The 273,851-nt window shown below is 51.1% G+C and overlaps 15 protein-coding genes and 3 long non-coding RNA genes across 45 annotated transcripts in view; 12 read left to right on the top strand and 6 right to left on the bottom strand.

The window, feature by feature from the left end:
* Positions 1-11,636, top strand: part of Kcnn4 (potassium calcium-activated channel subfamily N member 4) — an 11,921-nt gene extending 285 nt beyond the window's left edge. Inside the window, exons 1-10 of one of the 6 annotated variants that reach the window (XM_063252063.1) lie at positions 1,115-1,137; positions 2,652-2,667; positions 2,933-3,028; positions 4,462-4,889; positions 6,561-6,696; positions 8,774-8,884; positions 8,991-9,109; positions 9,355-9,424; positions 10,582-10,748; positions 11,117-11,636. In XM_063252063.1, the coding sequence (XP_063108133.1) occupies positions 1,130-1,137; positions 2,652-2,667; positions 2,933-3,028; positions 4,462-4,889; positions 6,561-6,696; positions 8,774-8,884; positions 8,991-9,109; positions 9,355-9,424; positions 10,582-10,746 (1,149 nt within the window). In that variant the 5' untranslated portion in view covers positions 1,115-1,129 and the 3' untranslated portion in view covers positions 10,747-10,748; positions 11,117-11,636. Of the gene's footprint in view, positions 52-720; positions 1,138-1,388; positions 1,733-2,648; positions 2,668-2,932; positions 3,029-4,368; positions 4,890-6,560; positions 6,697-8,773; positions 8,885-8,990; positions 9,110-9,354; positions 9,425-10,581; positions 10,749-11,116 lie in introns of those variants that run through there. The other 5 variants (XM_063252065.1, NM_001173122.1, XM_013146782.2 and 2 more) reach the window with 5 other exon arrangements.
* Positions 11,637-20,729: 9,093 nt separating this feature from the next.
* LOC134476674 (uncharacterized) lies at positions 20,730-21,667 on the bottom strand. Its single transcript, XR_010048480.1, has 2 exons — positions 21,543-21,667; positions 20,730-21,020 (listed from the first exon to the last, which is right to left on the bottom strand). It is a non-coding gene; the product is annotated as an uncharacterized LOC134476674 (long non-coding RNA).
* A 105-nt stretch (positions 21,668-21,772) lies between these two features.
* Smg9 (SMG9 nonsense mediated mRNA decay factor) lies at positions 21,773-39,626 on the top strand. 2 transcript variants are annotated; one of them, XM_003464564.5, is made up of 14 exons: positions 21,773-21,953; positions 24,476-24,631; positions 26,606-26,680; positions 26,760-27,024; positions 27,117-27,214; positions 28,547-28,659; positions 32,078-32,189; positions 34,006-34,101; positions 34,450-34,535; positions 36,825-36,931; positions 37,584-37,691; positions 37,840-37,968; positions 38,166-38,310; positions 39,101-39,626. In XM_003464564.5, exons 2-14 carry the CDS (start codon positions 24,482-24,484, stop codon positions 39,177-39,179), a joined length of 1,563 nt encoding a protein of 520 aa, XP_003464612.2. In that variant the 5' UTR covers positions 21,773-21,953; positions 24,476-24,481; the 3' UTR covers positions 39,180-39,626. The 2 variants fall into 2 exon arrangements, with proteins under 2 accessions (XP_003464612.2, XP_005001367.2); XM_005001310.4 differs by having other exon boundaries at positions 21,850-22,106.
* Positions 39,627-46,906: 7,280 nt separating this feature from the next.
* On the bottom strand, positions 46,907-49,776 carry Irgc (immunity related GTPase cinema). Of its 2 annotated transcripts, none has more exons than XM_063252241.1 (2): positions 49,665-49,776; positions 46,907-48,437 (listed from the first exon to the last, which is right to left on the bottom strand). In XM_063252241.1, exon 2 carries the CDS (start codon positions 48,369-48,371, stop codon positions 46,983-46,985), a length of 1,389 nt encoding a protein of 462 aa, XP_063108311.1. In that variant the 5' UTR covers positions 48,372-48,437; positions 49,665-49,776; the 3' UTR covers positions 46,907-46,982. The 2 variants fall into 2 exon arrangements, with proteins under 2 accessions (XP_063108311.1, XP_003464611.1); XM_003464563.2 differs by having other exon boundaries at positions 46,907-48,377; positions 49,665-49,736.
* A 2,668-nt stretch (positions 49,777-52,444) lies between these two features.
* Positions 52,445-58,171, top strand: LOC134476673 (uncharacterized). The gene is made up of 3 exons (XR_010048479.1): positions 52,445-52,555; positions 53,577-53,683; positions 57,340-58,171. It is a non-coding gene; the product is annotated as an uncharacterized LOC134476673 (long non-coding RNA).
* Positions 58,172-67,201: 9,030 nt separating this feature from the next.
* On the bottom strand, positions 67,202-89,634 carry LOC106026442 (uncharacterized). 9 transcript variants are annotated; one of them, XM_063252234.1, is made up of 13 exons: positions 89,395-89,631; positions 83,770-83,839; positions 83,310-83,466; positions 82,883-82,946; positions 80,426-80,488; positions 79,296-79,397; positions 78,911-79,060; positions 76,284-76,421; positions 74,361-74,501; positions 72,554-72,673; positions 70,691-70,855; positions 70,302-70,439; positions 67,202-68,109 (listed from the first exon to the last, which is right to left on the bottom strand). In XM_063252234.1, the coding sequence occupies exons 3-13, from the start codon at positions 83,382-83,384 to the stop codon at positions 67,853-67,855; spliced, it is 1,413 nt and encodes a 470-aa protein (XP_063108304.1). In that variant the 5' UTR covers positions 83,385-83,466; positions 83,770-83,839; positions 89,395-89,631; the 3' UTR covers positions 67,202-67,852. The 9 variants fall into 9 exon arrangements, with proteins under 9 accessions (XP_063108304.1, XP_063108303.1, XP_063108301.1 ...); XM_063252233.1 differs by lacking the exon at positions 82,883-82,946 and having other exon boundaries at positions 70,302-70,436; positions 80,426-80,607; positions 89,395-89,634; XM_063252231.1 differs by lacking the exon at positions 82,883-82,946 and having other exon boundaries at positions 80,426-80,607.
* On the top strand, positions 88,530-102,486 carry Plaur (plasminogen activator, urokinase receptor). 4 transcript variants are annotated; one of them, XM_063252251.1, is made up of 7 exons: positions 88,530-88,899; positions 90,448-90,558; positions 92,033-92,176; positions 98,256-98,408; positions 99,073-99,207; positions 100,478-100,624; positions 101,437-101,867. In XM_063252251.1, the coding sequence occupies exons 1-7, from the start codon at positions 88,839-88,841 to the stop codon at positions 101,541-101,543; spliced, it is 858 nt and encodes a 285-aa protein (XP_063108321.1). In that variant the 5' UTR covers positions 88,530-88,838; the 3' UTR covers positions 101,544-101,867. The 4 variants fall into 4 exon arrangements, with proteins under 4 accessions (XP_063108321.1, XP_063108322.1, XP_063108319.1 ...); XM_063252249.1 differs by lacking the exon at positions 101,437-101,867 and adding an exon at positions 101,975-102,486 and having other exon boundaries at positions 88,534-88,899; positions 92,036-92,176; XM_013146861.2 differs by lacking the exon at positions 101,437-101,867 and adding an exon at positions 101,975-102,486 and having other exon boundaries at positions 88,535-88,899.
* Positions 102,487-108,373: 5,887 nt separating this feature from the next.
* On the top strand, positions 108,374-123,372 carry Cadm4 (cell adhesion molecule 4). Its single transcript, XM_063252242.1, has 9 exons — positions 108,374-108,497; positions 118,472-118,618; positions 118,890-119,042; positions 119,290-119,424; positions 119,789-119,953; positions 120,047-120,137; positions 120,443-120,615; positions 121,543-121,671; positions 122,296-123,372. The coding sequence occupies exons 1-9, from the start codon at positions 108,434-108,436 to the stop codon at positions 122,403-122,405; spliced, it is 1,167 nt and encodes a 388-aa protein (XP_063108312.1). The 5' UTR covers positions 108,374-108,433; the 3' UTR covers positions 122,406-123,372.
* A 3,135-nt stretch (positions 123,373-126,507) lies between these two features.
* Znf428 (zinc finger protein 428) lies at positions 126,508-135,578 on the top strand. Of its 2 annotated transcripts, none has more exons than XM_063252261.1 (3): positions 126,508-126,963; positions 130,088-130,292; positions 134,952-135,578. In XM_063252261.1, the coding sequence occupies exons 2-3, from the start codon at positions 130,217-130,219 to the stop codon at positions 135,413-135,415; spliced, it is 540 nt and encodes a 179-aa protein (XP_063108331.1). In that variant the 5' UTR covers positions 126,508-126,963; positions 130,088-130,216; the 3' UTR covers positions 135,416-135,578. The 2 variants fall into 2 exon arrangements, with proteins under 2 accessions (XP_063108331.1, XP_003464607.1); XM_003464559.5 differs by having other exon boundaries at positions 126,522-126,963; positions 134,913-135,578.
* Positions 135,579-140,207: 4,629 nt separating this feature from the next.
* Znf576 (zinc finger protein 576) lies at positions 140,208-143,832 on the bottom strand. 3 transcript variants are annotated; one of them, XM_063252263.1, is made up of 3 exons: positions 143,696-143,832; positions 143,013-143,113; positions 140,208-141,980 (listed from the first exon to the last, which is right to left on the bottom strand). In XM_063252263.1, the coding sequence occupies exons 2-3, from the start codon at positions 143,095-143,097 to the stop codon at positions 141,553-141,555; spliced, it is 513 nt and encodes a 170-aa protein (XP_063108333.1). In that variant the 5' UTR covers positions 143,098-143,113; positions 143,696-143,832; the 3' UTR covers positions 140,208-141,552. The 3 variants fall into 3 exon arrangements, with proteins under 3 accessions (XP_063108333.1, XP_013002307.1, XP_003464606.1); XM_013146853.3 differs by lacking the exon at positions 143,696-143,832 and adding an exon at positions 143,228-143,626; XM_003464558.5 differs by lacking the exon at positions 143,696-143,832 and adding an exon at positions 143,295-143,624.
* On the top strand, positions 143,828-152,473 carry Irgq (immunity related GTPase Q). 2 transcript variants are annotated; one of them, XM_003464557.5, is made up of 3 exons: positions 143,828-143,977; positions 144,451-144,982; positions 146,401-152,473. In XM_003464557.5, exons 2-3 carry the CDS (start codon positions 144,453-144,455, stop codon positions 147,734-147,736), a joined length of 1,866 nt encoding a protein of 621 aa, XP_003464605.1. In that variant the 5' UTR covers positions 143,828-143,977; positions 144,451-144,452; the 3' UTR covers positions 147,737-152,473. The 2 variants fall into 2 exon arrangements, with proteins under 2 accessions (XP_003464605.1, XP_005001366.1); XM_005001309.4 differs by having other exon boundaries at positions 143,847-144,122.
* Positions 152,474-154,228: 1,755 nt separating this feature from the next.
* On the bottom strand, positions 154,229-158,534 carry Pinlyp (phospholipase A2 inhibitor and LY6/PLAUR domain containing). The gene is made up of 5 exons (XM_013146852.3): positions 158,313-158,534; positions 156,920-157,036; positions 154,971-155,120; positions 154,629-154,772; positions 154,229-154,461 (listed from the first exon to the last, which is right to left on the bottom strand). Exons 1-5 carry the CDS (start codon positions 158,380-158,382, stop codon positions 154,322-154,324), a joined length of 621 nt encoding a protein of 206 aa, XP_013002306.1. The 5' UTR covers positions 158,383-158,534; the 3' UTR covers positions 154,229-154,321.
* Positions 158,535-159,448: 914 nt separating this feature from the next.
* On the top strand, positions 159,449-179,206 carry Xrcc1 (X-ray repair cross complementing 1). 2 transcript variants are annotated; one of them, XM_005001307.3, is made up of 17 exons: positions 159,449-159,679; positions 160,067-160,159; positions 166,494-166,604; positions 173,568-173,726; positions 174,590-174,664; positions 174,749-174,860; positions 175,085-175,194; positions 175,270-175,381; positions 175,509-175,767; positions 176,055-176,171; positions 176,663-176,756; positions 176,872-176,995; positions 177,248-177,299; positions 177,386-177,522; positions 178,392-178,482; positions 178,843-178,918; positions 179,020-179,206. In XM_005001307.3, exons 1-17 carry the CDS (start codon positions 159,629-159,631, stop codon positions 179,131-179,133), a joined length of 1,887 nt encoding a protein of 628 aa, XP_005001364.2. In that variant the 5' UTR covers positions 159,449-159,628; the 3' UTR covers positions 179,134-179,206. The 2 variants fall into 2 exon arrangements, with proteins under 2 accessions (XP_005001364.2, XP_005001363.2); XM_005001306.3 differs by having other exon boundaries at positions 177,245-177,299.
* Positions 166,614-170,709, top strand: LOC134476675 (uncharacterized). The gene is made up of 2 exons (XR_010048481.1): positions 166,614-169,165; positions 169,358-170,709. It is a non-coding gene; the product is annotated as an uncharacterized LOC134476675 (long non-coding RNA).
* Positions 179,207-181,162: 1,956 nt separating the features above from the next.
* Znf575 (zinc finger protein 575) lies at positions 181,163-186,206 on the bottom strand. Of its 3 annotated transcripts, none has more exons than XM_003464555.5 (4): positions 186,078-186,206; positions 185,062-185,165; positions 184,438-184,533; positions 181,163-183,968 (listed from the first exon to the last, which is right to left on the bottom strand). In XM_003464555.5, the coding sequence occupies exons 3-4, from the start codon at positions 184,514-184,516 to the stop codon at positions 183,310-183,312; spliced, it is 738 nt and encodes a 245-aa protein (XP_003464603.1). In that variant the 5' UTR covers positions 184,517-184,533; positions 185,062-185,165; positions 186,078-186,206; the 3' UTR covers positions 181,163-183,309. The 3 variants fall into 3 exon arrangements, with proteins under 3 accessions (XP_003464603.1, XP_013002304.1, XP_005001362.1); XM_013146850.3 differs by lacking the exon at positions 186,078-186,206 and adding an exon at positions 185,401-185,755 and having other exon boundaries at positions 185,043-185,165; XM_005001305.4 differs by lacking the exon at positions 186,078-186,206 and adding an exon at positions 185,401-185,754.
* A 9,188-nt stretch (positions 186,207-195,394) lies between these two features.
* Positions 195,395-210,523, top strand: Ethe1 (ETHE1 persulfide dioxygenase). Its single transcript, XM_063252254.1, has 7 exons — positions 195,395-195,555; positions 196,251-196,395; positions 196,558-196,706; positions 208,775-208,904; positions 209,496-209,585; positions 209,953-210,069; positions 210,324-210,523. The coding sequence occupies exons 1-7, from the start codon at positions 195,475-195,477 to the stop codon at positions 210,374-210,376; spliced, it is 765 nt and encodes a 254-aa protein (XP_063108324.1). The 5' UTR covers positions 195,395-195,474; the 3' UTR covers positions 210,377-210,523.
* Positions 210,524-212,155: 1,632 nt separating this feature from the next.
* Positions 212,156-231,795, top strand: Phldb3 (pleckstrin homology like domain family B member 3). 3 transcript variants are annotated; one of them, XM_063252228.1, is made up of 16 exons: positions 212,156-212,476; positions 212,988-213,227; positions 214,265-214,423; positions 214,608-214,742; positions 216,538-216,666; positions 216,845-217,006; positions 218,520-218,630; positions 218,770-218,853; positions 219,324-219,437; positions 224,519-224,618; positions 224,802-224,892; positions 225,005-225,092; positions 225,299-225,355; positions 228,996-229,230; positions 229,886-229,971; positions 231,363-231,795. In XM_063252228.1, the coding sequence occupies exons 2-16, from the start codon at positions 213,000-213,002 to the stop codon at positions 231,495-231,497; spliced, it is 1,914 nt and encodes a 637-aa protein (XP_063108298.1). In that variant the 5' UTR covers positions 212,156-212,476; positions 212,988-212,999; the 3' UTR covers positions 231,498-231,795. The 3 variants fall into 3 exon arrangements, with proteins under 3 accessions (XP_063108298.1, XP_063108297.1, XP_013002302.2); XM_063252227.1 differs by having other exon boundaries at positions 212,985-213,227; XM_013146848.3 differs by having other exon boundaries at positions 212,160-212,476; positions 212,985-213,227; positions 228,999-229,230.
* A 6,359-nt stretch (positions 231,796-238,154) lies between these two features.
* On the top strand, positions 238,155-242,111 carry Lypd3 (LY6/PLAUR domain containing 3). The gene is made up of 5 exons (XM_003464551.4): positions 238,155-238,376; positions 238,876-239,007; positions 239,768-239,938; positions 240,126-240,287; positions 241,110-242,111. Exons 1-5 carry the CDS (start codon positions 238,292-238,294, stop codon positions 241,607-241,609), a joined length of 1,050 nt encoding a protein of 349 aa, XP_003464599.1. The 5' UTR covers positions 238,155-238,291; the 3' UTR covers positions 241,610-242,111.
* The last annotated feature ends 31,740 nt before the right edge of the window (positions 242,112-273,851 follow it).

The raw sequence follows: 273,851 nt of genomic DNA, 5'->3' as shown, positions 1-273,851 counted from the left end.
ATTGGACTCATGGTGCTGCATGCGGAGATGCTGTGGTTCGGGGGGTGTCCGGTAAGTGGGACCCTAACGCTGGGGCACAAGAGACTGGGGGCCTGGACCCCTGGGGCTGAGAGAGAAGGGGCTAGGGGCTTGGATTCCTGCTCTAAGGGAGAACGAACTGGGGATCGAGGCTCCTAAGACCTGAAGGAGTTAGATTCTGGGGACCCTCGCTGCAAAGGGAAGGGAGGAGGGGTCCTAAGAAGTTGAGATCAGACCGTGGGGGCCTGAGCCCCGGAAGTCAGAAGGAGGCTGGACTGACTGATAGCCCAGGGTTGGAGAGTGCAGGCTGAGAGGGACTGGCTTCTCTCCGAGGGAGGGAGAGGCTCCCTGCTCCTTATCTGACCTCCACCACCATTTCCCTGGCGCCTGGACAGCAGTGGCCAGAGCCCAGAAGAAACTGGCTGGGGGCGGGGCTGGGAAGTTGGTCCCCATCTGGATACCCCCTATCTCCATCCTTTAGCTCCATGTCCCCCCCAATCAACCTGCCATTCATTCAGTCCAGGAGGGAAGAGAATGTGGGGGCGAGTTTACAGTAGCAGGGGACTCCTGGGCCCCAGGGGAGAAGGGGTGGGGATCTGAAGGAGGGGTCGGAGGAGGTCTAGGGGGAGAGGTGCTGACTTTGAGGCAGGTGGGGAGTCAAGGGGGCAGAACAAGTCTCAGCAGGCTCCCAGAACATTGCAGCTCCAGGGCTAGGCAATGAGAGGGGCAGGCAGAGCACAAGGATCAAACCCCGGTTTTCGGGGACAGAGTTGCTCAACAGGAAAGGAGAGGCCGCAGACCTGTCTGGGGCAGAGGCAGTGGGACTGGGCTGCGGGGTGGGGAGGGGGCTGGCTTGAGGGTCTGGTTGGGAGGATTCTGGGGGCCTGGAAGCTTGACCTCGGCCAGGGATCGGGAAGTGGACAGCTCTGCGGTGACCAGCAGGAGGGTCAAGGCAGGCCAGCTTCCTCTGTCCAGGCGGGAGAGGAGAAGGCAGCGGCACAGAGGGGGTGGGACGCCCAGGCTCATGCCAACAGGAAGCGAGGCCTGGGGCCTGCCCTCCGCTCCCACGCTGTACCACCGCACCCAGCGGGGAGCCGGGGAGCAGTAGCAGATGAAGAGGTACAAGGGTCCCCTCCTTCCCAGCCCTCTTCTTCACCTTTTCCAACCCGAAAGCCTTCCTCCCCTCTACCACCTGCCACGGGGGCTGCCGTCCCAGCAGTGGGAAGGGGAGGGGTGCAGCTGCTTAGCGCCTTGAGCTTCAGGTCTGCAAAAGGAGGGTGAGAGTTCAAGCCCAGGGCCACAGGGTCCTGCCCAGCCCCCTTCCATCCCCGCCTTGTGACTCCCCTCTCCTCCCCCGCATTGCAGTCTGATTGAACTCTTGTGTGAGGCCCCCACACCTGCTCCCCAGTGCAGGTGCAGAAGGCTGGGGAGGAAAGGCAGCCACGGGCAAGGAAGGGAGAGAGGTCCGGAGAGAGACAGGGCCACGGAGAGGAAAGGTGGACAGTGACAGTGACACAGAGGCAAGGAAGGCCAGGGACAGTCACAGGCCAAACAGAAAGGGCTGGAGAGCGCCAAGAAAGGCACCACCGAGGCCACAGACAGAGGGGCCGACGAACACAGACCCTCAAACCACAGGGCCAGAATCAACCTCCCAGGAGAAGCGGAATTCGGAAACCAGAGCCAGGGTCCAAGCGGGGCCACTTTGGTGGTGGGGGTGAGGATGGGATGGGAAGCATGGGTATCAGAGAAGAATGGGGAGGGGGCTGCATCCCGATGGAGAGAGAAGGGGACTAGGGAGCACAGAAGGATGAAGGGGGTGGGGAGGGCTGGGGACAACAGCACCATTGTTCAGGCAGGGGAGGGGAGGGGAGCCCTCCCCTGCACCCCCCCCCCCCCGCCCCGGCAGGAAACTGGCCCTCTTCCCCTGCTCAGAGGCGGCACCCTGGCCCAGGCCCAGCCAGGGGAGCTGGCAGCCACTTAAGAGAGACAGGTGCAGGGCTCAGAGTAGGAAGCCCAGGTGTCCCCTTCCCCTGACAAGGTCCCCCAAGCAGGTGTCTTAGGGAGCCCAGCAGTTGCAGTTTCCTCTAAATTCTTCCCTCCACAATCTAGATTCCTCCAAGGTATCGCCATACAAAGAGAGGAAAAACAGTCCTTGTGGTTTCTGGAGGCCCTGTGCTTCCGGCCAGATCTGCTCAGGGCTTGGAGCCAGGAGAATGGGGGGCAGGGGCAGGGAGGAGAAAACGCAGGGGCAGGGTTGGGGGCTTTTAGATCTGAGACTGGGGTCTCAGGCATTCAGTGCCCCGGAGGAGAGTAGCCCAGGGTGTCATTTAGTTCTCTGAGATACTTTCTAGACCTTTTTTTTTTTTTGGTCTTTTTCGTTTTTTATTGGGACCAGGGATCGAACTCATGACTGCATGCTTGCAAGGCAGGCGCTTATGCCGCTGAGCTAAATCCCCAGCCCCTTTTTCTAGACTCTTCTGGAACTAGGAGGGAGTTGAAGTTGGTTTCTAGGGCAGGAGCAGCCGGGTGGGAAGGGAAGAGGCAGGGGTGGAGGCAGGGGCTTTCTCTAGGGACCAGATGTCTTTCTCTAGACACTCTAGACTCCTAACTGAGTGACTCTTCTTCCTGAACAGACAGAACACAAAGAATGTGAGTTTCAAGGTCTCCCTTTTGGGGTGTGGGTCATAAGAAGGACCCAGGGGAAGGTAGAGAGGGACAGGTTTGCCAGTGGGAAAGGATGAGACCCCTTCCTCTGGGGACCCGATGATGGTTTTGGATTCCTCCACACGCAGATCCCAGGTGGAACGGGTTTGGGGCTCGGAAACCGGAAAGGGGGAACGAAGGGGGTTTCTAGGGAAAGCAGTGAGGTTGGTTGGCCAGGCCTGCGCCTCACTGGCTTCCTGTCCTCCCGCAGTGGGCACTTTACCTGTTCCTGGTTAAGTGCATGATCAGCCTTTCCACTGTCTTGCTGCTTTGCTTCATCATGGCCTTCCACGCCAAAGAGGTCCAGGTAGGACCCCCAAATCCTATGTACCCCATTAGCTTCCCAATCTGAGTGATGAGGCTCTTCCACACCCATGCCCACTGGGACGAGAGGAGCCAGAGATGGATAGTGGTGCCCAGGCAGCCCCAGCCGCTCCCCAACCCGCGGCACAGCCCCGCTCCTGCACACCCAGGATGCTGAGGTCCTGTCTCTCCAGCCCCCAGTCTCCCTGCTTCTGTCCACTGGCCTCCGTCTGTCCACTCTGCCCTCCACAGGGTCTTCACCAGTCCAGTCCCAGGCCACCTGAGGTGCCGCTGAGTGCCTGCCCCCACCCTGTGCCAGTATCACCCAGACCTAGGAATTCTTCACATGCATGGCCCGCCTGTGGGCTCACCCAGATGCAGCCACCGCCCACCCCCCCAGGTTCCACTGCCCCTACATCGGCATTCAACATGGAGATTACTGGCTGTGCATGGTAACCCTGGTACATAACAGGCCTGGCACGTGAGAGGCGCTCAGTGAAAAGCACACATTAACCCCTTTGCTAGTAACAGTCCTGAACTGGGCATGGTAGTGCCTGCCGGTAATCTCTGCACTCTAGAAGCCGAAGCAGGAAGATGGCAAGTTCAGGCCTAGTCGGGGCAACTTAGGGAGTTAGCAGGACCTAGTTTCAAAGTCAAAACTAAAGTAAAGAGCTGGGGATAGAGCTAGTACAGAGGTCATGAGTTCAATCCCTAGTACAAATGTGTGTGATGTATGTGTAAGAAAGAGCAGTTAATTTGTCTGGGCCACTGGTCTTGTTGCCTGTGTATCATTCCGTATCTGACAGACCTGGACCTCTGTTTCCAAATCTACAAAATGGTGGTAGTAATATCAGTCTCACTATGTTGTGAGCATTCACCCAGTCAGGGCATGCAAATGTCATGGATCAGTGCCCAGCGAGGCCAAAGCACTCTGTCAACGTTTGCTATTGTTATTACTATGCCAATTACAACTGGAGTCTCCCGCAGTGAGGGCAGGAGAGGCCTCTAGAATGTGAATGCAGGCCCCAGAGAGTGCTTTGTTCCCTATGAGCCTCATCATATAGATCATGACCCGGTGGGCTGGGCGCAGAGCAGGTGCTCAATTAGTGTTCAGGGAATGCAAGTTCTGCCCCCGCCCCGGCCCATGGTACTGGGGATGGAGCTCAGGGCCTTGCGCTGGGGAGCGCTCTATCACTGAGCTGCACCCCAACTCGGAACTGCAAGTTCTGGACTTGGGCAGAAACTGGGGGAAGAGACCTTGGAGAGCCAAGTCCTCCTGAGCACCTGTCCCGCTCCTTCCTGAGTCCTCCCCAGCCCCACGCCCTGCTCTCTCTCCCCCTCCAGGGCCAGCGACGCCCCACCTTATCTCGGGGCACAGACTGGCGGGCCGCCGCCTGACCTGCACCTGACCCCTCCCCTGTCCGCCCTTCCCGGCAGCTGTTCATGACCGACAACGGGCTCCGAGACTGGCGCGTGGCGCTGACCCGGCGGCAGGTGGCGCAGATCTTGCTGGAGCTGACGGTGTGCGGGCTGCACCCGGCACCCGTGCGGGGCCCGCCTTGCGCGCTGGGCTCCGAGATGCAGCGGGCCACCACGCAGGCCTGGCCAAGCTTCCTGGACGAAGGGGAGGCGCTGCTGTCGCTGGCCATGCTGCTGCGCCTCTACCTGGTGCCCCGTGCGGTGCTGCTGCGCAGCGGCGTCCTGCTCAACGCGTCCTACCGCAGCATCGGCGCCCTCAACCAGGTCCGCTTCCGCCACTGGTTCGTGGCCAAGCTGTACATGAACACACACCCTGGCCGCCTGCTGCTCTGCCTCACGCTTGGCCTGTGGCTCACCACAGCCTGGGTGCTGTCGGTGGCCGAGAGGTGAGAGCGCCCCGGGGAGGGGGGGGGACCCTGAAGCGCCTGAGGCTGCGGATAGGAGGCTGCCCTGTGCGGTGGTGCAGGCTGAGGCCAACCTGAGCCAGGCTCGCACCTGCACCCTGTGTTCAAGACCGGATTGGCTCATACCCTCCATGCCAACCCGCCTGGCTCCCGGGCCTCTCCCGCCTCAGCTTTCCAGGCATCTGCTCCTCCTCCGAAACCAGGCTCTGGGACCTGGCTAGCAGTTGCATCTGCCTTGGAGGAAGGGGACATCTTTTCCAAATTAGCACAGCGCAGGAGATTTGGATCTGCTCTAGAGAACTGCCTGCAGGGAACTGGGATGGCTTCCTGGCTGCCCCCCAAACTATAAACGATGCAGCGCGAGCTCATACCTTCTCAGAGGCTCTGACAGAGTCTCATACAGAGAAAGGAATGCAGAGCAGGCCTAGGCAGTGTGGTTCGGAAACGTGATTCCAGGGCCAGCAGCAGCAGCTTTCTGCAAATGCAGATTCTCAGGTCCTGCACAGAACTGTGGAATCCACAGCTCTGGGAAGTGGGGCCCAGCAATGTGTTAAGAAGCCCTCTGGGTGAAGCCCACCCAAGTTAGAAAACCTCTGCTTTAGGGCACCTAGCAAAGGACTCTGAAGGCAAGTTGGAGAATGAAAAAGTCTGGCTTTCCATGTCTCCTCTCTGAGGCTCAGTTTTCTCATCTGTAAAATGGGTGTCAAATTCCATCATCTTTAAGGTCTCCTGGCAACTCAGTCCTTTTGTAATTTCAAACTCCTCCACTTCTCAGTATCTTCATTTTCCCAGCTGAGCATCAGACATCAGGGTGAACGAATGATCCCTCCCCACCCCAAACATGTTTCTCCTCTGGAAAATGGAAGGATGGGGAAGGAGTCAAAGTCCAAAATCCCCAGACCCTCAGACTTGAATCTACTCAGAAATGAGGGGTGTGGGACTGGTTAGCAGTGTAGATTCACTAATTTAATGGGCCCACAACACCTGGGACTCTTGTGAATGAAGCGTCCTTTGCTGATCTGGACTCAGTGAGACAAATCTCGACTTTGCCATCAGGATGCACCTAAACATCCCCTTCCAGCTCGCATAGTGGTGGATACCTGTAGTTTCAGGACTGGTTAGACTGAGGCAGGAAGTCTGCTGTAAGTTCAAGGCCAGCCTGAACTGCATAGTGAAACCTTGTCTCAAAAAAAAAAAAAAAAAAATGATAAAAGAAAAAAATCCTCTAAGCAGAAAGGACAGAATCCTGACAGACCTTTTTAGAGTCCCACTTTGGGATCCTGCTAGGCCACTTGTAGGCTGTATAGCATCTCTGTAGGAGTTAGACAAATGGCCCTCCCTTTGGTAGGATCTAGAGGTAAACCTCTGGTTGGCTTTGACGCCCTCTCCACCATCATCCACACAGTCTGTAGGCTGCAGCCCAGCTGCAACCATACGTGCTTTGGGACTGGCTGGACTCAGGCTTGAATCCCATCACCCAGAGAGCCTGAGCATCTTGGCAGGTCGCACACAGGGAAAGAGGTCAGGGAGGCTCTCCAAAGCCCAGGACTTACCGGCTTTCTGTGCGGGTACTTTTGGGGATGGAGGATATATACGGGCAGGGAAGAGACGCCAGCAGGGTAGGGTTCAGAACTAACCTGCCTTTGCCTGCAGGCAGGAAGTCAATGCCACCGGGCACCTTTCGGACACGCTGTGGCTGATCCCCATCACCTTCCTGACCATCGGCTACGGGGATGTGGTACCGGGTACCATGTGGGGCAAGATCGTCTGCCTCTGCACGGGAGTCATGGTGAGCGATCCCCCGGGGACCGAGCCGCGCCAGCTGCTCAGCCTCAAGGCCCAGGAGCCACAGAGCCGGGCCCACCTGAGAAACTCAGGGTCTGCGCCTCCCTAGGCCTTGTTTTCTCTTCAGGACCCGGACACCAAAGTCCCCGTCTCCACATCTTTATTTGTTTATGTTCACACTGAGGATTGAACCCAGGGCCTTCAGACTGAGTTAAAGCTCTAGGCCTCATTTTTATTTTGAGGTAGAGTCTTCCTTGGTAAATTGCTCGGGCTGGGCTCAAACATTTTACCCTCCTGCCTCAGCTTCCCAGAGTGCTAGGATGGGAGGTGTATTGCACACCATCATAGCTGGCTCTCATTTCTTCTTAAGATCAATGAAAAGAAAATCAATGACTCCTCCCCCTAAATCCTTTCTCTTCAAAACCTAACCCTTCATCCTCCTCAGGGATGCAAGCCCTCAACTTCCCAGCCCCATATTCCTCCAGGAGCTGGGCTTCCAGTCTTCTAGCCCCCATCAGGAGCCCTGGGTCATCATCAAGAGCGTGCCTTCAGGGCCAGGCTCTGTGGGTTCAAATCACACTTCTGCCACTTTCTAGCTAGGGAGCTCAGGCAAGCCATATCATCTCCCTGGGCCTCAATTTCCTCATCTATAAAATGGGGATGCCAAAACCTCATGGGGTTCTGAGTTAAGCCATGCACAGCACAGGCTTTCTGAAGGGGCCTAATGCCTACACAGACAGTGCTCAGTAAGTGCAGCTGGGGACCTTGCTCTTGTAAAATCCCACATCCAGCTTCTGTGCTCTCAAGGATGAGGCAGAGGCTTCCAAGCCGCAGAATCAAGCTTCTCCCCCAGGGTCAGCCTCTTCCTGAATCCCAACAGCCACCTCCTTCCTGCCAGGTCCTTCCCCTCCCAGCACCTGGGTGTCTAGGCCCCAGCTCCTTCCCAGAAACTGACATTGTGCTGCTCACTGCCAGATGAAGGGGTCAGCCACATGCCTGCTACAGGAGGCCTCTGTAGCGCGGACCCAGCATCCTGCTCCCCCACCCAGCTCATCCCCTCAGGGCCCAGCACCCAGTGTCCTGGCCTTTGCCTTCCCACATGACCTGTGTCCCTGGGCCCTCAGGTACCCAAGCCACCAGTCCCTCATGTTGCCGACAGGAAGGACAGGTTGAATCTCTAAGCCCCAGGTCCTCAGGTGATGAATGGTTGGCAGAGCAGTCCTTGGGACAAGGGAAGAGGAAAATACTCCCAAAGGCTGGGGACCTTCTGCCTTGGGGATCCCTGGGGTCCCTCATTTAATAGAAGAAACTGAGACTTAGAAAGATAAGGCAGTGTGCACCAGAGCTCACAACCTCTTCTGGCCTGTAGGTTCCAGGGTGCAATGGAAGTAGCCCTCACTTACTCCGATTGGGCATGCACTGGTGGCCAATCTCTATCCCAAATGCTCTCCAGGTGTCGGCTCAGAGCCGGTGATGCTAGGAGAGTGTGCCCATTTTACAGATGGAAAAACAACCCCCAGAGGTTGAATGGCTTGGTCAGAGCTGGACTGGGAACCAGAGACTCCATGGAGCCCATGTTTATAATTAGGGAGAGCCGAGCCACGCAGGGTGGGGAGCTGCAGAGAAGGGCACATCATACCTCCAAGTACAAGAGGGCTGTGTCCCAGAGCTACTGGGATGCGACAGTGCCTGAAGATCAGGAGGCTTGGGAGAAGGAAAGGAGGAGAAGCTGATGCAGGAAGGCTGGGAAGAGTGAGAGAGCCAGGCTAAGAAGCTCAGGGAAGCAGGAGCCCAACAGACATTAGCAAGAGGGGGACAGGGACAGATTAGAGTCAGAGTGGCAGGTCTCCCTGAGGAAAGGCTAGAGGCACCCTGGGCAGGGGGAGGGACTCACCCCATGATTGACAGCCAGCTAGATGTGAACAGCAAGGAAGGAGGGGACCAGAGCCAGTCCCCCCCACCCCCATCATGCCTAGCAAGAGAGGCCGATTGGCCCATGGTGTCCATCGGGAGAAGGTGGTGGCACAAGGCTAGGCCCAGTGTCCCACAGGCCCAGACCACTCTTGGCGCCTTCCCTGCAGGGGGTGTGCTGCACGGCCCTGCTGGTGGCAGTGGTAGCTCGGAAGCTGGAGTTCAACAAGGCGGAGAAACACGTGCATAACTTCATGATGGACATCCACTATGCCAAGGAGGTGAGGCTGTGTCTGGGGCACACAGGGTTCACCCCGACTCCAGGCATCCCCAGGAGTCAGGCTCCCTCTTCCGGGGCACTGACCCCTGCCGCCCCCCCCCCCCCAGATGAAGGAGTCGGCAGCGCGCCTGCTGCAGGAGGCCTGGATGTACTACAAGCACACGCGCAGGAAGGAGCCGGGCGCCGCCCGCCGGCACCAGCGCAAGCTGCTGGCCGCCATCCACACGTGAGGACCCTCCGTGGTGTGCCGCCGCTCTCTGCACGGCTGTGTCAGGACCCGCCTCCATGTGTCGGGGGCGGTAACTTCTCCCCTGGGGGCGGAGCCCATCCTCACGCCCCACCCCCGCCCCCCAGCACTTTCTGTTGCAGTGGGGTCCCTGTGGGTCTCGCGTGCCCTCAGCCCATCCCTGAGACAGGGTGAGATTAGGAGCCAGGGGTGTAGGAGAATTGACTCCCAGCTTACCCCCACAGCTTCCGCCAGGTGCGGCTCAAACACCGCAAGCTCCGGGAGCAAGTGAACTCCATGGTGGACATCTCTAAGGTACCAGGGACCTGGGAGAGGAGGAGGTCAGGCCTGCCTGTAGGGAAAGCACGGGAGAGGCCTGGCCACACGGGGGCAAGGCAGAAGTTTATGACCGACTGAAGGGCGGGGGAGCGATAAAGAGCTGCTTATATACACATAAGGTGCAAAGCCCTTTCAAGCTTAAAAAGAAATGATAAAGAGCTCCAGCGTTTGATTCTGAATTATCTTTATTATCACCTTACTCACTTGTGGACGGATATAAAATTCCTTCCCACTATGACTGTTATACAATAAAACCTAAGCAAATTTACAAACCAAGCCCAAACACACACGGGGAAACCAATAAAATTCTACTTAACGATGCCGGCAGGAAGACAAATGACATTGTTTCAGGACAGCTCAATCTCTGCTCTGGGTGAGGGGCGCCCAGGGCTGGTGCCAAGCAGGGCCCTGTGGCCCCCAGTGACTGGCCCGCTCTCCCCTCCCACCAAGACCTTTGATCCCAGCTGTGCAGGGATCAGTGGCACCACCGCTCCCTTGGCCTGGCTCCTGGCACCTTTTCTTTGTTTGGCTGTCTTTGCTTCTTCTCATTGGTCCACAGCAAGTCAAACAGTGGCCCCAGGCACCAGTGCCATGGTAAACACAGGCACAGATACAGTCCCCGAAATGCGTGGCAGATTGAGAGGAGCTGGCGGCCCAGGTCTGCCAGAAGCAGCAGGTGGCAATTTCTGAAGCTGGGAAGCCTGAAACACAGAATTGAAGAGCTCCTGTAGGAAGCTTCCGATCCAAGATCTCGCTGAATCCTGGGCAATGGCGTGGGGAAACAGCCAGCTGGGTTTTAAAGCTGGCGTTCCCAACTCCACACACTTTTAAGGGACACCAGTTCCATTCCCCGCCCGATGCTAGCAGTATGCCCTGTGATAGCTCAGGCCTCAGTTTCTCTGGCAGTGAGATGGAATGGGATTCTGCTCCCCGCAGCTTTTAAGAGGATCTGAAACTCTCCAGCAGAAGCACCTGGGCGCATGGCTGGGACTTGGGTGGTGGAAAAGGCAACAGTCATCGAGTGGCCCTCTACGGGCCAGGAAGGACTTGTCCTTGCTGACTCTCCTGCTTAGTCTGGAGCAGAGAGGGTCCCCACGAGCCCTGGCACCTCGGCCCTCTCCCCCCCCCCCCAGATGCACATGACCCTGAGTGACCTGCAGCAGCATCTGAGTGATTCCCATGAGGCCCTAGAGAAGCGGATGGATGCCCTGGGGAAGAAGCTGGACACCCTAAGTGAGCTGCTCAGCGCCGCCCTGGGCCCTCAGCAGCTTCCAGCACCCAGTCAGGAGGCCACGTAGTGGTGAGGGGGCTGGGATGGGGCGGGAAGGGAAGTGTCCGGTGTTCTCCGGTCTGGAGACGAGGCCACCCTTTCTCCTGGGCTCTGGCTCTGCCAGGAGGAAAGGACTCTGCATTCAGGCTTGGCTGGCAGTAAATCGAGGGAGCTTCTCTCCTCTCCCCTGGGTCTCCCAGGGCCTCCCTCTCCGTGTACGGCTCCTCCCTCTGCCCATGCCCCAGCCCTCCTGAGCTCTGCTCATCCTGTGCCCCTGCCTCATGTGCTCACCCCGCCTTGTACTAGCTCCCGGCAGCCTTCACCCCCTTGAGTCCTGCTCCCCATCGCCCTCTCCCTCTGCTCTGGCCTCCCGTCCACCCATCTCTCTATCTCCCCAGGGCCACACAGGAAGAATCAGACTACTTTCCCCAGGATGGAGGCCGAGGGCTCCTCATCCAGCCCCATGACTAGAGCACCTCATGGCGTGAGGACCCTGGGCTGGGCCGACTCATGGCAGCAGCCTCAAGGGAAACTGGCTCAGGGGAGAGCCTTGGACCTCCAGAGGCCCTGAATGAGAACATGGTCACTACAACCCCAAACGCCCTCATCACAACCCTCCCACCGTGCTGCTGTAGAAGACCTCTGGCTTTCACTAACAAGTGGTGTCTAGGGCGGGACTCCTGGGTCCAGGTGGAAGAGAGGACCAGGGGCCCAGAGTTCAGGATCCTGGAAAGCTTCAGTTCCCGCTGGACGGCCCAGCTGAAGGAACCAGGTCTGAGAAGTGGGAGGCGGCGCCCCCTAGTGGACAGCAAAGAGACACCGTTTTCCCAAAGCTGCAGAAACAAAGCTGGGAAGCGGGAGGGGGCAAGACTCGCCAGTCTCTGCTCCTGTACTTTGCAATAAAAGGAAACAAACCTGTTACTGTTTCTTTCTAAATACTCCAAGAGGCAGATCCTTCTGTGGAAAGCATTTTGACAGTCTGCACCTCGCGTTTGCCGCGAGGATAAAGGAGGCCTCCATTTTGTGCCCCCCCGCGCCCGTATGGGTGGGTGGTCCTCAGGCTGCCTCCCCAAGGAACCGCTGTGAAGATTAAAACTGGCACGGAGGGCTGAGTACTTAATAAGAACCAAATATACGTGCAATAGTCATTTTTAGAATGGCTACTGATGTCCACACTCTGCATGGCCGCCCTTCTTCCTTTTTTTTGGCTGATTTCTCCCTTTTTTCATGCCTCACCAGGCCTGGACCACAGCTCCCACCTGGCAGGTTCCCTCCCACCCTGCACACCAGTGTCATCTCTGCTCAGGAGGGGTCTGCTGCATCCCAGAGCAGAGAAGGAAGGGGATGGCATGGAGCTACCACATTCCCAGCTCTGTGGTCCCTGTTTGGTCTTTTTCCCCCCGTGGTACTAAGGATTGAACCTAGGGCTTCTCTACCACCTGGCTCTTTTTAATTATTTTAAATTTTGAGACAAGCTTTTGCTAAGTAGCTAAATTGCCCGCCCAGACTGGCTCCGGGGAATTGTTATCCTCCTGCCTCAGCTTCCCAGAGTGCTGGATTATAGGTGTGGGCTACCATGCCATGCTCACACCATTTCTGTAAACCACCAGAACCACCCCTTGCCCTGTCCCTGCCACTGTACAGGTGTGGAAACTGAGGTCCTGAGAGCAGTGGTTCTGCTCCAAGGACCCCAGCCATGAAGGTCAGCGTCTGGCTGCAAAGCCCAGATTCACACCGGCCTGTCCTGGCCCAGTCCTTGGTGAGTCAGAAGCCAGGCCTGGGCGTTGAATGGGTCTCCCTTCCACAGCAGGTTCATCCTGGTTGCAGGGCTGATTCATCTACTTCCTCACTTGGGGAAGCCCAGGCTGAGTCAACCGCCTCTCAAGAGCTATCTTTGGATTTCCCACAGTCCCCCAGCCCTCAGGACCGAATCCGGGCCTCGATCACCCACTACCACTTGCTGCCCTCCCTTGGATGCCAGCCACTTTGGGAGCAAAGGCGAGGAGGCCCAAGGAGGGGACAGATGAACTTCCAAAACCATCAGGACACCTCACCCTTGCTGGAAGCCCCGCGGAGCCAAGTGCATTCTCTGAGACCATTCTCTCTGTGCTCCATTTGCCTTCCTGCTGTTCGGTGGCTGTGGCTCAGCTGTCCCCAACCTCCTGGAACCCCTCTCTAGAAACCTGTCCCGTCTCCATATTCACTGGGTCAAGAAGCACCACGCTACCCTCTATGTAAACGATCTCACAGAAGAGGACACCATAGGGGTCATTTTAAACACGAGGAAACAGAGTCACAGAGAGACCAAGAACCTTGCCTGGAACCACGGCAGAGAGCTGGGGAGCTGGAATACGGTCCGGGGAGCCTGGCTCTGGAGCCCGGCCGCCTGGCTCACTGGCTCCTTCACATACTTGGGCAGCAACTCACTGTGTTTTATTATCATTATGTTTCTTACTGTCATGCCTTCAGCACCCAGGACCTGATGAAAAGCCAGGCTGCAGCCTGAGCCAGGGCCCTGTCCTCTAGGGCTGTCTCTGGGGGTTCTGGCCACTTCCCTCTCCTCTTTCTGCTCTGGCTGCACGCCCACCAACAGGACTGCATGGGCCAAAGAAGTGGGCGCTCGCCCACAGTTACACAGCGGCCAGGGCCCCTGAGGATGCTCTGAGTACCTGCGCAGGCCCCTTTGTGGCTACCACAGCACTCCTGTCCACGTCTAGTTCCAAGGCCTAGCTCTTTTTCCCTGTAACTGAGGTATCTTTTACATAAATACACATTTAAAATACGATCTCGATGAATCTTTACAAATGCCTACAGGTGGGCTGTCACTACTCCAATCAAGCTAGAAGTTTCCTGTCCTCAAAGCTCTCCTGTCACTCCCAGCCTATGTCCTCCTCTGCTCCGAGCGTCCACCACCCTGACCTTCCTGGCTCTGAGGCCTGAAAGGAACTCTGAGGTCCTGCACAGCTACCCCTGCAGCTCAGCTTCCGATGGCACAGCAGAGCTCCAGGGTCAGGGTCCTGTGAGTCCCTTGGGGACTCTATAGGGTCTGGCCTGGTGCCCCTCCCCTGGCTCCTCTCTCTTTTTGTCCTGGCTGCTGCCAAGCCTGGGCTTCTCTTCCTTCCCCAACATCCTTTGTCTAACTGCGCACTGCACTCCCCTCTCATCGGCCCTGACTGCTCAGAACAAACATCTCCAGGCTTCGTCCAGTTCTTTATTGCAGCTCATAAAGGAAGCCTTTCAACATCAACCCCAGACCGGCAGTGCAAAGACCTGCTTGGAGCTTTTATGCTAAGGGGACAGCTGCCAGCACATAAAAGCCAGGAGAGTGTTTTTTGAAATTTGGAGAAGGTGTCAAATGGAAGGATTTTCTTTCCTTTTACCAGAATGAGCTGGCCTTTCAGTTCAAGGGCAACCCCCCTGTGCCCTGTCTACAGCCTCTCTCACTGCCTCCAGAGCCTGCTCCCACCCAGGCACAATGGCTGCACTCCCAGCTACATAGGAGGCTGAGGCAGGAGAACAGCAAATCAGAGAGCAGCCTGGGCAACTCGGTGAGACCTTGTCACAGAATTTTTAAAAGTAATAAAATAAAAGGGGCTGGAGATGAAGTTCCATGATAAGCACTTGGATAAGGCAGGCCCTCGATTCAGTCCCTCATACTGAAAAACAACACCTAACCAAAAACCAGAGCAAAATCCTGCCGCATACAGCATGAGCTTTTATAAACAGAGCCAAGAAAGAGACAGAACATGGGCTGTCTGTGAAGAGAATCCAGAAGTGATACGTGCGTGTACCAGTCTCTCACAATGAGTATATTTATTTTGCATCACAGGCACGTATTAACTTAAAAGGAGAGGGGAGAAAACATGAAGCTCAACACAGGCGCAGTAACTGCATAGCGATGGGTGTCAGATCAGGGCCTGCTTCTGCAGAGGGAACTGGCAGGGAAAGGGCACAGGGGAAAAAAATCTCAAAGACGTTGGAAATATTTTCTGGTTATCTACATGAACCTAGCTATTTGCAAAAATTTATTGACCTTATCTCTAGGGTAATTTAACATCTCACTCCCCCAAAGATAAAGGTAAAAAAGTACAAGCTTTTCCTTCCAGAAGCAGCATTAGGATGTGAGAGTTTCTGTAACGTGGTTGACTGGACGATTAAAACCTCATCTTTCTCATGGTGGCCGCCACAGCCACCTCCAGTCCTTCAGCCAACCTCCCTGTCTTTGGAGACCTTTGTCCCCTGGGCTCCAGTCATGGCCCTTCTGATGTCCCCGCCCTCAGCCTATCTCTGGGTGCTGCTTATCCCCGGACCTCTCCTGTGTTCTCCAGCTCCTCAGCCCAAATGATCCCAGAGAATCCTGGGCTTTATATATTATCTACGGGCCAGGGATATAGCTCAGCTGATTATCACCCTTGCACTTGGCAAGTGCAAGGGCCTGAGTTTGATGCCTGATACCAAAAATAAAACCTATCATCTACATGAGAAGCTCTAACATTGAGCGTGTTCAGATAGTTACTGAAAAGAGGACAGGGCAGCTTGCTTAAAACAAATAAAACTCTGTGTAGGGGGATAAAAGTGTAGATGACTGTCAATATGGGGCAGCAGGTATGTGGGAGTTCTCTATACTGAAATACTTTTATGAATGCTTTAAAAATCTGTAGCGACCCCAGTGGTGATGCATACCTATAATCCCTGCACTCAAGAGGCTGAGGCAGGAGGATCACCACGTGTTTGAGGCCAGCCTGGGCTACACAGTGAGTTGAAGGCAGCCTGAACTACATTATGACATCCTGTCTCAAAAAATAAAAATGGTTAAGAAATTCAAACCAAGTGTGGTGGTACACATCTGTACTACCAGGAGGCAAGATAAAAGGATTGCTGCAAACTGAAGGCCAGCCTGGACTACACAGCGAGATTATCTCAAAAAACAAAAAAGATCCCAGTAAAAAGTATCACTCTTCACTAGCTGGTCACGCCCAGCCTTGAGGACTGTTTAATGCTGCACCCCTGAGTTTCAATATATGTATACTTTATGAAATGGCTCCATCAAGCTAATTGCCAGGTGCCTGCCACCGCAAAGGTATTTTTTGGTGGTGAGAACACTTAAAACCTGCTCTCTGAGCGATCTTCCAGTCCACCGTGTTATTAACTCCAGTCATCGAGAGGACAGTAGATCTCGAGGGCACCTCTGGAGTCGGCCCTGCCTTATGCTTCCTGCCATGCTGTTTAGCCCCGGCTCTGCCTGCCACACCGATTCCAGCCATGGACTTTCCTGGACCGTCCAGGCGGGCAGAGCGCCTGCATCATCTCCTCCTTCCACTCTTGCCAGGCAGCGGACTGTTCTCTCAGCTGCCAGCACTGTTCCCATTTCACCTTTCTGGGGGGCACGGATTAGATACAAGGTGCGTGGCTCAAACCTTCACACATTTCTATGGTCTTCCTCGGAGCTCTGACCACAGCGACCACTGTCAGTCTCTGTTGTTTACCATGGAGATATCTCTGAAAACATACAACAGAACGTGTGGCCCTTGTGTACAGCGCTGTATTACACTGCAAGGTCCAAATCCTGGCACTGGCTACAAGGCCCTGTGGAACCCAAGTCTGTCCACGTCTCTGTCCCTACATGATCCTGTCCCTCTGCCCTTTCCACTGCTCTGCTCCAGTCACGCTGGCTACCTTGAAGAACCAGCCTGGGCTCTTTTGAAATATATATTTGGGGGGCTGGGGATTTAGCTCAGCGGCATAAGCACCTGCCTTGCAAGCAGGCGGTCGTGAGTTCGATCCCCGGTACCGATAAAAATGAAAAAGACAAAAAAAAAAACCACAAAAACATATTTGGTCCTTGAGCACAGGAGTGCTGCTCTGGAGGCTGAGGCAGGAGGATCACCTGGGCCCAGGCGTATAAGACTAGTCCAGCAACACAGTGAGAACCTATATCCAAAACTCTCTCTGTCTGTCTGTCTGTCTCTCTGTCTCTCTCTCAGGCATGCTCACACATTCATCTTTCTCCCTGCTTCCTGGCATACCACCCAACTCCTACAACCTTGGCCTCTCCTAAGTGACAGTGTCTTTTGCGGTGCTAATGAGCTGATGACAGTGGTCAGCAGCCCCTTAGGTAGCCTCAGGGTGGGACAGCACTAGAAAAACCACAGGATTAGAGCATTGGGATTTTCAGCCCCACCCTCAACCTCCGGGGAAGGGAGAGGGGCTGAAGGTTGAATGAACAGACAACAGCCAATGATGGAACCAATTGTGTCCTGCAACGAAGTCCCCACAAACCTACAAAGTCAGGATCTGGAGTTTCTGGACAACTGAACATGTTCATGGAGGTGGCACGTCCAGAAAGGACATGGAAGCTCCACACGCTGGCCTACAAGTATTTTCAGCTGTGTACTTTAGTAAAAACAAAACAAAACAATGTTTCCCTGAGTTCTGCAATCACACAAGCAAATTAGCCGAACCCCTAGAAGATGTTTCGAGAACCCCAATTTATAGCCTATTAGTCAACACAGAGAAAACCACCTGCAGCTTGTGACTGGCACAGGAAGGGGGAGGGGTTGGCCTTGGGACTGCAGTCTCACAGCTGAGCTGAACTCCAGGACACCTGGCCCGTGTCTGCTGCAGATCTGACTGCTGCCTGGTGCGTGGGGAATCCCCGAAGCCCACATCTGTCAGAAGCTGTTACGAGAGAACCTGAAACTGAGTTTGTTTCCTCCCCTCGCAAATCTATTCCTACCTCTAGGGCTTTCGGTTACCGGTCTTCAGCATCTCCTGGGGTTTTTTTGGTTTTTGTTTTGTCTTGTCTTTTTGAGATAGAGTCTCACTATGCAGTTCAGACTGGATTTGAGCTCACTTTGTAGCCCAGGCTGGTCTTGAACTCACAATCATCCTCCTGCTCAGCTTCCCAAAAGTTGGGATTACAGGTATGTGTCACCACACCCAGATTTCTGCTATGATTTTTGCTTGTTTGTTTGTTTGTTTGAGACAGGGTCTCACTACAGTTCAGACTGGATTTGAGCTCACTTTGTAGCCCAGGCTGGTCTTGAATTCACAATGATCCTCCTGCCTCAGCCTCCCAAGTGATAAGATTACAGGTGTGTGCCACCACATCCAGCTTTAGTCTTTTAATGTATGATTAGTATTTTGTAGCCTAGGCTGGCCTCCAATTTCGAAGGATCCTCCTGCTTCAGCTTCCCAATGCTGGGATTATACACGTGTACCACCATATTTGGTGTTAGTATCTTCTTGAAGTTTCATTTCCTTATCTTCTTTCAGGCTTCTGCTTAAATGTAACTGTTGTTACTAGTTGTCACTGTGACCTGTTATTCCTCATTCCCTTCTATTGATTTGGGGTAAACTAGTAAACATGTATAACATGATGTTTTGATTTATGTATGTGTTGTCAAATGGCTACATCAAACTAATTAACATCTGTCTTATCTCATATACTTATTTTTAAATGTTTTTTGAGTGTGGTGAGAATACTTAAAATCTGCTCTCAGCAAAATTCAAATATATGGCATACTGTTACTAACAGTAGTTACCATGTGGTACGTTGGATACCTTAAACTTGTCTTTGTATCTGTAGCCCACATCTCCCTTTTCCCCTGCCACTGGTGTTCTGTTCTTTACCTGATGTCATCTGTACCACTAAGATACAGGCGGGGCAGACGGAGGGCAGATGCTGCCTCTGATCACTACAGGACTCCAGCCACGACTTTGCTGGCAGATGACCAGAGCTCCACAACTCATCCACTACATGAATGCACACAATGAAGAGAGAATTAATAAAGAGATGAATGGACTGCTTGGCAGGGCTCTCCACATTCCCAGGGCACATAGCTTTTGACTCACACCCTCTAGTTCAAACAAGAAATTTCATTGAAAATACAGGCATATGCACACAATCAGATATACGAGGGTATTTTTAATGACAACAAATGTTGATAACAATAGAAGTTCAGAAACAATCTGAATGTCCATCAGTAGGAAACTGCTCATAGGGGACAGGGTAGCCACCCAACAGCATTCCATGCTGCTAACATGGTGTCTGACTACCCTGATGATTCATCAACAGGGCCCGATGCCTGGTACGGGGAAATGTGGACTCGCCCTGGAGTGAGGCAGGCTTGGGGCGGAATCCAGGGCCTTCAGTAAGGTCCTTCTCTGCTTTCAGACTCATTTAAAAAAAAAAAAAATCTGATAAACAGAAAAGGGGGAAGGTTGCAGTGACCTGCATAAAGCAGGAAAACAGAGCCTGGTACGCAGTGCACACAGCATCAGTGCCTTTTCTTTTCCCTTTTCAAATCACTGCCACCACTGAGGGTTGCCCAATGTAAAACCGGAAATGAAAGGTAATAAGGGGTTGAGGAATTCAGGTTAGCAAAACAGATAGTGGCTGGAAGGGGAGATGTTGAAAGGGACACTGAAAGACATAATCCAGAGATGGTCTGTCATGTGTCTCTTCATTAAACATTCAAAAGCAAAATTCTCCGATGTTCTAAATTTAATGACCAGCAGATAGAAGAGCGATGGGGAGGTGGATCAGTTAAGAGTTAAGGGCCCAAACCAATGAGACTATTATGCAGTCTTGAATACATGTTGCAACTGTAACTCAAATCCCATCTTGACCTTATCTGGGTTATAAAACTAGCAAACCCAAAAGCAACAAGAATTTCTCCAAATTTCCCTCCTTTACATTACCTTATTCATCTATAACCAACATAAATTCCATATAAACAATTTATGCTGCCTTCAAATTTTCTTTATAAAAATACTCTTAGCTGTGGTCCAGCAGGCATTTTTCTAATAATTATCTAGCATAATTGCTAGATAATTATTAGAATTATAACTCAGCCCAGAATCTGATCCTTTTTCTGTCTAGCATCTGTAATGGCTCAATACATACTTGCATTTGAGAGTTCTGGTTTAACACCACAGTCTCTCAGAAGAAGCCATAAGTGACAGAACTCAAATTAGTCTATGTGACTGTGTTGCTGGTTAGCTTGGGTTTTTGCTTTAGTAGAAATGGAAATTAAAACCAAAGCACCAATTTACAGGAAAAAGGCTGTAATTGGACCTGGAGAGGAAAGACAGGGAAGGAGGGACACCCACAGTCTGATACAGGGGTTCAGCCTGGCACACCTCACAGGCTGCTTTTAAGGTTTGAATGGAGACCAGTTTATCATCATCTCATCCTGGTGTCACTGTTCTGGAATCTTTATGGCTGAGGGATGGTTTTGTTCCCAGGAAATGATGGTTTCTGCCTGTGGCGGTCTTGGTCATGTAGGGCTCCACCTTTCTTAGAATCTAAGAGGTCTAAGGTTTAGGATGATGGCTGGAGGCCCTCAGATATAGCTGACTCCTTTGGTAAACCTCTTATCTTGGAATCCTCAATTTTGAAGGTGGGGGGGGGGTGAAGTCCGGTAAATTCAGGGCTAATCAACCAGCTAATCAACCGTGTCAGGCCAGTTCCTGGACAGGCACTCCCTAAATGATCAGCATACCTCTATGCAGAGCTGAGAAGAGATTACACCCACAGGTACAGTATCAAAGGATACGAAATGAAATCAAACTTCATTTTGCTTTTAGGTACTTAATGGGGATGTGTATACCCAAGTAAGAGGCATGGTTCATAGCAAAATTGGCCTTTAAGTCCCTGACTGTGCCAGGAAAAAATAAAACCATGTTGCTAAAGAACAGCAACTAAGGCCCCAGGATTCTGCCTGTCCCCTATCTACCCTATCTACGCTGTTTTCACCTAGCATGTGGCAGTCTGAAGAAACAGTAGTCTGGCATGTTGGGGGGGGAGGAGGTAGCACCAGGATGAGGCCAGGGAGAAAGCAGCTCACAATCAACCACATCATCACTGCAGACCACAACAAAATAACACTATGCTACTATGCACCAGGCACTTCCACCATTTAACCCTGTCAGCAACGCTGTACGGTGTCACTATCCCCATTTCACCAAGGTGGACACAGAGATGAAACGGAGACCAGAAGGGGAGGCTTATGTTTATTCTCTTATTGTCTTTTTGTTTGCTAAAATTAAGTCAGTAGGTACACAAAGTACCTGTTCAAATAACATTCGCTTATTTATTTATAGTTCTGGAGTTTGAACCCAAGGCCTTCTTCTGGACTGCATCTACAGGCCCCTCTGCCCTTTTAAAACTTTTTTTGTGTATGTGCTGGCAGAGCGAGCACTTTAACTTTTTGAAACTGAGTCTCCTTAAATGACTAAATTGCCCAGGCTGGACTCCACAGGGCGATCCTCTGACCTCGGTCTCCTACAGTGTTGAACCTACAAACATTTAATACAATTGAAGAAAACACTTTAGGATTTCAAATGAAAAGCGAGAAACCTCCCACTAACGACTCTGCTCTAGCAAGAAACAGCCTGTTGCCGCAGTACGGGACTGCGCATGCGCCCCTGCAGGCCGCGCCCCATACCCGGGAGTCCTTAGAGGCCAGAGCAGGGCTCTGCCCGCGTGTTTTTGAATTTTCGGACCTGGAGTGGACGCCTCTCACCGTAGCGGCGGAGGGATTTATAGCGTAGTCCTAGCCCCAAGTAGGCCTTGAATCCCCGAGCCTTCAGGATCTGACCTGCCCACCTCAGGCGTCCCATCCTGCACCCCTGGGTCTGGGGGAACCCTCAGTCCAAGCTGAACCTTGCTCCAATATACCTCGCTGCCTTTGCTTAGTTGTTCCTGCCGCTTGCCCGACCTCGCGTTCTTTCCCAAGTGATTTGAGCCCCTCGCCTTTTCCCTCAACAGACCGGTATCCCTTCCAGGGAATAGTAGGTCTAAATAATTCCTGAACCAACCCTCAGCGTAGGACACTGGAACACCCTGCCGCACCAGCCCGCCGCACCCTGCCAACATCAGTGGAGAGATGGGTCTCGAACTCGAAATCTCTGAAGCTGCTGCCATTCCCCACTCCACTTGCCCCTACTTCTCCGCCCCCTCGCCGAAGAGACGCGCACGCTCAGAGCCATCTGCGGCGCGCTCCCGTCGCCGCTCCGTAATCCGCATGCGTGGTAAAGTAGAACACGTCCATCAGAGCATGCTCAGCCTGACGGATTTGCAAGGCTTGACCGTGACGCATGCGCAAAGCCAGCAGCCGGCGGGACCTGAGTTCGGCTTGGCATCGCGATACCTCCTCCTTCTCCTCTTCCTGTTTGAGGCAGGGCTTCTTTTAGGTCGCTCTTCCAGGACGCCAGGCCAGTTGTGGAGTGGTCAGTGTCCATTTTCTCTGTCTCTTTTTCACAACCTTGATCCCCAAATACCATTTACTGGCTGGTGGCCTGTGGAATTTCCCTGCCCCCACCTCACCGCGTCACAGGCGAGCGCGCGCCCCGGCCCCAGGAACCAATCAGCAGTCGCCTTAGGTAAGGCGCGAGCTCGCGCGAAGGGCGCGCGCTGACGGGGCGGGGCTTGAGGAGGTGGGGCGCGCCACAAGTCCTGCCCCTTCGACGACAGTCCTCTACCGGTTAAAGGGCCGGTTGTGCAGCTGGCTAGGAAGCCGGGGCTGTAGGTTAAACGACAGATTGGCCAGTCAGGGTAGGGATGACAAATAATGGATAAGTAGAAATGAGCCCCGGGAGTTCTAATAGGTAGAACCTATAATTTGTCTTAAAAGGACTGGGAACATCACTCTCATAGCATGTCAAGGAGAAGCTTAACGTCCAAGCAGATTCTGGGTAGCAGACCGCTGAGGGAGGAAACTTGAGTTGTGGAGCGCCCCGCGGGAAACTTCGTAAACTGAACCTGCAAATAAACATGAAGTACCAGGGAGCTCTTAGAAAGAGGCGTGAATAGATTATTATGAATTTTGGGGGTGCCAGGTGCCCCAAGAGAATAGATGGAAACACAGCTGGAAATTGGAGGCCCCCCAAAGAACTTGAAAATAGATGCTTTGATTCCCAGAAGGCCCCCTAATGGGAATGTGTGAAGTAATGTTTTAGATATTGAGAAAGCCCCCCAAAGAATGGGTGAATCAGACTCTTCCTGGGAAGTCACCATAAGAGTCCTGTGAATAGACACTAGACAGGCTGGCTGAGTTTGGGAGATCCCCAAAGGAGCCTGGAAACAGCATTGGGGTACCCAGATTGTATATAGACGAGTGCTCCCCCAGGGCTGTTAAATAGACTCAAAGTACTGTGGTTAGTTTCAGAATAATTGCAAATGGACACTTATTTGCCAGGAAAGAGATCATCTTAGGTACCTGAACAGACATTAGTGCTGGGGCAGAGTCCCCAGTGGGGATGAAGACAGACACTTAAGCACTGGGGAGGTTTCCAGAATAACGTGGAAACAGACACTTAATTGCAGGGGAGGAAAGAGTCCCAAGTTCTGGAGAGATGTCCTTGGGAGACTGTAAACAGTCATTTAAGTGCTGACTGAATCATTTTCCATAAACAGGCCCTGGTCCTTCTCTGTTTAGGAAGGCCATCTTCATCCTGGTTTGTGGCTAGGGAGAGGTCACTTAGAGCAGCGAGGGTGGCTAGCCAAGCCCCTGCCCAGCAAGCAGAGTTTTTCCTGCATCCTGTAAGCAGATGTGTTCGTTCTAGGGTATCTACCACAGGGACCTATTGATGTCATTACCGAGGTGGCGCAGGGAAGGATTCCTAGTGATTTAACAGGCTCCTTAAAACTAAGTGGGGATGAGCACCAGAGCGCAGTCGTTCTAGGCTCTGCAGAATACATTGTCCCTGTCTTAACTGCTCACCTTTGCCATAGCATGGAGGAGGAGGCCAAAGACATTTTGTAAACTGATGGCTATGGCTGTGTTCCGGCAAAACCTTGTGTTTAGAAAACCAGACACAGACCGAATTTGGCCACAGTTTGCCAGCCTGACCTCTGAGCTGGAGCAGATAGCCCTAAGTGGTCCTCCAAACAGTTAAGTGCTCTGAAGCCCTCTTTAGCATGATCCCCCTTGAAACACTCCTGAGGGACCTGTCAGCCAGTGCTTAAATGGTAGAGTGGGTTCTGTATCTTACAGGACATCTTATGAGTCCTGTGAGAGCCCTAAATGAAGCGAAATTTGGAATGAGGGATGGCAGACCTTCAGGGTGGAAGGTAAACGGGCCAAAATGTTAGGATATCAGGTTAAATGAGACCCGAGGATGCGGGCTCCCCAGCACCGTGTATGCCAGTATTGAGTGACCAGAAGGTTGAGGAGCTCGGTGGTGGTTTGTGCCATATTTGGGGAGGGAGAATAGCCCACTTTTATGGGAAATGCCTTATGAGTTGTGTTGTTCTGGGAGCATTTCAGATAGTTTTGGTGACAAGAGAAATACATCTGTTTGTCACTGCCTCCACAGGTTAATGAGGGGCTGCTGAGCCTTCTGTCTTGTTATAGCATGCTGGCCATTAAGTTGCCTCATAGCCCAAAATGGCTACCTGCACTTCACCCTCCACACACACATTCCTTCCAGTCAGGAGAGGAAGAGGCAAAAGACACATGCCAGCTTCTGTGAAGAAAGTTTCTGGAAGTTGCCAAATCACACTTGGGCTGTATCATTGGCCAGAAAGTACTCGTAGTCATGCAGCCCTGCTTAACTGCAAACAGAACAGAGAAGTGTGCTTGGACAGCTATGGAGCACAGAACTAGGGTTTACCCTGTTGAAAGGAGCAAACAGTGCCCAGCTGCTGCCCAGCGTGGAGCTCTTTTGGAGGGCAGCGCCTCCATACCGCCCAGGGGGAGCAGGTGGAGTAGGAAGAGACTCTACCTGAAACCCTCTCGTCCCTCCTGCAGGCCATCATGTCTGAGTCGGGGCACAGCCAGCCCGGGCTCTACGGGATAGAACGGCGCCGGCGGTGGAAAGACCCCAGCTCTGGTGGCCCGCAGAATCTCTCCGGGCCTGGCGGTCGGGAAAGGGACTACATCGCACCGTGGGAAAGAGAAAGGCGGGTGAGTGGACCCAAGAGCAGCACCTCTGTTTCTCTTTGTCCCGTGAATGCAGCTTGCACATCTGCCACCTGCTAAGCTTCAGTCTAGATCCCAAGGATTGGTCTCTAAACAGAGCTTCCCTGGGGGAGTGAGAAGGTGGAGAAAGAGAAAGGGGTTGTTTTAGACAGCACAGGGAGAAGGTCTCTGAAAAGAGAGTGACTTTTGAACAGAGACCAAAGGAGACAAGGGGAGAAACCATGTTAGAGTCTGAGTTGATGAGCATTCCATGTGGTAAGAACGGCACTCACAAAGGCCCTGGGGTAGCCCGTGACTGGTGTGTTCTTGGCCAGTGTGCTCAGTGGGTGAGAGAGGAGGGAGACTCAAAGGGTTGAGGTCACAGTGGTAACTGGGTCAGGTCCTGTAGGGCCTGGTGGGCCTTAGAAAGAACTCTGGCTTTCACCCTGAGTGCAGTTGGCATTGCAAGGTGTGTGCTGAGAGGTGCTGCTGTCCTAAGAGTGAGGCCCCAGGTGGGGGGGCTAAGCTGAGGTCAGTAAGCTTTGGATCATGCTCAGGTCCAGGTCCAGGTTCATGTCCAGGTCCAGGTCCAGGTCTAGGTCCAGGTCCAGTGCTAGTGCTGTCTCAAGCCCGCCTCATTCTGCCTGCTCCAGTGCCCGGACCTGAGCTTCTGGAGGCCTTGGTTTGTGCCTTGGCCCAGCCTCGCTCCTGCCCTCTCTCTAGGCTCTGTGTAGGCTCACTCCTGGCCCTCTCTGTAGGCCCCACCTCAGACACCTGGCGGGATAGAAAGAGAGGACACTGGGACCAGTTTCTGAGCTGTAAAACTACAAGCTCAAGACGGATGTAGTCACTGTGAGCTGGGCTCCTGCCTCTTCCTTCTCAGAGGGACAACACGGGGGCTCTGCCACACGCACCTGGGCATGTTCCCATCATCCTGCCCCAGCAGCTCTGCTCCCCGCACACGCAGCTCCCACATCCCCGCCTGATCTTTGGTGTGGCTGCCGATCGGCAGCTGCCTCCTGCTGACTCTAGGCCGGGCATACTACAGTCCTCCAACTGGGCCTCATCCTGGACACTTCTCTCCCCGCCTGATCCCCCCGCTAGGAACGTGAGGGCTGGGCGTCAGCCTTCAGAGTGCATCTGTCTGTCACCTCCACCCTCACGGGTCACCGCACCTCCCACCTCCCGCAGACCGAAGCCCCTGTCCTGTAGCCCTTCCCTCTCCAGAGCCCTTGGTGCTGCCCTTGGTGCTGTTCACCATGAGCTGGTGACGTGGGCAGGCACAAGGGGGGACCTTCCCTGTGTGGGGGAAGAGGCGGACCCGGAAGAGGAACGGGGCTCGAACCAAGGTCCGTCTGTTTGCGTAAGATGAGGGTGAGCCAAGGGGGCTGGAAGAAGGCAGCGTGTGGGACTCCAGCCACCAGCCTGCTGGCCAGGGACAGGGTGCAGGGGAGAAGGGGAACAGGATGGCAGGTGCTGCAGCAGCATCACAGCACTTCCGTGTGTCAGGTGCCACTCGAAAGTCACTAGTCCTGGTCCCGTCATCCTTGTACCCATCTGAGAGGAAGGAGCCCCTGTCCCTGCACAGCAGAGGAGAAACCAGGCCATCAGAGAGGGCTCCTCATGCAAGTCCACCCAGTGGGCAAGAGGCAGGGCTGGCCTTGAACCTAGCTCTCCCAGCTCCAGTGCCCCAGCTCCTTCCTACCTGGAGCAGCTGGTCAGGATGGGGGGACGATTCTGGAGGCAGACTGCCTGGGCTCAGACCTGGCCCTGTTGCTTATTAACTGTGACTCTGAGGAAGCCACCTCACCTCTCTGTGCCTGTTTTTCCCTTTGGTAAGATGGGAGTAAGTGGGAGTCTCATAGGGTAGTCAGAGGGTTGAGGGAGTAACATGGAGGCTTTTAATGTAGTGTCTGCCACATAGAGGCCTTCCACAGTGTCAGGGAGAGCCAGGGTTGGTAACCGTGTCCCTCCCCACAGGATGGCAGTGAAGAGGCCAGCACAGCCGTCATGCAGAAGACTCCCATCATCCTCTCGAAACCTCCGGCAGAGCGGGTGAGTGGGAGGAGGAGGAGGAAGGCAGCAGGCAGGGAAGGGGTCTCCCCCACTGGCTGAAACCCTTTCATCCCTGTAGTCTAAGCAGCCGCCAGCGCCAGCTGCACCTGCCGCACCACCAGCTCCAGCCCCTCTGGAGAAGCCCATCGTCCTCATGAAGCCGAGGGAGGAGGGGAAGGGCCCAGTGGCCGGGACAGGTGCTTCTACCCCTGAGGGCACTGCCCCACCACCCCCTGCAGCCCCCGCACCACCCAAGGGCGAGAAGGAAGGGCAGAGACCCACACAGCCTGTGTACCAGATCCAGAACCGGGGCATGGGCACTGCCGCGCCCACAGCCATGGACCGTGAGTGGGGGCCGGGCAGGATGGACTTGGGAGGGGCACCCCTGTGCCCAGACCCTCACCCCATCCTCTGTCTCCTCCTCCCGCCCATCCAGCCGTGGTGGGCCAGGCCAAACTGCTGCCCCCAGAGCGCATGAAGCACAGCATCAAGTTGGTGGATGACCAGATGAACTGGTGTGACAGTGCCATTGAGGTACCAGGGCCCCTTCCTGAGCTGCGCTAGCTATCCTCCTCTGTCTCCTCCCGGCCTCCAGCTCTTAGCAGCCTTTCCACACTGACCCGCCTCCGGGCAGCTGCAGCAGTGAGGGCTGGAGTGGGAAAGCTCTCGCCTCACCAGGCTGAATTTCATCTGTTCAGCTCAGCTGTGTGTGACAGCCTGAAATACGCACATGTGGCTCTGAAGAAGGAACCTCACTGCTGCCCCAGGTGCCCTGGGCACTGCCAACTGGGTCGGACCCGTGGTGCCTCAGTGTAAACTGCTGTCATTGGCACTCCCCGGGGGAACAGGTCCTTGAGCCCCTGCTCTAGTTCAGACCTCATTTGTGCCTGCCCGGGGTGCCTACCTCCCCTGCTTCCCTCACACCCGTCATATCACAGTCCTGTCCCTGTCTTCCCAGAGTGCCCCTCTGCTTCCCCAACAGCCTGACCTTAGGACAACGGCTGGGCCCGTGTGCCACCTGGCCCCCACCACCTCTGTGCTCACTCTGTCAAGCAGATCTTCCCGCTGCAATGACAGTGTTCTGTGCCTGCTGTCCTGGACAGTAGTCACTGCCCCATATCGGGCTTGCAACCAAAGAAGAAAACTCTAAAATTTTAAAATTGTACTTTTAGTTAAGTTAAATGGCCACATGAGATCTGTGCCTACCATTTGAACAGGGACTGCTCTTCTGTTTCAAGGTTTTAAACCTCATGAAGGCTTTTTTTATTTTGTTTTGTTTTTTAAAAAAGCTTTTCTGCCAGTTCTGAGCACGGCAGTTTAGGGCAGAGCTGTTTGCCATTAGGAGTGTCTCTTTTGCCCCCTGGTGGTAAGAGTCAGCAATGCTGGTAGCCCTGAGGCAGAGGTCTCCGGACTGTTGCTAAAGGCCCAGACGTTCTGATCACCCTTGTGCATGCGGCTTCCTGTGTTGTCTGTTCCCTCGCTTTCCCATCCTGCCAGAAGTGGGAGTCTGCTCCAGGAGCCCTGAGATGCTGCATCTTTTCTGTGTTCCTGGGTTGCACACTCCCTTCTTCAAGAGCAGCCTCCTCTTGCCGGCTGTGTTCCACCCACTCTGACTTCCCTTTAGTTTCAGTGTCTTGACCATGCCAGGCTCTTTTCTACCTCAGGGCTCTTACAAATGCCGATCCTGGCACTCAGAACGTTCCACATAACCTTACTATGACATGGGAAAGAGGCCCTTTGCCCACATGAGAAGTTTTTCTCCGTATCTGATAGCGCAGGATACCAGGCACAGAGATCTCTGGGGTCTCCCTCTCACTGTGACCCCTGACGGATTCTTCATGCTCATATTTCTGCATCTTCCCACAGTATCTGTTGGACCAGACTGATGTGTTGGTGGTGGGTGTCCTGGGCCTCCAGGGGACAGGAAAGTCCATGGTGATGTCATTGTTATCAGCCAACACTCCTGAGGAAGACCAGAGGTGAGGGAGCATCAGATACGGATATAGGAGGCCAGAAGGGAGGTGGGCACCCTGCTGGGGCAGCAGCGGGGCAGGGCAGGGCAGGCAGGAGACTGGGTGTTGTGAGTGGTGTTACCAGAGGACGTGGAGAAGCTGTGTCCCCCCAGGGCTGTATCCGTGTCTTTAGTGTCTTTGTCCGCTGAGGAGGATAATAGGTTGGATGGGTCTGTTTGGCTGCGAGGCAGCCGGCCCTGTTCTTCATTCCTGCTTGCCTTGCCCCAGGACATGGTTCCCAGTGATACAGTCATTAAGGCTTTGGGTGCAGGCCCCCTCAGGCTCCGTCCTGCTGTTACCAGCTGCTGGCTCTGGGCCTGGACCTTTCACCTCCCAGTATCACATGTTTAGGTAGATGTTTAGAGGATAAAGCAAGGTGAGGAAGGTGAAGCTTACAGGCACTTGGCATAGAGCCTTGGTGCTTATGGGGTGAAGGCCGATAGGATCTGGGGAATCGAGTGGAAAAGAGAACCAGATGCAAGGGGCGGGTCCCATACAACTTCAGTCCTCCTGTGGCCTGGAGAGGATGGGCCATAAGGGTTCCCTTGCCTAAACAATATTCTTCAGTAAGGATGCAGTTAATTATAAAATCAGAAGGGAATTTGGGGAAGAGAGGAACTTAAGTAGAACCTGTAGCCTGGCGTGGTGGCGCACACCTGTGATCCCACCACTGGGGAGGCCGAGGCAGGAGGATATGAGTTCGAGGCCAGCCTGGATGGTGTAGTGAGTTCAAGGTCACCCAGAATTGCTTAGCAAGACCCCTTCTCAAAAAAAAAAAACAAAAAACAAAGCAAAACAAGCAAACAAAAGAAATGGGACCTGAAACTAGGAGCAGTACAGGGAAGGGAGAAAGGCGAGGATTAGGGAGTGGGGGAGATGTGCGCCTCAATGAGGACTCAAACTCGGGGACAACCAGGGAAAGCAGCCACTTGGGGTAGTAAGGAGCAGAGACATAGTCAGGACTCGCACTAACAGCATGTGCAGAATTTTGTGCATATCTGCATTTGGCTTTCGTCTAGGGACCGGGTCCAGTTTTCAGCAGCTGGGCTGGAGGTGCTAATGGAGACCCGGCAATGGGTAGAACCCCTGCTGTGGGACTCCTTGGAATCCTCCAGAATTGGGCTGTGAGGCTCCTGTGCCCCCTCCAGGTCGGCCCCCTGCCACCTCCTCTGTGCTGGCTGCCCTCAGCCTCACGCCCTTTGGAACTGTCCTGGCTCTCAGTTTCCTTTCCATGTCAGCTCTCAGCCGCAGTGGCACAATTTCCTCCAGGCTCTCAGTTCAGATTCCCAAGCCAGAGAATGCCTCTGGCTCAGTTTATGTTGTTAATTAGTATTATTTTGCTTGTTTTTTTTTATTTCATTGCATTTCATTTTGAGACAAGCTCTCAATATGTAGTCCAGACTGGCCTCGAACTCACTATGTAGCCCATGCTCGAAACTCAGCTTGTTGAGAGCTGAGACTACAAGTGTGCGCCACTGTACCTGGCTCACCAGCTTGTGGTTTTGACCCATGAGCCTGCGGTATGGTGGACTTGGGGATTGACTCTTTCTATCAGTCTCATTGGCCGAACCTCTCTTCATAATTCATCTGTTTCTCCCTTCCTTCGTTCCCTCCTCCTTGCTGAATGCCAGGAGCCTCTTATGTGGCCTTTCTGTCTTAGTTTAGTCCAGTTAGACTCTGTTGAATGCTAACTATGTGTCAGGCACTGTTCTTGGTGCTAGGCACAGTAGTAGACAAAATTAACCAAAACATGTCTTCCCAGAGCTCATGTTTTAATGGGGAGATATAAACAAAACAGCCTTTTACTTTGCACATTAGAAGATGAAAACAGAAGGGAGTGAGTTGGAGGGAGGTGGCCTAAGTTACAGTTTTATACAGGGCGGTCAAGGAGGGCTGGGACAAGGAGACAGTGGACTGAAACAGGCTGGGAGGACATGGACCATGTCAGGGCAAGGGCGGGCACAGATGAAGCCTCTGGGCTGGGGCTCAGCTGGGTGACGGGAGTGCAGCCTGAGAGGAGGGGAAAGGGGGGAAATAGCTCAGGAGCAAAATGGCTCCGTGGTAGCATGTTTGCCTCCTGTGCAAAGCCTGGGTTATGACCCCTAGCTGCCTGCACCCCCACCCCCACGAAACAGACTGGCGTCACAGGAGGGGATGAGGTAGGGAGCTGGAGGGAGGCCACGCAGTGCGGGGCCTGTCAGCCCTTCTCTCTTCTCTCCACTCTGTTCTCCTTGTCACACAGCAGCAAGAAGGGCTTTTCAAACCAAAACTTGTTCTGCCAGCCCTTGCGCATTACCAGGGCCTTTGCCAGGCTTGTAGGCCAAGGCCCCAGTTCCTGACCATGCCCTAAGATGGCCTGCATGGGCTCCACTTGCTGCCCCCCTGGTCCCCAGCCCACCCGGGCTTGTTCTTGTTGTTCTTGCCCGGACTGGTCCTTGTGCAGACCACCTGTCTTTTGCTTAGAATAGTCCTCTCCTCTGTCCCCCTCACATTCACCTCCTACTGACCCTCTGCTTTCTCTCCTGCCCTCAGCCATGGGTCTGCTCCTTCACGGCAGCCCTTCTCAGCTCCTCCAACTGCCTTATCTCTACTCAAATGCCACACGCCTCTTCTTTATAACCCCTGGTCACTGAGTCCTGTTGATTTGTAAGCCAGGCCAGAAGGCCCACAGAGGCAGTCTTTGTTCACTGATCTGTCCTGGTCACTGGCAGAGGGGGCAGTGTTTGCTAGAAATTACCCTTTGGCAGGCAGGTACTGTTCTCCTGATTTTCCAGAGATAAGTTCACTGTCTGAGTCACAGAATTGAACTCTGCTTTAGGGGAGGGCCTGGCTCTGCCTACTTTGCATTCCTGTCCCCAGCAGCCAGCACAGGTGGGGATGAGGAGAGCTGGTTTCTCAAGAACTGGAGAACAAGACTCCAGACTTCCACTGTGGGGATGGAGGGTGTTGAAGTGGTATCCCCTTGCCTGCCTAGGAGCAGCCAAGGATCCTGCATCACGGCCCATGCGGTATCCTTCTCAGGGCTTTGCCTAGATGAGCCTCATGGGAGTTGGGAGGTCTGGGTGCTGTGATTATCCCCATGTTATAGTTGAGGAAATTGCAGAGAACAGGGATAAGAGATCAAAATTGCCCACAGCCACAAAGTCCAGAGGATGCAGAGCCAAGGTTGGAGCCCTGGCAGTCGGCAGAGCCTCTGCTCTTGAGGACCTCTGCTCCTGGCTTTGGTGACTGAGTGAAGCCCGAGAGACGAAACATGGCTGCCAGACGTGGGCTGCAGATGGAAGCCAAGTGGGCAGGCAGGGCCATGGCTCCTGTGCATGCACTCTGGAGACGTCAAAGGCTAGGAGCCAGAGCTCCCCTGTACCCAGCCTGCTCCTCTCCACAGGGCGTATGTTTTCCGGGCCCAGAGCGCTGAAATGAAGGAGCGGGGCGGCAACCAGACCAGCGGCATTGACTTCTTTATTACGCAAGAGCGGATTGTTTTCCTGGACACCCAGGTGCCTGCCCCCAACTCACCTCTCCTACCAGCCAGCAGGGAGGGTTTGTAAACCAGACCTGAGGGACCCCAGGCTGCTGGCGGCCTCAGCCAGTTGTGTCATTCTTGGTCCTTGTGCTCTGCCCGGCAGATTTTGCGTGTCTCCCATTCACCCTGCACGCAGACTAAAGGGTCTATAGGTGGAGTCCTTTGAAGTGTGGACGTGGGGTTGGTCTGTCCACAGCCTGCCCTTCAATACGTAGCAGCTGAGCAGGGTCAGCTTTCGCTGCCTTCAGTGCCGGTCTTCTTGTGTGGGGATGAGGGTGGTACTCAGCCTCCTAGGGGTTTGCAGGATGCAGTAGAAAGCCCAGGGTAAGTGCGCGCTGGGACCTGGCTGGGCCCTCATCGGCTTCTCGCTGCTGTTGCGGCTCACCTGCCCGCGTTTCCTCCCAGCTCTTCTCAGGCAGTGGCCAGGTGCTCAGCCCGCCACTGACTTGACTCTCTTGGGGTGCCTGTGCCCCAGGCCCTGTGCCCCTCTGCCTCCTTTGGACTGGGAACATCCTCTTCTGTCTCCCGAAAACCACTGATGAGTTGTGGGACCTTGGGCAGCTTGTTTGATGTTTCCATTCCTCAGTTCTCTTACACAGGGAGAATAAAGTTGCCGGCCTGTCTCCTGGGGGTTTTGTGAAGTGTGGTCCAAGGGATGCCCTGGCCACAGTGCCCAGCACAGTTAGGTGCTGAGCACTCTTAGCAGGGAGCACTGTTACAGGGACAGCTTGCCTCCGCTGCGGCCTCCTGGGCAGCCTCCCTTCTCTACACCCCTTGCCCCCTGCACCTCCCATCGTAGTAGTGACCCTCCACGTGCGCCTCAGTTTTCCACCCGGCAGGTCCTTCTGGGCACAGCTCCTCTGGGTTCGGGGCCTGGCCCGTAATGGGCAGTACATTTGGAGGACTAGGTTTCTGGTCACTTCTCATTGATGACACAAGAGTGTGGGAAACGTAGACTGCAAGGTGAGCCCTGTGCTAGCCCAGCACAGGGATGTGGCTGAGGGCAGGGTCAGATGCCCACAAGGAGAAAGGAAGTTAGTAAGACAGAAGAGCCGAGCTCACCATGTCCAGTTCTCCAAAGCAAGCGGTCGGGAAAGCCCTGACCAGCAGAATTCCACTCTGCAGTGGGAATCCAGGAGGCTGTTGGCTCAGTCGGCCCTGCTGCTTTTCAGAGTGCTCCTTTAAGAAAAGTTGGGTGCCAGGCGTGGTGGCTCATGCCTGGGGATTCCAGCACTCGGGAGACTGAGGCAGGAGGATCGTTGCGAGTTCGAGACCAGCCTGGGCTACAAAGTGAGCTCAAGGCCTGCCTGATCTGCATAGAGAGACCCTGTCTCAAAAAGAAAAAGAAAAGAAAAGTTGGGTGAGCACGAACAGACTCTACGCACTGATAGGATTTTAGGATTTTTAAATCCTCACTGAGTTTCACACTTATCACTGTTTTTTGACCTGAATAATTAGCACAGTTCTGAAAGCATATGAAACAACAAATGACCAAAAGAGTCTTTAAGGGATGTGACTCATTCAAGTACATGGTGAACCTATTAGCAGTAGGAGATTTCTTCCGTTAGGGCCTGAGGTGCTGGAGAGCGTAATGATTTGTAGAAGAGCTGGGGAAAGCGTGTTGCTTTGAAATTTTTTCCTTCAGCCTCCTCTTGCACTAATTAGAAGTCACCTGCTTGTGCCTGACCTTGTTTCGTCCTGAAAGAGGCACTGTGTTTGCCTTCAGCGTGTGGCACTTCGGCTGCCACCACGGCCCCTTCCCTCATGCTGCTTTTTCTCTCTGGCCACAGCCCATCCTGAGCCCCTCCATCTTGGACCATCTCATCAACAATGACCGGAAGCTGCCTCCTGAGTATAACCTTCCCCACACCTACGTGGAGATGCAGGTGAGCAAGCTGGGCCAGGCCGGGGGGAGGGTTTTGCCTCCTGAGGTCTGTGATGGGGAGCTGGACTCGGTCATTGGCTGCACTTCCACTTAGAGAGAGCCCTGGGAACCCTAAGAGCTGTGGGAAGAGGGTGGCACCGAGTAACCCCAAGCCCTGTGTAAGAGGGCAGTGATGCTCCTGCCTCGCCTCACCAGGGCCGGCTTGTGCTGGCAGGGCTGGCACAGCTCTCGCACAGATGCTGCTTGGAGGCTCCCTGCCTTTGCCCCAGGGTCACAGCTAGGTCCTGGAATCCAGCACCCCGGTCTGGCCGGGGAGTCCCTCAACTCTGCATCCCTTCCTGTCCCTCAGTCACTGCAGATCGCTGCCTTCCTCTTCACGGTCTGTCACGTGGTGATTGTGGTCCAGGACTGGTTCACAGACCTCAGTCTGTACAGGTGAGGAGTGCTGGGGAGATGGGACAGGCCCAGGGCCCGCGACTCTGGTTTCACACAGCGTCAGAGGGACCCTATAAGGTGTGAGGAGGAGGCTGGGCCAGCCCCACTGCCCTCCAAACGCAGGCCTGGGAGCCTCCACTGACTGTTGCTTCTCCTCTTTCTCGTGCTTACCTCACCGCAGCCCTCTGGCCCTGGCTTTCCCTGACTCCACTGAAGGTGGAGTGGGCCTCAGGACTGAACTCAGCCCGCTGCACTCCTCACCCTGAGGTTGGGAGCACTTTCTCTGCAGACCTGCTGCTGCTCCCTCCCTCCCTTGTGCCGCTCCCTAGACCTCAGGCTTCCCCCGACCTTGCTGGCATCCTGTTACTGCCCTCTGCTGTTTCCTTTACCGCCTTTATCTCTGTGCTGGGAAGTGATGTAAGCCACTGCAGGGAGAGAGGTCCCCAAAGGTGCCTGCACAGTGACTGCTGGATATTTAGTACGAATTTGTAAGTGCATAGCACAGGGGCCTGGCTGCCCTGGTTCTTGGGAGTTTTGTGGCGCATCCTCTCCCTGACATGAGTGCCAGCCCATGACAGCAGAAAAAAAGATATATTTTGGGTCTGGAGGAGCCCTGCCTGAAGCAGCTATGCGGTCCAGAAGTGCCCTTGACAAGACTGGCTCAGCACCCCTGGCCCCAAGGATCTCTTTCAGCCTCAGTCTGTAGAAGACAGTGGTGGGGGCCGCTTTGGGCCTGGGCCCTGGGCACAAGGAAGAGGCAGGAGGACTCAGGGGGACTGGAAAACTGAGTCAGAGAGCAGATGTGCCCGAAGCCAGCAGCCCTGGCTTGGACTCCCAGCTCCTGCTGGGGTCTTTCCTGAGTTCCTCAGTGGCAGACTGTTCTGTGTAAGCAGTCAGCAGAGTGCCCTGTACCAAGAAAGCAGTTTATGGTTGGAAGCTTCCTTCCTGTTTGCATTAGTAATGCTGGAGGTGGGGGTGAGTTGTGGTGTGGCCAATTGAAAAAAAAATTTAAAAAGACTTGCTAGGGTCGTTGTGACCAGATCTAGGTGGTTTAATGCTGACACAGTCCCCTTCACTGTCTGCTGAGATTCATTTCACTTCACAAACATGCTGAACGTCTGTGCATACCTGGCACTGGGCACACGGGTGAGCAGCACAGGTGAAGCTCTGCTCTCATGGGCTTCAGGTTCGGGAGGGACAGGGTGTTGGCCTGGTGCACCTGCCAGAGCCTCGAATGGAAGCCGTTGTCACTGGTGGACTTCTGAGTAATAGGCCATGAAATTGCAGGTAATCTGTGTGAATGAGGAGAAAGTCCACACGTTTTATCAGACCCGTTAACCCTACCAGATTTATTCTATTTACTTTTTACTTACTTGGAAAGGTTATTTTTAGACAGCACCAACTGAAAGCATGTGTGCATAAAACCTGCAAACAGCAGATATTTATAGCAGCTTTATTCATAATTGCCAAAACTTGGAAGCGAGCAACACGTCTTTCAGTTGGTGAGTGGGTAAAGAAATGGGCACATGCCCGCGATGGGATGTTATGCAGTGCGAAGAAGAAATGAGCTGTCAAACCACAATCCCTAAATGCAGATTATTAAATGAAAGAAGCCAGTGTGAAAAGCCCAACCGTCTGACATCCTAGAAGAAGCTGAACGCGGCGAGGGTGCACGGAGTGTGCCAGGACTGGTGGGTGGGGAGCGGTGAGTCAGGAGTGCAGGGACGGTGGGGCAGGGAGACGCCCAGCCCCGGAACGGACACCTCCAGGAGCGCTGCCCACGCTGAGTGCGGACGCGGGTGACGGCCGTGGGTCACGCAGACTCACCGCTCTGGTGGGGTGTTGAGAGAGGGAAGCCGTGTGTGCAGGGCAGCAGGTGTGTGGGGATTCCGTGCGTTCTGCTGTTTTGCTGCCCACCTAAAAGTGTTCTGAAAAATAGTTTTGTTTTGCCTTCTTTTGTTTTTTGAGGTGAGGTCTGTGTTGTCCAGGCCGAGCTCAAGTGATGCTCTCGTCACAGTCCTAGAGAACTGGACTGTGGGTATGCGCCATCCTGACTGGCTGTTTGGTTTTGTAAGTGGGGCAAGCTCAAAAACAGTGTGTAGAGTTCACAGAAGGCCGTGGATCTGAGAGGTTTATCTTTGAACTCCTGAAACTGTGTGTGAAGCATGGTGGAGAGCTGACTTTCTAAGTGTGGCTGGGGCTTTCGTGAGAGTGTCGAGGGGACCCACCCCCCTGCCATGGGCTAGAAGGTGCCAGGGCAAGAGCAGCAGCCTCTCCATCCCACCCCAGGTTCCTGCAGACAGCAGAGATGGTGAAGCCCTCCACCCCGTCCCCCAGCCACGAGTCCAGCAGCTCAGCGGGCTCTGATGAAGGCACCGAGTACTACCCCCACCTGGGTGAGAGGCTTTCGGGCACTGAGGGAGAATGAAGGGGTGTGGGACAGGAGCCCTCTAAGGTGGTGGGGAGAGAGGGAAGAAGCAGGGATCTGGGAGGAGCACTTTCTGAGAATTATGAGGCAGGTCCGGGCTTCGCTCCGTGATTGAAATGGGACAGGACCAGGTGTGCCTGTTTCTGGGCCCTCCGCATCTCCAGTCCTGGGCTCAGAAGTGAGTGCTGAGGTCATCCAAGTGGCCCCCTGCACCTGCTCTCCAGCCTTTGCACCCGTCATGCCTGTGCCTGTGATATCCTTCTCACTGTTGCTTTTCTGCAGAGATCTAGTCCTGATTTTATGACCTGCACCCCAGGCAGGGTCTCCTCTGCCTCCTCCACCCTCACCCAGCCCCTATGCTCCCTGTCAGCTTCTGACTGTGTGTCTGTCTTTCTCAGCTATCATTTCTATCAGACTGGTGGCTCCTCGAGGGCAGAAACCAGATCTGACTTGGCACTGGGTCCCAGCCTTGCTGTGCGCACAGCCCGCTGCTGTGCCACGGTACACAAGACCTGCCACGGTGATCTGAACGCAGGAGTGAGGGCAGATATTCGGGGTGAGAAAGGGGAGTCCCTGAGACCGAGCACTGCCTGCCTCACAGGGCCTGTCCCCCCACCCAGTCTTCTTGCAGAACAAAGCTCGCCGGGAGGACTTCTGTCCTCGGAAGCTGAGGCAGATGCACCTGATGATTGACCAGCTCATGGCGCACTCCCACCTGCGCTACAAGGGTGAGGATCCAGGACCTCCCCAGCCTCCCATGCAGTCCCGCAGCAGAACCCTGCCCCTGTCCAGTCTGCTGTCCGGCTCTGCTGTCATGCCTCCCCACCCCCAGACCCACAGCACAGTACCTGCAGGCTGAAGCCTTTTCTCCTCCAGGTACTCTGTCCATGTTGCAGTGCAACATCTTCCCGGGACTCCCGCCAGACTTCCTGGACTCGGAGGTCAACTTGTTCCTGGTGCCCTTCATGGACAGCGAGGCGGAGAGTGAAAACCCCCCACGAGCAGGTGCACTTGCCTGTCCAGGGCACCTGGCCAGGGGAGGCAGCCTGCCCTGGCGGGGAGTGACAGGAACTCCCCGGAGCTGTGCGGGTGCTGGGATGCTATTTCAGGCGTCTGTTTTGGAGTGGGGAAGGTGCAGGGCTGACAGGGCAGGAGACCCTCTCCCGGCACTCTGCCCTTAGCTTCCCCACTCCACCCTCCAGGGCCGGGTTCTAGCCCACTCTTCTCCCTGCTGCCGGGGTACCGTGGCCACCCCAGTTTCCAGTCCTTGGTGAGCAAGCTCCGGAGCCAGGTGATGTCCATGGCTCGGCCGCAGCTGTCACACACCATCCTCACTGAGAAGAACTGGTGAGAGCTGTGCGGCGGGTGGGATGAAGGGTCCTAATTAGCTAGGGGGGTGTAGGTCATGCCCAGTTTACCAGTGTGAAAACTTAGACGCAGAGAAAAGTGCCGCATCGCAGGACCACGCACCTGTAGGCAGGCACTGCTGGATGGCCAGAGGGAACAGTGGGCCTACTTAGGCAGAAGCTCCACTCTGATGACTGGTGATGTAGCCAAACAGGGGCAGGGACGGGAGCCAACCGGAGCCAGGCGTCTGCTGGCCACAGCATCTCCCTGTCTCAGTCTCCCGCACTGTCCTCCTCCACTGCCCATTGGCTCTGCCCCTTGCTTCCACATGGGCTGTACCGCTGCCCTGGCCCCTGGGTCACCTGACCTCTGTGCCCAGGGCCCTCAGCAAATGGGTCCTGGCCTCATCTTATTTTGAAGACAGATTCGGAAGAGAAATAGCCTGGCTCCGTGCAGCTTCTCTGATGTAGTCCCCAGGGTCTCTGCGTGGGCTGCAGCCAGAGGGGTTGGGGGTGTGGACACAGCAGCCAGCAGCTGCTCAGGGCTGCAGAGTGGAGCTGGAGCCAGGCTGCACCACTGGCTCAGGGCTTGGTGGAGAGGGAGGATCAGACTTTCAAGCAGGGCTGGGAAGTCTTCGTCCAAGCCCAGCACCTGGAGCTTGGCTGCCCAAGTGACGTGAGAGCGGAGAGGACTCGATTTCAAAGAGGCTCCAGGTTGCATGCCTGGTCCTGCTAGGCCCTGGCTTCCTGCCTGTTGGCCACCCTCCCTGACTGTTGGCCTCCTCTCACAGGTTCCACTATGCTGCCCGGATCTGGGATGGGGTGAAAAAGTCCTCTGCCCTGGCAGAGTACAGCCGCCTGCTAGCCTGAGGTCACAGAGAGGGGTGCTGTGTTGAGAGCCTCTCGGTCCCCAGTGGACAGTGAGGGAGCGCACTGTGCTTGCCTCAATGGGCCAGAGAGTGGAGCAGGCCCCGAGGATGAGGGACCATGACTTCCTCATCCAGAGACAAAGTGTTCAAGGCCAGCAACGTCCCCAACCCCAACCTTAACTGGGGGCTTATTCAGGGGTGACTGTAGGAGACCCCACCTCCACCCTGGCCTGAGCTGCCCATCCTAAGTCCCCTCAAGGACAGGTAGTGGGAGCAGTGTGAGTGGTCGCCATGGAGCCCGGCCCCGCCCCGCCCCGCCCTCCCTCGCCAGGGCTGGGAGCACCAGGCCACTCTCCCTGACCCCAAGGCCTGTTGGGTCAGGTGAGGTAGGGCTGCAGAGCTCTGTATTGGGGTGCATCTGGTGGCTCAAATAAACACCATTGCGCAACCTGCTCTTCGCTCCTCCTCATTCCCTTCCTCTTGATGTGTTGCCCCATCTGCTGGAGCCCACGGCCTCCCCTCGGGGACGCATCCAGTGCGGGGCACAGATGCAGACCGGTGTCTGGTGGGGAAGAAGCTGCTGGAAAGGTTGTTCTGCTGCCCTCATGGTCTGAGGCCTCCCTGCTGTGCGTGCTGGGCCATGCTCAGTCTCCTCTGCAGTGCCCGCCTTTGAGTTAAATGCTTACTTTTCTTTAAAAAATCCAGCTTGTCCTTGGTTAAAGGTGTGCAGTACTTAGCCTCAGTCCAAATGCCTTCCCGTGCCCTTGCAGACGGCCCCTGCTGTCAGCTCCGTGTGGTGGCTCCCTTCCCATGCAAGCCTCGTTGACGCTTGCTTAAAAACAGCAATTTCTGCCTTTAATTTACCCCCAGAGCCTATCAGCTTAGTGCGCTGCACAGTTCAACACAGAACCAGTCCTGTTTACCCATGTTAACCATGGTGTGTCATCAGCACTGTTCCCCAAAGCATGTCCCCATATTGGTCTGGCCACCCCAAATGAGTCCTTACCCGAAGTGCATGCCAGTCTCCTGTGTGTAAGGCATTGTTCACTGCAGACAGTTGAGCCCGCTTGGTCCCCCAGTCCCTTTTGGACATGCCCATCCAGTCCTGGCGTTTTCACAGGTCTGGTGGGACCTCTAGAGAAGCACTATGGAAGGAGGACTGAAGAGAGCAGGCTGCAAAAAGGGGTCCACACAGGCCTTTAGAGAGGTGCAAGACCTGGAGGAGGCTTGGGCACAGCCACTCCCTGACCCCAGCTTCGGCCACAACCACTATCTCAGGGTCCCTCAGAGCTTCGACATTGGCTACACACCTAATAGGTTCACTTCAGAATCCCTGAGCCCCTGTCCACACGTGCAGAAACCCTCCTGACCACCCCCCAGCCAGGAAAAGGGGCTCCTCCATCCTTGTCAGAGCCTGTGTCCCATCCCATCCAGGGCCGCTGCTGGCCAGCTGGGTTTGCCAGACTAGTGAGCAGGAGCCAATGGACAGGGAAGGTTGTAAAGCCCGTACAGGAGAGGAGAGCACACAGGCTCAGCCCAGGGGAACTTTTCCTTTCCACCCCCCACCCAGTGCCTGGGGAGAAAGGGAGCTGTGCCTTCCCATCCCCTTCCAGCCGGCCTGGGCCCCAGCTGCATGTTGATTGAATTCCCTGGGATCTTGTGGCAAGGTGGGAGGCCTGAATGAACACCTCAGTTGTCAGCTGCCCTGGCCGGGCCAGGTGGAGCCTCTGGCACGAGGGAGATGCACTGGTGGCCACAGCACCAAGTAGAAGCAGAGGCACCTCCATCTCCAGAGTCTTGGGGACCTTGGTCCATAGCCCTATGCTGCTGCCAGGGGTTTGAGCAGGGCTGGTCTATCTGCTCTGGCAGCCCGACAAGGAAGCCTGGGTGTGACAGTGGCCTTCCCAGGAGTTAGTACCAGCCAGCCCCTGTGTACCCAGTGTTGATGCTCAGGTTAACGCCACAAGCCAGAGAGGCTACCAGCCCGGGTGATGCCTCAGGGAGGCCCTTAGGATGCACTAAGAGACACTACTGGGTGCCGCCACTGGGAATGTTGCTCATGCTGTGTGGTTTCTTCCTCATCGGCTCCTTTTGCCAGCGCAAGTCACCCCGGCCTAGTTCAACCATGGACAGCAGGGGGACTTGGTTTCCTTCACACTGTCCACTTTGAGAAGCACACCACTCGGTTGACACTGGTACACACCATGCCATCAGAGCGCTGCCTGGGCTCAGCACTTACTGTGAGCACACACACAGTTCAAGAATATCAGCCCACCTGTAACCTCAGCACTTGGCACGCTGAGGCAGGAGGATCACCGTGAGTTCAAGGCCAGCCTCAACTCTAGACAGCCTTAGACCTGTCTAGAAAAAAAATGTCTGCCCTGGAGCCAGACTGTTGCTTTTGGATCCCAGCCTTGCTACAGTGTGGCCCTAGCAATTAGCAAGCGTGTTTGGGCTTCTGTTCTCCTGCCCATGAGAGAGATGTGGTGTGCTGCTGCTGAATCTGCATTGGGCCTTTCCCCCTAACGCAGCTGAGTGTCCTCTGTCGTCAGTGGCTGGCTTGGTGAGTGTCCCTTCACAGTGGGGCCTCCAGTCACACACTGTGGCCTCCACTGACCCCTTCTTCCACCCACCCCAGCCTCCAGAGCCTGCCCACGGCCACCAGAGCCTGTCAGATGTCTCTTGTCAGGGTGGCACAGTCCACACTTAGGTTCACTGTCAACTGGCCCAGGTGAATAGAGTCAGCATGGTTCCGGGCAGGGGGCCCAGGGAAGGTGGCTTGTTGTCCGATACAGGAGATCCGAGGGAAGGGTTTCAGCTGCGCTTCCTTGGAGGAGCTTTGTGGCGACTGCTGTTCTTCGGAGACGTTTTTCTTCTCAGGAGCTTTGGCTGTTTTCTTTCTTTGGGGGAGCTTCAGTCCTCACCATCATCTTGGACGTCGCTTCCTGGTTTCCAGTGCTGATCTCCATTGCGACTCTTTCGGCCTCCTGACAGACTTTCGAGGGATGCTGCCATGGGTTCCTGGCCCTCGGCTGAATCCTTCAGTTCTCCAGCACACAAGCAGACGTTCCGCACTCTTCTGCATCTGCCCCTAGGAGTGTGGTCGGAGTGCCTGCCCTGCTGCAGGATTCCACTGCAACCCGCTGGCAAAACGTTGTGAGGATGGGAAAGTCATTGGGGTGCCTGTGGAGCAGGTGCAGGGTAGCATACAGTCATGACCTCCACGCCCATCTTAGTGGAGCTGGGGTCTCATCTCCCAACCCCTGGGTGGCGGGGTCAGCTTGCCCGAGCTGGCTCAGGCAGCACCCAGATCCAGCTGCCTCCATCAGCTGACGTGGGGCCTGCAGGCAAGCAGCTCGGGGCCAGGTCCCCTGCCTCACAGCCTCCTATGGAGCCCTGACCTCTAGCAGCAGCAGCAGCAGGGGCTTGAGCTGGCAGAGGCGTGGCTGGGTTTTGCTCCCCATGAGCTGCCTGACCCCAGTCCTCAGTCTAAGCACTGGATAACCTTTGACACACAGGTAGAGTATTTTTTTCTCAGAGTTGCCCCTCAGATCCCTCTGTGTGCCTGTGATCATCTGTTTAATAACAGTGTTGCAGCCTCAGCAGCCATTCTTAGGCCCGACATTAGCTGTTTGAAACCCAGATGAAACTTGTCACCTTGGCCGAGGTGTAACTTCCCTCTGGGATGGTGGTTTGCGGTACAGCCCACTTGTTTCTCATCTCCATGGCTCAGAACCTCGCACACCCACAGCGACTGACTGTGGCAAAATCTAATGGTCAGTAAGGTCCCCACTTCCAGCAGGCTTTAGCTTGTCCATCACCCTCAGAATAACCCCAGTGGACCTTAATTAGAGCACAGCCCCCAACCCCCAGAAGTCCCAACAACACCCACAATGTTTGAATCATCACCAGCAATAGTACCAAGAGAGTGACAATATGCCAGGCTAAACTGCTTTCTTTTAGTTAAGTTATTCATCATTCCTGGCTTTATAGCAGCCTGAAAGGGAGGGGGGTCTCAGACACACTGTTTGGCACTGAGAGCATGAGCGACATCACGGTGGCCAGCTGGTGCATAGAGTGTTGGGGATGGGACCCACGTATTCTGATTCTAGAATTCAAACTGTTAAGTCGTTTTTTTAGGGAAGCGGCATTTACCAGGCCCAAGCACTGTGTGATTAAAATCTTGGTGACAGTCACAGTTAACATTAATTCTGCATGACCACATATTTCAGCAAGTCCCATTTCACAGAGCAGGAAACTGAGGCCCAAGAAGACAAAAACGACTTGCTAAATATCTGCTCCAGAGCCAAGACATGGACCAACTCTTAGGTCTTTTCGCCGTACGAAACCCCTAGATCGCTGCATGCTGAATACCTGCTACGGGCCCAGACCTCTGCGTACTGCAGTCCCAGCCCTGAAGGAAGACAGGAAACCTTGCCCACACCTGTGGCCTGGCCCCTGCTCAGGAGCTGTAGTGCACAGCTGGGCTGGCCCTGGCCCTCACAGAGCCCTGGTGCCCTCACTGTGTGATGGACAAGGACAGTCAGTGTAGACACCCTGGGCCTGCCGCGGGCAAGTCACTGCAGCAGGCTTTATCTCCCTCTCTGCAAGGGAGCGCGTGGCTGGCGATGTCGCATCCTCACCCATCAGAGCAAGACTCAGCTTCGCTGCAGGGAAGTTCAGGCTTCTGGCCAGCTTGACTGCTCAGCAGGGAGGGGAGAAAACTTTTTCTCAGCCTCAGGGCGAGTGAAACAAGCCTGGGAGGTGAGCAGGAGGCTGGGCCAGGAGAAGAGAGCTCTGAGCTGGAACAGGGGTCTGGGGAAAGGGAGAGAGTAGTGGAAGATACAAGATATGGGGCCCAGGGGCTGAGCAAGTGGACCGAGGAGACGATGCACAGTGTCCCTCTGAACCTCAGCAGCAGTGTTGAGAGCAAGCCGCAGGCATTCCTGACCTTGCCAGCCTGGCCCCACACAGGGTTGGGCGAGCTGGGTGGGAGGATGTCTGCGGTGCACAGCAGAGAGCTGGTTTGGAGCATGGATTTGAACCAGGTGTGGTGGGAAACGATGGCTTCCACGTGTGTAGCTCTGCCAGGCACAGTGTGGTCTTCCCAACATGGCACTGGCCCCTAAAGACGACAGTGTGCCTCCAATAACCTCCGCATTTTTCTTCTAAGCCAGCATTGAACCTCCCACTCCTCTCGCGCACCAATCAGCTGTCAATACATCACTCTGTCCGCCCCTTCAAACTCCACCACCTCCAAACCAAATAAAAGCTCCCAGCTTTGTCTGCCTCAAGGGACCTTGCACTCTTCTGCACCCCTCCAGTCCCGGTAATAAAGGCCTTTTTCTTTTTCCTTTTTTTTCTGCTCTTGCCTCTCTGCCGTGCCAAGGAGAAATCTAGCAGCAAATGCCTGTAATCTGGGAGGCTAAGGGAGGATGATGATCACAAATTTGTGCCAGCCTGGGTAATGTAATTTAACTAGACCATCGCCGAATTTTAAAGTCCAAAGATGCAGCTTAGTACAACATTCCTAAGTTCAGTACTCAGTAGCACAAAAACAAAAACCCTAGATTTGGAAGGAACCATCTGTGTGCGTCTGGAATTTCCCTATTGTGATTCTCCACACTGCTTTTGGTGCAGAAAGGGTTACATGAACCCCAAATTTTCCTGGCAGAGCCACTGGAGGGGCCTCCTGGAAGAGGGCAATCCTTTTGCAAAGCATAATCCCCTAGTAAAAGGAGAACCTTGGTCAAGAACTGCTTCCCAGAGTCAGTTAATTTGGGCTTCAAGATGAGGCTAGAATCACCGCCAGAGCCTGGAAATCCTCAGGGAGTAGGCGTATGCATGAGGAGGGACACCTCCCCCTCCCCCTGCAGTCTCCATCCCCCCCGTTTGTGCAAGAAGCTTGGAGGACCCCCCTCATGTCACCACCAGGATGGGCCCTGGCCCAGCCCTGCTCAGCCCCACGTGGTAGAGGACAGAGAACCTAGGAGAGGACTCAGCTCCTGAGTGACTGCTTTCTTGAGACCACAGGGGTTGCCACCTTCCCTGTACCTGGGCCAGGTATTGGGGGACTTTCCAGAGGGAGGCCTAGGTTATGTTCTGCTTTCCAGGATGCTGAAGTTTAAAAGTGAGCCTGACAGCCTTCTCCTACTGGTCTCGTGCCTAGGCATGAATCTGAACCCTCACCTGCACGGGCCATGTTTACACACCCCTAGGATCTCCATGCAGGAGAAAGGCTTCTTTGTTGTTAAATGACTCTGGGCCTTTTCCCAGCTGCTGTGCTGGGCAGTGAATTAGCACAAACCTTGGAGAAGCTCCTGCCCTCCTGATTCCTCTGTCTCGTGGTAGTGTTTTCATTCACTATACAAGATGGTTGGTCCCAACCAAGGCAAAGTGGTGCATACTGGCACCCCCAGCACTCAGAGGGGTTGAGAAAGGAGGATGGCAAATTCAGTCCCAGCTTAGACAACTTGGTGACTTGGTGAGACCCTTTATCAAATAAGAAAAGGGAGGGCTGATATGTAGCTTGGTGCAAAGGCCCCAAGTTCAGTCCCCAGTACCACCAAGAACAAAAAGGGCAATTCGTCCCCCAGCCCTGCCCCATTCTGGCATCCACCCCTTTGTCCTACTATGCCTAAACCCAACCCTCCCTGTCCCTTGATTCAGCCCACAGAAGTCCTTGGGGCCCCTGGTCCTGCCCACCTCTACTCTGGTAGTTTACTGCATGCATGTGACCCTTCACTCGGCAGGCAGGATTTCTGAATCACCTTTGCGCATGTGCACACATGCATAGGCACACGTTGGGCACCTAGGAGTCTGGTCTCACTGAGTGGCTTGGACCTGACAGCCACCCTCATTCCCCGTGTCACACAAACCCCATCAGTCACAGCCGTGTGCAGCATTCATAACACACCGCACAGCCGTCCACAAACTTGGGCCCTCAACTTTGCGCATCCACCCACACCTGCACAGCCATACAGCCACAGGGAGCGCCAGACTCACAGCTCTAGACTCAGCACATAAAGAACACTGACAGTGACAAGATTCCTCCCAGTCACAGGCACACCCGATGCTCATGGCACATACTCACACAGACGTGCCCACCATCTTCCCGAAGGAGACGCCAAGGTGGCCCCCGCCTCTGCCCCCTCCTGTGATCACAGACGCCATCAGCTCACTCTCACCTGGCCACTCATGCTGTCTCCCCCACAGTCATCATGGGGGTGCTGCCCGGACCATCTGGCCCTCCTGCTTCCCTCCACCCCACCCTCCCTCACTCCCAGGCAACAGTTGCTAGGCACCATTGTGCCAATCCCAGGCACCCACTGGTCGCCTCTCCAGAAGCTGACTTTGGGACACTGGAGTTGTCAAAAAGGGAGATGGCGTTGCAACTTAAGTGCCAAGGGTGCGGTATAGCTCAGTGCTAGGGCGAAACCCTGGGTTTTATCTTGGCACCAAGTAATGATACTACATTCCTTAGCAGGACCCGGTCACAGCTCCCCCACAGGTTCTCGTGGCAGTTAACACTTGTCTCCTGTCTTGGTACCAGGCTGTGCCAATCCGCCACACAAATCCCCACCGGCCATGTGGGGATCAGAGGAGAGATCGCACCACAGCTAACACCCACACCTCACCCCAGGCTCCCTCACCCGCCCAGGGCCCCTCCGGGGCCCCTCCCCACTTCAGCAACTGCGGCTCTGGTTTGTACATTTGTATAACATCGGCCTTGTTTGGCTGCCTGGTTGGTCTGGCATTTTGGTAAGGGCTGGGCTTGTGGGCGAAGTGGGGGCGGCCTACATTTTTATTTCTCTTCTAAGTCGCGTTTCTTCCAGCTCTCCAGAACGTACTTGAGTAGGAGGCCAAGCTTCCGGCGGGTCGTGAGCTGGCCTTCCTCGCCGCCTGCCTCCCCAGTGACCCGTTTTTCTACGCTATTGTCACCAGCAGCTTCCAGGCTGATCTCGGGCTGGGGCTCATCCTCCTCTAGGGCCTTGATACGGACCCGCTGGGCGTCCTCCGCCAACTCATTGAGGCAGCCCTGGAGCATGGTGTAGACGGTGCCGAAGCTGATGCCACCAGCCACTAGCGTGCCGAACACAGGGATGCCCCTCTCAAAGGCGCGGGCCACCCTCATGGCACCATCGGAGGACTGCGAGTAGAGCCGCAGGACGGTCTCTGGCGAGACCTCATTGGCCAGCGGAGAGCGGATGACCGAGCGCAGGTCACCTGCCTGCTTTCCCACCTGCTCGGCCAGCTTGGCCAGCGAGTCGTCATCCAGGCCAAAGCTGCGGTGGTAACCACGCAGCGAGCGGATGAGCAGGGCGTCATCATAGGCAGCTGCCAACCCCGGCACAGGCAGGGCCTGGATGACGCCCGACACCAGGGCCGTCTTGAGCACCTGCTCCTGGAGCATGTCCTTCTTCTTCTGCAGGGCCTCCAGCGAGATGTCGGGCAGCGACAGCAGGCCTGCGTGGCGCCGGTGGGCAGGCAGGTCATGCTCCCAGGTGGACACGAGCGTTGGGAAGTCGTAGCGGGTGGGTGACAGGTTGGACACCAGGAAGATGCGGGGGTCAGACACGCCGACCGCCCGCAGCCGCTCGGCACAGTGGTCTCGGATCTCGTGCAGGACGGTGGCCTCGCTGAAGCCCGAGGGCCGCTGGGTGCGCGTGGCTGCCAGGTCCTCGTCCACTTTGGTGCGCACGAAGTAGAACTTCTTGCCCTGGCGCAGGATCTCGGAGGCCAGGCGGGTCTCCACGGCCCCACAGCGGCGGGGCGACACCAGCAGAAAGAAGTCATAGCGGCTAAAGTCCACCTGCTTCAGGTACTTGTCGGCCGGGCAGCCCGGGGAGCCGGCCCCTGGGAGATCCCACAGCATCACGTCGGAAAACTGCGGGTGCGGGTAGGGCGAGGGTTGTACTGTGGTGTCCACCACGCCCGTGAGGGCTGCGCCAGGGTCCTCGGCCCCCAGGCCACGCAGGGCATTGATGAGGGACGACTTGCCGGCCCCCGACTCGCCCGTGACGCCCACTTCCAGCCGGATGCTGTCCGTGGAGGCCAGCAGCTCTCGAAGGCGGGAGGCGGCCTGGGGAATGTCGCCAGACTCGAAGGCTGTGCGCAAGGCCTCCAGCTCCTCCTTGGCCATGAGGATGGTGCTCTCTTCCCCAGGCACGGCCGGCAACTTGGAAGTAGCCATGGTGACCTGTGGTTCAGAGCACAGCAGGGCACAAGGGAGAGTCACAGGACGCGTGATCCTCAGTGTCTGCAGGGGAGAAGGGAGCCATTCGCACACCTCACGGGCCTGGGTGTGGGCAGAAAGGGGGGCTGGAGGATGTGAGGAAGCCTCCTCCCCAAAACCCCGTTGCCCTCTCCTCCTCAGGAACCCGGCATACACTGGGCACATCGGGTAGCTTTGGAGTCTCATCTCTGCCACTAACTTGCTGTGTGACCTAGGACAGAGTGAGCACCTCTCTGTGCCTGCTTGCTTCTCTGGGTAGTAGACCTGAGGTGCTGTGGGGTTCTGGGGGTGGCCAAGGGGCCAGCTTTATGAGTGGGTCTGTGTGTATGTCCTGTGGAACCCTATGCTCTGAAGGGCCCAGCACCTGGCTTACTATGCTATGGATACTGACTGACCTTCTCTGTTACTTGGCAACTTAGGGAGACCCCAGCTCAAAATTAATAAAGGGCTGGGGATGCAGCTCATTGTCAAGGCCTTGGATTCAATCCCCAGTACAAAAAAAAAAAAAAAAAGCATAATATTCTTAACTGTGTAACTTTAAGCAAGTCCTTGCCTCAGCTGGAGGAGAATCCTGCCCGCCTCTCTGGACTACTGAGGCCATCCTGGACCCTGGGACCCTGGGCCAACTTTGAAAATGGCCTTGTTCTGCCTGTGAAAGAAAGCTGGGCCTTTGAGATCTTCCCGGTTCAACTCCAGTCCTATCATGGCCCTTGCCTCCTGGGCCTCAGTTTCCCCTCCCATTTCCTAGGCCCTTCATGAAGGTCTCTTCAGATTCTTCCTCACCTAGGCCTCCCGCTCCACACTCCATCTCCCTCGGGCCCGTCACCTCTGAACTCATCTCCAGAGAGCCCTGGGCCAGACGCTGCTTCAAGGAGCCTGTCCCCACCTGACAGGGAGAGGGCTGAGGCTCAGATGAGCACAGACAGGACCTGAACTCAGGCCCTTGGGTGCGTTGGTGCCACTGAGGAGCTTCAGCCCTCGGCTGCCAGTTCCACCCCAGAAATTTGTCCTTATTACTTTGCTCCCACCAGACCTGATCCTCCTACCCCTTTGAGCTCCTCTGTTCCCGGGGATGGGGCCTTGGGGAGAGCGGGGCGGGAGGCGGACAGGGCCCAGAGCAAAGGACAAAAAGACGGTGGCTGCAGGCCTGGAGTTAGGTCTGGGGGTGTCAGGATCGGCACCCCCAGAAGCCCCTGCCTCTGCCCACCCACCCGTGGGGGCACAGCAGAGAGCCCTGCGTTCGGGACTCACCTGCCCTGCAGTCTCTCCCTCTCCCCTCTCTCTCTCTCCCCGTCCTCTTCTGTTAGCCTGGAGCAGCCCCTGTTGCTAGGCCCCATTATAACAGCGAGCAGCAGCCTATTGGTCAGTCAGGGCTGGTGCAATAATGTCACCATGATGTCAGAGGTGGGGGCAGGACCCCACCCCCAGCAGCGTGGGAGGTCATCACTTGGTCACACTGGGCCCTAGCCCCCCAGGTAGGCCCAAGAGGGATCTTTCCAAAATCGAGAACTGCTCCCTCCCAGACCTCTGTGGTCTCAGGGCACGGTGCCAGTGCAGGCGCACAGGTGCCTGGCCCTGCTCGCCGCTGCACCCCACCGGGTGTGGGAAGCCGGGTCCTGATGTGCACAACCCGGAACCCGACCCTCATTGCCTTGGTCTTGGGTTCTCTGTGTCCCTGATGAAAGAATTTAGTTGAGACACACAGGCCATGCAGGAGTACGCAGGGTGGAGTTCATTGTAGATAACAGAGATAGCAAAAACCAAGGTATCTATACCGAAGGCAAGTTGAGATGTGTTTTTATGCACATGGAAGTTACTCTTGGGGCTTGGGGACCTGAGGTGCTTAGGATGCTTATCAACATTTTACTTGGAAGTTAGTTGCGGCAAAATGTCTTTCTGTTCTTTGCAGATAGTCATGGATTGCTCTGGGGGCATTAATCATGTAAGAAACTTACAAAGAGAAGTTCTTAATTTAAACCGGGCCTCAGCCCAAAGCAGGGGGGTTTTAGAAGAACGTTTCCCTTCCTGATGTCGCTTGGTTGAGGGCTGCAGCAGCCAGGAACACTGTGTGTGCGGCCAGGTAGCAGAAGGAATTCACAGTTTCGCTGCCTGTGGGGTCCCTTTGGGTCTGAGACCTAACATAGGGTAATAAATGTGCGATACATCGAAGTCTTCATGTCCTTCCTGAAGTGGCGGCACAGGCTGTTTTGGGGCCCTGTTTGTCCCTCAGGCTTGCCTAACAAGGGGACTTTTCCCTTCTCCGCCACTCAAGGGCCCTTCTGTGTGGGTGTCACACAAACTCGGGTGTGGCACTTTAGCTTGGCCAGGGAGGGCTGGGATCCCAGGAAATGCTGGGAGCTGGCCAGGCCTGAAACTGGACACAAGACCCCTGCCAGTGCCGCCCTGGCCTAGCCAGCACTGGAGGACCACAGTGACTTGGGGAAGGGCTACCCCAACAAAGGGGCCTGGCCTTCCTCCTCCTCCTTCCCCTCCACAGCTTGGCCTCTTCTATCCACCCCCGCCTGTGTCCCTTGGTCCCCATGGGTGCCCCCCTCTACAGTGCCCGTCTCCATCCTGCAACCCTCCTCTGTGTGATGACTTCAGGAGGTATCAGGGGGACAAAGAAGGAGAGGGAAGCAGAGACATGTGAACCAGCAGAGAGGGAGGGGCCAAGACCATTGCGAAAATGGAGCTTGGGGTGAGGTGAATCCCCAAAACAGAAACTCGGTCAGGAAGAAATCGGACAAGAGACCAAGCAGAAACTCAAGGGCACGAGTGGCAGAGAGAATAGAGGGACCCAGAGCCAGACCACATGGGCATCGGGGTGGGCTCATCCAGGTGTGGTGCTGGCCTCTGCCTGTGATCCCAGTACTCTCCGAGACTGAGGCAGGAGGATCACAAAGTCAAGTCCAGCCTGGGCAACTGTCTCAAAACAAAACACATTGGAAGGGCTGGGGATGTGGCTCAGTGCAAAGTCCCTGAGTTCAGTCCCCAGTATGCCCCCCACCCCACCACACACACAGAGAGGAGGGACCAAGGCACAGAGAGGGAGCCACAAGTCCAGAAACACCAGGACATACAAAACCCAGCTCTCTGGGACCATGGGGCTCCAGCAGCCCCTGTCCTCATCCTGCAGCCCCTTCCCATCCCCTTCACCTGATGGTCTTGCATGGCACAGCCCCGTCTCCCTCTTGGTTTCCCCTGTGCCTAGGCCAATCCTGGGCTGCCTCTGCTCAAAGGTGACCTCTGCTGAGAGGGCTCCAAAAACAACAGAGGGGGAGACTGAGGTCCGTAAGGCAGTGTCACCAGACAGGGTCCAAGGAGGTCCCAAGGTAGAGATCAGGACCCTGATGTTCCCCACTCCCTGGGCAGGATGCAAGCTCTCTGACTTCTGTAAAAGAAAAAGGATTTGTTTAACAAGCACATTGAGGTTTATTAGAAAGAAATGTAAAGGTACACTCAAAATGAGAGGCTCTGCAGAAGAGGAGAGGTCCCTGTGACCTCCAGCTGTGTATACTTATGGGGACCTAAGGGGGTCCTTAATATGAGTGATTTAGGTTGTGGTATTCTAGTGTCCCTTGAGTTTGCGTATGTCCCCATTTGATGGGCTATGTTAAAATACAAACCATTTTGCATGTGTTTGAAGTTGAGATCTGCTGTTCTCACAATAGTGGTTTCCTGCCTAGTGTGGTGGCACACACCTGTAACCTCAGTGCTTGGGACGCTGAGGCAGGAGGATCACCATGAGATGGAGACCAGTCTGGACTACATGGCGAGACTTTGCCTTAAAAAAATAGCAATGTCTTCTGAGTATGGAGGTCTGCAGGGTTAGCAGGAAGGAGTGAAGCATAGAGATGAAAGGCAAAAGGCACAGGCTCAGAGGGCAGGGCACAGGCTTGTTGTTTTTAAGACGCTTAGAAATTCTTTGCTGGAAGAGGGGGAAAAGCTTGAATAACTTTTGTGTCATAAAGTTGCGGTTTTAAAAAATTTATTTATATTCATTTTTTTTCAGTGCATGTCTGCAGTACACAATGTTTATATCCCGTGTGTGGAGGTTGCAGAAAAGGGGGACCCAGCCAGATGGGAGACACTCAGCTCCGAGGAACTTGGAAAGCGAATGGCTTTATTACGCTGGCAGACTGGTGAGAAGCTCCGTTCCAAACCATCAGCCCTGTCTCGGGGTTAATAACACACTTATATAAGTTGTTCACAGGAAATGCAAAACACTTGCAGGAAGCACTAGGAAGGCTGCTGAGGGGACTTTCTGTCGTTGGTTACGTAGTGTTGCTAGACAGATTAGCTCGGGCAAGTTAATTGGGGGTTCTGTATCCTAGAGCAGGAAGGTCCAGGCTAGGGTGAATGGGAGAAAGCCATCACTGTCGTGGACTGAGCCTCGCTGTCTCTGGGTGATAGCTCCTTGAAACCTTGGAGTCGAAAAGAGACACTGCAGTACCCAGTGCTGATCCCAGAGTGTCCTGATGTGAAATCCAGCAATACTGTTATTCTTTGTTCAGAATGACTTTAGCCTGCTTTGGTTTGTTTAGTCTCAACCTAGATGAAGGTATGGATAACTGCATGTATGTTTAAGTGCATAGGATTGATAACCTTGTTACTAAGTTTTTGTTGGATAGTTGAACAGAACTGTTTGCAGTCTCACTGTTTGAATGTCCACTTTGTATGCTTCACTTTTGTATCTTGAACAACTATTTGTAAGAGGACAATGTGTAATCATCAACTAGTGATTTCTTACTATTTATTTTTTTTCTTTAAAAGTATGTATTATTTCTACCCCTTTTCTGTTTTGTTTAGTCTTTCTTTAAATAAAATTTTAAAAAAACAAACCTTGGAGCTAGTTATGATAATAAGATGCACTTTTGACTGAGCTGCACGTCCTTCCATGCTGCGGCTGGCATGGAATGCCAGGCTGGTGGGTTTTTCCAGTCTCTAATCATGGGAACAGGCTGCACCAGCCTTTCCTTGTCTTTGACTGTAGTGGCAGACTTATGTTTTAAAACTTCCTCTACATTTACAATTTCCTTTATAATAACACATCTTAATTCCTCTTTTCATTCCTTTCCCGTCCCTTCCCTCTATCTCTTGATCCCCTTCACATTTGAGAGAGGTCCTTTGTCATTTCGTTTTGTGTTCTGTTTTTTGAGACAGGGTCCAGCAATGCAGCTCAGGCTGGCCTCGGCCTCACCAGGAACCCAGGATGATCTCCGGCTTGTGGTGATTCTCCCACCTCGGCCTTCTGACCGCTGGAATTACAGGTGTGTGCCACTATGCCTACCTGCTCTACTTTTCACCTATTTTTTTTTAAGACTTCCTCAGTAGTAGACTGGCTTAAATGGGGGTGTGGGTGATGTGCCCTAACCTACAGCAAGAAGGAAACGCAGGTTGGAAGCAACACAGACCCAGTCAAGTCCTCAGCCATCGGCCTCAACGCAGAGACCAGACATTCCCAGCCATCAAACACACTCGAGCCTCCTGCCTCAAATTCACCCACACGCACACCCTCCCAAGAGGAAAAGGCTCCCAAATATTGAGCCATTGAAGACACAGCTAGGTGAGCCTGAAAACCACACTGAGAGGCACAGACTCGCAGACCCTGAGACACTCAGGTTGCACAGACCACACACGCAGGCCGTACCCCAGGAACCAGCACTTTTGCTTATGAACCCCATTAATCCAGGCTCCAGTTCTAAGATACAGTGAGCCCCCACCCCCTGCGCTCCCTACACATGCGCATCCACATCTAAGGTGCCTGAGAGCAACGAGAGAGCGGAGAGTGTGCAGGCCAGAGAGGCAGCATCCCCACCGCCCAGCTGCCTCTTCCCTCTCCACCGATCAGACAGACAGACAGACAGATTACAGCTCTTAGCCGTTATTCTCCACGGATGCTGAGAACACAGCAGAGGCCAAGATAGAGGGGGATTTCAAATCCATCCCAAAATAATGACTAGCAGAGGAGGCAGCAGACTGGGCAAATCAGACAGCCAGAGACCCTGAGCGCAGAGCAGATGTCGGGGTGTCCAGTAATTCACTCAGTTATTTGCTCATTCCAGAAACGTGTGTTCACTCTTGATCTAAGGCCAGAGCCTGTACTGGTTCAAAATGTGACTCACGCATAAGAACTCAGGCAACTGCCACCGTCCCACAGCAGGGCAGAGCTGATGCAGGCAGTCATGTACACTCCCTGAGCATCACAGGGCACTGCTGTAAAGCACAGCAGGCTGGGCATGGTGGTGCACACCTATAACCCAGCACTGGAAGGCTGAGGCAGGAGGATCGCTGCAATTTTGAGGCCAACCTGCACTACAGAGTGAGTTCAGGGCCAGTCTGAAATGCAGAGTGAGACCTTGTCTCAAAAAGCCAATAAGGAAATAATTATAAAGGAAAACACATGAGTCAGAGTAACCCATTTAGCAGGGACTAAAACTTGGTTCTACTGTCTTCCGAGGCAGGCAGAAAACCCAGCAGCTGGGCTTGAGATGTGGCCCGGTGATGGAGTGCGTGCTTGGCATTCAGGAGGTCCTGTGTTCCATCCCAGTACTAAAAACAAAACAAAACACACAAAGCCTAGATTGGTAGAGAGGGGACAGAGACAGACGAGGGACAATTTATTTATCCGTCCTTCCTCTCCTTCACGGCTTCTGCATACAACCAAATCTAAGGCACCACTGGGTGCCGAGCACTGCTTTTCTGGTCTCAGTAACAAAGAGAAAAATGCTATCAATAGAAAGATGCCCTGATTTTTCCTCATCCCTGCAGGTTTTATTTTACACTTACTGAACCAAGCCCTTGCTAAACTTACCTAGAGAACACGGAGTCTTACCTACACCAGTCTGCTGTGCACAGAGGTGGGGGCATAGGTGAGCTCGGTGGGCCCCAGGACTCCTGGGAGACCCATTTGCCTCTGAGCTATTGGTGTGGGCACTTTCCACACTGCATTGTCCCCCATGTGTCAGGGGCCTGAATCCAACGCCACTGTCACACCCAAGTAGTGACCTCAAGACCACAGTGGCTTCCTGGCTGATAGCACTTGTTAAGATGCCATCGATTGTGACTGTGACTTCCCGATTTCAGAATTTTTAAAGTGCACAGAAGAGAGTGCACACTTGTAATTCCAGCACTCTGGAAGGCTGAAACAGGAACACTGTAGGTTTGAGTCGAGTGTGAGCAATTTAATAAGACACCTTGTCTCAATAAAGGGAGGGCTGTGCTGGGTGGGGTGACCCATGCCTGTAAGTCCAGCACTTGAGAGGCTGAGGCAGGAGGATCGCTGAGCATTCCAGGCCAACATGAGCTACACAGTGAGTTTAAGGGCAGCCTAAACTACACAGTGAGACATTGTCACAAAAATAAAAAATAGAAAAAAGGAGGGAAAAGCTGGGGATGAAGTGGAAGCCTTGAGTTCAATCCTCAGTCCTATTCAAAAAATAAAAATCTTTTAAAGTGCATCTTAGAACCAATTGAAGGTGAAGATGTTTCTTTAGTGTCTTCCCTGTGCCAAGGGTTTGAAATTCAGGACGCCCCGGTGACTGAGACAGCCACCACCTGTCCCCACAGGACTCAGAATCCAGGGAAACACAGACCGTCCGGGGCTAAGGCTGGCGCAGAGTTGCCTGGAGACCTGTGGGAGCTGAGGAGGTGCAGGAGTCCTGGCTGAATCAGCACAAGCCTCCTGGAGAAAGCTCAGTCTTTGAACCACAGCCCGCCAAGCCACAGACTTGTGGGAAAGAAGCCAGGAAGGAGGGAGACCTTTCTGCCCCCAGAGACACGATTTGATCAGAAGCAGGTCAAGGACGGAGGCAGTGGCCTTGGGCGCCGAGTGAAGGGGGCAGCGCAAACACCCAGGGATCAAGATGAAAACGTTAGTGCAGGATTTTAACAGACAAATGTAAAATATCCGTGCCGTTTTGCTGAACAAAATATTGAAATTTTAAATAAAGGCCAGTGCCGCGCCGCCCATGTTGATGCTTGAAGCGAAAGGAAAAGTGTGCGCTGGCTTTGACGGAAATCAGCACAAGGATAATGTTTCCTTCCTTCTCAGAACTCACTATCTCCCTTTCAAAGCATGGAGCACCCCGGTGTGTGCCAGGCCCTGGCTGGGAGAGGCTGGAGTGGAACAGAGCCTTGACAGCCCCTGCGTGAGGCTCAGAGCTCTGCCTTTCTCCTTCCGCATCTCCCCAGCCCTGGTCACCTTCCCTCCCGCCTTCCCGCCTTCTGTCTCCGTCTCTCCATTCCTCATGACCACGGGCAAACCTGAAGTCGGTCCCCAGGTATTTGTCCATTCATTCATTCATTCATTCATTCATTCATTCATTCATATATTCATATATGGCTTCCTTCCTTCTAAAGGCCGGGTGCAGTTCTAGGCAGTGATACAGTGGTAAATAACATATGGGCGGCACTTGGCCTCCTGTGACTGTCAAACAGTGATGAGAAAAGAGAGGAAAAAGAAAGTCTGGGCAAAAAGAAAGATTGTGGAGCTGGACATGGTGGCACACGCCTGTGATCCCAGCACTCGGGAGGCTGAGGCAGGAGAATTGCTGCAAGTCTGAGGCCAATCTGGGTTATAAAGTGTTTTGAAGTCCAGCCTGAACTTTCAAAATAGTGAAACCCTGTCTCAAAAAAAGACAAAAACAAAAACAGAAAAAAGGAAGAAGAGTAAAAAGAGGAGGAAGAGGGGGAGGAGGAGAAGGGAGTGACAGCTGCCTATCAACATGGGGTAGCCTGAGTGACCACCTGCAGTCCTGCCCATCTCTGTGGGCACAGTCCACACACTTTCCCAGAAAGAGGCAGAGTTCTCTTCCCTTCCCTTGAAACTGAAATTCTTGTGATATCCTTTGATCAGTAGAATTGATAGAAGTGACATTCTGGGTCTCCGTAATATGGAGTAGTGACCCCTGCTTTCTCCTCCTAGGGTTCCTGAGCCGCCTTGTAAGGCAGGCTCTGCCGCCCTTCGTGACAAGCCCAGTGGAGAGGGGTCCACCTGCAGAGGACCCGAAGCTGCACAGGACAGTTCAGCCCCGGCTAGACGCCAGCTGGACGCAGCAGCCCCAGGAGTGACCCTCACCGAGTCCCTGTAGGGGAAGAAGGCCCGCCCAGCTGGGACAAGCCAGCCCCTGGATTTGTGAGAGAAATGGGGGACCCTCTCACATTCAGTGGTGCAATTTGTTCAGAACCCGGGCCAAGAACTAAGGCAACGCCTTGAGTACAAGTTCTAAGGTGCACCAAGAACCTCAGTCATTCAGATAAATAATATTTTAATGAAATAATTTGAAAATCAAAATTAAGCCCCCCTCTTGTGATGTTTTGCAGAAAAAAAGCGGTTTTGCAGAAAAAAAGCGGTTTTGCTTTGTTTTTGTTTGTTTGTTGATACTGGGGCTTAAACTCAAGGCCTTCACAGGTACATCTCCTGCCCTTTTCTTAATACTTAATTTTAAAGCAGGCTTTACTGGGTGGCTAAGTTACCCATACTGGGCTTGAACTTGCCATCTTCCCGCGTCAGCCTCCCAGCAAAATTTAGAGTAAGGACCAGTGTCATGCCAAGTGTGTGCCCTGGCCTCGATGGAAGCAAACTTAGAGATAGTGTTCTCCAAATCTATTCCTTAGCTTAAGACAATACCCATGCTAGGCAATGTCTCCTGACCAAGTAATGATGTCAAACACTTAATAAATTTTATTTTCACTTAACTAAAATATTTTAACAAAATAATGTGAGCTTAATACATCTACTTTACAAGTTTTCAGCATTTTTTGACTCCTGTTATGTTCTGGGTGGGGAGAGGGTATTAACCATTTCACAACACACTAGACTGGGCATTATGGTGGCGTACGCCTGTGACCCCAGTACTCTGGGAGACTGAAGCAGGAGAATTGCAAGTTTAGACCAGCCCAGGAAATTTTGTGACTTAGAGAAACCTTGTCCCGAAATAAAAAATAAAAAAGAGCTGGCTGGAACTGTAGCTGTAGTGTAAAGGCTGGCTTCAATCTATAGCGCCAGAAAAGCAAAAGATAACAACAAAAATACCAAGTCAGGCATCATGACACAGGAGAGCCAGCTTTCAGGAAGCTAGGTAGGAGGAGGGCAAGTTCTCAGTCACCCAGGGGAGCCTGGTGAGACCCTGGTCCAAAGAATAAATAAACCATGAACTCATATGATAGGGCCACAGGTGTAGAGAGACTTTCCTATCAGGCCTGATGGGACTCAGAAGGTTACTGGTCAGAACCCCAAGCTGTTACCCCAAAGTTTGAAGGGGCTGGCATGGGAGGAGGCAAGAGGGAGTGTGGGCAGTCCGATTCTACCTGAGTAAGGGGACAGGGGTGTCCTCCCACGGAAAGCCTCAAGAAGAAATGCCTGAGGCCAAGCAGACAGCATCTGTTGTGAATCACACACACACACACACACACACACACACACACACACACACACGTTCCCTGCACTGGAATCGACCCCAGACTTTGTAGGACTACAGAGCTTCACCTGCTGCCCCCGGAGTCCATCTGCAGAGAAAGAGAGGTGTTCAGGGGGCTTACTTTTAATTTTTCACTGTAACTTTCCAGATGGTTTCATTATCCGTTTTAGAGTTTCTGCTAGATGCTTGAAAGGGGTATGTCATCCAAGCTTTTTGACATTATTGAAAATTATTTATGACACATAGACACATAACAGATCGTGTTGTTCACAGCCAAACCTCTCCTTGTGAAAGGAAGAAAGAAGGGAACTGTGTGTGAGTTCCCACACGGGGACAGGGAAAAAAAAGGAAACTGAATTTCCCTCAGTGGGACAATGACTGAATAAATGTTGGTTCTTCCACACTGCAGGCAGGGAAAGCCACAGCAGATGGCTGTTAAAAAGCAGGGCTCGGTCAGGCATGGCCGCACACATCTGAAATCCCGCCGTCTGTGGAGGGGAGGCGCTGAGGCAGGATGATCACAAGTTCAGGCCCGGCCTGCGTAACTCAGAGACTTAGCAAGATGCTGTGTGAGGGGAAAAAAGGCTGAGGAGGCAGAAGGCTGAGGAGGTACCTCAGGCCTTGAGGCCAGTCTCCAGTACTGGGGGAGAGAGAGAGAGAGAGAGAGAGAGAGAGAGAGAGAGAGAGAGAGAGGACAGAACGGGGAAGGGGAGGGAAAACTAGGCAGGGGGACAGAGGGAGGCTAAAGGATTTAGAGGATTTCAGTAAGGAGTGAAAAGCAGACCATCATGCAGAGAGCTATGGCTAGTATCTTATTTCTGGAAGGTAAAAGAACTAGTCCCATAGGCCTGTTTGTGTGAAAACACGTTCATACCTACACACTGAGATCCCTGCCCGTAAACCCATGTGTGTGTTTCTCTGTGTATGTACTGAATGTGTATGTAGGACTACAGTACCTGACTGCTTTGAAACAGTCACGCTTGGTACTTAATACATGTTTTTTGTCTTTTTGAGCTCGCTATGCAGCCCAGGCTGGCCTTGAGCTCACTTTGTAGCCCAGGCTAGTTTGGAACTTGCGACAATCCTCCTGCCTCAGCCTCCCAGGTGTTGGGATTACGGCGTGAGCCACCACCCTGGGTAGCCCTCAATGCACTTTGATGAGAAGGCTTGTCCCAGTACTGTGCCTGTCGTTTGTGTCATGGGTATCTGACACATAAACCAGAACTTGGCGGTGACCGTTGCCTTGAGACTTATCACCATTTCTGACTAAGCCAAGCTGTTCAGTACTCGCTGGTTTTCTACTCATTGCATCGCCCAGAACCAGTGAATTTTAAATTTGGGAATCTGTGGGAAGACAGAGGGCAGGTGTACAGTTTGGATCTGAAATATCATCAAAGGTTCATGTGTTGAAGGTTTGGTCTCACTATGGCGCTCCTGGGAGGAGCTGTCTCTGTCTCTGCCTCTTCGGCCATGTGCTGCGCCAACAGGTCATGAGACTGAACCTCCAAAACCGTGAGCCGAAATAACCCTGTCCTCTTCAGCTGGTTTCGCTCAGGTACTTGCTATGGTGATGGAAAGCAGTCTAACGCACCTGGGTATTAACAGGATTTCCAGAGTTGGAGGCCCGATGCAGGGGAGTCAGTGAGAGAAGGCGGTGAGGCAGAGCCCAGCAGGGAAGCAAGAGGGAAGGCGCTCACTTTAAAAATTAAAGGCAGGAAGCCGGGTGTGGTGCAGCACACCTGTAATCCCAGCATCTGGAGGCTGAGGCAGGAGGGTGCCAGGTTCAAACCTAGTCCGGGGAACTTAGTGACTTAGCGGGAACCTGTCTCAAAGCCAAAAAACATGCAAACAGAAAAAGGGTGTGAAAAAGAAAAATTAAATATAAATTAAAAACCTGTCTGGAGGTAATAAAATGAGAAATATGTTGGGAGACAGGTTATCTCAGGCCAGGAAAGAGGCAAGGAGAAGTGGCCGGGCAGGAGCCACTGCGTTCAGCTGTTTTGGTAATGTTTTATCTTTCAGGAGCAGTGAGAGACACCCCTTAGTCCGTATTTTTTACAGGGAGGGGGTGAGACAGGATCTTGCTACAAGTACAGTCTGGCCTTGGACTCTGCAATCTTCCTGCCTCGGCCTCCTGAATCCTGGGATTACAGGTATGCACCACTACACCCAGTTTCTATTTGTTTTGCATGCTCCAAAAATTTTATAGTAAGTTTTTAAAACTTGGATAATATGTTCACATTGATGCCTTTATGGGAAATCAGAACTGTACCATAACATTAAATTCTCTGCCCCACCCCACCTGCTTGCAGACATTTCCCGAGCACTGCTGGTCGGGTGCGGGCTCAGTGGAGACCAGACGTGCCCTGAACCTGAGCCCTGGGCCTCCTGGACCAGGAGGACACTCCTGGCCTGGCCTCTCACTGCCATCCCCTTGGTGCAGACACTGCAGAGAGAAGGCCACGCAGGGCGAAGGGGCTCCAAGCTTTGAACATGCCTCTCGGCCACAGGACCCAAAGGGCACTGCTGCACTGCGACCTTCATGGTGCCAGCCTCCAGCGGCTGGACAGCTCTTTATGCTGTGAGTGGCTTTATGCACACACCTGGCTTTTAGTCCTCACACCAACTTGACTAGGAACCACGACCGCCCCATTTCACAGAGGAGATCTCCGAGGTCGAGATGCTCACCCAAGGTCCCAGGACTGATAACTGGGAAAGTTATTTTGGAAGCCAGACTGGCTGGCATCTGATCTCCTCTTAATTACTGTGCTGGGCCACATCCCCAGCCCAAGCTGTGGATCATCTTCTTCTTTGTTGTTGTTGTTGATTTGTTGTTATTGTTTTTCTTCTTGGTGTTGGTACTGGGGACCGAACCACGGCCTTTGCACTGAGCTGTATCCCAGCCCTTTTTGCTTTTTATTTTCAGACAGAGTCTCATTAAATTGCTAAATTGCTAAGGCTGTGCTCAAAGTTGTGATCGTCCTGCCTCAGTCTCCCGGAGTGCTGAAATTATAGATGTGTGCACCATCGTATCTCTCTCTCTCTCTCTCTCTCTCTCACTCTCGCTCTCTCTCTTATACTTGCCTTAAGCAGATAATTTTTAACTCTGGGAAATTAACCCCTAACTGCTCATTATACAATTCCCTTTGCTTCTGTGTATATTTTCAAGTATTCTTAATATTTAAGGGAGGGGAAGTTTATCCTGCAGAGTCGGTCAGATGCAGGTTCAAACCCCAACCATGACTCACTGTGTTTTACCCCCATGAGCATATTTCCTGTTCTGTGTAACATAGATGAACAATGGTGTCATTGTGGTGGATTTAACCACAAGGAAGTGACTACTTCCGTCGGTTGGGAGTTTAGGTTGTGCTATCTCTTACGCTTCGCACATCTTACAGTGAAGTCTTACAGTCCTAGGAGTCCAACAGGTACACAAGGCAACAAGGCTCAGCAAGGTTGTGAAGCTTGCTCAAGGCCACACAGTACATCTGTGTCCTCACGTGGCAAGGAAACCCGAGCTCCCTTGTCTTCAAGCCCAGGTTGGTTTGAATCCAAAGATCTATCTGGGCAGCCAGTGGAGGGACTTCTTTCTTCCACCCCCACCTCCGCCATCCTTCCCTTGGAGACCTCTGTGCTAGTGAGGCTCGGAAAGTTGACATCACAGTAACAAGCAGGGCGGCATCTGGGTGGCTCCCCTTCCTCGATCCTGGACAAACAGAAATGGCAGAAATGATGCTACCTGATTCTGAGGCCAGGTCACAAACACAGTGCGGCTTCTCTCTCTCTTGGGATAGTCACCCAGGTACATCTAGCCCTAAAAACAAGTTACCACAAACTTTGAGGCTTCAAATAGCACCCATGTGCACACCCATGAGGATGCTACTATAAAAAATTGGAAAATGGCAATCATTGTCAACAAAGGGGGAAAATCATTGTCAAGAAAGCTTTGTGCAATATCAGTGGGAGTGCACAGAAAACAGTGCGGCTGCTGTGGAACACAGCGACTCTACCGCTGAATAAGAATCCAGAAGAACTGAGAGCAGGGGCTTAGCGAGTAAGATTTGTATATTTCTGTTTACGGCACATTATTCCGGTAGCCAAGATGTGAAAGCGACCCAGATGTCCAACAGAAGGACAGATCAACAATGTGATGCATCCGTACAGTGGGACAGGACTCAGCCATTTCCAAGAAGCAAATCCTGGCACGTGCTGTGGTCTGGGTGAAGCTTGAGGACATTCTGCTGAATGATGACATAGGGTCAAATCTTGTGATTCTATTTATCTGAACACTCCAGAGCGGTCAAGTCCACAGAAACAGAGAGAGGAATGGCCTTGCCGGGGCTGGAGGTGGGAAGCGGAGAGGTGTTTTGTTTAATGGGTACAGTCTCAGTTTTGCCAGATGAAGTAGTTCTGGAGATGCGCGGCCCCGCGGTGTGAAAGCCCAGAAAGAGGTGAGTTTTGTGTTCCCCACTGCTACCACTAAAAATTCAGAACTACAGTGTCAATTTATCATTGTTTTGTAATGCAAAGTCTGGTGGGCTTTCTGGGTTCTCTGCTTAGGATCTCACAGGTCAGAATAAAAGCGTTAGCCAAGCTGGCTTCGTGTTCAAGCCCGGGTCTTAAACCAAGATCGTTTGGGTTTCCAGAAGAATCAGTCACTCGCGGTTACAGGAGGTCTTGCTGGCTCTTGACTGGGTGGGGAGGAGCAGGTATCACTTGTGGCCCCTGAAGCCACTCGAGGACCTGTCCATATGGACCCCTCCAACTTTACAAGCACGGCTGCAGAAAATCCTTCTCACGGCTCAAATCTAATTTCACTTCTGCTGCACCCAGAGAAAGCTCCACATAAGGGCTTGTGCGAGTGGGCCACTAACTCCATCAAGATACTCTCCCTTCTGATGACGCAGACTCCACCACCTTGGTAGCATCTGAGAAATTCCCCCTGTCCCGCAAGTGTGTCACTGTGTATGCTTGTGTCCCTTCAGGTTCACACTTCTGGGAACTAGGGTGGAACATGGGGAGGCTGTTTTAGAATCTTGCCTATTGCAGGCCAAGGTGCCATGTTGTCCTAGCACCATGTGTCCATAGGTGTCCTGACCACAGCTCCAGCTAAGGTCTCAGCCGATGTCCTCCAGCAATTGTCAGACAGACGTGTCTGAACCTGCAGATGGTTCCAGTGCCTGTTCTCAAACCACCCCAGCCAACTCCCCAGAACTTCTGCAGCAGAGACATGCCAGCCCCAAAGCTCCAAGTTCCTAAACAACTGCTTTATAGTCAGAAGTGGTATCATGTGCCTGGGAGACTGGAGCAGGAGACTTGCAAGTTGAAGACAGTTTGGAGGCTCAAACTGGAACAAAGTTTAGAACGCTGTAAACTGTGCTTCATGAGAGATTCTGGTCAAAGATCAGAAGACCAAAATGTTGGCAGCAGCATGACACCAGAGGCCAGGCTCATGAGGTTTCAGTTTGGAACAAGGACCAGAGGCCATGTGTGGTCACATGTGTTACTCTGGCAAAAAAAATCTCCATGTCCTGAAACTGTGGGATTAAGGGTGATAGACTAATTGATCTGCTTCGGACATTTCAAGACAACCCAACCTTCAGACCGTTGCAATGGGTACTGCTGGCTGCTTTTAGCCAGAGTTACATTAAGACTCAGGGACAAAAAACAAACCAACAGCCCAGAAAAATTTGACAAATTTGTGACTAATAGGGAACCAGATATAAAGCTGGGGCCAAAGTCAATGTGATTGCTGTAGAGACCCATTAAAAGAAGCTAAGTACTTAGTACAGGGACAAATGGCATCATTACAGGTTCAAGGGTAAGGCAGGCATGCTGGCACACTTCTGCAATTCCAGTACTCAGGAGGCTGAGGCGGGAAGATCATTGAGAGTTCAAGACCAGCCTGGGCTACAAAGTGAGCTCAAGGCCAGGCTGAACCACATAGCAAAACCCTGTCTCAAAAAGACAAAAAAAAGATTTAAAAACCTGTCAACTTTTTACTTGAGAAGAGAGTCCCTGGATCCTGCTCAAGAACAGCCTCATACAGAACTGGTTTCCTAGAATTCATTTCACCATGCTCTTCCACCCCAGCACTCAGAGGCCACTATAGCCATGGTCCAAGCGCAGGTGGCAACTGCTCAAGCTGGCAGCAGATGGCTTTGCCCTATGATACTATTTTGTGTGCATGCAGAATTCAAGAGATACGGGGTCAGGGAGGATTCCACTCAGAGTTCAAAGGAGGATGTGGGGGACGAGGCACAGAGTTCTGAGAGGAGAGTGCCTAAGTGAGGGAATGCAGCAAGGTGCAGCGGGGAATCTGGAAGATGCCAGGAGTGTGGAACGTGTGCTGAGAAAAGCTGTGGACTGAAGGGAGCCAGTGCAAAGCAGATGCCACGTGGGCTACAACCGCCACGGCCATAGGGGCCGGGCCACTTACGTCCTTTGCAATCCACATCACACCACCGCGTGCCCTGGTGCAGACATGGAGCTCTGGGACTCGACGTTTGCCTTGCTGACTTCTGTTCACGCTTGGGTCCTATTCTTCCCTCTCCCTCTCTCTGTGTTACTCGAGATTGAACCGAGGGTTTTCGTACCTGGCTATATTCCTCAGCTCTTTTTAAGTTTAAGAGACAAGATCTTGTGAAGTTGCTAAAGTGAACTTCAACTTGTGATGGTCCTGCTCGCCCTCCCAGGGCTGGAATCGCAGGGTGCACCGCCATGCCCAGCCAGTCTGCTCTTTGCTATCCCCCATTTCTCCCTTCTGGAATGAAATATTTGCCCTGTGCCATTTTGCTTTGGGATTGTGTTAACTTGTCTTGGGTTTTTATAGGAGTTCACAGCTGAGAGTTTGCCTTGAGTCTTAGAGGAGAGTTGCACTTGGGCCTTTAGCAGTATTGGCACTGTTGAGACCTTGTGGAAGGGATACTTGTGCTTTGGTTGTGTGCTGGATAACTGTGTCGTATTAGGCAAAATTGTGGCCTTGTGCTTAGATGGAGATAGAGGATGGTTTAAAGAAACATGTTTGTGTATCGATTTAAGAACAGGTGGAATGTAACAGTTAAAGAGGATTGGGAACTTCATTGGCTTGGGAACGGCCCAGGGGATTAGTCAAGCATGCTCCTGGGTGAGTGGGCGGGGGGGGGGAGGGCGTGGTCATAGAGGCATGACCTCAGTTCCCCATCTGTAAAGACCTCCCTCACCCCTTCCTACTGAGGGCTGTCTCCCTCATCTGCTTCCCAGCTACCACCACCAACTCAGCAGCTTTGCCTCACTATTTCCTTCCTCCATGATGTTCCTACCTTGAAACCAGCTGAACACAGACTGAATTCTCTGAAATCATGAGCCACATAAACCATTTTCCGATTGAGGGTGTTAGGTATTTGGCCCCAATGAGGGGAAAGATGACTAATCCAACTCCTTTGAACTATTGAATCAGCACCTCTAGATGCCTCTATTCTTTTGTTAGTTGTATATTAACTATCTTATTGAGCCTACCTCAGGGCCTTTGCACTTGCAGTTTCCTCCGCTGCAATGTCCCCTCCTCCACTCAGATATCTGTATAGCCCTCTCCCTTCCCTTCAGGTCTTTACTTAAGTGTCATCTGGCTGAGGCCACCCTCCATCAAATCAGACCTCTTGGCCACACTCCCCATTCTTCTTCCCTACACTGTTTTTTCCATAAAACTTACTGCTCACTGGAGTATCACATGTGCCATGTGAATATGCTCTCTGGGATATGTATTTCATCCATCTCCCTCACAACCACCACGAGAAGAGGGCCTTCTGTCTTTATCCCCGGCACCTATCATTAGAACTGTGCCCTCCGCTTAGACTATGACAATAGATGCTTGTAGATGAATGGCAAATGGTTTGAGTTCTTTTGGGTGCCCTTTCTGTAACTTTCAGCTGAAAGAGATGGTTCCCAGCATCCTGCCTACTGTGAGTTCCCCATTTTTACCTCTGCTCCATCTCTTTTGTTTGGTGCCTACTCCAAAATGATTCTACTCCAAGCTGGGCATGATGGTACAAGCCTGTGATCCCAGCACTTGGGAGGCTGAGGCAGGAGGATCACTGTGAGTGAGGCCAACCTGGGCTACATAGTGAGTTCAAGGTCAGTCTGAACTACATAGTGAGATCCTATCTCAAAAAAAATTTTAAATCCCCAAACACAAAACAAGACAAAATGACCTTCCCTCCAGACTGACGTTTGATCCTATGTCCACCCTGACCTCGACCCTGTTATCTACAGCATCCCACTGACCTCCCCTGGCCCCTTAGGTGAAAGCAGACCATGTCAGGCTCTTCAAGGCTGCAACTCCAAAAATAAAAACAAAGCAAAACAAAAAGGGAAACTCAAGCTACTTGGTGCTGTGAGATTCAGTTCATTCAGACTTGGTTACCGCTGGGAGAGGGAACTTGACCGGAGGGGGCGCCCTCAGCCCACCCAGCCCCCAGGCCCCGTCAGTCCTAGCCCTGGCAGGACTGGAACAGGCTGCTGTAAACACCTTGGAAGGGGTCTATTGAGTTCTCAAGCCCCACCTTGGCTGCCAGGACTCTGCCTGAAGAGGGAGACAGGAAGAGGAGAGTTTTGCTTCCCAGTGTTGGAGAAAACTTAGTCTAATGTCGGGGGTCCCTAGTTTGAGGAAGTAGGCTTAGCTTTGGGGGCCCCCTGGTCTGAAGAAGAATGTGGGCCTTTTCAGTCTAATAAAGAATAGAACAGCACAGGGTGTGAGAGAGGTCTGGCCTTGAGGGCCCCTTATCTGAGGATGGAGCTGTAGCCCCAGTGGAGCAGAGGCCTGCCCTTGCGTCCAGTGGGTGGCCCTAGCCAGGGGAAGACACAGCTTGGAGGACGCAGGAGGTCCAGCCCTTGGGGACCCTGCTACCAGGAAGCAGGCTCAGCCTTGGGGAAGCTTAGTCCAGGTTTGGCCTGGCCTCTGGGAAGCTGTAGAACACAGGCTCATCCTGGAGCCTGACTTCCCGGAGACATCCCAGGGGAGGGTGAACCAGCCCCAAGTCCTCAGCAGAGCACTGCGACCCCCAGGGCCAACGCCAGCAAGGGCAATGCCAGGCCGGGGACACCTGTGGCTCCCGAGAGGCCTCGGGACTCCGGGAGGGTGCGGCGGCGGGGCCTGCAGTCAGGCTGGCGTGACAGCCGGAGGCCGCGGAGACCCGGAAGGTCCCGGAGCTCCTGGAGCTCCTGGAGCCGCTTGGTCGCCGACAGGGTGCTGCACAGGTCTCGGGTGCCACAGCCGCGCAAGCTCACGTTCCGGCCACCTGTAGAGAGGGACAGAGGAGGAGCACGAGGAGGGGACATGGGGATCCCCCCTCAGGGGTGATACCTGCACACACTCAGCACCCCCAGGACCAGCCCAGCGTCCTTGACCCTCTGAATGCCTGTCCTTGGTGAAAACCCACCCAGAACGTTCTTGTCTCTGACCTGGCCTTGATCACTGTTGTCCCCTTCATTACACATATTAACAAAAATGTGACACCTGCAGGTCACACAGCCTCCCTCTTGGCTAGAGCAAAGCTTTCCAGCTTTCTCATGTGCTTCTCAGATTAGCCTATATGAAGCAAGATAGTAAGATGCAAATGCAAAGCCGGGCCCAGCACACCGGAGGCTGAGGCAGGAAAATCCTTGTGCATTGGAGACCAGCCTGGGCTACAAAGTAAGCCCAAGGCCAGCCTGAACTGCATAGTGAGACCTGTCTCAGAAAGACCAAAAAGAAAAAAAAAAAAAAAAAAAAAAAAAAAAAAAAGAAAGCAAATGTACTGGGTTTATTGAAAACATGATAGAGGATATGTAAACAAAATGGTCCTCTTAAAATTTAAAAACCCTCATAGTTTACTTTTAAGCCCTTATCTTTTAGACAGATAAATGGGCGAAGTGATGTGATACCTAAATGTGCTTCAAATATTCAGGTCAGTATGGTGATGGATGGGGAGTGCATATGGACTTTACTAAACTTCCACTTTTCTTTATATTTGAACTTTCCTATAATTAAAAAAAGTTAAAAAGAAATGCCAAGCTGGGTGTGGTATATACACAGGTAATCCCAGCACTCTGGGAGGCTGAGGCAGGGAAATTACAAGTTCAAACCAGGCCCAGGAGTTTAGTGACTTAGTGAGTCCCTGTCTCAAAATAAAAGTGAAAAAAGGGCTCGGAGGTTGCTCGAAGGCCCTGGCTGGGTTCAGTCTGGGTTCCTCCAAAAGAGGCGGAAAGGAAACGTCGGACTCAGTGCTGTGATTCTGAATTGTCTTGTTTTGCCTGCCCTGAACAGGCGTAGGTGCCCTCAGAGCTATCAGTCACTGTGTAGGACACTCTCATGACCACCTCCCCACCCCACACCTCAGTCACACACCACTCCACCGACGTCCCCAGGCCTGAACACAACGCGCATGTGCACCCCCCCCCCCATTCCATGCACAGACACACTCTCCCCAGAGCCTCCCCATGCACACACAGAACACGCCCCAAGGGTGCCCGGCACAGCCATCCCCTGCACAGTGAGTAGACTCGAGCAGTCCGCACCACTATCGCTACTCAATTTCATCAGTTCCAAGGTGCACGGTGTCTCCCCTGCGTCCCCACAGTGTAGCATTTCTGAACAGAGCTGTCCCCTCCTTCCCACTAACACCGGCTGGCATTCACTGCAGGGCCGCACGTGCACTTGTGGGTGCACTCGTGATGCACTCGTGTGGTAGTTAGTTACTAGGTGTGCGTGGCTACGGAGCCTCTGACAGGCACGAGTCTGCACTGACACGGGTTGTGAGCGTATGGTGGACGCTAGATTTCAAAGATTTAGGGAAAACTGAACGGAAAATATCTTGTTTAAAACCCCTTATATTGATTGCAAGTTGGAAATGATAACTGTTGGATATGCTGGGTTAAATAAAATATGTTATTAAATTAATTTCCCATTACTTTTTACTTTTTAAATGAGACTACTGGAAAATTTTAAATTGCACATGTGAATCACATTATAGTTTTTAGAAAACACTCATTAGAAGCTGAATAGATTGTCTAATTCTCAATGCAGTCTTGTGATTAAGAGACTATTATTTTCCACTATATTAGATGGAAAAATTGAGGCACAGAGAGGCAAAGTCACCAGCCCAAAGTCATCCAGCCTGTAAGTCCTGAATCCGGGATTTGAACCTGGGCAGCTTGGCTGTGGAGTCCTCCTCTTATGCCCTCTACTCTTGCTTCTCTTGTGAGCTCACTGTGTCCCCACAAAAACCTGTGAGGCGTGTGTCCACCATCTCCATTTACCATAGAAAAAACTGAGGTTCAAAGAAATTAATCGGATGCCTCGGGCCACACAGAATAATAACAGGAGATGAAACCCCAAACTGAGGTGTGTCTTTATCCAGAACCAGTGTGCTCAGGCTCAGCTGTGCACACCCATGTACACACACACACACATGCACACACACACACTGGACACACACGCTGCCTCCATTACCTCCCTCGGATGTCAGGTCCAGCTGGACACACTGGGTCTCCCCGCGGGGACACCGCATGTAGAAGGAGGCGTTGCAGGGCCTGGGCTGCTCCTTGAGGCATGTGGGGCACAGGTACGTGCTCAAGGCCGGCAGAGCTGCTGTACAGGGCGGGGTGCCAAGGGGACTTTCAGGACCTCCCAGGCCTTTGGTGCCCTCGGGGTAGGCCACAGCGGGGTGACTTGATTGAGGGCTCCCGCTGAGCTGGGATGGGGAGACTTAGGGAAACGGTTGGGAATGGGGTTGACGGGCCTTCCTGCCCACCTTCCTTTCTCAGCTGAGGACAAGCTCCCCTCAAAGTCAGCCCACCACCCCTCAGCTGCCACAGTACTACTCCCTGGTGGCGACGTACCAAGCTGAGTGGGCTCCTGGCAGTTGCCTTGGCAGCAGGTGGTGTTGACCCAGAAACCAAGGCTGGTGCCATAGGTCAAGGCAGAGACGGAGTAGTTCCGTTTGCAGTCCTCGGAGGCCACGCAGGAGCCATTTCTCCAGGAGACAGAATTTCCATCCCCAAAGTCTGGAAAGATGTGAACAGGTTGATGAGGAAGGTAACCACAACCCACGGCCCAGTGGAACCTCCCCAAATCCCTCTGGGTGTCACCTTGTTGGCCTGAGATCCCCTCTCCCCATTCCGTAACCAATCCAAAGCTGGGCATTGATCAGGAAGACCTTTCAGAAAACCTTTCTTGCTGCCCTGCCCTGTCCCTTAGGGTTCCAATGAACATGGTATGACCTCAGTGTCCGTGAGGCCTCCCCAGCTTGCCTATGGGCACCTTTTGAGGTTTGTCAAACACTTCTGTTTGTAGTACTGGGCCCAGAAACACCCAGTACTAGTGCCTGGCACCTTGTCTTTACTATCCCTGTTTATGCTGCTGGAAGGGCTGGTGTAAGTTCAACTCCACTGCCACTTACAAAAGACTCCAGTTCTCCCATGTATGGGGGCAGATGGACAGGACCTTCACAGGGTGCCCCTGCTCTGTGTGGTGTCACAGACACTAAGAAAGCTACATCCGTGAAACATGACTTTGCCTCGCCCTTATCAAGACGTGGGATCCACTCCCTCATCCCTTAGACCTGCGATGTATTTATGACATGCCCTGGTCACTAGGCCAAGGCAGCAAGGAGTCTGTCTGTGCCAGTACTGAGCCTGTCTCTTAAGAGGTCTGGTACGTCCACTTCCTCCTCCTAGGTGGCCAGCAGCAGTGACCCTACTGTGAGGAAGCTCAAGCAAAACCACCAACCACCTCAAGGAGAACAGCAATCCTGTCTTGAGCAATCCTGCCCCACTGCAGGTCCCGGCGGCCTGTAGTCACACCAGTGACCTTGGCGGTCACCACTAAGAGTAGAAGACCTGCCCTGCTGCCATGGTTTATGTCGGTGGCCCCAGGCCTCAGGCCTTTGCACTGTGCATTTGTGATTGGTTCATTGTCTAGCGCTGGGATTGGTGGTGTCAGTGCTACACCCAGCTAGGGGTGGAGCCAGCATACAATGTAATGGCTGGAAGAAGGTGTCTCTCTCTCTTGCAGGTTTCTGCCTTGCTGTTTGCCACCATAAACTGCACCCGTCATGCCACCATGGCGTGGAGCCAACTGAGTATGTACTGAAACCTCCAAAAACTGTAAGAAATAAACCTTTCCTTTCCCAACATTGGGCAACAGGTATTTTGTCTCATCGAGGAGTAAAAAGTAACTAAGACACCTGCTGAGCCCAATCAGGGGAGAATCATGAGAAACAACAAATCACTGGTGGAAACTAGGAAGCTTTTAAAGTTGTGGTTTAAAAGAAACAGACCATAAAATTTTCCTTCTTCACCGTATTTAAATGTACATTTTGGTAGTGAGCTAAGGTCACATGGTTGTGTAACAGATCTCTAGAACATCTTCACTGTGAAAAACTGAAACTCTACGCCCATCAAACAACTCATTCCCTTCTTCCACAACCCCGGGCAATCACTGTTCAACTTTCTGTTTTGTGATTTTGATGACTGTAGATGTGTGACCTAAGTGAAATCATACAGTGTTTGTCCTTTTGTGACTGGTGAAGCCATTAAGTTTCGAGCTGATTATTGTTTAGAAATAAGTGAAGCCCCCCATTGGCTCTCACTCTGTAGGGCTCTTGCCCTGCATGGCTTGGAAAACTGAGGCTGCAAACCGAGGAGGGCACAGAGAGGTCTTGGTATACCTTGGGTCCCGTTTCTGTCGCCACGGGCACTCACCGGTGATGCCTGCTGTCCTGAGGCAGTAGTTCCTGTCCCCCGGACAGGGGAGAGGGTCGCAGTGGTGCAGGTCTGAGCAGGTAAAACAGATGGTAGCCTTTGGGTCGGTGTGGGTCACAACTGCGTGGGGATCCAGAGAGAGAGAAAGACAACCAGCATGTGTGAATATGTGTGCATGCTCGTGTGTGTGTGTGTGCAAGTTTCTAGGCACATCATTGTTGCCTTTGAGTGTGCAAAGCGTTCTTGCTTGTGTCTCTCTGCAGTGACGCTGTCTAGGAGCCCGAGAATGCAGGGCTATTTCTTGGGGTGCATATCTGGCTGAGCGCATCTCTATTGAATTGTCTGTTTTTCTTCAGCTGTCTGAGAGGGAATAAAGGTGTTTGTGTGTGTGTACTCCCATGGGCCCTGCATGAGTGGGTGTCTACAAAACACATATGGGTACGAACAGATGCACGCGTTTTTAAGCCTGGTTCTGTCGGTCTGTGTGTTTCTGTGGCTTGCGTGTGTCTGTTCTCATCGAAGTTTGGTGTGTAGGTGGACAGCAGAGGGTATTTGTCGATGTCAGTAATGCCTAGGTATAGTTTGTGCTTCTGTATGTTTGTGTGTGTTTCTGCTTGTCTTTCCTGGCCCCTGAATATGGATTTGAGAACCAGCATGTTCACTTTGGTACCGGGAATTGAACTCACAACCTCAGGCTTGCCAGGTAGACACTGTGCCGCTGAGCTGTATCCCTGGCCCTGTCCATAGGAACTGTATGTGCAAAAATTCTGTGTTCCATGTTCTTGTGGTCAGCAATCTTATTTTGCCCTTTTCCTTTCTGTATGTAAATTTCAAGTTTCCAATCTGCCTTTTTTTCCGTTGTGATAATTAACTTAATTCACTGAGTAGTCTGAAAAAGTAAACCTGTCAGCAGCTGGGAATTTGAGAAAGCGGAGGTAAAAATGTTCCTGCTCTGCCTGCAGATTCAGCGAGCGGATCCTATTGTGCATCACAGAATGGTCCTTGCTAAGAAGTTTCTAAAATAGGCGTCTGCACATCGCTGGAGCCGAGAGAATGCTGCTCTGTCCAGGGAAAAGTGCCTTTCTCACCTCTAAAACTTTAATAATTCTGTAACGCTGAATCACTTAAGAGACTGTGGTCCCAGGAAATACTCTTTCAATTAGCATGTCTCTTTTCTGGAAGAAAAAATTGTTGTGAATGTTCTTTGGTAATCCATAAGAAGGCGATTGGCAAATCTGTGTTCTTTCACAAGCAAGATAGTGAAAAAGAAGAAGTCAGAAAGAAAAATACCATCAGATTTGGTCTTTAAAGGAGTTTGCATCTCTAATCTCACTTAAACCAAATGATGTTCCTGTCTGAAATCCATGCACCTCTGCAGAGGTATGGGGATGCTGGGATAGAGTGTGGGTGTTTAATGGATAGCAGTGGTGTACGCTTGTAATCCCAGTATTCTGGGAGGCTGAGGCAGTAGGGTCACAAGTTTTAGCCCAGCCTGGGCAATTTAGCAACTTAGCAACACCCTGTCTCAAAATTAAAAAATAAAATAAAGTTAAAAAAAGGCTGAGGAATGAAAGGGCTTAGATTCAGTCTCCAGTGCAACCAACCAATCAACTAACCAATCGATCAGTTAGTCAATCGTGGATTGGTGCCAAAGGAATTTCTGCTTCTGAGTGTGTGAGGTGCTGTGTGTGATTCTGGGTAAGTGTACCCCTTTGGGTAAGGTGAGGGACAAGGTTCCTTGGGAGTCCAGTGTCGGAAGGAGCACACGGGACCCAGGGAAGTCTGTGAGGGGCTTCGGGAAGAGCACCTAGCTTTGTGAGAGAAGCCTGGCTGCTGCAGTCTGGCTTGGAAGTGAGATGGAATCCAGACTCCGCTGGGCCCAGGGTGTCGTTCACTTGCAGGTGGCAGACGTCTGGTGTAGCACAGCCCTTCAGGATTTGGGGAGCCCCTGCGGAAACAGGAGAGGCTGTCAGGAGAGCCCAGAGCCCAGGCCTCCTAACTTGATAGCTCTCTTTTCTGTCGGAATGTACCCACCTCTTGCTGACGTCTGTATGATTCACTGTCAAATCTACCTTACTGTGTTCTGCGACCTTTGTGCTGCCTGCCATCTATGTATTTATTCAGTGATTCAAACATTACTCCTTCGACTATATCGCACGGAGGTAGATTATATTCTGCAGCTGCTGACCGTAGTAGCTGAGATCCTCGAGGTAAACATCTCTGCTCGTGCTTTCCGCTCTCACCCATGGTGCTTGCTCCCCTGTGCATCTCAGGAGCTGGTTATGAGCTCATATCTGCTTGATGATCTGAGGGAATCCCGGGGGCAATTCTCCACCAGAGGATTTGCTTTTGTTTTGACAGAATCGGGTGGTACTGCCAAGCTGGGCTCTCCTCAGCTCCCTTCCCAGGTCTCTGGCTCTGTGTAAATCCAAGGGCCAGCTTCCCAGCCCTGCCGCTGTCCTAAGCCCTGTGTACCCACAGCAGGCTGTTCGCAGCCTTTGTTCTCGGAGCCTTTCGTATTGCTCACTGCTCTTGCTCTGATCTCTGTTCACATTTCCGTTGTGTCTAGGACCACTTGAATACTTCCTGCACTTCGCAAAGGCTCCAAACAGCATGGGGGAAATGTTTTTGTAAAGATTTGGTTCACCTGTAAACAGCCACATGTCCAGCTGGGGAGGGTGACCAGAAGGAGCAACCCATCGTGAGAGTGGGCTGTAAAGAGATGTATTGTCTCGGAAAAAAACATCCGTATCAATTTAAGGTCAATCTGGTCTTTATTATCACCATGAACCAGAAATTTTTTTTTTGTCTTTTTCGTTTTTATCGGTACCAGGGATCGAACTCACCACCGCACACTTGCAAGGAAGGCACTTATGCCGCTGAGCTAAATCCCCAGCCCCGAACCAGAAATTTTGAATAACACCAATGATTTAATACTCATTCCTGCTGGGGGGACCCCTTCCCCAACATTTTCAAGCCTGCCACCTTTCGAGAATCTAGTCCCCCATACTGCTGGCAGCAGAAGCTGGGGACACTTCTTTCTGTTCCTATTAGGGGGGCTTCAGCATTAGCCTGGTCGCTGGCAGGATGGTTCTGTCTTACGTAACACTTTGCTGAAAAGTTCTCTGCCTCAACTGTCTGCAACACATGCAGGCGATTTTTAAATACTTCTGTGAATTGTCAGAGACATCAACAAGTAGCATCGATGCCTTTTCTCACCGCCACATCCTTGCAGCCAGATGGGCCTTTGCCACCCCTTTAATCAATATACCACGGCGGAGTGAATGCTCATGACCTCCAAGGCTTTGTCATAAAAGTGCAGGAAGCTGCCACCTCATGTGCTGGATGGAGTCTTCGGCTACTATGGAAAAGGCCACGAGGCCGCCATGATGTAAGAAAGCCCATAGCCCCTGCAGGGGGACAACGTGGAAAGACCCTGAGACTCATATATGAGAGAGGCTCAGCCTGGTTTGTCTTAGCCCTGCAGCCCCAGCTCCAGCCACCTTCCAACTGCAAACACATGAGGTGCCTGAGTTCTCTTTGACTCTCCAACCCAAGAAACTCTAAGAATAATAAAATGATTGTCATCTTAAGGCACAAAGTTTGCAGAGGATTTGTTGAATAGCAAGAGCATAGCAGAACGCGTACACAAAGAGACCTTAACATGTATCAGCACGAGGGGGAGGGAGGCGTGTATGCAATTGCCCTGCTGAGAAGAAGGAGCTCTTACCTCCACTCCATGTCCCGTTGAGGGTGACACACTTGGTCTGGGTGCCGGTGCAGTTCATGACCGAAAGGGAGTCACATGGGGCTGATTTGTTTCCAGAACAGTATTGACATGTCACATGGTTAGCCTCGGGCTCTGGCTCTGGTAGGAAACAGGTAATCAGAGCGCAGTGGAGACTGAGGAGCCCTTCCCAGTCCTCCTTCCCACCAGCCTCTGTTCTCCTGCCCTCCTCTCTCCCTGCCCCCATAACAATCCAGATCCTTTGTCTCTAAAGTGGGACCAGCTTGGTCTCCGCTGCCTCCTTTCAAGTGCTGAAGCTTGTTCCGAGAAGCAACAAACAGAGCAGCCCCTTTATTCCTAAAGAAATCACCAGGCTGCATCCTAGGGGTTACTTTATTCATTCCACAAACATTTCTTGAGCACTAACTGTGTATCAGGCATTCTTCCAGGTCCCGGAGACAGCAGTGATCACACAGATGAAAGACTTCCCTGAGAGACCTTGAACTCCAAAAGTGATTACAGAGAGATTCTGTTCTTTCAGGTTTTGGATGCTTTAATATTCTGCAAAAGAGCAGAACTCTGCCTTCCAGGTTCATCACTGTCTGATTAATTTTGAGAGTTTCCCCAGAGATCTGAAACATTTAAGAGGAAGCCACATAGCGTATATTTTTCCTGAGTCAAAACTCGGTCACTGGCTGGGGATATAGCTCAGTGGCATAACACCTGCCTGACAAGCATGAGGTTATAAATTCAATTCCCAGTACCAAACAAACAAACAAAAACTCAGTTATAAATGGGACATGGTGGTGCACACCTGTAATCCCACTGCTCAGTGCTTGGGAGGCTGAGGCAGGAGAATCATAAATTCAGTGCCAGGCTTGGCAGTCTACCACGTTGAAGACCAGCCTGGACTATAGCGGGATCCTGTCCAGAACAAGAGCTCACACTGAAAAACACTGGCAGGTTCAGAGAAGTCAACTGTAGGAAGCATTACAATAGTGAGGTGCTGTCTAAGCCACGCCCACTGGTCACACGGGCATCGTGAACACCTAAAGGCTTGGTCTCTGGTTTGGTGCCACTGAAAGGTGGTAGAACCTTTAAGAGGTGGGCGATCTTGAGGTCACCGGGGCTGAGGCCTACAAGAGGACCGTAGGTCTCGGTCTCCAGCCTCTTCTGCTTGCCCTCTTTTGCCCCCTGTTCACCAGGAGGTGTGCGGGTTTGCTGTGCATGCACTCCCATTAAGATGTGCTGGCCTGCCTGTCACGGGCCCAGAAGCTGTGGCCCAGCCAGCCACGGACTGCAGGTCCCAAAACTGGGAACCAAAATAAACCTTTGTCCTTTGTAAGTTGACTATCTCAGGGATTTGTGTTAGTGATAGGAACCTAATTAACATGTACATGTTGAAATGTTCCATTTTGGCTGCCTTTCCTTAAATGAAACATATCATTTAAATTAATTTCACTGGATGATGTTAGATTTCTAATGGCCAGTGCTACCACAGATCCTCTACCAAATTAGTAGACGTATTTTGGGGTGCCCCCTTCAGTCTTTCAGCATAAAGAGGAGAGTATTCTTGCTCCACTTATTATCCTAACTGGTATTCTATGTGCTGAAGAGCACGCCCAGGTCTCAGCTTGGACCTGGCAGGTTTTTGTGGGGATCCACAATTTAGGAAGGAGGGAAACTACAGTTCTTTGAAAGGGTGCCTGGTAGCCCTCCCTGAGTGCTGGCTCTCTCTGTTGCCACCTCTGCCAAATACAAATTCCTTCCTTGAAGGAATAGTCATGCATCAAAAAATTATCTGATCACCACCCAAGGCCTAGTCTAGCTGACACTGAGGGTACAGCGCCTCGCCCTCGGGGTCAGGCAAGCACTAGGGCGGCAGAGCTCTGAGCCCCTCCTCAATGCTGGCGCCTCGGGCTCCTGGCTGGGCTCACCCTGGACCTGGGCCTTTCAGCACTCACCGCACTTGTGCTGCCCAATCAGCCTTAGGGGGCGTGAAGAAGCGGCTCTAAGGGGTGAGTAGGAGTTCTGGGCTTCTCCCCAAGCTCAGTAATTCGATACAGCTACAAAATACAGAATGCCTACCCTGTGCCAAACAAGGGGGTACACCCCTAAAAAGTCGATCCCACACCATTTTCCAGTTGAGAAAACAGATGTGTGTGTGTGTGTGTATATATGTGTGTGCTTTTTTCCCAACCCAGGGTTTTTGCACTGAACTGTATCACCAAATGTCACCATATAAGTATATATGGGTCTCTTTGAGACAGGATTTCCCTGTGCAATTCAGGCTGGCCTAGAACTCAGTTTGTAGCTCAGGCTAGCATTGAACTCCCAGGTGTCCTCCAGCCTCAGCCTTCTGAGTGCTGGGATTACAGGAGTGTATACTCTTGGCTATATATATATATATATATGTTTTTTTTTTTTTTTTGAGATAAGGTTTTGCTAAGTCACTAAATTGCCCAAGCTGGGCTCAATCTTATGATCCTCCTGACTCACCCTCCCAAAGTGTTGGTATTGCAGGTGTTGGAGTTCTCTTTGTCATTCTAATCAGCCGGAGAGACAGCTCCATGGCAAAGCTCCAGGCCCTCATCTGGGTGCCTGACTCCCAGCACCCACTGCAGACAAACCTTGCCGTGGGTCCCTGATGCTGCAGCTGTGTGCACAGCAGGCGGTGCTAACCCAGAGCTCGGAGTTGGGGGCGTAGGTCAGGGTGCTGACGGCTTCCCGGCACTGCCCAGGTGCCACACATGAGCCATTCTCCACCACGGTCCCGTTTTCTGGGGATAGAGGTCAGGAGCAGATGCTAGGGCCCCTTTCCCAAGCCCTTCTGGCCCCTGCCCCTCTGTGGTGACTGCAGAGCTCTATAAGCACCAGTCCAGCACCCCACACCTCACAGTGGCACCCAGTTGAGCTGTGTGCCCGGGTTTACAGCCTGCAGGGTGCTGGGCAGCCCCAACCCCCACCCCACTTGCTCCCTTCATCTTCCACCACCCTCCCTGCCGCGTCTCCCACCCAGCTGCATCCGGCTGAACAGGCAGGAGTCCTGGGCCCCGGGGCAGGTGATGTCCCTGCAGTGAGGCTGCGAGAAGCAGGCTGGACAAGTCTTGGAGGTCCCTGTGGGGACAGAGGAGGGATCAGACCTTGTGGTTTGAGGGGGTAGCAGAAAGAGCTCATGTACATACACGGACACACACACACACACGCAGGTGCTCACACACTTGGGATTCAAGAACAGGATTAGGGGCTGCGGTGGGAGCAGGGCGGTTGGGAGATCGAGGAACATTTTCCTGGAGGAGTGGGAATGGCACCTGGTGGGCAGCTCCCCACTGTAGAAGTGAGGAAGTGGGGTCCTCGGGCTCTGTGGGCTGCAGCTGCTGGAGCCCCAGCGTACGCACAGGCTCACCAGCCAACCTCACGTCTCCAAAGCCCAGCACTGAGCAGTGAAGGTGTGGAGCCACCCTGCCCAGCCGTCCCTCTTGCTGCCTCTTCCGCTCACACTCTCCTGTTCTAGATGAGCAAGTGGGGCCAGAAGGCTCAGGGCTGGGCTGGCGGAGCAGTGCATGTCACAGCTGACTGTTATCACAGAAAGCTCAGAAAGATTCGCCGTCACTGGCCTGGGATCTCACTCAAGATCACACAGTGAGATTTTAGATGGGCTCAGAGCTACTTAATTCCCCATCCAGGCCAAAGACTGCAGGATTAAAACCAGCGTGAAGACAGGCAGGCAAGGTCAAAGACCCATACTAATAATTGCTCCTAGATATCCATAAGTGCTCACCATCATCCATTGTGACCACCAGCCTGGTACTGGAGGAGCCCTGAGCTCCTCAAACATGTTCATTCAGTGAATGCCCAGGTCGTTATCATCTTCATTGCACAGAGGGGACAACTGAAGCCCAGAGTGGTTAAGTGACTTGCCTGGAGTCACACAGTTATAAAGTGGCAGATCTGGGATTTGAACCCAGGTAGCCCAACTCCAGAATCCCACTCCTTCTCAGCCACCCTGCTGCTTCCTCTGCTGTCCATAGCTGGGGGGAAGGGCCTGGGGCACACACTCTGAAGCCAGCTCTCACTAGCCAGGAAACTTTGGGCCGATATCCGCCCCCCCCCCCCCCCCCGCTCTGAGTGTCCACAAGGCTCACCTTCTGGGGCAACCAGCGCCCCCAGAAGCATCAGGGCAGACAGGAGCCGAAGCATGATCCAGGCTGGAGAGGAGGAAGCAGGACACAGGTGCCCTGGCCTTTTATCAAGGGCCTCGCCAGGGTGGCAGCTCCAGAAGAGGGAAGACAAACAGCCTGGGCAGATAGTGGCCCCACCCGCCATCCTGCCCACCAAAGACTGGTATGAGGGACAGGGCAAGGAGGGTATCAAAGCAGCTGAACTGGATCAAGCGTGGTAGTGCACGCCTGCAATCCCAGCTACTCAGGAGATGCAGGCAGGAAAATCATGGGTTCAGACCCAGCCCGGGCAGTTTAGCAAAATCCTGCTTTGAAATTTAAAAATTGCTTGAAGGGTTGGAGGTGTAGCTCAGTGGTGGAGGGCTTGCCTGGCATCCACAAGGCCTTGGGTTCAATCCTCAGCACTAAAAAGTGGGGAAACTGCATTCTGTGGGGTGTGTGGAAGAAAAGAAGCTCAAGGCTGCTCACTGAGACCAAAGGAGAATGTGTGGACATATTACTATTATTACTGTTATTAATAGGTTGCCTGGTGACGCCAAACAGATAGATGTCAGCTAACAAGTTCCACCCCCAATAATACCACAGGTTGAGAATCCTTAATGCAAAAATCCAAAACTTCTAGAGAATTTATGTGATACTATAAGTGGAGAATTCCACCACACGAAACTGTTTCATAAGCCAGGTGTGGTAGCACATGCCTGTAACCCCAGCACTCAGGAGGCTGAGGCAGGGTGAGTTTGAGGCCAGCCTGACCTGCATAGGGAGACCTGACCTTAAAAAATCAAAATTAAAAAAAATCAAAATCAAAGCCACTTTGTTTCATGCAAAAAGTGATTTTAAAATCTTTTTTTATTTTTTATTTTTTGGTACTGGAGATGAAACTCATGACCTCATGCTTGCCAGGCAGGTGCTGATGCCACTGAGCCAAATCCCTGGCCTATTTTAAAAATCTTTTTTTTAAAAGTGATTTTAAAATATTGTGTAAGATTACCTTCACACTGCAAACTCGTACTATTAAAAAAACATTTTAAAAGATTATCTTCAGATCATGTGTCTCTAAAGCATAAAGGAATTTTGTATTTAGACTTGAGTTTCATTCAAAATTCCAAAAAAGAGAAAAACAAATCTAAAATCTGGAACACTTCTGGTTCCAACGATTTTGGGTAAGGGATGCTTAAACTGTCCTCCTAACTCAAGAGTGACAGTCACACTATGAGGCCATCAGTGTGGCCAGCTCATTGGCAGTGATGGTCTGCATAGTGCTAGGGCCACACCCTCTGGCCTTTCTGGACCCAATATGACTCCTTCTGTTGCTGGAATGTGTGGGTATCTGAGAGGGCTCCAGGGTGTCCCCAAGTGGGCTCTGAGGGCCTCTAGGCAGTGATTTTCACCAACCAAATCTGGCTGTAGTGTAGCCAGCGGTACAGCTGAAGACAGCCTGAATTTTCCTTTTTCACAGAGAGGAAAACAAAAATTAAGCTCAGAGCACTCAAGACCTTCAAGCAGGGGTCCAGAATCGAGGAGGCTCGCATGATCAAGTTTGAACCCAAGTCTCTGAATTGACCACTGTGCTTTTTACCAGGAGGGAAATAGAGCCACTCTGGCTGGTGAGGTCTGGGTGGCCCTGCTGCTCCTGTCCCCTGCAGGACACCCTTGATTTTCTTTTTTTTTTTTTTTTTTAATTTTTTTTTTTTGTCTTTTTCGTTTTTACCGGTACCAGGGATCGAACTCACGACCGCCTGCTTGCAAGGCAGGTGCTTATGCCACTGAGCTAAATCCCCAGCCACCACCCTTGATTTTCACACCTACTCAATACAGATGAGGTCCATGGAGGACCTTCCAGTGCTGGCTCTGGGTAGTGACTCCTGTAGAAGTCACTTCTTCCTGAGCTTGTTCAAAGGACTGCGTGAGCTGGGCCCAGTAATGCTTGCCGCAATCCCAGCACTTTGGGAGGCTGAGGCAGGAGGGTTGCAAGTTTGTGCCCAGCCTAAGCAGCTTAGTGACCTTGTAAGACCCTGTCTCAAAATTTTAAAAGGGCTGAAGATGTAGTTCAGTGCAAAAGTCCTGGGTTCAATCCCAGGACAAATAAAATGGAAATTGTTAAAAGTAAGAGGGTTGGCTTAGGTGAGAGGACTGAGTCAATCCTTCTCTGAGACCTAACTTGGGTGCTGTCCTTTCCCTAGTTAGGGCCATAGGGTTTTCAACCGAACAGTGAATATAGCCCAAGGCCCTTCCAGTGAGCACTAGATAAACAGTGACTCAAAACTGGGCAGATTCGAGGTAGTTCTGTTCAGATTTCAAGGTAACCAGTGCAGTCTAGAGGAAGAGGAAAAGTTAGGATCGACACAGGTTTTATTTGCATTCCAGTTCTGCAGTGTCTTTCTCTGAGCCAAGTGGCCTTGGGCAAGGCACGTTACCTACCTGAGCTCCAGTTTCCTGGTTTGTAAAACAAGGCGGTTTGCAGGAAGCAGGACTTACAGAGTGCCTATTGTGAGGATTAAACGAGTTGATGTACTTGAAGTACCCGAATGTGGTGTACTCCAATAACAGGCACCAGGGCTGGGGATGTAGCTCGGTGTGAGGGCCCTGCTTGGCCTGTGCCATATTCGGGGGTTTGATCCCTGGCATTATTCCTGCCTGAAAGCCAGGGTCCTGATGCTATCTGTCTGAGTAAACAGCCTTGCTCTGCACAAACAAGACTTGTGGGACAAAGAGTGAAGGGTGAGTGGACAGAAAGGGAGGTTTCCCTGCCCTTCTTGTGAACCCAGAGGCAAGAGGGCTTGAGGGCAAGAGTTATTTGATGCACGGAGAAACAGGTAGGGACCGCGCCCAACTTCAGTGTGCAAACCTGAGTTCTCCGTATAGAGTGCCGCCCTGAGACTTCTCCACTTGCCAGTGATGTAACCCGCGTTGCATAAAGCATTTCTTCTTTGGTTTTTCCACTAAAGGCACTGCAACTCTTGTTGGGCGAGGCATCTTCCTACCGCTTTGGCATTATCAGTTATCTGCAAAAACGAATTTCACACTCAGGTCTCATTTCACACGCACACCAACTTTTCAAAAGTGCTAAGTGGTTTGGCTGTGTTAAAAGGCTTTTCTAGATTTTGCAATTCTGAGAGCAAGGGCAAAATCGCCCTCCACAAAGGTTTACCAATTTACACTCCTACAAAGCCAGTTCTCCCAAAGCCTTGCTGAGTCTCCTGTCTCCAAAGTGATTGTTGATTTCTGCAGACCTGGGAGGAGAATCTACAGCCTTCCAGGTGGCTCCTTTAGAAATGGCTCAGCAAACTGGGTGTGATGGTGCACACCTGTAATTCCGGCACTCCGGAGGCCGAGGCAGGAGGATCACCATGAGTTCAAAGCCAGCCTGACTACAGCCTGTCTCAAAAAAAAAAAAGAGTGAGAGAGAGAAAGAACGAAAAAAATGAACTATCTCACCAAATACATGTATTCCAGGTCCTTTTTGCCTCAAGTTAAGAATTCAAAAACGCAAGCCAAAAATGGTGGCAAAACTTTGTTTCAAAAGTGAGGGGTGGAGGGTCAAAGTGAAAAACTGGCTCTGTGGAGCGAACTTGGTATTTTTGAGCCAGTTTTGTCACACCCTGCCTCCTATCTTGCCTCCAAACAAGAAGAGATGGGATCTGTTTCTCCTCCTCCTCTAGAACCTGAGCGGGTCTCATAACTGGCTTGGGCCACTAGAATGTGCCAGAAAGGATGTCACAGGCATTCTGAGCGGAGGCCTCAGGAATTAGCCAAAGTGTCAATTTCTTCTTCCAGAGACCTTTCACTGTTAGGTGATCCAGCCTAGGCTGCCTTTGCAGGATGGAAACCAGGACTTCTGCGAGAGCTCCAAGCACTCCCGGCCACGGAGGCCCAGAGCCCACTCCTGAGGGAGGTCATATCTGTCTTAGCCCATCCAGGCTGCTGTAACGGAAGTCCACAAACTGCATGCCTTGTAAGGAATGGAATGTGTTGCTCACAGTTCTGGAAATGGAGAAGTCCAAAATCTAGGAGCCACACTTGGTGTCTGAGGAGGCCTGTTATCTGGTCCTTCGAGGCATCTTTTAGCTGCACCTTTCTGCTGTGGGAAGGGCAAAGCAGTCTTTCTGAGGACTCCTTTATTTTTGAAGGCAGGGTCTCACTAAATTGCCCAGGCCAAGCTTGAATTTGTGATTCTCCTGCCTCTGTCTCCCAGAGTGCCCGGTTTACAGGTACGTATCAGCGTGCCCAGCTTCTCTGGCTCTCCTTTGGTAAGGTGACTAATCTCATTTATAAGGGCTCTGACCTAATCACCTCCCCGAAAGGCCCAACTCCTAATACCATCGCATTGGGGATTAGGGTTTAAAACATGAACTCTGCCGGGCCCCTAATGTTTAGACCGCCATACTATCAAAGTCTAACTGAGCTTGACCAAAGCAGCCTGGCCCCACAGATGAGACATTTGGTTTTTTGCAGCGTTGGTGGGGAGAGGGCCTCATGCACACTAAATAAGTGCTCTATCACAAGCTATATCCCCATCCATAATGCTGTTTTAAGCCCTAAATTTTTGGGTGATTGCAATAGCAGAAGCCAACTGAAGCCAATGGTATTTTAGTATCTCTTTTGTTTTTTTGTTTTTTTTGAGACAAGGTCTTGCTATGGATTCCAGGATGGTCTGAACTTACTATGTAGCCCATCTGGGCTGGCCTCGAACTCACAGTGATCCTCTTGCCTCAGCCCCTCAGGTGCTAGGATTATACTGCTAGCATCATATGGGCCACCACACCTAGTTGATGTCATTTTTATAAGAGCATTTGTACCTTTTCTTGCCCTTCAGGAGTTTTTTTTTTTTTTAATTTACTGATTCCTAGAAGCCTTATTAACTTCCCAGGGCTGTGTTGTAACCCAGACCACACATCAGGTGACGAAAACAGCAGAAAAGTACTGTTCCCCAGTCTGGAGTCAGGAGGTGTCAAGTCTGCAGCGCTGGGCTCCCGCCAGACCCCGGCGAGGAGTCACTGCTGCATCTTCCCTGCTTCTGGAACACTGCCAGCGATCTTAGCATCTCCGGCTCGCAGCTGCATGATCCAGCCTCTCCTATGTCATTCTGACCTTCTCTCAGGGCTCTGTCATCATACGGCCACCTTCTTACCAGGACACCAGTCACATCGGATGAGTAGCCCACTCCATCTCGTATGACCTCATTTTAACTAGCTGCATCTGCACCAACGTTATTTCCAAATAAGGTTGTGTTCAGAGTCCTGAAGCTAGGACTTCACCTGTCTTTTTGGGACAAACACAATCCCTCTCATAGCAGGAGCTCTTGTACGATGAAAACAGTCGCCCTGGCTGTGCCTGTCTCTCCCACTTCTCTTCCCCTCTCCATCTCTCCTTGGGCTGAGGGAGCCCCTGAAACCTGTGTGCCTGGCCCACAGCCCTGCAGGCACACATGAGCCAGATGAGGTCCAGTGAGTCACTGGGGGGAGGAGGGGACATTCCTGCCACTTCTCTGGAAATGCCTTTGTCCTGACACCTGCTGGAACCTGGCAGGGGCGTGTCACTTGGAGGAGACTAGGAATCAGACAGTGACAAGACAGATACAGAGATAGAGATGGAGACACAGAAGCAGAAGTAGAAAAACAGAAATAGTCAGAGAGAGAGACAGAGAGAAGGGAGAAGCAAACAGAAGGACAGAAAGAAGCAAAGAAAGAATAAACAGTGTGGAGAGAGAGAAAGGGATGCAGCCAGAGACCGAAAGGTGGGGACCCGGAAAGATAAAAAGGGACAGAAAAAGAGAAAAATATCCAAATGGAGAGCGAATAAAAGACAAAGATAGAGATATAGGAGAGGAGTGAGATGGAAATTTCAGGAGACCGTGGAGGTCTGGGGATGTAGCTCAATGGCACAGAGCCTGCCTGGCTAGTGCAGAGTTGGGAGTTTGATTCCAGTACCAAAAAACCCCCAAAAAAATCCACAGAAAACACTTCATGTTTTAAATAAAAGAGGAAATTGGTCCCACAGCCATGAAGTCATTTCATAGGAAGTGGTAGCATCAGACCACACAGTTCTCGGAGCCCCCAAACACCTCCTGCTCGCCTCAGCCCATCCTTCAGATGGGGAAATTAAAAGTTAATGTAGTGAAGCCATTCCTGGGGTCACCGTGGCAAGTGGTTGAGCTGGGTCTCAACCTGCCTGAACCATTACTTTAACATCCTTCCCCCTCCCCCACTAAGGGGATTGGACCCAGGATTCCGTGCACGCTAGGAAAGCATTCGACCACACTGAGCTACATTCCCAACTCTAGTCTTTTATTTTATAACAGGTCTCACTAAGTGGCCCAGGCTAGCTTCAAACTTTTGAACCTCCTGTCTCGGCCCCCCAAATGGCTAGGATTACACCCCACCAGGATCCAACACCTCACTTTCTGTTTTCCCATTTGCACTGATGTCTTCTTCAGGCTTCATGCCAAGTCCCAAAGGGGCTCATCTGGGTTCCAGATGAGGAACGGGAAGTTCAGACCAGGGGACTGTGTCGGCTCTGGGTGACCCAACCAGGGAGTGATCCACCCGGCAGTCATCTGCTTGTCAGCTGCTAACCTCAGATTTCAGAACACACTCCCAACTCCCTTGCCACGCCAGAAAGAGAACAAAGGAAAATGAAGAGCCAGAGTTGTGGCCAAGACAGTGATCACTGCAGCTACTACGTTTACTGAGCATGTACTATGCCCAGGCCTTGTGGAAAACACCACAGGTGTGTTCTTTCCTCTCCCCAGAACACTGACCTGGGAAAGAGAAACTTAATTTACAATCTCCACTTTCCAGATAAGGAGTTCCGAATACACACTCAATGAGTCACTGAAATTCAAACCCTCACAATCTGGAGCCAACTCCCACACTTAAACATCGGGCCACACCAAGACAGGATTTCTTTGGGATTTTTCTCACCTTATCTGAAAATGATTAGCCTAAGGTTTCAACAAAGTAGTAAGAATCAAAACGGTAGAATCATTATTGTAGAAGGACCTACTCCTTATGCATCATCTTCTCCTCTATGAGTCACACTGACTTCCCTGCAATTCCTAGATATCACCCAATACGTTCCTACCTCAGGCCCTTTGCACAAGTTGTTCCCTGTCCCTGGAAAGCTTTCCCTCCATATTCTTCCCTCCATGCTCATGGAGTTCCCATGGACTGCCCCACTGAATGTGTCTCATATCACACGCCATGGCATCTCCTTCAAGACATGCCTGCTTTCCCTATTTGGCCTACTCCCCTGATGGTGACTGTTTAGATAGCATACACTGCCCACTGTCAGCACAATGGTGGGGACTTTGCTTTGTTTCCTGCTGTGTCCCCAGCTCCTGGACTGGGGCTGCTGCAAAACAGGTCCTTGGTAAATATGCCAGGAATTTATTGAGCCTTCCATGTGACCTGTCACTATTCTGGGCCTTTTCCCATGTTAAATTGCTCTTGCTGGCCAGCAACATCATAAAGCAGGAGACTTATTTTATCCTCTGTATTTTATATTCCTTTATTATTATTTTTATTTAGTGAACTTTTAGAACACATGGAAATCGATGTGGCACAAGAGAATGGCATAAGAGAATGTGGCATAAGAGAATGGCACAAGAACCCCTTGTATACTTGCAAATTTGATTATTAATATAATCAAATAATTTGATCAATAAAATAATTTGATAATATAAATAGTTGACTACTTTGCCTTTATTTTCTTCTAAAGTGTTTTTAAAGTAAATACGGCAGACATTGACAGCATCTACCCCTAAATACTTCAGTGAACATCTATTCCAAAAAAAAAATTTCCCCACATAACCACAAAATCTTTCTCATAACACCGATATCTACATTTTTTTTTTTTAGCTAAACTGAAGATAAATGGCAGACATTATGTCATTCCACATCCAAATCTTTCTGAGTTCACCTCTGGATGATAAAGGCATTTTTCACACATGACTACAAGATCCCCTCCCCTCCCCCAACAGAGCTAACCTCTAACACTAATACGGCCCCATTCACTCCCCCACAGGAACAAGTTTTTATCATCGTTTTACACCTGAGAAGAGTCATTTTCCAAGGAAGTCGCCTAGCAGGAAGAGGAAGAACTGGGATTTGAACCGAGGCAGTCTGATGACAGAGCTGTGACCGTGGTAGTGAGTCAGGACCCAGCCTGCTCGGGTCCTTCCTTGGCTGTGGCCGCGCCCTGGGAAAAGAAGTTTGCGGGCGAGGGCGGGAGGTGGACAGGGGAGCAGGGGGTGGCGCCCACGCATCTGCCGCTGACTGCTCTCTTGAGCAACGCGCCGGGGAGGAGCCCCCGGCCACAAAACTGTCTGCTTCCCCGCGGGCGGAGCAGAGGAGAGGAATCAGCCCGAGCCAGGAGCATGGGCCGCCTCCTGCTGCTGCTGCTGCGGCTGCTGCTGGGCGTTCTGATCTGCACCCCAGGTAGGAGTCTGGGCGCACACCTGCGCTGGAAAGGGGGCCGGGTCTGGTGAGTTGGAGGAGGCGGATCCCGGGCCCAGCACCTCTCCCCGCAGCAGGTCACCGTCCTGGCGCCGTCCCCCCAGGCCCTGGCCCCCGGTGGCGGCCGCGCGGGGCAAGACTAGCTGGGCAAGGGCGTTAACAGGGGCGATCTTTTAGGGGGTGCCCTTTTCCTGCCCGCTGCCCTTCTAAAATACCTTGCCATTTCAAGCCAGCCTGGTGGAGCTGTTATTGATCCTTTTCACAGAGGACACTGAGGTACAGGGAGGTAATAACGGGCCTGAAATCCCTAGCCAGTTCTTGAGTTAGTGGGGTTCTGACCCCGCCGGGCACCCCAGGATCCTCCTTAGAGAAATAAGGGCGCAGCGCCCCGTTTTACAGAGAGTGTAAAGAGAGTTGGGCCGAGCATCTCGGAGGACACTTCCCTTTCACCATCCCCTCGCCCCGTGACCCTTTCACCTGCGTCCCCCGAATAATACGGGGAGTAGGCTTGAGACGTGAGAGGAAACGAGAAGGAACTGAATCAGGTCAGGCGCGGTGGGGGTGGCGGCGCGGCGGTGATTAACTCTGCCCTGGGGACCGCGGGAGGCCGGCAATGAGTAAAGATCCGAATCGGGGGAAGCGGATGTCCGGAAGCCCTGCGGGCGCGGATCCGGGGCCACAACAACTTCGGGCGCGAATGGGACAGGGACTCCGGGCTCCTGGGCGGGGGGTGGGGCCAGGACGTCTGGGCGGAGTCGGGGGCGGAGTCGGGGCGGAGCTAGAACTGGGGGCGGAGCCTGGGCTACGCTAGAACTTCGGGATCCGCCTGAAGGACCAGGCTGGGACTTTACGGAAGAGACTGAGGCAGAGCTAGATTATGGGGCGGGTCTAGAGGCGGGGCAATTTTTAGGTGAGCCACGAGGGTGGGGCTAGGACTTGGAGGAGGAGGAGCCTAGGACAGGGCTAGGGTGTAGGGGCGGAGCCAGGAACTGGGATCAAAAGTAGCGGAGCGACTGGAGGCGGGGCTAGACCTGGCATGAGGGGCGGGGCTAGTGTCACCGCGGAAACTGCTCCCCTGGGGAAAGAATCTAGAGTCTTCTGGGGGAGGGGGCCGTGGCAGTTACCCGAGAGCACGGGGAGCAAAAGTACAACCTAAAGACCCACGGGGTCGGTGGGGAGAAAACGCCCCTTAAGTTGCAGAATAGACCCAGAAACCGGGGTCGAATCGGAAGGCTAAAATAGAGCTGGGGCAGAGCTAGTTGTGAGGGCTGGGATAAGATTTCAAGGATGCAATAATTGACTTGCAGAAATAGGCCTGGGCAAGACCTGGGGAGCGCCTGTGGCCAGAGATAGAATGCAGGACTGGGACTGAAGGACCATAGGCCAGAACCCAGGGTTGGAACCGAGAGACAGGAGTGGACAGTGGACTGGGGCTGGAGTCGGTCCTGGGATGGGGATGGAAGGGCGACAGAGCAGATGCTGGCGAGTATTTACTAACCAGGTCTTCTCTTCCCTTCCTCCCTCCCCCAGCCTCCTGGGCTCTGATCTGCTTGCATTGTAGAAGTAACGGGCCCTGCCAGGTGGAGACGTGTGCCGCCGGCCAGGACCTCTGCAGGACCACGGTCATACGTGTGTGGAAAGGTAAGTTCTCTTCGCCCCAACTCTAGCGCGACCAGGAGCGCTAGTGACCAACAACCCTTCCTTCATCAGGAATTAGGGAACCACAAACCGAGAAAAACCAAGGAGACCCCATTCCACACCTATGGGTTTAGCAAACATTTAAACTTTTAACAGTGTCTGGGGAGGTAACTCCGTGGTAGAATTCACTTAGTTTGCACCTTAGGATCCATTCTCAAGACCAGAAACAAAATGAAACATTGACGGTGCACAGATGTGGAACCATACACCCCATAGTAGGGAAGTAAATTAGTGTATGATCCACCCAGAGCAACTGGACAATATCTAATACAGATGACGATTAGCATACCTTATAGCCAGTAGTTCAACTCCTAAGAATGTAGAAACTCCACAGAGGATGGGCCACACGACCACAGACACAGGCATAAGGATGTTCTTAGCAGTAGTGCTTGTGATGACTCCAGCAGCCAAGGACCCTGCAGTGTGATCACATGGTGAAATGCTGCGTGGAGGTTAAATGAAGGAGTCAGAGCTGCACATTTCCTTGTGAATACATCTCAGAAAACGTGGTGGTTGTGCCTACAGTTCCAGTGACTAGGGAGGCTGAGGCAGGAGGCTAACCTGGGTCACTTAGCAAGACCATGTTTCTGAAATAAAATGTAACATAGCTTAGTGGTAGAGTGCCCCAGGATTGAATCCCCAGTACTACCCAAAAACCAAAAACATGTAAGAATTGAGAGGAAGAAACAAGTTATGTAAGTTTTCAAATAAACATGGACTACAATAACATATATCACTCTGCATATACACAGTAAGAACTTCTTAACATTGGTTGCCTCTGGACCAACCATAAAGGGAGCAGGATTAGGAAGATATAAAATGGGGTGTTTAAAAAATTCCACTTTCTGTATTTGAAAAGAAAAAAATCCATGTTCTTTAAAAAGTACTTTAAACAGGCTAGGCATAGTGGCGCATATCTGTGATCCCAGACTCCGTGGGATCCAGTGACTCAGGAGGCTAAGGCAAGAGGCTTGTCCAAAGTTCAAGGCCAACCAGAGCTACATTACGAGTTCCAAGGTCAGCCTGAAATCCATAGCAAGACCCTGTCTCCAAAATAAATAAATAAAAAGTGCCTGAAACAGATATAGCGAAATGCTAATGTTTTACCAAGCTGGATAACAAATGCATAGTATTTATTCTGTTATTCTCCTATTCTTTTTAGTAAGCTAGCATTTCCCTTTAAAAATTCCTATCAGAAGTGGTAGAGTTTAGCCTCTAAGGATCAAACAAGCAAAAGAATTTACAATTTCTATCAGGCATCTCCCTGCTGAGATCACCAAGCTGAGAAGGGGGAGGAAGTAGGGGGAGATGGATCCACTAATTCTTAGGGTCACTGAGAGAATAGGCTTCCGCATCTGTGCGTGCATGGGTGTGGGCTTCGGAAGCCTCCGGGACACTGAGGAAACATTCTTTACAGTAGACGAAGAGCTGGAGATGGTGGAGAAAGGCTGTGCTCACACAGAGAAGAGCAACAGGACCATGAGCTATCGGATGGGCTCGGAGATCATCAGCCTTACAGAGACGGTGTGCGGGTCCAACTTGTGCAACAAGCCCACACGTAGTGAGTAGCCCAGACTTCGCCATCCTCCACCCTAAACTCTCCTCAACACATCTTCATGACTGTATTAGACCCATCCATCCTCAACCCTGCCCCACTCAACACCACTCCATTCCTTGCCCCGAGGCAACCCCAGCTCCATCCCCTCCGCATTCCAAACAGTTCTGATCCCATCCTCAGATCCACATTGCCTTCATGTCAGACTACTCAAGTGGGAGCCCACCCTGCTCCGAACTATGAACCCACCTGTTCTCACACATTTGCGCAGGTGTTTGTTATGTGTAAGGTCCCACGCTCCTTGGGGGTATCCTGCTTGTGCCTGAGAGTCAGTGAGGTGTCTTGCTGATGTTTTTGTTTGTTTGTTTGTTTGTTTGTTTTTCCATCTCATTTTTTTCTCGGGGACAGAGGATGATACATGCAATAGATACTGAGGGGCCGAGATGCAGGGAGAGACTCATGGTTCTTTAAGGAAAATGCAAAGAGGTCTGAGGGCCCAGGCTGCACTGGTACACAACTGTAGTCCCATCTCCTAGGAATCCTGGAGCAGCAGGGTCCCTGAAGTTTTGGGGTTCCAGACCAACCTGGGGAAAATAGAGAACCCCATCTCAAAATTAAAAATGAAAGAAAAGAGGAGAGGAGGACACAGGCTAGGCAGGTTCTTTGGACTAGATGATCTTTGACTTGAAGAGTGCGGTGGGGGGAATGTCAAGAAACTTTGCTAATGCCTTTAGGCTCTGGTCAATTGAAAAACTAGATAAATAGATAAATAAAACCACATCCTCCTTCCCAGCCACCTCCCACAGGAGAGGAGAGAATGGGGAAGGAAGGGCCCTGTGCTGCGTGGTCAGCAGAGATTCTTCTTTCTGGCCCAGTAAGGAAGGAAATTGATTAAGGCTGCAGTCACAGTGACGTCTGCGGCAGAGCACCTGCGTTTGCAGTGGGTTTTCCCTCTTCCTCTGTCCTGACCAGGCTTCATTTTCGCCCATCCTCAGCACAAACTGTCACCTGGTGCAAGGGCTTGCTCTGATGCTCATTTTGAAGGAACTGATGAGAGGGGACCCGGCTTCCTCTCTCTGGTATACATACATCTAATCGGAAATGATGGTCAAAGTAGTGGTCAGTACTGGAATGGAGCCCAGGGTGTCCCCTTGCTGGGCCTGGTGCCACCCCTCCCACTGATAGGTCACGGGGACGTGAGGCTGGTAGCGAGACTTAGGAGTGCTCAGGGATCACAAAGGGCTTGGGCAGCAGCTGCTGATTCGGCCATCCATTAACTTATCTTTGCTTTCTCTCTTCCTCTTTCTTTCATTCATTCTTTGTTTCTTTCTCCCTTTTCTTGTATGTGCACAAAAAGGGGATTGAACCCAGGGCCTTTGCACTGAGCTATATGCCCAGCACACTCCACCCCCTTTTCTAAACAGGTTCTTACTAGTAGCTAAATTGCTTGAACTTGCACTCTCGCTACCTCAGCCTCCCAGTGTGCTGAGATGTCAGGCTTGTGCTACCACACCTAGCTTTTTATCTCCATTTCTACTGCCGTGTTATCCGCTATAGCAACTTGGAATAGTTGATTAAACATTCTGGTACTTACCTGAGGCTAGGGACACAGTGGTGAACAAGACAAACTTGAGCTCTCCCCATGCGACTTGCAAGCCAGAGTGTATCTCTGGGAGAGAGATGACAGACTCATCTCCAGACAGACAGCCACGGATCAGCTCAGTCAGGGATGGGACGCGGAGGTGCAGGGGGAGGGTCAGCGATGGGAAGTCATGAGGGAAGTCAGGGCCGTGGGATCCCAGCAGGCTGCCTGACTCCACAAAGGGAACCGCTCCTAGGGGGAGCTGGACCCGAGGGATCATCAGTAGGAAGGGCCTGGGGACAAGCCAGTGGAGAGGGTGTTACAGAGAGGGCGTGGTGGGTTTGGAGGTCTAGAGAGGGGTGCGAGTGGCACGGCTGGAGGAAAGAAGGAGGTGAGCTTGTGAACCTGGCAGGGTCCTCTCTAGTCTGAGACATGGACTATGGGAGCAGACAAGGGTGGTGGGAGGTCATTAGCATGACCACATTTATATATATATATTTTAACTTTATTTTGAAAGTGGTAAAATACAACAGAGCAACACATTTACGTTTTTAGCAGATTCTTCCACCCTCAGGACTGAAGACAGATCAGAAAGGAGGCAAAGGCAGATGAGGGAAAACAGTTTGGAGGCTGATGAGGAGGGTGGTGGGATGAGGGCATTGGCCATGCAGCGGGGCAGAAGTGGCCAGAGGGGTAACTCTCATGCCATAGTGATGGTGGCTTGTGGAGAGGCTGCAGACTGGACAGTGACAGTTTGGGGCCGTCAGAGAGGAACAGATGGAGGGTAGAAGCCGAGGTGCTTCAACATCTGAAATAAGGAAGCACAGAAGCAGAGTTGCACGGGCAAGCTGCTTTCCGAGAGTACGCTTCCAGTGTGCTCCCGTGAAGGGGAAATGGAGCCCTGCTGGAGAGGAAGTCGCTAGACTGAGAAGACAGGTTGGAGCTGGGGGCTGCCAGAGCGTCTGGAAAATGAGAGGGAGGATCCTGAAATAGATGGGACCACAGGGAAGGGAGTCCCCAGATCTGCAAACGAATTTCCCTGGAGTCATTGGCAAGCTCTGTGTACTTATGGTGAAGCTCCAAGAAACGCAGCAGAAAATAGTCACCGGGAGGCCTCAGAACAGGGCCAGGCTGCTGGCGGGCCTGTGACCCTGGGAACGTGGAAGGACCAAGCTGGCAGGGCCTAGGTGACCGCCCAGGTATTCCCTGAGCCTTCACCCTGGGGCAAGGGCGAGAGCTGAAGGGTCAGTGCTCAGAAGTCCCCACGCAGTTCTTTCCAGGAAGAAAACAACCGTTTTTGGAAGAAGACATCATCCTTTAAAGCCCTTGTGTTTTTTGCCTATAATGCCTGGCATCTAGTGAAGAAACGTGCATGGTGTCCTGAAGAAATGAATATTTTAAAAAATGACTGACTAGAAACTGAGAAAAATTGAACAACAGAAGCAGACTCACAATGATTCCAACCCTGGCATTATTAATCAGAAAACCTTAAAATGGTAGTGATCAGTTGACTCAATAAGACACAGAAAAGGATAAGTTTGAGCATCTGGAATCCATTTTTAGAGTCAAAATGAAAATATGAAACAGTGACTAAAGTGAAGAACTCACTATGTGAGCTTAATAGAGATGAGAAACAGCAGGGCAATAGGATTGAAAATCAGGGGACAGGATGGTAAATATCTAGACTAAAGCACAGAAGTGGGGGATTGAGGGCTCAGTCAGGTTTCTGCACTGTGGGGTTTGGATGGGGGGACCATGCCAAGCCTGTGGACTTCTACAGAAGGAGCAGGCCTGAGGAGAAGGTAGAGAGTTCAGTATGGGCCATGGATTAGTCAGTATTCTGTTACTGTAATGAAATGCCTGAGGTGGCACATTTGTCAAGAGGTTTATGTTGCTTATAGTTTCAGCCATGGAAATTCCAGGCAGCATGGCTGGTTTTAGGGAAAGGCTGATGGCATCATGACAGGACTGTGTGACAGAAAGAGAAATTACAGAGCAAAACAAGAAGTCACGGTTTAGGGAAGCATCAGTTTTGCTCTCGGGAACTTACTGGGGGTCCCTGAGAATAATTCCTTCTGAGAGCAGCGCCCACATGACCTAGCCCATCCAAGAGCCCACCTCATACAGGTCCCAGCACCTCTCCTGTCACCACACTGATGCCCAAGCTTCCAACCCATGAACTCTAGATAAACCACATTCAAGCCACAGCATGGTAAGTGGAGATTCAGTTGTTTGAAGCATCGCCGGGGGCGTCGAGGAGCATGAGCTATGGAGTTCAAGCTCGATTTTTCAGACTGGAGATGTGTGAGTGAGCAGCAGGTGAACAGAATTGAAACTGTTCACCAGATAACAGGCCTGTGGGAGAGTCTACAGCATGAGAAAGGATGGAGCTCTGAAAATTCCGTAGTTAGAAGAGGGGCCAAGCCCATAACCCCAGCACTCTGGGAAGCTGAGGCAGGAGGATCACAAGTTTGACCCTAACCTGAGCAACTTAGTGATTTAACGAGACCCTATTTCAAAATAGAAAATAAAAAAGGGCTGCAGATATAGTTCAATGGGTTTAATCTCTAGTATAGGAAAAGGGAAAAAAGAAGAGCTTACAAAGGAGATGGTGAGCCTGTGCGGGGCCAGGATAGAAATTCGAAATTCATGCTTGTGCTTTCGCTTTCGTGGAAGTTCACCTGAGAAGATGTGGCTTGTTGGCCTTTTAGGCATTTTCCTTGGAGGAAGTTGAATTGGCTTTGGGTGCAAGCAATTCCCTTAATTACAGCGAGCCTGCCAGTCTGGAGCCTTGGCTCAGACCGTCCTCTCCCTGGCTTCGGCCTTGGCCCAGGTCTGCCCGGCTGTTTTAGGTCGAGAAGGGGATACCAGTGCCAGGCTGGGAAGCAGCATGTGCCAAGGCTGGGGCAGGGAATGACCCAGGATTTCCAGGGAAGAGTCATCGATCCAGGTGGCCAGGAACAGGATGTTGGTGCAAAAGGCAAAGTTGTCAGGGGTCTCTCAGGAGAGGCTTTGATCTCCCAGGAGTTAGGCCATGTGCGGGGATCCGTGGTGCAGCGTGGACTGCCCTCAACTTCAGACCGTGAGCACGTGCTGATTCACATAGGGGGTCACCAGTGTTGGGACTGCTTAGCTGAGTTGCTGGGCTCAGGGTCTTTTGTGCCACTGGGGTCAGGATGTAAGCTCAGGTTGCAGGCTGCAGGTCCCTGAAGGTCCCCAGGGCCACTCCTCTCCAGTGACTGGCAAAGGCCTTGTTTCTCACCTCTCCATGTGCCACATCAGTGTCCTTACAGTAGAGTAGCTGGCATCTGGCAGACCAAATAAGAGAGACAAACAAACAGATGAACAGACAGATGGACAGAAAGGTGCAGAAGTTGCAAATAGCTTTTATTGCAGTATGGGGCAGGTGTGGTAGCACAGGCATGTAGTCCTAGTATTCTGAGAAGCTGAGACAGGAGGACTGCAAGTCTGAGCCCAGCCTGGACAACTGAGGGACTTGGCAAGACCCTGTGTCAAAATTAAAAAGGACGAGAGAGCTATCGCACGAAGGTTCCCTAGGACTACTAAAAGGAGGCACAAATGGGAGCCAGAGCGCTAGGCCTTTCAAAAGATCCATGCCATCATTTCCACAATTCCCTCCTGGGTCTATGGGTTTGCCCTGCTCTTTAAGGGAAAGGCTGAACAAGGCATGCAGAATCCACGGGAAACCTTTGCGGAGACTGGCTACCACAGGGAACAGCAGAAGGGTTTTCCGTCATTGTTGATTTTGTCAATCACTTAACAAATACTCTCGGGGCTGGGGGTTTAGCTCAGCAGCATAAGTGCCTGCCTTGCAAGCAGGCAGTCGTGAGTTTGATCCCCGGTACTGATAAAAACGAAAAAGACAAAAAAAAAAAACCCAAATACTCTGATCCTGTGCCTATGCTGGGTGATGTTGGAATCAAGTAGTGACCAAGACAGGTTGGAAGCCAGGTGTGGCAGCACATGCCTATAATCCCAGGGGGCTGAGGCAGGGGGACCACTGTGAGTTCAAGGCCAATCTGGCCTGTGGAGCAAGACCCTGTCTCAATCAATCAATCAATCAGTAAATAAATAAGACAGGCTCGCCCCTTCCTTCCTAGGGCTCAGAGCCTAGACAAAGAGGTAGAACTATTGCCACACATTGATGATCAAGGGTGGGCAGTTCGGGGATGGCTTGAGGGGCTGTAAGAGTTTGAAGGGGCACCTGCTCCAGTCCAGTGAGTCAGGGACGGCTTCCTGGAGGAGGTGCTGTGGGAGCTGACACCTGAAGAATTCACAGGAGTTAGGGAGAGTAAGGAAGAAGCAAAGCTCTGAGGGGTGTTGAAGGAGATGTAAGCTAGATGGGACCACCAGGCTGGAGAGGATGAGGTGGTTCTAGAAAGGTTCAGCTGAAAGGTAGCCTGGGGAGGAGTTGACACGGAGGTGAGACCTCGAGGGCCCTGGGGCCCTGGGGAGTCTCAACCCACGGCTTCTCCCTGTCAGGCCAGCCACGCACCGTCGTCCTGGGCCGATACCTCGAATGTGTTTCCTGCACCTCGTTAGACATGAGCTGTGAGAGGGGCCGGGAGCAGACCCTGCAGTGTCGCTACCCAAGAGAGCAGTGCATTGAGGTGGTGACCCACCACAGCCAGGAAGGTGAGTCCCAACCTGCCAGCAGCTCCTCCTCTCTGCCCCCCAAATAACAGGCATTCAAACAGGGGATTTAATTTGTTCACACATACAAAGTCCAGTGACCGGAAGTCCAGGGCCGCTAGGACAGTTCCAGAGTCCCTACAGGCCCAGATGTCGCCTCTTCGTGTCTTACATTACACTTTCATTCTCGACTGCCTCATAGACCAACAGGTTGCCAGAGTGCAAGGCCTCATGTCCAATTCCCAAGAAGGAATGAGAGAGCAAGAAAGGAATGGAGAGCCGGGCGTGGTGGCACATGCTTGTAATCCTAGCACTTGGAAGGCTAAGGCAGGAGGATAGTTGCAAGTTCGAGACCAACCTGGGCTACAAAGTGAGTTCACAAAGTTAGCTCAAGGTTGGCCTAAGCTGCATAGCAAGACCCTGTCTCCAAAGAGAGAGAGAGAAAGAGAAAGAAAAAGAGGAACCCTCCTTTGTAAGAATTCTCCTTCCTGGAAGTTTCAGCAAATATTTCCATTTATATCACGTTGACCACAAATTCATCACATGCCTACCCTAGAGAGGCTGCAATTGGCTAGGTATAGAGGTACCCTAAATCAAATGAGGGTCCCGGGATGGAGGGCAAAGCATCCAGCTCGGACCCCTGACCTCCCTCCTCCGCCCCACACAGCCAACTGGAGGGACGAGCGCCACACCCGCGGCTGCGGCTTCCTCCCGGGCTGCCCGGGCCCCACGAGCTTCCACAACAACCTCACCTTCCACTACCTGCGGTGCTGCAACAGCACCAAATGCAACGGGGGCCCAGGTAAGGGGCGAGGACCTGTGCGGCCCGAGAAGGGGGCGGGAGACGCGTCCAGGCCGGCTAGGGTGGCACTTCACCCGCCACTCCCCGAGTGTGCCCTCTGAAAAGGAGCACAGCTAGTCTGTGCCAAAGGAAGGCTGCGCGGGAAGTCCCGAGCCCATCCAGCCCCTCCGGGACCCGGTGGGTCACCCCGGTCTCTCGCAAATCCTTCCACCGCTCGCTCCCTCTAGCGCCACCGCCTGGGCTCCATGCGTCATGACGAGCTCCTCGCTGGTCTCCTTGCTCTTTCCTGGCCATGCCCAGCCAAGGCCCAACCCCCCCCAGCAGCAGGAGTGACGGGTGGGGTGGGGTGCTGGAATGCTTAGGGTGCAACCCAAGGTCTCTTGCATGTCGGGCCAGGTGTTCTACGTCAGAGCCACACCTGCAGCCCTGATTTTTAAAAATACCAATCCGATCATGTCGCTGACCTTCCTCAAGCACGGTAACAACTCCCCCCTCCTCTCTGAATCAAATTCAGGGGTCTTGCTGTGACCTTACTGTCTGGCCACTTGTGTCATCCCCAGCAAGACCTGCAGTGTATCCTGTCCCGTGGTGTGGTGCCATCCACCCTCTCCTGTTATTCTGTCCACTGGACCTTTCTGGAAAGGTCCTCTATCCACGCTGTCCAATATGGTAGCCACTCCCATGCATGGCTGCTGAGCACTTGAAATTCAAACTGAATCTGAGTGTGGTGGTGGCCCATGCCTGTAAGCTCAGCACTCCAGGAAGCTGAGGCAGGAGGATCTCAAGTTCCAGTTCAGCCTGAGCAATTTAGTGATTCAGCAAGATCTTGTCTCAAAATGAAAAAATAAATAAGGCTGAGGATGTAGCCCAGCATGGAGGACCTGGGTTCCATCCCACGGGAACTGAATTTTAAAATTGCATTTAATGGTAATTAAATTTAAACAAGTATACATGGAACATGGCTGCCGTACTGGACAATGTCATGCTAACACTAAGTTCTGGGAGGGCAAGACTGTTTCGGTGCACACAGTTGCTTACCCAGAGCCCAGCAAAGTACTAGGCTCCTGGAGAGCTGGCCTGAGCAAGAAGCGGAGGGGTGGAGATGAGGGTGTCCCTCAGAGGCCCTAGGAAACCACCAGAAAGAAGGTGCTGTTCAAATGCCTGACCACAAGGTGGCTCTGTGGTGTCTCTGGCTGAGGTCCGGGAGTCCTGGCGAGGGAATGCGCCCCAAAGACCCGTGTGCCAACTTCGCGGTCTTTCATCTTTTAAGTCATAGAGCTCAAAAACCTTCCACCGAATGGCGTGCAGTGTTACAGCTGTGAGGGGAACAGCACCCACGGGTGCTCCTCCAGCGAGAACTCCCTGATCGACTGCCGAGGCCCCATGAATCAGTGTCTGGAAGCCACGGGGACTAAAGGTGAGGCCCTTCCGGAGGCTGATGGGAGCCACTCTCCGAGGGTGACTCTCCGAGGGCTCCACAGCTGGTTGATTCCAGATAAGCTGGGCTTAAACGCAGATGGTTTTTCTTATAGAAAAGGTGGGACTTCCTTCGGGGTGCAGAGAGCAAACTAAGTAGGGAATTAGGACTTGTTCACTCGGAAAGGGGCATTTATCCAACAGAGGTGTGGGCGCCATCGAGGATGAGGTGGGACCTACTCCTGTAGGTGGGACTTCTGTGGACATCGCAGTGTTCATCTTGGAGTGCCTCAATTCCAGGGTGCTCAGGCATTTTGGTGTCACTACTGCTTTATGCCAGGCGTGGTGGCACACACCTGTAACTCCAGCGCTTAGGGAGGCTGAGGCAGGAGGATCACAATAAACTGGAGCCCAGCTGAGCAGCTTGGCAACTTAGCAGAACCTGTCTCAGAATAAGAAACAAAACAAAAAGGCGGGCGGGGAGGTAGCTCAGTGCAAAGTGCATGAGTTCAATCCCAGAACTGCCAAAAAACATAGGAAGACTCCTTTCACACTCTCAAAAATTATTGTTCATGTGAATCATAGCAATAGAAACTCAAACTGAGAGAGAATTTTAAGATTTATTTATAAATTAATTTAATTTTTATAATTGATATTTATGAAAATAACAATAAGAACTCATTACACAATAACAGGAGTAACCGTTGTGTGTGCGTGTGGTACTAGACCCAGGGCCTCAGCATGTCTGGCAAGCACTGTACCCTTAGCTATGGTCCCAGACCACAAATGACATTCTTTTTTTTTTTTTTTTAGCCAGGGTGTCATTATGTCGCCCAAGCTGGCCTGAGACTCACAGTGATCCTTCTGCCTCAGCCACCTGCATGCTGAGGTTACAGGCGTGTGCCATCACCCGGCCATAAATGACAGTCTTAAATGAAACATGGCTATATATTTTTTAAAAAGTAATGAGAAGGCTGGCTTGACTGGATTAAAAATCTCTTTAACGTCTGGCTGGACAGAGCCCAGCTAGAATCCTCTCTGCTTCCGTGTTTAGTCGGTTGTAGTATCACATGCCCTGGAGTTCCTGGGAAACTCCCTCCTAGCCCCAGTGCCCATGAAAAACCCAAATTCTGTTGTAGCATTTTTCTGAGAATCGTGCAGTCCTGCAGATTCCTGGAAGGAGTCTGAGGAAACCTCCCATACACATGGGGTCCCTAGATCACTCTTTGAGAACTGCAGCCTCCTCCAGGTAGCCGTGGCAGTGGGACCCGTCATGCAGCACTGTGTCACCCACTGGAGAATCCCAGGCCCCAGTAGCAGGAGTCTCACTCAGTCATGTCTTCTTCCTCAGGGATGGAGAACAAGACCATCACGGTGAGAGGCTGTGCGACTGCCTCCTGGTGCCAAGACTCCCACATGGCCGACACCTTCAGCCTGACCCGTGTCAGTGTCTCATGTTGCGAGGGCTCTGGCTGTAATGACCCAGCCAGCGACATCCATTACCGCAGTGGGGGCGCCCCCCAGCCTGGGCCTGTCCCCCTCAGCCTGGCCAGCACTCTGCTTGTAATCCTGAGACTGTGGGGAGGTGTTTTTCTCTGGACCTGAACCCCAAGTCCTCCTCCCTGGCTGGACCTAGGGGACCCCTTTGCCCTGTCTTCAACCCTATCCCTGCAGACCTGTGCAGTGTCCTGTCCTCTCTGGGTCACAGTTTCCCCAGCTGTGAGCCCTTGTCCCGAGAACTGGAGGAGAAAATGCTGGAGAAAGGCTGCAGGCCAGCAGGAAAGCTCTTCTTTTTATTATTATTAATATTCATATTATTTATTTTATATGTAAATAAAAATTTTTTTGTACTAGTGAACTTTACTCTAAGCTGCCTCCACATCTATTTCTAGCCGCCAGATACAGACTTGTAATTCGCCTAAGCAAGAGTCATCCAGTGGTCTCTTCTCTTGAGTTTCAAGAGTTAAGATTAATTTGTTGTTCTGGGAAGATTGGACATCTCTGTCTCCAAGGGTGCTCTGGAACAGGAGATGGAGAGAAGGTAACCTGGTAGCCAGAACTCCTTTGATGCACCACAGTGAGGAATAAGGCCAGGACTACATTTCCCCTGATGCTCTGGGGTACAGTTCCTAGGATACTTTAGGACCTACAGAGAAGCCAGGACTCCCAACTCAGTGGCATCTGGAAAACAGTAATGAAGAATTTGCTTGTCATGGCTCATTGAGGCATCCCATGGAAACCAAGTTATATTACCCATGAGGATTTATGACTAATGAAGAAAAACCATCAGAGAAAGTGAGGGACAGGGTTTTTTTTACCTTCCTCCAATCACATGTCATCATTTGTGATTCTTGACCCTGAATGACTCTCTGACTGCTTTGACCAACAGGCTACCTGTTGGTAAGCTGGGCCATGTGCTGGAGCTAGACTTAGGAGACTGAGGCAGGAGGATCACGAGTTCAAGCCCAGTCTAGGCAATTTAGTAAGACCTTGTCTCAAAAAGGACAAAAGGGCCCGTGATGTAGTTCAGTGCAAAGGCCCTGGGTTCGGTACCCCAGTGCATGCACACACACTCATACATACACAGGGCGGGGGGGGGGGAGGACCAGAAAATCCAGCCATGTAAATGCCTGAGGGCTTCTGTAATAAACTACCACACAGTTAGCAATTAGATGGGTTCACTCTCTCACAGCCCTGGATGCTGGGAGTCCAAAGCCAAGGTACTGGCAAGGCTGTGCTCCTTCTAAAGCCTTTGGGGAAGATGCTTTCCTGTCTCTTCCTGATGTCTAACAGTTGCTGGTGATTCTTGGCATTCCTCAGCCCTTGGCTTTAGCAGTCCATCTCCACCTATGTCTTGGAGTATGACTGTGTGTCTCTAATCACTATAAGAATGGTTCAGCATAATGAATCCAATATGTATTAATTTAATCATCACCATAGTCACATTTGCAAAGAGTCTATTTTCAAATAAAATTGCATGCTTACATCCCAGGAGTTAGGACGTGAACATATTTTTGGAGGGGAGCTGAACACCCACACCACTATGCCATAGCCAGGACCAAGGCCTCAAGTAGATGCTCCCAGATGGGCTGTCTGAGCCAGCTCCTCTGGGTACCAGTCCACTGCGAGGCAGAATCATGGTGGCCCTGTCCAAACTCCTGACCCACAAAATCACAAAATACAAAGGCTGTGGTTTTATACTCCTAAATTTTGAGGTGTTCTGTTATGCAGCAATAGTTAACTGGAATAGTCATGTTTGGGTTTGTTTTTTGCTAACTCCTATTTCCATGGCTAGGGAAGGCAAAACTTTTGCTTTAATCATTACTGTATTCTTAGTATCTGGAATATACCTGACACAGGGCTAATGAGTAGGAAAGAGGGGAGGGAGGGAAGGAAAGAAAGAAATACTGCATCTTTGATGGTACCTTCCAGCAAAAAGTGAGCCAGGACTGTATTTTCCAAAACGCCCTCCTACAGCAGAAAGAAGCTAAGATGACATTTCTAAGATGCTCTATATTTAAATTTAAGATGATTTCACCCTTCTTCTGATGTCGGATAAAAGATATTGAGGCTAGGGATGACACCCCCTTCCCCCCAGTGACCGTCTTACAGTGGGGATCAGAGGACAAAAGTACCTGTCCTGTGGGTCCCTCCAGCAGATATCTAGGCTAGGGACAAATTTCTCATAATGCCCTGTATCTGTGATCAAACCTTTACTGTTAGTGGCTCCTGAATTTTTATTCAAAGATCTTTGGTTGCAAGAAATAAAATCTGTTTATGCTGACTTAAGCAAAACTGATGCTATTGGAAATTTAACATCCAAGCAAGACCTAGGTCTCCGGGCTGCACCACGGACAGAAGCGAAGCTGAAAGACTGTGAAATCAAAACTGTCTCCCTCTTTCAGAGTCAATCTCATTTCTCTTCTCTTTCTTCTTCTCCCTCTCCACTTCTAATTCCTGTCTACCCTTATCTCTATCCCTATCCCTAGCCATCTCTCCCGTCCAATTGCCTGCTGGGCTTCTGTGATAGTCTGGATCCTGATTGCCCCCAGAAGGTTCACGTGCTCGGAGGTTGGGTTTTGGAAGGTGATGGCATGATGGGAAGCAATGTACTCATCAATGGATTAACGCACTGATGAATCCATAGAGACATGTGCTGTTAGGAGACGCGGCCGGATCAGAGCAGGCAGGTTGCTGGGGTTGTGACCTGGAAGTCTGTCTCCCTCCCTGGCTTCTCCCTTCTCTCTCTGCTTCCCGGCCACCATGATTTGGGCTGCTCTTCTCAGCCAGGCCCCTGTGGCCTGCCCTTCCTGCCTGGGAGCCAGCTGGCTATGGAATAAATCTAAAAACTGTGAGCCCAAACCAACCTCTCCTCCTTGAAGTTTTAGGTGTTGCATATTTTATCTCAGCTTCCATTTTACTTACCTGTCTCTTCATAGACTGCTTTCTTCTCCGTCATGCACTATAGACAAGTACATCTCCTGGTGTGCAGCCCACTGTGCCAGAGCTGGGAAAACAACCTGCACCAAGGGTCAGAACCAACTGCTAGAGAACGTTTGTCATTAGATTGTTTTTCTTCCAGTACTGGAGATCGAATCCAGGGTCTTCAGACTGAGCGACACCTCCAGGCATATTTGTGTTTCATTTTGAGGCAGAGTCTCACTAAGTCACCAAGTTGTCCAGGTTGGGCTCAAATTTGTAACCCTCCTGTCTCAGCCTCCCAGATTCCTGGGGTTACAGGCACGTGCCATTACAACTGGCTGCATGCCTACTGTAGTCAGCATAACCCTACCTCTGGTCATAGATATGGGGAGATACAGTGGAACGTTGGCCAGGAGCTTTTAGATGGTTTGCTTTGGGGATCCCAACTTTATAAAGGGAATTTTTTTTTGTTTTCTTTGTTTGTTTGTTTGAATCTATGATATTTTGCTTTTGTATTATTGAGACAGAATTTTGCTATGCAGAACTCCAATGTAGTCCAGGTTGGTCTCAAACTTGCAGGGATCTGCCTGCCTTAAGGTCCTGAGTGCTGGGATTACAGGTGTACACCACCAGAATGCTTGACCTTTGTTGAGGGAATTTCTTAAAGTTTCTTCCTTCCAGGTCAGTGGCATAGCTCAGCGTTCATGCCACTCAGGGCTTCTATACACAATTTGTGTGTAAGCAGTCATGTGACTCCAACACGGCTGCTTTCAGACACAGGAAACCCGAGTTTAACATCAAATACAGTTCAAAAGAATCATACATTAGTATTACATAATTTTCCTCTTAGCCAAAAATGCTGCACCAAAACTGTGCCACCTAGATCAGATACACAACCCTTTCCTGCCCCAGCTATGATATGGCACTCTTCCTCTCTCTCTCCTTCTTTCTTCCCTGGGTCTCCCTGGGTCTAGCTTTTTTTTGGTGGGGGGTGGGGTGGGGGGAGAGGGCCTTGCTAAGTAGTTCAGGCTGGCCCTGAATTCATTATGTAGCCCAGGCTGGCCTCAGATTTCTGGTGCTCCTCCTGCTTCAGCCTCCCAGTGCTAAGATTACAGGAGTGTGCCACTTTGCCCAACCTTCAATCTGGCTCTTTTGGTTTGCTTGTCTCTCTGTTTCTCTGCCCTAAGGAGACACATGTAGATCTGGCCCCAGGGATGTCTGCCAGGCATCTTATAACACAAGGGATTCAGCCTCCCTTGGGACTGAGAGATGGACAGAATTCATGGAAGCCAGCCACACCCAGGACTTTGGGATGTGAATAGTTCTTTTTCTCTGAAACCAGAGGATTTGAGTAGGATTTGCTGTCATGTGCACTAAAACTCGAATGAACAGACTGTGCTGGGGTACAGTGAGGACAGGACCAGCACTGTCTTGGAAGAGAAGGACATGAGAGTACTCAAAGGTGACAGATGAGAATCAAACTCACATCTCCCAGGTGTCTCAATGGAGGTAGGAGACATGCATTAGAACCCTAAGTGAGGTGGCCTGTTGGTTCCTGGCTGAAAGGACAGATGCCAGCTTCCCCCTCATTTGTGGTTTGAATGAGTTGAGGGTGTCTCCCAAGGCTTCATGTGCTTGCGAAAATTTAATCCAACCATTGTGTTTAGAGGCCAGGCCTTTGGGATTGATTAGGGTTAGATGCGGTCATTGGGGTGAGATCCCCATGATGGAACCCTGGTGACTTTATAAGAAGAGAGACCAGAAGAGGCATGGTGTTTCCTGTCTCCTGTCACATGATGCTCTGTGCCACCTGGGGACTCTGCCAGTAAGAAGGCTATCACTAGATGGGGCCAAGTGACCTTGCCAAATCGACGTTTTCCTTTATAACTCTCACAGTCTGTGACATTGTTTCACTGCAACAGACAATGGACTAACATAGCCATGCAGGTCAAGTAATTCTCTCTCATCTAGACTGAGTCACAGAATGTGAGCCCTGGAAAGTGCAGAAATTATTCAACTTGACCATCTCTTTCCATGCAGCTGGTACGCTAAGAATGGAAAAGGAAAGAATTTGCTTGATGTTGTGGTGCTCATCTGTAATCCCAGCATCTGAGGCTGAGGCAGGAGGATTGCCGCAAATTCAAGACCAGCCTGGGCTATATAGTGAGTTTGGGTCAGCAGGAACTACACAGCAAGAACCTGTCTCAAAAAGCGAGCGCAAACACAAGACAAAACAAAAGTTGCTCAGAGCCATGGTTCTGGGGACACAGGGATGGGAGCTTTGGTCCAGAGGACAGAGGGAGTTCTGGGAGCCACAGTCCTGGGGACACAGCTGTTGATGGAGCTCTGCCCTAGAAGATGGATAGGATTCTGGGAGTTGGGCACTGGGCAGAAAAGGTGTTGGGACCTTAAATCCCTTGGTGGGGCTGCAGGTAGCAATGTTTAATAGTGATGGAGCTAAACAGCAAGGATTTTCAGAACAGGCCTAACCGGGCCTCAGTTTCCCTGATTGTCAGTTGGGCACCTGAGAGGTTGAGGTCTCCATGGTGCATCACCTCCTAGGTCCTAAGGGTGATGACCCTAAACCAGGTATTCAGGTTCCCAAGAAACGGGCTTGAGGGAAAACCCACTCCCAGGAGGGAGAAGGGTGAAGTAGGGAGGGGTGAGGCAGCCTCAGAGATGAGGCGGGCAATGGATGGAGAAAGATGCACAGAAAACCGGGGACACAAGCAGACCGGGCAAGAAGGAAGGGAGCAGGGAGCAAGACGCCAGGCCTGGGAGGTGTCCACGGGAATCTCCCTGCCCTGGGGCCCCGGATCCAGACTTCCTTCCTGCCGGTTGGCTTGGTTTTTAGGGAGACCATCCCAGGGAATGAGGCAGAAACAAGCGTGTGGGTCAGGACAGGATGGAAAGTGGGGACCAATCCCACCCCAGGTCTGAGTCCCAGCGGACCTGGCCAGACCTGGCACCTCGCCAGACCAGGCGCCTCCGCCTCCGCCTCACCTGTCAGCAGACCACCTGCCTCCTCGCCATCCTCCCCGCATCCCCACACCACACACTCGGCCTCCCTCGCAGACAGCTCACTATGCGCCTACCTCGCACACGCCACCTCTGCACTTCACGCGACACCACCCACGACCTCTGGCCCTCACCGCGCGTCACCCCTCCCGTCCTCCCCTCCCCTCCCTTCCGTCCCCTCCCTCCTTCCCCTCCCCTCCTCCCTCCCCTCCCCTCCCGCCCCTCCCCCACGCCGCTCCGGCCCCGCCCCGGCTCGGAGCCCCGCCCCCGGGCGGGCGGGGGGCGGGGCGCGGGGGGCGGGGCGCGCGGCGCGGGCGGTGCAGGTGCCGGGCCCGGAGCGAGCGGCGGCGGCGGCGGCGGCGGCGGCACCATGGGCCGGGCCCGGCGCTTCCAGTGGCCGCTGCTGCTGCTGTGGGTGGCCGCGGCGGGGCCAGGTAGGGCCGGGGCTGGGGTCGGCGGGCCGGCCGGGGCGGGGGCGCGCCGCGGTGACAGCCCGGCCGCGCGGGGCCGCAGAGGCCGAACAATGCGCTCGGGGCCGGGCCGGGCCCCCTCCCCGGGACAAAGCGCAGCGCGGGCCGGCGCCGGGGACCGGGAGCCGCGAGCCGGGAGCGGGGGAGGGGGCGCGGGCTCCGACCGCCGTGCCGCAGCCCCCCCACCCCGCAAGGCCGGATCCCGGCGGGGACAAAGGGCCCGAGACCCCCTCGCACCCCAGTCCCTCTTCTGCGGGCCGGTCCCGCTGTCCTTCTGTCCGGTCCGTGCGTCCCTCTGTCCGCTGGTGTCTAGATCTCTCGCTCTCTGTCTCTCTCGTCATCCCCCTACCCTTGTCCTCTGTGCCTCAGTCTCCAAGTCCTGTCCCTCCTTCTGCCTGTCCCCCTTTTCTCCTTGCCTCCCTGTTCCCCCTCTCACCATCCTGCCTTTGTCCCCACCTCCGTCCCCTGGCCTCTGTCCCTTTTTCCTGGGTCACTCTGCCCCCCTCCTGTGCCGTCATCCTCTATTCACGCTCTCTGTGCCCCTGTATTTCTGGCCTCTCTGCTTCCAGTCCTTATCTCTGTCTCTGTCTTGCTGTCACCGTGATTCTCTTCCCTTTTTCTCTAGCCCTCCTTTACCAAGATCCCTTGTCTCTCTGTCCCCTCATTCTGTCACCTATCTCCCCCCTCCTCTCTTTCCCACTGTCTCTCTGCCTCCTCTCTACCCACACGACCTCCATCCTGAGCTATCCATCTCCATCCTCCATCCCTCCATCCCGTATCCCTCTGTGGCCCTGGGGAGGAACAGAGGCAAGCAGGGCAGCCAGAAGAGCCCTGAAGGGGAGCATCGGAGTGTCTGTGTGTGGGGAGTGGGAACCGGAGCCTTGGCGTGTGCACACACGTGGATTCAGCAGAACCCTCTCAGCCCTGCCCACCCACTGCACACCCAGGCCAAGACTTACCAGGAGGCACCCTCCAAGATATCTAAGGAGCTGACCACACACCCTTCTCGCACACTGTGGGAAGCAGGTGACCCCCAAGATTGGGTGACCCCGAGACTAGGGACAAGGTCAGGAAATGTCACCCAACACTCACATTCTCATACCGTGTGGATCTCAAACCTACTATGCGTCGCCCCCTCCTCCTGTGCCACTTGGAGTAGGAGCAGGTGATTGGGAGGTGGCCCAGCAGAAAGCAGAAGGCTAGATGTTCCTTAGGGAGTTGGGAGAGGAGCTGTGACCAGGTTGTGCAGGGCTGGGGACCTGGGTTTCAGTACTAGCTCTTGACATTTGCCACATCAGCCAATGACAGACAGCCCTGGAGCTTCTGTTTCTGTAAAGTGAGGATGTTGAACTCAGCGACCTAAAAGGGAATTTCCACTCCGATGTGAAGGGGCTTCCAGCATATTCCACTTTCCCCGCCCCAAGGTTTGGGACAGTGTCCCTCACCCCAGGGCACAGGACGAGAGGGCAGGTGGAGGCGAAGCTGAGCGCCCGTGCTCTGCCCTTTTTTCTGCTATAGTCTTCCCTGACTTCTTCCTAACTTTCATTAGTCGCTCCTTCCTTTGCAATAGCCATGCCCCAATTTCCCTGATGAGAGTTTTGGTACCTTAGCCACATTTCCATCCATTTTTATTTGTCTTTATTTTTTAGGCAGAAAGCCAGGTTCCTAGGATCCTGGAACCAATGACAACAGTAAACAAAGAATGGGAGTGTTTAGAACGTTGACATCTGAAGGCTTCTCGAATCCAGAAATCTTTAGATCCTTGACACCCTTCAGGTTCTAGAACCATGGCTGGTGTTAGCATTCTAACATCTTGATGTCTTTAAAATTCTGAAATCTTGAGCTGTTGGACTTCTTGGATCTTGACCTTTCTGACATATAGAACATGGGCGCATTGAAACAGAGGGTGCTGGATTCCCTGAAGCAGAATGTGACCTCAGCTGAATACTTACCCAGTTCAGGATTCCTTTCTCCTGTCCTTCTGAAAAATAGTTCTAAGCTTGTCCCTCTTTTGATTTTAAAATCGCTGCTTCCGGGCACCCTAATCCTCTGTAAACGTCCTCTAAATTACATAGTGTGGGGCTTTACAAGTGGGGAGCAAGCTTGGCGTCATGGGAGGCACTCTGGGCTTGGCGTGGAGGAATTAGGGCCCGTCCTCATCCTGTCCTCGCTGGTATAATTTTATGCCACTGTCTGCCCATGTCGGAGCCTCACTTTGCCCTTCTGTAGAGGAGGGAGAAGGGGGGTGTAGTACCTGGTCTCCCAGAGCCCTGCGTGCTTTCCTTTTCACTGGATACTTCTAAACAGCCTTGGTCACCAAATTGTAGGGGGCATAAATGGTCCCCATATTTTGCTCTTGGTCTCCCCCTTTCTTTTCACACTTTATCCAGCCAGCAGGAGTGAGGATGCAGATGGAGTCTGTGTGTGTGCCCTTCCGAAAGTCTCTCCGCTGACTCCTCCTTCTAGTGAGGATAACAGAAGAGGATGAAGTGGGCAGGGGAGAGGAAGTGAGGAGATGAGTAGCCTACCCAGAGATGCACACAGGAAGAAACACAGACCCGTAGGCCAGAAACTGGAGAGACAAAAAGAGCAGAGAAAGCAGATACACAGAAACCCAGAAAGAATAGAGAGGCTGTTGAAGAGTTGGGGAACTTGTGGAGGGGGGAGCTTGTTCACCCCAAATCATGTTTCCTTCCAGCGTGACTCACTTTTCCCTGTTGAAGTTCTTACCAGCCACTCTAAGAACAAGGGGACCCTCCCCTCATTGTGAGTCACCCCAAGGAACAGGTCTTGTGCAGTTTCTATCGCTGATCCCCACCCACCCATGTGTTTGGATGCAGGCCTGAATCCTCAGAGCCTGGGGGTGGGGTCAGGTTCCACCATGGATTCTGAGACCTTAGATCCAGCAGGCTGGGGCCCCAGGGTGGGATAATGTCGTGCGAGCCTGGTCTGTCCCCGTCTTGGGGAACACAAAGGCAGCTTTCTCTCTCTGGGGTGGGGTGGGGGTGGGCTGGAGACAGCAACACCCGCCAGCATCCAATGGCCTGTGGCACCAGGACCGGAGCACCCATGGGTCAGCCTGTGCAGGAAACAGGCACCCGGCTCCTCTGCAATGCACTCAGTGGGCACAGGGCAGGGACAGAGGCTGGCCCTTCTGGGAAGGGGTGAATAGAGGGCAGTAGGGGGTGGAGAATCAGACAGGAAAGTTCAGTGCAGCCTTGTACCCTTCTGGGAGCAGGAATTTGTCCCTCAGCCCCACACCCAGGGTGAACCTCTGGAGGATTCCCTACACCCTGGCTGGGCCTGAGGCCTGGAATCCAGGGAGTCCTGAGTATCCCAGGAACGTGGGGACCACAGGGAAGACTTTGTGTATGAGGCTGCTGACTCACCCCTACGCCCCCACCTGATGCCAGGGTCCCCGGATAGGAGGGAGACAAAGAACCGAGAAAGGCAGAACTGTGCCTCCCGGGGCTGAGGGATGTGGATGGACAATCAGAAGTTTCCAAGAGAGCAGAGGCTGGACCTAGAGACTCTGATTGGAGGGAGGAGGCTGGGCCTGGACCCCCAGGTCTGAGGGAGGAGTCTGGGCCTGCACCCTTGGGTCTGAGGGGTGAGGGCTGAGACCCTAGACCCCTGGGCCTGAGGGGTGAGGGCTGGAGGTCTGGACCCTGGGTTTGAGGGAGGAGGGTCCTGTAGGTCCGAGGAAGGAGAGCTGGTCTTGGACCTTTGGGACTGAGTGAGGAGGGGGCTAATTGTCCCTACTCCTAGGTCTTGAGGCAGAAAGAGATGGAGGTACAGACTCCTAGGTCCTGAAGGAGGAAGGGGCTGGTGGGGTGGTCCCTCTCCAGGTTTCCAAGGGAGGAGGGGCTGGGACCCTGACGCCTAGGTCCCACGAATACAGGCGCCTTCACAAGGCTAAGCTGGGGAAGAATTGATGCTTTGTGCGAGGATGTTCGGACTCCGCCATTGATGGGGGGCTAAGGGGGGGTTCAGTCAGGATGCAGGGATGTACCACCTCCCTAGGGGAGGAAAGAAGAGGGAGGCATGATGCCAGGAGCCCCTTGGGGAACAGATACAGAGAGGGCAGCTTTGACCTTCCCGGAACTGTGACCTTGAGACTCCCTTGGGTATTCGCTGACTCAGGACCCAGGAAGTGCTCCCCCACCCAGCCTGGTCTCCGTGGAAACATCCACCAGCTGTGTGCTGTGGACCCCTGGCTCCTGGGTCTGGGTGGGGGAGAAGGCTGCCGGCTCAGTCTGTGGGGTCTGAGGAAGGAGGATGCTGAGAACCCACACTCCTGGGGCTGAGAGAGGAGGTGGTTAGGGGCTGACTCCTGGCTCTCTGGGAAGAGGAGGGGACAGACTCCTGAACCCTGATAGCAGAGGGGCTGGGCGGCTGGCCTCCTGTGTCCTGGGAGGGGAGGTTGTTGCTGGGTTTCTGCGTTTAAAGGCAGAGGGTGCTGGATTCCTGAGTCTATACATAGCACCTGCCCAGCCACTCTCTCCCAAACCCTCCCCTGTGCCTTTTTCCAGGCACCATCCCCATGATGACTCCTGGCTGTCACCACAGTTTAAAGGGCCAGCACCCCAGTCCCAAAAGCTCAGCCCCTCTCTGACCAGAAAGTTCCACTCTCCACCCCTCCAACCCTGAAACAAAAGCTCCTGGGACATTAATATTCTAGGCACAGACACTGTTGGTTACTGACTCCTCAGGAGGGGGAAGGAATAGGACAAAACCCCCCACCCTTACCCCATGTGCACCCTCTAAGTGAAGAGCAGTGGATAAACTTAGAGGGCAGATCCAGAGGTCTCCATGGCTCCCAGCTGATCCTGAGTTTTGTCCTGCAGACCTTCCTGAGCCTCATTCTCCACATCTGTAAAATGGGGGCTAGCGGTAGATTAGCCCTGAGGTGACCCAGAAAGAGACTTCAAGATGTTTTTCAAGGTGCCAGCACACACTGCCGACTGGTTCCCATACAGGGGCTTATTCCCAGAGGGTGTGCTCACAGAGCCTGCAGAGAGCTGGCCAGCACTGGGGTGTTCTCACTTCACAGGCGGGTGACCTAGGTTCAGAATGGCTAGCACACTTGCTCAGAGCTGCACAGATGGCAAGTGGTGGCTCTGGGATCAGCCCAAGAATGAGAATAATATGTCCCAAGGTTGCTGAGAGGCCCAAAAGAGAACGTGTCTGACATGCAGTTGGCCCAGCAAGTGTCCCGGACGTTCATCAGCTGCCTTTTCTAGACACCAGGGGTACAGCAGCAAGTTCTGTGGGATATAACCCTGCCCGCAGGGAGCGTATATGCTGGTATACACAAGTTAGCAGGTTACTCAAGATAATTTTCAGTGACATTTCTGTACAGAAAAGACATCACTAAGGAAAAAATAGAAAGCATTTAGAGGTAAAGGGACAAGGAGTGAGAAAGTCCTTCCTGTGAGGTGTTGCTGTGATCAGAGATGAACATGAGAACAGAAGGCAGCCCTGTGATGGTGGAGAAGTAGGGAAGAACATCCCAGGCAGAGGGAGGAGCGAGTGCAAAGGCCCTGAGGTAGGAGCAAGGTCGAGCATACATGAAGACCAGTGAACCAGGAGTACAGTGAGTATCAGGAGAGTGCTCAGAACAGAGTACTGAGGGGAACAGGTACTAGCACCATGAAGACTCAGGAAAGGGTTTCAGTTTTATTCTCAGAGTTACAGGAAGCCCTTTGGAGATGATGTTGTTGTCACTGTTCGTGTTTTTGAGACAAGGTCTCACTACATTGTCCAAGCTGGCCTTGAGCTTACTATGGAGCTGGGGCTGTGTGGATACTAGGCAAATGTTCTACTACAGAGCAAATCCTCAGTCCCCTCAGAGGAGTTTAAGCAGAGGAGTGACTTGGTCTCAGGTAGCTTTTGAACAGTCTGTCTCACTGCTGTGTGGAAGAAGCAGGCTTGGAAACAGTACCATAAGGAGATCTACCCACAGGAAAGGAGGCTGACGGCAGGAGAGGCAGACAAAAGTGAATGGATCTAGAAAGGAAGTGAATGGGACTGAGATGTGCGTTAGAGATGGAACAGACAGACATGGGTGGAACAGATTTCGGGGGGAGGCAGAGAGAACCTGGTTGATTTCTAGTTTGGGGCTGACCAGCTGGGTAGATGGTTGTCACATTTATTGAGATGCTAGAAACATGAAAAGAAAAATGTTTGGGGCAGGGATTGGACATTTGTGGGGGGTGTTTTTGTTTTTTGTCTTTTTGAGACACGGTCTCTCTATGCAATTCAAGCTGACCTTCAGCTCACTTTGTAGCCCAGACTGGTCTCGAACTTGCGACAATCCTGCTGCCTCAGCACCCAAGTGCTGGGATTACAGGTGTGCACCACCACACCTGGCTGCAGGATTGGACACGTTAAGCTTGACATTTCAGGAGGTACCAAATAAACCTCAAGGAGTAGCGTATAGTGTCATTATGGAACATAAAAGCCCAGAGGCAGGAGTCCAGAGCTGTTACAGCAGCTTCACGCCCTCATTAGGCCTCGCACACATTCCTACTGGGCCTGTCTTGATGCCCAAAGTGGCTACCAGAATTCTGTGCATTACATCCTAGTTTTAGGCAGCACAGAAATGGTAGAAAGTATTCTCCCAAAACACGTGGCACTTTGTTTGTTTGTTTACTTATTTATTTTGGGGTGGTACTGGGAATCAAACTGAACCTCACGCTTGCCAGGCAGGTGCTGTGCTGCTGAGCTGTAACTGTATCACTGGCATCACCTCTGCAAGGAACACTGAGAAGTAGCTCTTTCTTTTTTGAGACAGAGTCTTGCTATGTAGTCCAGGCTGGCCTTGAGCTCACTATGTAACCCAGGCTGGCCACGAACTCACAGCAGTCCTCCTGCCTCAGCCTCCCAAGTGCTGGGATTGCAGGCATGCGCCATCACACCCAGAGAGAATTAGCTCTTTCTGCTGTACTTAGGACAACCGTAAAACACAAGTTGCATTGTTTTAATGAGTGGAATACAAAGAACTGATGTCAGGACAAGAAGCTAGCAGTCTCTGCCTCCATCCCGCAGAATTACTCCTTTCTACACCTTGACCCCCAAACTGGGTTACCTAACCTCATAACAAAATCTAGCAGTTTTGATGAGATATTACACTGATTTGTATCTGCTTCCCCATAACCTTAAAGGCTTTCCAGGGCAAGACCTCATCTGGATCAACTCGGTACCAAGCCCCTGAAATCTGCTAGTGCTCAGAAAATGCAGTGGTGCCTTGGTTTGTGAACTCTCTCCACAATTCTGGCCACAGAATTCATTCTACGATTCTGATTGCAACCAGAATGATAGAAAGACTTTGATTCATGATTGGAGGGTACCACTGTATTCGAATTCGTCAGTGAAACCCTAAGACAGAATGTAAAAGATTGGGATAGTTAGTTACCCAGTGTTTAAAGACAGCCAGCTCTGATCTTTTCCCTGCTTCAACACCTCCATTCCCATTTAGGACAAAAGGCCAAGTTTAGCATTCAGAGTCTATCGTAAACACATCCCAAGCCCCTTCCTTTCCAGTGCTGGACACTTCACCCTGAGAAGACCGCCAGGAGGGAGTATAGAATCCGGAGGCCTGGGTGCAGATCCTGGCTCTGCAGTACTCTGCTGTGCCCTGGGAAGTAGCTCTGTCTTAAAAAAAAAAAAAAAAAAGTCTTCATCTCTTTGGGCCAATTTCCTCACTTATAAAATGGGAATTGGGAGCAGGGCAGGGTGGTGCACACCTGTATTTCTAGCACTCAGGAGCAGGAGGATTACCAGGAGGCCAGCCTAAGCTTCATAGTGAGTTCAAGACCAGCCTGAACTGCATAGTGACAGAGACCCTGTCTCAATAAAGAGACAATAACAACAACAAAGGCAAGAGGACTGAAAGTTCAGGGTCAGCCTGGGAATTTAGTGAGAACTTGACTCAAAGCAAAACAATTTAAAAGAGCTGGACATGTTGTTCAGTGACAGAGCAGTTGCCTGATATACCTGAGGCTCGGGTTCACCCCGCAATACTGAGAGGGGAGCCTGTGGTACCTACTTTGTGCAGGCTTCCTGGAGGCTGTAGGGAAATCACACAGGCGATTCCCCTGCCCCCCACCCCCACCCCAGCACAGGGCCTGAGCACAGTAGGTGCCTAATGAGCGGTGGAATGGTGTTTATTTTGGAGATGACAGTGATGACGACAGTGCTGCTCCTGATTCGTCTTGGCTTTCAACATTTTTGTAAGCTGTTTCCTCTGACGGTGCCAGAAACATTCCCTTTTCTTTTCTCATCTTTCCCTTCCCTTTTCTTCTTTTCAGTGCTGGGATGGAACCTGGGTCTCTCATGTGCTAGGCAAGTCCTCCACCACTGAGCCACACCCAGCCAACACTCCCTCCCTAAGTCCCCACCACCTTCCCCTGACTGATTAATGGGGGGCAGGTTAACAGCTGCAAACAGCCCTGATGTCCTAACGGCTTAACAAAAAAGTGTATTTGTGATCCTGGTGTGTGGCACAGGCCTGTATCCCAGAGCTCTGGAAGGCTGAGGCAAGAGGATTGCAAGTTCAAATCCAGCCTTAGCAATTTAGTGACTTAGTGAGATCCTGTCTCAGAAAAATAAAGAGGATGGGGATGTGGTTCAGTGTGAAGGCCTTGAGTTCAGCCTCAGGGTGTGTGTGTGTGTCTGTGTGTGTGTGTGTGTGTGCGCGCGCTAGGGGGGTGTTGAAGACACAGACAAACAAAACCATGTATTTTTCTTTATTTTTTTTTTTTTGGTGGCACCAGGGATCGAACTTGAGCTTGCCAAGCAGGCGCTTATGCTGCTGAGCTAAATCCCCAGCCCCTAAAACCATGTATTTCTTGCCCATGTCATGGTCCTGTACAGGCAGGTCTGGAGGACAGTCAGGAAGTCAATGACCTGACTCCTCTGGCTTATGTTCCGGCCCCCTCTAAGGTTTTTAGAGTCCTCTCCAGCCTGCCAGCCAGAAGTATTGTGAGCAAGGTGGGCCATGTGGGAAGAGATGTTTATCCCTCTTGCCTGCGTCCCATTGGCCAGAGATCAGTCACGTGGTGTCAGCTAACTACAGAGCATGCTGGGAATGTAGCATAGGTATTGAATGTACTTGTTAGCTTATAGGCCACCCAAAATTTAGTGTCTTAAAACAACAACTCCTTTATTAACTTCATGTCAGCAATTTGGGCTGGGTCAGAGGAAGATTCCTCTTGGTCTCAACTGGGGTCACCTGTGTGGTCACAATCCCACGGGGCTGAATGACCCAGGGTGGCCTGACTTACACAGTTGGCAGCTGATGGAGGCTGTTGTCTTGAGCTGTTCTTCTCATCTGGGCTCTTGGCCTCTGTGAGGTTAGATGAGAGATCTTCACCCAACAGCCTCAGGACAGCAGAGGGCACAGGTAGAGGCTCCAGACTTCTTCAGGCCTGGGCTCTGTGATTCCTACGGGATGTGTCAGCAAGTTCTTCTGGTCAGTGCAAATCCTAAGGTCTGCCCAAGTGTCTCCTTAATGGGAGGAGCCGAAGAGGGTATGTCCAGGAACGGGGAGAATATCATGGCCATCTTTGGTGTGAAACATGAGCTTCTGTGAACATGAAGCAGCCTCCCACACCTGGAGCACTCTGGCTCTCTTGAAGATCCAGATTCAACGGAGCTTTCTTCCAGAGCCTTTTGTGAATACCCCTCCCCGGGCAGTTCTTGCATTCCCTTACTCTGAACTCCTAGGGTATCCTGTGCTGCCCTGCAATGGCAGTGGACCTTAGCTCCACTCAGGAGCAGTGGACTCTACCCACAGGAGACGTTGGTGTAATGAACTGAATGAGAGAAAAAGCAGGATTGGAGGGTGGGTTGGGGTAGGGACAGAAGGAGAAAGAAAAGATTGAATTGCATTCCTCAGTGAGTCTCCTGTCTTGTCTCTCTGTCTGTTGGCCCAGGGGTGGGACAGGAAGTACAGACAGAGAATGTGACAGTGGCCGAGGGTGGGGTGGCTGAGATCACCTGCCGTCTACACCAGTATGATGGATCCATAGTTGTCATCCAGAACCCATCACGGCAGACACTCTTCTTCAATGGCACCCGTGGTGAGTGCTGGGGCCTGGGCTCCCATGTCCTGAAAGGGGGCAGATACGATGGGAAGGGAAAGGAAGAGGCTGGAACTGCTCATCCTGGAGAGAGGAAGGCCTGGGTAATTCTGGGTCTCTACAGTGTAAATAGTCAGACACCTCAGACTCAGGTACAGTGGAGAAAAGAGGCAAAGGATAAGAATCTGGACTCCTAGAGTGAGGCGGGGGGGGGGGGGGGGGCGCATCTTGAGGTCAGAGTTCCCCAACTTCACACCTTCCCCTTGTCTAGCCCTGAAGGATGAGCGTTTCCAGCTTGAGGAATTTTCCCCTCGCCGAGTGCGGATCAGGCTCTCAGATGCCCGCCTGGAGGACGAGGGAGGCTACTTCTGCCAGCTGTATACGGAGGACACCCACCACCAGATTGCCACGCTCACTGTACTAGGTAACAGCCCCCCACTCCTTAGACCCGTGCCTTCCTTTCCCTGTTTCTCTCTTATCCTGAGACCACCTGACTCCGGCTGTTTTTAACTTCCTGTCCGAATCCAGGAAATAGGGCCGGCCTTCCTGACCTCTGGCCTCTGTTTGACCCCTACCACCTTCCCTTTGGTCCCTAGTATCCCGCAGCCCAGTTGCTTTGCGCTCAGCTTGGGACCTCTCTTAACCCCCTTGCCCATCTTGTCCCGCGGCAGTGGCCCCGGAGAATCCTGTGGTGGAGGTCCGAGAGCAGGCGGTGGAGGGCGGCGAGGTGGAGCTCAGCTGCCTAGTTCCGCGGTCGCGCCCCGCCGCTGTCCTGCGCTGGTACAGGGACCGCAAGGAACTGAAAGGTACCCAGGGGTGGAGGCCGGCGAGGGGCGGGGCCTGAGGGAGGCGGGGATTAGGGAGAGGCTCATCTGCATGTGGGCGGGGCCCGGCAGGGACTATAGCTGTGCAGCTAGTGAATGAATCCATGGATTGAAAGACGGAGGAGCAGGGCTGGGGATTAAGGTTCACGCCTGCCTGACCAGTGCGAGGTCCTGAGTTCGATTCTTGTACAAAAAAAAAAAAAAAAGGAGACTTTGGAAAGAGGCCCTGGAGTTTGGTTGGGGGCGTAGCTTGGCTAAAAGGGGGCTTGGCAAATACTCTTAGAGATTGGTTGGTGGGATGGGGAGGCCGGAATCAGATTGACAGTGTCCGGGTTGGGCGTGGCAGGAGTGAGCAGCGGCCAGGAAAATGGCAAGGTCTGGAGCGTGGCGAGCACAGTGCGGTTCCGCGTGGACCGCAAGGACGATGGCGGCATTGTCATCTGCGAGGCCCAGAACCAGGCTTTGCCCTCTGGACACAGCAAGCAGACGCAGTACGTGCTGGACGTCCAGTGTAAGTGCCCAGCGGGCAGGGTCCGCGGATCCCCCTCTTGCAGTGTGCTTAGAGACGCTCCTAGCCCCTCATGGTCGTCCTTCCCTTGCGCAGATTCCCCCACGGCCCGGATCCATGCCTCCCAAGCCGTAGTGAGGGAGGGCGACACGCTGGTGCTGACATGCGCGGTTACGGGGAACCCTAGGTGAGCTCTGCGCCCCGGACTTCTGGCCTTGTGAGTGGACGGTTCCCTGGCTCCTGAATTTGAGAGAGGAGTTTTGGAGTGTCCATTCCTGGATTCTTACAGCAGTAGGGTCTGGGAGGGCTTGGATTCCCGAGACTCTGATGACAGATGGAAGCTGGGCCCGGGATGTGTTGGTTTTCCAGGAAGGAAAGGGCCAGTAGCCTTTGGAGTTTGGTGCAGGGTGAGAGTTGTATGTCCAGATTTCTGAGAAGTCAGGTCTGGGTGCTGGCACTTGGATTCCTAACTCTTGCGACACTTAACCCCAGGCCAAACCAGATCCGCTGGAACCGCGGGAATGAATCTTTGCCAGAGAGAGCCGAGGCAGTGGGGGAGACGCTCACGCTGCCCGGCCTGGTATCAGCGGATAATGGCACTTACACCTGCGAGGCATCGAACAAGCACGGCCACGCGAGGGCGCTCTACGTGCTCGTGGTCTATGGTAAGGAGAGGCTGCAGGAAGCCTGGGAGCGGGGTGCAGGGCATTTAGGGGCGGGGCTTGCGCAAAAACACTGCTTAGGTGGGTAAACAGCCAACAGAGATATTACAATTCTGGAGGCAGTCTGGTCGTCTGGGTTCAAATTTGGCTGTGCCTCGTCCTATTGCAGGTAACAATCTGCACCTTAGTTTCCTCGTGGGTAAAGCAGAAATAACACTTCCCCACCTCATGGTGTTGGGCAAATTGTAACAGCTAAATATAGCCTGGTGCAGTGGTGCACGCCAGTAATTTCGTGGCCTGGGAAGGCTGAGGTGAGATGATTGGCTGCTTGGGCATCTTAGCGAGACCCTATCTCAAAATAAAAAATGAAAAAGAGCTGGGAATATGGCTCAGAGTAGAGCGCTTGCCTAACAGGCGCGAGGCTCCTGGTGCACTTCCTACTGCTGCAAAAATAAAAGCAGCTGAATAAATAAAGGGATTGGAATAGACCCTCGTACACGGTTAAGAGGGGCAGGACTTTTGGAAGTGGTTGGGCTAAACCATGAAAATACCTGGAGTGCTTTAGACAGGGTGGAAAGGGCGGCAGGCCTGTTTCCTGATCTTTTTGTTTCTTTGCTCAGTGCAAGAGGGGTAAGGGGGAACTGAGTCAAAAGAAAAGGGATGTCCTGTCTGTTCCTTGGGAGGTAGGGGCAAGAAGCAGGGCAGGCATTGGGGGTGCGACCCAGTAGTGTACAAACTAAGGGTTCCTTGAGGCAGCGGAGGATCTGAAAGAGGGAGCCGTGAGAAGGGCCTGTACGGGACTGTAACGCTGAGGGACATGGCACATACAAGGGTGGTGAACTGTGCAGAATGGCCTAAGGAAGTGGCGAGGGTGGGCCTGGACTGGGATCACCTCTGAAGACCTCGTTCTGCGCCTTGTCCCTCTGGCAGACCCCGGTGCGGTGGTAGAGGCTCAGACGTCAGTTCCCTACGCCATTGTGGGTGGCATCCTGGCGCTACTGGTGTTTCTGATTATTTGTGTGCTAGTGGGCATGGTCTGGTGCTCTGTACGACAGAAGGGTGAGTAGGGGCGGGGCCTGAAACCAGCTATGGATGTGATTGGTTGTGGGACTCGACCGGGTGGAAGCCTAGAGCAGGATTCCAAGAAGGGTGGACACACCAGGAAAGTAAAAGGCAGCAGCCTAGACCCAGGTTTGGAATCCAGACCTAGAGCCGGGATTCCGAAGAGGGCAGAGTGTCAGGCCCGGGAATTTGAAAGTGGTGAACTTTTTAAACTGAAGAATTAAGGTCAGAGGTTTGAATAAAACGGTGTATCTTCCTAACCGATGAGTCATTGAGAGCGGAGCAAGGGAATACCACCAAGAAAAACAGTCTAGAAGAAAGGGCTGTGCTGTTTCTGTCCCCTGTAAGATGGAGGAGGGAGGAGGCAGGACAGATGGGAGGGACAGGCAATGTACAAATCAAAAGGGATAAGGGTGATGTGTCCATTAATTTTTGAAGTCTTCCTTTGCCACTGTTTTGTTATTCCGTGGACCTATTGTCCTGGCCCTGTGTCCTCTTATTTCTCCCTCTTCCTTCTGATATTTGTCTTGTCCTTCTCCCTCTTTCCATGTATTTTTGTCCAACTTGTCCATCCACATACATGTCTGCCCCCTCTAACCCTTGGCGTCTGTCACCCCTCAGGTTCCTATCTAACCCACGAGGCCAGTGGCTTGGATGAACAGGGAGAAGCAAGAGAAGCCTTCCTTAATGGCAGTGATGGACACAAGAGGAAAGAAGAATTCTTCATCTGACCCTACCCCCACCCCAGGCCTGGGTCTGGGCTGGGGTACCCCCCCACTGCCAGCTGCAAGGAACCAGCAAAGACATTTACCAGAGTCTGGGATGGTGGGCTTCTCCCCCCACCACTAACACCTCAGACACTTGGGCAGGGATGGGGGTGTTGGATGCCTGGATCTCTGCCAGGGCCACAACTGAGGGGCCCAGAGGTCTGAGCCCCCCAGGAGGCAGGGGATCAAGGTCCAGAACTTCCCCAAGTCCAGGTAGGACAGTAGGGATTGGGTTTGGGGAAGATAACTAGGGGAAGGCCAGGGCCCCTAGACTACAGAACCAGGTCTTATGGGGAGGGAGTCAGATTCTGGGAAGGGTGGGTGGGCAGGGAAGGGAAACAGAGATTTCTTTGGGGGTCTCAGACCCCATGCCAGCCATTGTAAGAGTTCCACAGAGCTCTGGGCACCTCTTTGCAAAGCCATGTTTGCACGGTGGGGGGAGGGGCGGGGGGAGGGCATGGAAATAGGGATTCTGTGTCTTTGTGTCATAACTGATGGGGGCAGTGAGGGAGACAGCCCCAACCCGTATCTCCAATCTCCCTTCCCCAGGTTCCTGGGCGTCCCTTCCCTCCTCCTCCCCTGCGTCTGTCCCACCCATATTTGTGTATTCACCCACTCCTGGGGGGGCCTTCCCATCTCTCCTCCAGGCCCCCCCAGGAGGGGAAAAGGAGTATGGGGGGGGAATGCGTGATCTCTATGGTTTTATATATAATATATTAAAAAAAAACAAAAATCTGTATGAAAATATCAGATTGCACCCCTCCCCCAACTCCTGGCCTTTGCCCTTTTTTTCTTGTTTAAAACACACACACACACACACACACAGGCACACGCACACGCACACGCACACACATTTTTGTACGGGGAAGGGAGGGGATAGGGAGGGGGTTTGGCAATCCCACTAACCATCATTAAACTGAGGAGAGAACAAGTGTTGGGGTGGCTGTGTGTCTGTCCCTCTGCCCAGGGCTGCACAGTGGAAGGGAATTAAGGGTGGGGGTGGCATGACTGCTGGTGGACAGTGTCCTGACTGCACCGAGGACACCACTACCCTTCCGAGACAGCCAGTTCTTCAGCCAATTAGTTGTTTGGTAGCTACTGAGTTACCTGATGGCCTTTTCTCCCCGCAAAGTCTCCAGGGCAACTTTCCTTTTACTTTCTTTTATTAACATAGCACATTTTAAAAATGATAATTGATGACATTAATTGTACAGATGACTGGGGTTTCACCGTGACATTGCAGCTCATATGTATATATTATCACGTCCTCCCTGCAATCCTGACCCACCTCATTCATTCATCTAGGCTTTAGATCTGCAGTATCAGTCTAACTTTAGGTTCTAGTCACCTCTTGGGTGCACATCTGTGGTCTCTACTACTAAGGCTGAGGCAGGAGAAATGCTTGACCTTAGGAGTTCAGGGTCAGCCTGGACAACGAGACCTCCCCCCCATCACTTAAAGACAAAAACACAGCTGGTTGTGGTACAGGATTGTAATACCGGCACTTCGGGAGGCTGAGGCGCACAGATAGCAAATGCCAGCCCAGCCAGGGTAGAGGGCAGTGATTAGTGAGAACTTGTATCAAAACTTCATTATTGTTTTGTTTTGTTGTTGAGACAAAGTCTCACTATAGGGTTTAGGCTGGCCTTGACCTCATGGCCAGCCTCCTGAGCACTGGGATTCAAAGTTTTTAAAGGATATAGTTCAGTGAGAAGGCCACGGTGGGGGAACTCTTACAATGTGCCATTTGCTATCCACATTCTGGAGAGTTCACAGTGAATGGAACAGGCAGACATTGAGTGGTACAGTTTGTCACTAATCTCAAATTTGATCCTGTTGAAAACCTGAAGTGAAAAAGCAGCTCTACTTAACCCTCTTAAAAGTTTTCAGGAGGAAAATAAAGACTATGGAGATACAGTGCAGGCCAGGAATGGTGGTGCACACCTAGAATCCCAGACTCAAGATGCTGAGGCAGAAGGATCGTCAAATTCAAGGTCAGCCTGATCTACACAGTCCAAAGTTATCCTGAAAGAGTGAGATTGTCTCAGAGAGAGAGACAGACAGACAGACAAGAGAGAGAATAAATGCAGAGGAAGGGGGTGTGGGATACTATACAACTTACTTATGGAGAACTTCAAGTATACAGAAAAGGCCGCAAAATCCCAGTTTCAGCACCCACCAACTCAAGGTCGGTCCTGTAACCCCACTCAAATCCAGGGGTGAGCTTAGAGAAAACTCTCAGATTGACAACTGCTCTAAGCAAGGAACCATGAGCACAAGAAGTTATTCAAAGATCAGAGAGAAAAACTTCTCAGGCAAAGGGAAAAGCAGGATGAAAGGCCTGGGTGGTATAGTGGGTGGCAGTGTTTAGGCAAAGTGGAGCTCGACAAGTGGCTAAAGGGAGGGAGAGAGGTTAGAAAGGGAAGCAGGGCCAGACCTCGTGATAGCCTCTGAAGCCATAAGGAGTTTGGATTTTTTCAAAGGTGTAATGGGACTCCGTGGAAGAGTTTTACTGTATTTTTTAATCATTATAAACTGTAAGTAATTGTCTTTATTTTTTTCAAATCCATTTTATTTCAGAGAAAAAAACAATAAAACAAAATTTCAAAACATCATTCGGGGCAACAGCAGTACATACATGGTACATTGTCATCCCAGAATCATTCACCCAGATCACAAGATCACAAGACATCTGCATTCAATTGTCTGAACAATAGCAGCACAAATCTTTCTCTTCAGTGAACTCAGAGAAATCAGCAGTATATCTATCATATATATATATAAAATGTCCAGCTTCTCACAATAATGAGACAATACAATGTTTACACGTGTATCTGATTTATTTCACTTGAGTATGGTCTCAAATTGCATCCATTTAGCTATAAAAGTCTCCCATTTATCCCTCTTTATGGCTGAGTAGTACTCCATTGTGTAAAAGTACATCTTTTTTACCTATTCCTCAGTAGATGGACATTTAGGTTCTGTCCAAGACCTAGCTATTATAAATTGTGCTATGAACATGGGGCACATATATCACTGTGGTATGATGTTTTAAATTCTTCTGGGAAGATTCAGAGAAGGGTAATAGCTGGGTCAAATGGGACCACCAATCCTAGTTTTTTGTTGTTGTTGTTGGTTTTTTTGGTACCAAGAATTGAACTCAGGACCTTTCGCTTGCCAGGCCAGCACATATGCCACTGAAGTATGCCCCCTACCCCCAATCTTAGTGTTTTGAGGAATCTCCACACTGATTTCCAGTGGTGGCACCATTCTACATTCCCACTAGCAATGCAGAAAGATTCCTTTTTCCCTACACCCCTCCAACATTTGTTAATTTATTGATAATAGCCATTCTTTCTGGGGCGAGGTGGAATCACAGTGTTGTTTTAATTTGAAGAGTTTTAAGTTGCCCCTTGACAAACTCCTGGAAGACTAATTCTTCAATAGCTTCCTCTATTTAGTATGAAGCCCAATCTCTTTAAAGTCACCTGTAGGCGCCTTTCCTTTGTTCATTCAGTTGTGTTTCAGGCACACTAAATTGCTTCCACTTCTGCAAATGCACTTTTTTTTTTTAACCTCTGGGCATTTGTCCCTGCTGTTCCCTTTGCCAGAGAGACTTCATTCTAATTGGCTCCTGTTCATACTTGGTTTAAAAATCATCACTTATCAGTCTGGGGTAGGCGCTTTTTCCTCTGGCACCCACAGCTTTCTATGCTCTGCGCATTCCAGGTCTGACCCTTACAGGTAGTAGTCTAATTATTAGCTGTGGATCATCTTCTTTTGCCTGGGGTGCCAGATTACCGCAGAAACTGTAGTGCTTGCCAGCATAGAGCCTGACACATAAAAGATCAATAAACTTATGCTGGTTGGGAGAGGTGTGAGGGTTGCGACGGGTCGTGGTCTTTGGGCACTGTCGGGGGATGCAAAGAGAGTCCCGGATTAAGCCTAGGCCACCTACTTTGCACTAGTCTGCAGTGCTTGCACGCATGCGCCATGTTCTGGCAACGACCGCCCCCTCCCCCCACCCGCCTCCCACCCTATATGCTAATCACTGCGCTCTCGAGTTCTGCCTCTCCCGGGAATATGCAAATCGCTGCTTTCAGTGCGGGAGGCCTTCCATTGTCCCGCGCTAGGATTATGCAAATAAGCAGGCCTCCAGTCCAAGATGCAGGCAGACTCGTCGCCCTCACCCCCTGAGCATCTAGTTTTTTTAAGAGGCTCGTTGCTGCTGCGCGCACGCACGCGCGAGCCCCGCAGCTTCTCTATCCTTCGGGCCGCGGACTGTACCAAGTAAAGCCGGGCAGCGAGGAGCAAAGCGCGGCAGCTCCAACGTAGGTTCCGTAGACAACCAGTCTCAGATAGCCCCTTTTCCCGCACAGCTACAGGAACGGTCCATCTGGCCGCGCAAGCGCCCTCGCCTCCTCACGCCCCTTGCTCTCCCTCCTACCCTACTCGCAACGCAGGCGCAGAGCCCGGCCGTGCAGCCGCCACCGCCGAGCCAGAGCTGGGGCCGCCAGCGCCGGTAAGTGTCCGGGGTCGGGGTGCGCGGGGCATTCTGGGAGGCGGGCGCTACGGCCCCGCTGCATGATGGGAGTGGCGGCCGCCGTCACCGTGGAGCGGGCAGCGGGCACTGTCGTCCCGACCCGGGGAGAGGCTCAGGCTCTCCTCTCTCCCACACGCGGCTCCATACTATTCTGGGGCATACTGGGAAAACCAGGCGCTGTGCCTTACGGCATTGTGGGAGTTCGGCCTGTCAGTCGTTATATATGCTTTCCGGGAAGAATTAGCCTGCTCCCTTTGGGGGACCTGACCCCTTTTGTCACACACCTGGAAGCTTGGAGCGCTTCTTTGCGGGGCGCTTAGGAAGATAGATGGTCGTTATAGGCTCGAGGTGTCCGGGGAAGAACTGTCCAGGGCATTGTGGGTCGTATTGCCTTGTTTTAGCCCGGCCTGTTTGCCTTAGCATGGTGGGAACAGTGCTTACTGTAGTCACACGGGCTATCCTGAGAGCCAGCTGCTATTTATTTTTGTTATCATAGCGCGAGAGAGGGAGTTGTGGCCCTCTAAGATCATGTGATACACTTTGGTCACCACAGGTGTTCTAGGAGAACATGTACTGGAGAGATGCTTTCACCTGGTGTCTGGAAGAGTCCTTGTGTGGTGTGGGCTTGGGGAAGTCATGGGCTAGATACATGGGCATTGTCTCCTGGTGAGCCCACACGAAGTTCTGATTGTCCCTGGTATACAGCTACCACATAGAATACAAAATGCCTAGTTAAATGTAAATTTCAGGTAAATAATGTTTTAGAAAAGTAAGTCCTAAAATAAAAAAAAAAAGAAAAGGCAAAGCATATTATTTCCTTTAATTAACCGTTTTGTGGTTTTGTTGTTTTTGAGATGGGATTTTGATATGCAATTCAGTCTGCCCTCGAATTCTTGGCGATCTTATTGCCTCAGCCTCCCCAGTACTGGTATGACAGGAATGCATAGCTACACCCAATTTAAGTGTATTATTTTTTGTTTGTCTGAAATGAAAATTTAACCGGGAGACTTGGTTTTATTTGCTAAATATAGTTTTACCCAGGCATAAGATAGAATTTTCAAATTAGATGAGGTCCTCCATGTAAGAGTATCATCAGAACTGTCAGTTTCAATTCATTTATCTTTATAAAAGCCCAGATCCAGGTGTCCTCTTTAGGAAGCTCCCTGCCAGCCTTGTCATATGCGAACCTCTGTATAAGTCCCCAGTACTGCACCTGACCTGTGGCCCTTAAAGAGATCTTGTTTTTTCTGCTCTTGTGGCCCCAGTGCCCAGCTCAGGCCTTGGGATATCAGAGGTATTGCTGAGGCTGGCAGCTCCTTCACTGGTGTCTACCATCAGGGTGTGTAGAGGGAGCCAGAAAGTGCGGGGCATGTGCGTGCGCAAGTGTCTAAGGGTCCGTTATGAAGAAAGGGTGAGGAAACAGAAGGCTTTCGGGGAGAGGCGGAGGGAATATTGGGGCTGAGAAGTACTGTAGACATTTTTATTGCTTTGAAGAGTGCGAAGGAGTTCTCTAGGAAGGCAAGGAAGAGGGCGGACATTCCAGACAGCAGCAGCAGGCTGTGCTAAGCCTCTCAGAGCCTGAAAGGGCCAGATGTGCATGGGGAGGGGCATGAAGTCCGGCTGGGCTGGAGCTTATAGGAAGGGGGGAGGGAATAGTAACAGCCACTGCCTGTGGAGTGGCTGCCACACACCAGCAGTTTATACAGGACCTTCCAGGCATCTTTTGAGCTGAGAGATCATTTTAGGAGGGGTGGGATGACATGACCTTGAGCCACTTAGGTGCCTGCTCTGCACCTCCACTTCCTCCTCTGGATAAAGGAGGTGCCGGCTCTATGACACACCCCTAGAGAGGACGGGAGTCGAGGCCTGAAAGCCCCTTTTCTACAGAAGGAATCGAGCCTGGAGAGATTACGTCCTTCGCTTAAAGCTGCATAGCCAAAGGGTGACATTTCAAGATTCAAGCCTCAATACCGTGTTGCCAGTTGAAACAACTAGGCTGACATTCATGATCTAGTGCAACCCTATCAGTTGTTTAAATATTGAAATGTTTCTAGACTGGTTGGTGTATCACGGCTACACCAAGTAATCCATATCCCTAACTCACCTTGAATCCTCTCCTAGTCCCAGATTTCCCCACAACCTGGCACCTAAAGGGTCAATGCCTGGCATAGGTCCCCTGTTCCATGTTTGGTTCTTTTTTGCTTTTGTTTTGTTTTTTGAAACAGAGTCTTGTGTAGCTCAGGCTGGCCTTGTATTCACCATGTAGCCCAGGCTGACCTTGAACTCATGGCAGTCTTCCTGCCTCCTGAGTGCTGAGATTCTAGGTATGTACCACCAGGCCTAGCTCTCTACTCTTAGTTCTGATTGGTGCCCATTGTAGTACCTACTTTTAAATATTGGAGTGACTGGCTGGGCATGGTACCATATGCCTATAATCCCAACACTCAGGAGGCTGAACCAGGAGGACTGCCATGAGTTTGAGGCCAGCCTGAACTACACACTGAGATCCTGTCTCAAAAAGTCTAATTAAAGTAAGCCAGGCATGGTGGTGCACTGCTGTAATCCCAGCACTCAGCAGGCTGAGGCAGGAGGATTGTTGCAATTTTGAGACCAGCCTGGCCTACAAAGTAAGCTCAAGGCCAGCCTGAACTGCATAGTGAGACCCTGTTTCAGAAAGACAAAAAAAAAATCTAATTAAAAAGCCGGGCGTGGTGGCACATGCCTGCAATTCCATCTCTTAGGAGGCTGAGGCAGGAAGATCACCTGACTGTGAGGCTAGCCTGGGCTGTATAACAAGACCTTTTTTCAAAAAAACAAAACAAAAACAAACAGAAAAAGCTACATGAAGGAATGAATGAGTGAACAAAGTATCACCTCTTCTGACTCCACTGAGTAAGAACCACCAATTAGTCTTATTGGCCAGAGGGAGAAAGTAAGGCATACCAGGGGACAAGGCCCACAGTTCAGGCTCTGTAGGTTGTCTGAGACGCCGGGCCACTTTTTCCTCCCCCTTGGCATGGACACACAGCTGTGCTTGGAGTGCAGATGAGTGCTTTGTGAAAATTTATTGAGTCACCACAGGCCTTTCCTCTCCCCTGTCCAGCACCCTTCTCCACCTGCCAACATCCTGTGTTAGAAGAGTTCGTTGCTGGAGGAGTGACTGTGAGAGCTGGCCAGGGAGGGACGCCGCCCAGCTGTTGTCTACTCCTGTCTCCTGTCCTCTCCCCTGGCCATGACAGAGACTCGTGAGCCGGCTGAGACTGGGGGTTACGCCAGCTTGGAAGAAGACGATGAGGACCTTTCCCCAGGTGAGATGGCCTTGGAGGCCGTGTTGTCGGCTTGACCACCGTTGAGGCTTAGGGTTTGGGCCGCGCTGGGAGGTCTTGCTGGTGAATGGCTGCTCCTCTTGCTGTGGGCTCTGCTCTGAGTGCGGCTCTGCGGGCCTCTAGGAGATTTGTTCTTCCCACTGAAACTCCCAGGGCTTGTGGATGGATTGGGAACGCTCTCCTTGCTGGGAGTTCTGGATTGGCCAAGGCCACTCTCCCTGCTGGGGGTTTTAGATCGGCTGTGGTTTCTCTCTGTGCTGGGGGTTCTGGACTGGCTGTGAATGGTCTTGCCCGGGCTTCCAGAGTGAGCAAAGCTTCTCTGCTCATTAGGTGTTCTCGACTGTCCAAATTGGCTGCCGTCTCTCTCCTCATTAGGGACTACAGCTGGACTGTTCCCTCTGTCCTTGCTGGGGGTTCTAGGTTGGCTGTGCTCGCTCTCTTTCTGATGGTTGCTGGATTGGCTGTGATGGTTCTCCTTGCTAGAGGTTCTAGATTGTGTTCTGTGATCTCTCTCCTTGCTGGAGACTCTGGATTTGCTGGCATAATCTCTCTCTTTACTGGGTGTTGTAGATCCGCTACGACCTCCCTCCGTGTTGGGGGTTCTAGCTTGGCCGCCCTCTTGCTCCTTGCTAGCAGTGCCAGATTGGTTGTGAGCTCCTTCTTTGCTGGCGTTTCTAGAATGGCCGTGGCTTCCTGCTTTACTGGGTGTTGTAGACGAATTGTGAGTGCTTTCCCTTGCGGGGCTTTTAGACTGGCTTTGTGTTTTCATCTGGTTAGGGGTTCTCCTCCGGGTTCGACTTCTCGCTCTACTGTGACTTCTTTTCCAACTGGGGCTTCTTGCCTTGCTGTGGGTCCTTTTCCAGCTGTGACTTCTTGCGTTTCTGGGGCTTATAGACCTACTGTGACTTCGGGTTCTGCTGGGGGTGCTAGATTGGCTGTGGCTTCCGGTACTGTTGGGGGTACTAGGCTGGTTACAACCCTTAGCCCCATTGGACGCTTCAGTTGGACTGTAGCTCTGCCGCCTTGTGGGGGCTGTCGTCTGACTGGAACTGTTCACTCTCCTCGGTAACAGCGGAGACGGGGTGTTGCCCTTCTCTTCCAAGGGTCTTGTACTTGGGCTATAACTCTGTGCCCTGCTGGGGGCCACGGTCAGCTTGGAACTCCCCCCAGTGCCTGACACTCCTGGTGGGCTACAGCTCTGCTCCCTGTCCGCAGTTCTGGGCTGGCTGCTGTCATTCCTTTCCCTGTTATTGGTTCTAGACTGGCCGGAACCTTTGCCTGTGCTCTGTTTTGGCTGGGAAGTAGGAGTTCTCACCCTTTTGGCCATGCTTGGTCTGGCCTCCTGCGTTCTTATGCTTCGGGGAGTGCTGGCCCTGCTGGGTGACCCCCGGGAACTGTGATGTCGTCTTCTGCCCGGAGTTCTGCCGCGACTGTGCGCTCCTCTCTGCTGGGGGCGTTTTGTGCCACGAGCCTTGCTGGCTTCGCTGGCCTTGGTGTCCGTGCTCACCTTGCTGGATGTTCTTGCTTTGCTCCGTGCTTGGGACCTGCTGTTGGAGCGGTTAGAAGGGGCTGTCTTTGTACCTGTTGATTTGGTGGACTTGGAACTGCTTGGGCTAATGGCTGAGTTGGGGGACATCGATGACCTGGGCACTGAGGAGCTATTGGGGATTGCTGGCTTGGTGGTCTTCAAGGAGGCAGGAGGCGTGGGAGCCTTGGCAGGCACAGAGGGTGCAGTGGAAGACGGAGCCTGGCTGGACTTTGAGGATCTCTTAGGTGGAGAAGACATGGTGGATGCAAAAGGGCTTGTGGCCCTGGACGTCATGGTGGCTGTGCAAGACCTGGTAGCCAGGGGCAGTGGCTGGCGTGGCCGCCTGTTCCAGATCAGCTGCGTTAAGTCATAGTGGGCACCAAGGCCCTGGAAGGTGGGTAGTGTGAAGTCAGAGGTGGGAGGGAAGGGAGGGGCCTCGCGCAAGGCCGGAGATGTTGCCTCCTTTGTGCAGTCATTTGGGGTGTGGAGTTGGGGAAGCCCCGGCCCTGCCAGGAGGAGTCTCCAGGCCTAGACAATCACTGTTCGGGATGGTGGGGTGTAATGGGGAGCTCAGTGGTAGGGGAGCCCAGAGGAGAGAGAAACCAACCACCTGGTGGGGAGCTCAGGGAGGACTCTCCAGGGGAGGGGAGTGTGAGCTGGCCTTCAGAGGGGAGCAGGAAAGGGTCCCGGAGGGGTGCAGAGAGGGAACTGCCTGGAGGAGGGGCCAGAGGCTGGGTGCCGGGTGGTCCTGGGCTTTCGTGTCCTCTGTGGGCAGTGGTGGGACCCCGAGGTAAGACCTGACCTTGAGGACTTCCTGGTCTGATGGGGGAGAGACTCAGAAAGCTACAACCTCTAGGACAGTGACAGGGAGGTGCTAGGCTGAGAGAGCCAGGGCCGAGGGAAAGGGGAGAGACTCCTGGCTGGTGGATAGAGTAGGGGACAGCGTTCCAGACAGGGGACTGTCACACACCAGTGTCTCAGGAAACGTTTGTTAAATGGCAGGGAGGTAGCAGGAGGGGGCAGCAAGAGTCGCAGGGAGGGATGTTCAGCAAACGTCTGGAAGCTGTTCTTGGCCGAGTGGCGACTCCAAGCAGGCCTGTCCACCTGGTTGGCGGGCACGGAGCCTGGACACAGATGCCACAGCCCTGGGAGCGCTGGGCTGGGACAGCAGGAAGGGAAGAGAAAAAGTGATCAGCTGCTCAAGGTGACCAGGTCTGGGACAGCATCTCCAAGAAGGGGCCCCCGCCTGGCCACAAAAGGAAAAAGGCAGCACATGCACGGCAGCGGGGAACAGCACACTGAAGGCTCTGAAGGGATCTGTCAACTTGAAGGCAGAGACCTGAGCCCAGAGACACAGGCACAGTGTGTGCTGGAGGCCGGGACCACCACAGCGATCCAGGGCCCTTGTTCTGAGGACAGACCATAAGCACACTCATGGATGAGGATATGAGAGAGAAATCAGACAGAGTAAAGGGGTGTAGGAACACTAGGAGGGACTGCTGGTCAGCCAGAGTGGCCAGAGTGTCACTTAGAAGGTGATACTTGAGCAGAGACATGGAGGAGAAGAGGAAGCAAGCTTGGTCTATCTGCAAAAAGGTGATGCAGCTTGGGGTTTTTGAGGGATGGTGAGGAGTCCATTGTGGCAGGTAAGAGCAGAGAGGTGCCAGAGGGCCTGTGGATACTGTGACATGAGTGAGGGCAGAGCAGTGCCCTCACTGCTCTGTGGACACAGGACCTCTTTTTCTTAAACTGGTCATAGATACTTCCTTTATACCTATAAAATCATAGCTATGTATCTACACTTATAAATAAAATGTTAATTCACTTACATATTTGACCACATATGTCAAAATACATATTTATGCATCCATGTTTTAGTTTGCATAACTCTGCTAAAATGTTTGTTGCCCTGAAATGCTCCAGTGCCCACCACCACCAGATAGCTCTTCATGTGAGAGCTGTGTAACTGAAGGCAAGTGAATAGTCTGTTTTTGGTTTTTGGAGACAGCGTCTTACTTTGTAGTGCAGGCTGGCCTTGAACTCACTCTGTAGTCCAGGTTGGTCTCGAACTCACAGCAATCCTCCTTGCCTCAGGAGTGCAAGGATGACAGGCATGCGCCACCACACCCAGCTGAGTGAGTCATCTTAACTGCTCCGTGTTGGACTAATCAGGCCCACAACCTCCCCAACCAGTGGATGGCGAGAGCTTAAGTAAGAGAGACCAGTGGTGTGACCTTAGGGCCCCTGGAGGACCACAGCCCTCTAGCACAATTCGACATTTCCAGGGGGCTGAGACACAGAACTCCTCTGGGAGGCCCATGTAGGTTTTCAAACAAGGGAAGGGCTGGAGTGGAGAGCGTGGGAACCGAGCAGGACCTCGGAGTCGGTTCAGAGACGTCACCAGATAGTAAAGTGTGCTAGTGAGGAGAACCATCTCGTCTCCAAGTTGATATTCGCCACAGGAACGAGACACCTGCAGCTGCCGTCTCTATCTGGTTAGTCAGGGTGGGAGCCAGGCCTCCTCAGCTGTGGCCCTATCTTGTCCTTTGAGGTGTCTCTGGCATCACAGGCCACTACAGGCCTGGACTCAGAACAGTGATTCATAGAGATTCACCTTCTCTGAATCCACTGCCCATCTCCAGACAAGGATCTTAGGCCTGGGATGGACTCACAAACACAGAAAGCCAATTGGTTAATTTACATCCTGCTCAGAAGCGCATTGTAGTGTCTCCATTAGTGCCAGGTCTCATTCCAGATCTTAGGGTTTCCACACTGGTTGGGAAAGATGACAGTAGTGCCTCCCTCCAAGGATCGTTGGACCAAGTGTGTTAAGTGTAAGGACAGGGCTTTCCAAGCCTCAGGGGATGCTGTCATTGTGTGCTAGCCCCCTTCTGGCTTCAGCTGCAGGACACTGGTTTGCTGGACCCGGTCTGGGCCTGAGAATTCATCTGTAAGGATGGAAGGTTGTGGGCTGTCCTCTCCACACCGGAGAGTCTCAGGGGATCAGGGAGAGGACAGCTAGCCAGAACCTTCTGTTCTCTGACGCCACTCTCTTCCTCAATCTGTCCCAGCAGGTCCCGAGCATTCCTCTGACTCGGAATACACTCTTTCAGAGCCAGATTCCGAAGAGGAAGAAGATGAGGAGGAGGAGGAAGAGGAGACCACTGATGACCCCGAATATGACCCGGGCTACAAGGTGAAGCAGCGCCTTGGTGGGGGTCGGGGAGGCCCATCCCGGCGGGCCCCCCGTGCAGCCCAGCCCCCGGGCCCTGCGGCCCAGCCCTGCCAACTCTGTGGCCGGTCCCCACTTGGGGAGGCCCCACCGGGCACCCCACCTTGCCGGCTTTGCTGTCCTGCTGCAACCCCCCAGGAAGCACCAGCCCCTGAAGGCAGAGCCCTTGGGGAGGAAGAGGAAGAGGCCCCTCGGGCCGGGGAGGGCCAGCCAGCTGGGCGAGGGGAAGAGCAGGATGAGGAAGAAGAGGAGGGCACCTACCACTGTACCGAGTGCGAGGATTCCTTCGACAGCCTCGGGGAGCTGCATGGCCACTTCATGCTGCACGCCCGGGGCGAGGTGTAGGCAGAGGCTCTGGCTGGGGGTGTGGAGGATGGGGGGGCGGGAGGCAGGCACCGAGGACGTTGGAGTGGTCAGGTGGTGGGCAGGGGTCCGGCAGGTCTGTGTTGTTTTAGCAGTAGATGTGTGAAGGCCAGAATAAAAGCCACGTTCTGTGAGTGTCGGTCCAGGGTGTGTTTGGGGTGCATATGTGTGTGTACATGCGAGGATATGTGTGGTCTGCAGTGCCCCGGGCACCTGCTGGCACTTTAGGATTTGTGGCCAAGATAACTAACACTGAGAGTGGGAAATGGTGGTCCCTGTCTATCATCGCAGCACTTGGGAAGCTGAGGCAGGAGGATCACAAGTTTAACCCTACTCGGAGCATCATAGTGACTTAACAAGACCCTGTCTCAGATTTTTAAAAAGGGCTGGGACTGTAGCTCAGTGTGAAGGCCCTGGGCTCAGTCCCCAGCACTACCGGTGGGGCCTTGGAGCCATACAGCTGGAAGTGACTGAGGCTGAGCTGCAGGGACACTGAGGGAGGACAGAGGGCCGCACTAATTCACAGAGGCTTGGCACTGAAGCTGCTTCGAAAATAGAAGCCTGATGGCAACGACAGCTACCGTTTGCTGAGCGTTCAACCGGGCCAGGCCCTGTTCTGAGGCGCTCAGTGACGCCTAGCAGCTTGGAGCTTTCAAGAGTAGGACCTCGGTTACCAGAGCGGCATTGTGAAGTCAGTGCGTGCAGCGGACTAGGCCGGGGCCGAGGGCTGCATGTGGACAATGGCACGGGGGTCCTTGCGAGTCAGGGACAGTCACTGATACGGTCCTTCAGTCAGCAGTGATTGACTGAGTGCCTGCGAGATGGTCAGCACTGTCCCGGCAGCTGGGAACGCAGCGGTGAACACGAATGGGAGTCCTGGTTTTGTAGAGGTTACAGTGGGGGGACAATAAGCAGGTATTTAAGTAAAACATACATGTGTGGGATCTTAGAAGGCAGGCAGTGCCCTGGGGGGGGGGGCGACAGAAGCAAGGGGGCGGTTTGCAATTTTTAACACAGGTCAGGCCACTGAGAAGGTGACATCAAAGCAGGACTAGGGCTGGGAAGGAGTGGCCTCATGGCTGCTATGGAAACAGAGTGCAAATGTCTGCAGAGGGAGCCCATGCGGGACAGAGACTGAGGAGAGCACAGGCAGGCTGGTGGCAGGTGAGCGACAGGAGCAAGCCCAGGTTGTCTGAGCCATTCCACCCCGCTTGGCTTCCTCTCCCTCCCAAGAGGCCTAGGTGCAATTTCAGGACCATTTTACAGTGACCACAAAGGCACAGAGAAGTTGAGTTACCTACTGGAAGTCACACAGCCAGTGAGAAACAGTCCAGTGAGAACCCAGCCAACTGGATGCACAGCACCATTTCTCACTGAGCAGCCACATCACAGCAGTTGCATTTGAGTTTTACAAGGTGTCTCCGGTCTCCACAGGGCTAGAGATGTTTTTCAGATCCCGTGGATTGCCAACACTGAAAAACGGTCACTTTCACATAAAAATGGAGGTGTTCTGGCTTCTCTTAAAAAATGGTGAGGTCCAGATTGCTGAACCCATGATCTCATAAACTAGTGATTTGTCAGAACTGCCTGGGGGCCACCTCCTACAGATGGGGCATTCACTCGGGTTCCCCACCCCCTGCTTACTTGCTGTTAAAGAACATTTGCAGTTTTGATACCTGTTACAGGCTCTTAGGCCAAAATGTCTTTCAAAACCCACACTTTCCATCCCAGAGCTGCAGAATCTGACATTTACCTGCTCTTTGAAATGGAACTTCCATAACCGCTGTAGTTGAGCATTACAGAATCATAATCGTCAAAGCAGAGATGTGCATCTCATGAAAATAAGACTGTTAGTCTGCTTGTGCTGCTATAGCAAAACCCCTGAGATTGGGTACTTAGAAGCAATAAGTACAATACTTGAGGTGTATTTCTCACGGTTCAGCAGATTGGGAATTCCAAGACGAAGATGCCGTCTGGTGAGGACTGCTCTGCTTCCACCTCGGTGACTTCCTGCCGTGTCCTCTCGTGGTGAAAAAGGTGGAAAGGCAAAAGGCCTACAGGGCCCTTGAGCCCTGTCACAAGGGTATTTAATCCCACGCAGAAGGGCAGAGTCCTCATGACTCAGTCACCTAGAAGCCCCGGCTCTTACTACCGTCACATCAAGTCCTGGGTTTCCAGCATCTGAGCACAGAGGGGACGTACATTAAGAGAAGGTAACCCAAAAATTGGTGTGTAAGTCCACACCCCAGCTGGGGGAGGTGACACACACCTATAATCCCAGCACTTGGGAGGCTGAGGCAGGAGAATCATTGTGAAGTTCGATACCAGTCTGGGCTACAAAGTGAGCTCTAGACCAGCCTGAACTGCATGAGAAGACCCTGTCTGAAAAAGCCAAAAAGAATCCACACTAATTCTAGGACTGCCTGGGACACAGCAGACTGCGCAGGAGTCTGGATACAGGCCACCTGCTATTGTGCAGGAGCCAGTGAAAGCCGCTGTGAGGCTGGTGCTTAGCCGCAGCAGAAGCCTGCCGTGACCCATGTGGCTCCTGAGATCCTTGGGGTTAGGGACTGGGAGAGGAGGAGAAAAAGAAAAGGCAAAGCTGGGGTCCGGTGGAGCCCTTATCCTCCTGATGGCAGCCAGGGCAGCTGTCTATCCCCTCCAAAGAAGAATGTCAGTTCCAACCCCACTGCCTAGCAACTTGTTCGCCTGGCCCCCTTGTCTTCCTGGTGCTGGAACAACTTGTGTACATAGCTTGTTTTGGTCTAGAAAGTTTTTTCTGGGCTGGCCTGCCTTCAGCCCCACGCATGTGATCAATCTCCAGCTTCAACGGCTCTCTACAGGAGTGTGGTGCCTGCTGCCATGGGAAGGTGGTGGCTTCCAAGCTGCCAGAGGTGGGGTACCGCAGCCCCCTCCTCCCATGCTACCCCAAGCAAGGTGAGTCCCTGGCCACCGCCTCCTGCTTCCATTCTGTACCTTTCAAGCACAGAACTGAGAGGGTGTGTTCTCAAGGGAGCCTGGGAAACAGTTCACACAGTCCCAGCATCACGGCGCCATGTGGGAGCCAGCCTGTGGCGGAGAGAGGCTGGTAACAGCAGACACAGTCAGTGAGCATGTGGTTATCCTAGGCATGGGGATGACACAGGATCCTGGTGTAAGGAGAAAATCACATAAACTAAAGTGGTCTGCCCAAGAGTGCTGGGAACACAGTGAGGGGTAAAAAGGCCTCGGGCCAAGCAGGCTGAGGGGAGTTCTCTTAGCAAGTGGCATGCATGGCAAGGTAACCTTGCAAAGTTCTGGAGTTTTTTAACTCCAGAGGAAACAGCAAATGCCAAGGCCCTGAGGCAGAAGCCAGTGAAGACAGAGCGGGGAAGGAGGGAGTTGACTGGCTCACGGGCTGGGATGTACTCATCTCTGCGTTCCGAGGGTTGAGGTAGGGTGTTTGGATGCTGTTTATAGAGTACCATTAGAGGGTCCCGAGGAGGATTGACAGGGCCTGATTCCCATGGTCTGTAGCTGGGACTGGAGGGAGGGAGGAGGGCTAAGGGACAGCAGGTAAGAGACTGGGGCTGCAGCTGGGCGAGCCTGAGGCAGGCTCCAGAACTGGGCATATTCACTAGCAGGATGGCAGTGGAGCAGGCCAGGGGCTGTGCAGTCACACTGATCCACTTCAAATTTGAGATTTCTATTTGTCATCCAGGTGAGTGTGCCCATGTCTCGGGTTTGGGCTAGAGATAAAGATTTGCGATTTGGAAAGCAGCCAGGTGTGGTAACATAATGCACTCTGGTAACCCAGCACTCTAGGATGCTGGGGCAGGAGTACCCCAGGTCCAGGCCCACCTTGGGCAACTTAGCAAGAGCCTGTCTCAAAAACAAAACACAGGGCAGGGATTCAGCTCAGTGGCACAAGCGCCTGCCTGGCAAGCACAAGGCCACAAGTTTGATCCCCGGTACCAAAAAAAACACAACAAAACAAAAAATGGCTGCATGTAACTCAGTGGCAAGGCACCTGCCTGGCAAGTGCAAGGTCCTGAGTTTGAATCGTGGCACCAAAAACATAAACAGAAAAGAGCTGAGGGTGAAGCTTAAGGTGAAGGCCCTGGGTTCAAGCCCAGGACTGAAGAAATAAAAGTTGGAAGCCCCCAGTGATGCTATCTATCTAAGTCTTAGGCATCTGAGCAGTGCCGACAGAGCTGGCAGCCTCCAGTGTACTTGGGCAGGCCGTTATGAGCATGCGGGGTTAGATTCTTGGGTTTGGAATTGGGGGAGACACTGGAGGGGTGGTGTGGAAACACTAGGGTCAGAAACTTCTGGGCTTTTACCCAAGCAAGTATTTAGCTTTGATGAAGTTGGTAACTTAGGAAAATGTGATGCCAAATTAATTCCAAACTTGTTTCCCTATACCCAAAGAACTACCAGATCACACAAACATACAGATGGCACACATGCACACACGCACGCACACACAACCTGCTAGCGGTAGTGTTTCTCAGGATGGGACCCCTTGCTTTCAGATTCAGAATAGGTCTGAGGGGAGAGGGAGCCAGCACCAGCCTGCAGTTAGACTGAGGGTTTGCTAACTGACTCTAAAGGGCCCAGTGGCTTTATAGGCTGCAATGTCGCTGTTGTAACTACTCAGATCTGCTGTTTAATGTGAAAACAGTGGCAGACAAAAAATACCAATTAAACTTAAAAAAATACCAATTAAAACTTAGTTTGCAAACTCCTGCCTTTCAGTATAAATTCTATGTCACATCACAGAGACCCAAAATAATGGTGGCTTAAAAGAGAGGTTTATTTCTTTTAGGTATCAGTGTAGAAGCAGGTGGGCATGGAAATGCTGTGAGGCCGACCAGAGACCTAGGCTTGTGCTACCTTGTTACTGTGTCATCCCCATGTCGCCCCCATCTTGTGGTCCAAGATGGCTAGGTACCACACCCGCACTCGTTAGAAACCCAGAAATTCAGCCAGAAGTTGGTCACGAAGTGGCCGTACCTCGCTGTAGGAGTCTGGGAAATAACCTTACACCTACCACCGTGTGCCTGACAAAACTAGAGACAGCCGTCAGTTTCCACTATGTTCACAACTACAGGTTTAACAAAAACACCCTCCAATCCAAGTGGAGCTTGTGAATATTTTATGCAGGACACCCGCCCGAGTCTCCAGGGGCACAGCAGGTAATGTCAGGGAGTACAAGAGGCCTGGTGGGTCTCCCCTCCTGTTTTGAGGTGACACCTGCTGTTCTGCTCCAGCTTGTAGCTTCTGCTGCACTGACCATGTAAGCCCTGAGCTGGGCCCTTTGAGAGAGCTAAAAATAGGATCGTAACAGGAGATCTCCCAGTGTTAGCCAAACAAAACATGGAACAGAAGGCATCTCTGTTTGATACCAAACTAGTTTCCCTACAGGGTTGGGCCAACTCTGCCCTGCCCTCCCTCCACCCCACATCCTTATGTTCTCTAGCATTTTCCACTAAAAGCCAGAGCTCCCTGCTTAGATATTTAAATATGGATGTTTTGTTTTTAGATACCATTTCCATGGGCTTGTTTATGTCATCTCTATATGGATAGAAAACACTCTGGAGTAGGAGAGGCTGGCCCAGGAAAGGGAGGAAGACAAAAACCCACACTGCAACCCCTATGTGACCTGGGGCCCGGCGCCCTGCCTTGCTGTCCCATCCCCAAAGGCTCAGGTCTGCAGGTCTGCAGGTCTGGAACTCAGCCAGCAGCACCTGCCCTTCCTGCCCCCTAGGCAGGCACAGATCCAGGGCAGTTTGCTCTGGTGGCCAATGGCATCCATTGGGGAAAACCGAAGGTAATTACACAGTCTGCAGCTGCTTATTTAACTGGGAATGAAGAAAACAAAAAATGTTCCCTCTCGCTCTTCCTGCCTCCTTTTCTAAAAAAAAAAGAGCTTAGAAGAGATAGAGTGATTTCACTCTAAAGGGCCTGTGTCCTCCAAAGACTGAAGCTCTCAGTGACAACCTTCTGGGTCCGGTCTGTCAAGAGCTCTCTGCCTTCCCACAGAGGGAATTAAACCCCACTAGGGCCCCCAGAAGGCCTGTGCCTCCTGTTCCATGTGGGTCCCACAGCCCTCAGAGCCCTCATCACTGCGGTCACACTCAGAGCTCTCCCCGAGCGTGCCGAATATAGTGCTGATGGAGTCCTGCTTCCTGGGCGAAGTCCTGACCACACTCAGTGCAGGCAAAGGGGCGAGGCGGGGTACAGACCTTGTGTACCTGGCGGTGCCGCTTCAGAGAGGCCGCATGCCCAAAGGCCTTGCCACAGTCAGGACAAGGAAAGGGAGGCTGGGCAGTGGTGGGTACATCCGGTGGGGAAGACCTGGTGCCTGGACCATGGCTGCGCTGGTGGGCGATCAGGGCCTTGGAGGACAGGTAGGAGCGGCCGCAGATGAAGCAGATGAAGAGGGCCCCCTGCAGCTTCTGGGCCACAAAGTCTGCTGGGTGCTCCCGCTTCATGTGACGCTCCTGGAACTTGGAATCGGCGAAGGTGATGAGGCAGTGGGTGCACTCCAGGGCCTCTAGATGGCCTGCAGGATGTGGGAAGAGGACGGGGGAAGCCAGCAGTAGTGTCCAGGACCTCCCTAGCTCCAGTATTATGTCAACAGTGGTCTGTGTTCCAGGCTCACAAGACTGCTAATGCTGGATAACGGCAAAAGCTTTTATTGCCTCTAATTTATAGATAAGCAGAATGAGGCTCAAAGGAGTCAGGCAAGTTGCTCACAGTCATGAGACCTGGACATGAAAAGGTGAAGCCAGGACTGGAACCCAGAGAGCCTGGCCATCTGACAGAACCATCAGATTAGAATATGGCTGGGGACTGAACCCCAGCTCCACCACTTCCTAGGCAAGTATGACAGGTTCCTCCCTTGGAAAATTCCATAAAGCCTTCTTAATACTGTCTTCCTGAGACACCCCCAGCCCTGTGGTCTGTGTCACAATAAGCTACAAGCCCAGCTTGCTCAAGACATTTGTGCTCCTAAGGGTCTGGCTGGACACAATGACACTATGGTTCTTGTTAAAAACTCCAAACCTCTCTTTACCTTATTCCCTCACTGTAAAGTAAGTACCAATTACACAGCATCCATTATTTAGGGGGACAGAGACAATACAGGTTAAAGTGATTCATAATCTGAGCATGAATGTGCCTAACAATAAGCATTCAGTCGGAGCTGCTGCTACCAAAGTTAAACAGGCTACATTCCTTCCCATCAAGCTGTCCCCCTTTCTGCAGTCAACTTCAGGAACACCCTGCAAGACAGACAGTGGCAGCTTCTTTTGAAAGGAAAACTGAAGTCCAGCCATCGTGAAAGTCTAGGGCACTGCTGGGACCAAAAATCCTCCCAGACACATATCTGCAACCCTTCCCCCTCTGAAATGCTTCAACATTGGCCAGGTGGCCAGAACAGGGTGAATGCATCTGAGTATAAGGGTGAAGAGGGGCACTGCCTTTCCAGGCAGGGCAGCACCTTCCTAGAGACAAGCAGCACTGGACACTGAAATGCTAGAGGTCCCTTCGGGACCGCTTCTGGACCCGCCCACCTCTAGCCTGCGGTACTCACAGAGATTGCCTCCTGAGTCACTGGGACTCGTCTCCTTGGGCGAATCTTGCTGTTCCGTGGTTTCCTCAGGACGCAGGTCCTCCATGGAGACAGGGACACCTCTGGTCAAGAGAGGAACACGCATGAGTGAGGCGCGTATCTGTCACAGGCCTTAGCGGGCCGCTGATCCTTTTGACCCCCACGGCACACAATCGCTATGAACTACGATGCCTCACCCATGCAGCCTCCCAGAAGATCAGCCTCCCCGCGTTTGTGATTCCTCTAAGCCTAGGGTCTTCTCACCTGTGCGATCTATGACCTCTTCTCCCCAACTAACTCCCTGAGAGCTTGTGACCCTTATCACGTCACCACCTCCATCCTACTCTCTCACGTAATAGTTCCCATCTTTTAGCGTGCCTCTTCCAGGGGGACATCCTGTGACTCTTGTTCCATCGGGAGCCCTCGCGTCCCGCTACTCTCAGCACTGCCTGCAGCTCCCCAGCCCCAGACTTGACCCCTAGGCTTTTGCTTTCCCTGATACTCAGAGGGCTGCCTTTCCCTGTGCCTGTCAGCCGCGCGCGACAGCGCCACCACAGGAAGGGCGTAGTATAAGGCCACCACGTCTCGAGGCCTCCCATGGTCTCCGCACCCTTTGACCTAACAAATCTTTCCAAGCTGAGGTTACAGATTCCGTCAGGCAGTACTCAAGTCACGTCGGTCTGGTCCTCAGACAAATGAGCGGGGGCCTTCTCTGCCCTGGGGTGCATTATGATGACGTTTCAAGCCGCCCTTCGCGTACAGCCCTCATCCTCCTGCGTAGGGGCGGGTGAGGAGGGCTCTCGATGCGCAGGCGCTTTGCCCCTTCATTGTTCCAAGCTTGCGGCCGTCCAACTTAACGCATCTTGGGGTTCCTGCCCAGCGCGGGACACTGGGTCTCCCAAATCGCGCTCCAAGACACACCCCCCTCGTAGAGGGAGTGACGTCAGGTTAGGACCACCTGAACGCGTCCCGAAGAGTCTAAATTCCTCGCTCTGGCGGCTTTGGCTTCCGCCCGCCAGACCCCAAGGGCGGGGCTCCTCTTTGGCTGATCGGCCGTCACCAGCTGCGCTCCCAGGGTGACCTCTCTGCTCGGTTGGTGATTTGGAAGAGGGGGGAGGGGACAGCCATCCCTGTGTCTCGGAGGGATTGAAGGATTGGAAGCCAGATTTCTGAGTTTCTGAAGCAGAAAGAGAAACGCTTGCATCCAAAAAAAAAAAAAAAAAAAAAAAAAAAAAGGGTGGACAGTGTCCTCCTCAGGGAATAGGCCCTGGATACTGAATTTCCAGGTCCTGCAGGGTGACACCCGAGAATAGAAGTAGGGGCAGGATGAAGAAGTGAAACCTTGGTCCAGAGTGGGGCGGCTAGGGAAGAAAAAAGCTTGGTGCTTTCTGCTCATGTCTTCCTCACCCCTTATTTCCAGCAATGCCTCCGCCGCGGGGTGACGTGACAGCCTTGTTCCTGGGGCCTCCGGGCTCAGGAAAGTCCGCACTTATCGCAGCGCTATGTGACAGTAATGTGGAGACAGTAGAGATCCCCGAGGGACGGCCGGATTCCGGGATCCCCAGCTTGAGAGCGGCGGGCCCCGGTCTCTTCCTCGGGGAGTTGAGCTGCCCACCCGCAGCGCCTGGACCCTGGGCAGCAGAGGCCAATGTGTTGGTGCTAGTGCTACCCGGGCCCAAGGGAAACGAGGAGCCCTTGGCCCCGGAGCTGGGAGAGGCAGCGCGGGCCGCCGTGGCCCGAGGGACGCCGCTGCTGGCTGTTCGGAACTTCGGTCCTGGGGATTCACAGCATGAGGCCCAGGCCCGCGCACAGACAACAGCGCTGCTGGACAGCGCAGGGTTAGGGGCCGCGGCTCTCTTCGTGCTGCCTGCGGACTGCAACCGCAGCGATGGCTGCGAGGAGTTAGAGCGCCTCAGGGCGGCGCTGCGGAGCCAGGCGGAGGCGTTGCAGAGGTGAGCGAGGAGGTTTCAGGCTGGGTGGGGAAGCCTGGTCCCTTTAGTGTAGACCTCACCCACTAAAAGGCGCTTTGAAGTGCACAAGACCCTGCTGTCATTGAGGCTGGGTGACAACTTTACTAGTTTTGGCTGTTTAGCCCTGCTCCTTTGCCTAGATGGTCTGTTGGAGTGGCTTTTGAGGTCAGGAGGCTCCACCCCCAAGCCGGAGCTCTGTATTTGACAGTCTCCTGTTCTGTAGGCTCCACCCCAGGTAAGGGTCAGTTGCAAGTCCAGAGTTGTCTGCGATTCACCTCCTGGGAGGTCACCAGCCTGGCTCCCTAGCAAAAATTCCAGAGAGGCCTAAACCTATCCTGCAGATAGGAAAATTTTCCTTTCCCATAGGAAAATTTGAAGGAGGACTTCATCTCTTCAGGAAAGTCTGTGACCCCAGAAAAGATTTTCCTCGAATACCCCTGGAGCCATTCATCTTTTCCTTACCATCAGTTTGGTTTTCAGTCGCTGCTGATTACCCTAAAACCACACCCTGTGAGCCTATTTCTGGCTGTCCTCCCATGCTTCATTTCTCCAATCCTCTTTCATTTCCTTTCTCACTTCTGGCTACCTCCCAAGTCCTTCACCCCACAACTGTCAGTTACTTTTATTTGAAGTTTTGTTTTATCCCTAAATTCACTGCAAGCCTCAAGCTTGTGGTGACCCTCCTGCCTCAGCCTCTCAAATGCTGGGGTGGCAGGTGTGTGCTATCATGCCTGGCACCTGCCTCTTTTATTAATTTTTTTTTAGCTGCCTCATTTTATGTTCATCAAAGTGAGGCTTAGACAGGGTCAGCCTCCCTTATAGGTTCACTAGTCTTTTTTCCTTAGCTTCACTTGCCCCTTGTCACCTTAGCCACACCTACCTCCTTGTAAGAACTAGTGGATGAGATTTCTCCCCCTCATAGGCCTTCCTGATAGCCACCTTTAGGAAAAAATGCCCCTGGGTACTTCCTCAAGGTTCCTGTCAAACAATTCTCTATGTGTTTAGTTCACAATGCTTTGGTGTCTTGGCCTTGCTCTTGCGATATTTGCCCCCAAGGAATTGTACCCAGGGGCCAGGGATGTAGCTCAGCAACACAGCACCTGTGTTTGATTCCAGGTACAAACAAAAAAAGATTTGTACCCTAAAGTCTCCTGGGGTCCCCATCTTCAACTTTGGTGGAAATCTGACCTCAAGTCAACCCACCTGGTCTTTTAAGTCCTGACTGCTGGTTTCAGCCCCTCCCTTGGTTTCATTGGTACCCCTCCCTACCAGGTTTCTGCACACTTGGGCTTCCATCTGGGCCCTTTCTTTCTTCTGCCTCATCCTGAGGTGATCGAGCACTAGCTTTCCAAGGTTTCCTTATCTTCTACGCTTGATCCTTTCTCTCCCTGTCTCCCCAGGTTCCTGCCTCCTGCCCAGGATGGTTTTGAGGTGCTGGGTGCCGCAGAGCTAGAAGCTGTGCGTGAGGCCTTTGAGACCGGTGGCCTGGAGGCTGCACTGTCCTGGGTACGTGCAGGCTTGGAACGCCTGGGCAGTGCGAGGCTTGACCTGGCGGTGGCCGGTGCAACTGATGTCAGCCTTGTGCTCAACACGCTGCTCGGGTTGGATCCTGGTGACCCAGGGGCTGTGCCTGCCTTGGCACCCACTGGGCCCACCCAGTGGCCAGCTCCGGAGCGCCCCAATGTGGTGCTCTGGGCTGTGCCTCTGGACTCCTCGTGTTCCTCCTCTGGCGCCACCTCTCACCCAACCCACTACGATGCCCTCATCCTCGTCACCCCTGGGGCCCCCACGGAGAAGGACTGGGCCCAGGTCCGTGCCTTGGTGTCACCAGATGCACCTCTTGTCTGTGTGAGAACAGATGGTGAGGGTGAGGATCCCGAGTCTCTAGAGGAAGAAGAAACGGTGGAGAAGCCCAAAGGCCAAAGCTTGAAGAACACAAGCCATGAAGGGGCACTGGAAAAAGTGCTCAGCAGGGAGGAACGTGGCACCAGATCGCAGAAAGCGGGCGGCGGGGAAGGTTCAGAGACTCCTGGCAGCCAGAGTTTGCAGCAGGGGGTCGGCACCACCACCCGAGGCTGTGGGGACTCTGGGCGCATTGCAGCTCTGAGCCCAGAAGATGAGACCTGGGAGGTGCTGGAGGAGGCGCCGCCGCCCATATTTCCCCTGCATCTCAGCGGGCTCCCGGGGCTGTGCGAGTGGCTGCAGCGTGCACTGCCCTCTGCCCAGGCTGGGGCGCTGCTGTTGGCGCTGCCCCCTGCCTCCCCTAGGGCTGCCCGGAAGAAGGTAGCGGCACTGCGGGCCGGGGCGTGGAGGCCGGCCCTGCTGGCCAGCTTGGCGGCAGCGGCGGCCCCCGTACCTGGGCTGGGCTGGGCATGCGACGTGGCGCTTCTCCGAGGCCAGCTGGCAGAGTGGCGGCGTGCGCTGGGCCTCGAACCTGCATTGCTGGCGCGGCGAGAGCGCGTCTTGGGCTTGGCTCCTGGCGAGCTGGCTGCTCGTGCACACTTCCCAGGCCCCGTGACACGCGCTGAGGTGGAAACAAGACTGGGCGCCTGGGCGGGTGAGGGCACAGCCGGCGGCGCCGCACTGGGAGCCCTCTCCTTCCTGTGGCCTGCAGGTGGCGCGGCAGCCACAGGTGGCCTGGGATACCGCGCTGCACACGGCGTCCTGCTGCAGGCTCTGGATGAGATGCAGGCAGATGCTGAGGCGGTGCTGGCACCTGGGGAGCCGGCCCAGTGAGGGGTGGGGGGTGGGCTGGGGTGGGATGGCAACTTGGGTTTTCGGCTCCGCTAGGGGCTGAGAGCCCCAAGACCTAGTTAGAGGGATGGGGACTTGAAAGTCTGAGCCTGACATAAGGGGTGGGGCGATATGTTATTGGGTGTCTTTGGACTTGGGGTGCAGGCTTCGACTTCTAGTTGGAGTATGTGGAGTCCTGAAGGGGAACAAAATTTGGGGGACGGGATTCCTGACTTTTCTGTGGACCAGGGAGTATACTATCCAAACCCTGTTCTCAAGGGTATTGGGGTCCCGGACTCCCGGAAGTGGGTACATCCTTGTCTCCAGCCGCAGTTCCTGGAAAAGGCGACTCAGGGTTGAGAGGTTGGAAGCTTTGATCCCTGAGAGGCTCCGTGGCTGCGAACCTGAACTCCGGTATGGAGGAGGGGAGTCCGGGTGCTCTGCGGAACATTCAGAGTTGGACTTCTGGATCTGAAAGTGAAACAGCCTAGGTTTTCCAGGAGAAAAAGGCCTGCACAGAACCTCAAGAGACAATGAGCTTTGAATCTTAATGGGATGGAGTGTTGACTGGGGTCCCAGATTCCTGGCTCCCTAGAGGACTGTGCATCTTGGTTGCTAGTTCTTGGGTGCTGAGGAGGGAGGAGGGATCAAGGGGCCGATGGAAGCGCGAGGACTCCTGGGTCTCTTGGAATGAAGCGATTCTGGTACTTGCTGTCTGGGGCAAGAAGGATGATGGCATCAGAAATGAAGACAGCAGGCTAGAGATGTGAACTCCTGGGCTCCCAGGACAGCAGTGGATGGGAAAGAGGGAGACCCTGTATTTCAGAGGTCTTCCCACAAGTGGGCAGTGTTACTTGGTGGGGGCAGCTGCCTCTCTGTGAGTCTGACTGGGAAAGGTGTGAATACTCCACCTTATAGGTGCTGACTGAGGCAGAGGATCTTGGGGGTGCGCTCCTCTCCTTTACAATCTGCTTCTGTTTTTGTTTTGTCTTGTTTTTGTTCTGTCATAATAAGCTGGACCCTTTTGGCCTTGGTATTTGTATATCTGACTTTTTGGAGGAGCAGCTGTCCTGTGCTAGTCTAAACGTCTTGGTGTGGTCTTCTCCTCTGATACCCCAAGGAGCTGTGTCAACTGGTGTACACAGAGGATGTGTCTGTGAGCAGGGTTCCCCCAAAGTGGCAGGCAGGCATTGTAGACTGCAGGAATGTCCCAGGCAGGAGAGAGGCAAAGGGAATAACCACAGTGCCTGCAATGTCCTAGGCCACAAGTTAAAGGGTTTTCAATGTCAAAACTGGAAAAAAAGGGCCAGGGATTTAGCTCAGTGGCATTAAGTGCCTGCCTGACTAGCACAATGTTGTGAGTTTGATCCCGGGTACCAAAAAAAAAAAAAAAAAAAAAACCAAAACAAAACCTGGAAAAAGGGAAGTGATAGAAGAGGAGAGCTAGACTAGGGAGGACAGGCCAACAGCACAAAGCAAGGATCCATGTGCTCTGCCCATACCTCTTTTCAGTCTCTGCCCCATCACATCCGCAGTCAGGCTGAGAGAGCTTGCTGATGTTTGACTAGGCCACACTGGGTCCTGCCTCAGGACTTTTGCACTTCTGTTCTTTCCTGAAACATTGTGCCTCCACATCTTCCCGTGGCTGGTTCCTTGTGCGTAACATCTCCACGTAAATGTTTGTTCCCTCAGAGAGGTCTTCTGTGATCACATGAACTGAAGTAGCTTGCACATCCATGTTTCTGCTCCTGGCCAGTTGATTTTTGTAGGAAATAGTACTATAAAAAAATGACTTTTTAAGCATAGGCTGGATTTGAACTCACTGTGTAGCCCAGGCTGGCCTCAAGCTCCCAGCAGTCCTCCTGCCTCAGCCTTCCAAGTGCTGGGATCACAGGTGTGCACCACCACGCCCAGCAGAAATGACCTTACTTGTTTATTTGCCCGTTTATTGTCTGTTGTTCCTGTGTCTGTCACGTTCTCTGGTGTACTGCCAGCACAGAACAGTGCCTGATACCCAGAGGTGCTTAGTAAATGCATGTTATTTCTAGTCATTGATCAGTGGCAGAACTAGGGCTAGACGATTTGGATGTTGGCGTCTTGTCGCAAAAAGGAAAAAGGAATGAGAGCAGGGGAAGCAAGCATGCAACGGAAGAGAACACTCCCAGTCTGAGGTCAGGAGAGCTAGAAAGCAGAGGTGGTTTCGTCTACATCATTGTGTCACACGGGCTAGAGCCTTCTTTTCCCACCTCTGGGATGAAAGGGCTTGGCCCGAACCATGCACATTTCTAAGATCCTGTTTTGCTGGGAACCCAGCCGAAGGCAAGGGTTCCTGATCCCAGCCACAGAAAGTTGGGGACGGTACCCCATCTGCAGTTTGAACTCTCGCCTCTAGCACAGCTTGTCCCCTCAAGGTCGAGACAGCAGTGATGGGGAAAGTTTTTAGCGCTGTACTGAATGGTCGCTAGCCTGTGCAGCCTTAGCGGAATGGGATTCTCCCGCGCCGGTGGAGTCCATTCCTCCGAGTGCGCCCTGGAGCCCCTCGGTCAGTGTGCTGGCTCTGTGACAGCAAGCAGCTGTCCAGCAGAAACACGTGTCACCTTCAGCATTCTAGTAGCTGTCACAAAAGAGCGAACAGGTGACACTGAAATAGGTTATATTTGACCCACTGCCCCCAGACATTATCATGTCAACAGGTAATCAGTATTTTAAAGATATTGAGGTATTAAAAAAAAAAGATATTGAGGTATTTTACATTCTCATATGCTAAGTTCAAAATTTGATATATACTCGTACGGCACATCTCAATTCTGAGAATAAACTGTCATTAGAAGTGCTATTTACATTTCATAAAATTTATAATAGAGTCTCATACCCAAGTTGTCCCAGTTACACTGACTAGTTTGTCAGTAGTGGAGATGAGTATCGTGTTCAAATGAATTGAAAGCAAATCAAACAAAACTCAGTTTCTCAGTTGCACTGATGACATTTCAAGTCCTGCTTGGCAGCCACAAACACTGAACAGTACAGACAGTGGACATTTCTGTAATAAGACAAAGTCCTGTTAGCTTAGCTCTAGGGTCAGGGTCCTACTGACTTTGGAAGTGACTTGGGCAAGTCACACAGTGGAGCGTCTACCTCATTGAGAATTCACTGTGTGTGTGTGTGTGTGTGCGTGTGCGTGTGCATGTGTGTGTGTGTGTGTGTGTGTGTGTGTGTGTGTGTTTGCGACCATAGCACACACAGAACAGACCGTGGCCCTCGGGGAGAACTTGAGCACCACTGGGCGCTCTAACGTTAGACCTGCTGCCCCTGCCTGCCCACGCCCTCTGCCCCGGGCAGCACTGGGATGACTCTAATTTAGACATTTTCTGTCAGCCCATCCCTTTACTCACTCAGTGCCATCCCAGCCACTCTGCCACCCTCTGATTTGGTCCTGCCCAGCATCTCTGCTGTGTACCTTGCTGCTGTTTTTCCCTGTGTCCTCCTGCCAGCAGAAATAGGCCAGTGATCATATCAGAGGAAGCGAGACCATTTTGTTGGCATGTATATGTGTGCATGCGTGTGTGTGTGCGTGCATGTGTGTGTGGCCACTGAAGAATGCTGGTTGTATTTATATAGTTGTATATTGGCACTGTTGTGTTTCACAACTACTCTTACGGGTGGTTGCATTTTACATGACGAGATAGAATTCAACTTTAGGTTTGTGGAGGCATAAAGTTACGAAGAAGGCATTTGTCTCTGGCAACATTGAAGCAGAAAAATATGAAATTTCCAGATGGACAGATGACTGGCTGCCACCAGGATGTGGCACCCTAGAGTACAGGAATCCCAGGAAACATGTGTCCTGGTCTTGCCAGTTACCAGAAGCCGAACAGACTCCAAAAATGTGAGCGAAGCACCCTCATCCCCATAGCAGAATTTTGTACGTTTCTGGGTAATGATGGAGGAATTTATGTCCCAGCGGTAGAGAACAAGGAAGGACAAACCAAGTGTGTGGATGGCCTTTGTGCTCTTTGAGGGATGAAGAAAAATGAGTAGAAATCTTGATGTGTGTTAGTTGGGGGTTTGAAGGGAAGAAAGGATACTTGGACTCCTGGGGCTGAGGGTGGTGACTCTTGATCCTGGAAGAGGCGGGTTGGTGGAAAATCTGTCAGGAAAGAATTCCTTGAGCGGGACCAGGAGGCTTCATCTGTAGCACCTCAGTTTTGCCATCCCAGGCTTAGGGATGAGTGTACTTGGCCGCTGTTAGGAGCCTGAGGATTTGTGATGGCCAAGCACCTTACGTCTGGAACCCGTGTGTCCCCTGGATGCCCCGATCTGTGTAGTGTCTGTGTAGCCATGCACTTGGATTGTCCCCTCTCGTGCTCGCTCTAGACCTTGGCCACTGGGACAACAGCAAACATGATATCTGCAGAGATTTAAGAAGTGCTAGGGCACTGGGACTACTTCTTTTGCTGTCCTTGGGACCACTGTTACATCAAGACACCCAGGCTGGCTTGCTGGGCGATAAAGGGACACGTAGCCTAGTTATCCTTGGCATCCCAGACACAGTGGACCACTCCCTGAAACAGCTGCCCAGCTGACAGCTGAAACAGCAGAAGCAGCGCCCAGCTGGTCCCAAGCCAGACTGCAGACTCACAGGGTCATGAACTGAATAAAAGGTAATTCCCCTGAACTTGTAAGTTTTGAAGTTTCTTTTTTCTTTTTTTTTTTTTTTTAATAAAGTGAAAGTAACTGTGACAGATTTCCTTCCTGTCTGCGATGTGGTGGTCTCTCTTAACCCCCAGCCTGGTCCAGAGTCTGAAACTCCTCATCTGAGTCTCAGCTTCATCTCCTGAAACAAGGATGCGGGTAATAGTGCCAATCACATAGAACTGTCATGGAGCTAAAACAAGGAACCCGTAATGGCATGTTGGCACATGCTCATAATCCCAGCACTCTGGGAGGCTGAGGCAGGAGGATTAAAAGTTTAGGCCCAGCCGAGGTAACTTATTCAGATCCTATGTTAAAATAAAAGGGGGAGGGTATTGAGGATGTGGCTCAGTGTGATGTGACTCATTTATTTTTGAGACGGCAGCTCACTAATTCAGGCTTGAACTCGTAGTCCGGGTTGGCTTCCAACTTGCTGACATCCTCCTGCCTCAGCCTCCCCTATTACGGGGTTACGGGTGTGCACCACCACGCCCAGCACCTCTGGGCCTCTTAGAAGCCACAGCGGTCATGCTGTTTCTGAGGCATGCCTCGCTCTCAGCCTTTGAATCCTGGTGCAGAACCGCACTTCCCCCATGTGGTTTGAGTAAGGCCAAGGATCCAGCTCCGTCCAGCGAGTTGACGACCTTAAGTCATTTCTGGGTCCCAGCTTTCATAATCACATGTGAGACTGTCCTGGGCTCATCCCTTTGGCACAGAAACTGGTCATGTTTCGGTCAGTGGCTGCTCCCTGACTATATGAGCAGAGGGTGGGGGCGCTAAACAAGCACTAGAGTGAAGGAACATTAGCCTTTTGTGCAGAAGCACCCAGCCACTATCCATTCCTTTCCCTCCCACTGGAGGGTGAGTGCACTCCCCTGCTCCCCAGCTTCTAGATTTGGCCATATGACTCACCTTGGAGGAATGTTAGCAGTCCTGGCCTCTGCGAGGCCTCATATACACTGGCCTTTTATGCTCCTGTGGTCTGTGGCAAGACTGCTGGGGGCCACTGATCCAGAAGATCAGAGAAGCACATGAAGGAGACAACCGCAGCCAACAGCAAAACCAGCCTACTAGAAAGGGGACCACCCTGCCCGCCCACAGCACCTGAGAAACAGACATGCTTGTCCTGCATCTCAGGTGAGAGATGGTTTATTACGAGGCACTACTGCCACATTTGGTGATTTACAATGTGAATGTTGTTTTAAACCAGAGATTAAGGACTTGTTTGTTACTACAGCCAAATCTGGCCTGACCTGACTGCTGCAATGCTAGCAGCTGCCCACTAATGGCCACTTGGTGGCAGCTATTAAGATGATTATTATTTATTCAGACATTGTCTGCAGAACCATCATTCTCTTCAAGGTGGCAGGCACTGCATTAAGTGGTGTTCATGTTTCATTTATCGGTTACACCAGCCCTGAAGCGGTTATAACAATTGGCATCCACATTCTGCAGAAATAACAACTGAGGCAGACAGAGGGAGGGGTTAATCGGGAGAGCCGATCAAGGACTCTGAAGTGTGATGGGCAGAGGTTCAGATCAGAGGTCTGACTTCCTAGCTGAGCCAGGCAGTGATGCTCAGGATTTGCTTCAGTTTGTTAGTCTGTAAAATGGGATAATAGTATTGATTTCATAGAGTTGTAATGAGGTGTAGCAAGGGAAATCTTAGCTCAGGGCTGGTAATCGTGTCCCCCTGTAAGAGGCAAGACTTCCCCTCTCTTCCTTGGAAAGAGGCAGTGAGAAAAGATCAAAGCCTGAACCCTCTGCATCCCACCTTCCCGCAATGTGTGGTGTCACAAGGACTCAGGCTTGCTCCATCAACTTTAATTTATAAGCACATGGTGGGCTTCGGGCCTCAAGCCACACATATTCCTGAGTCCTGCACTCAGCCCTGCCCTAGGGCAGGCTGGCTTCGTGGCAGTCGGCCCGATGGAGGAAGTAGTAGTAGGAGGCTGAGGGCACCTCGGCCCCAGCCTTGGCGCGGCAGGCACTCTCCGTGGCGCAGCCCCGCGTGGCAAACTTGGCGCTGATGATTCCTGGGAGGAAGAGTAGAGACTGGAACCAGCCCCTTCCGCAGGACCCCGGAGTTCTGCCGCTCCGCCTCCTCCCCAGTTCTCTGGAGACCCCTCCTCCCCTAGAACAGAACAGTTTGGGCCTCTGGTTCCGGGACCCCTGTCCTCTTTCAGAGCCAGGCAGCGCTCACCAGCCTTCGCTCTGCCCGCCAAGTAGATGCAGTGCGTTTCCCGGCCGACACACTGGGCTAGCTGGGTTGTGGTGCACGTATCCCGGAAGGGCACCACGCAGGAAGGGCACGACAGGCCATTCGCAGTGCGATTGTACTGGGGAGCTGGGCAGGAGGCGAAGTGATAGGAAGACAGGAGGTTTAAGCCCTGACCCCAACCCGCCCCCCCCCCCGCCAGCCCTGGGGGGGGGGCACACCAGGTTTGCTAACGGATATTGCATTTCATAGGTAAGGAAACTGAGGCTGGGAACCAGCCCGGCCTTGGGGGTGGGGCTGCCTCAGCAGGGCTGAGCTAGCACTTACGGGGCACCGAGCCGCGGTTGCAGCCATCGCTCTGGCAACAATACGTGTTGGTCACCATGTAGTTATTGGGTCCCATGGTGGTGGACACGTAGCCCGGGTGGCAGTCTCTGGACTTCATGCAGGCCTTGACGGTGCTCACGTAAGGGCCCTCTGTGGGGTGGGGGTAGGAGCCGCAGGCAGGTGGCACTGGCTCACTGCTGACTGGCAGTAGTTCCTGTCTGCTCCTCCCCAGCACTTCCACTTCTCTGGGCCGTCTCTCCCAGCACCCGAAAGCCACGCTCCTTAACCCGCCTGTGCTGGGGTGGTTTACTAGGTCACCCTCCTGGTCTGTACCATGAAGCCTAGTTGGCCTCTGGGGATCTCCCTGTGGCCCTTACAGCCAACATCCACGTGCCTGCTGGATGTGGTCCCTTCCACCCTCTCCTGGACTCCAGCTCACCAGACTTCTCTTGGAATCTTTTCCAAAGTACCTATAGCCACCCATGCCTATGTAAAAGTGGTCTCTTCGAGCCTTCTAGATTTTGCCCCAACAAATCCCACACTGTACCCCTCACTCATATCGCTCTCCTGGGTTCTTCCATGGTCAGTCCCCAGACCTCCCTTCGATGGTCCCTTGTTGACCCTCTTGCTATCTCCTCTGAGGTGGTCTCTGTGGCCTCGGCGTCCCCCCTCCACCATGTAGTGGTCTCTTCCAGCCCAGTTCAGATGTCTCCCCCGTTTACACCATGGAGGGCTCCTTCCCGCAGGGCGCTCCTCTGGAAGGACTCATCCAGCCTTCGAGCCTTGCGGGCCTCTCCTTCAGGCGCTGACCGACCATGGGTCACTGTCTTCTACCCCATCTTCCTCCCACCCCTCTCGTGTCTTCACGGTTCTTCCTGCTGTCAGAGCTGACCTCAACCTCAGGATGTCTTTCAGCTGTGAATTCACATTTCCGAACCCCACACCGAGGTGTCCTCCATTGCACCCTTTCGCCCCAAGCTTCGTCAGGCCTGAGGTAGCCTCTTTCATTTAAGTTATGGCCCCTTCCCTCCATCTCACTCATTGGCCTCCCCACCTCTATATTATTATTATTATTTTTTTTTAACTATGGGGTCTTGCTAGTTAGTTCAGGCTGATCTTGAACTCACTATGCAGCCCAGGCTGGCCCCAAACTGGCAGTGATTCTCCCACCTCAGCTTCCACAGTGCCGTGTACCACCATGAATGCCATCCACAGCTCTTTTATATTTTGAGATAGCGTCTCACTATGTCACTAAATTGCCCAGGCTGGGTTCAAAGTTGGATCTTTTTGCTTCAGCCACCCACAGTGCTGGGGTTACAGGTGTGAGCCACTACACCCAGTCTAGTTCTCTTCTATTTATGAACATTTACTCCCTACTTTGGGTTACCTTCACTTTGCTGTCTGGGGAGCTTGCTTTTCTGTCTCCTCCTATCCCAACATCGTCAGCCTTCCTGCAGGAAACTCTTCCCTGAGTACATTCCCAAAGCCCAGGATGGCCCAGCACAGCCTCTTCTTTCTCTACCACCTGCACCCCACCTACATCTTTTGTTTTTTGAAACAAGGTTTTGTTATATAGTTTAAACTGACCTCCTACTTGAGGCAGTTCTCCTGCCTCAGCCTCCCAGTGCTGGGATTACAGGTGTGCACTACCACACCAGGCAAGCCACCTACCTCTTGTGTGTTAGATTCTTCACTCTCTGTGTTTCTGTTCCTCCACATCTGTTCACTCCACCCTCCCATCTTTCTCTTCCCTGCTGATTTTCCTTCCCTGTGTCACCCACCCAGAGAACTGCGTTGATGCCTCTGCATCTTCTGCCCTTAACCTCCATCCCGTTCCCATGCTACCTGCACCTCCCCCCTGCTCACCCCCACCCTTCCACTCCCCCCCCCCACCCCACCCCACCCCTCACCCTTCCACCCTCCTCGCGCCTCGCATCACGCCCTCCTACTGTCATGGGACTCGCTCACGATGATCACACACGTGTCTTTGCCAGGCTCACACTGCTTCATTTTCCCGTTGCATGACTTCTCGGGGCCATTACACACTTCACAGCTTAGACTGCACCCTGCAGCGCAGAGAGTGAGGCTGGGGCTACTAGTGTGGTCTTTAGACCATGAATTCAACACTACAGTTCCAGAAGGGTCGGGGAGCCAGGCGTGGTGGCACACTTCTGGAATCCCAACCCCGTGGGAGACTGAGGCAGGTGGATCTTCACTAGCTTGAGATTAGTGTGAGCTACACAGTGAGTTCAAGTACTCACTGAAAAACAGTACCTAGCAAGACCTTGTCTCAATACCAAACAAACAAACAGGGCAGGGAAGATGGATTGATGCCTCAGGGAGGAGGACCCGAAGTCCCCCTGGATGTTTGTGGGTGGGGCACTGATTACTGTCCAGGGAACTGTCCAAAGTCTGACAAGGTAGCCAGGATGAGGCCAGCAAAGCGGCTTCCAGGGGCGGGAAGGGACTCTACCTCCTTGGAGCCTCTTCATCTAATTACAAGGCTGGGGACTTTGGACGCCAGGGTCCACTGAGCTAGCTCAGGGCCAGGGAGGGGTCGTGGCAAAGGTTTCCATGGAGTTGTGTGAAATTTCAGGTCCAGCTGGTTCTTGGGTGTTGGGTGTGGAACCTTCCTCCTTGCAGGTACTGCACAGGTTTTCTGAGACAGGGTCTCGCTGTGTACTCTAGGCTGGCCTTTAAGTCACTATGTTATCCAGGGCTGACCTGGAACACACATGGCAGTCCTCCTTGCTTCAGCTTCCCAAGTCCTGAGATTACTAGGTTGTGCCCCCATGCTCAGTTTAAACTTTGTTGACAGAGGAGCTCAGGCTGAGGTCCAGGAGCCTGGATCCCAGGTCAAGGAGGATCAGTGAGAACCAGAGAGGCTGAGAGGATGGAGTTCTTGGTCCTGAAACAGGAGACAGCTAGAGGCCTGGACACCTGGGCCCTAGGCAAGGTAAAACTGCCTACACTCCTGCATCTACAGGTAGGAGGAGGAAGGGGCTGGGTGCCTCAACTCCTGAACCCAGAAAGGAAATCTTTCTTCCTTTTGAAAGATTTGGAAGATTTCTTTTTCTAAACAAGCTCTCATCTGATTTCCCAGAATTGAACTGTCTTATTTTGAGACCCTGCCTAGGGAACAGGGGATTCAGAGCCCACCAAAATCCCCACCCCACGGACCCAATCAGGTGGTTCTTCCCCTGTGCCCCAGGTTTCTCTTCCTTACTCTGCCTTCTCCGTGAATCTAAATTCCCCCTTGCCCCTTTTGGACCTTGCTGAATGCTCTCTCACAGTCTTCTTTCCTAACATTTCAGGAAGCCATCCAGGTCTCTTGTCACTTACCAAGACTCACGAGGGTGCAGAGCAGCGTGAAGGCCAGCAGCAAGGTGTCCTGTCTCGTGGATAGCCCCATGGTATGTGAACCTGTAGTCCTGGGCCTCTGCCCTTATAAAAAGCTGAGGAGAGGCGGGTCCGGACCCACCTTCACCGTGGGGTGAAAAATAGCTGAGGTCAGAATCCAGGGCAGTCCTCCGCAGCCTCCGGGTACCAGCATCCACAAGGAAGCCGAACATCTTGTGCTGAGCCTCCTTTGCCACGGGGATCCCAGAAGTCTGGACTTGCAGGCCCCTCTTCTTCGAGAACCCCAAAGGTTACTGCCTTGTTTTCTGACATTTGCACCGCCCCTCCGCCCCCGACCAAAATATGAGTTGGGTCACTTGAATCCCTGAGGGTGTAGAGCGGCTGAGAAGAGTAAGATCCCCTCTCCTCTGTCTTCCCAAAGAGGCACCTAGCGTGGGTGGGGTCCTGCTCAGGAGCGCCCAGCTTGTCCAGGCTCGTCCTGCGGGGGCCATGGGCCTGTCTCCCTTCCCTTCTCCCCGTGCTTGACTCAGACTCCCTCTTCTGTGTTTGGGCTGTTACAACCCCATCCCCGCCCAGGACCGCACTTTTGAGTCTCAAGGGGACCGAACCGAGAGCGGAGAGCGGTGCTTGTCAGCAGCCAGAGGCGGGGGTAGTAAGAGACAAGGGTACAAAGGTATATTGGTAAACTGAGGCATTTGTGGAAGCACTCCAGGCTGGGTGTGTGGGTGAGTACGGGATTTTTGGACTATGCTTTGTTTGATTAATGGACCTTTCCCCGCCCCGGCCGCAGAAGGGTGAGATGTGAGGGTTCTCTCGTATGTGTGTGAAGGATGAGGGGGAGATGTGTGTAGGCGCAGAATCAGGTGGAAAAAAACCCAGTTGTAGTAGGATCCAGGTTGCTTGCTAAAATCTACCCAGCTGTTACCCGCTTTCCCGAGTCTTTTGTGCTGTGACTACACCGACCAATGAGAACGGCGAGTTTCTTCTGGGCACCAATCGCCATGGCCGCTCTTGTTGCTAGGCGCCCAGAAAACAGGATGTGACGTCATCCTGAAGGCCAGCAAGAGAGTAGTAGAATCTGAGAGAGGCGAGCTCGTCACTGGTGAACGCAGCGCCTCACTGTGGAGAGGCTTGACTGGGCTTGCGCTGAGTCGACGCGAGCGCGGCGCGCCGCGGTTTGAAAGGCCCGAGCCTCGCGCGCTTGCGCACTTCAACCCGCGCGGGCAGCACCCCTTCCCCGCCCCCCAAGCCCGACCCTTCCTCACTAGCCAGTTCTAGGCGAAGCCCAAGACTTTGACATGCCGGAGATCCGCCTCCGCCACGTCGTGTCCTGCAGCAGCCAGGACTCGGTGAGGGACGGGCTTGGGGGAGGGTGGCAGACGTAGAATAAGGGGGCTCCGTAAGAACTTCTGGGGGTATAAAAGAGAACTTCATGGAAGTCCAAGGAGTGTCACGGAAGGGATTTCCAGCAGCTAAAAGTGAATTCTGGAGATGTGCAATTAGGGAACTTTTGGGTTTCTGTGGAACTTCCGGAGAGACAGAGAGAAATAGGGAAGCCCATGGGAAACTTGCAGGGAAGTGTTGTGGGAGAAATTTGAGGCGGGGTGGGGGGGAACTAACGGAAACTTAAATCTGGGGGATCGCAGAGAGCATGGGGGCTCCCAAGGACTAATCTGAGAGCTGGGGCCCTAGCCCTCATCCCTGCCCTAACACTTTGTTTCAACTATTGTCTTCAGACCCACTGTGCAGAAAACCTTCTCAAGGCAGACACTTACCGGAAATGGCGGGCAGCCAAGGCCGGCGAGAAGTCCATCTCTGTGGTCCTCCAGGTGATCCTGCCCTTCCCCTACCGCTTTTCTTTCTTTTCTTTTTTTTTTTTTTTTTTTTGGTGCCGGGGATCGAACTCACGACTTCGTGCTTGCCAGGCAGGCGCTTAAGCCACTGAGCTAAATCCCCAGCCCCATCCCTACCGCTTTCTTACTAGAGGCATGGAGTTGCAGGGTCCAGGTTCTACTGAGCCAAATGGCAGTTTGGGGCATATTCCCTTCTGCCCCTCAACGTCCTTATCTGGAAAGCAGGCTGTATAATCCCTGTGCCCCTCACCACAGGAGAAAGGAGACCCAAGGACTAAACTAGTGTGTGGCCTGGAGTAGGTTGTTTCCACTTTCTGGGCCTCAGTTTCCTCATCCGGAGCAGACTGAATCATTTGCTGTGTCCTGCTTCCTAGACTCAGTGGGCTCAGGCATGGAAGATGTCCAGACAAATCAACTTCATGTTAGAGATGGCGAGACTGAGGCACTGGGGCAGGGGACTGAAGTGACCATTCTAAACTACTGTTTCTGGAGTGTTGGTTGGCTTTGTTTTGAGAGCCTTTTGTGCATGCTGTTACCAACTCCATACCGGGGCCCTGTGAATTGGGAGGGGGGCAAACAGGAAAGGAAGGCTTGACCTGAGATGGCTGTAGAATTGTGAATAGATTGTCACTGTCAGGGAAAAGAGAGCTGATACATTTTTAAACATCTGCACTTTGCCAGGTGGTGTCCTGCATGTTTTACCTAAGAGTTGTGTTATAAAGGCGGTCACCACTAATAAATGACGGGGCTAAGACTTGAGTTCACAACTGAGTGTGGTACTTTTGACCATTTTATCACACTGCATTTGTAGTCACACACCAGAATTTTTTTTTAGCGCTAGAGATGGAACCCAGGACCTTACACATGCTAAGCAAGCACCCCATCACCGAACTACATTTGAGACAGAGACTTGCTAAGTTGCCCAGGCTAACCTCAAATACTTGACCCTCTTACCCCAGCCTCCCTAGTAACTGTGATTGCAGGTGCACACCACCATGCCCAGCTGTTTTATTGTTGTCGTTTTATTTTTATTAGTGTGTGTTTGCAGCACATAATGATTACATTCATTGTGAGGAGTTGGTACATGTGCATAACACATTTTAATTCTTTTTTTTTTTTTTCCTTGGTGCTGGGGCTGGGCATTGAACTTAAGACCTTATGCGTGCTACTACCTAGCCACACTCTCCAGGCCCACACACTGGCTTTCTGAGTGTTGGCCACATTCTTTAGCTCTGAATGGAGTGGTGTTTGCAGACAGAAAGTGGTTGTGAGGAATTGTGAGGACAAGACTTACATGATTGTGTCTGATTCTGAGCTTACTGTTCATCTCTTTTTTTTCTCAGTTGTGAAAAATCTGAGTCACAGAGCCTTTTGAGAATTATTTGAGGATTCCCTTAGCAGAAAAAAAAATTTTTAAGGCTAGTCAAGTGAAGCAGTGGGAGTGGAGAAGGAACAAAGAAATCTGTAACTGGTTATGATCAATTAGTTGTAAACACCACTGCACTCGGACCAGCCTAATGCACTTGGACCAGCCCCCTTAGCAGAAATTTTTAGATTCACAAAGTTTTCTGATGGTCTCTCTCAAGTATCTCCTCAATCTTTAAGAATAATAATGAAAGCTAACATTATTTAACATTACAATCTCATGGTCAGCATTCTGCATACTTCACATGGATTAATTAATTGAATCCTCATAAAAACTGTATGACCTAGGATCTGTTATTCCCATTTTATAGATGAGGACATTGAGGCCCACAGAAATTACAACCAGAAAGCAAAACAGTCGCAAGAGCCAGGTTGCTTTACTACCTGAAAGCCAGTCTTTTAAACTGTGGAAGATCTAGACTTCTGAGGATTTAGTTTTGGCAACTGGATTCAAATCTCAGCACTCCTTCATGCTCTGTGACCTCGGGCAAATTTTTTTTATTCATCTAAATCCAGTCTCTCATCTGTACACTGGAGGACGGACCTAAGCCCAGGGTGGTTGTGAAAATCTGGTGACATAACGTCTGCAGAAATGCTGTCAACATGTAGGTGTTTGTATAAAGGGAGGGGTTTGTGATTTTATTATGGGGTGATGCTTGGGTTCTCATTCAGGTGACCCCAGAGAAATGGAAGTCAGTTTTAGCCTGTCTGAAGATAGACCAGAGAGACTGGAGGAGGAAGAAGCAGAACATGGAGAGAGGGGGAGCCAGAGGGGCAAGGAACAGGACCCTCTGCTGTGGGGCGACTGGAGGAGTATTGTAGCTGTCACCAAAATAGGAAATCCTGGGTGGGAGCAGCTAGGGAAGGCGGTGCATTTTGGTCATGATGTCCAGCTTAATATAACAACCAGGGGGCAGTTAGGAGTCAGATGTGGGACTGGAGACATTAGAGATGTAGAAACTGCCAACACAGAGGACTGGACACTAGGAAGTCGGTGAATTCACTGTTCTTTCATTAAGCAGTCCACTCAGCGAGTGTTTATTAGGTGTCTTCTGTATTCTGTGCTCTGTGTTAGGTTTGGGCTGCACAAGACAAAAGATACTCGGTCCTGTGGAGCTTTCCCATTATTAGGGAAAGACTGTCGGGTGTGATAAGGGTAAAATCTGTCAGATGGTGAGTGCTGTGGAAGAAATTAAGCAAGGCGAATGGAGATGCCTAGCTGGGTCAGGGCAGTGGCCAGAGATTTGCCCTTAAATAGAGGAGTCCAGTAAAGGCACTCTGAGAGGTGACATCTGGGCAAGGTGAGCCAGTCCTGGCCGTGCCCCACACATTGGAGGAGCAACAAGGAGGCCTGTATGGCCAGGGCGGGGTCAGCCAAGGTGAGAGAGGTAGGAGAGAAGCTCGTGGGCTGAAATGCTCGAGGCTGGGAAACCACTGTGAGGACTTTTACCCTGGGTGAGACCCGAGCCACGGGAGGCTCTGAGCAGAGGAGGGATCAGATCTGGCTTCAGTCTTCGCATGATGCTTCAGATTCCATGGGGAGGATGAACCACGGGACTAAGCAAAGAAGTGGGGAGCCCAGCAGGTGGTGACTACTCGTAGTGGAGAACCTTGGGGAGTCCACTTGTGACAGGCAGTGGCCAGCGTGCAAGGCCATTCCATGTTCACCCCATGCTGACTTCAGGGTCCTTTGGAAGTATCTGATGAGAAATACCTGGACACTAAGACAGTAGGCTCCCTTGTGAGTTTTCCTATTACCCGGTGTTTTCTCCAAATGCTGTTTTGCAACATCTTGTAAATTGCCACATGTGGTTCAGCCCTCTGCTCGTGACAGCCTAATACTTTTGTTGTTTGTGGTAGCCACAGGAAACCCTGTCACCCACCCATCACCTGCTCCCAGGCAGGGAGTTCAATTTCTTTACCAGCCACTCCCGGCCCAGAGGGGATGGCTGGGCCGCAATCCAGGTGGAACCCCTGTGCCTCATCACAGGTGCTTTCTTTAGAAGCAGTGTTCCACAGCTCAGCCTCTGAACTGGCTCTTGCAACTGTTTGCTGTTCTCATCCTGCTCTTCCCCGTAATCATGTTCACTACTCCCTAGGTGAGCAAAGTTGTCCTCTCTGGAGGCATCAGATACCTATTCTGCTCTTCTCTTCAGCCAGGCTGTCCACAGCTCAGCCCCAGCTTCGTCATCAGACTGGGGCTCTGAATCTTCCACGGAAGCTGCTGGACATGAGAAAGAAAATCTCCCCTTCTCTTCCCGTCTCTGCCTCCTCCCTCCCCTACTCCTGCCACCCAGTGCCTCACTCGCGAGGTGGCCGCCGTTAGCAGTGCGTTGTGTGGCCTTCCTGGCTTGTTTTGTGTGCACACAAGCGTTTATGAAAAATACAAAAACCCCATGATATCCATGCAGTTCTCCCCTGTAACGATGTGTCACGGGAATATATTGTCACCATATAGAGTTGTCCTCCATTCTTCGAAATGAGGCCGGCATTGCATTTCACCAGTGTGCAACAGTGCTTTCCACAGGGTTCCCTCGCCCTTTGCTAGCCTTCTGCGTCCTGTTCCTTTTCCTCATGCATTGCGTCTTCCCGACAAAGGCGCATGCTCACAAACTTGGGCCGCGGACGCCCCCACAGCGCACATCACCCATCCCACCCCCCACGCTGAGCCCAGGTGCTACAGACCACTCATGCAGAGCACTCTCCTCTGAGATAAATGTCACAGAATGTCAGGTTCACTCCATGCATGGAAACTGCAGCCCTGTGGTTGGTGCTGTGCGCTAACTGTTCCGCAACCAACTCCACTCTAGCTCAGTGTTTTCCTCACCCCCAAAAGAAACCGCAGAACCAGTCACTTTCTGCTTTCCGCCCCCACATTGCTTTTGAAAACCACTGGTCTACTTTCTGTCTGTGTATGTGTTTGTGTGTGTGTGTATACCAGGAGTCGAACTCAGGACCTTGCACTTGCCAGGCAGGCACTGTGCTGCTGAGCTAAATCCCCGCCCCTCGTGTGTTTTGTTTTACTTAGCATAACGTTTTTCAGGCTCAGCCACATTATAGCATGTATCATGCAGCTTTTTTCTTTTGGTGCTGGGATCGACTTTAGGGCCTCATGCATACTGAGCATATTCTCTACCACCATGCTATACCCCCACCCCTCATTGTTTTGGAGGGGGTGATGAGACCAGGTCTTGATATATAGTCTACTCACTGCCTAGGCTGGCCTTGAATGTGTGGTGACCCTCTTGCCTCAGCTTCCCCAGTGCTGGGATTGTAGGCTTGTACTACCATGCCTAACTTTCCAGCCCCTTTTCATTGTTTTGAGACAGGGTCTCCCTAAATTGCCTAGCCAGGGCTCAAACTTGTGATCCTTCTGCCCCAGCCTCCCAGAGTTCTGGTATTGCAAGTTGGCACCACCATGCCCGGCTCAGACACTGTCTTTGACATTGGTATACAGCCTGGAACAGCTTGCATGTCTTGTCCGCTCTTCTGGAGCTTAAAAGTCAACAGATACTAGACAAATACAAACATGTATTTATAGACTGTCAAGTGCGGCTATAGCTGTCTTAGGATAGAGTGGTACCTGCTAGGAGGTGTGGGGGCTCTGTACTTGTCTCTGGAGAGGTGGCATCTTAGCAGGACATACAGACAGGCACTGAGGGTGGCAGTGGGAACGTGTGGGGAAGAGTGGTCAGGTGGTGGCGGGAGGGCAGGGGAGCAGCTCCAGGTTGGACCGGAGGCAGGCACAGCTGAAAGGGATCCAGCTGCAGCGGCCCATGGGGCTCAGCTTCAGCCCTTGCCACCACCGTCACCACTGTCACCACCTTCGCTGCTTCTGGCCAACAGTGCTGGGTGTGGGAGTGCAGCTCCAGCCAGCCTGCCTGGTCTCTTCAGGCTTCGCCTGCACAGCTGCGATGTGATAACCACTTCCTGCCTGCCGCTGCTCACATGGGACCTGGAGATAATTATAGCACCTGCATCGCAGGGCCACTGCAAAGAGGGCAGATACCTGCCTGGTACATTCTGAGCCGCCATCTCAACTCCCCACAGAAAGAGGGTTAATAGGATGAGCCTCCCCTTACATAGATGAGCAAACTGCCACTCACTGGACGGAGACAGCTTAGGAATGGCAGGGCTAGATTCGGACCCAGGCCCAAGTCCAGGCTTCTTCCTTCATGCACCCATGAGGCAGGCAGTGTCTTGGTGACCTCCTGACTGGGAGGGCATGGAACAGATGGGAGCAGCAGGTGGACCCCTGAGGGTAAGGGAGGGCAGTGCACGGTGGTGGATCAGGCACCCCTTGTCATTCCAAGCCCCTAATAAAAAGCCCCACAGTGGGAGGCAGGGGGCTTGCGCCAGCCTTTCCTGACTCCCTAGCATCTACTTCCAGCTTTCTGTGCCTTCAACTGGCAGGCTGGGATTGTGGAGCTGGTGGTGGAATCCTTTTTACCGAAAGTGCTTTCCATTTTTCAGAAAATAATTACCCAGACCGGGCCTGGAGGCACATGCCTGTAATCTCAGCACTTGGGAGGCTGAGGCAGGAGGACCTATGTGGGTTCAAGGCCAGCCTAGGGTATTCAGTGAGTTCAAGGCCAGCCTGAGCTAGATAACGAGACCCTTTCTCAAAAAGACAAAATACAACAAACAAAAAAATTACCCAGCATCCTGACTAACAGGGAGGTGGTTCTGGGAGCAGGTCTGTTTGGAGTCAGGTGGACTTGTTTATTCACGGAACACCCGGCCCATGTGGTGGCCTGTGCTGTGTGCCACACAGAAGTCTCCCAGGGGAGACAGAGGCACAGCTGGGGTCCGTCCCTCTTTCGGTCCCTGTTGCACAGTCAGCCTGAGAGCAGAGCAGGCACTGATGGCCTTTTTGTGCCTACAGCTGGAGAAGGAGGAGCAGATCCACAGCGTGGACATCGGGAACAATGGCTCGGCCTTCGTGGAGGTGCTGGTGGGCAGCTCGGCTGGAGGAGCCAGTGAGCAAGACTATGAGGTAAGCAGGCAGTGAGATGCTGGCCTCTGTCCCACGTGTCCCCGTGGCTGTCGTCCGGGGTGCCACCATGTAAAATTACCACACTTTATTCATTCATCCTCCTGTGTACACAGTCTGCTTCCAAGGTTTAGCTATTACTCATTGTGCTGCTGTGTACATGCATGCGAGTGTCACACTGTGATGTGATGTCTTTAACTGTTTCAAGAAGGACAATAGCTGGATTCAGTAGGATTTCCTTTTTTTTTTTGTATCAGGAATCCAACTCAGGACCTTGCACTTGCCGGACAGGCATTATACTGCTGAGCTCTAGCCCTGGCCTGGATAGAATTTCTACTTTTCATTGTTTGAGGAATTTCCTCAATGGTTGTAGTAGTTTACACTCCACCCCCAACGTAGAAAGTTTCCTTTTTCCCCTGTAGCCTCGCCATCATTTGTTCCATTTGATGTCTTTGGGTGGTAGCCATTCTTTCTAGACTAAGGTACAATCTCAGTGTTTTTGTTTTTGTTTTTTGTTCTTGTTTATTTTTTGAGACAGGATTTCACTGTGTATTTCAAATTGCAACAATTCTCCTGCCTCAGCCTCGAAAATGCTGAGATTACAGGTGTTTACCACCACACCCAATTTCAGTGTATTTTTTAATTTGCATTTATCTAAAGGCCTGAGATGCTGAACATTTTAAAATGTTTTTATTCCATTTGTATGGCTTCCTCTGTGACATGTCTATTTTGGATGCCTATTTTTTGATTGGGTCTTTTATTTTGGGGAGGGGCTCTTAATTTTTTTAAGTTCTTTATGTATTCTAGATATCAGTCCTCTGTCAGAGAAATAGGTGGCAAAATTTTTTTCCCATTCCATAGGTTGTCTTTTCACTCTGTTGGTTGCTTCCTTTGCTGTTCAAAAGCTTTTTAATTTGGTGTGAGTTCAAGTGCTGATTCTTTGTATCATTTTATGTGTAGTTGGGTTCTGTCCAGAGTCTTTGCCTTCCCTTCTGTCTGTAAGAGTTTTGTCTGTTTTTGAGTGTTTCTGTTCTAACTTGTAGATCTTTGATCAGTTTTGATTTTAGTTTTAGTGCATGGTGAAGCTGTGGGTCTGCATGTGGGTGCTAGTTTCCCAGCACTGTTTATTAAAGAGGCTGTCTGTTCTTCACTGTATGTTTTGGCTTCTTTCTCAGAGATCAGGCGGTCGAATGTGTCCAGGGTTGTTCCTGCACCCTGTCTTCTGTTCCATTGATCCATGTTTTTGTGCAAGTATTTTCCCTTTTTTTTGAGACAGGGTCCAATAATGCTTTTTTTTTTTTTTGTCTTTTTCCTTTTTATCGGTACCAGAGATCGAACTCATGACTGCCTGCTTGCAAGGCAGGCGCTTATGCCGCTGAGCTAAATCCCCAGCCCCAATAATGCTTTTTATTGCAAAAGATTTCACAGTGCTCAATGTGTTGATTTACCATGTTTGCTTAGTTTTCTTTTGTGAAAATAGTTTCTGTGATTTGTGTTTCATGCCTTATGGCCTTTGAAGAGCACAGGCCAGTAATTTTTTTCAATCATTCACTGGACAAATGTCTGATGTTTCCTTGTAATTACATTTAGGTCATACACTTTTGGCTTGAACACCACAGAAGTGAGATTGTATTTTTTTTTTTTTTTTTTTTTTTTTTTGTGGTACCCGGGATCGAACTCATGACTTCATGCTTACCAGGCAGGCGCTTACACCACTGAGCTAAATCCCCAGCCTGAGATTGTATTCTTAGTGAGATTTACAATTGATTTTGTGTATTGACTTTGTATCTTGTGGTTATTTACTAGTGTGTTTATTTATCAGTTTTCATTTTGTTTTGTAGTACTGGGGATTGAGTCCAGGGTCTTTGCACTGAGCTACATTCCCAGTACCACCCCTTCTTGTACATTTTGAGACAGGGTCTTGAGAAGTTACCCAGGCTGGATTTGAGTTTGAGATCTTCCTGCCTCAGCCTCCCAGTGTGTTGGGATTACAGGTGTATGCCACAGTGCCTGGTTACTTACTAATTCTTTTTTTTGTTACTGGAAATCAAACTCATGACTTTGTGCTTGCCAGGCAGGTACAACTTACTGATTCTTGCGGTTTGTGTAAACCCCTTGGGATTTTCTGCAGAGACAGTCATGCTAACTGTGTATAAATACATTTTCCTTCCTTTCCAGTCTATATACTTCTCTTTAGTTTTTCTTACCCTGTCACACTGACTCGCTCCTCCAGTCCATGTGCTGAAGCAGCCAAAGCTGCACCCCCGCCCGCTTTCTGCGCTGGGGTGGGAGTGTCAAGTCTTTCACTATTAGTTACCACATTAGCGGCAGCTTGTTTTTGTCCTTAGGGAGGCTGAAACAGACCCTGTCTATTCCTAATTTGTTGAGAACTTTTTCTTCATGAGCATATGTACGTTGAATTTCATCAAGTGTCTTTTCTGTTCTATGAGGAACACTTGCTCAAATGAGGCTTCCGATAACAAATGTTTCTGTTCTCAGGATGACATACATTTACAGTCTTTGGGACTGTCATGAAAAAGTTGTCTGCTCCTCTTGGAAAACAGGTATAGATCAGAATTGTACTTAACAGTGACAAAAGTAGAATCAGTGCACTTTAGCTAAATGTCACCCTGTCGGGTGTCTGAGTGTTTCTAGCCTTGGCTTGCTGAGCTAGTGAGAAGGAATGGCTTGGGGAGGAGCATTCCCAGGTCCAAGCTGATTCAGGGTTTTCCCTGAAACTTCTGCTCCGGTCTCAGATTTCTGTTACAACTTCTGGCCATGACTGAAGACTTTGGGGCTCAGGGCTTGGTGCCCCGCCACTCAGAACCTGGAAGAACCAAGAAGGACAAGGAAACAGGACAGCTGAGGAGCGCTCAAGACTGATTTCACCTACAAATTGAACCTGAAGGACATGACAGCAGCTGCCAGCGCTGCTTTCTACAAAGTCAGCGTCCTTTCCTCCCTTACAGGATTTGGGGTCAGGACAGACGAGAGATTAAGGCTTGAATTTTGGATGCTTAAAGGCAGGGTAGGGTGGTACAAGTCTCACAGGCAGAGTGCTTTCCTCTTTAAGTGAACGGAGGAGGAGATGCTCGAGGAAACCTGCCCCTCAGTGCAGGCAGAAAGTGCCACCCCAGTTTGCATTATCCTTTCAGTTTGTTCCCAGTGGTAAATTCAGCGTCCCTGTCAGCTCAGAACCAGGCCTTTAACACACAGCCACAGTCAGCCAGGGAGATAGCTTTCCTTCTGTGTAATTTGCTTTGCCTTTTTTTGTTTCCTCTTTACAACCAGAGTCGGGCACAAAGAGATACACAGTTATGGCCTGAAATTTTCTGAGCAAGAGACTTTTTTTTCTAATTTTATCAATTTCTCCCAATGTCAGTTAGAAAAGAGACTCATAAGTAACAAAACACACAACTAGAAGCTGCTTACTGGATAGGGAAACAGATTTGTTCTTTCATTTGGAGGGAGGTCAGGAATGAGGCAGACCTGGAGCTGATAGCGAAGCTTAACAGAATTAGGCTGCTTGGTTGGTATCTCTTGATTATTCTGGATTTGGCCTTATGGTCACGAGATGATTGTTCCGGCTCCAGACATCACGTGGTAGCTTTTAAAGCAAGAAGCGGGGAGGAGGTGGGGTGGCAGGAAGGCCACGCTCTTCTTTTCTCCTTAATGGGGAAGGACAGCCTTTGCCCCAGCAGACTTCCTCTCCTGGATCTGCCTGGCTGGAACTGGGTGGTGGTCCAACCATGGGTTGGATTGTTTGGCCCACTCGTGGTTTATTTCTTTATATAAGCACAGCTCTCCCGGCCTGGTCAGTTTTGGTTGTCATTTTGTCCTTTTCTTATACTGTCAGTATCTCCGTGTATGTCTTTAATCTAGTAAACATACTTATTTTTACATTGTATGGTTTGTAATTCGAAGCTATGCCTTGTTTGTGAGTCTGAGGCTGTAGTTTGTGGTTTTTGCTGAATCTTAAGTCATGGTAGTTATGTTTTATAGGGGTGTGTGTGTGTGTCTAACCACTGAATTAACACTGAATTTTATTCTTTGGGAATGCAACTATATGTATGTTTCTGGAGATTAAACTCAGGAATTTTTCAGCAATATTCCCAACCGTTTTTAAATTTTTAAAAATTTTTGAGATAGGGTCTCACTGTGTTGCCCAGGCTGGACTCCAATTTACTATCCTCTTACCTCAACTGTCTCCTCTTCTTCCTCTTCCTCCTTCTTTCTTTCTCTCCCTCTTCTCCTCCCTCCTCTTCTCTCCCCCTTCTTTTCCCTTCCTCCCTTTCTTCCTTCTTCCTTTTTCCTGAGACAGAAAAACAAAAATGTAGTTCAGGCTGGCCCAGCCTCACTATGTAGCCCAGGCTGACCTCAAACTCACAGCGATCCTCCTGCTTCAGTCTCCCAGGTGCTGGAATCACAGTTGTGTGCTACCGTGGCCAGCCTGCCTCAGCCTCCTGAGTAGCTGGAGTTATGGGTTTCTGTGGGAATTTTCTAAAAACCTGCTTTGAAGTATATTCCTTCACAGAAAAGCTACCTGGGTTAGGCAGTGCTGTGCAGATAGATATGACCACTTACATCCCTGAGAGGGGTGGGATGAGGCTGGCTCTGAGTGTCAGGAAGCTGCAAACTGGATTCCTCAGGGCCATGGAAACCGGAAACCGGAAGCCGCCTAGGCAGTGCTGCCAGGACCTGTAAGTGGACTGGAGTGAGCCAGCTCTCCCTGCCTGGCCTCCTGTTGTTCACGGCCTCTCTAGCTCCCCCTGTTGGCGGAGGCTGCTAAGACTCCCACTGGCCCCCAGAAATGTGGTTGACCCAGGCCAGGCCCCACACACATCACAGAGCTGAGGGACGGGTGGATTCGAGCAGAGAAGCAATCACTTAATAACTGACGCTGCTCCGCTGCCTCTGTAGGTTCTGCACTCTCATATCTGTCGACCTATAATTCTTCTGGCCCTTCTGTTGACTCAGTCTTTCATGTCCAAAAGGCGTGTACAGTGCTCCTCTGTGAGGTCTCTGCTGGGAGCGTTCCCTGGGATATGTAGCCCACAGTACTGCTCAACATCAGGCCCCATGGAAGACCTTAGGGAAGGGCCACCAGATCTGGAGGTTAGAAACATCCATCTGGGCTCCCATGTGACCCACCAGTCCCATTCCTGGGTGTTACTTCCCAAGAAGTGAGAGCTGCGTGTCGCAGAGACCTGTGCACAACCTTGTTGATGGCAACATTATTCACAGTAGCCAAGACGTAAAATCAACTGCTGCGTCTAGTGGCGGATGATTGGATAACAAATGTGTTGTATACATGTGTGGTAGAATATTATTCAGCCATAAACAATGAAATCCTGCCATTTGCAGCAACATGAGTGGAGCTGAAGCACAAGGTGCCTAAAAACAAACACTGCATGTTCTTACTTACGGATGGAAGCTAAGAAATTGATCTCCACAAAGAGAACAGAGAATAAAATGGTGGTTATCAGGCCCTGGGGAAGATGTGTGTGAGAGAGGGTGTTTAGCAGTTCCAGAGGTGCAGCTGAATAGGAGGAATAGTCCGTTGGCATAGTTGGATAACTGGTGACAATAATTAGTTGTCTATTTCAAGCCAGCTAGTAGAGAAGCTGTTAAATGTCCTGTGTTAGTTAGCTTTTTGTTCCTGCGACCAAATACCTGGAAAGAAATCAATTCGAGGGAAGAAAGATTTGCTTTGGCTCCTATGATTAGAGATTTCAGTCCATGGTCAGCTGTTCCCATCGCAGAGGGTCCACAGCAAGCTAGAGCATGGTGGGGGGTGGGCAGGCAGAGCTGCTCCCCTCCTGGTAGTGGGGAAGAAGAGAGAGGGGAAGAGCCAGTGCGGGAGGGCCGGGACAGGGTGTGGCCCCCAAGGTCACGCCCCCAAGACCTCCTGTCTCCACGTACACCCCCCTCCGACATCTCCCATCACCTGCAGTGATGCCATCGTCTTAACCCCGTCTGTGGGGCAGAGCCGGGACCAGCCAGTGTCTTTGGGAAGCCCCACCCCTGGCCCTGAGCCCTCTGGGGGACACTGTGGTGTCATACATGTGTAGGTGTCCCAGTAACCTTGGTCTGGTCATTACAGATGGTATTCATGATTGAAATGTCACCCCATACCTCATTAGTATGCATAATTACTATATATCAAAATGTGTTTTGGGGGGGTTGGGACACAGAGCTCAGTGGTAGAGAATTTTTGTTTTGTTTTGAGACAGGGCCTCGCTATGTAGTTCAGAGTGGCCCTGAACTCACTATGTAGCCCAGGCTGACCTCAAACTCATGGCAATCTTCCTGCCTCAGCCTCCTCATCTTGGGATTATAAGCATGTGCCTCTATCCCTGGCAGTGGTAGAGCATTTGCCTAGTATGTATAAAACCCTGAGTTCTATCCTCAGCATGCAATAATATTTTTTTTTGGTAAATTTCTTTTTTTTTTTCCCAGTACCAGGAATTGGACTCACAACCTCGTACTTTCCAGGAAGGTGTTTGTGCCACTGAGCTAAACCCCCGGCCCAGCATGTATTGTCTGTCACATGTATATTACATATATATGTCCACTGAAGCCAGGGCCTTCAAACTGAACTACATCTCCTATCCATTTCTTACTCATTTTGAGAGAGTCTTGCTAAGTCACCAAGTTGCCTAGACTGGGCTTGAAATTGTGATCCTCCTGCTTCAGCCTCCCACAGTGCTGGTATTATAGGCATGCCCTGCTCAAAAAAAAAAAAAAAAAAGTTTTAAGATTTAAAAATAAAAGAAAATCCCTCTGAGGCCTGTATCAGGACAAGACTCACAGAAGCCCAGAAACAAACAGGAAAGGTGTAGACCCAGCCTGGAGTTTGGTGACCCCCATTCCCTCCTTGGGCCTCCTATCCTCTTGCCCAGTGTAGGAGGTATCATCTAAACCAGCCAGCCCTGGTTCTCAGCCATTGTGCTTTCTTCCACCCAGGTGCTCCTGGTCACCTCATCTTTTATGTCCCCTTCTGAGAGCCGTAGTGGCTCAAACCCCAACCGTGTTCGCATTTTTGGGCCTGACAAGTTGGTCCGGGCAGCAGCCGAGAAGCGCTGGGACCGGATCAAAATTGTGTGCAGCCAGCCCTACACCAAGGTACCTGGGTTGGAACTGAGAGTGCAGGGAACTGAGGGGCCAATAATGGGGGAGTGGAGAGCTGTGACCCCAGGGGCTTGTGGGGAGGCAGGGTCCCTGTGCTTCGGAAGTGGGTGAAGTTCAACCCCGACTGAAGCTTAGTTCTTGGAGGGTGAGGAGTCTCGGCCAGGCAAAGGTGCTTCGGCAGAAGGGGAGCGAGGGAGGGAAGCTGACTGCCTAGCGGAAGGCTAGCACAGTGGCCAGAGTCAGCCTTTGGGTTCAGATCCTGTCTGAACCACTTTAACTGTGAACCTGGGCAAGTGACTGCCTTCTCCAGGCATAGTGTCCTGATCTGTGGGGGGTGCTGAGCTGTGCTGACTGTGAGACCTGAGTGTGTGATGGCCCCACAGTACAGGGGCCCTTCCTGTCCCTGAAGCTGTCCATGGAGCTGGTCAGCTGCCTTCTCTCCACAAGGTCCCTCAGGGAGCCAGGCTCCTCTGTCTTCTGGGTCTGCTTCCAGCCAGCAGAGGAGCAAAGAGCGGGGAGTATTTCTGTGTTTTAGAGGCAATTCCCTGCGCTCCCTCCCATTCCCACAAAACCCCGCAGTCATCCAGGACTTTGGGAACAGGGACATTTTTATTCTCTTGCACAGGCAACAGACTTTGCCCTCTGCAGTAAGGGCTAAAGGAGCCCATGCATGTGAGGCAGAGCTGAGCCTGCCCAGAGTTAGGATGCAGTGAAGCCCAGCGTTGCTATCATTGCCCTCAGGGCACCTCCTTGGACATGCATGTCCGTAACAAATGAAGGGGCTTCCTAAGTGAAAGGGTCTTGGGGCCGGGCTCTGTCCTTGGCCATGCCCTAACCCCCCACCTGTATTGTTTCAGGACTCACCCTACGGTCTGAGTTTTATTCGGCTTCATAGCCCTCCCGACAAAGAGGAGGCAGAGGTCCCCTCCCAGGTAAGCGCCACCCTCCACAGCCCCCAGCCTTCTTCCTGCTCCTGCCACAGCCCTTACATGGCCTGACTGTGTGGGGGACCTTAGAAGGTGACGGTGACAAAGCTTGGCCAGTTCCGGGTGAAGGAAGAAGATGAGAGTGCCAGTTCCCTGAGACCGGGGGCCCTCTTCTTTGGCAGGATTAACAAGACATCCCCAGGTGAGTGTTGAAATCTGGTCCTGGGTCAGTAGAGGGTGGGGCCCTCGCCTTCTGGGTCTGAGGGAGGAGGCCGGGGCCTGGACCCCCAGGTCTGAGGGAGGAGACTGGTTTCTGAATTCTTGAGTCCCTGCTGGGTTTTGCAAAGACACTGTGTCTCATAGGTAAGAACTAAGGAGTCTCTGGGTCCAGCTGTCTCATTGGGGTTCCATTTTCTTCTTCTATAGCTACAACCAGTGACCCAACAGGGCCCAGCTATGCAGCAGCTACACTCCAGGCCTCCAGTGCCACCGCCTCCGCATCGCCAATCTCCAAGGCGGTGGGCAGCACCTCTCAGGTGAGGTCATCAGACCTTGGTGCGGGGCTGGGAGCCTGTGAAGTCAGAAGCCCCAGCTTACCCCCACCTCCTCAGCCTCAGGAGTCTCCTAAAGGGAAGAGGAAGTTGGATTTGAACGTAGAAGAAAAGAAGGCCCCTAGCAAACCGTCAGCCCAGCTCTCACCTCCTGCCCTCAAGAGACCCAAATGTGAGCCAGCTGGATCCTTTGCTGAACGGGGCCTGGGAGGATGACCGGCCTGTGCTCCCCGGGAGGGGATGGGCTGAGCATGAAGCACCGGTGCTGCTGACTGAATCTTTGCCTCTTCGGTCCCCAGTGCCAGCTCCCACCCGCACCCCAGCTGCAGCCCCGGTCCCAGCCGCAGCACAGAGGGCTGTGCCAGGGAAGCCCCGGGGAGATGGCACTGAGCCCAGGGGAGCCCGAGCCGGCCCTCAGGAGCTGGGGAAGATCCTCCAAGGCGTGGTGGTGGTGCTGAGCGGCTTTCAGAACCCCTTTCGCTCGGAGCTCCGGGACAAGGCCCTGGAGCTGGGTGCCAAGTACCGGCCAGACTGGACTCCGGACAGCACCCACCTCATGTAGGCCTGCGCCCCCCTGCCCACCCTGCTGTGGCTGTCCTCTTCCCCTGCCTCCTCCTTGCCTTCTCTCTCTCTGTGTCATTGCTCCTGTGCCTCTGTCCCCCTTTGGCTGTCCTTGTGCCTCCGCAGCTCTCTGCAGCCTCTGCTTTCTCCATTTCTTCCTTGGCCTCATCACTTTCTGTTTTTCTCACGTGTATCCCACTGCCCGTCTTGTCTTTGTTCTTTCTTCTGCTTTTTGTTACCACCCCTCAGATCACGTCTAACCAATCAATCCTGCCTTCCGCCAGCTGTGCCTTTGCAAACACCCCCAAGTACAGCCAGGTCTTAGGCCTCGGAGGCCGCATCGTGCGCAAAGAGTGGGTGCTGGACTGTCACCGTATGCGGCGGCGGCTGCCCTCCCGGAGGTGAGGCCCACAGTAAACACACGCCAGGGCTGCCTTGCAGCCTGTGCTGGGCAGTGCCGGGGGCCTGGGCCGGCCAGCCAAGAGTCAGCTTATGTGAGGCAGGGGAGGCCCTGAATGGGGGTTCCTGCAGATGCAGGCAGGAGGCCCGCCCGGGAATCATGGGATGCAGGGCCCAGATATGGAGGGTTGACGGTTTACTTTCGAGAACTTTCCCTTGATGGATAGGCATTTTCCTAATGAGACTGACAGTGAGTCTCTAAGAGGAAGGAGGCTTCAAAGTTCTCTTTCTTCTCTGAAACAAGACTTTTCTTCCCCAAGAAGGAAGGGCCAGAGTTCGCTCAGGGCCCTGTGGCTGGGGGCCTGGCTGAAGGGGGAAGAGTGGTCTCTGCCCTCATTGTTTAATAAATGCCCACGGCCACTGACTGCTGTACAGCCTCTCCACCTCCCTTGGGAGGCTTAGTGCCCTGTTTGAGCCTCCATTTCTCCCCCAGGTACCTCATGGCAGGGCCCGACTCCAGCAGTGAGGAAGAGGGGGGCTGTCCCAGTGGCAGCAGTGGGGATGAAGCCCCCAGGCTTCCAAGAAAGGTCTGCTGCCCCTGCCTGGTGGAAGAGGGGGCACCGGGAGGATGACGTGGGTGTGTGCCCTACTCACAGCCACGCTGCCACCCTCATCACTGACCCTGCCTTCTCTGCACCCCAGACCAAAGCCAAGCCTCCCCCGGCATCTGGACCAGGCTCACCCCAGAAGCCCTTAAGCCCAAAAGAGACCAAAGCAGCCTCACTGGGACCCCAGGAAAATTCTGACACAGAGGAGGAGCAGTCAGGTTAGACTGCAGAAAGAGGGTTGGGTTTTGGACCCCTGGGTTTAGCAAGGAGGCTGGGCAGGGACCCCTGGTCAGAGGGAGGAGAAAGCTGAGTTATAGGCAAATGGAAGGGAAACAGGGGGGTCCCAGGGTCAGATACCTGGATGTGGAGATCAGCTGAGGTTGTGTTTGGGGGGCCCAAGTACAGGCTCAGATGAGGAGCGACAGCGCAGTGTGTGTCCCTCTTGCGGACTGAGCTTCTGTTTACAGCAGGTCGGGACGATGGGGAAGAAGAGTCTGGGGACACAGAGGACGAGCTGAGGAGGTAGGCTGGGGCTCCAGTCAGGGCAGCCAGGCCTGGGGTGTGGTGTTTCGCTGTGTGTCCACACTCTGCTGCTCTCCACCCGCCAGGGTGGCCGAGCAGAGGGAGCACAGGCCCGCCCCTGGCCAGGAGAACGGTGAGGACCCGTATGCAGGCTCCACAGATGAGAACACCGACAACGAGGATCGCCCAGAGTCTCCCGACCAGCCAATCCCTGAGCTCCCAGGTAGGAAACCCCTTGCCTCCCAGTGGTCAGCGGTGACTTGCCCAGCCAGCCCTGGGAGCCTGCTGCCCACCTGCTCCCTGTCTTGGGCCCTGCCTGTTGTGCTGGGCCTGCCCCCGCCTCCGCTTCCTCTCCATGTCTTTGGTCTTTATTGCCTCTGACTTCTTGCTCTCACCACTTGCTTTGTTGCACAGTGCCAGAGCCCCCTGGGACTCCCGTACAAGTGCCGTCAGGGCCTGCTGTGTGACAAGGACACTGCTGTGCCTTGGGACCTCAGTGGTGGGCGCATGTGTTCACTTTAGTTCATACTGGCATGAATGCTGCGTGGGTATATGCGTGTAAGAAAGGAAGGAGGTGGCAACACCCCCCTCCTGGCTGGGGATCCACAGCCCCTTCTGGTCAACTACGGATCCGAGTGGAGGCAAGGTTTTAGGACACTGGAGGAGCTGCTCCCCAGTTTCTCATGGCTGACAGCAGGAAAGAACTTTGGTCCTCCACAGCCTGAAGTGTCATGTACAGGGGAAAGACTGAGCCACTTGGAGGTCAAGGTGGGACTGTAGCTGTCAGGACGAGGCTGCCCAGGTGGAGAATTGGCCCCTGGCCAACCAGTGCAGTGGCTGCAGCCCATCCCTAAGTGACACATTGTGATAAGTCATTGTGTCTCTTATCAGTAAGGCAGACAAGCAGATGGACAAACCAGCCAGTCTCCCCAGAGGCTCCCCGGTGAACGGTTTGGCCTCAGCCACCGGCCACTTCGCTGCATGGGCCCCAGTGTTCTGTCTTTCTCAGTGTCTTTCTCAGAACACTGGGGCCCATGCAGCGAAGCGGAGCTCAGAGCACCTTGGTTTTACCCCTTCCTCTGTTTCTTGCAGACTTCTTCCAGGGCAAGCACTTCTTCCTGTATGGGGAGTTCCCTGGTGACGAGCGGCGGAAGCTCATCCGTTATGTGACAGCCTTCAATGGGTCAGTCCGGGGGTGGGGTGATGATCCAGGAGAGAGGCAGTCCAGAGGAGAGGGGGTGTGCCTGGCAGCGTGGGTCCAGGCTGGGGAATCTGAATGCCAGCCTGGTGCATCGTCTTCCTCAGCCTCCACCGCTCTAAAGTGAGGCTCTCCCCCTCGAAAAGGGCTAGCACCAAGATTACCACGTGGGGCCTTTGCTACTGTGGCTTAGGGGTTTGGTACATGGGAAAATGGAGGCCTCAATGGCATCTGCTGGGCATCGGTGGGGCTGGAAAAAGGACAGGACCTGGAGAGGTCTGGGAAGTGAGGCATTGAGAGAGCAGATGCTGGACATGGCTCTGCCTCCTTCCTCTCTCCTGCCAGCGAGCTTGAGGACTATATGAGTGACCGTGTCCAGTTTGTGATCACAGCACAGGAATGGGATCCTAGCTTTGAGGAGGTGAGCCCTGGGGCAGGGAGAGGGTGAGAAAAGGGGAACCCTTCTCCCCTTCACATCACCCATCCTCTCGGTTGTATGTTCCCATGTGGACCTTCCTGTAGGCCTTGATGGACAACCCTTCCCTGGCATTCGTCCGTCCCCGATGGATCTACAGTTGCAACGAGAAGCAGAAGTTACTTCCCCACCAGCTCTATGGGGTGGTGCCCCAGGCTTGAACTATGCCCTGTTGTACACGGATGCACACACACACACACACACACAGTTTAATAAAGGTGACCTGGCTTGGAACTGCTGCCCCTTGTCACTCAGGAGTCTGCCAAGGCTCTAAGAGGCTGCTGGCCTGTGTCTCGTATTTGGCTTTGCTTCCACTCCAGAGGCCTCTGAGCTGCTTTAGGGCCCTGTCCCAGGATCCAGGAAGGAGGCCTGGCTCTGTCATTGAATGTGGTAGGGAAAGAGCTCTCTTCTCCCTGGCCCTGGGCCTCTGTGCTGAGGTGGCAGGGGGGAACTTGACCCTCAGCACTGCTCCTCAGTTTGTCCTTTTCTGCATCTTCTGTGGGACATGGAATGGAGCTGCTCATGAGATCAGCTACTCTCTTGGTCTCGTCTCAGCCTGCCCCCTCCAGGGATAGAGCCTTTTCCCCAGGGGTCTTAGAGGTCACCTAATCCAAGAGGCAGAATGCAAGGAAGGGGCATCTTAAGCAACCCTCTCCCCTGCCCCACCAAATCCAGGCCCCTTTAAGGCGCCACCACACTGAAGGTGGGAACTAAGCTGGGTGTCAGGGAATGGGGCAGAAGATAGGGTGGCACTGTAGGCAGGGCCATAGTGGGGCAAGGGAGGTAGGACCAGGCAGCCACAGGGGCGTTGCTGCTTCCTGGAAGAGACTGTAGGGGCAGATGTAGCTGGGAAGCTGGTACAGCCCTTGAGGCTGTGTCGTCCAGTGTGGCCAGTTACAACTAATGAAAGCAGAATGCGGACTTCCTCAGGAGCACAGGCCACACACTTGGTGGTGCTCTGCAGCTACTCTACTGACCGCAGGTAGCGAGCACTCTGCCACTCTGGGAAGTTCTTTTGGCCCTGGCGCCCTGCCCCCACCCCCAGGCTCTGAACTGCAGTCCAAGGAACCTGGACTTTGTCTGAGGAGTGGGACAGAGTCTGGAGTGAGAGCTGACCTTTGGGTAAGTGGACATTCAGAGCCCTTTCCTGATTTGACCTCGCCTCAAGCATTGCCTTCTTTTTCTGGACTTTGGTTCTGTCCTTGGTAAGATGAAGGTAGCCATGGGCTGTTTGCACTCCTTATCTGTTCATTTATTCTCACTCAGGGTACCAATCCCTCACTGCCACCCTCTCCTGGGGCTCCTGAAACAAACTTCTGCAAACCGAATGGCTTCAGACAGCAGATGTCCTGCATTTCAAGTCCGGAGGTCTGAAGTCCAGAATGGTGTCTGGGCTCAGAATCAAGGGATGGGCACAGCTGTGATCTTTTGCAAGCTCTGGGGGTGAATCTGCTAGAGGCCCCCCACAGCCCTTTCTTCCATATCCAGAGCCAGTAAGGGCCAGTTCATCTTCCCCATGTCCCACTGCCGTGACACTGCCTCTTCAATCTAATCCTTCTTAGACTGAAAGACCCTGTGGTTATGTTAAGCCCACCTGGATCATCTGGGATAATGTCTCTTATTTTTAATTTTTTTTTATCAGTACATATTTACATTGAACTTGGGAAGTAGATACATGTACTTAACATATCTTGATTTTTTTAAAGTTCCCTTTCCTGCTCCCCTTATTTTTTGGGTTTTGAGACAGGGTCTTGCTCTATAACTCTAAAGTCAACTGATTCACAACCTTAATTTCTTTTATCGTAATTTTCCTTTGCCACATATTCCCAGGTTCCAGGGATTAAGATGAACATCTCTGAGGGCCATGATTGTGTACACCGTGCACAAGACACGGGATGCAGTATGAAAAGACACCAGTCCCGGCTGCACAGGGTGGCTGGCGCTAAGCAGGGGAAGACGGCAAGTGTGCAGTGCAGCACTGGGATGTGACTGTCCCTTAAGGATACTTTCTTGCTTCTGTGGTTACTTAAATAATTCTTAGTTCCTTCTAAATATCTTAGAGTTCTCAAATTTATTTATTTATTTCTCCAGTAGATCTTAAGTTTCCAGAAACTTATTTTTGTGTGTGGCGTGAGGTAGGGTCACTCTTCCATTTCCTATTGTTGGTTTAACAAATCACTGCAAGCTTAGTGGCTTTAAACTACACAGCTTTATTTTCTTATCATTTTGGAGATCAGTAGTCCAAAGTCAGGCTTGTCTAAAGTGAAAGTGTCCACAGAACCCGGACGCTTTCTGGAGGAATCCTTTTCCTCACCTTTTCTAGCTTTTATGGGCTGCCCAAATTTCTTAGCACTCTGATCTCTACCTCCACAGGTACACTGTCTCTCTGCCCTCATGGAAAGACCCTTACGATCACATTGGGTCTACTCAAATAGCCAAGTTCATCTCCTGCTCTCAAGAGAGGACCCTTAAACATATACAATGTCCTCTTTGCTTGTGTACACTAACACACAGGTTCTGGGGATTATACTAAAGTATATTTATGGGGCAATGCTCCACACCATAGGAGTCCATTTAACTTTCTTCCCATATGTTGTGGCCTCATTTACTGATAAAAGTCTGTACTTTCCCTACTTAGCTACAGCAGTGGTTGGTAAATTGAAGCCCAGAGGCAAAATCTAGCCCACCAACTTGCTGCAGTTTTATTAGAACAGAGCCACACCCCTCCACTTACGTATGATACTGTGTTTAGCAGTAAGTTCACTGGCAGACAGTATGGCCCGTAAACCTAAGAATACATACTACTGGGCTGCGCACAATGGCTCACCCCTATAACCCCAGACAGGAAGCCTGCAAGTTCAAGAGCAGCGTGGGCAACTTACCAAGACTATCTCAAAAAATAAAACAGTATAAAGGCTCAGAACCAGGAAGACGGGGGCAGGATCAGCATATACATTCTCAGACCCCTTATCTACAGGTGGGGTTTGTTGTCTATCAGTATAAATGCAGGTCTGTTTGAGTTCTCAGTTCCCATTGGGTTGATCCCAGGCCAACACTACAGGTTTCACTAGTACAGCCTTATAATTCTATCTTGGGAACAAGGGTAAGACGAGGTTCCCACACTTTTCATAAAAGGTTTTGGCCTTTTTTCCCCCTTGGTAGTGGGGATTGAACCTAGGGCCTAGCACAGCTAGGCAGGAGTTCCACCACGGATCTAGATCCCCAGCCCTCCCGTTTTGATATAGGGTCTTGCTGAGTTGACTAGATTGGGCTGGGACTTTTGATCCTCATGCCTCAGCCTCCCAAACTGTGGAGACTACAGGATTGGATCACCATGCCTTTTTGGGGCCACTACTTGATTAGTGTCCACTGTCCTCCCTAGATCAAGTCTGTCACCACTGCTGTGTCCCTAATGTCCCCTGCAGGGTACAGCACACAGTGGTGCTTGATACATATCTATGGATCAAAGAGCGGTCCTATGCTGGGCTGCTCATCCTTATTTTAGGGTGCAGTGACAGATCCAAAAGGGAAATGGCCTTGCCTGAGATGGTGCTTGCCCCTTACCAGTGACTTGTGACCTCATTTTACAGGTAAGGCATGAGTCCAGAGAAGTGACATTGTTGGTCCAGGGACTCACAACTCCTAAGGAGTGGTCAGGGCTGGCTCCAAGGGTAGGCTTTCTGATGATTCATTTCTGTCGGGTGCGTGCCCTTTGTTCTTCCTGCATCCCCTTGCATTCTCCCGGCTCTTTCCCCATCAGTGTACGGAGCGGTGACCTTCCTACACCTGTATATTCCATTCCGTGGCAGCATTGTCATTCATAGCTGGCGCCCCTGGTGGACACATGGGCGGTTTCCAATCTGGCCACAGTGAACATCTTTACCTTGATGACCTTTCCTCATGCTTCAGTTTATAGGATACATTCCTACAGGTGGAATAGTTTCAGCAGGCAAGTGTGTGTCTTATGGCCAAGGTGGGGTCATCAAGTTAAACTTTCAACACAATAAAGAGAGCCTGTTTGCCCACATTCTTTACTAACCCAGGATATGTGCAGACTTTTTACCTTTGCCATAGAAGTGGGAGGGGAGAGTCAGACAGCGCCAGCACTGGCAAACCATACATAGGTCCATGTCCGTAGTTTTGGACCCAGTACTAAGTCTGGTTGACACCTAACCATCAGCACAGTTCCCCAGCCTTCTACTGTCAGGCCTGGTGTAAACGGCCAGTCTCCTCCTGCCAGCTCTCTGGAAGAGGCGAATCTGTACAGTCCGCATGGGAATCCCACCTCATCATTAACAGGGCAGGCAGCAGAGCGGCATGTGAGCCACCAGGAGGGCTCATTCTCTTTCCCCCTGACCCTCCGCTTGGTGGTGACCCCGTTGATGCACAAGCAGGAGGCGTCTCTGGCCAAAAGCCTGGCCGCAGGTGGAGCATCGGTGGCGGCTGGCGGCCTGGCTGCTCGGTGTGGTTGGGGGGTCGTGACACAGTCGATGGGCAGCCAGCTTGGAGGGGAACGAGAAAGCCTTGGGGCAGTGTGGGCAAGGATAGGGGCGAGCCTCGGTGGCATGGTGTGTGTGGCGGTGGGCCGCCAGCTTGGAGGGGTAGCAGAAGGACTTGGTGCAGTCAGGGCACGGATAGGGGCGGGTGGGCGCATGCGTCCAAAGATGGGCAGCCAGTTTGGAGCGGTGGCCAAAAGCCTTCGGGCAGTGTGGGCACAGGTGCGGGCGGGCGCCACTGTGCGTGAGGCGGTGTGCTGCCAGCTTAGATGGGTAGGAGAAGGCCTTGGGGCAGTCAGGGCATGGGTGGGGCCGGGTGCCGCCATGTGCTAAACGGTGCGTGGCCAGCTTGGATGGGTAGGAGAAGGCCTTGTCGCAGTCGGGGCAGCGGTGTGGGCGCTGAGGCGGAGGCCGCCGGCGTGGCCGGGAAGGCGCAGCCCCCACTGCAGTGGGCCCTGGACCAGACTGGCTGGGTTTCTGCGGTGGGTCCTGGTGGAGATCTGGGGGACAGGAGGGCTGGTGCGTTTCAGGAAACACGCAGCATCCTAGCCCTAGACCAGGCGCTGCCACCACCTTGATACTGGAAGGGACCCTCAAAAGCACATGGGAGCATTTCAGGACTCATATTCCCCAAATGGAATCATTTCTGCTTCCTCCCTCCTCCCATGAATTGTCTTCCTGTTACCTAAACTACTAAGGCTTCCCAAAAGTGACTGTTACCCATTTCTAGTATCTTCCTAACAGTCATCCAGAAATCTCACAAATCAACACTCTGGTGCCTCCTGTAATTTCCTGAGCCCTAGCAAATGATCATGGAGGCTCTCCCAAAACCAAATGGAAAGATACATTTCTGTGGCTCCCATAATCATAATCCTAGGCCTATAAACTTTCACTCTAAGATTCCCCTACACGATTCTTGGAGCTCCCATTCCTAGGGAAGGATCCCTCCCACAGGCAGGGCCCTCTCACCTCCTTTGGTTGCAGGGTCCTTGCCAGAGGGGCTAGGATCTGTGCTCTGGGCCTGGGACTTTGCACCTTGCTCCAACATCTTGCTGGCACAGGAACCTAGGAAATGAGTGGGGGCAGGGGTAATGCTGATGATTCCCACGTTAATGCCGACAGTGTTAGAGGGCCAAAATCAGCTTGTCAGTTCCTGTAGACCCAGGGTTTATAGACATCTGGGATGGTTAAGGCCAGGACAGGGGTGACAGGAAGTTGGAGTCTAAGCACAATGGGCAAATGTACGGAAATTTAACCAAGAGGACGTCTCTTTGCAGCTTAAACCTGGGGTTGGAACCTTGAGGGGAATAGGTGGGGGACCTCACAAGATGAACCATGGGCTGCGCTGAGCGTGGAGAGGATGGGGCCGCGTTCAGATGGACAGAACCTTCCCCTTGAGCCCCAGCACCATGAGGGCATCTTTGGTGGGAATGGCAGAGCTATGTGCATCAGAACCACCAAAATCAGTAGCTCTGCGACTCAGGCCTAGGGGCGGGGCCTTGGAGAGGAGTGGGCGGGCCTTTTTCGATTATGTCCCAGGGGAGGAGCTTGTGTTGCAGTGGGCGGGGTCTCACGTCCAGGAGGCAGCTTTACCAGGCTTCTACCCTCTACTCAGTCCATTGCCTCTGCATCGACCGTGTCCTTCGTGTTAAATTTCATCCTCTGCGTAGTTGGGGAAGTGCAGGATACAGGGGGATCTGGAGAAAGATGAAAGGAATGTGGCTTGTGTAGCAGTCCTGAGGCCCTTAGTGAGCTTTTCCCTCGGGAATCCATGCATCCCGCACTCAGTGCACCCCTAGCAACGGAGGCTTCCAACCACCAATGCAAAGTCCCACGCGGACCCCCATCGATCCCCCTGCGGGAGATCCAGGCATCGGGCCCCCATACTTCCCGATGCACCAGGCTTCGGCATCGGAACCCCGCCCTTCTCACCTGCCGGCGCCCCTCCCGGGGGCGGGGCTCTGGACCCCTCCCTCCTCGGCCGCAGTTGCTGCGGCTTTAGCTTCTGCGGCGGAGCCCTAGGACCCACTGGACCGGCTGCCTGGGAGCGGAGGGGAGGGGACAAGGGAGCCCCGCGAGCGGCAGGGCCCGGCCTCATTCCCATTCCCTCCTCCTGCGCGGGGCCACAGGGGGCGTCGGCACGCGTGCGCAATCGCGGCCAACAGAAGCTGGGGAGGGGGAAGACGGAAGGGAAGGAGCGGATGGGAGCGCCTAGTGGGCGAGTTCCCTAGCGAGCTCCGAGCCGCGGCCGAAGGGCCGCGGGAAAGCGCACAGGGGCTGCGGGGCGTACGGTGGCTGAGGGGAGTCAAGCGCGGCCCCGGCGAAAGTGGATTGCCTGAGCTAGGAGTTCTGGAAGAAAGCTCCCGCCGCGTACAACGCCTTTACAAATACCCCTCTTCTTTCCCAGAATTCCACAGGGAGCTTAAGTTTCGTCTCTTTTCCCAGTTTCTTCCCAAGTTTGTGGCCAGTTCCACACCTCCAGGCATTTGCAAAAAAGTCTGACCGTTTCTTCGAGAGGACATGAGTGCGGAACACGGAGCGAGCTGGCTCCCAGTAAAAGACATTATTTGCATAGCGTCCCGACCACCTTGCCCATCGCCCCGAGCTACCTCCTCTACCCGGGCCTAGCTGTCCAGGTGACCAGGCCCAGTGTCTGTGTGCCCGCCAGGGAAGGCATGCAGCTGGGCTTTTTTCTCAAACAGCGACCGTATAAGTGCTGGAATAACCATGATGTTCCCATGAAAGGTTGGGTGAGTCTCCAGCCTGAAAATCCACGTGGTCTGGTGATGTCAGAGTCCTGGGAGTTGATGGATTATTTGGATTCTGGAGCCAGAATGCCTCAATAACTCCTTTGGTTTCTCACCAAAGTCATTCTCTTGGATAGGTGACTTCATTTTTCTGGACCTCAGTTTCCTCATGTATAAAATAGAGAGTTCTTGGGATTAAACACAATAATCAATGGAAAATGTTTAGAATACAAAATGGCGCGGCAGGGGGTTTAGCCCAGCCGCATAAGCGCCTGCCTTGAAAGCAGGCAGTCGTGAGTTCGATCCCCGGTACCGATAAAAAGGAAAAAGACAAAAAAAAAATTTTTAAAAATGGCTAGAGTACTCAATAAATGCTGTAAGTATTTTTGTTTTTCTTGGGCATTGAATTTGGCCTGATAGGGTCCAGTTGTCCCAGTGTAAGAACCGGTGTCGCAGGGGAGAAGACCCCAAGGACTCAGCTCGTAGTGAGGAGTAAAAAGTTTATTTCCATGCGCATGGGGTCCTCCAGGCAAACAAGTGCGGAGGGCCCCGAGGGGGAATTGTGTAGGGTTTTTAAGGGCGCAAACGGGAGGCAAGCGAGTTTACAGAAGCAGATTGCATTGGTTAATTTTGAGCAGGATAGGACTTGGCAGAAGTTGATTGGAGGGGTTTGGGGTTGAGTAACCATGGAGACTGGGGGTCCTAGCCCAGTCACTATGTGCCCAGAACAGAACAGTTACTTGTCTTACTTATCTCGTTGAGACAGAACAACCTTGCAGGTGCATTTTTTTTTTTTTTTTTTGCTCGGTTCTGATAGCTCTGGGGAGTTAGGCATTCCTTTCTGCTCTGCTCTGATAGCTCTGGGGAGTTAGGGAGTTAACCCTTTCACCAGGAACAACTTAACAAACATCACATGAACACACATCAAGAAGGAGCACTTTGTTTTCAGGGAATCTCTCCTTTTACATCTTGGAATGCTGCAGATTCTGGTTTTCCTTTCGGGTCTCCTATGAACTATATAGCCAATCCTGTCGCCGGGCCTTGCCCTTAAGTCTCAGTTTAAATGTTACCACAGCCTTTTGCTTCTCACTTTTTTTTTTTTTTAAGATAGGTTCTTACTATGTAGTTCATGCTGGTCTCAAACTCACTATGTAGTCCAGGCTGGTCTCAAACTTGCAGCAATCCTCCTGCCTGAGCCTCCTGAGTGCTGGAATTACAGGTGTGTGCCACTATGCCCTGCCCCACGTTTCTTGCAGAGCCCTTTTGCCCCTATTCCTCTGTTGTTCCCTCCCCCTTAACACCATACAGCTGTCTTCTGGCATGTGTAGTCTGTTGTGATAGACAACTTGTCTACCTTGTTTATCTGTCTGTCCCCAGAATCCAGAAAAGGGCTTAGCACATAATAGATACTTAATGAGTTTGTTGAATAAATACTTAAAATAATTTACAGCAGGAAGCCCTCTAGGGTGGGAAGAGAGAATAATGGGGAGAATGAACAGCTTGAGGTTAAAGAGCTTGGGAAAGGGCTTATGTAGGGTATGAAACCAGGGAAGGGCTTTAAACACAGGAAGTGGGGCAGGGGGTGTAGGTTTAGTGGAGGAGCTCTTGCCTACCATGCACAAGCCCCAGGCTCCCATCCCAACACAGCAAAAAAATAAAAATTAATGGGTCAGAGAAACAGGAAGTGTCATGAACTAGGTTAGGTTTAAAGATTTATGCCTTCAAGCGGTATGTAGGCATCTGGAATGGAAGTGGTCTGGGGGTATCTGGATAGTTTTTACTCACCCAAGAGTTGCTCCTGAGGTTCAGGGAGATGATTATGATATTTATGGACATTTTTCTTAGATATTACTTTGGAATTGCAAAATGTCTTCCTTGTCCCTTTTAGATGGTCAGTGTTCCCTGAGGGGCCTTCATCATGTAAGAAACTTGTGAAAGAATCCCAGCCTCCTGAGTGTAAAGTGTAGGGTTAAACAAGGGGAGGCTGCCTGGCTTGGTGACAGGTATTCATGTTTGGTGAGATGTTCTCCTAAGCCTGCAAGTTCATTCCTGACAGAAAGGGCAGGAGGCAAGAGTCCCAGTTGCCCCAATGATGATAACACCAGGGATTGAACTCACTGTGTTGTGCTTGCCAGGCAGGGTTTATGTGGCCAAGCTAAATCCCCAGGCCCAGTGGTAATTTTTTTGACCACGAAAAATTTTGAAGGCTGAGTTCTGTTCCATTGTCTACCAGGAAGGTCAGAGGTTAGCTCTTGACTTTTGCAATGGCTTTGAGCTCTCAGGGAACCCATTTCATAGGGCTTGGTCTGTCCTTTCCATTTAGGTCTGATGGGCAAGGAGAGGGTCAGGTTGAGGTGGGCTTGGATAGTCAAGTTTCTTTGTGTCTCTCAGATAGAGGGGATATTGGCCTTTGCAGTGTCTGTTTGCAGCAAGCACATTGGTCAGCTGCTAAGGCATAGGATCTGCTGTAAGTCTAGGGCTGTATAATGGTTGATACATTGTGCTAATTTGAGAAGTTCAGAAGTATAAATAAGTGACTCAGCAGGGGCCAAAGTCCACACTTTGTAAACATCCTCATCTTGTGCAAGGGAAGGCACAGAGATGGTGTAAGTGCTATATACACCCGTCGTAAGGGGTGGTAGCCTGCTTACAATAGAAGGGAGGAAAACAGGTTTGCTCCACTCCACCCATTTTGCTCTGGCTGTTTTTTTTTCCCACCTTGAACTGTTGCCACTCACCGTGCCACCCTTCCTTGGAGTGAGCTGATTACAGACTGAAACCTTCACAGACTTTGAAACTAAGTAACCCTTTCCTTCCTTAATTTTGAGTGTCAGATATTTTGTCTCAATATCAAGAGAATTTGGTACCAGGAGTGGGGTCTTTATTGTAACAATACCTGACTATGTGGTTCAAGAGCCTGTAGGAATGGCTTGTGGGAAGAGTTTGGAAAGATTGAGATGTGGTTCCTGAAAGAATAGAGCTGAAATGCCATAGGCTGTTATGTATGGAAGATTCTTGTCAAAGCTCAGAAGACCAAAAGGCTGATGGAAATCCTCCTAGTAAAGACCAGTGTCATTTGGGGATGACAGTGCACAATATATGTACCATTGTTGCTCCCTGATAGATGTGTACTGAATTTTTTTTTGTAGTTTTTCCTTCTTCTTTGTTTTTAATCCCTTAAAAAAAATCAGTGTTATGGTTGATACATTCGGTCAACTTGAGACATTTAGAAATTTAACTAAGAAATTCAGCAAGGATCCAGGGTCCATCCTTTGCAAATATCCTCAGCCTGTGCAAGAGGAGGACACAGAGGAGGTGGGAGTATTACATCCGTGGAGGGGGGACAGTTGCCTGTTTACAATAGAAGGGAGGAGAAAAAGCTTGTTCTTCCCCCTCTCACCTTCTGCTCTGGCTGCTTTTGCTGGCTGCTGCCTTGAAGTGTTGCTCCAGTGTCATTCCACCCTGTCTTGGGGCCAGCTGATTTTGAACTGAACCCTCCATGAACAGTGAGCTAAATAAACCTTTCCTTCCTTCATTTTGGGTGTTGGGTATCTTATCCCAACAATGAGAGAAAAGTAACCAAGACAATCAGATTTGGGAGGTTTCTGTTGGGAAAAAGAACTGTATTGGTTGTTGAATTCCAGGTGATGTGTGTTATGGCTTGGCAGAAAATTTGTTTGAATTTTACTCATGTCCAAAGACTCTGCCTGAGACTGAGTTTAAGGGCAGTGGACTAATTAATCTGGCAGTAGAAATTCAAAGGTAGTAGAAAGTTGAGGCTGTAGCATGGCTATTGTTGGGGGCTTTTAGTCAAATCTATGTTGAGAATCAAGTTAAGGGCCCTGCAGGATGATTTAAAACATTGTGAATTTGGCCAGAAAAGAAGCTCCAGTAAATCTGTGCACTACAAAGATAGATCTGAGGAGATCAAAATTGCTGAGAAGAAACAGTGGCCTAGACCACTGAAAGAAGCAGCAAGTCTCCACCCTTTGCAGTATTAAAATTGCCAAAGTGAAAGCTTTCCTTTGAGGAGAAAATCACAGAGTGCCATGTTCCAGAAGTCTGGTCACAACACCATGTTCCAAAAGGTGTCAGCATAGAAAATTTGTTCCTCAGAAATGTATTCACATTGCCTAGTGATCCGGTCACTTGAAAGTTGTGCTACTGCTCCAGCTGGCAGCAGACTTTGGTATCATTCGCATGGTGCTGGTTTAGTTGCAAGAGTTATGAATGCAAGAGTTATGGGGTTAAAAAGACTTTCACCTTGATTTCAGAAGACCTAGGAGGCCAGGAAGTGCCCCAGAAGAGGCAGTGTGTGAAGCTGTGAGTGTGAAGCCAAAGGTGCAGTGGAGACCCCAAAAGTTTAGAAAAGCCAGGAACATGAGTCATCCAAGGAATGTTGCAAGGAAGGAGCAAAATATGCCTAAGACAAAAGCTGTGGGAGCTGAAACCACCAGAAGTGCCATAGTGGTGGAGTCACTCAAACTCCTCGGAGCTCACAATTTGCTACATATTGCTTCAGATGCTGGACATGGAACAACACAACTTAATGCTTGTCCTGTTGGAGTTTTGACTTGGCTTGGTTCCAGTCCTTTGTATTCTCTTGCTTGTAATTTTTGGAATGAAAATGTTTATCTTGTGCCATTGAATTTTGGAAATGTTTAACTAATTTTTCATTTATACAAGGGCTTGCAGCTAAGATTTTGCCTTACATCTCAGAGGAGACTTGAAACTTGGACTTTTCACTGAAGTTGTTAGGACTTTGGCAACTCTTGGAGATGGGTTAATGCCTTTTGCATAAAGGGATGTGCATGAGTCTTTGGGGAGCAGGTATGGAATGTTATGGTTGTAATGTAATATAATGTTGATAGATACTGGTTCTTAAGGATTGTTAAACCTGTGTTATAAAGTTCAAGTTGTAAAATGATAAGAACCAGTATGTCTTTGTATCTGGAGACCAGTTTAAAGAAATGTGTCTGGTTGCAAAGTTAACAAGAGATGGGTTGTAATGGTTGATACATTATGTCTACATGAGAAGTTTAAAAGTTTAACTAAGTGACTCAGTAAGGGGCCAGGGTTCTCACTTTGTAAACATTTTCATCCTGTGCAAGAAGAGGGCACAGAGACGTGTGAGAGCTACATACACCTGCCCTAGGGGTGGTAGCCTGCCTACAATACAAAGGAAACAAGAGGCTTGCTCTCCCCTCCTCTTTGCTCTGCTGCTTCTGCTGTCTTCCGCCATCTTGCCCCTCACCATGTCACCCTTGGAGCCAGCTGACTATGGACTGAAACTTCCACAAATGTGATCTAAATAAACCTTTCCTTCCTTAGTGTTGAATGTTGGGTATTTTGCCTCAGCAACAAGAGAAAAGTAATCATCATGGGCTTTGAGGTTCAAGGACCCCTCCCACTTAGGTTGGCTGTCATGATGGGACTGTCATCTGATGCTTTTGAGCAGTCTTAATCTGAAGGGGCACTCATTTTTTAGTGCCCATGGCCCTTATCTTCAGTCAGAGGGTATAGCCGTGTATCAGATCAGGTTTCTGGGTAACAGTGGTTGATGTGCCTTTTGCCTCCTCTTTGATGTCTTTGAGAAATGCTCGACTGGATTGCTTTATTTAGGTGGGGTGACCTTTGGGAAAGTCTATGGTAACCTAAGGGTCAGCGGTGGAAGCCAGAAAGTCCATGCCAGCAGGATGAAGGAGCTGTGCTAGTGGGATGAGGGTTCTACACTGGAGCTGAGAAGTCACACTCACAACAAAGAGTGGGGCTGTCCTGAAAGGAACCACAGCTGTCCTCAGCGACACGGAGGCCCCGAGCTCCTCCGACGACAAGCACAGGCGGGAACGTGCCAGGAAGCAGCATGAGGAGTTCACCCTGGAGACCAGGCAGCACATGTCTTCCCCTCCGGAGCCAGGAAGCAATGCTCGATGTGAAGACCAAAGCTTCTCCAGAAGAACCAACAGACAGCAGCTCAGACAGCAACTCGTAAGAGAACCAACAATGCCTCCATAACGCCTCAATCCTTCTCAACACCTCCCTTCTTCTCCACCTATTTATCCTGGCAACCCTCCTCAGGTGGAGCGTCTTCTCTCGATGCATGCTGATGTAATCCAGCTGGCGTTAAGTTGACCACTAGTTATCAAACCATAACACCCTGTGTCTCAAAGAAAACAAAAAGGAAAAAGAAGTCCACTCTTCCTGAGAATTCTACCTTAGCATCCTCATTGGCTGCTGCAGTTCCTGCCAATACCTATAGCTGCCTTCTCCCAACTTGTCTACTTCCAGCCAGCTGAACTGGCTCCAGCTAGCCATTGCCTGCATTAAGCTGCAGAGGCCTCCCCGCCTGAACCTTTTACTTCATGGCTACACCTATCCTGGTCAGATAGCATCATCTAATGCCCACCCAAGATGACTGCCAGCAATTGCTTCTAAGTACATTTTAACTGAGGAAGAATTGGACTGTCAGCCTGAGGAATAGGTTACCATAGACTTTCCCAAAGGTCACCCCACCTAAATAAAGCAATCCAGTCGAGCATTGTCCTGAGCTCTGGGTTTTTATCTGGACTCATGTGGGACATTGCCGTGGGGTTTAGGCTCTTGACTTAAATAATCTATGTCGTTGGTGTTGCGGATAGATTTCCTGCATTCTCCTGTGTTAACTTTCAGTGACCATTATAAAAATATTATAAATTCCATGTCCTGACCTGAATTGTTCTCTGTGTACAACCCCTGACTACAACACAGGGAGTGGCTTCGTTTTATTTTTCAATCTGTAAAAGCCTTTTTTCCTACAGTCAGGGATTGTAGGTTTTGACTAATTACCATCTCTGACTTCCCATGTGAGTGTTGTGTATACATGAATGATGGCGCAACAGACAAAGGGTGGGTGCCCCTCAGAAAGAGATCATTCAGGTGTCTGCCTGGCCATGCCCCTTATGGGGACTTGGGCTCAGCTTAACTAAGGAGTATATATTCTGCCATATGTTGATCACCACAGAAGCACAGGTGAGGGCCTAGTTAGCCCCCATGACCAGTGCTTCCCAGTCTTGGTGCACAGATGGAGCAGTCTATTGCTTACACTGTCCTGTCCACTCACATATTCAGTCAACAGGCACTCAGAGGTTAAATATTCCAACACACTTCCATTGAGGGTGGTTCTGAATAAGGAGAGTTGATCAGACTCACCTTCTGCTTGAGCTGAGCAGAACCAACAGACAGACTTAGTAGAGTGTCTCCAGGGAGCTCTTACTGGAATCAGGCAGGCAGATAGACAGACACTGTGTCCTCCTTCCTTTGGGGTCCAATGGGAGCCACTTGAGTGGAGAGCCAGGAATCCTCCTCCAGATCTCTGAGTGGACTCAAGAAATCCTGAGGGTACATCTTCCTGTCAGTCAAGGACCTGGAGAGCAAGGTGCTTGCTCTGTCTGCCAGGGCCATGACTGGTGACCAAACAGGTTAGCATGGTTTATCTCCCCAGCTGATGCTCAGCTACTATTGCAAACAAGCACTGAAATGACACCCAGGATTTAGAGGCAGATTTATTTTATATCAGTGGGCACTGATTGGGATCATTCTCAGAATATCAAGCCCCAGTCTCTGGTGGTCTAGGGCTTATGTGAGATAAGCGAGCAGGATGTATGAAACCAGAATGGCTTGTCAGTGGGGACTGGTTCTTACACTATGCATCACAGTAACCATCTGCTTCTAAGAAAACAAATTAACAGGAACTGCAACCAGAAACATTACCTGGCAAACTAACAGACTGACATATACTGGCTGGGAGAGGGGCACCTTCCACTATAAGAGAGGGCTCGCAGAAGACTTGGTGATGGTGGCCTTTGTGTTAAATGTAGTGAAGCAGTTTAGTCTCAAAACAAAGCAGGGCTTTTGTAAAGGCATTAATGTATGGTCTGTTCTGAGGATCCATTCAGGACCTGGAAACAGCAGAGTTAAAATAAAGGAAAAGGTTTGGTGGTACAGGCCTGTATGCCATCAGCTCTGGGAGGCTGAGGCAGGAGAATCACAAATTGAAGCCCAGCCCAGGCAACTTTGTGACTTAGTAAGACCCTGTCTCAAAATGAAGAGTGAAACAGGACTGGGTATGTAGCTCAGTACAAAGGCCCAGGGTTCAATTCTCCATTACTTGCAGAGGGGTAGCAAGATAAATGTAGACTGTTGTTGCTGGAACACTTCCCCTCATCCAGCCCTGGGAGCTCTGGATCTGAGTCTGGAAATTGAAACAATTTCACTGTAACAAGTGAGTTAGATCTTCCAGACAAGAATTGTGTCCCCACCTGCAATTTTGGGGTGGAACCCGGGAGCTCCTTGGGCAAGCACCTTATCACTAAGCAACACCCTGAGCCAAGAGTGTCATATCTTACCTTTTTTTTTTTTTCTTTTTTTGGCTTTTTTGAGACAGGGTCTTGCTATGTAGTGCAGTCTGGCCTCAAACTCACAGTGGTTCTCCTGCTTCAGCCTCCCAAATGCTGGAATTACAGGCATGTGCCACCACACCCAGAAACATTACTCCTGATGATTCCAAAGAGCAAACTGTGAGATGTGCATGATTTGAGGAACTGTTTCTCAGCCCTGGGTCCTTGGTGTGAATAAGCAAAAGCTTTTTTTAGAGGTTCACAAAAGGCAAATGCTCTTCAGCCAGAGCTTGCAAGAAAGAATGTGAAATTATATACAAACGTATAAAATATACGATATGTATGTAAAAGATTACTTCTTGGGAAGAAAAAGAAACATTTGTTACAGTGCTTCAGGACTTTTTGGATGCACTGTAGGGGACGCAGTATTGTTCTGGGAACCAGGTGCGCACCTAACAGTACCTGAGAGCATCATTACTCGAACCCAGCACCTGTTTCTTTCTCACAATGACTGCCCTGTCACCCATTTTTCCTATAAGAATGGCCCAGGACTTTGAGCATCTGGGGGTCCCAAGGGTTCCTCCCTCTCTTTCTCTCCCCTGTGTGTCCCTGAGAGTCTCCCTGGGTGTCTCTGTGGTCTTTGCTCCTTAGGATCTCAAAGCGCCCCTGCCTCTGTTGGTCTCTGACACTTGGGCACACCTCAGCCCTGCAGCGCGTCACCCTCGGCGCCGGCGCGGAGGCTCCTTTAAGGCAGGCCCCGCCCCGCCCCGCCCCGCCCCTCGCCCCTCCCCGCCCCTCGCCCCGCCCCCGGGGTCAGCCTGCGGCGCCGGCTTTGGGGGTGAGCAGCAGGCGCTCGTTCCGGGCGTGGAGGCGGCGGTGCGGAGATGGCAGGCACGGCGCTAAGGGTCGCGCGGCGGCAGCTGAGCGGGCGCAGCGGGGCTGGCGTCCCCGTCCTCCTGCGGCAGGTGAGAGGCGGTGGGGCCGGGAAGCGGCATTAGTGGGCCCTACGCGGCAGGAGGGCGGAACCCCTAGGTCCTTGAAGACTAGAAACCTGGGGGTCCCACGGCCGGTTGTTCCAGGAAGGGGTGCACGTAGGGTTGGGTTTCTGGGTCCCTTAGGGTGGAGCAGTTAAGGCTTGTGGCACAATTCCTAGGTCTGTTATGAGAGGATGGTGGGCACTTTGATTTTTGAAGTATCAGAAAGTCGGGGTTCCATGCTGGGTGTGGTGGCGCACATCAGTGATCCCAGCATTCTGGAGGCTGAGGCAGGAGGATCAGAATTCGAGGCCAGCATGGGCTACGCAGCCAGTCTCATAGGGCACAAACATACATACAAGAAAGCTGGAATTCTTTGACTTTGACAGAGGAAAGTGAGGACCCCAGACTTTTTGTTTGTTTGAGACAGAGTCTCGCTATGCAGTCCAGGCTGGCCTTGAACTCACTGTGTATCTTGAACTTGTGGCAGTCCTCCTGCCTCAGCCTCCCAAGTGCTGAGATTACAGGCATGCACCACCATGCCTGGCAGGGACCCCCAGAGCCTTGACTCTGAGGGCTAGAGGAGTTGGGGTGTCTGTTTACAGATCTAAGGAAGCGGTGAAGTGGAACTGTGGACTTGGGTTCCTGGGGATGGGGTCACCAGTGCCCTCCCTCCCTCCCTCTAGATGTTTGAGCCTGTGAGCTGTACCTATACCTACCTGCTGGGTGACCGAGAGACCCGAGAGGCCGTTCTGATTGACCCGGTGCTGGAGACAGCCCCTCGGGATGCCCAGCTGGTTAAGGAGCTGGGGCTGCGGCTGCTCTATGCTGGTCAGTTTGGGATTAAACTCTTGGGTCTGGGGGAGGCCAGGCCACGGGGACAATCCAGGGGAAGGCTAGAGGCTGGGCCTCTGGTGGGAAGGAGGAGAATGCCAGGCCTGGGAATGCTGGGTCTTTTCTGTGCCCTGCCTGACCTGTCCTCCTGTCTCCCAGTGAATACCCACTGCCATGCAGACCACATCACAGGCTCAGGGGCGCTCCGGTCCCTGCTTCCTGGCTGCCAGTCTGTCATCTCTCGTCTCAGCGGAGCCCAGGCTGATTTACACATTGAGGATGGCGACTCTATCCGCTTTGGACGCTTTGTAAGTGGCCTTCTGGCTCACCAAAAGAGAGAGTGGCCCAGACTCCTTCCATTTAAGGGAAGAGAAATCTAAGAGAGGACTGGGGTTCCTAACTTTGAGCCCAGAGTTCCGGGAGGCAGGCATTGGAAAGCCAGGTGGGGCACTGGGCTTTTAACAGGTGTGTCTCTGGCCAGGTCCCTTAAGTCAACATGTATGGGATTTCCTAAGGCTTCTCTGGCCTGGCCTTGCCATAAAAGTTGATTGGGGGCGAGGATTCCAAGCCAGGGCAAGGGTAGCTGGAAAACAGCATCCTAGGCCTAGGGCCTTGAAGGGGAGCAAAGCCTGAGGGGCAGGGCACCATACTATTTAAGGTGGCACCCACAGGGTTATATAATTGCAGGGTCAGCCTGGAGGCTGGAACTTCCTTAAATGTTAAGCCTTGGAGCTGCACCCTAGTCTCAGCCCAGCGTTTCCCCATCCAGGAAGAGCCTTAAAGTTCCTGTCTCCCTTGGGTGTCTCTGCTGTGGTGCCAGTCAGTGGGTCTCCTGATCGGCAGGTCTCTCTGCATCTCCGGACAATGTGTGCGTCTGTGTGTGTGTGACTTGTACTCCGGGAGGAGACCATGGACAGGGCTTTTTTTCCCCTTATCACGATGGATAAAGATACAGTTTGGCTAACTTCAGGGACAGAATGTGTGGGAACTGGGTGAGGTCTAGGCCTCCAGGTTTCAGAATTTTGTTAAATGGAGGCGGTTTATTTACAGAAGAGCATTTAGCCACATGTGGGATCAGGTTTAGACGTCATGGTTACGGAGCATTTCAAGAATTTTCTTAGAAACAGGACTTTTTTTTTTTTTTTTTGGTCTTTTTGAGACAGGGTCGTCGTGCAGTTCAGGCTGGCCTTGGGCTCACTTTGTAGCCTATGCTGGTCTCGAACTTGCAACAATCCTCCCATCTCAGCCTCTCGAGTGCTGGGATTACAGGCGTGAGCCACCATACCCAGCAATACATCAAACTTTTATGTGTGTTGTCCAGAGTAGGTGTTGACAGGGATTTCTTAGACCTACTTTTGAAGGATTGGAAGTGATTTGGATTTGTGTTCAGATGAACCCCCACTGTTTTTTTTGAGGCAGATCTCTGCAATTTAGTCTGGACCTCTCTAGATAGCCTAGGTTGGCCTCCAACTCCCGGTGCCAAGGAGCCTGGCAGCTTTGGTCCAAATTCTTGATCAGTCTTTGGAGAAAGGTCCATTTTTTTCTCCCTGTTACTGTATTTTTTTCCTGTTCCTTCTTCTAAAAGTTAAATTGTAGCATACGTATAATAAGGTGAAAAGTACACACATTGTACATGTGCTGCTTGGTACATTTCCACAGCGTGTACCACGCATATCCAGATCCTGGGTGTCTTTCACCCCAAAGGCCGCTTTTCCCTCTTCTTGGCCGCCGGTACCTCTGTCACAGGGCCCTCCTTGTGATTTATGTAACCATGGATAATGTTGCGTGTCCTGGATCTTGTAAGGAAAAAATACACAGTGGTGCCTGTGCCTGTGTTTGGCCTCTGCTCTCCGTGCTGTGTTCATGGTTACAGTTTCTTTTTTCTCTTTGCTGTGTAGTGGGGCTGGCAAACATTTTCTGTGAACTGTGGTAATTACAGTACTCTCTAGTCATGGTGTGAAAGTAGCCACCAACTGTATATAACACAGGCATGGCTATGTTCCAATATAACTGCATTTATGACCTCTAAAACCGGATTCAGCTGGGCCTGGTGACACAGGCCTGTAGTTGTAGCACTCTGGGAGGCTGGGGCAGGAAGAACCCAAGTTCAAACTGGCCTGGACAACTTAGTTGACGTAGTGAGACCCTTTCTCAAAATAAAAAAGAAAATATATATGCTGAGGATGTAGCTCAGTGCGGAGGGTCTGGGATCAATCTCTAGTACAACAAAACAAAACAAATCAAAACAGGCAAAAAATTGGAATGTCAGATAGCTTCATGTGACAAAATTATTATTATTGTTACTATCATTTTGAGACAGAATCTTGCTATGTGTTTCAAGCTGGCCTTGAATTTGCAGCAACCCTTTCGCTTCAGCCTCCCGAATGCTGGGATTACAGACATACCTGGCTGAAAAAAATTTTATTGTGATTATTTTTTCCAATCATAAAAAAGTAAAAATAAAAATCACTCTCGGCTTGCCAGCTTTACAAAAAACATATAACAGGCGAAATCTGTTCCACTGGCCGTAGCTTATCAGCTTGCCACATAGAACACTTTGTTGCGTGAAGACACCAGTTTATCCATTCTCTGGTGATGGTTTTTCCTAGTTTTTGGCTATTATGAATAATGCAGGCTTGAAGATTCTTATGTGATCTCGTGGCTGATGCTGCCCCGAATGCCAGGAAGTCTGGATTTGCTGGGTCAGAAAGATGACGTGTGTTTAACTGTAGCAGAAATTGCCAGACAGTTTTTGTTTGGTTTGGTTTTGGTTTTAGTTTAGTTTTGTTTTTTTAAGAGACTATGTGTGTTGCCCCAGCTGGTCTCAAACTCTGGGACTCACATAATCCTCCTGCCTCAGCCTCCTGAGCAGTTGGAACTACAGTAACATTCTGTGTAATATACACAGTTTTTAAGTGGCAAATTATTTTATGATTTTGATCCATATTCCAGTGTCCTGCTTAAAGGAGCAACAGATAAACTACCACAACAAAAAAACAGTTTCAGTCCACTGTATTATGCCAAGTAGTTTTTAGAGCTAGTTGTAACTTTTACCTAAGGTGGACCAAATTTGAATGGTTTCATTGTAGAACGAATTTTCCTTTTCAATAAGCATTGCCTGAAAACTGAACATGTCAGCTCCTGTGGTAGCTGGCAGATGAAATTAGGCTTGCCTGTTAAATATGCTGATTTTGAGGTGTGCTACTCAAAATATCAATGATTCACGCCCCAATTTAGAGATTAAGTGTCAGGGTTGACACAGGAATTAGTATGTTATCAAAGCTCCATTAGTAACCCCTATATGATGCCCATGGGATTTTGGTTCTTCCTCCTGTTTGGAATTAAACACAGTATCTGAGCTGGGAAGGAGTCTTTTTGTTTTTCCCCTTGCATTTTATTATGAAAAATTTCAAGTACACAGAAAAGTTGAAAACAGTTGCTTTCTGTCTATTTCTTTTTTGTTGTTGTTGTCCTGGGGGTTGAACTCAGGCCCTCACATGTACTGGCTAAGGGTTCTGCCACTGACCCGTGTGGACAGCCTTGTGATCTATGTACCTTTATTTTTAGCGAACCCGGGCTTCATGCAGGCCACCTAAGCAGGAGCATAACGCCACACCCACCCGCAGCCCCTCGTGGAGTTTTTTATTTTCAGCACTGAGGATTGAACCCAGGGGCTTTGTACTGAGCTGTGGGCCAGGTGATCAGCTATCTGGGCCCGAAAACTCAGCAACAGTAATGAATTGTTACAGTTTACAAAAGAAAGAGGATTTATTTATTTATCAGGAGGAAAAAGCAGAAGACAGGCTAACCCTGAAGAGGGGCTCCAGAAAGACGGATACCCCTGAGCCCTTGTTCCTGGCTTGTTTATCAGGAGTGACCCTTCCCTCCTAGAATTTGTCACAGTCTGATTAGCTCTGTGGCTGTCTTTGGCCCAAACCTGGGTACTTCTGCTTCTGTGGACATTCCTTTTTTGGGTTTTGTGTAGTTCCTTCCTGCCTTTTGTGATACATAAATTGAGAGGGTGGGTATAGAAAGGCAGTTTAAAGTTAGGAACAAGGAAACGAAATGTGTGTGTATCTAGTGCAGAAGTATAGTTACCCTAGAGTAAGAAGTAACACTCAGACCTCTTTTCTTTCTGTTGGGTTTGGACAGAATCTCACTCTGTAGTTCAGGCTGGCCTTGTACTCACTATGTGGCCCAAGGCAATCTTCCTGCCTCAGCCTCCTGAGTGCTGGGATTACAGGTGTGGGCCACCGTGGCTGGCTCCTGGTTATTTCTTATTTTTATTTTGAGACAGGGTCTCTCTAATTAGATAAATTCCCCAGTTTGGGCTTGAACTACAGTCTTCCTGCCTTAACCCCCCAGAGGGCTAGGATTATAAACTACAGTACCACACCTGGCTAACTCGTTTTATTTTATTGATTTCTTTGTTTTAGTTTTTACAGTTTATGAATTCTCTTATGTAAAACTTGTGCAGTCACCGCCGACAAGCGTTGCAGAATCCTTACGCCTCACGGCTAAACAATTCCCTGTAACCTTTCGCTCTTACATTCCTTCAGCTGTGTTCTCCAGGTCTTTCTCTTCTTCAAGAAGCCATGTCTTGGCAGTCTGTGTCTGGACTTTCTCTTTGCTATCTAGTGGGGTTGGCAGACATTTTTCTTGACAACATTTTGTTGTGTTGCCACCATCAAAATGGGTTCTGAATCCAAATGCAAAAATCTGGTGTAATCTTTTGGCCCAGGCACTGTTGCTTTCCATCCGTTTGTTTTCCTTTGAAGCGGCCGGTCAGTGGGGAACTTCCTGGCCGGGATAGATACGTGTCATTTTCGGGAACTTCCTGGCCCGGATGGTTACAGGGTCATTCTGCTGGCCGCGGTTCCTCTGGCAGCCGGGCAGGAGTAGAAAAAGGCCTCACGGTATTTTTTAATGTCAACATACTATTCCCTAAACTGTCACAAATTAAAGGTAGACAGGGATTCAGTGTACTTAGCTGCAGTGGGAAATGAGGCTTTGGGTTTTAGAGGTTAGAGGGCGCCGAGTGTGGAGGGTCCAAGATGCGCAACTTTTGAGCGAGGGCGGGAAGACCATGGGAAACCAATGGAAAAGAAGCCAGGCGCCCGGGCGCCGCCAGGGGGCAGTGTCGGCCTCCGCTTGCACCGCGAGCTGGGCTGCAGCGCGGGTCAACTGGTGGGGCGGGGAGGGGGAGCGGACTCAGCAGCTGCAGGAAGCTGAGGGACAGCTGTGGAGCAGTGCTGCGTGCTCAAAACAAAACAAAACCCAAAGCATACATTGCAGACATTTCACCCCTAAAGCTTTCTCCAGAGTATTCGTCTATATCAGCAGCTCTCAGACTTTTTAACTGTTTGACCTCTGGACTCACAAACATTATGGAAGACCTGCCTGGAGCATATTTGAGAAGCTGAGGCAGGAGAATCACAAGTTCAAGGGCAGCCTGGGGACTCAGTGAGACCCTATCTCAGAATTTAAAGTGGGGGCCTGGGGATACAGCTCAGTGGTAGAGCATTTGCCTGTTGGGTTCCAGGCTGTGGATTCAACCCCCATCTCTGCAAAAAAAAAGGAAGTTAAAAGCCTATGGAGGACTCTGAAGAGCTGTCATGCGGCGTCTATCAGTATTTACTGTATTGGGAACTAAACCTGAGACAGTATTATTATATTATTATTTGTCCTAGGGATTGAACCCAAGGCTTTCACCCTGAGCTACATTCTCAGCCTTTTGTGTTTTTTTTTCTTTTTCTTTTTCTTTTCTTTTTTTTTTTAAATTTTATTTAAGGAGAAAAAAGAAAAAAAAAACAGAAAAAGCATACAAGTTATACAGAATTTCAAAAAAAATAAACAGTAGGAAATCACTAGTTAATTACATATTGTCATCTTAGAAATACTTGCTTGTTACAAAATTAAAGCATATAGAAGGGACTTTCAAACAGTGAGACTGTAGACAGTTTTGTTCAATGATCCAACAAAACTCAGTAATGTGGTTATGTATCTTATACACTTATTGAGACAAACTCTTGCTAAACTGCCCAGGTAAGAGTTGAAGAGGGTAAAATAGAAAAAAATAAAGATAGGAAGAGAGGGGCTGGGGATTTAGCCCAGTGGCATAAGCGCTTGCCTTGCAAGCAGGCAGTCGTGTAAGTTCGATCCCTGGTACCGATAAAAAGGAAAAAGACAAAAAAAAAAAAAAAAAAAAATTAAAAAGTAAGTTTTCAGTGAAGTTTATTGGTACATTTTCGGTGTACATAACCATCGCATTCACCATGGAAACCCTGGTCCATCTTGCTTCTTTTTCTCCCCCCACTCCCAAGCCTCCCTTCCACCTGTCTTCCCCTCCTGATTTGCAGACACTTCGTTTCCATTTTTTCTCCTTTCCTTCCTTTCCTCCTCCCCACTCCCTCTTCCCCTTCGCATTTGAACTTGTTCTTCCTATTTCACAATATCTGCGACACGTCTTTACTTACGTACACTTTCGGTTTCTCATTCCAGAGGAGCAACGTGGTATTTACACACATCTGATTTATTTCACTTAAGAGTATGAACTCAGGGTGCCGGCACTTACCTGGAAATGTCTCCGGCTCTCCTTTGTGGAGGAGTAGAACCCCACTGTATAAAAAGGCTGCAGGATAATCTTCTTCAGTCATTCTGTGGTGGGTGGGCATTTGGGCTGTTTCCAGTATTCAGCTATGTGATATTAAAATTGTACTTTAAAAACCCTGCATCTTAGAATAAGCCTTTATTTTCCCCTTCCAAGGAAAATTCCTGTGGGCTTTAAAGATGGTCAGGCTATACCCTGGGCTCTGGGCCTGTGCTTTCCGCCCGCGTGCGCTCTCTCCTACCCTTCCCCACTTCGTGCTTAGGGAGCCGTGACCATGCTAAGAGAGGGCGGGTCTCAGCTTCAAACACGTGGACATGCGCTCCATTTTATTTTGTTAGTTTTTGGTTTTTGAGACAGGGTCTCACTGTGTAGCGCAGGCTGGCCTTGAACCTATTGTGCAGTCCAGGCTGGCCTTGAACTCACAGTGATCATCCTGCCTCAGCCTCCTGAGTGCTGGGATGGCAGGCATGTACCACCATGCCTGGGCCAATGGTTTCCATTTTAACACAGCCCACCCAGTAGGTAAATTCAACATACTAGAATACGCGTCCTACACAACCCATTTGAGGAACACCCCAGATCTTGATAAATACACAACCGTGAGGACACACTATCTCTGTTTTTCTCTCCCCCTCTCTCTCTTTCCTAGGCCCATACTCTAATTCTTGGAGTGTATAATTTTAAAATCCTATTTAATAAATCCTTTGATGTCTACTGAAAATTCCTTTCCATAACAGGAGTCAGTGAGCTTATTCTGCGGGCATAAAGCAAGTTAAGGTTCTTTATCTCTGCTTTGGGGACCTCTTTGAACCCTATCTAGGGACATCAAACTTGTGACCTTCCTGCTTCAGCCTCATAAAGTGTGGAATTATGGGCATGTGTCACCACATCCAGCTCCTTGAGACATTTTTAGAAAAGCAAGAATATACAAGCATGCATTCCATCAACCACTGGAACAGTGATCTCATCAAAAGCCGTGGAAGCCGGGCCTGGTGGTGCATGCCTGTAATCCCTGTAAGCACTTGGGAAGCTGAGGCAGGAGGATCGGGGTGAGTTTGAGGCCAGACTGAACTACATGGTGAGACCTTGTCTCGAACAAAACGAAACTCATAGAACTTCTGAAACACGTATGTGGGAATGAAAGGAAAAGGCAAAAGGCTTTTGGAAATCTTTTATGAAAAGAGTTTTGACCTTGTGGACACTTAAAGTTCCCCCCACTATACTTTGAGAACCACTTCCTAACATAATTGTTGTCAAAATAACAAGCTATATAGCGTCTCTATATCATCAGTAAGAATTCAGCCCATATTTAAATGTCTTTGGTTATTCCAGGAGGAATTTATTAACGCCTTTTAAGGAACCAGGACCCAATCAAGTTTCCTGGCATTTGGTTACTATTGGTATTTAGTTTCTTCTGCAGGACAATTTCATACCCTTTTTGCTTTATGATGTTGAGTTTTTTTGTGTGTGGTGCTAGGGATTGAACCCCTGACCTTCAGGGGAACTATATCCCCAGCCCCCTTTTATTTTGAGATAGGGTCTTACTATGATGCAAATTTGCCCAAGCTGGGCTTGAATTTGCAAGCCTCCTGCCTCAGCCTCCCACAGTGCTGGGATCATAGGTGTGTGCCACCAAGCCCTGTGACATCTGGCTTCCTGGCTTGTGTTATAGCATGTCCTACATTGTGGATGTATTTGATAGTTTCTTTCCGCTATCATTCAATTTCTTCTAAAATTTCTGTTTCCTGCAAATGGAAGTAGACTGGATTGTTTTGCCTTGGTATTGCGCTAAACTCTGTGGGTGAATTTGCTCAGCATTTCTCTCAAAGGTCTTTAGCATTGAACATTGTACCCCACTTGCATTTGCAGGGAGGAAGATTCTCCCAGCTGGGAGCAAGGTAACTGGGACTTGAACTTGGGCAGACAGACTTCAGGGACTTGCTGTGAACCGCCCACATTTCCAGCCCCCAGGTGACAGAGGGTGGTTTAAACAGATGGTCCTGCTGTGGGGTTGATAGGCACTACACCTGTCCCCAAATTAATCTCCTTTCCTCAGCATCCCGGGCCTCAGAGCTCTGCATGGTTGTTTTGCTCTCCACCCTGTCTCTGAGCATGAGGTGCCACCTGACAACTCTTAATTCAGGCCTGGCATGCAGAGACCACAAGTTTCAGAGCCCTCAGAGGTGGGGCAGACTGGGCAGCCATTTCCTGCCTTGGGACTCAGAGCTATGTAATCTCTCTGGGCCTCTGTATCCCCATCTGGAAAGTGGGTACAGTCCTAGTATCAGGATTAAATGAGTGCAGTCCTGAAAGGTTGTTAGAGCACTTGCTGGCACACAGTTGGTTCCAGGCAGAAGAAATCTGACCTTGACACTATTGTGGTTTTACTTTCACAGAGTGATGTATACTCTTTCCTCCTACTTGTGTTGTAAAATGTTACTCAAGTGTTTTGTTTTTGTTGTTGTTTTCTTCTTGTTTTGTTTTTGGTTATTTATATATTTTGTCTTTTTGAGACAGGGTCTCAATATGCAGTTCAGGCTGGCCTTGAGCTCACTTCCTATCCCAGGCTGGTCTCAAATTTGTAGAGATCCTCCTGCCTCAGCCTCTCCCAAGCGCTGGGATTATGGGCATACACCACCACACCTAGCCTTGTTTATGATTTTTTTGAGACAAGGTCTTACTTTCTGGCGCAGGGTAGCCTCAAACCAAAGATCTTCCTGATTTTGTAGTTCAGGCTAGACTTGTATTTACTGTGTAGCCCAGGCTGGCCTCAAATTTGGCTCAGTGCTCAGGCTTCAGCCTCCCAAACGTTGGGATTACAGGCTTGCACCACCACGCCTGGCGTCTTCTGTTGTTGAAACCGAAAATACACATTTTGGACATTGCACCTGAGTTTTAAGGTCACACTGTGAATTTAGTCTTATAGTAAAGCACCAAACAATAGTTCTGTGGCCCTCGGGCGGGCTTCACTGTGTCTCTGCTGACAGATGGACCTTGTTGAACCTTCATAACTGTGCGGTGAGGTTGGAATTGTTTTCCCCGTTTTATCGATAAGGCAAGTGTTGTACCTGGAAATCGTATGAGCAACGGGTTGAGCTAGGATTCAAAACCAGCAAGATTTTCTTTTTTCATCTTTTTAGGCAGGGCTTTGCTGTGTAGTTTAGGCTGGTCTTGAATTCACTATGTAGGCCTTGAATTCATGGCGGTCCTCCTGCCTCAGCCTTCCAAGTGCTAGAATTTTAGGTATGTGCCACCTTGCCCAGCCAGAACCCAGGAGGCTTTGAAATTCTACTAGATGGGTGGTTTTAAAATTTTAAAACATTATTCTTATTTTTATTATACAGCACTTAGTATATTCTGAGCATTTTTCTAGGTGCTTTACGTACATGAACTAGTTTATATTGGTCCTATGAGCTGGCTCTAATCATTAACTCCATTTTACAATGGACAGGTCCAGTGATGTGGAGTAACTTGTCTGAGGTCACACACAGCTTTTTTTTTTTTTGTCTTTTTCCTTTTTATTGGTACCAGGGATCGAACTCACGACTGCCTGCTTGCAAGACAGGCACTTATGCCGCTGAGCTAAATCCCCAACCCCCCACACACAGCTTTTTAAAGACCTAAGATTAGCTTGGGAGGCTGAGGCAGAAGAATTATTTGCAAGTTGGAGACTATCCTGGGCTACAGAGTGAGCCCAAGACCAGCCTGAACTGCATGGTGAGACCCTGTCTCAAAAGGTAAAAAACAGAAGAAAAAAAAAAAAAGACCTAATATTAGGCTTAGACCACCTGACTCCAGAGCTTGATTTTTTAAAAACTGTTCAATTCCATTTAGATAACATGCAAAGTAATGTATAGGAACAGAAAATAGGTCAGGGGTTGCCTGGGGTGGGGTGGCAGAAGTCTGGATTAGAAAAGAACACAAGAGCCAGGCATGGTGGCACATGCCTGTGATCCCAGTACTTGGGTGGCTGAGGCAGGAGGATCACCATGAGCTCAAGACCTGCCAGGACTACAGGAGGAGTTCACTGTAAAGTGAGACCCTGTCTCAGAAAAGTCAAAGAATTTCAGGAAGGAGCACACGGAAACTTTGGTAGCTGGTGGAAGTATTTTTCATCTAATCGTGATAATAGTTTCATGGGAGCACTTTTAAAAATATGTAAAAGAATGCCAGGCATGGAGAGGCTTGCCTGTAATTCCTGCTACTTAGGAGGCTGAGGCAGGAGGATTGCAAATTGAAGGTCGCCGTGGGCAATGTGACAAGACCATGTCTCAAAATAAATAAGAAGGGCTAAGGATGTAGCTCAGTGGCAGAGTGCTTGGCTAACAGACACAAGGCCTGGGTTCAATCCCCAGTACTAGGAGGGAGAAAGGGTATAATCCTAGCACCCCGGGAAATTGAAGCAGGAGGATTTCAAGTTTAGGTCCAGCCTGGGCAACTTAGTGACTCAGTGTGACTGTCTCAAAATAAGAAAAAGCGTTGGGGATATAGCTCAGTATCAGGCTCTGGGTTCAAGCAGAACCAGAAAAATAGGAAATCATCAGACCCATGGGTTGAATTCACCTAAATACTTAGAGAACAATAATTTCAGAACTATTGAAAGCATTGTGAATTCCTGTTATGAAAACATTATACAGTAGCCAGGTGTGGTGGTGCAAGCCTGTAATTGTAGCACTCAGGAGGCTGAGGCAGGAGGATCGCCAGAGTTCAAGGTTCAGCCACCCCCCAGTAGTGCCACGAAGTGGGGTCTGAGCTTTTGGGGGATATTTCAGATCTGAAGCTCAAAACATTGGGCTTATTCCATTTAGGGAAACTAGAGCCAGGTAGGACAGTGAGAAACAGAGGCCTGTGACGGCTAAGGTGATGATAAGCCTTCCCTTAGGTGGGGTCCCGCCACGCCCCATCCACTCCTGCTCTCGAAGCCCCTGAACGTTGTGTTTGTTGCTTCTTTTTTCCTTCCTCCTCTCCCCTTCCCCACCCTCATTCCCTCCTCCCTCCCCTCCCCCTCCTCTCTCCTCCACCCTCCTCATGCCTAGCTCCCCCTACTGCTGCTGCTGCTGGGTGTGGAACCTAGGTGTCTCGCATGCCAGGCATGTGCTCCCTCAGCTACAACCCAGCTTTTCGCCACCATCTCTTGCCTTTTCTTTAAAAACCACAAAAAAAAAAAAAAAAAAAAAAAAGCCTGGCAACACCTGTACTCTCCGTGACTCGGGGACCTGAGGCAGAAAGCATCCCAACTTCAAAGCCAGACAATGTAGCCATGCCGGGTCTCAAAGCCCAAAAGGGCAGGCGTTGCGGCTCAGGGCTAGAGCGCCCCTGGGTTTACTCCCCAGTACTGCAGAGGGGCAGGCGCGCGCGCACACGTGCACGCACACACGCACGCACGCACGCACGCACGCTCCGCGGTGCTGCCAGGGGTGCCGCAGAGCAAGGCTCGGTGTGTGCTAAGCACGAGCTCTGCCGCCGAGTTGCAGCCCCAGCTCTTTCATTTTTATATTAACGTGCTTCAGATTGTCCTCATTTTACAAGAGCCGTTGCTGTGCGAAGCAGATTGCTTATCGTGGTCTCTAACAGGCATTACAAATGTTGTGTCCAGCTTATTGATTCCCGTTCATCGTGGTGGTGCTGCTGCGTGGAGACTTTGAGCCGATTTTAAGCCAAAGCGAGCTCTTCATCTAGATGGGACCCTGGGCTAGGTGAGCCTTCGGGGTTAGGGACCTTGAAGCTCGTTGGTTGGTGACTGTCTCTGCTCTCCACTCCTGCCAGGCCTTGGAGACCCGGGCCAGCCCTGGCCACACCCCGGGCTGTGTCACCTTTGTCCTGAATGACCACAGCATGGCGTTCACTGGAGATGCCCTGCTGATCCGAGGCTGTGGGCGAACGGACTTCCAGCAAGGTGACTCTGCCTTTACCTAGCCCCAGGCCTTAGTGTGTACCCGGGTGTTCAGTGTCAGTGACAGGAATGAGTAGATGGACTTGAGGTTTTCAGGGCTCAGTGTTAGATTTAAAGGATGAAGTGTGCGAGGGATTTGATTTCTGTGGCCCACTCTTAGGGGATGGCTACATTCGTGGGTATGCTAGTTGTCTATTGCTGTGTAACAAATCACCCCCAAACCTAGTGACATAAACTAAACATTGATTTATGCTTGCTGTCTCAGTGTTTCTGAGGGTTGGGGATCTGGAATTAGCTTAGCTGGTGGCTCTGTCCATTTTCCTGTCCCAGGAGCTTCTTGGGCTTCCAGGGTAGTGGTGCACTACACCCCTGCTTCAGCTCATCCCAATTTCCAGAGTGCCTGTTATACTGGTGACCTCAGTCCTTCACACATGCTGTTCCACCTGTCTAGAATGCCCTTCCCTTTGCCCATCTACAGGCAGGTAGGAGGAAGTTAGCTATAGGGGTCTCCTTTTCCCATTCATTTGCTGGAGGAAGAAGTCAGGGGCTTCTGCTGTCCTGTGAACCACTAACCTCTGAGCTTTCCTTCTCCAGGCTGTGCCAAGACCTTGTACCACTCAGTTCACAAAAAGATCTTCACGCTTCCAGGAGAGTGTCTGGTCTACCCGGCTCACGATTACCACGGTGAGGCCTTGCTGGAGGAGTTGTGGGGTTTCCATTGCTTGTGAGAGCAAACTCCTGTAATCCTCGCTGGGTGTGGAGACCACAAGTTCCAGAAATTCCTCAGGCTGAAAAGGTTCGGTGCTGGGTGCACAGTGTGTGGCTGTAGCAACTATAGCTCCTGGTGCTCCCCAGGACCTCGATTTCCCTGGGGTCCCTTAGCAACTCAGGGAACTACATTTCCCAAAGGGCCCACAGATAGGAGAAGAAAGATTCAGGAGCATTCTGGGAAAGCCCGTTAGTTCCGGGCCAGGGAGGTACCCCAGGAGGTCATTCTAAGAGCCCAAGGTACTGGGCCCCTTGACCTTCCTTGCCCTCCTTCGGCTGTTAGGGCTTACAGTGTCCACTGTGGAGGAGGAGCGGACTTTGAACCCTCGGCTCACCCTCAGCTGTGAGGAATTTGTCAAGTTGATGGACAACCTGAACTTGCCCAAACCTCAGCAGATAGGTGAGTATCTGGGGAACCCAACTCCTTGGTCTCAGAGAACAGGGCTGGGGCTGGACCCTCGGGCCTGATGGGGGAGGCTGGGCTGGGACCCCCGGGTCTGAGGGAGGAGGTCAGGCCTAGACCCCTGGAGCTGAGGAAAAATGGGCTCAGGACTAGAACTGTGATTCCACAGAGAAGAGCTTTTCTTGATCCTGAGTCCTCATCAGGACAGGGATGTGCTAGGCCTTAGTTCTGTGCATGGTTTTCTTTTTCAGATGTTGCTGTTCCAGCCAACATGCGCTGTGGGGTCCAGACCCTGCCTTCCTGACATGTCCTGTCAGGTGTTCCTCTCTGTCGTCAAGAATGCACTGGATGGAGGGGGGAGGGGGGCTGCCTTCCTGCACCTGCCTCCTTTCCCACCCCACCCCACAAGCTCCTCAAGTTTCTTAAGTAAAACATTTGTTTTGCTCTGTGATTTTGACTTCCGCCTGTTTTCTGGAAGGAACCTTCGGGTTGCAGTGCCTAGGTCAGCTCTGGTGCCTTGGATTGGCTGGGATGCTGGGCAGGATGAGGGCCCAGGGGGCTGACATGGTTGAGACCCTAACTCACAAGATAGGAGTAACCATAGAATTCAGGGCAGGTGTTCTTAGGATCTCAGCTAGAACCGGGTCTTGCCTTTGAACCACTTGGAGTACCATGGTAAGTTAATTACCTCTCCAGTCCTCAGTTTCCTGATCTGTAAAACGGGAGTAATAGTAATAGCATCCCAAGATGATCTGATAAGTCCCTGCTGCTGATCCTATCAGAGCTCACTATTATGCTATCATCTGGAATCTCTGAGGCACTTCCTGGCTTGCTGTGACAGTTTGCATAATGGTTAATCACATGGATTTTGAGAGCAGGAAGCTGGTGTTACATTTACAATGTGTAGATCTGGGGTATATTTGTACCTCCAGCTTCAGTGCCCCAAAGATAAAGTGGAGCCAGCCTTTGCTTCTGGGTGGTCTGCTGTGAGGATTAGACTAAAGTCTAGTGTTCAGCACTGGAGAGGAAACCAGGGAGCGCTACCACTTAGCTGCAGGCTCAGCCTTTTAAAAAATTTTTCTTATTTTGAGACAGGGTCTTGCTGAGTGTCTTAAGTTGCCCAGGCTCTGCTTAAACTTGCCATCCTCCTGCCTCAGCCTCCCAGAGCCCTGGGATTACAGGTATAAACTACCATGCCTGACTTTTTTGTTTAGAGAGTTTTAGACAGCTAAATTAGATAAAGAATATTACAGGCAGTCAGAGATGGCTAGGCCAGAAGACCAGATACCTGGCAACTGTATGGAGACTATATACCACCCGCTGTGGGCCAGTCCTCAAGACAAAAGATAAATCGGGGATTGATCCTGATTTACTCAATTCACCTAAGCAATTACACTCTACACTCCTGACCGTAGTGCTGTCCCACTTCATGCCCACTTTGTGATTTGCCATTTGGACCCCACCTTGGACCCACCTCCCATTGAGGATTTGTGCTATAAAAATCCCTAGAAAAGGCAGATTCTTGGGAACCCACTCAAGACCTGTTTTATCTCTCTCTCAAACAGAAGCCTTTTTTCCCTTAATATATTTAGCTGTTAACCTCCGTTGTTCCTCAAATGCATTCTTTGATTTTAGAGAACACCAGCTCCTACCAGACTTCTAGCAGGTTGGGAGTTTCTTTCCTCTGTATCAGGAGGATCTAAGTTGCCCAAGTAGGGCTAGAACCTCCAATCCTTTGGCCCCAGGCCCCAAGTGCTGGGATTACAGGTGTGCACCCCTTGGCAGGGCTCTCTTCCTACAGCTTCCAGGTCTGGCAGTCCTGTTTCACATACCCTAGGTTGTTTTCCTGTTTTTGCCCAGAGAGGAAAGGGTCTGGCTGAGAGTTTTATCCTCTGGCCTTCACCCCATGACGAAGTGTGTGGGGGGCGGGGGGGGCACTTCCCTCTGTTTCAGGGCTGGTCATTGACTCACTTCAGGGCACCCCCTGCCCCTGTCCAGCTCCTTAAACCGGTCAGGGCCCTTCTAAAGGGGTTATTACAAGGGAGGGGCCCCATCTCCATTCCTATCTTCCTTTGAGGACTCAGGATCTAGAGGCCGGCACGCAGAGGTGGCCAAGCGCCTGGCCCTCCCGGGGACAGGCGTGGGTGCGCCAGCCAGGGGCAGAGTGGGAGGTCGCGACGCTGGGTCCCGCGAGGGTGGAGCCGGTGGAGCCAGGAGGGCCCGGTGCCGCGGCCGCGGGCGGGGCGAGCTGGTCACTCCCTGCTCCCGTGAGAGCCGTCGGACCTGTTGTCCCCCCTCCACTTCCGGCTGCTGGGGAGGGGGACTGGGCGGCTTTGCTCCTCGCTCTTCCCGGCCACCTGTCTCACAGCAGAAGCCACAGAGCCCGGGGCGCCGAGCGGCGCTGGTGAGCGGAGGCTGCGGGAGGAGGGGGTGCAGACGCGGCCTGGGGCGGCGGGGGCGGAGCTGGGAATCGGCTCCCGGGAGGGACGGACTCAGGCTCGGGCTTGTCCGGAGAGCGGAGTGCTGGGAGCCCGGACTCCTGGATCCCGGGGTGAGGCGGCGTGGGTGGGGCCGAGACTGTGGGGCTCCGGGGGTAAGGGGTGAGTCAGGAAGGACGAGGGGTGCAGCTCGGGGAACCCGGGAGGTCTAGGGGGCGCTCGGGGAACGGCGAGGACACCTGGAGAACAAGGAGGCCTCGGGGCGTAGAGCCTCGGCGGGGCGAGCGAGGACCCCCGCCTCAAATTCCGGCCCGCCCCCGGGGGCGTGGCACCTAACTTCGCCACAACTCCGTGCCCCGCCCCCGGAGCCTCGGGCCACGCCCCCCGGGCGCTCCGCGCCAGCCTTTGAACTCCGAGGCCCCGCCCCCACGCCGCCGGGTCCTGCCCCCAGCCCACGACCACGCCCACCCCCAGCAGCCCGCAGCGGTCATGGGCACTCCGTGCAGCCCGGAGGAGGGTTCTCAGTCGCCTGGGGTCCCGGCATGCGACGCAGAGGTCCAGCCCGAAGGGGCTGTCCAGCCGCAGGGACGCACCAAGAAGCCCAGCGAGCGGGAGGCTGCAGAGGCGCTTCGGAGCGGCCGAGGAACTGAGCAGCAGCTGGCCGAGGAAGAGGAAGAAGGAGGCGAAGGCAGCAGCACTGAGAGCACTCGCGACGAGGTGAGGACCCGCGGGCGACAGCCACGGGAGACGCAGACAGACGGGGGCTCGAACAGGTGGCCAGACAGAGCGACAGGCAGAGACCAGGGGCAGGGAGAGGCTGAGAGGGACAGAGGCAGCAAGCTGGTAGAGGATGGGAGGCCCAGAGACAGAGGTGGACTCAAAGGTGGCCAGACCCAGCGTCCCAGGTGATGCCCAGACAGCTGACACGCAGAGGCCAGAGACCTAGAGACAGAGACTGAGAAGAGACAGAGAGGAGAGAATCAGAGATTGAGAGAGGTGAGGCTAAAAGGGAACCCAAAATCAAAGGGCAGAGATACTCAGAGAAACAGGAATAGGGGCCCAGAAGGAGAAAAGAAAAAGAGACAGAAAAAATGAAAAAGAAAACCAAACAAGGACACAGAAGTCTTTTTCTTTCTTTGAGACACGATATCTCACTACATATTTCAGGCTGGTCTTGAACTCACTATGTAGCCTGGGCTGATCTCCAACTCCTGGGGATCCTCCTGCCTCAGCCTCCAGAGTGCCGGGATTCAGGTCTGAGCTACCACGCCCGTTTAGGACAAGGCATTCTTGACACTTGCAGGGAAGAAAGAGACCTAGAGATTCAGAGAGATGAAGTTAGAGACAGAAAGCCGAATACAAAAGGCAAAGATACTCAGAGAAACGAATAGGGACACAGGAGAAGAGGGGCACACATTTTGAGAAATACTTCAAGAAAGACCTAGCAATTCAGAAGCAGAGGACAGAAGCCCAGAGAAACTGGAGAAGAGACAGAGAGACCTGAGTCAGAGCGGGAGACCAGGGATGACACGAGACTGACACCGAGAGAATGAGACATGGACGGAGAAGGCGACCCTGCCAGCCGGGTGAGGTGGTCAGCAGGCCACACCCTGCCCCACCTCGGCCTTAAATCTCGGGCTTGGTGGTTAGAGTTGGGCCCATTCTGTACCCTCAGGGGTGTGAGGAGCAGGACCAGATTTGTTTAGTGACTTCGGGAGCCACTTTTCAGCCCCAATTTCACGCCCCCGGTACAGATGTCGGCCACGGCCCCGGCTCACAGCCCGGCGGGGGAAGGGATGCGCGAGGCGGCGCGGCGGCTGCGAGGGCTGCAGCTGGAGGCGCTGACTCGCGTGGCCCTGATGGAGCAGCGCCTGAAGGAGCTGCAGCGCCAGAAGAAGGAGCTGAGGATCGAGGTGAGGCTGCAGGCCACTCAGAGTCAGCCCCGCAAGCCAGGCTCCCAGCCCTTCCCTCCCACGGAGTGGGATTCTGGGTGCCCGGCCCATCCTCTGCAAACCCAGATGCGAGTCTCTGACCGCCCTCCCTCGGAATGCATGAGTTCAAGCCTCTGGACTCCACGTCTTGCTTCTGTCCCGGCAGGTGGAGGTGGAGGTGGCCCTGCGGCGGGGCGAGCTGGCCGGGGAGCGAGTAGCAGCCCGGCGGGAGGAGGAGCAGCTCCGGGAGCTGCTGGGGCGGCGGACAGACGCCGAGAAGGGCCGCGAGCAGCGGAAACAGGTTGGTCTGACGCTGCCTCTGCATCCCTCTCCTCCCGGCCAAACCGGCATTCCGGGCCGCGCTCCAGGCGACTGGGGCCCGGGCTGCCCTCCCTGCCCGGGTGGGGGCGCTCGTGCTGCGGAGAGCTGAGAGCCACCGTCTTAGCTTGTTTGGAAATCGTATTGTCTGTCCATGTTTTAGCGTGTTACTACTTACAAATAAGAACTTTTGTCTAATCTTCTTTTCTTGAGACAGGGTCAAAGTCTGCCCAACTTTGCTGGGCTCAAACTTTCCATCTTCCTGCCTCAGCCTCCTCAATAGATAAGATTACAGGCATGTGCCACCGCCACAGCCCTCATTATCTCGCTTTAAGAATTAGTAAATTCTAAGCAGTTTCTCGTTTCTAGTCCATTGTCATATTTCCCAGGTTTTCTCCAAAGTACCAGTTAGCAGGTGACTTGTTTGAATCAGGTCATGGAAAGCCGGTGAGTTGTGCTGGGTCAGTTTGACAGTTGTGCTCCTGTTGGTTTGTCTGCCTCTGGTGGTTTTCACGCGCTCTGTCCTCATACTGTTTGTTGGAGAAACCAAATCTCTGAAGCAGGATGTGGCTGATTGCCTGGCTGTGGAGACCGGCAATGGCCTCTGTCTCTACATGTGGTGGCAGGCTCAATCTGATGTGCTTAGCCCTCCCTCAGAGAGTACTGGGGACATTGTCTCTGAACATTCAGGTCACTTCCTCTTAAGAACCCTGGTCTAAAGATTTTAGTATCTACTCATGAGCCAAGCTTGTAGGTTATCATTATAGGTTGGCAAATGGTAACTTTGTAATTCAATCAATCTTTCTCTTGGCAAACTGGAAGGGATAGAATTTCCTGGACTTGGTTGCAAGTTCTCATTTACAAAAAGCCTGAGTGCTATATGCCCTGGGTCCTCTGATTCTGGCCCCTAGGCCAGGCTCCCAGCCCTTCCCTCCCACGGAGTGGGATTCTGGGTGCCCAGCTCCATCCTCTGCAAACCTAGATGGCAAATCTCTGACTGCCCTTGGAATGCACGAATTCAAGCCTCTGGACTCTGCTTCTTGCTTCCTCCCAGCAGGTGGAGGTGGAGGTGGCCCTGCAGCGGGGAAGCTGGCCAGGAGTAAGTAGCAGCCTGGCTGGAGGAGGAGCTCAATCTGATGTTCTTAGCCCTTCCTTCCTCCTCTGCACTGAAAAGTCTGTGCCCCTGGCCCTCCCTGATTTCTGAGGCTTCACTTAAATAACCCCACATGCAGGAAGCCTTGGATTACTCCAGTAGAAATGATTCCCAGCTCCAGGCTCCCACTTTCTGTGTGTTTTGGGACCGTGAATGTCCTGGGTATTAACTGGCTTTGTTGTCTCCAGCAGGTCATTCTCCACCCCAAACTCCCGGCCAAACAGGGCCTCTATCTGACCCACTTTTGGGAACATAGTGTCACCCACCATGTTACTTTGATAGTAACTCCTTCGCTCATTTCCTTCCTTTTCCTTCTTCTTTTTTTTTTTTTTTTTTTTGAATAGTGTATGCTGGCCTTAAACTCACCAACCTAAGCTGGCCTCAGCCTGGGGGTGATCCTCCTGCCTGAGCCTCCCGCGTGCTGGAATTACAGGCACGCACCACCACGCCTGGCTTCCTTCATTCAGTTCTCAAAAGCCTGTTTACATGCTGTCGATCTGGGCTAGGTCTGTAATGAGCGAACCAGGGAAGGAGTGTTCCTGCCTTCCACGAGCTGACGCCCCGGGCTGGCCTGGCCCTTCAGACTGAGCTTGGGCTGAGGCTGAGAGCCTGCTTGTTATTTTAGGAGCAGCATCGACTGTGCCAGGAGCGGAAACGGGTGGAAAGTCTTCGCCAGAGTCTCAGAGAGGCCCAAGGGCAGCTCAGCTTGCAGCCCGAGGACCAACATGAGCGACTTCTGCAGCAGGTGCAGGAGGTGAGAGACCTTGGCCTCCTCTTCAGTGATCTGATGTCCGGCTCCCCCCAGGGGCCCATCAGTCCCAGAAGCCCAGATCCCAGCTCTCCTCTCTTTGACTGAGGAGTTCTGGCTCCAGGCTGCTGCTGCCCTAGGCCATGGGGTCCAGGTCTCCAGCCTTTGGTGTTCCCTCCCATAGCTAAGTGAACAACTGGAGGTGGCCCAGCGGGCCTATGAGGACCTGGAATTCCAGCAGCTAGAGCAGGAGAGTCGGCAGGAGGAAGAGGATCTAGAGAGCCCTGGGGCCCAGGCCCCAGACCCCAGGGTCCAGGAGCTTCAGGCCAGTGTGGCCCAGCACAAGGTGAGCACCAGCACATTAGCCCTCTGTCCGCCATTTTTGGCATTTATTGAGCATTAACTGTGTGCCTGCCGTGGTTTTAACCACCTTATGAGTATTCACTCATTGAATCTTCATAGCAAACCTATGAGGCAAATCCCATTCTTTTGGGGCTGGGGATTTGGCTCAGCGGCATAAGCGCCTGCCTTGTAAGCAGGCAGTTGTGAGTTCGATCCCCGGTACCGATACAAAGGAAAAAGACAAAAAAAAAAAAAAAATTCCATTCTTTTGTTCCTGTGTCATCAGTGAGGGACTGGTTGGACATGGTGGCACCCACCTGTAAATCCCAACATTCTGGGAGGCTGAGATAGGAGGATTCCAAGTTTGAGCGTAGCGCAGGCAACATAGTGACTTAGTGAGACTGTCTCAAATAAAAGGGGGGACATGCTGAGTATGTCATTTAGCCCAAGGCTCTTGGTTCAATCCCCAGTACCACAATAAATGGATGATGTAGGCTGCTCACACAGTCTTTCCCAAGGTCACTTAGTTCATAAAGGGTAGGGTCATACACAGGTATCTCTCACTTAACGGCCTACCTGCTTAAGGACTGGATTTGTGACCCGTGGCTCAGGCTAGTGACTGCGTTTTGTTCTGTACAGTTTGTACATCTTGTTCACAGGGCCTCAGTGTCTTTTTTTGGGTACAGTTTACTGTCATTTTTGCAGCTTATACTGGACAGTTCAGTACTGTAGTTTTATGTTTCGTTATGCATTACAGTACTGTAACAGCGATGCAAATAAACGCTAAGTCTTCAAGTTGGCGTTTCCTTTGACCTTTCTTTGCTCTGAGTATTGCATGATCTAGTTGCACAAACAGAACTCCGTCATTAAACAAGGAATATCTGGTAAACCTCCTCAGTCTTTGTTGTCCCACCTCTGTGCCTTTATCCAAAACAGATGTCATCACTGGTGCTTTATCTGTGCCTCTCTTCCAAGGCCCGACAGGTCCTGTGTGAAAAGGGGGCGGGTGTCACTATACTTAAAGTTTCCCACCATTTTGGATGGGAAAGCGCCTTCCTTTCCTTCTGCTTCTGAGTCTTTTCTCTGTCCCTCTCTTTTCCCTTTCTCTGTCTTAGGTGGTTTCTGTCTGTTTCTGTCTTGTCTCCTTTCTCTGAAGTTTGCCCCGTCTCTACGTCTGTCCTGGTTGCTGTTCACCCTGTTCTGCTTTGTCTCACTGACGATTCCTTTCTTTCTGTTCTTGATGACTCTCTCTGGTCCTCTGTTCCTCTTATCTTTGCCCGCACGTCAGATCCTCCATCCCCTGCTAGATCTTTTTTAGAGGCCCCAAAGAGAAGAGAGCATTGGGCTCTTAGCTGAGTTTAACTCTGAGTCCTCGGCCCCAGACACTCAGGTCTTGTGGTTTCCATGAGAGGTTGGGGCTGACTCTGAGGCTGCAGGCCCCTGAGGAGGACCTGCTCCCCCAGGAAGGTGGGCTGGGGCCTTGGGCAGCTAAGTAACCAGGCAGGGGTGCTCTGCAGCACCGGATCCAGGTCTTGGAGGAGCAGCTCACATCCCTGGGGGAGCAGATGGCAGCTGAGAGCCGGGGACTGAGCCAGAAGAAGGAGGAGGCCCGCCAGGCCCTGGCACAGGTGAGTCTGCCCTGAGGACCTGTCCCAAGTCCTCACCTCCCCTGGTTTCCTGCCAATCTCCCATTTCCCAGGGCCAGGAACATTGTGGGGACAGCCCGTTCAGACTTGGAGTTGAGGTAGCCATGATGTCTTCCCCTAGGAACGGAACCGGCTGCTGGAGCTTAGTCGCCTTCAGGGAACACTTGGTGGGGATCTCTCTCAGTCCAAGCAAGCTGGCACCAAGGTATGGGGATTTTGAGCACTTGTCAGACTGTCCTCTCTCAGACCCCAGGGGCCAGGCCTGGCCTTCTCCCTCAGACCCAAGGGGTTCAGGCCTGGCCTCCTCTCTCAGATCCAAGGGGTCCAGGCCTAGCCTCCTCCATTAGACCCAAGGGGTCTAGTTCCAGCCTCCTCCATCAGACACGTGGGTTCAGGCCCTAGCCCCTCTCCCCTTGGGATCTTCACCTCTGATATCTTTTATCCTTAGGACTCAAAAGTTTAGGCCCCAGCTCTTTCTTCTCAGTGAAACAATAGTTTTACCCATAACTCACTGTGGGAGATTGGATAAGTCCGACATTCTGGTCTCCATATGACCATACCTTTGTCTTTCCATCTGAGAAATGGGCTGCCTTGGAGGTTGGGTCTGAGCTTGTGGGAACTGGTGGTTTCTCTGTGGTCCTTTGTCTCCTCAATCTTGGTGTCCCCTCTCTCCAGCTCCTGTTCACCCAGAAGACAGACCGCCAGCTGGTGGTGCTACAGGACCCTGATGCCCACCCTGCAGCCACCTCTACCTCTTCCTGCCTGTTTTCCGTCCACAGCTCCCTGCAGGTACCTGCCCCCTGCCTCCATGTTTCCATGTAAGGGTGGGAGAGCTGAGGGCAGCGCGATCTACCCGGGCTCTGCCTGGGGTGGGGGAGTGGGGAAGGCTCACCAGGGAGTATTTTGGTGACTTGTTAATGTTTTTTTCCTTCGTGCCTAACACCCCTTACTCCCTGGCAAAATGGGAACATGTGCACTCAGGAGTAAATTTAATTTAATTTGTTAAGAGTAAATTTTAGACCCCAGCAATACAACAAAAACAAAACCAAGCAAACACCTGTCCGCAACCTGGGGTCCCATCTTCTTAATGGCTTACATACTCTGTGTGGGGAGGGCCCTAGAATTCTAACCCAAGGCCTCGCATGTGGAACAGTTGCTGTACTACTAGGTTACACACCAGCTGCAGTTGTTGCACGGTTTTCCTTTTTAATGAAATAAAGTAGGAAGGGCCGGGGATTTAGCGCAGCGGAATAAGCTCCTGCCTTGTAAGCGGGCAGTTGTGAGTTCAATCCCCGGTACCCAAAAAAAAAGGTGCCCTGTATGAAGTAAGGGTGGCTGTCACATGGAGAGGTCTTGTGTCTGCTGCAGAGGCCTGGAGTAAGCACCTCGACATTGGTAGCTCTCATTAAATGATATAACCTTTTTTTCCCCAAAATAGTGTGTATATTAGTTATGGGTTGGCTTATTTATTTATTTGGTACTAGAATTTGAGCCCGGGGCGTTGGCCCTAAGCTACATCTCTAGGCCATTTTCTAATTTTTTTTTTTTTTGAGACAAGCTCTTGCTACATTGTTCAGATTTAGCTTGAATTTGGGATCCTCCTGTCTCAGCCTCAGGATGCTGGGGTCATGGATGCATGCCACTGTGGCTGGCCTATTTGTGATTGGTTGATATTACTGATGCCAATTAATAATATCACCCTGCGGGGAGGGGTGCTCTACCACCAAGCTACATCCCCACCTTTAATGTTTTTTGAGACAGGGTCTTGCTAAATTGTTCTGGCTCTTGGAACTTGTGACCCTCTTGCTTCGGCTTCCTGAGTAGCTGGGATTACGGGCCTGTACTGCCGCACACGGCTGAGACAGACATTTCTGCTGCTAGGTTCTTCTGTTGGTTGCTCAGTTCCTAGGTGGAAGCCCCACACGCACACAGGTTGAGCCTGTGTCTAAGTGTCTAAGGCGTTGGCCGGAGGAAGCCCAGACTGAAGGGAGGCATGGGTGCGATCAGTTTCCCACTTCTTGGGTTTAGGGGCTTACCTGGGCCAGCTAAGTGGCAAGACAGTTGTCCCTTGGGGTCAGTGGCGGACTGGCCCCGTCTCCTCCATGAAACAATGCTGCATGTGTGCATCACCTGTGTGCATTCTCCCGTTGTGTTAAATCATTCTGAGACGGCTTGGAGTGGCTGACACAATGAGAACTCTGTGTAAACAGTCGCTATGTCAGGTTGCGTGGGGATAAGGACAGGAGAAGAGCTTGACGTGTTAGGTACAGATGCAGTTTTCTTGAATAGTTTTGGGCTGCGGTGTGTTCAGCCTGTGGGTGTGGCGCCCGAGGATACAGAGGGCTACAATACAGAGACACATAATAAGCTCTTGATGAAAAAAGAAAAGAAAAACCTCTTTTATTATTTAACATAAGTCTAGAAAATCCTTTCAAACACACGCACAGCTTTGTTATACGGAAACACCGTATCAGGACATGGAACTGGCAGCCACCCCGAAACCCAGCACACCCCTGCAAGGGGGGCAGCCCTGTCTGCCGCAGCCATTAGCCTGACTCTTGTAGTGGTGTCTTTCCTGCTTCTTTAACGTCCTCCGGGGCAGCCATCTGCCCTGTACACTGCAGTGTAACCTTCTGTGTCTGTGTCTGTGTCTCTCACACCTTCTTTAGCCTATAGACTTCCGTCCCCTCTCTTCCCTCCCTTCCCTGTGGTGGTACTGGGAATTGAATCCCCCCTGCTACCTGCCACTGAGTCACAGCCTCAGCACTTTTATTGTACTTGTATTTTGAGGCAGTGCCTTGCTAAATTGTGCAGATGGAAGTGTAACTTGCTATTGTCCTGCCTCAGCCTCCCCCAGTGCTGGAATTGCACCAACGAGCCTTACTTTGCCTCCATGTTTGTTTGTTTGCACGTTTGTTTGTGATTTGGGGAACTGAACTCAGGGCATCTGGCGTGCAGGGCAAGTACGGCTAACACTGAGCTACAGCCCAGCCCCCCACCATTTGCTTTCTTATCCCCTTTGCAATTTCTTGGTGTGGGAAACAGCTCATTGTACTGTAGACTTTACCAGTCAGGGTTTGCTGATTGCATCCTCGGGTCTCTCGTCTCTGCATTTCCCGTGTCCATGGATGTGGGGGCCTGCACAGATTTGGGTTCAGCATTTTGACAGCTCTCCTCGGGCTGGTAACTGTTGATGCTTTTTATGTGGGCTCGGTGCCTAGGCACATGGGTTCATTCATCCGAGGTTGCAAGGGTGAAATTTCAATTGTGCTGTTTCTATTTTGTTTAGTTTAGTCAGATACTTCCAAAGGGGAGACTTGCCCCCATTTTCTGTGAGCACAGGTTTTGTAGGAAGCTCAGGGGAAGCTCACTTTATTTACCTGCCTTCGAAAGAGAATTGGTTTGTTCATTTCCTCCCTAGGAAGCCAGTTTAGTTTGGTTTTTCTTTTGTAGCATCATTAACTCATGGATTAAATATATTTGAGGAGTTATGATCCTAAATAGTAGGTATCCTATGGACGCTCTAGTTATGCCACCGATTTTTGATCTTTATTATTCAAACAGAAATGTAGCTATTTTTTCTTTAAAACATGATTTCAGGGGCTGGGGATCTGGTGCAGTGGTAGAGCACAGGTGTAGTTGGTGTGAAGACTTGGCTTTGATTTCCCAGCACCATGAGGGAAAGTATTTTATTTATTTTTTGTGTATTATTGTCCTTTTCTTTTTCTTATTTTAATGTTTCATATACTTATTTGTTTGATTTTTGTGGAGTTGAACCTGGGAGCTCATGGAGAAAAGTCACTCCACCAGAGTGCTGCATCTCAGCCTTTTCTTACCTTTTATTTTAAGCTAGGGTTTAGCTAAGTTGCTCAGGCTGGTCTTGAACTTGTGATGCTTTGTCCTCAGCCTCTTAAGTAGGTGGGACTATAGACATAAACCAACAAGCTTTATTTAAAATGTAACTTTGAGGCTAAAAAGTACTTTTTTTGGTACTGAGGATCAAACTCACGACCTCATGCTTGCCTGGCAGGCCTTACACCACTGAGCTAAACCCCGCCCTTTAAAAGTGCTTTGAAATCAAAATATGCTTTATTATTCTGTCTCCATATACATAACCCCCCCACATTTATTTTTGTTTTTTCTCTTTTTTCTTTTGTTTATTATTATTATTATTTTGAGACAACATGCCCTGCTGTTTTTGTTTTCTGAAACACATATTTATCCCTACATAGCTCTACGGCTGTTACTTAAGGTCATATCATTCCTTTCTATAGCTACTAACGATCAATTTTCCAGAAACTGACATGGAGGCAATCCTGTTAACATCCAGGGTTATGCGTATTTTATAGGTTGTCCAGTGGTATGTTTTCAAACATAAACTTTTCTTCTTGTCCAGGAACACAGGTTGCTCTTGGTTATCACATTCATTTATTTCCAAAAAGCTACTGTTCCGCCTTGTTGAAACTTCAGGTGGTACGGGAGGATGCTGCCGTTGGTCCCTTTTTTCCTCCTGAAGGCAGGCCGGCCATGGTTTTCTCCAGTGTCTTCCCCGGCTGTCCTGTGTTGATACAGTTGCCGTGTGTGTTTCTCCCGATCGAGGGCCTGGTGGTTATCTTGGTGATCGCGTCCTACCCATGTGTAAAGAGCAGCGTCCTGCTGCGTGCTTCGGTGCTGGCCCCCATGCGTCAGATCCCTGGTGCATTTACTGTGCTCTGCTGGGGTGGGCTGCAGCGATTTCCAGGCCTTGGTCAGCACAGGTGGCACTGCAGGGAATAACTGTGACCCACGTCATTTTGCACGTGTCAAGTGTATTGGCCTATAGGCTAATTTACGAGGAGTGGAATTTGGGCCTCAGTGGTTTATACATTTGTCTGTCCTTTCCTTCCTTCCTTCTTTCTTTCTTTCTTTCTTTTTTTTTTTGGTTGTTAGTTTTTATGGTCCTGGAGATTGAACACAGAACTTTTGCACTGAGCTAAATTCTCAGGCTTCTTTGACTTTTTTTTTTTTGCTTTTTGAGTTAGGCTCTCACTAAGTCACTATCATCCAGGCTGGGCTCAAACTTTGGACCCTCCTTTCTCAGCCTCCCAGATTCCCGGGATTACAGGCATGCACCACCATGTCAAGGTGCATCTGTCATTTCAATTAAAAAAATCCTGGTCTGGGGTATGGCACAGTGGTAGAGCATTTGCCCAGCGTGCATGAGATCCTGCACTCAATCCTTGAACTGCAAGAAAGGAAGGAAGAAAGAAAAGGAGGAATGATGGAAGGAGGGAGAAGCCCCACTGGCCCCCCAATTGGTCTCCTCCAGCATTTAGGTAAAAAACAGTTGTACTGAGATATATTCATGTTGTCATTCAATCCATTCATTTAAAGTGCCATCTAGTTTTTCTGTCTGTCTATCTATCTATCTATCTATCTATCTATCTATCTATCTTTCTGTCATTTATCACTGGGGATGGAACCCAGGTTCTCACATATGCTAATCCAGCGCTGTACCATTGGGCTGCACCCCACCCACAGTGTATGTTCAGAGTTGTGCAAACCATCATCGCCACCAACATTAGAACATTTTATTGGTCCCAAAGTTCTCCTGCATCCTTTAGCTGTCACCCCTCAGTCCCCCCATCTCTCAGCCACTGGCCACTACTACTCTCCTTCCGGTCTCTATAGTAATAAAATATGCCCTCTCTGGACCCAGCATAAATCGTGTCATAGACCATGCAGGGCCGCTGACTGGCTTCTCCCAAACTCAGCATCACGCTGACAGGACGGTTTTGGGTCTGTGCCAGCGAGGTGGTGGCTGTAGCTGGCAGTCTCTGACTTTCCAGTGGGTGGGAACATCCCAAGTGCCTGGGTCCTGTGTGTTTCAGGGCTCCATTGGACTCCAGAGAACCGGAAGTCTAGTCAGGAAACGGGGTGAGAGGACGACCCAGAGAGGACTGGCCCGGCCTTTGTCTCTCCACTGTACTGGTGAGGACACCTCCCACCCTGCCACCTGCACCCCATTCCCCCACCTCCCTGCCACCTTCCTCGTGCTCTGTCGCTACCTGGCCTGGCACAGGATGGGGAAAATGGCACAGGCTGGGAGGGAGAAGCAGAGTGGCTTGGGTCAGGGAGTGTCCCCACCTCCTCACCTTGACCCCTTTCCCCTAGGAGCCCTTGAGGCTTCAGCTGTGACATCCGCAGTGGGGGCCTCTGGAAGACACCCCCTCTATCAGCTGCTAAACTGTGGCCCTGGCAATGGGTGAGCTGCTGGGAGAGGAAGTGGTGGAGGGAGGAGGAAGGGGAGGAGGAGCAGGTGGCGGAGGAGGAGGGGCCCAGCTTTAGGTTCTCCTGCCCTTGTTCCCTCCTCCCAGCTGCCAGGTCCTGCACCCAGACATCGCCCACATGGAGCAGCTCCTGCAGCAGGCTGTGGCCGAGAGGGAGCGGCTGCGCAAGGCCAGGGTGAGACCCCAGACCTCTTCCACCCTCTGGAGAAAAGACCTGCCCAGCTCCTCCTTTTGAAAACCAGGGATTCCAGGCCCCTTTCCCCCTTCCTCAGACTCAGGGGTCCCAGCCCAGTCTTCTTCTTTGGGATGGGGATCCAGTATACTTCTTCCCATTTCTTACGGGTTGGCAGCCCCATTAATTCCTTTATCCTAAACCCACAGGAGGGGCAGAAAAATGCCACAGAAGGCTCCTCAGGCCCAGCTGCTCCTGCCATCACGGTCAGTCCCGCCTCTGCCCTCTCCCACCCTTTTCGGTTTTTCCCCTTTTTAAATCTCACTCCTTCCTCCAGTGCAAGAGGAAAGCGCCCTGGGCTTGGGAAGCGGAAGGGACTCAGGTGCTCCGGTGCTCAGGATTAAAACCAGAGCCTCATTTGCAGCGGTGCCTCGGTTCAGGAACTTAATGCTTTCCATGATTTTGGTTGCCGTGGAAAGCATTAAGCTTGTGAGCCAAGGTACCACTGAATACCAAGCATGGAGTTTAGGAGTTTACCCGTGAGCTAAACTCCACATCCCACTTCTCAGTACCTCAGTTTCCCTTCTGTATGTCGGGGACAGTGTGGACAGGTACTAGGGAATGAGAGCAAATTTCAGAAATATTTTTATTATATTTAGAGAAGCTAAAGCAAGAGGGTTGCAAACTCTAGGTTAGGCTGGGCAGTTAGCGAGACCTTGTCACAAAATAAAAGTCACAAGGCTTGGGTGGCAGTTTAGTGGTAGAGACTTCTGCGATTCAGTCCCAGTTCCACACACAGCCATTCAAGTAGCAGAAATAAATGGATTCATAACCGCACGGTGCCCCACACAGTTCCCACAGTTTCCAGTGGTGACTCTTGTGTTATATGCCATCATCAGTTTCCTAGTCCTATACCTACATCCCCCCCACCCCGTACTGAGATTTTTAAAAGCAGAATTCCAGATAGTGCCTGCTTTTATCTGTACGTCACTGTGCTTCTCCAATAGATGCCTCTTTTTAAAATTATAACAAAATGAAAATTCCACTCACATACCTTATGAGATTAATAATTCTCTAGCATGGTAGTATATAGTATTTCCCTAACTGTCTCTCACATGTCTTTTATGGTTGGTTTATTTGAGTCTAGATGCAAACAGAACACCTATTGTGCGTTTAGTTAGTATTTAATTGTATTTTTTGGTACTGGGGGCTGAACTCAGGGCCTCACACCAGCCCGTGCATTTAGTTAAATGTCTCTGAAGTGTCTGTCTCTGTCTCTCTCCCCTCTTTGACTCTTTGCCTAGGCTGGGCTCGAATTTGTAACCTTCCCGCCTCAGCCTCCTGTATACCAGGATAATAAATATGCACCACCATGCGCAGCTTCGAATCTCTTTTAATCCCCAAGAGTCCTTTTCCCCTTGTCTTTCTTTCTTTTTTTTCTCTGGCACAGGGTCTTGCTGTGTAGCTCAGGCTGGCCTTGGACTGTACTGGGTAGCCCAGACTGGCCTGAGCTCACAGCGATCCTCCTGCGTTAGCCTCCCAAGCGCTGGGATTACAGGCATGTGTCACCATGCCTGACCCTTTCATCTTTTTTTTTAAAATATCATTTATCTGTGCAAAACATCAAGCCATTTGTCCCATAGATTTTTACATTGCGTCCCTTATTAAAATTATACTTCAGCACCGGATATGGTGGCCTTTGAATTTTTTTGTTTTATATTCTCCCATGTGCTTACAACCATTTAGACTATAGTTTGTGAGCATTTTTACTCCATTAATGAGCACATCATTCCTAACCTGCCTTTTCTTTTCTCTGCCATTGGTTCTTCTCTTGTCCGCTTCAGCCAGTACATATTGAACACCTGCTGTGGTCTGGACCCTGGGTTATGGCAGTGACCAAAAAGTAAAAAGCCACGCCCTCCAGGAAGCTGATGTTAGTGGGGATGATAGACAAAAGCAGCATCAATAAGTAAAATAAATAGCATAACAGATGCTGTAAGAGCCGGAGAGCAAGATAAAGCGGGAGGCGGCAGAGCCCGCTAGGCAGGCAGGCGCAAGCGTGACCTCATGAAAAATGAAACACTTCTGTATGGAAGCGGTCCCCTGCCTTGTGGCATCATGACTTATTAAACAGTGGCCCTCCCGTCCACTGTAGTCCTACCACCCTGCGCACGAGTGTTCTTTGCGCCTCTGGGACGCGCGGTAGGAAGCTGAATAGCTGGGCTGGCCTGAACTCACCCGTCAGCCCGAGGGTGCTGTGATACCCGTGTTTCTGGGTGGGACCGAGGCTTGCAGGGGGCAGGGGTTCTGTGGGGGTGACACAGCCAGGGAATGATGGGATTGAGAGTCCCAGACCTGTCTCCGGGCTCCTCGATTGGGGCGCAGCACTGCCATGTCCTACCTGGGTGTCCTTAGTAAGCCACTGCTTATCTGGAAGCTGCCCTTACAAGGGTTGCTTTGGAGAGACAGTGAGGCAGTCGCCATGCCCCCTGGGCCCAGTGCCTAACATACAGTGGGGACTTCCATACTGGTGATGGTTCTAGAATTGCTGCAGGAATGAGGCAAGATGCCTGTGTTAGGCTCCAGGCTCACTGGGTGGCTTGAAAGCCCAGCCCTCCCTTCCTGGGCGAGCAGGTCCTTTGGCACTGTCTCTTCCCTTCCTCACCTCTTTTGTCTCCAGCCAACATATCTCACCTATTTTTTAGCCCTTCTTGCTGTGGTCTCTTTAGGGGCTCTGAGCCACCCCTGTACTCAAAGAATGGTTGGTGGATCTACAGCATCTGTGTCCCTTCCCCACGGGAGTTTGTGCCACACAAACTCCCATCTCCTCCTGGGGAATGGCTGATTCAGTCTGCATTTGAAACAACCAAACAAACAAACTAAACCAATAGGGGAGCTCGGTTGTGATGCATGCCTGTAATCCCAGCTCTGCTGAGGCAGGAAGATCACAGGTTTGAGCCCAGCCTGAGTAATTTAAGTGAGATTTTTAAAGATTCTTAAAAAGAAAAATAATAAAAAGGGCTGGGGAAGTAGCTCAGTGTGAACTGAGGTTTGACCCTAGTAACACACACACACACACACACACACACACACAAATTCACAGGGGTTTTGCTTGCAGTAATGGGTCTGAGATGCACTGCCCTCAGATGCTGTTTGACCTTGGTGATCACATCGGGCATGCATGTATTCAGAAAGAATAGAAGTGGTCACGCCAGCTGCTGGCCATGGCTCCCCTTTCACTGGCTTAAGTCTTGTCCACTTCTCTTTATGACCACCTGTGTCCCCTGGTCTCTTGGTAATGACTGCTGGCTAGGTCAGCTTTGGCTGTGTGTCTTAGAGCTAGTGACTTAACCCTAACCCTAACCCTAACCCTAACCCATGGCTTCCACTTCTCTGTAAAATGGGTTAACATACAATCCTTCCTCCCCAGCTTGAGGGGGTAGAAAATTTACAACTAAAAGTACTTTGCAGAGATGGTAATTTCTCTTGTGATCATAGTACAGACAATAATAGTGGAAACAGTGCGCTCATGTATCAGTCGCTTACTCTTTGGTCCCAGTGTTACACAGGTGGCACTGCAGGAGGTGGGGTCACTTTGGGGAGCCTGACCCTATCCTTGGCCCCTTCTCTGATACACATCTGGGTTTCAGAATGAGCTCTGCAGTCTGGAATACCCCAGTGAGTGCTCCAGCGCTGCCACCTAGAAGCACTGTGTGATCTGGGGTGGACTTAACTTTGTGTCTCTTCCTCGGTTTGTTCGTCTGTAAAATGGGTCTCAGAGGCACCGTGCTGTGGGCAGAATCAAGGAGCTGGTGCTCACAAAGCCCTGGGAGCATTTTTCACAATGGTTCCTGGAGGCTGTAGCAGGCCCTGCCCTCCCCCATTACCTCTTTCTCTGCACCCCAGCAGGCTCCGCCCGCGCCTGTGCCCCCGCCCCCGCCCCATCCTCCCAGCCCACGAGTCCTGGATCTCCGGCAGCATCTGGAGCGCTGGGGCCACAGCCCCGAAAACTGCCCACACGTGCGAGTGTCGGGGGGCAGCTGTCGTGGACCCCTGGTGAAGATGGGCGGCCGAATCAAGACCTGGAGGAAGAGATGGTTCTGCTTTGACCGCCAGGCCCGCCGCCTGGCCTACTACGCGGGTAAGCCCATTCTGGTGCCCTGGCTCCTGGGCCCTGGGTGGCAGGAAGCCCACGCCGCATGCTTTCCCAAACCCCAGGCACCCCAGAGCCCTAGCCCCCATTTTAACCCTCCCCCAGGATCCGGGAGTCAGGACCTCTGGCTCCTTCTTTTCCTGCACCCAGGAGTGTGGGTCCAGCCCCTCTTCCCCAGGCTTCAGGCATTCAGATCCCCTGACCCCCTTTCCTTTAAGTCACCTAGAATCCAGACCCGCAGCCCTGTCAGTGACTTCAGTTTAGTACCCTTCTGGCTCCCAGACCCTCTCCCCACCCCAGAGGCCCAGGGGTGTGGACAAGCACTGCCCTCCCCGCGCCCACACCAGGAAGCCGGGACTCTGCCTCCCTCTGGAGGGGAGTGGGTGGTTTGGAGCCTCCTTGGTTGCTTTCCCTTTTTAGGGCCCTGGGATTCCTGCGAGTCCCACAACCGTCCCCAGTTTGTCCAGTCTTGCCGTCCACTCGTGTCCCAAACATGGTACTTCAGGGACCTCTGGACTGTCACCGTGTTCCTCACCACAGCCCAGGCTCAGGTCTTGGGCCCAATGACCTGGGCCTGAGACAGACATACAGACTGACAGACACCCACCTCTCACTGTGTATCTCCCTCGCCTGCCTCCTCTAGACAATGAGCAGACCAAGCTCAAAGGCGTCATCTACTTCCAGGCCATTGAGGAAGTCTACTATGACCACTTGCGATGTGCCTTCAAGGTGAGCTCTCTGCACAGGGCCACCTGCCCTCTGGGGGCGGGTGGGGAGCCCTTGCAATCAGGCCTTGTCTTTAGCTCATCCTGAGAAAGTGCCTCACACCCAGTACTGCCAAGGTCTTGCTGTCCAGCACAGGAGACCAAAATGCAGGCACTGCACGGACCAAAATGAAGAGCTCCAACCCTGCCTCTCAGTCGCTATTAATTGTCTTGAACAAAAACATCTGAAATCAAAATTTAGTAAACTCGGCTTGGGGTGTAGGGCAGCAGCAGTGTATGCGCTTGGCACGTGGAGGTCCTGGGTTCAATCTCCAGCACTAGGAGGGGAGAGGTGCTGGGCTAGGAATAAGTGGGAGCATCTACATGAAACTTATTACTCAGCTTTTGCCCACAGTTACCAAATGAGAATGAGTCCCGTGGTCAGAAATTTATTTTTCCTTTATCAAAAGGCAGAAATTTAAATGTTGGCAAGAGATACAATGTTGAGCATGCTCTGTAGAAAGGGACTAGCCATGGCTTTTTAAAGTTTAAATTGGAATCCCAGCTGAGTGACATCAGGGAAGTGACTTTTCTCCAGCCTTAGTTTTCTCATCTGCAAAATGGGCATATTTTCACCCATTATCTCAGAGTTAAAAACATAATGGATGTAAGAGATTGGGGATTTGGCAAGGAAGTATTCATTTAATGGTTTCTACATGCTGACTTTCACCAGTTACAAACCAGAGGGATTCGGAGTTTTGGGGGAGGTGGAATTTTTAAAAATACGTTTTTATCAGTGTCACTGGGCAAGGTGATGCATGTGTGTAATCCAAGAGCACTTGGGAGGCTAAAGCAGGAGAATCACTGCAAGTTTGAGGCCAGCCTGGGCTACATGGTGAGTTCAAGGCCAACCTGAACTGCATAGTGAGACCCTGTGTCAAAAAAAAACCCACCTGGCTTTCAATTGGTATTCTCTTAAATGTTATATACATATTTCGATTGTATCCATCCCCCCATTAATCTCCTTATACTTCCCACCCTCCTCTGTTATTCCCTTTTTTGTGTCTAATAATAGTGAGGTGCCATTTAAATGCCTGTATTTCTATTACAGAATGAGAATGCCTGTATTTCTAAGAAAGTAAGGCTGTGAGGAGGGGACATCGGTTGGTCCTCTTGTTGAATTCCTTTGATTCCCAGTTTAATAGCGCTCTATTGTAGCCTTCTCTTGTATTAATTCAGGTAATCCTCTTAGCCCAGTGAGGTAGGTAGCGCCATTTAGGAAGACAGATGAGGAAACCTAAATTCAAAGTACTAATTCAAAGCACTGTTACTCAACCTGTAAACAGCTAGACCAGATTCGAGGCCAGGGTGTGACTGGCGTGGCCCCCTAACCACCTTCTTCTCTGTTTATTCCAGAGCCCCAACCCCCGCCTGACATTCTGCGTCAAAACCTATGAACGCCTTTTCTACATGGTGGCCCCGAGCCCTGAAGCCATGTGCATTTGGATAGACGTCATTGTGACTGCGGCTGATGAAAACCACGCCCCCTGAGTGGCCCTGCCTCTGGGGGACGTCCCGGAGAGGCCACGCCCACCCGCGGAGCTTTCTAGGCCCCGCCCACTTCCGGATAAACCTGCACCCGCCCCTTTAGAACTCCCCCGGGATCCTGCAGCCTGCTGCAGCTCAGCTGGTCTGAGCTACCGCACATACCCAGCTGCAGGTCCCCCCACACACAGGATCGCACTGCGTGGGGCAGGAGGAAGATTGCGGGATGGGCTGGGGGTTGGAACTATTTATTGGTGTTCCTGTGATACCGAATTAAACACGGTGGAAAACCGGATTCTTTACAGCCTTTCCAGCCGAGGTGTGTCCGGGTGCCCGGGCGGGGAGGGAGCGGCTGGGCCCCTAGACCAGAGGTCTGAACTAAGGGGGTCCCTAAGAGCTACAGGTTCTACAGCTGTTTCTTTTTTTTTCTGCTCTTAAATTTGTTGAGAAGCTGTTTCTATCTGTAGGAATGAAGATCTTCGGTATTAAGATCACGACCTGGAAAGGAGTATGGGGGACATGCCCTTCGTGTTTTGATTTTTTTCTTTTTAGTGACCTGACTGGACTGTAGGCAATTTCTCTGAACTCCTGGGTGCCCTCCCTGCAGACATTCGGGGTGTTTTTCCTTCTGCCCTTCCCTTTCTTTAACCAGCTAGTTCTCATTCTTAGTTCATATGCTCCTTCCTTCAGGAAGTCTTCCTGGACACTCCTAGCTGGGTCAGGCACCTCTTTTGGAGCTCCCCCAGCCTATCCCTGAGCAACTTGGCTTATTTTTGTTGATAGGTCTGCGTGCCTTGAAGACCGGATAGTGACCACCAGGACAGCCAGGGTTCCTCTGGTGATCTCTGAGCCGCCAGCACTATAGGGCAAGTCTCATCCTGCAAAAGTGAAAAAGAAAGAAAAAGCGTCCTTGTCCCCTCTGGGTTTTTTAAAATGCCTTTCGTTTAGGTGCTTCTGCACACTCCTACACATCCCATTTAAAACCTCTGCTCTGAGTTAGTATATTTCCTTCTCCAGGAAGCCCTCCCTGATTATCCTAGCTGAGTCAGGCGCTTCATGTGGGCTGCCCATTCCAGCCCTGGGCGCTCTGCCTGAGTCTCCCCATCACAGCCCACTGACAGTATCCTGAGTGTGTCCCATCGTGGCCTTCACTGCCCTGGGCCATCACTGCTGCTGAGTGTGCCTCTGCCTCTCTCCTGGGCCCAGCTGATGGGTCTGTTCCTCCCTTTGGACTGGGAGCTCCAGGAGGTGACAACTGGGGTTGTCTCTAATGAGGCCTTGGAACACAGCAGAGGGCTCAGCAAGTGCAGTGTAGGGACTGCGGGAATGTCAGACTGTTGAATAGTTAGCAAGGAACTGATGCTAAAGATGGGAGCTGGCGGTGAAGCAGGCAGACCTAGAGCTCCTTGGCTGGCTTCACCTTGGAGGCCTCATCTAGAGTATTCCCCCTTGGGGGAAACTTTCCCTGGCTCCCAGGCTGGAGCAGGTACCTCCTATTCTGGCTGTCACTGTCCCTGGGTCTTTCCTGAGCAATCTTGGCTGTTCTGGAAACAGCTCTTTCCTCTCCCTCATCCCAAAAGTTCCCTCAAAGATGCAGGTCTAGTGCTCCTGAGTCCTAGAATGCAGACAGTCCCCAGCTCCTCTGGGACCCCAGCCGTCCCTTGGCTTTCACTGCCATCCCTCATCCAGGTGTGACTTCTGGATCTCGAGTCAGTCATGCCCCAGTCCCTCTGCAAAGCGCGCCTCCTACTGGGCCAGCTGCACAGGCCTGTAATGGGGATAGTCAGCAGCTCCCTCGCTCAGGAGAGCCCTGCCCTTGGGGTGTAGTACTGGGAATTGAACCCAGGATCTCCATACCGAGCTACACTCCCAACAATTTTAACTTTTTTTTTTTTTTTTGAGACAGGATCTTGCCAGGTTGACAAACTGGCCAGGCAGGGCACGAATGTTCCATAATCCTCCTGCCTTAGCCTCGAAGAGTGCTGGGATTGTGTGCACTCTGGGAGTGTGTGCCACCATACCGGGCTTGGAGAGTCTTAGTTTTATGTTTGAATCTGTGTCAATTGTGACAGGGGAGTGGAGCCTTAGGTCACTCGTGGTCCTTCACCACTGCCTCGCCCCTCCCTGGGACAGATTATGTTTCCCTTTCCCTTCCTGTCTCTTTCTTTCTTTTGGTTTTTTGAGACAGGATCACACTATGTAGTTCAGTCTGGCCTTGAACTTCCTTATGTATCCCATGCCTTCCAATCACAACAATCCTCCTGCCTCAGCTTCTTGAATGCTGGGATTACTGGTATACGCCAATTCATCCAGCTATGTTCTCATAATTTTATTTTGCAGTGCACTCCCAAAATTATGTAGCCAGTCAGGCCCACCTCACCCCTGATGTGTCCCAGCCAGTGTGTTCCAGAGCGCGTGGCTCTGAAGTCACAGCCTGGTCTGCTCCAGCCTGGAGATGGCCCTGGGCTTGTCTGAGGCCCAGGCTTGAGCTCCGGGCACTGCTGGATGCCTCCACTGTTCAGCCTCTTGGGAACCAAATTCGAGACTCTCCTGGCAGCCCAGACTGCAGAGGGACTCTGAAAGAGACTGGGCAGGCAACAGCCGTAAATGGAGGCTATGTGTTCAAAACTCCCCTGGCCTCTGGTCCTGGGCCAGGTGTGGTCAGCAGCCTAGAATCCGGGCAGGCCCGAGCAGGAGGAGGCTCCCTCCCTGGCCCCACTCCCTCCCAAGACGCTAGTTCTTCAGGTCAGGCCAGTTGTGGTTCCTCCCTGAAACTCTCCCACGCTGTTGGGGCCCAGGGGCTGGCAGGGCCTCCTGCTCCCAAGCACACAATGACAGTATTATCACTTTGCCTGCCCTTTCCCTGGGCCTTCCTTCAGTCTCTAAAGGATGTAGGGATTTTGAGATCTAGCTTCCAAAGGAGGCAGCTGAGGATCAGAGAGAGAGAGAGAGAGAGACTGATTTAGAGTCAGGATTCAAATTTCGGCTTGTCCCATTCCAGACTTTCCCGCTTCTCCACAGTTCAAGTCCCCTGCCTCACTGCATCATGAAAGACAGCCCTCCTCCCCTCATGAAAAAAGGATACCCCAAAGCCTCAGAAAGGTGAAGACACTTATGCAAGGTCACACAGTTAACCAGAAGTGGAGCCGGGGTTCCAAGGCTGGGAGGCAGGGACCAGGGCCGAATGACCTCACTGGAAGTCACCCACTTTCTCTGAGCCACTGCAGGATACCAGAGAACCCCACCTATGTGACTACGTGGTATTTGTCATTGCCGGGAAGCGGGCCTCTGACAGGGTCCGGGGGCCACATATGTTTCTGAACATGGCCACCATTTTTCCTGGTGTCAGCCAGCCAGCCGGCCGGCCAGGTGGCACTGGTGTGGGTGCTTCCCTTGCTGTGTGACATTGATCACCCATCTTCCTCTCTGGGCTTTGGTTTCCTTCTGTGTGAAAGGGTGCTCCTCTCCCCCGCTGCATTGGGAATTCAAGGAGAGGTTGCTTGGAAGTGCCTTGTCTGCTTTAAAGCTGGGGTTCAAGATATAGGCGCTGACAATAACTACTCAGGATAATAATGGGTCTAACTGCCGTTAAGTTAGCAGTACAAATAACGCAGCATGGATTCCTGCTTGCAGCATTTCATGTAGAGTTGACGCCAATCCCACAGCTTTCTTATGAGGTGGGTCCTGTTAGGATCTCCCGTTGACAGAGGGGGACACTGAGGCATGCCCAAGTGAGTGTCAAAGTTTCACAGCTGGTAACAGTGTATCCAAACATCTATCGGTGGGTTTTCTATTTTTGCTTGCTTGTTGGTTTTGAGGTTTTTTGGCCGGGGGCCTGGGAGTCAAACGCAGGACCTCAAACTTTCCAGGCAGGCATGCGCTGTGCCCCTGAGCTATATCCCTAGCCCTTTATCTGTTGGTTCTTAAACCAGACTGCCTGGGTTTGGCCCTAGCCCTACCTGTGTGACCCTGGGTAAGTTGTTCGACCTCTCTTTTCCTCGATTTCCCCACTTGTAAATTGACTCTCCTTAAAATCTCCCACAGGGTCATTGGGTGCAAAGGCTGTGAAAGGGCTCCTGGAGCAGGGAAGGCTGAGTAAGAATGCTTTTGGTCATTGTTTCTGTCCACAGAGGAGGACTCCAAACATCAAGGAAGGGGAGCCCACAGCCACACAGCAAAGCACCGGCAGAGTTGGGACTCACACCTAAGTCTGGCTGGCTCCAAAACTGAGGAGCATTGCAAAATATCATCTTAGGTTTAAGTTCAGGGTCTTACCCTAATAAACAGTAGTGGAGGTCTTTGGAGAAGCCCTGGATTCAGAGCCACTTGTAAGCCTCTCCCAACCTCAGTTTCCTCATCTGCGAAATGGGGCAAAGTCCTCTGTTTGCAGAGCTGTCATGCTGGTCAGAAAGTGCCAAGCACAGAGTAGATGCTCAGTGTATGATTGTAGACTCACTGTAAAGGTGAGGATTAAGTGAGATCCTGTGTGTAGAAATGTTTCTGGTAGACAGCAAATATTAGATACTAGGTCATTGTTATTACTGTTACAATGTGCTTTCCAGCTGTCCAAGATGCTCTTTTCCACTGCTTCTTTCCTCCTTTAATTTTTTTTCAGTACATTACTGGGAGCTGAGCTCAGGACTAAGCTTGGGGTCTTCACACTGAGCTGCATCCCCAGTCCTTTATTCTTTTGGCTGTGAGACCAGCCCTTGTGAAGTCACTAATTGCCAAGGCTGGACTCGAACTTGTGATCCTCCTGCCTCAGCTTCCTAGTGTGCTAGCATCATATGTTTTTGCCGTCATGCCTGGCTTTCTCTCTCTTTTGATCTCTGTTATCCCTGTCCATCTTCTTCCTAAAATATTTTGGCTCCTTTTGTTACTGTACTAGGCCAAGTAATACCATCTCTTGCCTCACCAAGTTCTCTACCAGGAAAACATTTGTGGTGGAGCAGGCCGGCTTCTTGCTCTGGGAGTGAGGGAGAACACATACCATGGAGCCCCACGAGGTGTCCAGTGAAAGAGCACCAAAAAGGATTTATTTTAAAATCTGGACATAAGTGTGGTTTTGAAGGCAAGTCCAGAATTTGGGTTTCACTCTAGATTGGCTACTGTCACCAAGAAGGGGTCATGCTAGGATTGGTTATTTGTATAAATCTTATTTATGAGGCAAGAGAACCAAATCAAAATTAGTCATAATTTATATTAATATAATAATATAAACAGTCACTTAGATTAGCCAAAATATGGGCTGTTTAGTCATTTTGTGGTTTGCATAGTGGTCTCGTTTCTGTGTTTAGACACAGTTATGGAGTGGTTTTGAGTCTTGCTTTAACCTTTCACACTAGCATGACCTTGCCTGAGGTTGGTGTTTGGTGAGGTTATTTACAGAGAACCCTAAGGCCCCTCTGTGAGGGCCAAACCAACTTCAGACCCTCAGGGGCTGCTTTTCTCTTTTTACCAGGAAGCGCCTCCCTGCTGGTCTTCTAGCCTTCTCTCCATCCTTCTAGATTCCTTTCCTTCTTTTACACGGTGGCTATATGAACCCTTTTCCTTTGATTGCTTTGTTTTGTCTTGTGGTACCCAGGACTGCAGGCAGGATCTTGCACATGCCGGCAGGCACCTACCATTAAGCTACCTTCCCCAGGGCTTGTTATTCTATTGGAGACAAAGTCTGAGAAGTTTCCCAGGCTCGCCTCAAGCTTGTGTCCTCAGCCTGCAAAGCAGATGGTAAGCATAAAAGGCATGTACCGCTGTGCCTGCTTTGTTTGTTTTCAATGAACAACATAATGCAGTGAATTGCATAAAAATGCAGTTCCGTGATTCTGTTCACATGTGTGCATTGTTACCGCCGCCTCAGATGGACAGTGGGGCCTCCTTATGTTCCTCTTGGGGTCAGGAACCCTAGAGAGGCAGACCCTGGTCTGTTTTCTCTCACCATAGGTTGGTTTCTCTAGCGGATTTGGACCCCCTCAAACATCCTCTAGCTTCCTTAGAATTAATCCAAATCTCCTTCAGGGTTTACCCCTGCCTCAGTCTTTCACCTCAGTTCTCAAACATGATACATGCAGGGTTCCCCATGTTCCATGGTTTCGCCCCCCCCCCCCAGCCCTTGGACTTCCACACACCCTGCCCTCCTTCCTGTGAATGGGCAGCGCTGCTTCCCTGCACTGGCCTTGCACGAGCTGCTTGCAGTGTGTTTTGCCCCCTGCTTTCAACCTGCTCCACTTGACTTCATAGAACTTCGTGGCTGAGGTCACCTTTCAGTTCTTCCTCAGGAAAATGAGGCCCATTTCTAGATCCATCCCTCCCTCCTTGGAGCTCTTTCTTCGTTGACTAGGTCTCCGTGTTACAAAGCAGTGTGCGTGATTATTTAACATGAGTCTCCCTCACCAGAGCCAGGCCGGTGAAGAGAGGCACAGTGACCTTCCTACGTCACTTACCCTCCCTCCAGATCACTCTCTCGCCCTTTGGATACTGAATGCTGGCTGATGCAGAGCAGCTCCTGCCTCTCCCGTGAGCCCCATTTCTCTCTGTTCCCAAACACAGCCTTTCTGCCAGGGACTTTCAGGAAACCTTGACTTCTTCCATCCTTTCCCTCCTTAGTTGCTCAGCGCTGGCGCTGCTCTCCCTGTGGGTGAGGCTCCTACAAGTGGGCCCGCCCTACAGCGGACGCTGACTTGGCCCGGTTGGGCAAGGCCCGGGTTGCCCCAGGGTAGGTTACTCATCCAGGGCTCAGGTAAGAGGGCCCTGGTTGGGAATCGGCACACCCAGGGGGGACACCGAGGGAGCAGGACGGAGCTATGGACTCCGCCAGGAAAGCAGATGCCCGGGCTGCGATCTGGACTACAGGCTGGCTCCTGCTGTGGCCACTGCTGCTCCATGAAGGTAGGTCTGCCTTGGAAGGTCTCAAGGGAGAGTAGGGGCTCTTAGAAGGAGGACCCCCACCTCCACAAGGGGAGGCTCACCATCAGCAACAGGCCTGCGGGGAAAGTCCTCTATCCTGGGTACTGCTAGGCTGTTGCTCCGAGGGGTCAGTGGAAAGGACCCTTAATACAGCTGTCTGTGGGAAAAGTTCTCAACCCCAAGCAGAGACCTGTGAGAACCTAGCGCTTCTACCCGGGCAGGAAGGGCACCGTGGCAGGGATTTCTCTCCTCGGCCAGCAGAGCCATGGGAAGGAGGCTCCCACCATAGACAGAAGCGGAGTGCAGGAAAAGGGTCCAGTTATCTGGTGGCCCTGATTTGTGAGGTTTCCTTGCTTGCTGCCTTGGGAAAGGCTCGCACACAGCAGGACTGTCTGCTCCTGGGCTTGGGAAGGGCTCTTTCTCCTCGGTGGGAGGACGCTTCAGCAAGGAGCGCTCAGCCCTGTCGGGCCCGCACCCGCAGGAGCGCAGGCCCTGGAGTGCTACAGCTGCGTGCAGAGGGCGGACGACGGGTGCTCGCCACAGAAGATGAAGACCGTGAAGTGCGCGGCGGGCGTGGAGGTCTGCACAGAGGCCGTGGGGGCGGTGGAGACCAGTGAGTGCGACCCCGTCCCGGGGTCCTTGCGCACCCTTCATCCTCTCTGGGCTCCTTCAGCCGGCCTCGCCTCCTTACCCTCCTTCAATTCCGAACACAACTCTTTAACTCGTGCGGTCCCTCCCATTCGTCCTAACCAGGACCCTTAGGCACAGCCTCGCCCCTCCTTCCAGGGGATTACAGATGTGGGGGGCGGCGGCGAGTTAGGAGGGACTGGGACAATCCGGGTCTGGGACGAGGTCATGCTTCCCACTTGGGTCCGGCAGGGATCCTCCCCGCCACCCTCCACCAAACTCCAGTACCTCTGGACCTCTAGGTTGTAGGGAATCTTTCAAGAGGGGTCTCTGGATGTCCAGGCTGAGGCCCGCCCGTCTGCCCCCCCACTGTGGGAGGTCCTGGGTAGCCGGCTCTGTGCAATCCCGCGCTAAGATTCGGCTGAGGAACCCCCGTCTCCCAGGCCACGCCCCCTAGCCAGCCCCTTCAGTCCTTTTTTGTTTCTTCTGTTGCTCTCTGCAGCTGCGTCCCTCTTATGCACGCGTGGCCTTATCACTGGCCTCCCCCTCGATTCTGTCTGGGGTCAGTCTGTCCCCCTGGACTCTGCTCTGCACATCACGCCCCGCCCTCTGCCTGACCCCTCCCTGGCCTCTTCCGAAGTCCCCGCGGATCGCCCGCAGCCAGACCTTCCGCCGGGGTCCCTGTGTTCGAGGCCCCGCCCTCCAACGCCCCGCCCCTGACCTGCTCCCTCCCTCCCGCCCCTCAGTCCATGGGCAATTCTCGGTGGCGGTGCGGGGCTGCGGCTCAGGACTCCCCGGCAAGAACGATCGCGGACTGGACCTCCACGGGCTCCTGGCCTTCATCCAGCTGCAGCAGTGCGCCCAGGACCGCTGCAACGCCAAGCTCAACCTCACCTCGCGAGGGCTCAACCCTGCAGGTCCGTGGGCGGGGACGCACGGGGCCACGCCCAGGTGTTGAACGCGGCGGGCGGGGCTTCATCTCGCGGGTCCTGGAGGCTATGCTGGGGGCGGGGCCAAAACGATGGTGGCCACGCCCATGGCGGGCGGGTTGAGCTTGGGTTCCCGGCTCTGTGGATCCTTTCCTTACTCGGGGCTCCCCTGCAGGCAATGAGAGCGCGAACCAGCCCAACGGCGCCGAGTGCTACAGCTGCGTGGGGCTGAGCCACGAGAAGTGTCAGGGTACAGTGCCACCCGTCGTGAGCTGCTACAACGCCAGCGACCGCGTCTACAAGGGCTGCTTCGACGGCAACGTCACCTTGACGGCAGGTGAGCGAGCCCCGGGGGCGCTCTGTACCTGCAGGAGTTGGAGCTTTGCTGAGACATTCTGGGCGGTGGTGTGGGGCTTTTGGATCCCCCCACCTCCAACGCATCCTGGGACTGTGGCTGGAGCATAATGGGAGATGCAGCTCCATAACCAGATAGACTGGCCATAGGGATGCTTTTTATCCTAAAAAACTTTGAGGAGGGGATGCGTTTTCATAAAGAGATTCCGGCAGAACATTCAATGGTAAATGTATTAAAGCTTCTAAACCTGTACCCCGGGGAAGTGTGTGGAAAGTCTGGTTCTGAGCCCTTAGGACTCTGGGCTGCTCCCAGTATCAGGCAGATGCAGACAGCTTTCTGGTTCCTATTTCAGAACCAGGGGAGATGAAGTTCTACCCTATCCTGTGCCCGGTGTTCTAGGGGAGCTGTAGTTCTGGCTCTAAGTCTAAATTTTGATAGATGTCTGTTGGCCACCGGGTGGGGGGACAGTGAGAGGGCCAAGGGGCAGCTTGTTCTGCTTTTTGATCCTAGGAGACATTTGTATTGTAGTCCAAACCTTTGTTTCAAGGGAGACTTGTAGTTCAGAGTACACATTCTTTCTCTTAAAGCACTATGAAAATGTGATCGAACATTTGCCAAAGACAGTGTGACCCTGTTTGGCAGAGCAGGCACAGCTTTGAGATTGTTTTATTAATGAGTGTGGAACCATTCTGTCCTAGGTTAGGGTCCTCTCTCTTGTCTTGCCCCAGATGTTCCTGTGTTTCATTCTGACTGTGCCAACATCCCTCCATCCAACCACTGACTTACTGTGTCTCTCTTCTGCAGCTAATGTGACTGTGTCCTTGCCCGTCCGTGGCTGTGTCCAGGATGAATTCTGTACCCGAGATGGGGTGACGGGCCCTGGGTTCACACTCAGCGGCTCCTGCTGCCAGGGGTCCCGCTGTAACTCAGACCTGCGCAACAAGACTTACTTCTCTCCTCGAATCCCACCCCTTGTCCTGCTGCCCCCTCCAGCCACCCCAGCTCCATCCACTCCGGCTCCAACCACCTCTGTCATCACTTCCACCCCAGCACCCACTACCCTCACCTCTACCACCAAACCCACCCCAGCCCCGACCAGCCAGACTCTTCCCCATGAAGTGCATGCCTCCCATAAACACGAGTCAAGGCTGGCTGGAGGTGTGGCTGTTCACCAGGACCGCAGTAATGTGGAGCAGTACCCTGCAAAAGGCTGGACCACGAAACCCTCAAGTAAAGGCCCTGCAGCTCCTGGGGTTGCATTGGCAACTCTTGTGTTGGCTGTGGCCAGTGGTGCCCTCCTGTGAGCTTTTCCCCCTGAAAACTTCTCTCTCACCCTACTTCCCAGGCCCTGGGTACCGACTCTTTCCGTTACTCGTGTTTCCCACAACTGGACTGGGCTGGCCCAGCATGCTCTTCTGATGTCCCCAGTATCCCCAGCTTCTGCTGCACTGGTTTGCGGCTTTGGGAAGTAAAAACTACTGTTTATATACTGCTGGGGTGTTCTAGCTTCTTAACATAGCAGCTGCACCCCTCTCATGGTGCCCAGGGCAGAGTGGGAGAAGTCCGCTGCCCCAGGGAAGGTGGAAGGTTGAGGAGAAGCTTCCTGTGCACTTTCTCATGGCCAGGCAGGAATATGGGAAGGGGGCAGCAAAGGCCCCTATGTCTCTGCGGGAATCATCTCTTCTGCCTTGTTACTGGACTGTGAGCTCCTCCAGGGCAGGGATTGTGCCTTTTGCCTCTGTGTGGCCAGTTTCTGGCACAGAAAGACTTCAATAAAGATTTAATCACTTTGTATGGTGCTTTAAAGGAGTCATTTCCGTCTCATTTGTTTTCCACACTAAGCTCTTGAAGCTGAGCCCAGGTGGGCAAGGCAAGACCTTCCCCAGATGGAGAAGCTGGGTCCAAAGCAGTAGCCCAGGCAGAGCCCTGGATTGAATTTCTTTGATCTCCTGCAGTCTGGTCAGCTTGTGGGGTCCGGTCAATCCCGTGGACAGGGGGCAACTGGGTGAGACTATTAAGGAGCATAAGGAGGGTGGGAAGGGGTCTTCTAACAATTTAGGGGGCAGAGGGGAGCTTTGTCCTGTGCCCTTCTGCCTTCCCCTTATCCAGAGGCCCAAATGTGCTTGCTGGCATCAGGTCGGCCTCTGCTTTGGTGTTGGGGATCTGGACCTGAACCCTACCTTTGTTTTTTCCCAGTCAGAGTGTGTAGGGGAGGAACAGGTCTGGAGAGCAAAGGTCCTGCTATGTTGATGCAAGGGGATTAAGATTTGGAGATAATAGGAACATTGTCAGTATCACTATTAATCATGGGAAATAGCATGAGATAATAGCAATGAAACAATAGTGGTTCCAGGGCCGGGATTTAGCTCAGCGGCATAAGCGTCTGCCTGTCAAGTGCGAGGTCACAAGTTCGATCTCCAGAACTAAAAAATAAATAAATAGTGGTTATAGCAGCAAAATAGGAAATGAGACCATGAACTGTCACTGCTTAACACATGCACGGTATGCAAATGATGTATGACAGATTGGTAAAGTCAGTAACTACAGCCACAAGAATGTTAGTGATTAAAGAAAGTCTTCCAGATGCCAGGCCTGGGCTATGGGTGTTTGCATCCATGCTCTGACTTAATTTTACACAAAAATCCTGAGATAGAAGAAGGGAAACTGAGGCTCACAGTGATGAGGCAATTAACCAATATCAAGTAACACATTGACTGCGTGCCAGGTCCTGTTGGAAGTGCTATCCTTGGATTAGTATATTTAATCTAGAAACCATCTTTTGTGAGGTAAGTGTAATCATCTATGTTTTATAGGGTGAGGAAATCGGGCCCAGAAAAGTTGAAAAACTTGTTCAGATCATCCAGCAGTAGAGTCTGGATTCGAACCCAGATGGTTGGACTTGACTGATCATGGCAGTCTTTGCCTTAGTGTCCTCCTCACTTGACTAAACTTTAGTTTAGCTGGGAGGTCCCAGACTTCCCTCTGGCCCTGAGCCTTAGACTCCCAGAGGCCTAACGGGAGAAGCTCCGGACCGACCTTTGGAGAGAGTTTACTTTAAATAAGGCATCCTGAATTCTTTCTCTGCCTATTTGAGGCTTATGTGAGTCTCAGGTCTCTTGGTAGTTTACAACAGAGGACAAGTCTTTCTCAAGGACCTTGGAGCCATCTCTTTGAAAGGTAATCAAAAAAGAAAACCACTGTAGTTTCCCAGTTTCCACAGGAGCTTGAGAGTTTCCTTCACTAGGTTCTGAGGGGTGGGGGGCTACTTCTCTTGAAAAGGCAAGGAAGTTCCTTTTGCCTTTGGGCAAAACCAATTAACATACACGGGGATTTGCAGTCTCTTCTCACCTCAGCTCTTAAACACCCCCCTGCCCCATGATGGAGTAAAGTTGGGTTCAGCCCGAGTCCTGGCCTCAGTGCTCCTGAACAAGTGTGCCTCACCTGATGTGCCATTTGCCTTCACAAACAGGAGCCACTGACCAGTGTGAAACACGGGTCCACACTGACGGTTTGCTCCCTCTGAGCCTGTTTTTATTGCCTCTGAAGTGCAGGATTCCTGAGAGTGTTGAACCAGGTTGAAGTAGGATAGGAGAAAAAAAGAGAGGAGACAAGGAAACTGTCTTGGTTACGTTTCTCTCATTTCTGGGACAAAATACTCGACACCCAAAATTAAGGAAGGAGAGATTTGTTTAGCTCATGGTATGTGGAGGTTTCAGTCCATCGTCATTGGCTCCGGAGCAGGTGGCTCATGGCACAGGGTAACACTTCAAGGCAGCAGAAGGCAGCAAAAACAGCGAGCAAAACCCAGGTGGGGAGCAAGTCTCTTTTCCTCTCTTACACTGTCTGTGTGCAGCTACAGAACACACCATCTCTGTGCCCTCCTCTTGCACAGGCTCAGGATATTTACAAAGTGAGGACCCTGGCTCCCTGCTGAGTCACTTAGTTAGACTTCTAAACTTCTCCAGTTGACACATGTATCAACCATTACAGAAACCACAACTACAAATTGTTCTTTGTAAGAAGAGTGCAACTTCTGGACTCAGCCTGTCTGCCAAGGTAGCCCTATTTGCAACACTCCTTGGCTAGGTTTATACCTCTTCCTACCAGGGCATCACTAAAAGGCTCAATTAGGAAAGTTAGGAAAATTAGGAATAGGAACCTGTGCTGAGATAAGTACAGCCCCCTGCCAACGGTCCTTGGCTGTATTAACTTCTTTCCTACCACACCCGTCACAGAAGGTCATAAACTGACCCAATTAGGGAAGTAAACAAGTTGAGCCAATCCAGAGAATATTTAAATCACTCATCCAAAACCCCAGAGAAACAACACACATACAAAAACCCAAGCATGCCTGTGAATGGGCGGGTAGCCTTTTGAGGGAAGTTCATCACACCCTCAAGAGAGGTAGAAATGTGCCCAGTCCCAAACTGGAACACTTGTCCTTTGTTTGAGCGCCCACACTCCTTTTTTTCTTTTCAGCAGGAATCGAACTCAGGACCTCGTGCTTGCCAGGCAGGCACCGTGCCGTTAAGCGCTATCTCTGGCCCACACTCCTCTCTTGAGTGCGTTTTAAAATCTCTGTCTCTGCCTAATAAAACCCACTTGTGCCTCTTTCTGAGGCATCCTGAAAATCCCTTTTTTCTGCACAAGCCTGCCGAGGCGGGATAGGTTACATGTGGGAAACTCTCAGACCCAGCCTGGTGACAAGGAGTGTCCTTGTTTCATTACTTCTACTCCTCAGGCCCCTTTTTCTCTTTGGGGGAAGTTCCAAAGGGAAGTTCCACGTTAGAATTCCCCCTCTGGGGCTGGGGTGCAGCTCAGCAGCGGAGGTCTGCCTACAGGAGTGAGGCCCTGGGCTCCATCCCCAGCACCGGGAGAGGAGGGGAGAGGAAGGCTTCGAAATTCCCCTCTGGCATAGCTCAGCCTTGGGGGCTCTGAAGTCAGGCTCTCCTACCTCCCCCCCACCCCCCACCCCCGTCCCCTGCTAGGGTTTGTGTAGGTGCAGGGCAGTCTGATAGCTGAAGCAGGTTGGAAAGGATAATGTGATGCACACACATTCTCTAGCATCTCAAAGCAGGGCCTCGTTAAACCCCCCAGGCAGAACAGTGGGGTGAGTGTGCTTGGAGAAAGGGGGCGGTACTTGGGAGGGAATTAATGCAATGCTTCTTTCGTTGTAACATTTAGGCTTTCATCATATATTTAGACCTCCCATCATATAGTTGTTTTAATATGTGTTTGTTCTCTTTTGACTTTTTTATTTCGGTGGTACAGTGGATTTGATCTATGGCCTCACACCGAACTACCTCTCTATCCTTTAAATTTTTTTTTAAATTTTGAGACATGATCTCACTCGGCTGCCCACGCTAGGTTTGAACTTTTGACCCACCTAGGTGAGTTTCCCAGAGTGAGGCTACACACATACCCCACAGCAGCTCTTTTGAAGTTTATTTTTTTTATTTGTCTTTTTGAGACGGGGTCTCACTATGCAGTTCAGGCTGGCCTTGAGCTCACTTTGTAGCCCAGGCTGGCCTTGAACTCAAAGTGATCCTCCTGAGAGCTGGGAGTACCAGTGTGCACCCCCATGCCCAGCCTCTTTTGAACTTCAGTTGGACAGTTTCCCATCTTCTGAACAAAGCCATCCTTCAAAATATGTTGCACTGGTCTCTCCAAAGGCAATGTTGCCACAAACACCTAACATCTCACTTTCAATTCCTAGAATACTGTCAGATAACAATACTTGGTAGATCCTCAGTCTTCCCATTTTCTGGAATGACTTGGCACAATGTCACTGTTGTTAGCAACCAAGGAACTAGAGTCTAAATATCCTTCGTATTAAAATGTTTGAATCATTTGTACTGGGGATTAAACTCAGGACCTTGCACTTGCCAGGCAGGCACTTATGCCACTGAGCTATATCCCCAGCCCAGTAAAATGACCATTTCAGTGACTTTAGAAAAGTTGTAGAAGATGTAGGAAATGTTTTTTTTTAAATAAATATTCTGAGTATCATTTTTCGCAAGAATTACATTTTGCATGTATTTCCCCGGCCTGGCGAGCCTGTGCATTTCCTTACTGGTATCTTTTGGAGAACACAAGTCTTACATTTTGTTGAAATGTAACTATCAGTTTGTTTTTCCTTAAGGGTGATTGGCTTCTGAGTCTTGGCTAAGAAAATCTTGCTTTGTTTTATAATTCCATAGTAGTAAAGTTATCGCATAATAGCACAGGTTTAGGATTACTTTGTAACTGGCCGATATTCTTTTTTTTTTGTATTTTTCGGTTTTTATCGGTACCAGGGATCGAACTCACGACTGCCTGCTTGCAAGGCAGGCGCTTATGCTGCTGAGCTAAATCCCCAGCCCCCTGGCCTGATATTCTTGAAGAAAGACAGAAAATGTTTTTGCTTACCTGTGTGTCATGCCGCTCCTCTTCCGTGGTTTCTCTAGAACCCTTGTGCTTTTAGCTTTTATACTGAGGCCCACGAATCTTGTAAATTAATCCTTTGGCATGGGACGTTGTACAAGTGGAAGTTCATCTTTTTTTGGTTACTCAGTTGTTCCACCACCATTTCTTTGATGAAAATACTTTCCAGTCCAGATTGCATTGACAATGACAAAACCGTGGAGACCCTCTTATCAGCAGGACATTTCAAGGTCAAAGAGTCAGAAGTGTCTCTGGGCAGAGTCGATCCTTTCCTGTGTTATTTGATTGCCATTTTATTGTTCTTTGCTATTATGTTCACTATTTCCTTTCTTCTGCTTCCTTTGGGTTTTTGAATTTATTTAAAAATCAACTTGAGGCCTGGAAGTATAGCCCAATAGTAGAGTGTTTGCCTAACTTGCAATTGATTTTCAGCATCAAAAAAAAAAAAAAAAGAAAAGAAAAGAAAAGAAAAAAGAAAAAAAAAGAAAGAAAGAAAAAAGAAAAAATTTGAATTTTTACAAAAAAGCGAAGACAGTACAGAAAATTCTCATTCTCTCATAACCCATTTTAATTATCATTAATATCTGAGTATTAATGTACATTTTTCTTTTTTTAAAATTTTAATTTTTTTGTCTTTTTCGTTTTTATCAGTACCAGGGATTGAATTTTAAAAAAAATTTTATTTAAGGAGAAAAAAAAAAAAAAAACAGAAAAAGGGTACAAGTTACACAGAATTTCAAAAAAATAAACAGTAGGAAATCACTAGTTAATAGATTACATATTGTCATCTTAGAAATAGTTGTTCAAGTAACAAAATTAAAGCATATAAAGTGGACATTCAAACAGTGAGACTGCAAACAGTTCTGTTCAATGATCCAAAACTCAGTAATGCGGTTATCTGTCTTATACACTTAAATATACATGCAGTTATATCCTTTAGAGCACTTTCTTTTCCTTTCTTTTGTATAATGACAATTACACATTTTGGGTTTTATTACTCCCACAGTTCTTATTACTTTTTTTTGAAAAGAGTAAAACCAAATGCAACATATCAAAACAGAGTCAGTCAAATCAAAAGGATGGACATAATACATAATGTTAAAACAAAATACAAGGTGATCAACAATAGTTACCATAATGCCTCTTGCTATCTTAGAAAGAATAGCCTATATCATCAGTTATAATAAAATTGAACAAAATAATAAAACCAAAACATTGGAGACATTACAGGAATTCAAAAGAAGATAATAGTCAACCAGAATGGGCATCATAATGAATCTTATTGTCTTCACAGTTGTTGCCTATACTTTCGAACTTGGTACTATCAAGCAAAACAGAATAGAGGAAAATCAGTCAAAACAAGATGGTGAGAGCCATACAGGGTTTCAAATCAAGTTAACAGGAAATCAAAGTGGGTTACTATAATATATCCTGCTATTTTTATTTATTTTCCCCTTAATTAAAAAGATAGAAATAAAAAAGTAAACAATAAAAAAGGAGATTGAGATAAAAGAGGACATAACAACAAAACAGCACAGGTCAAAACATAACCATTTAAGCAAAATAGTGTTTCACCACCAGATATCCTGACATAAAATAGTTACCATAATGCATCTTTTCTTGAAATCTTTGAATATAACTTCATATACTGTAGCATCAAACATATCAAGACAATGTAAAACCATTCAAGAGAACGACAGTATTACAGGGCATTAAGAATCAACTAACAGAAAATAAACAATGGTTTCTGTACAATCTTCTTGTCTATAAAAGTTTTTGTTTATATTATCACATAGAATAAAATCCAATAAGATACAACATGTTAAGACCTATGGAGACAGAAGAACAAAAGCTTGATGGGACTTCAAAACAAGATGATATTAAATCAGCACTAGCTATTATGATGTCTTGTTTTCTGTGAAATAGTTGTTCCTACCATCCAACCTTCTCTGCCTCATTTCTGTTGAGCTCTTTTTCTGTCATTAGTAGTCAGTTTGTCTTCTTCATTTCGCTTTCTGCTCCATTCATTGTGGCCTCTCTGCCACTGTTTCTGGAATCTTGGTATTTTTCCTTTTTTAGAATGTCCTGCAGTATTCTCTGTAGAGTTGAATTGGTGGTTGCAAATTCCCCTAGTTCCTCTTTATCCTGGAAGTACCTTGTTTTTCCATCAATTTCCAGGGACAGTTGTGCAGGATATATCAATCTTGGCTGGAGGTTATTATCTTTCAAAGTTTGAATTATTTCCCCCCATACTCTTCATGATTTGATGGTTTGTGCCAAGAAGTCTGCTGTAATTCTGATGGGTGTTCCCTTGTAAGTGATCTGTTTCTTGTCTCTGAGGGCTTTTAATATTCTCTTCTTATATTGGATTTCTGGTATTTTGATTATTATATGCCTGGGTGTTGCTCTGTTTGGGTTGTAGGTGGCTGGGGTCCTGTATGCCTCATACATCTGAGTATCTTTACCTTTTGCTAAATTAGGGAAATTCTCCTGGATTATTTCTGTGAATAGCCTTTGTAGTTCATTTGTTTGTGTCCCTACTTCTTCTTTTATGTTCTTAATTCTTAAGTTATAGATCCTCTTATCATCTTCAAGCCTTTGTATTATTGCTGTTTGTTTCTTTGTTATTTTTAAGAAGTTTTTCATTTCATGCTCCCACATTACAAATCTGCCCTCCAGTTCAGATAATCTATCCTTAGTTTCTTTCAAGCTGTTATGCCAGCTTTCAATAGAGTTTTTAGTTTCCTGGTAATCTCTTTGAACCTGTTTCACGTATTCTATGTTTTCTCTATTTTCTCCATCAAACAATTCTTCCCTTTTTTTTCTGTTCTTCCATTCCACCATCTGTTATTTCTTGGGCTGTGCTTAGCATTTCTCTAACTATTCTACTTATATCTTGCTTTACTTCATTAAATACTTCACTTTTGAACTTGTCTATGAGGCTCCGGAGATATCACTTTATGTCTATTGGTGCTGTGTCTGATATCGCATGTTTTCTGTCCTCATTCTCCTTTGTGTTTACCTTTCCTGGATCAGTGTTCTCAGGATTGGGGACTGAGGACCCTTTCTTGTTGCCCCCATACTTTCGTTCCTTCCATACAAGCGTATGTAGGAGGTTCAGTTTTTTTCTTTCTCTTTGTCTGTTACAGTTTGTTTGAATTGCACTGGCTAGGTGTTCCTGGCCACTGCAGTGTACTAGGGAGACACAGACCTGGGCAGCCTCTGCTGGGCCCACCCCTCCAGGTCAACCTACTGAAACTTCACTGCTAGGGTACACCGCCAGGTGCAGGGACCTGGTTTGGGCTAGCCTACTGGGTCTTAGTCTGCAACATTACCCAGGCCAAGTGCTCCCACACCAATCCTGCTTGAGAGGGGAGTATGCGACTAAAGTCACTGCAGCGTCCTGTTCTGGCTAATCTGCCCTGCCCCTGAATGTCTTCTGTTGAAGCCTCCTAGTCTATGGAAGGGTCCCCGTTCCTCTCACTCACTGCAGGTCAATGCAGAGCTCCCCGCCAGTCCTGCTCTCAACTCTGTTCACTGATTCTGCTCTCAGAGGTTTCGCCTCTCTGTCCCTGCTGTGCCGATTCAGATGCAGCAGCAGCAGCAGCAGGAAATTCAAATCATGGCTTCCAGAGGCACGGGTTTCAGCTTCTGTGCTGAGATTTTATCTGTTCCGGTTATAGCACCGGGATTGCATTTCCAGTTGGTTTCTCTCAGCTTAGTTCGTTCCTGGGTCGGCAGGGTATATCTCCCTTGCTTAGGACTCCTCACACCGCACCATTCCTGGATTCTATGCTGGCTGTCTCAGAGAGCCTCTGTAGCTGCTGTTATCTATCTGCCTCAGCCAAATGTGGGACTAGAGGTGTGTGAAACCATGTCCAGCCATAATATCATTTTTCTAATGCAGGATTCCACATTAAATCTGGTTGTCATGTTTCCTTGGGCTACCTTGGTTGTGACAGTTCCTTAGATTTTTCATGTTTTTGATGACTTTGAAAGTTTTGTGGGATATTTATCCCCCCCTCCAAAAAAGTGGGAATTGAACTCAGGACCTTTGTACTGAGCTACTTACTCAGCCCTTTTTATTTTGAGACAGAGTCTAGATAATTTGCTAAATTGCCCCATACTGGGCTTGTGATCCTCCTGTGATCATCCTGCCTCAGCCTCCCAGAGTACTGAGACAACTAACTGCCCCATGCCTAACTTCATGGGGTGTTTCATAAAATGTTTCTCAACTAGAGCTCGTCTGAAGGTTTTCTCATGAGTTGACTGGGGAGATGGGTTTGTGGGCAGAATACCTTCGAGCTGAAGTGCCATTCACATCCCATCATATCAAAAGTGCTACTCTCACGGTGGACCCTGGGAACTGGCTGAGGCAGGATTTGCAGGATCTCCACACCCTAGGCATTCTCCACGCCCTTTCCAGGCTGCATGTTTGGAATCAGGTCCTTATGTGTAGCCCATACTTAGACTGAGGAGTTAAGCTCCACCACCCTGGGGACAGAGTATCTATGCACATTTTTGGACTTTTTCTACAGAAGGGATTTGTCTATTTTTTCTCCATTTATTTAAAACCAGTCTGGAAGAAGCCAAGTAGCCCTTCCAGTAAGTCCTGCAAGCCATGTGAGGCCCAGGAAGAGAGAAGCGAGGCAGTGCCTCCCACACGGGCTGAGAATCAAGACGATCCCCGCTCTTGGGCAACTGGCTGGCTCAGAAGACAGGTTGAATTGATAGCAACTGAGGTACAAAAAGTAACTGAATGCTTGCATTGTTTGGTTGACCTTGCAGGCCTGGGGCCAGCAGTCTGAGCGTCTGTTGGGAGGATGACTATATGCAACATGGAAAATATGGGGGTTTCCTTCTGACTTGTTTTTGAAGTTTAATATTGCTTTCACTGTTTTGTTTTAGTCCTATTTATTGTTTTGCTTAATTCAGTGTCCTGATTTGATTGGTTTTATTCTGTTTGGTCTGATTTTGCTATGTCTGGTGGAATGGACAGTACTGTGAAGACAACAAGGTTAGTATGGTAGCCATTGTTGATTTCCTATTGTCCTGCTTCGAAGTTCTGTACCAGTGTCTCTGCTTTCTTTTGATTGGCTTTATGCTGCTTTGTTTTGCTGGGTTTTGTATCTTTAAAATAAGATTTTAAAAGTCCATGTGGAATCATAGATACTCATTTTGTGCTTTGAGATACACAATGATGGCACTTTTGTTAAATTGCTCTGGCTTTAGCCATCGAGAGGCTCCTGGCCACCCTTTAACATTCCCCTATCAGTGTGCGTTCCCTTTGTGGTGTGGCCACTGACGTCTGTTTGTTGTATTTTATTTTATTTTTTTAGTTTTATGGGGATGTTTACAGCCCATCCTCCCTATGCATGGCTCCTGGGTCATGCAGAGATTTGGGCAGTTTACAAAAAGAATTGTGGATTCTTCCTGTCAGCAAATTTCCTTTCTGGGATTTATCATGACACTTTCCAGCTGTTTGGTCACCCTGAACTCTGTCACTAGATTTTATAAGCCAGTGAATCTGCAGATTTCTATCCCTGGCACTTACAGTGGTCTCCTTCAGAAGCCTTAAGAAACTGGAAGCACAGTGATTGTTTCTCCATTCTTTCAAGCACACACCATTCCAGGTTTGGTCATTATCCAGCACCATACGTGATGAGTTGTAATATATCTGCAGAGCTTATAATTGCTACTGGGGGAAGGTAGATCCAAGTGGAGCCACTCCTGCATTTCCAGAACCATTTGGCAAGTTTACTTTTTACTCTGGAATAGACACAAAGTGGAAACCGTTCAAGTGTCCATTAATTAATGTGACGAGATAAACAGATTGAGGGACATCTGCAGTATAGCCAAGGAGTGGATGCTGGATGCATGTACCAACGTGGATGAATTAAAAATCATTCTGCTGAATGAAAGAAGCCAGACAAAATGAACACACACGGTGAGAGTTCATTTACATAATGTTCTAGAAAATGGAACCCATTCCCATGACAGAAAGATCTGCGGACAGCAGGAAGGTGAGGATGGGATGAGGTAGGTGGGGAGGTGGGGAGAGATTACAAAGGGCAAAGGAAAATGTGTAGGGGCGGTGGCTCCACACTCACGGGCACTCATCACACTTACCAAATTGTAGATAGTTGGCTTTTCCTATCTGTGGGCTCGATATTTGTTTCCAAACATGTGGAGAAACAATTCCATCTGTCCTGAACATGAACAGCCATTTCCCCTCGTCATCATTCCATTAAAAAAGAGCATAGCAATTATTTTATAGTGTTTTCATTGTATTAGATATTATTGATAATCTAGACATGGCCCAAATCATACCGGATGTTGTGTGTGGCTTAGATGCAACGCTTTCGTATAAGGGACTGAGCTCTTTCCATACAAAGCATTTTCAGAATCTGGGCAAGGGTGGAGGAAGTCCAGGAACGAATTCCCAGAGCATATTATAAGATGACTTAAAAATATATAAATGAATAGAAAGATGATCGTAATTTAAATATGTGCAGTTTATTATATGTCAATTATATCACAATAAACCTATTAAAAATCAAATACTTTGACATAGCAGCAGAGGAGAGAGTCTGCCTGAATCGCTGCGTAGGAGCTGTGGAGGTTTCCCCGTGGAGGGTCCCTTCCTCCGTGGAAGTTTTCCTGAGATGGCTTCAGTTCCCTCAGTGAAGTGTGGAGCAGAGCCTTCAGCTGAGAGAGACCAGGTCGGAGTGCGGGCCGTAGGCACGTCTGTCTGAGAGCAGAGAGCCCATTTGCGTGGCTGAGATGTTAGATGTCAGGTCAGCGGGGACTGCATGGAGATAGGAAATTCCCCACCCTCTCCCCCAGCAGGAACCACGCTCAGTTTCCCCATGGAATAATCACTTCCTCTGCTGGAGGTGCAGCTGTATCACTGCACGGGCCTCCGGCTCCACTGGAAACTCCTAACCAACAGCTGGCCGCATGGCAGCCTGCACTCCGTGTGTTTCCTCACTGTGAAGGGATTAAGTGAGTGGTGAGCTATTACTGGGTAGACAGTGGTGAGAGCCGAGAAAGTATGAAACAGGCAGTGGGCAAGGAAGTGCATTCTGAAGGTCTAGGCTGGTTCTTGGGCAGCATTAAGGTCCCACTGGAGGTCATGTTGTGTGATCTTTTCCACCAGGCCTGGTCACTTACATGGTAACAGGTACCAAGAGGGTAAAAAGTTGGCACTGATAGATCACCTTGAGAACAAGAGAAACTAGAAAGTTACAGCTCGCTATATGCAAAAGTGTAATTATAATGAGAGGACTTTAAGGTTGAAAAGCAGGGAATGGGCCAAGGATACAGCTCAGCGGCACAAGCATCTGCCTGGTAAGCGTGAGTGAGTTCGATCCCTAGGACCAAAAGCAAACCAAAACAAACAAAGCAGAGAATTTAGGACCCGAGAGACCCGAGAGGCCACTCGTCATCTGTTCAGCCTTCAGACTGAGCTGCATCACAGCCTTTTAAAATTTAATTTAATTGGGGCTGGGGAGTTAGCCCAGCGGCATAAGCACCTCCCTTACAAGCAGGCGGTCGTGAGTTCGATCCCCAGTACCGATAAAAAAAAAATTTAATTTAATTTTTAAAAAATTTGCGACAGGGCCTTGGTAAATCACTAAGTTGCCCAGGTCGGGCTTGAACTTGCAACCCAGCTCCCCTGCCTCAGTCTTGCAGGGCGCTGAGATTACAGGAATGCACAGCACACATTTTCATTTAATATCTGCCATGGGATAGACAATGCCGGACGGTAGGGATGGGGCCATGAAGAAGAGGTCACAGTGCGTGTCTGTGTGTGAGTGAGTGCTGGAGACAGAAGCCAGGACCTGGTGCATGCAAGGCCAAGCGCTCTGTAGCGATAGCTACGGCCCAAGTCTCAGCTCCAGTCTTTTTGAAGAGGCAAGCTGGTGTGGTGGTTAAGAGCTTAGATGCTGAAATCACACCACCTACATCCAAATCTTGGTCCTGCTAGTGTCATCAGAGTAATTGAGGAAAGTATTCAACCTCTCTGGGCCTCAGTTTATTCATCTTTAAAACAAGTGATTTTAGTGGTGACACACCCCTGTAATCCTAGCACGTGGGAGGCTGAGGCAGGAGGATTGCCAAATTGAGTTCTAACCTGGGCAATTTAGCAAGGCACTGTCTCAAAATAAAAAGTACCAAGAGAGAGAGAGACAGAGAGAGAGAGAGAGAGAGAGAGAGAGAGAGAGAGAGAGAGAGAGAGAACAAATACAAACAAACACATAAAACTCCACAAACAATCCAGAAAGCAAGTAAATCCTCAAAGAATAATGGAAGGTTGTCAGAGGATGCAGGAACACATCCTAATGAGGCTAACTCTTACCAAATATAGGACAAGTTGAGGGTCCAATTACATTTTGATAGTAGAAGATTATAACCTGTCTAATAACTAAGAATCGATATTGATAAATGCATCCATGTTGAAATAAATAAGCTTCCACACTGACAACTAAGAGTCCACATTGACCTAAATGAAAAGAGAGGAGGAAGCTCTCCCTTGAGCTCAGAAGTCCAATAATGAAAGGTGGAAGAGATGATGGAATCAGAACATCAGCAGGCAAACCTGACTGGAATAATCATTAATTCAGTTAAGAATCACGGACAGGTGTAATCTAGTGGGTGCGGATTGGGGAGCAACAGGGTTCATCCACAGTGTCAAGTGCTCTCTCCACGTGACACATGTGAGTGCCAGAGATGGAAATGGTGACACAGACGGGAAAGGCAGGCAGCACTTCAACCAAAGCAAAGCCCACTCGTTACAGAACAAACGGACATCGTGAGCCTGCCGAGGGGTGGCGCGGAGGGAAGCCCCACCACTGCTTCTGGGGTATTCGAGGAACTCGTGTAACCTGCCTGCGTCTCATTGCGTGGAAACGTCAGAGGAGCCCTGGTGAGGGACTGTCTGCACAGCAGCTGATCTCCACTGCTGGAGATACTGGAACAGGAGGAGTGGCAGAGGTCCTGGCCCAGGCGAAAGGAGGCCAAAGTGAACGGTGCGTACTCCAGGATCTTCCTCTGACACGGGAGACCTCCCTGAAGCAATGGAAAATCTCAGTGAAGTCCATAAATGAGATCATTTTTGGTCAGCGTTTGCTTCTTAACTTTCACAGATGTACACCGCTTATATAAAAGAATTTTCCCTGTGATTAGGAAATACACACTGGTGTATATTTAGGGGTAAAGAGGCAGCATCTGCCACTTTCAAAGTGGTCAGGATAAAATATTTTATTTATATGCACAGAAAATGATAAAATAAACGTGGAAAAAGATAGCATTGGGAATCTGGTTGAATGATATACAAAAGATTCCTTCCTTCCTTCCTTCCTCCCTTCCTTCCTTCCTTCCTTTCTCTCCAAGGCCTTGTACATACTACTCGAGAACTCTACTGAGCTACATTCCTGGCTCTTTTTAAGATTTTTATTTTGCGATCGGAACTGGCAATCCTCCCGCCTCACCCTCAAGGATTACAGTTGCTTGTTGCCATGCCTGACTTCTGTGTATTGCTCCTGTAACTTTTAAAATCCTGTCATGAAATTTTAAAATATAAAATATCTCCTGATAATAACAGTCTGACAAAAATAAATAGTAGTAGCACACATTAAAATCATTATAGTCAAAACAAGACAACTCCTAGAATCTTGGAAGTACTCAATGAATTTATTATTTATTTTGTTCTGAGGGGAGAGGGTCTCACTGTGTTGCCCAGGACAGCCTCAGTCTCCTGGGCTTATGTGAGCATCTTGCCTCAGCCTTCCCAGGACCTGGACTTCCAGGCACATCCTCCCACAACTGCAGGTGTGTTATTTATTTTGTTTTTAATGTCTCCATCTCTTCCACCTTTGAGAGAATGGATATTTGCCTAGTAAACGCCCACTGGATTTTTTAAAAAAAGAACTCCCCTCATGTCTATGTGCCAGGCGCTATGTGGGCACCACACCTGCATCTCTGGGCTCTCAGATGTTGCTAAGTATAAAGCATCATTTACACTTTATTTTCCAGTTTTTATTATAAAAAGCTCCATGCCTACCGACAAGTAACCTATTCAATAATTTTTAACCTTTTGTAAGGCTCTTATGATGCTCCATTTTACAGAGACAAACACTGAGGACCAAGTCACTTCCTCAGGGTTGCCTAGAGCAGGGCCTTGGACCCAGGCCCTCTGACCCTGGAGGGCACCTCCTCAAACAACTTGCTTCTATGCAATGGTTTAGGGGACATGAGAGCAGAAGGCCTTGCCTTGGCCTTGCCCAACTAACCATTCAGCGAGCACTGTGGTGTGCAGGCCTCTTGTGGCTACATTCGCGTGAGTTAAAATCAACTAAAATGAAATGAAGTTCAGAATTCAGTTCCTTGGTCACATGTGCCACATTTCAAGGGCTCAGGGAGGAGCCTGTGGCCATGACCGTGTGGATGGTGTAGATGGAGACATGTCCATTACTACAGCGCTGGACCCTGGCTGACGAGTCGGCGGAAAACCTGTTATCTTGATCCACATGGCAGTGGTTACGATGGTGGGCTTTGGGGCCAGGTTGGAGAGCGACCTGCAGACACATGTAGATGTTGAACGTGAGACATGAAGGGGATAACGTGAGACATAAAGTCTTCATCTAATTTTCATTAGTGTAAGGACCTCACGTGGCTTGTAGCTGCCCTGTGGAGTAGCGTGGCCCTAGATGCCCAGCCTGTGTGCTGGTAGAACTCTAGTGTGGGCCTCTCGTAATTGGGTTCAGTGAGCAAACAGTGGTTCCTGATTTGGGTGCCACACATGGGCGCTATTTCTCCATGAACGTGCAGGACAGTTCTTGGGGACTAATCCATGCTTTTCATTCATATGAGCCCAGAGGCCCATTTATTTTCCCAGAGCCTCTGAGAAGAGATGGTACCAATCGTCCCCGTGAAGCGCATTTTATCTCTCTTTCCTGTCTTTCACAGCTGTGGCTGCCCCAGTCCCTTGCCATCACTCTGAGATCTTTGCTGTGGCTGCACAGCTCGATCGGGGTCCGTTGAAGAGGACTCCCCGCTGCATTCTGTAAGGCCCCCCTCCACTTTCCGTGACTAAGAAGGAAGTCTGGATGATCAGCAGGACACCGTGGGCATGCGTGAGCCAGTCTTTTCTGTCTATCTAAGCAGCTTCCTTGTGCCCCTTATCAGATCAGTGGATATAGAGCTTCCCCTTGTGCCCCTAGTAAAACCTCTTGCAAAGGGTTTTATTTTGCTTATTTGTGATTTCGGTCTCGAGTGGAGCAGCCTGGGCTGATTGTTCTAAGAGGTGGTAACACTAAGGGCTGCTGGCCCTGAAGGAAACTTGCAGCTGGGGCTGCTGACATTGAATGGCAGAGCACAGCAGCGAACGATGGAGCGCAAGGTGGACGTCTGGGTCCTGCTGCTGGGAGAGTTCCAGGGAGCCAGCTGTGGCTGATGCCCCTGATGCCAGGAGAGCATCGGGAAGAGCTGCTAACACTGGCGCCTGCGAGCTTCCGGCACTCAAGGCTCAGGACTGCTGATACTAAGGGAGTTGCACACGATCCACTTGTGATTTACATCCATACTGAGCAAAAGAACCCTCAGCCGATTGGGTAACACCTTAGTGTCCCGATCTGTCAAATGATAGCCCTTTTGCAGGGTGTTGTGATGCTTAGATTAAACAATGCCAGCTCTGTCTTTGCCTTGCCGTGTGACCTTGGGCAGGTTTCTTAACCTTTCTGGGCTTCAGTTTCATTCATTTAGAGGTGGGAAGTAACATGACTCAGATTGCTGTGAGGATGAAGTGCTACCTGGGAAGTATTTAGAACAATATCCAGGGTATAATATAACTCTGATTATTATAATTACTTGTGAACAGGCTGGAGAAAGATTATGAGTCGTGAAATCCATTTAGTAAGTCACAGTCAGTGTTTTTCTGGGGTGCCGTCCCTTACAATTTCTCTTGGAACTTATTTTCCTATGTCATATTAGCAACTTATAAACCACATGTGATATTATCTTTAGAACAAAGATATGCGTTTTGGGACAGCTTTGTTTTATTCTCACAAACAATACCAGTCTCAGTGCCAAATATATTTCATATTGTTTGTGTTCAAACAAATTTTAAAACACTGTTTTAATTGAGGTCTCACAATTTTAGAAAAGTCGCATGTACCGAGTTATTTACCCTGAACTGTACAAGGGTGCTAGAGTTTGGAAGTTAAATGCCCCCCGGTGACCCACACGTTAATGTTTAGCCCCAGCTTGGCACTATGGACAGCTGAGACTTAGCAGGAGGTCTTATGGTTACTGGGAGCCTTTGCAGGGGAGGGTGAGACTTCAGCCTGACCTCTTCCTCTTCTATTTCTTACCCTGGTCGCCGTGAAGTGAATGGGCTCCCTTCTGTACACCATGGCACGGATTAATACCTTCAGACTATGTGGCAAAACAAACCTTTCCTCTTTTTAAGTTTACTGTCTCAAACGTGTTATTACAGTAATCGTGAAAAACTGACACAAAGAGTAAGTTGCCAACGTTATGTTTCACCACCCACCAGTGTTTGGTTAGTATTTCGTACAGCAAAAGACCTTCTCTTGCGTATCCAAAGTACAACCTCACACAAAAAATTGATAGCTTGAAAGTCAGGCTTGGTGGCACACGCCTGTAATTCTGACACTTAGGAGGCGGAAGCAGGATTTTGAGGCCAGTGCACGTGGGGGCTCCAGCCTGTTTATAGAGTGAGACCATGTCTCAGAGAAAAAAATATATTAGCATTGATAAATTATTACCGCCGAGTTCTTAGACCTCTTCAGAGTTGCACTGGTTGTCCCAATAATGACTTTCATAGTAAATCTCCAATCTCAGCTCTTGATTTGCGTTCAGTTCTCATCTCTCTTTAGCACGTATCTTTGTTTGGAAGAATTCCTGTCTCTCCTTTCCCTCCATGACACTCGTGAAGGTGACAGGACGCTTTCTTTCGCAGAACGCTCCTCAGTTTGCATTCACCTGCTGTCTTCTTTCGATCATGTTTTGGATAGACATCTTTGGTGTGATTACCCCAGACGCGATGCTGGCATCCTCGGATGCTCTGTGGGAACGTTTCCTTTGATCGCTAAATCTAGGAAGTAACTTTTGGGTCTCTCCAGCTTCGGGTTGGTTTTGTTGTTGTTTTTTTCTGTGTGGGGATTGAACCCAGGGCTTTTGCACTGAGCTCCAGCAGAGCCTTATTTTATTTTTTTGAGGCAGGTCTTGCTAAGTAGCTAAATTGTCCAGGTTAGGCTCATACTTGTGTTTCTCCTGCCTCAGCCTCCCAGAGTGTTGGGCTTCCTTGTGTGTGCCACCATGCCTGGCTTTAAATTACTCTTTTCCTCTTTGTAACTCATGGGTTTTGGGGGGAGGTTTATTCTGAGCCTAATATAAATATTCCCTTTCTTATCAAATTTTCAATTTATTCATTTTGTTATATCAGACTGCACGGTGGCAGTAGCGTAGCCATTGAGGTTTATCTGAGGTGTGATTTTTGCTAGTTGGAACTTTTCCTCATTTTCTTATGTCAGTATAGACTCTCCACATCAGCGGCTTATAATCCATTATAATCCTGTTCATTTCAATGCTAACGTGTCTCCCAGCTGGCTTGTGGGTGCCCCCTCAAGGTGACACCCATGTCCTTTTGACACGGTACCCACCGTTCTTTGGGCGTTTCTTTGCTTCCTGGCACAAGATGTTTTAGACTCATCTTGTGCCCTCCCTGTTCTAGTTCTGGGAACAGTCTTTACTCCAAAGGGCCCTTGAGGTTTTCCCTGGAGGATGACAATTACAGACCAGGATTGGGGTGTTGCACGTAGTTATTTCTGTTGGGTTCTACTCAGGTCCTCTCCGTGGACACAGCAGGAAAATTACATTCTACATCTGTAAACTGAATGCATGAATTTATGTTGCTATCATCAATTCCAACCTAACCCTTCATGGTTCATTCCAATTTTCTTCCTTTGATAAGTGAGCTTCTTTGCTCCTTCACTGAGAAATCTAGTTCCCGGTGTCTTTGTGTTTTTGTTTGCTTGTTTATTTATTGGCTACTGCGGACTGAATCCAGGGAGCGCTGAATTATAGCCCCAGTCATTTCTTTACATTTATTTTTAAATTTTGAGACAAGGCCTTGCTAAGTTGCCCAGGCTGGTCTCAAATTTGAGCTCCTTCTGCTTCTGTCTTCTGAATAGCCGGGATTACAGATATGCGCCACGGTGCCCCACCTCAAGGTCAATCTTTGGTGTCTTCGGGGGACTGGTTCCAGGATCCCCACAAATATAAAAATCAAGGATACTGAAGTCCCTTGTAGGAAACAATGTAAATTGTGTATAACCTACATACATCCTCCTATAGACTTTAGATAATCTCTGGGTTACTTCTAATATCAGGTTGCATTTAAATATTTGTAACATTGCGTTGCTTAGGCAATAAGGACGGAAAATGCATGTGTTCAGTGAAAAATGCCATTTTCCGCTGTATGTCTTTCACCTCTGGCTGGCTGACCCCTCAGATGCACGACTGCGGATTTGGAGGACTGACTGTTTATTCATTTGCTTAGTGTCCCTGAAAGTGATGGCCGCGTAGGTTTGCCACTGCCCTCAAGGTGCGCCCCCTGGGGAGGACTCCTCCTTACCCCTCTGGGCTGTGAGGCCTGCTTTCAGCTCCTCCAATGTCTCCTGGGCCGCCCGATGTGCAGAAAGGGAGGAGAAGGAGGCGCTTAATGTGTTTGAAATAGAACAGATTCCTGTTTTTGTCTGCTAGCCCCTGCTTCTGAGCTCCTCGCTCTGCTGTTTGTTCAAAACTCCAGGTTCTGTGCGGCTTTCGTGGTAGCCTATTAGATTGCACGCAGCCGTAACATGTTTTTCTGATGCTGCTCACCAACACACAAATTAAAGAAAAAAGGAAAAAGAAGGAGGAGAAAGAGGAATAAAAAGAAGAACAAGAGCACAGAATTAGATGAAAAGCCACAAGGAGAAAATGATAAAATCTCTTATCTGTAATTTTTTTTCTAAAGTTTGAGCTTTGCAGTCTGTGCATGGGAAATAGATTTCAACATCAGGCGAGTCTTGTTAGGGACAGGGTGGGTGTGACCAGGGACAGGGTGAGTCTGCTGAAGCTGCCCTCGGTGGTCCCGATTTGCTCAAGTGTGTGTTTTTAATGAAGGGTTTCTAAAATTTTCATTACATAAGCAATATGCAAACATCTTCCTGCTGTAATACATTTTAAACAGACATGAAAAGGGAAAGCCCCTTGGAGGAATGCACTACCAGCCAGCTACGCGGAGGGGAACTGGGAGTGCACTTTGGAAGAGTCTTTCAAAATGACAATCACACATCCCTTTTGACAGGTTTTCCTCCCGGGGATTGTCTGTCGCCCTTGACTCATGTGACTGGCGTGGGGTCTGCCAGGGATATTAACTGTGGTGGTGTTTGTGACGGAAAACATTGTCTCAGACTGTTCCAACCCAAGCACCAAACCAAACCAGAACAATTCCCCAAGAGACTAAAAGGATAAACATTCATCATGAAGGGACTGGTTAATGCAGTGATGATACATCCAGACAGTTTGATGCATTATAAGCATTAAAGAAGGAGACATATCTTTGTTATCCTGGGAAGATCTGAAATAATACTGTTTTAAAAAGGTAATATGCGGAACAACAGGTGTCTTAGGTTTTTTTTTTTGTTTTGTTTTGTTTTTTTGTCACTGAGACCAAATATCTGGCACCCACAGTTTAAGAGAGGAAAGGTTTATTCTGGCTCAGTTTGTAGAGGTTTCGGTCCATAGTTGACTGGCTCCAAGGCAGGGCAGCATGGCACAGAGCATGGCAGAGGAGAACTGCTCACAGCACTGCTGGCGGGAAGCGAGAGAAAGAGAGAGAGAGAACAAGGGAGGAGGAGGAGACAGACCCTTCCGGGGCCTCCCCCAGGCTTCACTCCCAAATCACATTCAACCATAAACCCATCAGTGGGCTAGTGAGCATCAGACCCCTCTGCTCCAATCGCCACTGCACCCCCACCTATGATTCTATGAGACCTGCTAGGGGGGGATTTAGATATAAAAGTAGTGTTCTCTGTCCCCCCAGAGCCTCAGGCACATCCCTTTATGTGAAATGTATTTAGTTCATCTCTAAGCATTACCGACCGCAGTCCTAATAGTTTAGTACTGGTAAAAAGCCTGAGTCCAGAGTCTCCTCTGAGATTTAAGGCAATCTCTTAGGTGTGAGCTCGGATAAAAATCAAATAGAAAGTCAAATGCTTCTAACATAAAAGACATTCCCAGAAATGGGAGAAATAGGGAGACAGAAAGGCAGGGGGGCTGAAGCAAGCCTGAAATCCAAAAGGGTAGTCACTAGATTCTGTAGTATAGGATGTTTAGTACCTGGGGTAATTTGTGGCAAGATCTGAACTCCAAAGAGTGAGGGCAGCCCTGCCTCTGTTTCCCTCGTGGCTTTCCTCTCAGCTGGGTTTGCTCGCTCCTTACAAGTTCTCAGAGGTCCCGTGTTCTGGCCTTTGCACAGTCCTGGGGTCTCCGCTGCACTTTTGACTTCACACTCAAGGCTTTAGCTATTGTCCTCTCAGGAGCGTCTTGCCTGAGCCTCCCACTCCTTTATTTCTTTGTGAAATTTGGGTGAAGCCTCTCTGATCCCACAACTTTTGAATTTTGCGTGTTTGTGAAGCCAGCGCCACAGGGGTGATGCCAAGGGCTGCTGCTGCCAGCGTGAGCAGGAGCTGAACCATTTTGCATCTTGTAGTAGACACAGAGTTTGCTAAGGGTTTGACATTTTGGAGTATGGTGCCCTAGGGCACTCTTTTCAAAATGATTTTTAACCTGCAGAGGATGGAGTCTTGCTGTTTTTTTGTGATGGCTTTATTGTATTTTTTTTTTTTTTTTTTTTTTTTGAGACTGGTTTCACTATGTAGCTCAGGCTGGCCTTGAATTCGCTTCTATACCTAGCCTGGCCTTAAAATTGCAGTGATCCTCCTGCCTCAGTCTCCCAAGAACTGGGATTCCAGGCATGCACCAGCCAAAGCCATCAGTTTTATTGTCTTGTAAAGCCTTTGAGTTTTAAAAATGTTTTGTCAGTCAAGCTGTCCTCTGCTCCAGTTTTGTAGGCCCCAAGTTTCCGGAGCTTCTTTCCTGGCCATACTGAAAACTTTTGAAATCATTTATCTTGCCTTTTGTTCTTGATCCTCAAGGCAGTGCTGGCTAAAAGCCCCCAACAGTACCCAATCCTTGAGATTTCCTCTTGGTATTTCCTCTTTAATTAGTCCACTGCCCTTAATTGCAGGCTCCTGCAAAATCTCAGGACACGAGCAACCTGTAGGCAAATTTCCTGCAGAGCATAAGGTTTGTAGTCTGGAGTCCAACAGCCAGTGCAGCTCTTGGTCCTACCTGAAGCCTCCCGAGCTTGGTCTTTACCACCTGCACTCGAGCAGCCTTCTGGTCTTCTGAGTTCCAGCCAGAATCCCTCATAGAGCTCGGCCTACAGCATTCCGGGGCTGCTTCTCCAAGGGGCATCGCTCATTTCCCCAACTCCTCCTGAAGCCAGTTCCAAAGGCTTCAGAACTGCAGGCAGGTAGCTCTGTAGCAATGACCCCATTTCTCTGATACCAAAATCTGTCGTAGCTTTTTTTTTTGACATTGAGACACAATATCTGATACCCACATCTTTAAAAAATGTTTATTTTGGCTCACAGTGTATGAAGGTTTCAGTCCATTAGGTATTTGGCTGGCTCCAGGACAAGGTGATACAACAAAAAGACGCGACAGAAAAAAATTGTAGGGAGTCGCTGAAGCTAGAAATTCAGCACATCTGCGGGAGCCGGGCAGAAAGTCTGAGAACAAACAGTGCCCGGGGCAAGCTGCAGAAAACGGTAACCCCAGGCCCCAGAACATCACGCCTTTAGGTTGCCATACATGCAGGTGACTAGCAATGGGGTGTCATGTGACATTAAATTGCTAAATGTATAATTAAACACCCCTACGGGCGGGGGGGGGGGCAGTTCCTTTCCTCCTATCAGGAGAGAGGGCTCCACCTGACCTCAGCTTTCTGAGTCTCGTTTTTTGTGTCTTCACCTTCTCACCGCGCTTCACATTCCTCAACTCAGGAGCCCAAAGAGCTCTGTGGGCCTTGGCAAAAAATTGCTTATGACATGACAGGTAGGAAACAACAACAATAAGAAACAAATTTCCTGGCCACGTGCCATACCGTCAGTGACCCACTTCTTCCAATAAGGCTTCACCCTACAACACATATAAACTCATCAGTGGACTAATTCACCGATGACAATCACACCTGCATAGTCAAAGCTCCTCCCCAAAGCCACACCTATGATCCCATGACATTTTGGGGAGACATCTAAACCACAGCACCTTGCTACTATCAAGTTAAAAAAAAAGATCTCTGTGTAAATGCTTCTATATGCATAGAACATGTCGAGAAATACCCGCAATCCAATGAATACTATGGCCTAGGGAAGCAAGAATTGCACGGTCATTAGATGAGGATAAGAGCAGGCTTCTCAGTCCTTCCTCTTGGTATGATGTTGGACAAGTCACACTTCTTCCTTGAGCCTCAGTTTCCCCATTTAGAGAGGGAGGATCATTAATCGAGAGGCCCCTTCCAGCGGAGAATATTGCAAATGCTTCTCACAGGGGGGCTTTTGTTCCCACCCTGTGTGTCTGGTCTGGGACTCCACAGGGCTTTTTACCCCACATTTCCGATTCACCCAGGGAGAAGGAAGCCACCTGCCGGGCTAGTTCCTCAACTCTGACAATCCGATCCGTGGTGAGGAAGAGGACAATCTTTGTCCACCTCTCTGTGCCTCCTCTCCCCATCTTGCTTGGAAGGAAGGATTGCAGGATTTCCCTTCAGTATTTTCAAAAAGCATGAATGTTGTCTCCTCCCTGAGCCCTGTGGGGAGGAAGGAAACGGATCTCCAAGGCCTCTTTCTCACAGAGAGCAGAATCCATTTCTGTCCTTCACACGGGGAGCCGGATTACCTACTTCTCCAGGAAGCCGTGACTGTGATCATATCATATTATCTTCCTAAATGATTTCTAAATGTTTCTTGAATCTATTAATTTCTTCCTGCTGCCTGAACCCAGCCACCTCTTGCTCGCTCCCCACCTTTCCAATGCTACCGTGTCCGTGTCCCGCGGTGGGGTGGCTGTGGGCCTGTGCTCGGCAGCTGGTCCTCCTGTTCTTCTGGGGCAGCCTTAAGGCAGTCTGTGGCTGGGAGACTCGCCAAAGCTAGCGAAGAGCGGGCAGGAGAGACACGCGTGGCTTCCAGGCAGAGCCGCTGGGGAGCAAACGTGTTCAGTGCTACCAGTTCTCTGCCCTTCTTGACGTGACCGTCAAGCTTCCCAGGGGTGGAGATTCTGTGAGGCCAGGACCTCAGGATGACGTAGGGGAGCCCTTGCCCTGGGGCGCAGCTTGGCAGCACAGCACTTGCCTGGGGTGTGCAAAGCATACCCACCCCATCCCCCTCCACATAGTTAGAGAGTGACTCCCTAGCACCGCTGGGTAAGGGTCAGGTGCCCTACCATGGTTCAGGAGGCAACCCATGACATGCCCTTTTGTCACCCTGCTGACACTGCACGCTTATCTGTGGTCTCTTGTCACCCCATATTTACGTTCGCAGTCCAGTTGCACTGACTTGTTTGTTTTCTGAGAGAATCTGCTCAGTTCTGGCTTTTGCATGTACTGTTCTTTTGCTGTCCCCTCCCCCCAACCTGGCTGACACTTACGCCTCCAAGACTGAGCTCGGTTGTCTGCCTCACCCCCAATCAGGCAGCCTTTCCTGATTAAAATCACCTGCTGGGTCAGGTGCCTCCTTTGGGACTTCCCCAGAGCACTCTGCCTAGTTGGGATTGCCCTTGGGGAATTAATAATTCTCTGCCACTGAACTTTGAGTCCCCTGAAGGCAAGGCTGGCATTGTGTTGTCAGCATTACACAGCTCAGGCTGGGCACAAAGGTGGATTTTACAGTTTGTTGAATGAATAATAAATGGGTTCAGATGTTAAACAGTGGTATTCATCATGGGATTTCTGATAAAGGAGGGTGCTGCTTCTTCCTCTCTCCTCTCTGCCCTTTTCTCCTGACAGCTTCCTCCAGAACCAAGATTTGAGAGTTAGCATAATTCATTTCTGGACACCAGCCCCGCACTCCAGGGAAAGTGGCTATGTTTTCTATGGAAAGTCCCAGAGATTCCCATGGGGGTGCATGCCTGTAACGATAGCACTTTGGGAAGCCTAGGCAAGAGGATCAAAAATTTGAGGCTATCCCCGGTTGCTTAGTGAGAACTTGTGTCAAAATAAATAATAAAAAGCAGTTGGGGATGTAGCTCAGTGCAAAGCCCTGGGCTCATTTCCCAGAACTTCAAAGGAAGAAGAAAAAAGTCTCAGAGAAATCTTTTTTCTTAGTTCCTCTAACCAATCCAGGACAGAATTCTTGGCAACTCAAAACCCTTACCAACATTATTTTTATTTTAACATTTCCCCGACTTCGTTTCTGAAGGAAGGAAAGGATTATTTAGCTCACACTTTGTGGAGGTTTCATTGGTAGTGTGCTGGGCCCTCGGCAGGTCGGTTCATGACACAGGGTGACAGTCCTGTGGCAGAAGACAGCAAAAGCGGCCAGCACGGACAGGGAGGTCCTCGGCTCTCAGTGAAAGCTGTTAGTGAGACATTTCAAGCATATCGAACCGCTGAAATAGTGCAGCGCTCACGCACTCATCACTTAGATTCTACCTTCAGCTTCTTACGTTCTCGTTTTAGTGCATCTCACTCTCTCTCCATCCTTCAGCACCCGTCACCCCCTTTAGATGCATGTCAAAGTCATCACCACGGTCGGTTTTCCCCGTACACCCTGCCACGTGCACACAACTCCCACAAATTCCACATTTGTTTAGAGTTCATTTTTAAAATTTTTCCTTTTAAAATTTGTACAAATTCATACACACTTTAAAATGTACGTAAGCTGGAGTGCCATGTAATGTTTTGTCACATGTATCCACCATATGAAGTTTAAATCTTTAAATATCTATTTCCTTCAATATTTATCTATTTCTTTATGATGGAAACATTCAAATCCTTTCTTTTAGGCTTTCAGATTATTATTATTATTATTATTCTTTTTGGTGGTGCTGAGGATGGAAGCCTCACACTGGGGGCCTCACACTGACTAGGCCAGTGGTCTACTCCTGAGCCACACCCCCAGCCCTCTCCTAACGTTTTGAAATGTACATTATTATTATCAATAGTCTCTACAGTTCATTCTTATGCATTTGATTGTTCCTTTTCAGATAAGATTTACACACAGCCAGATCCACGCATCTGGAGTACATTGTTAGACGAATTCTGACAAAGTGTAGTCTTACACCACTGATACCTCCCTTGAGAACTGATGGAGAGTTTTAGCTGGTGGCCCAGGCCTGTAGGCCCAGCGCTCTGGAAGAGAGAGACAGGAGGATTGCAAAACTGAGCCCAGCCTGAAAATTCACTAATTTAGTGAGGTCTGTCTCAAAAGATTAAATAAAGTAAAAATAAAAAAGGCTGGACATGTGGCTTTATGTGAAGGTCCTGGGTTCAATTTCTAGTACTGCAAAGAAATAAATAAAAAATGTAAAAACTGGAGTGTTACCCGCTCCATTCTTCCCTCCCATTCTTCCTAGTTAACCCCTGGGTGTCAGAGAGGGGTGCAGAGACTTGGAGAATGAATGAGCTGGGAAGAAGAGGCAGAGCCTGCGCCTGGAGCTCGAAGGCTCTCGTAGGCCATGAGATATTTAACAATAACAGTAACTATACTATGGTGGACAGTTTAGAGCTTCTTCTTCAGGTGCACCTCCACCTTTCCTCTCCATCATGCTATGGGCTGTTGATCAGCAACACCAGACAGGGATTTCTTGATCTCTTGCTCGGCTGGACCAGTGGGGAGCCCTGTGAGACTGGAGGGCGGGGCACTTATTTTCCCAGCTGCCTCCTGAAGGAAGGATGCCTTGGCTGGCTGTGTCTTTGGTAGAAGGGCACATGCCGGGCTCAGGCTCTGACCACCCTTCTGTTTCCTGGGTGCCTCAGCGTCCTTTGTGGTTTTCCTGCCCACTACCTCCGCCCTTCCCAATTACAGTACTCAAGTTGCTTTTGCTGTTTGTTTCCGGCTGAGCCCTGAGTGCTAAGAGCTTCCTTAGTGTCTGACAACCGTTCCAAGTGCTTTGCAGGAAATAACCGATTTAAGCCACCTGACAACCTGTGTAGAAACAGAGGCCTGGAAGTTATGACACCCAGAGTTTCTGGCCCACCCGGGATCTGAACCCAGAGGGCAACGTGACTGTTAACTGCAAAAGCAGCTGGGAGTCCCTGGGGGTTTTAACCAAGCGGTCCGGTTGGCGCTTTGAAAGCGCCCTCTGGTGGCTTGGAGGAGCACTGCCGTCCAGCTCCGTGCAAACCGCAGCAGTACCACTATGTAGTCTAGCGCACCGCCACTGAGCTACTGTTGTAGCAGAAACACTGACAAATGGACTCTGCCTGGGTTTCTAGGATGTCTACTTGGAGGAGGTGACGTTGCGGCATGGCCTTAAAGGACAAGTAGCACTTACGAAAGGCTGAGATCACAAGGGGCTGGGCCCAGTTTGGTGGGAGTCAGTGCCCATTTGGAAAGAATTTTGGAGCTGGGACTTTGTCCTGCAACTCATTTAAGGGCTTGTGAACCAGCAAACTTCGGGTTGTTAAAATATGGCTTGGTCAAAATGCACTTAAAAATAACCAGTTTTATTTATTCTAAAAGCTTTTAACTAACACCTACTGTAGACCAGTGACTGCAGGGCAGCGTCTGGAACTGTTTCGTTCACTGTGGTACACACAGAGACAGAGTCACGGAAATTTCTAGCAGAAGGAATGAATGAAGTGAAAGATAGCATTGGGGCAGGAAAACTGCTATTAAATGAGGTTAAGGTGGGTGGGGTTGTGGATGGGTTTGGAACTAGATGGGAATAAAGTGGAAAGTGTTAAATCTTTGTATCATCATTAGCTTTAAAAATAAATCATCTTTAGCTAGGTGTGGCGGTGCCTAGTTACAATCCAGCAATCCAGAGGCTGAGGCAGGAGGATCACCATGGGTTTGGGGCCAGCCCAGAATATATTTCAAGACTTTGCTTCAAGTAGCAACAACAACAACAACAACAACAAAAATCATCTTTAAAAGCGGCTGTGTCCTATATTCTGGGGATTTGGGGAATCATACCACAGAGATACCCAATTTTGGAAAAAAACATCATGCCAATGTTTATGTATTAGGAGACAAAACTTTTGTGCTTTCTCAAATCCTCTTGGTCATCTCCTTCCAGTAAGACAATGAGAGAGAAGAGAAATAATTTGTTCAAAGCCCATGGCTGGAAAACCATAAAGGCAGGATGTGAATCCTGGGCAGACTGGCCCAAGGTCTAAATCACTTTCCTCCAGTTCAGTGACCTTTTCCTAGACTTCCATATTTTTTTTCCTAAATTCACACTTTCTTCTCTTCAGTGATTTTATCATAGATGAGAGAAAGAAAAAGTTCTGGGGATGTAGTTTAGTGTGAAGGATCCGGGTTCACTCCCCAGTATCAACAAAACAAAACAAAGCAAAAACAAAACAAAACAAGACAAAGCAAAGCACAAAAAAGCAGACGATCACAATCTGGGATATGTGAGCTGTGTGAACCAGAGCTGCTGTAGTCAGGGTTTGCAAGGAAAACAGTTACATACAGGACATAATTTATAGTATTATTTTATAGTCATCACCCCAAGAGTCAAACACAAAAAGTGAGGGAAATCTGTCCACACACTGAAGACCCCCCAAATCAGCTGTGGGCCTGGATCCTCCGCAACGCTCTGCATGAGTCCAGCTGGAGGCCTGGACTCCATGACAATATCTCGTGCAAGTCTGTCTCATGGATCTGCGCTGGGAAGCTAGAAAGACTGTGCCATGGGTTGAAGGGTCTGTGCCACTGCTGACGGATCTGCACTGGAGCCAGAAAGCAATGCTTAAAATAAAGACCAGGGCTGCCCCCAAAACTACCACAGCCATCCTCAGTGACAACATGGTCCCGAGCTCCTCTGACGATAACAGCTGAGGTCACATCAGGAAGCCAGCGTGACAAGCTTCTCCTAGAGATTGAATAGCACACGTCTTTCCCTATGGAGCCAGGAAGCGATGCTCAAAGTAGGAACCAGAGCTCCCCCAAAGTGAACCACAGCCATTCTCAGCAACAAGGTTTGGAGCTCCTCTGACAATGAGAACAGCCAAGTTCGTATCAGGACAGAATCTTGACAAACTCCTCCAGGAGAACCAACACTACAGAGGACCAACGGCACTGCCTCTCCTCCCCAGTTCTCCCTTTTAGGCTGGCAACACTCCTCAGGTGGGCCATCCATACCCAGTACCAAGCTGATTCAGTTCAGCTGGTTGTCAAGATGACCGCCAGTTGTCCATCCACCACAAGAGGCACGTCCAAAGTTGCTGGTGCCAGGGGAAGCTTTTAAAATGAAAGGGAAGTTCACCTAAGCAGCTTGGAAGGAAGGGCCATTACTTGCAGGGCTTATTGCAGAATTTGGTGCTGGCTTGCTGCTGGGAGCACCTACGGCAGGCAGGTGTCCTTCTGTGGCTAGGGTTGTCTGGAATATATGCTGGGCAAGATCCTCACAGAAATGACTTAAGTGGACATGTACTTGTATAGGAACATGTACATGAATTTCTTGTAGTGAGTCCTTCTATAGGTACATGTCTTGCGTACTCCTTTCTAATGGCCTCTTGATTTTTTTTTTGTTAGGGTTCACTTCAGTGAGTTCATTTTGATAGTGATAACTTCTACAGGTCAGAGCTGCTATTATCCCATTTTACAGATGAGGAGTCTAAGGCATGGGGCATTTAAACCACTTGTCTGGTGAAAGGGGAGAGATGGACTTCAAATCTAAGTAGTGTTATGTCAGGATCTGACTAGGGAGCTGTAGGGTTTCTGAGTCAGTTAGCTATGCTGTGTAACAAATCATCCCATCACGCATTTATTTAGGGTGGGAGTTCACGGATGGGCTTGACTAGATGATTTGGACTCAGCAGTATTTATTTATACATTGAGGGGTTACCGTTAGCTAATGTTGGTGGGTCTTGGCTGCGATGATTGGGACAGCTTTGGTCATGCCTCACATGCCTCTCATCTTCCAATGAGCTTGCCTGGCCTTGTTTTCATGGAAATAGAAAAGTATAAGCAGAAATTTGTGAAGCTTCTCAGTTGAAGCCCAGACTGGTGTGCTACTCTTACCATATTCTTTTAGTGAAAGCAAGTCTTACGGCTGTATCCAGACTCATGTAATGCATACACGGTGAAGGCACAGACACAGGGACGGTTGAAAACTGGGGCCAGCGGGATCATGAGCCAGCTTGCATTAGCTTTAAGTTCTCAGGCTCTGTTCCCCCGCAAGGCTCAGGGGCCATGGGACAGAACGCTGGAGGGCTCCCAGGAGGCCGCCTCCAGGCTCCGGAGGACAGGATTGATCTGGGCAAGGTGGCTCGGCACAGAAGCTGTCCAGTCTGCATTTCTGGTTTGGGTGTGGATGTCCTGAGGACGCTTGGAAAGAATTCACATTTGATGAGGAATGAATACTTTGACTTTACAGTAATTGATCTTACTGCATTACCTGTTTTGTAATTTAAAAAATATTTACTTATTTTAAAATTATACATCTACCTTTTCATGTCTTTCTTCATTTTTGTCTTTAGTGCAATGAAGCACTGGCTTGTGAACAAAGCTGAGAATATCATGCATCTCATTGTCTTCTAAGCTCATGTCAAAATCTCTCATCGTTCTTGTGCAGACCTCAGGCCTCACAAACCTGGATTCCACCCTGGTTCCACGAGCTACTGTGCAGAAGCCACCAAAATATCACAGCAGCTGTGTGAAGCCTGGGCTATGATTATCTCCATTTTATAAGCAAGGAGAATTTAATGGTTTGCATAAACCTGTTTCCCAGGACATTGGCTGCTTATAAAAATAACCACACCACATGGTTTCTTGAACTTCCCTGAGCAGAGGGAACTGGCTGGACTGTCTGTCACCAGTAGATTAGAGACAGCTGTCTTGGCACAGGACCATGAGGGAGGAACTCACATACACCCATCTCCAGCACCACAGACTGCAGGACTGAGGGACAGGGCTGGTCTGTGGTTGTCATTCTTACAGTAAATCTGGGTGTGGGTTTCCTTGGCTGCTGGTCTCCTGGAGGGACCTCCCTACTCTCAGGACTTTGAAAGTTTCAGTTTGTGACAGTATCAGTGATTTTAAAGCTACTCTGGCAAACCCAAAATGTCAGCCATGTTTCTTCCAGCCTTCCTTCCGAATAGTCACTGGGGACCTGTAGATTACTCCCTGATAAGAGCCATATTTAGAAGGCGTTGCTCAAGATACATTTGGATTGTTAATTTCTCTGTTTTTATTCTGATCTTTGGTCTCTGAGCAGTGGAAGAAACTGGGATTTTCTAGCCACTTGGTCCAGATCAAAGACTCTGATGCAAGTGCTGGGTTTTTGCAATACTAAGGTTACTACGGCTCCCACCCCCAATGTCTATCCCTGCATCCCTGTGGCATCCCCAGCACGATCATTGGACCCAGGAAAAATGTCCTGTACCCCATTTTAGAGCTAGAAAGCACCTTATCAGACCCAGGTCCCATGTCCTGGCACAGTGAGATAGGAGATTAGGGTATGGTGAGCTGGCTGGACAATCAGCCATAACCTGTCAATCAGAAATCTGTCAAATTGGCCAGGATGCATGGGCAGAGCAGCTTTGGAGCCCTGTGTAGCATGGCCTGGATTTGATATCCAAAGGAGATATAAAATATGGTGGCCATTGACTTGCAGCCACTGAGCTCCTGTTCATGCAGAGAGAGGCTCACCCGGGCTTTACCTCAGAGCACGTCTCTTTGTACTCCCTTTTCACTTCCTTCTCTTTTTCTTTTGCCTTACATAAATGCTGAATTTTCATGTTCATCGATTTTCTCATCCAGTTCTTTGAGTGGGACAAGCAGATCACTGGGCACCTTTCTGTCTGGTAGATTTTGG

This window comes from Cavia porcellus, unplaced genomic scaffold (genome assembly GCF_034190915.1).
Source record: "Cavia porcellus strain 051 isolate PalLab524CR breed Dunkin Hartley unplaced genomic scaffold, mCavPor4.1 scaffold_7, whole genome shotgun sequence".
Classification (NCBI taxonomy): Eukaryota; Metazoa; Chordata; class Mammalia; order Rodentia; family Caviidae; genus Cavia; species Cavia porcellus.
The sequence above is the reverse complement of the archived record's forward strand: the minus strand, read 5'-3'. Positions and strand labels throughout refer to the sequence as shown.

Excerpts from the sequence above, each read along its gene's own strand:
- Smg9 (XM_003464564.5), top strand. The coding sequence starts at position 24,482 with ATGTCTGAGTCGGGGCACAGCCAGCCCGGGCTCTACGGGATAGAACGG. Across the intron at positions 27,025-27,116 it reads CGCGCCCACAGCCATGGACC|CCGTGGTGGGCCAGGCCAAA; the intron begins GTGAGTGGGGGC and ends CCGCCCATCCAG. Across the intron at positions 27,215-28,546 it reads GGTGTGACAGTGCCATTGAG|TATCTGTTGGACCAGACTGA; the intron begins GTACCAGGGCCC and ends ATCTTCCCACAG.
- Lypd3 (XM_003464551.4), top strand. The coding sequence starts at position 238,292 with ATGGACTCCGCCAGGAAAGCAGATGCCCGGGCTGCGATCTGGACTACA. Across the intron at positions 238,377-238,875 it reads GCCACTGCTGCTCCATGAAG|GAGCGCAGGCCCTGGAGTGC; the intron begins GTAGGTCTGCCT and ends CCGCACCCGCAG. Across the intron at positions 239,939-240,125 it reads GCGAGGGCTCAACCCTGCAG|GCAATGAGAGCGCGAACCAG; the intron begins GTCCGTGGGCGG and ends GCTCCCCTGCAG.
- Znf428 (XM_003464559.5), top strand. The coding sequence starts at position 130,217 with ATGACAGAGACTCGTGAGCCGGCTGAGACTGGGGGTTACGCCAGCTTG. Across the intron at positions 130,293-134,912 it reads CGATGAGGACCTTTCCCCAG|GTCCCGAGCATTCCTCTGAC; the intron begins GTGAGATGGCCT and ends CTGTCCCAGCAG.
- Plaur (XM_013146861.2), top strand. The coding sequence starts at position 88,839 with ATGGGCCGCCTCCTGCTGCTGCTGCTGCGGCTGCTGCTGGGCGTTCTG. Across the intron at positions 88,900-90,447 it reads CGTTCTGATCTGCACCCCAG|CCTCCTGGGCTCTGATCTGC; the intron begins GTAGGAGTCTGG and ends TCCCTCCCCCAG. Across the intron at positions 98,409-99,072 it reads GACCCACCACAGCCAGGAAG|CCAACTGGAGGGACGAGCGC; the intron begins GTGAGTCCCAAC and ends CGCCCCACACAG.
- Phldb3 (XM_063252228.1), top strand. The coding sequence starts at position 213,000 with ATGGGCACTCCGTGCAGCCCGGAGGAGGGTTCTCAGTCGCCTGGGGTC. Across the intron at positions 214,743-216,537 it reads GCCGCGAGCAGCGGAAACAG|GAGCAGCATCGACTGTGCCA; the intron begins GTTGGTCTGACG and ends TTGTTATTTTAG. Across the intron at positions 224,893-225,004 it reads AACTGTGGCCCTGGCAATGG|CTGCCAGGTCCTGCACCCAG; the intron begins GTGAGCTGCTGG and ends CCCTCCTCCCAG.
- Cadm4 (XM_063252242.1), top strand. The coding sequence starts at position 108,434 with ATGGGCCGGGCCCGGCGCTTCCAGTGGCCGCTGCTGCTGCTGTGGGTG. Across the intron at positions 120,138-120,442 it reads GCGGTTACGGGGAACCCTAG|GCCAAACCAGATCCGCTGGA; the intron begins GTGAGCTCTGCG and ends ACTTAACCCCAG. Across the intron at positions 121,672-122,295 it reads GTGCTCTGTACGACAGAAGG|GTTCCTATCTAACCCACGAG; the intron begins GTGAGTAGGGGC and ends GTCACCCCTCAG.
- Znf576 (XM_063252263.1), bottom strand. The coding sequence starts at position 143,097 with ATGGAGGACCTGCGTCCTGAGGAAACCACGGAACAGCAAGATTCGCCC. Across the intron at positions 141,981-143,012 it reads TGACTCAGGAGGCAATCTCT|GCCATCTAGAGGCCCTGGAG; the intron begins GTGAGTACCGCA and ends CACATCCTGCAG.
- Pinlyp (XM_013146852.3), bottom strand. The coding sequence starts at position 158,382 with ATGGGGCTATCCACGAGACAGGACACCTTGCTGCTGGCCTTCACGCTG. Across the intron at positions 154,773-154,970 it reads CAACCGCGGCTCGGTGCCCC|CTCCCCAGTACAATCGCACT; the intron begins GTAAGTGCTAGC and ends CCTCCTGCCCAG. Across the intron at positions 154,462-154,628 it reads GGCGGGCAGAGCGAAGGCTG|GAATCATCAGCGCCAAGTTT; the intron begins GTGAGCGCTGCC and ends TCTTCCTCCCAG.
- Irgq (XM_003464557.5), top strand. The coding sequence starts at position 144,453 with ATGCCTCCGCCGCGGGGTGACGTGACAGCCTTGTTCCTGGGGCCTCCG. Across the intron at positions 144,983-146,400 it reads CAGGCGGAGGCGTTGCAGAG|GTTCCTGCCTCCTGCCCAGG; the intron begins GTGAGCGAGGAG and ends CTGTCTCCCCAG.
- Ethe1 (XM_063252254.1), top strand. The coding sequence starts at position 195,475 with ATGGCAGGCACGGCGCTAAGGGTCGCGCGGCGGCAGCTGAGCGGGCGC. Across the intron at positions 196,396-196,557 it reads GCTGCGGCTGCTCTATGCTG|TGAATACCCACTGCCATGCA; the intron begins GTCAGTTTGGGA and ends CCTGTCTCCCAG. Across the intron at positions 196,707-208,774 it reads CTATCCGCTTTGGACGCTTT|GCCTTGGAGACCCGGGCCAG; the intron begins GTAAGTGGCCTT and ends CACTCCTGCCAG.
- Xrcc1 (XM_005001306.3), top strand. The coding sequence starts at position 159,629 with ATGCCGGAGATCCGCCTCCGCCACGTCGTGTCCTGCAGCAGCCAGGAC. Across the intron at positions 175,768-176,054 it reads CCGGACAGCACCCACCTCAT|CTGTGCCTTTGCAAACACCC; the intron begins GTAGGCCTGCGC and ends GCCTTCCGCCAG. Across the intron at positions 178,919-179,019 it reads GGGATCCTAGCTTTGAGGAG|GCCTTGATGGACAACCCTTC; the intron begins GTGAGCCCTGGG and ends ACCTTCCTGTAG.
- Znf575 (XM_003464555.5), bottom strand. The coding sequence starts at position 184,516 with ATGTTGGAGCAAGGTGCAAAGTCCCAGGCCCAGAGCACAGATCCTAGC. Across the intron at positions 183,969-184,437 it reads GGACCCTGCAACCAAAGGAG|ATCTCCACCAGGACCCACCG; the intron begins GTGAGAGGGCCC and ends CCTGTCCCCCAG.
- LOC106026442 (XM_063252231.1), bottom strand. The coding sequence starts at position 83,437 with ATGCCTCGCCCAACAAGAGTTGCAGTGCCTTTAGTGGAAAAACCAAAG. Across the intron at positions 76,422-78,910 it reads CATCAGGGACCCACGGCAAG|AGCCAGAGCCCGAGGCTAAC; the intron begins GTTTGTCTGCAG and ends GTTTCCTACCAG. Across the intron at positions 74,502-76,283 it reads CAACGGGACATGGAGTGGAG|GGGCTCCCCAAATCCTGAAG; the intron begins GTAAGAGCTCCT and ends CTGTTTCCGCAG.
- Irgc (XM_063252241.1), bottom strand. The coding sequence starts at position 48,371 with ATGGCTACTTCCAAGTTGCCGGCCGTGCCTGGGGAAGAGAGCACCATC.